Raw genomic sequence first — 288,358 nt, 5'->3', positions numbered from 1 at the left:
TCATCATGGTCCTACCATTTCCAAGACCAAATAAATACTTGAAAACAGAATAGAAAGAACTGTATTTTAACAGCTCTAGAAGGCTTTTCTTTTTTTCTCTGAAACATGTTTGAAAACACTCAGTAGATAATTGGAGTTACTCTGCAAGACAGAGGAAGTTGTGATGAGGTTAAACAAAAGTAAATTACTTTATTGTACTGTATACTTTGTTAGTTATCTAAAAAATTTTATGATATTCATGAGACTAGAAGGATATTAATGATTCCACTTATTTAAAAAAAAATTCTTAGTGTACTAACATGTCTGAAGAAACTAATGGCACACTTAAAATTCTGAGAAATTTTATAAATGATATTTTACTGTGCTAGAAGAGAAAAAAAAAATTAGTATGTTTGATTCTTGCTTTTGTGCTATTAGTTTTCTACTTGGGAAGAAATATGGGCAATGAAAACGGTCGAATAAATTTTACCTTCTTCTATTGTTTATAATATAATTTGCCTATTAAATAATAAAAATGGGCAGGAACATGTACAGTGTCTTGGAATGTTAGTCAAACACTCTCTGACACCTCTTTGCCATAATTGGCCTGCATCACAGTTTAAAGTAGTTATCATGAACTGAGTCTTTAGTATCACCTCCTGTGATTATAGATTTCAGAGTTCTGTCAGGGTATACTAATGCAATATGAATTGAAATGTGCCCCATAATTTTGTTGGAAGATCAGGCAAGAGAAAGCTCTTCTGTTCAGGAATTGTATAGGACACATTTCTAGAACAAGCCTGGATCTCTCCTTCTACTTGTACTATAGTGCGCCTCTGGACATCAGAGCCATAAAAGCTTTAGAAATCTATAAAATAACTGTTTGTTTTGTATATGATGTGTATCAAAATATAACATGGACAATTCTGACTACAGAGAGCATAGTTCCTCCAAGAGTTTCTGCTAAGATAGTGCACTAACTCATGAGCGGCTTGCACAGTTTAAAGAATGTTAAGCTAGCATTCAAGATCCTTAACTAAAGGTACCAAGGTTTTACTTCTATAGTGAATGGATTAGACCTACCTTGTGTATACATGTGTGCCTCTGCACAGGTCCTACCTATCTCTCAGTGCAATTCCTGGGTTTGTGAAACTATATGCAAGATTTGGTGATCCTTTCTTTAGGGCTTCAAAGACTTCTTTGAAGTGGCCTTTTTTCCCCTCACTGAAGTTACTCATTTCCCACCTTTCCAGATTCTTTAGCATTCACAGAAACAGGTGTTGGGAAATTTCCATTAGCCTGCACTATTTGTTCTGTGGTAACAGAGTATGGCTACTATGTTATCATGTATCAAGCCAGCCAGGTTTTCTTTGCATAGCAAGGTGAGCAAATGCAGCTCAATGAAACTCCAGGAAAAAATCAGTTGCAAAAGAAGGTTAGGGACAGGATGAGGGGCAACAGTTTTAGACTGAAAGAGGGGAGATTTAAATTAGATGTTAGGAAGAAATTCTTCTCTGTGAGGGTGTTGAGGCACCAGGACAGGCTGCCCAGAGAAGCAGTGGATGGCCCATCCCTGGCAGTGTTTAATCCAAGGCTGGATGGAGCTCTGAGAAACTCATCTACTTGGCCATGCCCCTGCCCATGGCAGGGAGGGTTGGAACTAGATGATCTTTAAGGTCTCTTCCAACTCAAACCATTCTGTGATTTTATGAATCTAGGATTAATATATATATATAAAATGTTTATGTAATTATATAAATTATATAATTTTGTATTGATATGTTCTACAGCTTTTTACTAATATATGGAGATGAATTACAGCTTACACCTCAAATATTTTGTCTCATCTAGCTACTCTCCTTCTATTCTAAATAGTAATGGAGGTATATATAAAGCACATAGTATTCAGAGTTTATGCCTATACATCTTGGATCTTCTCAGGGAAAAAAAGGAGGGAAGAATTTTCTAATAAGTGTGTATCAGATAAGTAATAATAAATGAATTCTCACTTGTATGACACTTGCTAAGAAGTTGAGATTGGATTAGTCACATAATCTGCCTATGTGACTCTCATACATTTAGAAAAAATTCCTAAATTTTAGAAAAGCTTATTTCAGTGGAAAGGAGACAAGAAATAAGTGTGTCACACAAAACAAGTAACTCATTTTGCCTCACGGGGTGTTGTGGTATATAGATTTGTTAACTCACAGGCTTTCATGGACATGCACTCACTTAAAATCAGCATGATTGATCAGAACTGTAATTGGATGGATTTTTTCTTGATTTCTAAGCTAAGAATACAAAGTCATTTTTTCTACTCTTCCGTTAGTGTTGTTCATATACTTAGGAACCTATTATACTGTAAAGAATCCTAAGAAGGTTGGAAAACATTTCCAGGGAAAGAGAAAATTAATATATAAGAACAGAGGTGGGAGAGAGGTTAATCTTATGTGTGTGTGCGTATGTCTGTTAAACGTGGTGTCTTTAATTTAAAACTGAAAACTAAAGAAGTGGTTTCTTTTTTTTTTTTTTTTTTTTTTTTTTTGTCATGTAGTAAATAGAAGTTTGTCTGGCTTTGAAGATCTGGTTACTGAAAGATTTTGACTTACTTGGAGCAAGGAGTGTCCAAAGTCGTCTTTTGTCTGTGGAAGGAAAACTAATTTGTAATACATTTTCCTCTCAGAGGGAGCAGATTTATATTTCCTAGTAATAGTGGAATGTCTGGACCACAGAATGAGTCTAGAAACCCTGTTTTGAAGAAATCTGTGCCAATACTGGATTGTCATAGTAATGTTTCTTTTTCCTTCTGTTTTTCATGCACTATTTGGGAGGACCACACAGCATAGGGAGCAGTGGTGTACCATAACTGCCACTGAAATAACTGCAGTCTGAGAAACTGTGAGCACAAGGAAATGGAAGATATTTGGGTTGGAATTACTGAGGATTTATGCCCCAAAGGCTGCAGAAATATTTATGTTTGTTTACATTTTAGTAATAGTGAGTTTCCGTTTTCTGCTGTGATCTAGTATTTTAACTGGATGGATACTCAGGATGCTACCAGTCACTGGCTATGCTTAAATGTTATCCAAACACAGCCAATTAGGTACCTGTTGCTACTTGTGACTTTTATTTACAAAAAACATAGCTTGATCTGCTACATGTCCATAAATATAAATACCAGATTTTAAGGCTTTTACTATGAGTTTGGAGTTTTTAGAGAGCAAAACAAATTTTACTTTAAAACTTGGTAATACGGTTTCAAGTCTAAGTGTGGGATGCTTTTCTGGAGAACAGCTAAGTTTCATTATTAAAAACAATAAAGACCCCATCAATCAAATTCAGCATACTAGAAATCAATGAAGAACAAAACTATACCAGCATCAGACCATGCCAACAGTGTTAAGCATTAATTGGCCTAATTTCTATGTTATGATATTAATTTAAACTTGGCTGTGTCTGTCAGGTTGGGCTGAACAAATACTAAACATGGCCTGAATATGAAATATATGCTATGAACTTATTTTGCTTTTTTATTATTTTTAACTGTTAAGTTTACAGGAATATAAAAGTCAAGAGCAGCAGCTCACATTTCATAATTCCATTCTCTGTTTCAAGTAAGATCGACATTGAATGTTTCAAAGTTTAACATCTGTCAATAATTTGTACTCTAAATTGTGACCATAGTGTAATAAAATAAATCAGTGAACAAAGTAAATAATATAGATGTCTCCATGTGGTGACTATGTTTAGAAGGATATTTACATATGAATAGGTCAATCTTTATGCAAAAACATACCTTGAACTGCACAAATTATTCACAAGTGCATTTTATAAATTGAACCTCATTACTCTAAATGATACTGATCCAAAGACACTTCATATTGCATTTTGCTCTCATACCCTTATATATACATATACGTAACAATGGTAATATTTAGCAATTTCATATGGCAACTAAGACTTTAAGCATTGGCAGCACTTCAGGTCAATACATATTTCAGAGCTATGTGTGTTGTGCTACTCTTACTTGATGAGGAAGCAATTTCAGTCTTGGTTGTTTGTCTCTTCATGAATTTGAGCTGAGGCATTCTCTTTATGCAAACACACACTCTCTTATTCTCCTTTTGTAGCTTAATTACATACTGCAGTCTTCTCCCCAAATATCTAATTTCACTGAAATTGTTAGTAATTCTATCATGACATATGCAGGTATATTGGGGAAAATACACTGAATGTTTGGAATGTCCTAGTTATTGAACTGGAAAACTGATGTCAACTTTATCTTTTGAAAAGTGTGAATTGTGTGTTTAAAGTGTAAAAAGGATGGTTTCAATTGTCTAGTTAATTCAAGTCCCTTGAACCAGTTCCAGTCATCTTGTCATTTTTTAAATCTCTGCTAAGATTAAAAGGTTTTCATTAAGAAATGCACTGGGCAAATTTTGTGCAAACTGTCAATAGCAGCAGCTGCTTTTCCTTTATGAATTATCTGTAAAGACAGACACATTTGGGAGCTTTCAACAGAGGAGAAAACATATTACTTGCTTTAGTGGCAAGTTTTCCATTTCACTATGTAGCACCACTTAAGGGTCATCCTGTCCCCTTCCAGAGACGTGTTTGCACAAGAATTGTGTAATGCAAAATAATAGGACAGGGAACTCTGTTATCCTGCTTTGTCTGAGTGCAGTGTAGCAGATGAAGTAAGAGTGTACTGGGTGACCAGATGACTCTCCCTGGAGACAGAAAGTAATATCCAGACCAGTTATGGATTATAGGCCACAAACTACTGAACAAAGGATGTATTTGAGCTGTTCATTTCAGCCAAGATTTAAGATTTCTTTCTGTTTCACCTAACTCTTTCCTGCTTAATATTTGTGGTCAGTGACCAGATGACTGAAGAAGGAAAATCAGAGGTTTGAGAAAGCCCTAATGAACATTCCTAGGCGTGAGCCTTTGTACAAGTACTCGTGCGACTTCTTGTTTTCCTCAAGAATTTTGGCTAAAAAAAATACTCACATGTTTTCTGAAAATAAATAAAAAAGGTCATAAATATCACTGAGGTGAATTCATGGTTTTACTGTAATACATATCTCTGAGTACTTACTTTGCAGTATTCACCCATGTCTGAATAGTAACAAGGGAACTCTTGGAATGCAAATGTTCTTTATCAGCTGGGAAACAGCAACAAGATATATATTATACACCGAATCATGCTTCTAGGTCTGAATCTGCCACACATGCAAAAACACAAAATAAAAGTAAAATTATGGAAGTAAAATTTCTTTGTGCCTGGGAAAGGTTGAAGTAAAACAACATAAAAAGTAAATCACATTTAAACTGTGCAAAAAACTGCTGTATAGACTCCTAAATGCTACTGAGGGACTCAATGTATTACAGCTGCAGATGTTGATTTGTAATAATAGGCCATGCAAATGTTCTAGGGACAAATACACTATAGAACTAAAATATGACTTTTTTTTTTTTTTAAGTATTCTATAGTACAGTTATTTGTTTATGGTAGAAGCCTCAAATCTGCAAGGGAAATCATTAGAGAGGTAATCTTAACCTAACATTGCTGATGTATGCAATTTTAGAAAATGATCTTCAGAACTGTTAATTTAATAGAACTACTGCTATTCACTAGTTCCTATGTGTATTTTAAATGATTCATCACAGTCCTGCAAGCAGAGCAAGCAAATAGGAGCTCTGGGGACTTACTGGACCTCATTGACTGAACAGTGAACACCCAGTTTTTCTTCATTCTGTCAGATGTTTTGTACAGAATGCTAAGCTGCTTCTAAAAATTAAATTGAGAATTTCAGAAAGCCTGGATTTTCAAAACCAACTTACATTTCACAAGAGGCTGTTAATAAATGAATGTATTATCCTTTAGATACGTTTATCTAGATATGAGTATTCTTTTCTTCTCATTTTAAAAGAGAAATGAAAATGTCGCATTTGCTCAAAAGAGCTGACTTGGTTTACAGAGGTTCAGAATGACTGTTGTTCTTGTATCCTTTATAAATGAGAAGTTCACAAGATTCTTTTAAAGTAATTTTTATGAAAACAGAGCAAATTAAAACCTGTAGAAAATATTTGACATGATGTACGAAATGGGCAATTCCATAGCATGACGTGAGAGTAAGGGTGCTGTGCACAGAAATTATTATTCTCAGAAATAAATCTGTTGTTGAATTTTTCAAAAACTGACACGTTATGGCATTTTTTCATCTGTAGTAATATACTGGTCATGGATGCATTTTCTGAATCTTTCCTTTAAAATTCTATTGAGTTGGAAAACCTAAAAGTTAAAATCTTAGTCTTGGATTTAACTAAATCTTTATTTAATTTATTCTAAATCTTAGATTTAACTGAAAGTTAAATCAGGGTGACAGGGAGAAAAATATTTACACCTTGTATTCAGATAAGAGCAAAATAACCATTTCCCTTTGACATTCTTGCTATTTTTTTGTTACTTTACTTATAGCATGGGACATTCTTATTTGAACACCCTTTTAACAATACTTAGTATGTCCTTCAATGCATGCACTACTGATATCAAAGGTTCATTGTTTTAGAAACTTTTTATTAGGATTCATAGCCTTTGAACTTTGTATTATGTGCCAAAACAAAATGACAATCAAATAATTCTGCCACCCCTTTTTTCTGTCCTTCCACTTTTTTTCAACTTCCTTGCTTTTCATTATTACTGTTACTCTGAAATGACATTATCACAGTGGAACATGAACAAAAGATTAGATATCTCATCTGGATTAGTTTCATGGCCTCTCTCCTTTTCACCCCCAAAAGCTCGATGACCTGCTGAAATATGATATCAGCTGCATTTTCTTTGGCCAGCTTGGTTCACTTGACTTGACACTAGCAAGATCAAACTACTGCAGACTGTCAGCATAAGGGATATCCTTTGAAAAACAGAAGTTTTTCTCCTTTAGGGTTAGACTTTTTTCCTAACTCCTTTCTCCTTTGTATTTTGGATTCCCCTTCCCATCCTCACAGAATGAAAATTGCTCTATAAAACAGCAATTATATATTGAACATTCCAGCAGAAATCAAAAATCTATTTCAAAGATAAAAAACAAGTAATTTTTCCCTCTATTTTAAAATTCAGATCTCAAAATTAAGAAAATTTTGCTTTTCATTTTGCAGATGTTTAAGCAACTGAAAGTTAACTCCTGAAAATTATGCTGGTTTCAGATTCTGATATTAACATTACTTTCTTCTAAACTTCATTGTAGAAAGGAAGGAAGTAAATAATTTTGAAACATTACCCTACTAATAAAGCTGAAAATATGAGCATGGAAAAGCTCTTCTCAGTGGAAGACAAGACTGTTCTTTATTGGATGAAAATGTGTAATTGCATGATACTGTCTGTCTTTACATGCACATTCAGAAAAAATTGTTTGCATGGTTAATGATTACACTTGTGATAATGGCAAGTACAGTAAAGTTCTGTCCTTTCATCAAGGATACCATCTCCCCCCCTTACAGACGTGTCTGAATATTCCATTTGGTCCTGAGGACATCATGAATTCTGAACAGGGTATGGTTTTCCATTTGATTCATTCATTCTGCTGGTGCAATTGCTCTGATATCAAAGGATTTTAGGGAACAGCTTAGCTTATGAAAGCTGACTATGATGAAGGTTTTCAAACCTCTTCCACAAGTCTTGTGGAAAGAAAGGAATTATGACCTAGTAATTTCTTTTTCTTAATTAATCTGGAAATGAAACTGTGTCTGTAGAACTTGGAACTCTATAATGGTAAAATATGAGTCTTGATGAAATGAAGATAGCACTGCACTTCACAAATTCAGGGTTGAAAGAATCCAAATTATAAATGGAGGTCGAATGGCTTTTGCTGCCTGTCCTGGTTTGAGGGGAAATGAGTTTTTCAGGAAGCTGAGGTCAAACCAATCAGTGGTCAGGTTTGAATGTTGGCACCTTCGGTGGCCACTGAGAGGTTGGACACGCCTCTGAGGACACAAGGGGTTAAAAGCAAGGACTCCCAGACAGACTTCCTCTTTTCTGGGTCTGCTTTCAGCAGAGGAGCATCCTCCCCCTTTCCCTGCCCAACTGACCAGGCTGGGTGGGGGAGGGGAGCCAGGTGGGCCTGGCTGAGGTAGGCCCCGGGCCCCAGGGAGGGGAAAGAGAGAGAACGAGACTGGAGCTGAGCCAGCCCCATCCAGGATGGAGGGGTGGAGAACTTCGGAGGTGCCTTCCGTCCCCCTGTCCCCATCTGTGTCGTGTCATCCCCCCCCCCGGGAGAAGGTGCGTGTGGGAGTTGCCGGAGCCTGCGAGTGCCTGAGCCTGTGGCCTTGCCGGGAGACAGAAGCTTTTAACTCTTTCTAAGGCAGAAGTGAACTGTTCCCAGACATTGATTCTCATGGCTGGTGGTTTCAGAAGAGAGAGGGACAGCCTGGGACCGAGATAATAAAGGACGATAAAAAGGACCCCCCTTGATGGCAGAGAGGAAGAGGGGTGGCTTTTGAGCTGGACTTTTCTTGCGTAATGCTAGCCATAGACGGACCCTGAACTCTCCTGAACATAAATAAGACTGTATTTGGGTGGATGCTTTTTGGCTCAAAACCAAAGACTTTGTGGCCTATTCTTGGAACCCTCAGCCCCAGGGGTAAATGTGGGGGGGACTGCTGTCCCAGTATGAGAAGATGGCTGGTTTTTGGTACTTTTCCAAACATCCTTAAAAGAGCCCTTTATGCGGTTTTGGTCCATGGACGGTGGTGAGAGCACTGGACATGGAAAAGAGGGTGTCACCATGGCAGATTTCTCTGGGTGGTGCCATGGGTGACATGGGAACACGGGAGGATGGACCTGTGTTTCCTGTGGGGGGTCTGTGGTGCAAGAAAGACTCCTCTCTCCCTGGATGAATGGAAGATTGTGTTTTTTTAAGGGATGATGACTTTGATGGGGAACCCAGGGTTGTGGAAGGTTTAAGCAAGTAGGATGAGGGTAATGTGCAAGTGTTAACTGTTGAGCATGTAAGGGATGGAAATTGGGGGGAGGAGAAGAAATGTTCTGGGAGGTTTTCATTTCTGTTTCTGGGTGTTTGGGTTTTCTTTTCTATTCTCTGTTGTTATGTAGTTTAATAAAGTTGTCTTCCTATTTCAAGTTTTAGGCCTGCTTTGCTCTGTTCTTGACCACATCTCACAGTGGTTTATTAGGAAAAACAAACACTCATGGGTGCACTGGCATTTGGCCAGCGCCAACCCGTGACATTGCTTCAGGCAATTCACATAGCTTTCATGCAGCTGCATAGATTGAGTAGGAACCCAATGGCATTACTGAAAATTGAATATTTTTGGTTGAGCTTTCCTGGGTGAATGCAAAAACCCATTTCTCTATAGTGCTATTTTCATTGTTGTTCTGAAAGATACTCCAGTTTTTTCTGTATGCTTTGCTACTGTATGGGAGACTGAGCTGGATACAAAAGGAAGACTTTATATATAAACATTTAGCCTGAGAAGCTCAGCAGGGTATCAAAGAATAAGTTGACCCACCAATAAGTAAGGGGTATGAATTTTATAGCTGTGATGCCTATGAAATCTCTTCAGTGAACTGTGTATGATACTACTGAGTAATGGTTATGAAAAATTCAAGTTCTAGCCTTTGGAAATGTTACAGTTTACCAAAAAATAACTTCAAAATAGCAGTTATTTTAGGTTAGTAGACAGCAAGATAGATGGAAAAAATATTGTTATAAAAGAATTTTTAGTCATAGAAATAGAATACAAAGAACTGCAATATATACATATAAGAAAACATGTACATACTATCTGGGCTTCTACATCCTGTGTTGTGCAACTCCAGAGGCAATGTTATATGATCCCAGATTTTGCTTGTAGGACACTTTTTAAATTTATAATGACATTTCCCAAAGTTTTTATCTGTACTTAGGTATGAGGCTTGGTGATTGTAGGTGCAAGTTTTATATTTTATAGGATATAAAATTACAGTGAATTGCAGTCAGTGAGAAGCTCCAACTTCTGACTGCTTTTCTGTAACACTGTTCTAACAGTGTCACTTTATGACAAAAGCTAATAGTTTACTGGGGCTGCCAAACCCCCCAGTTAACAAAGTGGGGTTTGTTAATCCTGCCTCAAAGTCACAGCATTAACAGGCAGATGCCAGTGGTCATCTGGAAGATGTTTTGGGCTGTGCCCCTTGTTCTGTCTCCTCATCCTTCACCTGTAGCCCCATTCATAGGGTCCATTTCTATCCAACTCCTGCTGTGGACCACTAACATTGCTTCATGCTCATGTACACTTTCTTAGCAGTTCCCAGTGTTTTCCCCCTTGCCTGCCTTTGGGTTGTGCTCTTGGCTCACTCTTCTGGGGTGCATGGACTGGCTCCTTTAACCTCTGGCAGTGCCCTTGTTTTGCCTTCTCCCTCAGTCTTTCACCTCAGCTGTCTGTGCAGAAGGTGTCAGACCCTTTGGATATCTGTGAGCAGCCACCAGGCCTACCTGGTTATTTACTGCTGGAAAGAGCTCTGTCCTCTCCGTGAGTGCCAAAACTAATCTTGAACTCATGCCTCAGTGCCTCACTCTCACAATAAAAGATTTTACACAGGTAACTAACACGTGATGGAAGCCCCACAAAACAACTTTGCATTTATTTTTCTCAAATAAAACAAAAAAAACCCCACCAAAACAAAACTACTTTGCTGTGTTTCACCAAAGTTGGTGCACAGCCTGACTACAGAAAGGAGCTGGAGTCAGACATTCCACTCTGCTCAGCACTGAATCCTCTCATTGCCCAGGCAGATGGAATATGTGCTTCTCTGCACAATGTATCTTTGTGAGCAGGAATTTCCATCATTATAAATGCTATTTAAAATGCATTTTCATATTAAATTTGTTGCCAAAAGTTGTATTAGAGGTGTTTGTTTCTGTTGGGGGTTAGATTTGTTTTTTTTTTCTTCTCACAGAATTTTTTCCCATAAGTTTCCAAGAAGCCTTGATGACTACTTAGTCAGAACAAAAGGAGTACTTGAGGGATATGGCAGCACAAAGCTACACCTATTGTTTATGAGTCCCTGGGAGTGTCCCTCAGAGGGGAGAGATGATGAGCTTTGGGAAAGGCAAAAAGACAGATCTGAGGGAGGGGAAGGCACTCTTGCTCTCAGCGCCGAGGAAGACGGTCAGGCTGCCCTCTGCCTCTGTCTTGTCCTGGGAAATCTACCGTCATCTGCTGTGTACCCGGGAATCCTGAGCTCGCTTTCTCCAGCCTCCCCCCACCGCCGCTGCTTCTTCGGAGCTTTGAGGTTCCCCTGCTACTCTGTAGCCCTGCACTGCCCAGCCCTGCCGGGACACCCCTGCCGCTCCAGCTGCCAGCACAGAGCTCCTCATCTCATCCACCGGTCCGGGACTTTCCTTCCTTCCAGTTCGGCCTCTCGGAGTCCTGCAGGGGCGCCGAGATCAAACTGCCCCGGGCTTTTGTAAAAGAAAGCCCTCAAGGTTCTTGGTTCTGTTTATTATTAATGCTATAGTTGTTGTTTGTTTGTCGTTTTGTCATATATACTAGTAAAGAACTGTTATTCCTACCCCCATACCTCTGTCTGAAAGCTCCTTTAATTTTCTTTTTAATTGGAATAATTTGGAGGGAGGGGATTTGAATTCTCCATCTCTAGGGAGGTCCTGCCCCTTCCTAGCAGATATCTGTCTTTCAAACCAAGACAGTTTCCCTTCATGCAGGCTTTCCAGACACATCTTTCTTGTTTTGAGATAACCAATACTGGCTGTGAACTGCTAGTGTATAATGGACTGGCATTTTGCTAGCTATATCATTGTAGCTAATACAATAAACATTGAAGTGGCTCTGTTTGATTACAGTATGCTGCATGCACAAAACCCAACACTTTCAGGGAACAATATGCTTTTAAGAGATTCTGTCTATTCAGTGTATCCTCTGAAGAGGCAGACTGCTGAGCAAATGACTGCTAACATAATGTACTTCTCAGTTTTTATTTTTATGATGTATTTTATTTTATTTTATTTTATTTTATTTTATTTTATTTTATTTTATTTTATTTTATTGCCTAGTGAGCAGCAACCCTCTCCACAGGTGTGGAGGGTTGGAACTAGATGATCTCTAAGGTCTCATCCAACTCAGGCCATTCTGTGATTCTACATTTTTTTTAAATTATTATTATTTTTAGTCTCCATAAAGTTACAGCAAAGTGCAAAGAAGCAGAGTGACTGCTAATAGGGATAGCAAATCTCCCTGTTGTAGGCTACTGCTTCTTAATCTGGTCCTGGAAATGAACTTGAAGGGGAGAAAATCGCTGCTGTGAGTCAGCAGCTGTGGTGTGATAGTCACATATAGCTTTCCAGGACAGTTGGACTTGTACCACAGTTATACAAAACCTAAAGAAGGCAATATTTTAATTATTAACATGCTCATTTTGGAAACTTTGGAAGTAAACCAAAAAGAGAGTCACACATTCATTTCTGTTGCCTATATGAAATGAAGGCCTGGCATGATTTGGTCAGCAGTTGCATTGTAGAGAAACTCAGTCAAAATATTATTTTGGAGTCTTTACGGATAATATTATGAAGTAGTTCAGATTTGAGGAAAAATTTTCACTTGATTGTTTTTGGGTAGTAAAAGCTAAAGCTCACACAATAAACAATCACAAACACAGAGGTAAATTTCACTTAGTTTTTTGATAAACTGTTAGAGTTGAGATCTTAACTTCAATAAATTTTTGGTTACAGATAATGCAGACAGGTGATCAGATACTCAACATGTTTTTCCATGTGAAAATGCAGTCCATAATCTACATAACTTTTGAGATAGCAGCATCTGTGGAAGAGTGAACCTCTACAGACTAAACATAATAAAACCTTACTCACTTATGGGGAGAATTGTAAACAGTGAGAAAAACTGACAGAGACATAAACATGGTTGGGGGTTTGATCTGTGGGGAATTCTCTAACATATGGAGCAAGGGGTATTCATAAATATAATTGGGAAAAATTATGATATCTGTTGTGGACACACAATATTCTGTTCTCTCTCAAAACTTGATTGGAGCTGAGTTTTCACATTCAATTGATTGGAAAAGATACAGTGATAAGAAAAAAAATTACTATTTCTTATATCCCCTGCATTCTCAGATACTTGGAGAATAAGCACAGTGGTTCACATGGAAAAAAAAAGTAAGACAGAAAAAGGAAATCAAGCTTTTGCTTTGTCTTTGATTTCTGTGGGACTGGGTCCTTAAGATAAGCCTCCTCACAGCCATTCTTAAAAGAGGAGGAAGACAAAAAGTAGTAACCATGTCACATAGTTATTGGTGTCCTCCTAATCAAAAAATACAGCAAGGGCCCCAAGTGGTTTGTTGACTGGCCTGGCTGCTGATCACCCTAGAGGTGATCAACCAATATTCTTCTCCCCTTTTCAGCCAAGTCTGTTATGGTCACAGAAAACAATGTTGAAGACACAACTTCTAAAATATGATTCTGTCACAAAGGCAGATATTTCATTTGTTCCATTTAGCCACTGTTAGCTTGATACATTTCATTTATTCTCTACTAAATTAATGGAAAATACAAAAGGAGTAGCTTCCTGGACAATAGTTATGCCAGACTCAGATGAAGCCTCTTATTTTCCAAGAATATGTTACAGATGAGCAGATTCTGAGGCTTTTAGATTAATAGGACATATATATATATATATATAAGGTCAATTTTATTGAATTCATGGTATTTTGATAATTTAAGTAGATAAATGGAAGGAATAGAACCCCATTTGAAGTAAAAGTACTTTTAATAAACATGATAGGGTCAGAAATATTGTACTTACTAAGCATGAAATAATCAAAATGACAGATATTTGACGTTACTAATTTAATGCACTTCCTCTAAGTTCTCACATTTCAGATGCAAAACTGATATACCTGTAAAATCTGTGGATTAGGAAGAGTAATGTTTCTGATGCAAAGCACTTTCAAGAATGACCATAAAAATTTTACTCATACAGTCATAAGAATAGTATTACAATTTATGCAGTAATTAGCACAAGTTTTAATTATATTCCAGATGCTTTTATGCAGAGTGTTAGTATCCTCCAGTTACATGGACTTGTGAAATGACTTTTTAAACTATAAAATGAAATAAGCCTTCTTATTTCTTGCTGTCCTTTATTATGCCCATAGGTGAAAGGGAATATGTATTTGTCGTTATATTATTTTTTATTTCTTAGCCACATGGATGCTCGAAAGCCTTTATTGCTGGAGAGCCTCCTGTATAAACCATTTTCCCCTTAAGCATATCATTGTGTCAGCTGTGCAACTGTTCAAAACTGGTGCTTGGCCTCAATGTGCTTCCTTTTTCTTCCTTGTCATCCTTGAACATGTCTCTGAGGAAAACTCAGTTACCAGCAATACAATTTTACTTGCACCATGCTACCAGATCTAATCCTGAAGTAGCTCATTCACTTGTTTTGCCTGGAAGAAGCTGGTGGGGGGATGACAATGGGTTGTAAAAAGCCAATTTCCTGCTCCTGGTGCTCTTGACTGTCTGACTCTGGTCTCTCATGTCAGGCTGTACCCCTGCAGGCCCTAGTGCACCCCTCGCCAGGCAGGGCACTGAATATGTTCATGTTGCAGAGCTGCAAGAATATTTATAGCTGTATTTACTGGACAGGTTTTCTGGTAAAAGTTTCACTGCATTTAGAAAAGATGAAAAGAGTAGGGAAGTTTAATTTAGCTACAAGGAACATATATTACCTGTGGATGATTTCCTGTGCTGGTTTCTGATCATAAGGGAAAAGACAATGAGGATGAATACATAGTTTTGAAAGAAATGAAGTCATTCTTGCCTTTAATTCAGCACCATTTTCCAGTGGGACTTTTTCATATGTGTTATAGAATCTTTATTATTAGAGACAATTTCTTAATGTTTAAAAGAAGTGGGAAAAATTCAGTGGAAAGAGCAAGTATGTCTTCAGGCTCTTCTCTACTGAAGGTAGGAAGAGACAGGATCAGGATTTGGAAATGTCAAACAAAATCTGTGCATGCAGAAAATTAAGGACTATTATAAAATATTGGTCAAGGATTTTAAAGAATTGACACGCATGCATGCTTTGAAAGTAGGGATTCATTACTTGTGAAATATTTTCATTTTTTTTCACAATATCACTCCCTCTAATAGGTCTACAAGAGATAACTTCAAGAACTTCCATTTTGAAATTACACAAGGAGAAATAATCTTGCCAAGGAGTTTTCCATTTCTAAGTGCTAGTATCTCAGCTGAAAGCATGGCCAGTCTCATTGTGGTCAGCCTTGTAGCAAGCCTTCTTTTTCTTTCTTCCCCCATTTCCTTTCTATTGTGGAAGAACACAATAGAAACTTCACAAAGAGGAAAATACTTGTAGTATTTAGGGTGGACCAAACAGTAATACAAAGACCAACGAGGACATTCATCCAAATAGCAAGATATAAAAATTATGTCTTAACTAAAAATAACTATACTTGTCCTAGATGTACCATGTAGGTAGTCTGTGTTAATTCTTTTTCCCAAATTATTCTTTATAAATCATTGCAGATATTCTAAAAAATATTTGAAAAACTAACAATGTGGCAGGCTGCTGTTTAATGATACTATTTTAACCTCTACCTTTCTTTCCCCTTTTTTTCCACTTTTCCTTTCCCTTTTTTATTACTTCCATTACAGATTGCACCCAGGCACCAAACACTGGAAAAATATTCTCCCAGAAGCAATAATGTAAGATGTGGGCTGAAAGTCTCCTTTGCTCAGCAGCTTAGCTAACTGTTTTCCAGATGCCTTTGCTCAGTCTAATTAAAGTGTTTGGGTAATGTGGAAACACTAAGTTTCCTAGAGGTAGATGACTGCAACAACTGGCTAAAGATGTTTTGCTAAACTGCTTAGTATTTTCAAGGTATTTAGTTCGTAAAACTAAAACCCATATTAATCAGGACAAAACCATATTAATCAACTCTGGAATTAATTTGCTGATTCTAAAGAATGCATGAGCATTTAACACTTTGATAAAGGGCACTTCCAGAAACCTTTTTTGGGGCATGTTTTAGATTTTGGTACTACAATGCCTTGCTCAGTCTTTACTCCTTATGTAAGTGTGTGTGTTAGCCTCTAATGGAGTGTGAAATCTCACTAACTGTATAAGTAAGTCGTGAGAATTCCATCACATGCAACAAAGGCAGGGCTCCTTGCTGCAAGGATATGTCAGTACAACAGCAGTGTGGGAAGGAGACTTGGATATTATTTTGTACAGAGTCAGCGTAGCTGCCGGGAGCTCTGAGCTATTTAGGTCATAAGAAGAATAATAGTATTTCTATAGGTAAACAAGACCTTCATCTCTTTCTAGCTAATGACACAATTATGTTGATGCACAGGAAATGTTTATATGGGGAGATTATAACCACAATCATTCTATTCATGTACATTCCTATAACTTTTGTTCATTTATTGGTAAACAGCTGAATGGTCCCATTGTAGTTACCATTCTGTGAAAGATGATGTGTGAGTTAATTAGAACAAGCTTTGTAAGCCTCAGCTCCTATTGCTGTAATCCAAACAGCAAAAATATTTGGTTTAGAAGTAATAGTGAGTCAACATTTCAATAATTTATCTTTCTTTTTCCCTGTAAAGAAGGTATGTGTCTTTCTGGTTTCTTGTGTGTTCTAACAAGGGGCCTAGGAAGAAAGAAAACTGTGTAAATAAATACCTTTTTAAAAGAAACCATAGGGAGCCCATCAACATATCTTTCAGCACCCCAATGGCCATTAGATCTGCTACCATCAGGTGCTGATTTTCACTCCCTGCTTCAAAACTTTTTCATCATTTTTTTCCCTTTTGTTTGCAGATCACCCTAAACTTAATTTTGTTGCCTTTGCAAACCACTAGAAATTAGAAATCATTTTTAATATAGCCTTGACTAATACAATAATATGCAAAAGAGTGTTAGATTTTAAACTTGCATTCAAATAAAAGCTGAAACATTCAGGAACTGAGTATTAACTAGGTATGGATTGCTTAGTGAAAGGAAAAAGGACTTCAGGAGAGCAACTGTTTTTGGTCTGATGTCTACATATTTTTCATAGTTTGCAGAAAATATTTTATTGGTCTTTTTTTGCTGTAAGAATTTTGTAGGTGGGCAGCTGACAAATGGATAGAGCAAAAGGAGCTGTTGGGCTCATTCAGTGTCAGAACTGAGCTTACTCATCTGCTAAACCACTATGAGCTCATTATATGGCACAGGCCAAAGCAGTGTCAAAGCTATGGTATCATTTAAGAACAAATGTGGAAGGAAGATGTGAAATACATAGAAATTGAACACTGAGGTTATTAAAATAAATGCTGAAAATTAACTGTCTTTTAATTAAAAGACACAGAATAAAATATGCCAGAGATTTGACAAAATGTACAGCTGGAACTCTAGCACTAAAATGAAAACAGTTTCTTTAGTATCTCAGGTTTACTACTTGGCATAGGTTTTGTAAATGAACTTGCAAAAGTCAAAACGTGTAGATTAAATTTAAAAAGCATTTGTTTGGTGGATGTAAATATAGTAAGAGGGGTCAATAAACCTTTTTCTTATTGTGAGTGCATTATCAGGCAAATCTATATTGCCTCATGCTGTGGTAGGAGAGCAGATAAGGCCTTTGCCATCTGTTCTGAAGGTCCTGAGTTTAATTCTCCATGGGAGATAGTACATGATGCTGGCAGGAGGGGAGGTATTCATTTGGGAAAATGTTTATATTTCCTTTGGAGAAAAAACATTTTTAAAATAATATTGTTTTAATTAGAAGAGATTTCAACTAATTTCTCTGGTTTTTGAGGTTTACAGTGAACTTTAGGTAAACTATTTAGGAAATAAATGACTATAGGAGACAGAGATATTTATCAAAAGTGGACTTTTATTTAATGTTTTAAAAGCAATGTATAAATATCCTGTTTCTATTATATCCTTGTTCACAAATTTTGCATGTCTATTACTTTCTAGACCTAAAGGTTGTCATGATGATTCAACTCCATCCACACAAAATTAATAATATTCTGATATCTGAAAGAGAAAGAGCAAATTGGTGATTTACAGCAACTGGTCTCTTTTATTTTCTTGTTTTACATTTTCCCCAAGTAGCAAACAAATTTTTAGCCTGTTGGTCAGAAGATGAGCTCTTTACTTCTGGTACTTTTCTTCCAAATGAGTAACAAATGCAGGGGTCTTTTGTTTCTTATCCTTCCCTACCAAAGACGTTTTAAACAGATGATCATAGATGTCAGTCATATAGAGCTACCACCTGCTGACTTCTTCAAGTCATATGAGGGTTCACTCAAAGCTATGCCAAGACCCTGTTTTCTCGTTGTATTTCCACCTTTATCATTGTGTGCACAGACATATCTTTATGAAATATATGCTTGTGATAAAGATTTTGCACACAGGTGCAAAAGCTCTGGCTCTGGCTGGATGTTTCAGAGGCTTTTCTACAACAATGTGCTTTTACAGCCAGAGTTAACAAAGCCAGAAAACCTCATTAATATAAAGTAAATTTATAACTGACTTTGTAACAACTGGTTCTCTCTACTGTGCTGTCTCAGAGTTTCCTTACTTTTGCTTCTGGGATTGATTAGGGGGGGAAGTGGTAATGCTATATGAGCTTATAAGTGATTCTGTCTCGCATATTGATATTCTCTGACTAGACACATTCAGAAGAGAAGAAGGAAAATGATGTGGATGAGTTCTTGGTGGAAGAGGAGATGCAGTTGCAAAGTCACACAGCTGTTTTGTTCAAGCTGGGAACACAGATCAAAGGAGCTCTGCACTATTAAATGGGGTCTCTGGAGAGAGGGAAGGAGACAGTGGGGATAGAGGGATGCAAACAGGAATTATGAGTCTGCTGGTCTTGCTGACGAGGCAGATGTGAGATATGGATGTAGAACCCAGGGGGTGCAGCATAAATCATTTGCAGTGTTTCCCCAGCTTCTGGGGAATAGTAAAACATAGGGAATTATAGGAATAGGTGCTGGGCTGTTTTAAAATTCTTTTTCTTGGAGAGACTTCTAATTATGCTTTGATCCAAAGAGGCTGCCAGGTACCAATGGTATAGCTCCTACAGGGACCAGAATCCATAAGCCACTACCTCTGTTCCAGCTGTCAGTGGTGGGAGCTGTCTGCAAGTATAGCTTTGCTTTAGGGTGGACTGACTTCACAATTACACCCCGAGGGAAGTGACAGAGGCAGGGAAAGCAAAGATATTTGGCATTGTTCTCTAGTGGCACTAGGGAGCTTTTCTTTCAGGAGGCAGTGAGACAACATTGCTGAAGAGAGAATTAAAATGGGAGATTAAAAATCTCACATTGTACATACATAGGTAGCAATCAGCTTTCCTTATACCACATTTTTCATTAAGAATTTCTGTCTATTTTCTAGGTTTCATGTGTACAGAGTGGTTGAAAGTCATTACTTTAACAAGACAATAAAAAAGCTCTTGGAATTACTTTTCCAGGTGTGTTTTAAATAAAGCAAAATTTTATTATTATTTCTACTGGTTCTGATCATAAATAAGGTATAATAGTTTGGTGATTGTAATAATATTCAGATTCACAAATTTACACAAAGGTTTTGTTTCCACTAGAAGAAAAGGTCCAGATCCTTACAGTTAAAAGGCATAAATTGAAATAAAGGACCAATATCACAATCCTGGACTCCTAAACCCCGGCAAGCTCGGTGGAGTGGATTGTGATAAGGTCCAAAAGAAGTGGGGTGGCAACAGAGGGCTGATAAAGGACCACGCGGGGTCTTAAGGGTTGGCAATTCCGGAGCACCTTTAATGTCCGAAGGGAGCCAGCGACACAAGACAGAGAACAAAGAAGTGCGAGCCTTTTTAAAGAGGGGTGGTACCAAAATCAGGAACCAATCAATAACTTTCAGGGGTGGGGTATGGGATCACACCATAGGGGGAGAACCAATCAGGGAAAACACGAAGGTGTCGTTTGAACATATTGCCAAATGGGGAACAGAGTTGGGGAGAACATTCCAGAACTGGGAGGTGGGTCTGGGATGATGGACATGGGGTGGGCGTGGGATGAGATAACAGTTGGGTTTTGACAGACATGGGGGCTGAACCATGGATGGGGTTTGGGGGAATAAACCATTTTTCAGGGGATACCACATACCAATGACCTTATAGTCCAACAGCAGGATCTGTTCTTGTAATCAGAAATTACTTTGAGCAGAAAGACCTTCCAGAAGCCAAAAAACCATAAAATCTTTTGGTTCCCATCTGGTTTTAAAGTCATGGGATTTATAATTCTAACTTTAGTGCTTATAAAAATGCTGCCCTTGTGTATTAAAAAATGCAACAAAGGCCCAAATACACTCAAAGTTTAGATATGCCCCTAAGTTGCTTTGATTTCAAGGCAAATTGAGAGCCTAGAGGCTTATAAAAATTCATTTAAACACCTAGTTCAGCTCAAAACCTGAAGCCCAAGTTATGGACTTCTGACATAACTCTATATAGAATTAATGCAAACATTGTGGATCTGGACCTCTGGACAGTTTCACCTCTATAACATTTATCACTGGTTTATTTAAATGTGATTTATTTTGAGATGACACAAATGTTAGTGCTACTGGGACTTTTTTTTCCAAGAAAATTTGCCTTTTACTTTTTTTCAGGGTAATTAAGTGATTCTTTTAAGTTAACAGGATAAACAACATGATAGAATTACTTAAAATTATTTAAAAATATTTAAGTAATTTTCAATTTTCAAAACATTTTCCATAATTGGGTTTTGAGCCTGGATCACTTCTGTTATGTGCTCTGCCAGAATGAAACTTCATTAATGAAATAAATAGCAATAATTTAATTTGCAATATATTTCAATATAGTATTAACTGTAACATGAGATTGAAAAGCCATAATGTAATTTGCATAATTCAAGAAAAAACCAATTACTTAAATTTGATTGCCAAGCACTTGTACTTACATTGCTTGTCTTTGTACAGCTAAGGGAGGCAAAGAATAAGGCAGCAGAGGGAAGCTGTGTTGGTGTGTGTAGTGTACCTGTGTGTGCACACATTTGCAGACACACTCATAAATGGGTTTATTTATACTTTCTTCAATGGCTGGTGAGTGTGGAAGCAGGATGTGCTGTAACTAAACAATACTACAACTGCCTGAAGGTGAGATGTGCAGACCAGCTGTGCAGTTTGGGTGTAGAAAGACTTGGAAATTTTCATATTAAAATTTTCTTAGAAATTACTTTGAACAAGAAAACACAGTGATTGCAAGAACCTTTACTAATCAATTTTAGGGCAGGTTTTTCTGAAATAGGTATCATCAGTTATTATTCTTATATCCAAACTCATAAATTGGATACTGTTAATATATCATAAATATGGCAAATATTTTCAGTTATAATGAAATTTTCTGAAACATCCAAATTGTTTTGACTGCACACATAAGAAAGCTGGCTTGAGATGCTCAAGAAAGAGGTGGTTCTCCTGTATGTCTGAGTGCTAGCCTGCCAACTTGGGCTGCATGAAAAGAGGCCAGATTCCTCTCTCAGCCTGGTAAGAAGAAAGTTTTCCCACCTTCCAAGCAACTGCCTTAAGCTGGGGGCTGCCAGGCATTTTGAAATTGAGATCTCCTGGGAAGACATCAGGCTGATGGAAGGAATGATCCTATAGCTGTGTTATAGTATAAATAATACCTTATAAAAATGAAGCATCTTATCTGTTTCAGTTCTGTGTGTTTGGATTGACATCAGACCAATTGTCCTTCTGTTTCCTAGCTCATCTTGCATGACCTTTTGAATAACAGCAAAAGAATATTGATACTGCTCCTGTTTTCTAATGTTGACTCAAGTAATTAAAAAGTCTCAGAAAATAAAAACAATCAGTTGAAATCCTCTCAGATTCTCATCTAGGAGCCTTATGTGGAATTTCAAAAAATTTAACTCTAGATAGCATAAGGTTTTTCTCCATATTCTGTAGTCACTAGTCCACTCTGAAAAAGTTCATTCTTCCTTAAATATGGAGTATCTCATCCTTCTTTCCAGATAGAAAACAGCAGTGCACAAAATAAGCCTTTCAATTACTTGCACTAGTAAACATTTTATTTTTGCTTTAGGCATTGCCAAATACATATACTTTCTTACTCTTCTCAGTTTCCTTTATCAATTTTGCCCAGGTCATTCATTTTATGTAGTATATTCCTCTTGTTTTAAATGTGGTACTTTCTAAATCACAGTGGAGTAGCTGTGTGCAGAGGAATGGAAACTTCCTGATAACCTGATGGTTGCAATATCCTGCTGGGAGACAGGGGCCTTTTACAAGTCAGTGTGACCGAGCACATGAGATGCAAGTAACCTTTGGCTCTCAGATACAGTCAGAGCCATTTCCGGACGCGCTGGTGAGCCTTCTCCCTGGCTAACCTCTGCCCAAGTCCCAGCATGTAGAGCAGAAGGCCCAACAGAGGGGTTTTGGCTGGCAATCACTGTGATATTTGGACTGGAAACATACCTGGAAACTGAACCCTCCTTCCTTCTGATGGTCATTTGCAGGATGTGGCCTGACACGAATACTGGTGGAGTTGGGCTTTGGCCTTCCCAGATTCTCTCCTGCAGCCTGCCCTCCCCCTCAATCCATGTGCCCTTCTCATGCAACGGCACCAAGGTGTTTATAGTTAACTTCCTCTGTGCTATTCTGTTTTATACAATGGGTCAGTGAGGAGCTTTGAATTTACTGGAAACAGTGCACACATTTCAGCATGGTGTTAGCTGGAGAGGATGGTCAGCACATTCAGGTCTTCACCCATGCTCAAACCAAAGAGAGGAAAAAAAATCTTGATCTATGTTTTCCTTGTGAACTCTGGCTGTTATTGATTACTGTGCAGATGAAATGCATCCTCGTTTCAGCCTCTTTATCCAAATCACTTTATTTTTCTCCCTCTTATGGCAACAGAATAAAACCAAGGCAGGAACTACCCAAAATAAGAGCGGAATGAATACATATCATACAAGACCCAAAAAATGTGTTGTAGTGTTTACAGAGCTAACAGCAATTGTGATGGTCTTCTAGAAAGAGGCATCAATAGTATATGATAAAGCTAGAGATAGGGTTTCATTTTATTAGATCAGTAAGTGCTTTGAAAGCATGGAAGAGACATTAAATGAATGCACTTCTGTTTTACAGCTGGCTTTATAAAATGGCTTTGTAGTTTATTGGTTTGTGACCTGTGGCCCACTTCTGGCACTTTCTTCAGATGGGTCAGGGATTTGTACTCCCTGATAGTTATCAAGTATCCTCATGTATTAATGACAGTTTGTGTTGTTTTTTGGTGGAGCAGATTGAGGAGAAGGCCACAACCAGGGCTTTTGACAGCTTGTGTTAAATAGGAGGAACAAGTCCAGAAAAAGATAGTTGTTGGATATGAAATAAAAGTCATCAAAAGAAACCTTATACAGTAAGGTTTTAGAGATTCACAGTTAGAGACCTAAATGGACAAGAATGCAAAACTCTTTGGCCTTATCAATGACAGAACTGCATTATGGAAGTTGTCTCAGCATATAGTTCTGCGAGAAAAAAAAATGAGCTCAAAGCTACTATATATTGTTGAGCTGTTTTATTTTCAGGTCTGATGCTAGGATTTATTGCAAGTTTGGAATTTTATTATTATCTCTTTATTGCTTGACACAGTGAAGAGTCAAGGTGTTTGCACTGAAAAGTTCTGATGTCTAGTTGCTAGGATACTGCCTTTTTTCAAGTCTTTTATCAAGTAAAATGGAATAAAATGCTGTTTATTTTTTATTCTAACATGGATTTTGCATCAAAACACAGCCATGAAAACTGGTGAGGATTTGTTTAAATCCTATTTTTCTATTGTCTTGCTAAAGCTCTCTTAGCCATTCAAACTCAGTACCTGAACACAAAGCAATTGCTACATTTTAGTCAAAAGTCAGTGGTTTGTTTTTATTTACATTTGGCAGACTACATTTCAATATCTGAGACACAATTTGATCTATTCTGTTTTACATACTAGAATTTTCTATAACTCAAATGTTCACTGTATATGTCCCAGAGTGACATTTCAAAATTTGGTAAGTATTGACTGATCTCAGAAGGAGGAGCTTATAATTACAGTACATTAAAAATATATTTATAATATTAAAGAAAATTGTTCAGTTAATTTAAATGCATAAGATGAGTTGAAGTGGTGAATTAATTTTTTTGTCATTATCAAAGTATATATAAACAAACATGACCATAATATAAAATCTCATATGCTTAAAGATAAGTCAAGAGAGTAGAATCTGAAAATCACAATGGTTGGGGTAGGAAGGGCCCTCAAAGATCATCTCATTTCAACGCCCCATGCCATGGACAGGGACACCTTCCACTATCCCAGCTTGCTCAAAACCCCATCCAACCTGGCCTTGGACACTGCCAGGAGTGGGGCATCCAGAGTTTCTTTGGGCAACCTGTCCCAGTGCCACACTGTTGGGGGTTAGATTTGCCTCTTTTTCACTTAAAGAATTTTTTCCCATAAGTTTCTAAGAAACCTTAACGACAGTACTTAGCCAGAACAAAGGGAGTAGTTGAAGGACATGGCAGCACAAGGCTACACGTATTGTTTTTGAGTCTCTGAGAGTGTCCCTCAGAGGGGAAAGAGAACGTGAGCTTTGGGAAAGATAAAAGAGCTGGGGAAGGGGCAGTGGCTCACTCTTGCTCTCGGCATTGAGGAGGACAGTCAAGCTGCCCCTCGATGCAGGAAGAGTTCACAGCCATCACTCCGTCTCGTCCTGGGAAAGCTACCGTCATCTGCTCGTGTACCCAGGAATCCTGAGCTGGTTTTGTCCAGCCCTCCCCCCACCGCCGCTGCTTCTTCAGAGCTTTGAGGCTTTCCTGCTACTCTGTAGCCCTGCATTGCCCAGCCCTGCCGGGACACCCCCTGCTGCTCCAGCTACCAGCGCAGAGCTCCTCATCTCATCCACCAGCCTGGGACTTTTCACCGTTCCAGCTCAGCCTCTCGGAGTCCTGCAGGGGCACCGAGATCAAACTGCCCCGTGCTTTTTGTGAAAGCAAGCCCTCAAGGTTCTTGGTTCTGTTTATTATTAATGCTGTAGTTGTTGTCTGTTTGTTGTTTTGTCATATATACTAGTAAAGAACTGTTTTTCCTATCCCCATACCTCTGCCTGAAAGCCCCTTTAATTTTCTAAATTAGAACAATTTGGAGGGAGGGGATTTGAATTCTCCATCTCTAGGGAGGCCCTGCCCCCTTCCTAGCAGATACCTGTCCTTCAAACCAAGACACTGACCATCTCCATCGTAAAAAATGTCACGCTTATAACTGATCTAAATATACCTTCATTCATTTTAAAACTCTTGCTCCTTGTGTTGTCCCTGCAGGCCCTGGTAAAAGTCACCATTTGTCACAAAATCTCCATGAGCCTTCTCCAGGCTAAGCAACTCCATCTATCTCAGCTTTTTTTCACAGGAGAGGTGTGTGCTCTAGTCCTCTGACCATATTCGTGGCCCTCCTCTGGAACTGCTACTAACAAGGGAATTTTACTTTCTTCCAAGCCCTGCACCCCATTTCATTCTGATTTGTTCATCACTAAAGTAGATTCTCTGCTTTATGCATAATTTAATGTTTGAACAGTTTCAATATTGTATTTAATTTGAGTTTGTGTAAGTGCTCTCTAACTAGAATTATAGTTCAGTTACTTCAAAATTCTCTCAAGAACAGCCTCTGCACCAGAAAGAGGACCATGAAAACAGTAGTTCTTTAGATGTTTTAGTCCTTTGTATCATCAGAAGAATCTTTTAGTAAAACCAGCAGTGACGAAGCTGATCATTCTTGCTCTAGGCCAAATCTTGGCTGCTCCAAATCTGCTACACCACATTAATGAACTCACCTCAGATGCTGAATGTTTTTGAAAAGTCTACATAAAGGGTTCCATTTAGCACTGGCCGAATGAATTACTAAATGCGTATTTATGAATTTTGATCATCTTCTCACTTAGAAAGCCCAAAGTGCTTTGCTCTGTATATTGAGCTTTAGGGAAAATATATGTAAATATGTTACTAGATTGGAAACAGTCCACTGGAATAATGAAGATATGTAAAAATGCTATGATAAGCATACTTATCTAACCAGCATAATTTATTTTATGTAAGAAGTCCAATCCTGCATCTCTAACAGCTTGTTTTAACAACTTAATTAAGGTTCGATTTTCTAGCACTTGCATTGCTGTCCAAGTACAAGCACATAAGTCATGACACCACTTTGTTCACTCTGTGGTCTGTAAAGCATTTAGACCATGTTAGCAGGGAACCGTGTCTAAGCTTGTAAATCCTGCTTGGATGTGCTTCATAGAGAGATTGAGAGGGTCAGCTTCTGCATCTCTGAAGAATTTTGGGAGAAAAAAATCTTGTGCAGTGTCTGGTCAGAGAGTGAGTGAACTAATTCATGACTGTCTGCATCCAACTGTACTGGGAGAGATCAGCAAGTAACAGCAGGGGTGAAGTCAGCAGAGCACCCTGGTGCTATACCAAATAATCTAAGATGATGTGTATCAACTGTATTGCTGGGTGCAATTTCTTGTTATAAAAGGTAAACAAGGATTTTTTGGTGTAACTGTTTGGTTCTCACAATGTATCTGTACTGCTCTGAATGCTCAGTGCATCTGAAGTCCAGTGTTGCATGGCATCAATAAGCCCAGTGAAGTTCTTCCACACTGAGAGTTTCCTGTCTGCTCTGCCAGCAGTTTTTGGTTCCTAAACAAGGAAAAGGAAACAGATCACAACCAAGATTATGACCTGCTACCTTTGTGTCAGACATTATCCAATATAGGATGGTGCTTTCTGGTGTGAAATCTTAAAAAAAAGTGCTCTGGCAAAACTCATGAAACAGCACCCTAATATGCCCTAAGGCTCAACTGATTCTGGAACATTTTTTCCCCCTCATTGCCACACTGCTTTATTGTGTTGCTGTGCTACTCACCACTTGTTCTTCACCCTAGAAAAACTTAAAAAATATTCTTGGAAGTGGAGTTCCAAGCACATGTGATGGAAGAACCTGCAGGAGTGAGGAACAAGTTTTTACATCCTTTATGCTCCATTGGCTCTTGTTCCCAACATTGAGTTCAACTAGAGTTGAGGAACTTGTTCAGTGCTGTAGTCCCCAGAAGTTTACATTTCAACAAACATAAAATATGAACATAGAGACAAAAAGAACAGAGAAAGGAAGGATATGGCTTCAAACAAATGAAGCCAATAGAAGTCAAAATATAACTAAAGAAAGAGGAAGAGTAAGTCCTTTAAATAAGCGATATTAGCCAAAAAGCCCCAAATGAATATGGGAGAAAAAGAACAAATGGGAATTATTCATAGAAGCTCATGCTTTCCTCTGGAGGCTGCAAACTACTGACTGTGCTGAGGCTCTGAAGACCCTTCTATTCCTAGTTTTAACCCAGCACTGAACATAACGTTCCTCATGCCCTGAGTGCACTAATAGGCATTAAGGTCCCTGAGCAGCCTCACCTGGGGCCCCCACCCACACCCCCTCTGCCTATAGGCCCTGGGGCTCCATTAAAGCTCAGATCTGAGACTACAGTCCCTTCTAGAGCTGTGCCAGGTCTGTCTGTCTGTTCATCCATCCCTGCTTCCCTTGCTGGACCTTGGACTTGCATTGCAGTTAGTCTGTTGCTTAGCTCTATCCCTTCTGTTTCCTGCTGCAGGAACTCAAGCCTTGTCTCCAGCTGCTCCCTACTGGAGTGCCTGGATGGGCCCTGTTTCCAGTGCCCTCTTCCCATGGTGTTGGTGTGCTGTGGGACTGTGCTAGGCCTGGCTGAGACTGCCCTGGGCTCCTGCTCCTGCAGGGCAGCGCTGCCTGTGCTGCTGCCTGGCAGCACCAAGCGCTGGAGGACTGGTGTGCTGAGACAGAAAACATGAGGCGTGAGCATCTGAAATCTGTTTCTCTGCAGCTTCAAAACAAAGTGCTTTCCAGATCTAGTGTTTCAGGGGGGAAGAATGTTTTTTCAAAATAATCTCTTGCTGTGGGATAGCTATCAGGGTTTGCTGAAGATCCAGCTCTCGGGAACGGTCAAAGAATAATGAACGCCTGAGTTTCAGGCCTTCAGCTTCCAAATGAGCTATACATGTACCAGAGACTTGTGCTGAGGGAGGGGAGAATGACATCCACTTTAGGAGAGATTCAGAAACTTTATGCCTTTAAATTAGAATTCCTACAAAAAGTTAAATTTCCTTCAGAATGGAATGGCCGTTCTGTGTGCAACTTGACAGAGCACTCAGAAGAGAAATGATAGAGAACAAGGTCTTTAGGGTCTCTGTGTTTGTCAGGCAGGCCTGGGGAATATGAAGAGGCTCATCAGCATCCTTCTGGAGTAAGCAAGCCTGTGACCTGATGGGAATCAGAAGGCAGGATTTGAAAATAATTTAATCTCCCAGAATTACCTTAAAATAGAAACATTTCTGGAAGACATGTAAACATTAATGGATAGGCAAATTGAGAATAGAATGTTCAACAAAAGGAGCAGTGTTGTTGTTTTCCACTCCAGTTGGATCCTCTGGTAATTCTCCTTGCATCCATAAAGCAGTAGTTGGTATGGTTCCATGTGGCTAATTTTTTTTTTATTTTAAATGTCTTTGCTCATAACTATTGATTTAGGAAAGAAAAACCTCTTAATCACTCCAGTTAAGAAATAGAATTATGACTGTTGAGGCCATTATAGTTCAATCCCTGTGTACATTATGAGATAGTCTTTAATTACATGATCTCATCCTTTGTTTTCCCACAGGAATGCCTCATTCAGTGTGCAGGATGAACAGTGCTTGGAATGAATCAGCACAACACAGTGAAAGAGTCTGTTGTTTGCAAGACTCATCTCAGTTTTGTTGAGGAAGTTGGGATATGTGTTTCAAATGAGTTGGGATGTCAAGAAAAGAAAGGATGGTCTTGTAGCTGAGGAAACTGTGTTGCCCTGGAGAATGAGTTTCTGTCACTATTTTTGCCAAAAAGATCCTGTGAGGTACTGTTTGGGGAGAGAAAAAGCAAAACACCTAATTTCCTGAGAAATCTGAGGGCATGGGTCCTCATTCTGTACTACCAACACAAAACAAAGTGTTGAATCAAGTGATTACTGCTCATTCTTGCACTTTAGGGAAATGTAGTGTGCAATCACATTAAAAGTTGTTTTGCAAGGGAGCTGTATAAAGGTATCTTGTGCTTTCAGTGCACCATATTCTAGACTCATTATAGCTATTTGAAGTATTAATAACAGTTATCTGTATACACATATCTAACATTTAGTCAATTGTTAAATAGAAAACTAGAAAAAGTCACTAGGAGTAGGTTAGTCTTTGGTATATATATGGATCTGAAATAGTAGTGCAAACTACTTAACATATTAATTACAGGTTTCCTAATTATGACAATGTACATTTATCTTTGACTCTCAGATCTGTATCCTACTACAGTAGCTGCAAACTCTCTGTGAAGGACTTGTTTTCTTTTACAACATTTTGAAATAATCTAGTTTCTTTTCATTGTAAGGGATTCTTTTAAAATCAGTCAAAATGAAAGTGGTGTACGGTCGCCCTGGTTTTGAAGACTTTTCTAAGCCTTCTGAATAGTTCTTCATACTGGAGTGTTGGATTGCATTTTATTGAAATGGTTTGCTCTGGTTCACCCATGGGAAGCAGTTTTTGAATTGTCTTCTTGTAAGGCGCGATTCAGTAGTAGACTATTGAATCAGTAACACTTTTGGGTTTATGCTGTCCTCAGTAGGTTCTGAGGGTGACTGACAACCTAAAATAGTGTCTGAGAAAGTATTTGACGGTTTTTGTAGTTTTTTTCTTTTTATTTTTCTTTTAATGACCTAAAACTGGGGGTCTTTCGTTAAGACTCTGACACTTCTGGTGCAAGTATGGACGAAAAAAATCCCCAATGGGTACATATGGACGAATGTAAACAATTGCATGCAGAGTGTGGGTCCTTTGGTTGAACCAGTTGGAAAGTGAAAGGAATGATTTAGCTCAGATCCATGGGTGAGAATCTGAAGCCGTGTGTGGAGCCCGGGGAACTCCACATGTTTTCCTGTCCCTGGAGTGGGAGCAGAGGTCAGCGCCACAGCCTAGAACTGGGGACTGTGGTGATCTGAAAAGCCAGTTGGAAAAAGCTAGACACTATTAGGCCAGTCAGGCTGAAAAGGCTCTAACAAATTTGTTAATTTGTTTCAAATCTTGCAATATAAACTCACATAACCCGTTTACTGCAATTACCAAGTCAGATAAACTGTTCACAGTATAACATAATCCTTACTGCAATTGTATTTGTTTTTATGCTGCAAAACTGTGTAATTACTGTTTCATTTTAAATTGTTGTCATATGTCATATTTCTCTTCTCACATTTTAACGAAAAAAGGGTGAATTTGTGGAATTGCATTTTATTGAAATGGTATGCTCTGGCTCACCTCTTGAAGTGTATGGTTTATCCCAAGTCTGTACCCTCCCTGCAGTATCGTGTATCTGTAACTCTATTGGCTGTAGAATCTTACCGCGCCCACCTTGAACCTCTGTGTTAAGAGTGCAAACGCAGAGAGCCTGCCCTCTTTGCCCCTCTTTTCCCTGGAGGTCTCCGGAGGCCCCCTTCTCCCTCTCCCCTTCCCCCTCTTCCTCAGTGAATAAACCCTCATCAGCACCCCACCAACTGTCTGGAGTCTCTTTGCCTGCCAGCATGTGAACACCCACAACCCTAGGACCCGGGGGGCTCCCAGGGAACCCTCCCCGGGGACCCCCCCCCAAAATTTAAACTACAACATTGGAGTCAGAATTTTTACTTTATCACACTTTCTACTATAAACAATAGCCTTGTTTTGCTAACTGTCCTTCATTGTTTACATATTTTTAGGTAAGAGGAGAAAGTTAATTGACAGTTGGCTTGACCAATGTGGTTTGAGAGGTGGAATTCCATCCTCCAATCCACGGGCACCATAAGAAATATATAAAATTTTGTTTTGTAAATAAACTCGTCCTTTTTCCTGCTTTGCTCACCAGCATGTCCTCGTGCAGTTCTTTTTGTGTCGTCTGTGACAGTGTACCAGCTTTCAAGAATTCAGTTTGCATCTGGTCTGTTCTCCATGTATCTCGCTGTGATTACCCTTTCCATTTCAACACCTTTAAGACACAAAATTTAGCCAATGCTACAATTATATGGTCAGAACTAATTTTTCCTCATTCTAGAACAAAGTAGTCCAGTTGGCTTCTGTTCCCATGTAACTAGGTTTTACTTAGGAAGGGCCTAATCAATGAAGAGTAGGATCCACATTGCACTTAAAAGTTGCACTGCAAGCTCCAGTCTGCTCAGACGAATTATTGCTGAAATGTGAATATGATTTTTCTTCAAATCATAGTATAATAAGATCAAAAAAATATCTTTCCTTTTTGTCTCTGACATATTAAAGCTCTGCCCCTTTCAGCAATACAAACAGGATCTCTATGTCATAGCTCATAAAGGGATTCCCACCTTTCTAAGATATTACTGGTTTCTAGTCCTCATGCTTTGAAGTAACTGAACTGAAAATCACTTTGTTGTTTTGAAGTGGAAAATCAACCTGAGATTTCCAAAATTTTATTCTTATTTTCTAAGTGATTGATTACTTAGCAAATACTCCCATTATCTTTTCACCTATTACATGACAAAATGTAATGTACATGGCAATACATTAGTAATCTAAAAATATTTCCTTGCATGTGAGCATTTATCCAATTTGTCATTACTCTGCATTTTTAGCAGTTTGCTTTAAGGATTTGAATGTTTAAATACATTTTAAAAAAAATTAGTAAGAATTTGGGTTTTGGATATACAGCAAACAATAAAGGAAAAGGTAACAAAAAGTGAGATCAATTTGATGGTTCTACTGGACTCTAATATATTTTAAAGTCATAAAAGGTTATCTTGCTTTTAAAGTAGTCATTCATGATAGAAGCTAGGTAAAATCATAAACTTGTATCGGATGTTTTTACTTAAGTTTTTATCAACAGCAATCAACCTTAGTTTGGGATAATAAAGACTGAGCTTTATGAGAATATTCCAGGGTTGAGGAGGATCCGGATGTGGCTGTGATTGTGAGCATGGATGTGTGTACTCAGCACAGAGGGAGAGAGGAATATTTGTGACACTACAGCACAAGTAGCCTGAGCCACAGAGGAGTCAATCCAGCTGAGTAAGTGAGGCTTCCAGCCAGAGGTATTCTCAACAAAGCAAAGCTCTGCTGGGTGCCACATTGTAAGATGTACCTTAAATCAAACTTCTCCAAAACAAGGATATTTGATTTAGAGGGTAGAGAATGACTTTGAGAAGGCCAGTTAAGTCACAGAGCTTATTCTGATGATTTCCTGCTTACGTACAAAAAGCTGTGAATCTTCCACTAGTCTTCTGAATCTTATGTTAGAATCAAATTACAGCATGAAAAGAAAAAAAAAAGGGGGGGGGGGAGGTGCATTTCTACCTCATCTGCAGCTTCTCTTATTAAGAGTAATAGCTATGGGCCATTTCCAAATGCTCAGAGCCATCTGTTTCCTTAAAACTTTCTTTGGATGAACACTGAGAAGTGTTACTTTGATTTTTCCTATATCCTGTATCAACTATAGCAATCTGATGTAATTCAGGTGGAGGCCAGTATTTCTAAATCTGTCGTGACAATGGGATTGTATTGAAATAAATTAATTCAAAAATAATAGTTAATCTTTTTGGCCCATTGTTACCCAGAGAGATGTACAAATGCAGAATACTGTGACAGATCAGGTGACATCAGCTTTTCCTTAACACTAATATTAGTACTTAGCCTGGGGATATAGAAAGTTCTGTGCAATTCATTGCCTTCTTTCTGAATGATCAAATCTCTGTACGAGAAGGGCTATAAATACTCTCTCTGTTTATTCTGCAGCCCAAGGGCAAATCTGCGATAGAGACAAGATTCTGCAGCCACAGAGTTATAGAAAACTCAGCATTCTACTGTGCCATTAATAGGAGCTTCTAAGTACTTTTGAGATGACCTAAAAATAAGCCAGGGTAGCTCTACAGTTTTATGGACACATTTATTAGAGACATGGTGGGAGGAGGCCAGAGAAAACAAAAAGGTATATATAAACAAATCTTTAGAAGCAACATTTTCTAAAGGTTGTGTGTTATGGATATACATAGGTGAAACTTGCAGTTAAGTAAATGCCCAATGTGAAATCCTCATCCAAATTAAATTCCCTAACTCAGAAATGTTGGTTGTCAGACAGCCAGTGCTGAGAAGTCTCTGTAATCAAGTGACTTTTCACTTGTAGTGAAGAAGGATAATTCCAGTCTAAATAGATTCTGGAACTACCAATAGATTCTGGGACTACCACTGCAAAAAACCCCACAAACTCTCATCTGTTTCATTTCATTTAGACCAACTGAGACTGCCCACAGTCAATGGCTCTAAGTAGCACTTGACTTTATCAATAGACAAATGTATAGCACCAGGTTCAAACCTGTAATGCAAATGAAATACTGGGGTACTCAGGCCTCCCTGGGACACAGATTCCACCACACTCTTAGACCAAGCAGACGGGTCATATGTTCTCTTTTGAACTCGGTTTGAAAAGTAGATGGGATTTCTTCTTTTATTATTCTTTTTGGGCAGTGGTGTCAGACTCTCTGTACCAGATTTAATGTCATTCTTGAGCAGTTGTAGGCTTTTTTTGGTATGTGTTGATTTTTTTCTTCTGTAGTTAATTTGTTTTCCACTGCTCTTATAGGAAGCTAACATATCCCTTCAAATGATTTTGAAGTGCTCTTAATAACCTCCTAGAAAAGAAGCTCTTCATTCCTTTGATAAAAAGAATGGAATATATGCACCATTTCAAGTAGTGTTCATATATACTTGAGCTTGTAATAATGTCATCAATGTTTCTTTTTTTTTTAATTGAAAATATCTTGCCTCATAAATTCTTAGATTGTGTTTCTCTTTCATGGGTATAGAAGGTTGATAATAATTTTGCTTGACTATTGTCTTGGGTTGGAAAATGTAACCAAAGATGTGTATTCTATTTTCATCTGTTGAAGTCGGCTGGGAGATATTGTTCCTTATCTCTTGTAACTCTAGGGGTGGAAAGAGGGCGGATGCCTTCTGTTAGTAGGACACCTGATAACACCAGATATGGCAGTGCCTTCTTATCTCTTCCTCCACCCATCCTCCTCCGAGGGACATCACCTGTGATGGGCCATTTAAGGCCTCTCACATGACTGATAACATTACTTTATTCCATTGTGAGATGCTCCACCCAGTGGGAAGAGCCAAAGCCTTTCCACCGGGATAAAACCAGCAATCCCAAACACCAAGGGAGCCTGTTTCCACTGGATTCCCAGAGGATGACTGGACCCTTTTCTTGAGGTTCATCTCTACTTCAACGGAGCCACAACTGTCACTCTGGAAGGACTTACTTCGGGCTGCTTCCAACACCCTGACCAACAGGGTGTCAGGTTTGCATTCTGACTCTGTCAGTGGTCCTTTGTACTATTGCATTTATCTTATTTAATTTAATTTTATTTTATTTACCTTTCTTGTTGTTTGTTCTCTCTCTATTAAATTGTATTTCTGACTTGGAGTCTCACCGGTTTTGCTTTCAAACCAGTACAACTATTTAATTAATATAATTCTTCAATCACTCTTTATGCCTGAGATCCCAGAAACAATTCTTCTTATGCTTTATTTATGACCTTGTACTTTGCACAATTCATTTTCATCCAATTACTATTACTTTGGCTTCCAAGGTAATTCACTTCTAGTATGGTAGTACAATTCTCTTCTGCGTGGATAATTCATCTCAATACCGTATTATCAGCAGATCTCAGGGGTAGATTTTCTTTTGTATGATAAGTTTATGAATGAAAACATTAAATAATACTTGCCCTATAGTGGCTTTCTGAGAATTCCACTAGAAAATCAAACAAACTTTTTTGTGTCCAGTGTATCGTCTGTGTAAAGAAGGTAGACTCACAACTTATTTAGCATTTATTTAACTGAATTGTTGCTCCTTGCAACATTTGAGAAACATTTGCAAAGCTTACATGAACCTTGTGTTTACATCTACATGGTTGATATTTATTTGAAAAACAACTATAATAGGACGGTTTTAAAACTTTAAATGGGTGCATAGGAAAACAATGTAGGTTTTTGCTGTACATTTACTTTGGTTGCATGTATGCAATATAGTAGTGGATCTTTTAGTCTGACACAGGTGGTAGAAGACAAACGGGCAACGTAAAAGTTGTCTTTCATGTGGAAAATGACAAGTCTGCATGTCTTCTTTCTTTGAGAAGAAAAAAATATGGTTCTCTACAACAATGTAAAGCAATGCTGATACCTACAGAGAATGTATGTAAATATCAACTTACAATTTGCATTTTTTGTGAGAATTTCTAAAATTACTTGGCTAAAGAACAAATGACTTATAGCAAGCTTTTAAAACGATTCCGAAAAAATAGATCTTTATTTTCTGCTTAGATCAATCTTCAGTAAATAAGACACACAAATCTGAACATAAACTATATGCTTTAAAAATTATATAATTTACTTTTAGCAATGCACACTTCCAATTGCATAAAAATAATTTTAAACAAATTGATTTGTGTGGCAGTGAAGGACCCAATAGGCTGGAACTAAGCCATCAGCCTGATGAACATTGCTGCACAGAATCGGGTTTACTGCCTCTGTTTGCCCTCCCCTCTCTCAGTGTGACACAGCAGGATTATGTTGGTATTTAGAGGGTTTGCAGCCTCTCTGCTCAGCCAAACAGTTCTGCAAAAACTTCTGTGTAGTAGGTTGCCCATATGTGGGGTACAATTAAAGAAAAATTAGCCCAGCAGATTGAGGAGAGATTTTGTGGAGACACAGCTTTTACTATTTGTTCACTAATGTAATATAATGGATTATGGAAGCTGTGATATTCACCATACTGCTGCAGAAAGGTGAACTCCTTTCTTTCCTTTGAAGTATATAATAGATAGGTGTTTTAAATACATAAAAGAAGTATAACTAACAATGAATTCTCCACACTAGCCATTTTCTCAGAGGCAATTTATAGGCTTGACATTATGTTGCTTAAAGCGGTGATTTAGCAAAGTGAGCAATAGATAGGAGGCACTAAACCATGTAAAGGAAACTTTGGAAAAATAGGAGATGGCAGTTGCAGCCTTGTCTAACATTCATATTATCCATGCTCCCATTATGCAAACCTCTGGGAAAATTTCAAACATCTGTGAGAATTTCAGCTCTCAAAGAAAATCGTTTGAGTGAGTTCAAAGTAAGCTTTTAAATCTGAACTGCTGAAGAACTTTAACTTTTCATTTTGGTTGTAAGCAGATGGAAAGTTCTAGGAAGACTGACTAGAAGGCTTGAATTTGAGTTTAGTGGGTTTTAGAAAGATACAAATCAGTAGACAATTCTATGCATCAAAGGCAAGCTGTAATTATTTTGATGTAAAAGACTTAATAACCCCCCCTCATTCTAGGCCTCCACTGCCTCTTTGGAAATGAATATATCACAAGAGATTAATATGTGTCTTTGAAAATCAGGTGCATTTCATATCCTGGAATCTTTTAATCTGACGGATAACAGTGCTTCCCCAGTAAGATTCTCAACATCTTCCCACTGAAAAAGTGATGTTATGTGTATTATAATTTCTATTGGATAATCACAATGTTAAAGTTCCAGCATATTTCTTTTTAGCATTAAGTAGAATTGTTTGCATGTTTTATTTGTTAATTGTAAGAATTAAAACAGCAGACTCCCTCTTTTCCTACTGTAGCTGTGGCCCTACAAGTGTGTGTACAGTATGTCTCTGTACAGAAAACAGTTTGATATTTACCATTGGCTGTATATTCAAACACACATTCTGATGCACATATACCAACTTGATCTTAGCTGGGGGAACTGAACCAAGTCAAGAAATACCCTTTCCTCTTCAATAATTGCATGTTTACATTTTCAGCTTTTAATTCGTGTATGTGTTTAGAACAGAACCAATCATTGTTTTAAACTCCATTGTTCGGGTGGATCTGAGCATGACAGCAGCAAAAAGCTTAGCTTGCAAATTTGCATGCTGTGAGACCAACTTCTCACCAATGTTTTCCTAGCACCAGCGGGCAAACAAATACGTTTCCCTACTACTGATCGTCGCTATTTGCAAAGGCTTAGGCCTTACATGCGGATAATTACGTAGAAGTGGAGCTGGCAATTTTCTTTCTTTCTTTCCTGGGGTGGTATTGTTATGAACGAATTCCCAGTGGGTATGAGGGCTCAAAAAAAAGCTGCCCGTGTTTGCTGCTGTGGCCCTGGAAGGGGGGCAGAGCTGTGTCTCTGGAGCACCAGCTGCTGGGCAGCCATGGCTGCGCCGTGCGGCCCTGACGGGTGCAGCCACTGCTGGCAGGAGCCACGGCTGGGCTCTGGGCAGAGTGGATGGGGGGGGGAGCACTGGAACCCCCAATGTTTCCTGGTCGGGAGGGGTTGTGCCATCCCTGTCCTAGCCCCATAGCGAGACAGCCGCACCATCCCCCCAGAGGAAAATGCGGAGCACCCATTAGCATATTAAAAGAGCTCTGAGCACTCAGAATGCAACCCCCCCCCTCCTCCCAATTTGTGCCATCACCCTGCCTTTTAGAAAAATGGGGGGTTTTCTCTTTTGCAGAGAAACCCCATAGCTGGGGTGATGCTGCTGTCCCTCGAAAGCCACTGACCCCCTCCTGGCTAGGCTAGAGGTACCCCCCACACCCCAGCAAGTTTGAGGATGAAGGGAAGCTGCCCTGTGACATTCTCCTACCTCATTAAAATGTGAAAAGGAGCGGCTCCTGTCTAGATAGCCTGGTCATTGTTTGCTGTAGCTACCTTTTTCAGCAGGGATATGCTGTGACCGGGACAAATGCATATGCATTTGTATATGCAAATAAAACTGACCCGGTGAATCCTGGGAGAGTTTTTTAGAGGAACTGCACCCCAAGATGAAAAACTAGATGCATCAGAGGAGAATTAGATAGTGCCCTGGCCAAGGAAGGAGTGGACGCACCCCCTGGCCTGGTTTGAAGATTCACCATGACCTATGAGGAGTCTGAATGGAATGGGAACCGGCCAGCTTAAGCGACGGAGACAGACAACGGGAAACTCGAGGTTTTTCCCTGAGGGTAAAGACCAGACTCTGCATTGCAGTGACAGACCCCTCACCGCTCTGCCTTCTGATGGTTGACCAGAGAGAGCTTCTAGCTGTTCCCGTGGAGACAAGGACTCGCCACCTACTGGGGGCAGCTGAGTGAAGATCCGCAACAGTACCTGCTCCGTTGGATCACCACAGCAGTGTGAAAAACTCCGGTTGGACTCTGCAATCCTGCTGATGACTTTAATAAATAGCTGGTCACTTTAATAAAGAGCTGAATATTAATAAAGGCACATGCCCTGTTCTTTTCAGTATGTAGAAGATGAGCGCTGTCTCTTGCCTCTCCCTCCACTGCCCTGAGAGTTTACAGCAGCTTTTTGTGAAGTTGCAACACAATCAGTGCATTGTTTCGAAGCAACCCAAGGCAAGGCGTTATGATGTTTTCATAGTAGCTTTCAGTCAGTTAACGGGGGAAACGGAAATCCCATAGGAGATGTTTTGCCCGCGACCTGGAAACAGCCGGTGCCTGGCGGGAGCCCGTTGGCACTGGCGGCCCAGGGCGAGGACAGGGCTGGCCCCGGCTCTCACTAGGGGTCGCAGGATGCCAAAGAATCACTGCTTGCTCGGAGGGCAGGGATGCCACCACACGTCTGCATCTTGCCTCTGATGCCATTGCCTGCAAGCTGGGGGTGATTCCTGGGAAAACACGCGCCAGTGCCGGGGCCGTGCACTGCCCTTTCTCCCGGTGGTGGCTTGCTAAAACTGAGCTTTGCTCAGGACAAGAGAGTTTAGTGTGGCAAGACGACCCCATCTACTTATTAATAACTACATGTGGTGGGCAAGCTGTAAAAAAAGGCCTATCGCTGGTAAAGGTGATATTATTTTTCTTGCAGACCTTAAGCTGGGCGTTTACAGGAGACTTGGTCAAGCAGTTTTTTCTATATTGTGCTCACTATTGAAAATTAATAATAAATTTTATTTATAAGTACCAGTCTCTTCTTTCACAGAAAATCCTTGCTTGTGGTGTTTTATCATTTCTCTGGCTACTACCTGATTAACTCAATTATGTGTACACTGTCTGAAGAACTAATGTAGGCTACTTCAACATGATTCCTTATTGGTGTTCTGCTACTAAAATGTAATCACAGATTAGATTTCAGAAGAGAGCTTCCTCGTCTAGTTTGCCACTGCTTTATAAACCAAACGTCAGACACTTATCTTCATTTCCCAAACGAACAGATATTTTCTTCCTGTGGTGACACTGATGATGGAAGTTAGAGAAAGAAATGTAACAAGTGATTACAACCATAGATCCAAATTTACTGATGGAGACAAGTGGCAAACTGATCTGTTCATTAAAGTAAATGGAACTTGGACATGGCTAGAGAACTTGTTACAAATACATCAAGCAACTGTATTAAAAATCAAATGAATTATGCAAATATAAAACCCTGTATTCAATAGTTTGACATTTGACACCAAAGAAATAATTACTTATAAAAATGAACTGACTATCAATTTCTATAGAGAGTTGAGTGACAAAGTAATGGGTTTCAGCATATTTGTGACAGGTTACAGGAACAGAACACAGAGAGAAGAAAATAGGTTTAAAAAGAAGGAAAAGAAGTAGTAGGGGAGTTTTTCCCAAAATGAAGGCTGCTTGAACCATTTAGAAGTCATGATCTATTGCTTTAATGTAGATTAATCTTAAATGTTTTCGCTGCTAGCATTTTGTACAAAGCGTATCTGCAATGTCTGTCCTGCAAACTGCCACTCATGTCACTCCCTGAAAAAGAGGATCCATGCAGATACAAATTTGGCTAGAGTATATGAAGGTAGGGGGTTTTTCAGACACTTGAAATTAAGTGCAGTTTTGATATGGTAAGTGCAATTCTTTAAAAAATAAAAGGCCCGTGCACACACATAAAAAATAAATCTTACCTGTTGTGCAGTTCTACATAATAATAAACAGGAATACAAATTTACACCTTGATTCTTATGCTTCATACTTGAAGATTCTGAGTTGTTCATATATTCAATGTTTTAAGCCTGTACTCATAAAATAATGGCTTCAGTGACTAATCTGACAAAGGCATTCCTGCCAGCACATGGAAAACACAAACCTAGATGTCTGGAGAATATATAATAAATCCGACTCTTCAGAAAATCCTTGTAACCGAATTTCTTAGAGATCGTGGGCATGATGTGCTGTGGAAAGAGATTTGAGCTATCCCAAACTGGGCCTCAGATTTGGGCCCGCTAGGCCTCAGATTTGGGCCCGTGTAGAAGTAGATAAGCTTGTGGTGCAGTTAGAAATTAGGTTAAGGTGTGTGTATAGACTGGATAGGACAATTAGAGTGAAATCACAGTAGCTGCCTTAAACTGAGATAGTTTACATATTTGTTGTGAAAAATGCATATTATATGGGTCTACGCAGATATTTATTATATGTATTATGCTAGGTTGGAAAGTTATGCTGTATTACCATTTCAATAATATAGTAAATGTAGTAGTGTAATTAAAATCAAGTTTCAGTGGTTAAAATAGAAACTACGTGTGTGAGATATTTTCTTTTAGCTCAAGAAAAGGAGAAGATAATCAAGAAATTCTTCGCACAGAGATAACAATTACAGAGACCCCTAAATTTTCCAGCGGAGAAGAATTTATGGCTCTCCTTATCAACAGAAACGAACTTTTTCAAGCCTGACTTAGACTCAAAGGTGCCTGGGGACTAACAGAAAGTTTTTGACAAGCACCAGGCGAATTTCTTGTTTTAAATAAAATATGCATAATCATGAGGTTACTCCTCTTAAGGAGTAAATTCTTTTTCAACGGGGTCCTTTTCTGGCTCACTTTGGTTCAGGAAGAGGTAACCAGCCCGGGCTGTAATTCTTTGCTGATAATGTCTCATTAATTGTCCTAACTCTAATTGTTTAACCTTTATTACTATATTTGTATTATTATTTTTATAACCATTTTATTTTTATTAAACTTTTATAAATTCTAAAAACGATTGGCGTTTATTACATTGTTCACGCTGGATCCCAATAAAAATGCACCTGCAACTGTAAATTATTTTGCACTGTATAAAACCAGCCATTTCGAGAATAAAGAGGAGAATGTATGTTTTAACCATATTGGTTGTATCGTGCGTTGCTCTGTTCCAGCTTCCATATAGAGACCCTGGATTCAAATCCTCACTGCTTTTGCAGTGAGAATGGATTCTATTAAATGCAACACAGAACTGTGCCTGCACAAGTGGTGCCTGGGACCTCTTTCACCCTTTTCTTGGAAACATAAAAATTTTATGTAAATGCTGGTTTCAGATTCTGGAATTTATTTTGGAAGTGCTTTGGTCTCAGAGTTTAGCTTGAGTCCTTTATATTGAGTATTCATATATATGTGCCCTCAATTGACAATAGCTATCTTTAGTCAGTCATGTGTGACATCTCTAGTGTTGCAAATTATATAGCTTTGAGGTGAGGGGACAAAAAATAAATTGCAAGAGCTTAGTACGCTGATCATGCTGAGGGAAAATTGAACTAAAATGGCTGCAAGTTAAGCTCAAATGGTAAAATATATGTGTATTCCATACATATGTGTGTAATTACTGTGAAATATGTATTATTTACAGCAAATATTGATTGTGTCTGCACAAAACTATCACCTTGGTGAGTGAAAGAGCATTCAGCTTTACAATACAATATAATCCCTGAATTCTCCACAGAGGTTATTAATTTTTGCTGCATGGTGCATCAGTGCCTTCTTTCAAAAGAAGCTCTTGCTGGAAAATCTTCTATTGTACTAAAGAAGAATTGACAATAAGCAGAGTGCAAATAATTTTGGATAGGGCTGGATAATGAGGATGCAATTAAATTAGTTTTGCCATAGACATTTATGATCTTTTGGCACTGAAGGTAAGAAAAAGGTGCCAAGTAAGACACCTTAGGTATATGAGGATTTATTTTTTTTTTATAGCTGCACCAGAAAATTCAGTGGGTATGTTACTGCCTGTATTAATGAGAAATAGATGTTAGACAGTGTTGAAGAAGGTAAAAGTACTCTGCTGTTTGGAGAACTTTTATAAGTATTACCACAGCTAAAACAATGCTGATAACTACAGGACAATATTTCTGTCATTGATAGTGCTTGTATCACAGTTTCATGCTTCTTCCTGTAAGACAATTGCCATTCTTCTTCCCAGGTGCTGGTGATAAACCTTATTTATTTTTAGTGAGCCAGAGCTAGAATACATTGTATCTATGTAGAAACCCAATTAGGGCAAGGTTCCTCTATTTGCTTTGATTCCTTACCTCCAGTGTCTGTTACATGGTTTCTGCCATAAGTGTCAGAGAGGTAATAAATGATAAATCACAATGTAAACTAAACCAGAGGTTTTTCATCTGAGTGATGCATGGCTCAAACAGTGACTCCTGTTAGTCAAGGTGCTGAGCTGCTTCATCCTCTAGAAATGAATGGAAGATCAAAATGCTCAGCAGTCACTCAAGATCAGGCTCATTAGAGGCTTTCTTCTATCAAAAATCATCCACCGACTCTCAGCTATGTGACAGTATGCTGAATACTGGAGGCTAAGATTAACCCTGTACACCCAGTCAGTCTAATAACAAATGTCACTTCTGAGTCTAACAGCAACATTTGTTCATAGAAGAATAGGCCTGAGAGTAGTAATTTCATTTTTATATTTCATTATACTTACATTATCATAGAATTGCCAAAGCAACTATGTTCACCAGTTACCAGTATCTAGAACAGTGACTGATAAGTGACCCTGATCAGCTCTGATACAAGTCAAATGCAAATTTGCTGTCAACTTTGACAAGGAGCAGTGTCTTACAAAGTTGAGAATTGGATCCTGAATGATTTATCAACTTGTAAACATAAACTGCAAACCAAACAGCTTCCAGCTATTGTTTTGGGGTTGGGGGGTGCTGTTTTTTGGGGGATTTGGTGTAGTGTTAGTTTTGTTTGCTTGGGGGGTTGTTTGTTTGTTTGTTTTATGTTAGACAATAAAGTAAACCAAACAAAATCAAGTTGGCAAATATTTAGATGCCAGTTTTTCATCTGACAACCTCTATCTTCTGAAGAACTGCAAGCTAAGCTCTGCTAAGCTCAAAGCTCATAGACTGTTTTCTTAATTAAGAGAAGGTCAGGATGCCTCCTAATACTTGGAATACAGCTGTTTTCAGGCAAGTGAATATTTAATATGACCTCATACTAACCTCCTATTCCTTCTAGCTTTGAACATTGCTTTAACAATTAAGCTCTTCTGGCCCTGTGTTTAAATAGCTGTCCACAGCTACTGCAAATTTATTTATTGCTTGATGAGGATCAGGGATGCTGAGCAAACACAGAACAGTTTCTAATTTAAATAGTGCACCGGTGGTTTTGTTGTTGCTTGATTACTTGTTTTAACATCAGTATATGTTATCAATGTGGTTTTGCCCTCTGCTGATTTTAGAGGATTAAAAATGGAGAGAACACAAGCCATGTTATAAACACAGTCTGGTTTGGTATCTAATATTAAATTTTCCTGACACTCTCTGCTGGTGGATATTGTTTAAGTTGCTTATACACCTTTGCTTAATTGTGAAGATTTGGTATAGTATTTTCCATGCTAGTGTCAGCCATGAGCTGATTTTCAATTTTAATTTCTTCATCAGTCTTTCAGAATGTTAGCCTAAATTATCGAGGCACTTGAAAATGAAACAGGGAAATATCTGAGTTTGATACTAATAAAAAATCACAGCAGTATTTTTGGAAGGGCTTCAGTATGCTCAGCCTGTCGGAAACGTAAACCTTTAGCAGACTAGAAAGAAGGAGAATATCCATCCTTATGGATGAATATCCATCTGTAAAGAAATGTATCTTTTTTTTTTTTTCCTGTTAACATTGGTATGGACTTACACATCACCACAGTCATCCTTGAATAGATGCAGTTTTAGCAGCTCTCCAACCTGAGTGTGCCACCTGCACATGATCATTTGGAGCAGTGCCTTGCTTGGATCTGTAACTTAATTGAGAAGAAGCTGTAATTTCAGATGCTTAATCCACCTCAGCCATACCTGTGAGGTGGGGAGGGGAATGTTGTCTCACTTGAATAGATGAGGAGGAAGAACTGATTTTGCAGCATGGTAGAGCCAGCACAAAGCTCCTGAGAAAGAATGTGGGGTGCGATCACAAGAAATCAGCAATGGGAATAATAGATGTATTCTGGGACAACAAAATTTTTCGTGTGAGGAAACTATGCCTGAGAAGTACGAGTGAAGAGGTAGATGGAAGCTAGCAAACAAGCAAAACCTGCCTGAACAGCACTGTAAGGACTGCTGCAAGGACTTTCCCTCTGAAACTGGGAAATATGGTGTTGGGGGTTAGATTTGCTTCTTTTTCACTTACAGAATTTTTTCCCATAACTTGCTAGGAAAACTTAACGACAGTGCTTAACCAAAACAAAGGAAGTGGCCAAAGGAGATGGCAGCACAAGGCTACACCTATTGTTTTGGGTCTCTGGGAGCTTCCCTCAGAGGGGAGGAGATAATGCGAGCTTTGGGAAAGGTAAAAGACAGAGTTAAGGGGGCAGTTTCTCTCTTGCTCTCGGCATTGAGGAGGACAGTCAAGCTGCCGCTCGCTGCAGGAAGAGTTCACAGCCATCACTTTGCCTCATCCTGGGAAAGCTACCGTCATCTGCTCGTGTACCCGGGAATCCTGAGCTCGTTTTCTCCAGCCTCCCCCCACCGCCGCTGCTTCTTCAGAGCTTTGAGATTCCCCTGCTACTCTGTAGCCCTGCACTGCCCAGCCCTGCCGGGACATCCCTGCCGCTCCAGCTACCAGCGCAGAGCTCCTCATCTCATCCACCAGCCTGGGACTTTCTGCCCTTCCAGCTTGGCCTCTCGGAGTCCTGCAGGGGCACCGAGATCAAACTGCCCCGTGCTTTTTGTGAAAGCAAGCCCTCAAGGTTCTTGGTTCTGTTTATTATTAATGCTGTAGTTGTCGTTTGTTTGTTTGTTTTGTCGTATATACTAGTAAAGAACTGTTATTCCTACCCCCATACCTCTGCCTGAAAGCCCCTTTAATTTTTTAAATTAGAATAATTTGGAGGGAGGGGATTTGAATTCTCCATCTCTAGGGAGGTCCTGCCCCCTTCCTAGCAGATACCTGTCTTTCAAACCAAGACATGGTCAAGGAGCAAGACCAGCTTTGTGGTGCACATCTGGAGTAAAGAATAGACAAGGAGGGTAGATGTCAACATAACTAAAAGTTAAATCAGGTGAGAAGACAGAAGAGAAAGATCAACTAGGTAAAGGGAGTGAAAACAAAACAACAGGAAAAAAAAAAACAAACAAACAACAAAAACCCCCTGTATAGCTAAAGATGAATCTGAGAGTGAGAAGTCCCAGAACAAGATTAAAGAAAAGTGCAACTAGGGCAGCTGGAACTGGGATGTGAATCAAACACTACATTAACTAGATAAGAAAAACAAAAGTGGGATCAGCCAAGACTGAAGAGAGAATGAAGACAGATTTGAAATAACAAGCCAAGATCAGGCAAAGCATGGACATGGGAAGCAAGCAGATGGGAGTGTGCTATTTAAAAACACCCACTCCCAGAGTTTGGAAGGGATCCCAAGATTCTCTCCTCTGCCATGAAATCCAGTGGTGAAGAGAGACACATCTTTTCAAATGTTGGGACAAACACACCATGACATATTCATGCTAACAGGTACTGTGTTGAGGAGCAGTGGATGAATTATGGAGTGGATTCAAAGCAGTGGATGAATGACTCAAAAGTCTTGAGAGAGCTGAATAGTTTGAAATCCGTGTCTTAGCTCTTGTCTCTGCCACAGAGTTCCTTGATAGAGCTGGTTCAAAGCTTTTAAATTACACTTCTTGATAATTTGCTTCTCATTTTCAGATGCTTGAAAACTCCAGAGTTGGATTAGAGATAGTAAGTCACTGACTAAAATTACTACAACTGAAAGCAGTGGGAACCAGGCCTTGAAGAAATAAGCTTTCTGTCATGCCAAGTCCTGACAGGTCTACAAGATATCAAACCAGGTAATCGATAACTGTTTCCTAAATGTAATATTCATATCCTGTCACAATATCCCCTCATCTGAGAGGTGTATTATGAAACAAAAATAGTTAATATTGTTGAAGGCCATAAATACTGTAGCAACAAGCTCCATAAAATGCCCATAAGGAAATTAATAACTCTGTATGCAGAATAGGATCTGAATAAATGCATAATGAATAAACCATGGGGCATGCTTTCAAAAATAAAACAGAAAACATAACACTGAAGGGCTTTTTGTTAATTAAGCGCAGAGGTTTGTAGGAAAAAATTGTATGCAAACATGCAAGGAGCAACTTTCAGAATATATGAGTACATGTAGGAGAGAAGGGAGAAATCTGGTTTCTCTGGTGAGCTCACTGCTGTTAAGATCATGAGTGCTTGATTTTTAACTTCAGAAGTTTAATTTTACTTTATATGGTTCACTCAATATAGTGTTATGATTGTGTATATGCATGTTTATTAATATAGACACTTGGTCACAATGTGCTTTCAGCTTCAGTATTTCCCTACAGAATGACCACTTTAGGGAATAGGAAAATACTTAAACATAACTACAGCTGTTTCAGAAGTGCTCTAGGTACCTCAGAGAGAATATATTTATCAGGAGATAAAGCAGGAAGGTAACCAGCTTCTGTAGAACTTCTCTATTCTAGCCTCCTGAAAAGTCCCACGAGTCCTGGTCCCAAGGAGCTGACCCACCATGGTCTTCAGCCTTCAAAGCCTTAGGCATGTGCTGAGCTTGATGTTTGTGAATAAGCCCATTGTGTCCACCCACCTAAAACTCCACACTAGATGGAGGCCTAAGTAGCAGACAGATAGCCAAAGAATGAGGAGAAGGTGTGAGCAACGATGATTCATATGTATTTTTTTTAGTTCTGTGATTGTTTGTCTTCTGTACATACTTGACCTTTTTTTAAAGGTTTTTGTTTGTTTGGGGTTTTTCTGATTTTTTTTTGTTTGTTTGTTTTGGTTTTTTTTGTTCTGGTTGTTTCTTTTTTGTGTAGGAAGAGCTGAAAAGCCTCCAGCTTTCTGGATTAAATAATGATAATAATAATAACAATTAAAAAAAAATACTACCACCATAACTACATAACTGACATAACTACATTTACCATTATCTCTGTCCCTGTAATATACCCACAAATCAGGAAATTTAAAAGAAAAGGGAAAATGGCTTTGTTGTTGCTGTTGTTGTGTTCCTTTGGTTGGTTCCCTTCCAGCTTAAGCATTCTGTCTTCCTGACTATGTATTCGTTTCTTTGGAAACAGCTGTAGGATGGATTTTTGATTGAGTCTATTGTCAGATGGATTATCAGTTGTGAACTTTTTGGAATGGTAGACATGAATGTGTGATAAGGAAAAAAATTTTTTACTAAAAATGTTTCAAAAATTTGCATCTCGAAAGGAGCTAGGTTGAATAATTAACAGGTTACTTAGGGGAAAAGTGTTTTTTTTTAATGTGGAACAGTTTGGTTACTAGGAAAAAAAATCTTTAAATATAAAGAAAGCTTTTTACTAATGTGACTGATGGAAATATTAATACCTAAGCAATGTAGAATAATTTCTGCAGAGCTGCAATGCATATTTTAAAGAGTAATTCTAATGTGTAGCTGCTCTGGGTTACAAGCAGAAAACAGCTTTTACCCTGACATATACACACATTTGTTACAGCACTCATGTGCCCAGATTTCTGCATGACTCCCATCTAGCGTTTCTGAGTTTGTTTCCTGTCTTAGTCAGGGCTCTGCAAGGCCAGCTGTCCTCAGGACTGTGAGTGCTTGGTGCTGCTCCACCTGTGCTGGGGATGCTGAGGTCGGGGCAGATTGAGGCTGAAGGTGACGTCAGTGCCTACCTTGCTGGGAGAGTTAATCTCCCGCTGCAGAGGCTCTAATAATCTCCTCACTTGGGAGACTGGCATGTTGAGGATTGCATCTTGTACATTCCTCTTCTTGGGCTGTAAAGCAATCAGCAAAATCAGTGTTTCTAAAGCTCTGTTGACAAACATGTTCCCGCTAGACAGAGATTGTTTCTTTTTGGGGTGGAGGTGCAAAGGCACGGGAATGAAAATTGACTTTTTAAAGGTGTGTATACAGGAAGCAAGAGCAAGCAAAGTAACAAAACTAGCTTAGAGGGGTCCACTTTTTCAAATGAGCATGTAATTAATAACACTGAAAAAATATCTCCTTTACAGACATAAAAAATAACAGAAATTATATTTCAGACTGAATCAGGTTGGTTTCTTTAGCAAAACACAGCCCACCAAACCATGACACTGCAAGCAGAGGAATCATCGGCCCAAACACTGCTCTGAGGGACTGGCAGAAAGGGTCTCTCTCTGATAACTCCCTTGGAGTCAGTTCCAAGTGTCTGATGTGGCCAGTCATAGAAAGTATATTGAGGAAGAGGGAAAAAGACCAGGCCATAAGTTTCTCAGGCTTTTCTTTCATCTGGCCTGTAGTGCTTTTTGAGGGCTTTATGACACAGAGCAAACTGAACTGCTGGGACAAAGATTGCCTAGTGAAGGCTGCACCTTTTCAGTGGCAGCTACCCATTCCTCGGCTTTCAAGTTTGGAGCAACAAGAGTGAGTTAGGAGTAACGTGGACACAGCATAGATGCCAAAAATATAAAGAAGCACACAGATGCTTCAAAGACACTGATGCTACTCGGTGCCAGACTTCTTAACATTGTTAAACTCCTGTTAGCTCTGTCTTAACCGACCCTTCCAGTTTTAATGTTAGGACCTGCTGAGAGCACCTATCTATAGCAGCACTGACCCTTCGCTCGCAGGACGGCAGGGGCAGACGCTGGGTGCCCGGGTAGGCGTTACTGCTTTCATCATTCGAAAGGAGGCTTTGCACCTTGCCCCTACCCGAATTTTGGGGGCAGCTAAGTCTTGACAGCGGCGATAGGAAGTTGTGCCCCCTCTCTCCCTCCCTGGACAGTAAAGTGTGCCCAGCCGGAGTTCTAAGTGCTTTCGGCGTGCTCCCCGCCCCGCGGCACCCGGAGCGGCCCGCGGCGCTGCCTGCGCTCCTGGCACGACCAGGGGAACGGGCTGTCTCCGGATTTCCTCCTCTGCCACAGAGGGAAGGCTACCGGGAAGTGCTGTGGGGAGAGCGAGCCTGTGTGGGCTCGGGCATGAGAGAAAGACACAGCCACCTCTCCGCGGCAGCTCTTTCAAAAGTCCGTGTTAAATGTGACACCCCGGCGAAATGGGAGCAGAAGAAATACCCCTCTACCCGCCCGTCGTAGTCCTCCCCGCCCTTTTCCATGGAAACTCGTAAAAGGAGGAGGAGTAGAGTTTGCTACGAAAAAGTCTCACCTTGGTCTGAAACAGTTTCAGGCGTTTCTGCTGGATCGGAGCTGCCCGTCTCGGGGGAGGGGAGGAGGCAGGCAGGGAGATCCTTGGCTACCTACACATGTATATATATTTTTTTCCCGCTTAAACTTATTTTATTCCAGCAGCACGTATCTCCACCCCCCCTCCCCCTCCCTCTCCAGGTTGATCGGCTGAAATGAGGCTTTTCCAGCTGATCCCTTCTCGGGCTTTAAAACAAAACCCGGCCCCGCGCAGGCGGCGGCAGCTCGGGGCGCCTCGGCGCTGAAGCGCGGCGGGGCCGGGCGAGGCCGGGCAGGACACCGCGGAGCGGGGCGGCGGCTCCCGCCGAAGCTTCGCTTGGAAAATAAACCTCCACCACTTTCCTGGAGATCCACGTGAGAGCAGGAAAGCCCGACTGCAAGATCTCTGCGCTGCTGCATGCTGCAATTTTACTTTTTGTTTGCCTTATATTTTTTTTCTATTTGTTTGTTCTTACTTTCATTTTGAAACCGGTTCCCAGCTGCTTGGCTGAACTTCTGGAGACCAGTGGACCTTTTATAATACCTTCTTCTGTTTTAAACAAACTGTGGGTTCTTAAACTTTTCTCTTTCCCCCTACCCCTCACTCCTTAACCCCTACCCTTCAACTTATGGGGCTAACACTGCAAAGCAGCGGCAGCAGTGGGGGAAATAGACAGACACTGATTTATTTTCCTGTCTTCTAAATTCTAGTTAATTCTTCTCATTGTCCTCATCACCCATTTTCTCGAGCTTTTTTTGGCTGCCGGGTGTCGATCTGTGCATTGTTTTATCTGATCTCGATCCTTTTGTTGTTGTTGTTTAAATGCCATGCACTGCTTATCTAGAGAGAAAGCTATATGGAGACAGAGGCATATAGTGAATGCGTGTGTGTTTCCATAAGACACACTGTCAAGGGAGCAGATCAGAAGCAGCCCGGATCCTGACTCTGACTGTATGAATAAGTAAGCAGGATGCTGAAGACTGTATGTTAGTTGCCTGTAAGGTTTTCGTAAGTTAAAGGGGGACGGAGGAGGGAACACAGGCCAGAGACAGCTTAGAGTGTTTGTGCAGACGGGGGCGAAGCTCTGACACTTTGCTCCTTCCAGCATAGCTGCTGCCTCCCATCAGTAGAGCTCCGCGGTTTGCTGTAGTGCACCCCACCTCCCCTCTCTCCTTCCCCCTCCTTTCTCCCCGCTCCCTTTTCTTTCTTTTCTTTCTTTCTTTCTTTCTTTCTTTCTTTCTTTCTTTCTTTCTTTCTTTCTTTCTTTCTTTCTTTCTTTCTTTCTTTCTTTCTTTCTTTCTTTCTTTCTTTCTTTCTTTCTTTCTTTCTTTCTTTCTTTCTTTCTTTCTTTCTTTCTTTCTTTCTTTCTTTCTTTCTTTCTTTCTTTCTTTCTTTCTTTCTTTCTTTCTTTCTTTCTCTTTTTTTTTTTTCTTTTTTTTCTTTTTTTCCCCTCTCCCCGAGGTAGTTTGCTAATGTGCAGCCCGGATCCATCTTCTGGCAGCATCAGCGGGACCGGGGTCTGCGGCGCGGTGGGCGCGCAGCGGGGCGCGGGCCCGGCGCGGAGCGGGACACGGGCAGCAGCCGCCGCCGCCTCCTCCGCGGGAAGTTTGGCTGGGGTTTGACAGAGGCGAGGGGAAGCCCTGACAGACAGGATCTCCCGGCCTGAGTCCACACCCTGTGCCCACCCACACACCCAGCAACTTTTACCCGGCGAGGGGGCAGGGGGGGCAGCGACGCTCATGCTCCTCACTCTGTGTCGCACCGGTCTGACTGGGGCTACCTAGGCAGCACCGTCTCTTGGAAGAGCCTCCAGGTGGAGAAGGAAAAAATTACCAACCTCCCCCAAAACCTATGGTTTCTCCATCCCTTACCCTTCTTTCCCAAACCGGCGTGTACAGCAGAGCCGGCCGCCTAGTTCACCCTCGCCCTGCTCGCCACCTCTCCGCCCGAGGGAGGATGAAGATGCTTTGCTGGAGGATGGCACTGTGGCTGGCCGGGTGGACTGTCTGCGGGAAGCCTTCTTCCTGCTCTGGCCTTGATTATGACTACACTTACGATTTCACTGAAGAGGATAAAGCCGAGGCGATAGATTATAAGGATCCTTGCAAAGCCGGTAAGTGACTTCCACGTCTAATGCAGCTCCCCGTCCCCTCCCCAGATGGTGACTTTGTCTCGGCTTTATTTACGCGGGGTGCGTGACGGGGGAGTCCCGGGCTCACCTGCTCCCTCCCGGGGCAGCGGCGGCCAGCGCAGCCGGAGCTCCACGTCCAGCCCCCTTGGCTGGGGAAGGTACCCGGGACCTGCTGTTCTGGGACTTCCCACTTACTTCCCTGCGGTCTCCGGCGGGGCTGGGAGAGGGGCGCGGAGACGGGCAGAGCTGGCCCGGCCGCCACCGCTCCGCGCCCCGGGGGTGCCGTGCCGGCCGAGGAGCCGCGGAAGTTGCGGGGAGCATTTCGGCGGCGCTCGAAGGTGTCGAGGCGGAACTGTGACCCGCAGCACCAGCCGGGAACACGGAGCGGCCGCGCCGGGCTCCGTCGGAGGGTGGCGGCTTCCCCCCGGGCGCTGCCCGCCCCCGCGGCGGGAGCGGGTGCCGCCTCCGCCTCCCCCTCGCCTTCTTCCATCGCAACCTGTCGCTCCCCGGCCGGGCACCCCTTCCCGTGGGCCGGGGCGGGCATTGATGCCGATGCGAGGAGCGCGGCTCCCGAGCGGGAGGGCGGCTGGTGACTGTCTGCCGGGGGCTCCAGCAGCGGGTCCCGCTCCCGGAGCCCGCCGGGTGCGTGCTGCGGGCTGGTGTTCCAGCCTGTGCGGTGGTGCCTCCTGCGTGCTCGGTGCCTGACAGATCCCTTTCTGCACTGTGCGGGAAGAGCTGAGTTACAGCGGCTTCTCACTTTGTACAGTGGTTTTCTAGAACGTTTATCCTACTGATATAGGACTGCAGCCTCTAATGCCAGTTACAACTCTTCACCCGTTAAAGTTGTCAGTAACAAGAACTGACCTCAGGAACGGGGTTCACTGGTATTTCAGTAGACAAACGTATCTCGGTGATGCTTTTTTATCCTACCTAAGGTGTTATCAACAACAGTGGTCGTCCATTCCCAACCGCTCTATTATTAAACAAGTGCTCAAGTTTTCTAGCAGCCTCCTTTGCATTAATTAATTTTATATTCTGAAAACTAGTTCAGCCAAAGGTTGTGTTCACTATATCTGTGTGGTTTTCTTTAATTTATTGAAGAGAATGTGGTGTACATATATGCCAAATATGCAGACACTCTGTTTTTCTAATCACAGAAATATTTGGTTCCTAAGTATGAATTGTTAGGTCTGACTTGCTTACAGCTGAAGTTGTAAGTTCAAAAAGAACAAAGCAACTGCAAAGAAAACATTATTTTTTTCCTCAATTAGCACTCACAAATAAGTATAAGTAACTGGTCATTGTTAACCTGAACTCTTTTCTTCTGGTCTGTAATTCTTTAAGAAGATTCATATGGATCATTTCATATAATGAGAAATCCATATTTACTCTCAGTTTGCTGTGGGATTCTTGTTTCATAGTGGGAATAATTAGCAATAATAATTCATGATACTAAGTGTTTTGAGGTTATGCATGATAGAAAGGCATCAGTAGGAGACTGCAATTTGATCTGCATTGCCAATTCTCTGCCATCCCTTTGTTTTGCCTGGAGAAAGAAGCATTTGTTTGGAAAATTTGGTCCATGGAAACATTTTATTGAAGTTCTTACTTGTGCTGCTTCACAAGTATAGGGAGCTCAGGTACTACAGGGACAAGAGACAGGTTGAAGAGTTACCTGATGTAGTTCCTCTTAGTCTTAAAAGCTGTCACTTTGAGGTTCTCTATCCAGTAAAAAAACCCCATTTTTTTTGTTTGTTTCTTTGCGTGTGGTAGTTCTTCAGAAATAAAAAGGCGCTTCACTGCTGCAAACCGAGTGTGTACCATGTACCCATCATTTTCAATAAACAATTGAAAGCTCTCTCTATATATATCAATGAAACTGATCCTCCAAGAGTATTTCCCAATTCACTTTTCCTGCCAGACCTTCCGTAAAGGCTCCATTAATCTCAGCCTGTAAAGTGCTGGTGCCTGATCAAAGATGCTGGGAGTAGTGGGTGCTCAGCCTCTTTTAGCAGCACAGCCCAAGTGTGTGTTCTCCCTGGGTCAGCTCTTATCATCTGGGGTGGGTTTGGGACTCCCAGGAGTAAATTTACTGATCTCTGCCATCAGGATGGGTTCCACAGTGAGGCCCTATAGAAGGACAAAGCCAGGCTTCACACTCAGGGGTGTGAGGCGTTCACACTCAAATTTGTGTCACTCTATGCGCAAGGTAACAGGATAGAAAAAGAGAACTCTTGCTGAGATAATGCTCAAGGTATGCAAGTTTTGTAGATATAATTAACACCTGCTTTTACTGCATCTTGAGGGCCTGCAGCTGAAGCTGTAAAAGTGCTGCTTTTTTTTTTTTTTAAGCTGTTCAGGCTGATCAGTTGGGTCAGTGTTCTCTTAGGAACCAGATATAAGTGAATTTCTGCAACTTAGAAAATACCCAAAGTCATTTACCTAGTGACATGCTTCAAAAACTCCAGTGATACCCATGCAAATTTTAGACATGCTAGAATAATTTGACCTACCCCCAAATATGCTGATGCAAGATTGTTTCACCTGTATTTTAGAAGTTATTTGCGTTCAAACTTTCTCTGGTGAGTAGTGTTCGCTGCTTAGTTTTTACTGCATAGACTGCATTTGTAATCTTGTGACAGAAAGCACTGTACAAGGGGCATCATATCTGTAGTTAGATGAAGTTATAATTCTGTATCTTCTTATAGATACCTACTTCTGTTGAATAAATGTTCTTTTGGTAGGTCCTTTTCTCCCTGTTTTATTGTGAAAAAAACTGAAGAAATTTACCAGAAACACGTGACAGCCTCTGAGAGGTTATTTATGGGTATTCTGTGGGATTTTTTATGGGTACTATATGTGTATTTTAACATTTTCACAATCATTTTAGTGAATGTGCCCAGAATCATACTGTTGCTTTGACTTAAAATTTCCAGGAGCAGCACAGTGTGGGATGCTATGGAGGCTGAAAAGTACATTTTCTTACAATAAGAATATTTTCTTAATCCAGCGTTGTGAAAAATCTACAGATTACAGGTGTCTGTCCGATGATCTGTGGAACTGGGAGGTGTTTCTGGAACTGATGTTGCCATTTGCGTTGAAACCAGCAGCTACTGGATGCAACAACCCCAAAGTACAGTCTCAGTAGTGAAGACTCTACATTGGGAACCCTGGAGTTACAGGGAAGAGAAGGGCCTGGAGAAATGTTGTGATGCTGTTGGGGAGACAACCATTGGAAGGAAGCTGTTGACATTGTGCAGAAGAACTTGATGAGCTGTGTGGTTTCCGTGGGTTTATCTGCAGACCTTTAACCCGTGTGTGAATTTTGGGTCATGCTACTCCTTATAAGAATCCTGGCACACTGTAACAGCGGGATGTGACGTAACTCAGTTTATGTGCTTCTAATGTCTTGGATGTTTCCTTGAGTCTCTCTGCAGGATATTGCCCTCAGTGTTTACTGTTGTGAGTTCAAATGTAAGGCATTCTTAGTTCATCTTCAAGATCCAATATGCCAAAAGATGTGAAACTGAGAACACCATACTCTAAATCTAAGGACATAGATCAGCATTTGTATAATCAGATACCACTCAAAAAAAGAAAATGCTGAGTTAGATTTCAAGGGGCATCATCAGAATTTCAAATTGCAGCATGCACCTGTGGATTCCTGAAGTTTTTCCTTTTTTTTCATTCTTACCACAGTTTATGACTTATTCAGGATATCTGCTGAGAAACATAGAGAGATGGCTAGAAAAATCATTTCCCATCCTGTAATACTTGTTCATAGCCTGTACTTAGTTGATACTCAAGGTGTCTTGAAGGCTTTTGTTTTGTTTTCTCAACACCTTTGTTTTCCTAAAACAAAGCAAATTAAAAAAGAGGCTTTACTCTGGCATGGTCTTCCAATTAAAATACCATGAACTGTGGGATATTAGGCAAGTCTTAGTTTTGTTATACAGCCACCGCTCTGAGATCTGTTTCAGCCTCTGGACAGCAGGCTGTCCTCAGATAAGTCTCTATTAGCATTTCTCCTGTGAGGTATTTCACTTCCTAAAACAAGTGTTAAAGGTTTGGGAAATAAGCTTGAAACTAAGTTCTTTGGGCTATTATTTTTCCCTTTTGTGGGCCTGGTTTATTTTTTTTTCCTAGAATTTTTGTCTTGCATTAGGGGAAATTCTCCCAAGTAAAATGTCACTGAAACTTTTACAGTTTTCACTGCAGTTAGTTTGGATTACTCCCCCTGCCAAAACCCAGTTAATTGGGATTTTTTTCCCTTTCAAATGATGCATGAATTGCTTTTCTTTTTTCCTTCAGTGAAGCTAGATAAAAATGTCAAAAAAAAAATTGAAGACAAGCAATTAAATTTACAGCTTTATACCTTGAAAGTTCTTTAGCATGCAGTTATTTGACTAAGAACAAATTCTGTATGTATGCATGCCTGCCTGCTTGAGAATTAGAGAAAATTAAGACAGACTGTCCTCACATGTCCATTTCTCCCTCCTGTGAGAACCTAAGGAACTTGTTTATTTTGCACCTTTATAAATAATATTTTAAAAGTTTGGATTGTCTGGAGCAGGGAAATTAGTATTTCCCACATCACTGAAGCATCAAACCTAATAATGTATTTTATTTGTGAAATAGCTGAAGAGGAAAGATTGATGGTAAATGTTGAGTACAATTGTTATAGTGTCATCTGTAACCGCAGTCTAACTATTGTTTCCTGATGTTGTAGCAGCAACTTTCTATTCTGCTACAATTTTATTTTAGTTTCCCTCTTGTGCTCTGGGACGTGTGTTCCGTTGTAAGCATTCTAATTGTGCATTCTGCTAATAGGAAAATTCTTAAAACCTTTGATTATATATTTTGAATCTGTTGTATGATTTAGGTAATCAAGATCTTTCACATTTATAGTTCAGTCATGTAGTAGACTCTTAAAGCTATATTGTGCAGTTTTTACTAATATAGAGGTTGTGCTGCTAATATCACTAGCCAGATTGACAGAACTGTGACTGTTCATGTAGTAAATGCGTAGTGTAGGCAGCTGAAACAGAAACAAGCTTTTCTGAATAGTCTTCCCAACTGGTTTCCATCCTGTTGTGGATAAACATATAGGGTTAATAAAACTACTGACAAATTTAGCTTTTAAATATTTTCTTCCTCCCAAGAATTCTCCACCATTACTTTATCTTTTATGCCCTTAAATGTGGTATCTCAACACCTTTGAAAGAGATTTGTGAGAACATGAAGTTCTTTTCCTCCTCAGCTTCATTGAAAAAATTAATTCAGTATGAAACTCTGGGGAAACTACATTAAATTAATATGGTTTATGTTCTAACTTTGTGAATATCCTTCCACACCAAAGGCTCAATTTCATGTCCAGACCATTTTCCATAGGCGTCTATTTCTAAATATATATCTGAAATAAAACCCCCTGTAGCCCCTCCAATGTTCCTAGGCTAGCCCAAGCCTTAGGGGGCTTTGGAGGAATATTTCATGGACAGGACAAAGGATTCCAAAAGAGGCTCTGACCCCCAGCTGCAGTTCAAGACGTTTATTCCAGGTGGTGTCTAGAGGGGAAAGAGGGCATGTGCAGAGGAAGAGGGTCTTTTCTAGCTTCTGCCAGGGAGGGGTGGCTTGGGACACAGCCAATAGGGTCAGAAAGGGGGGGAAGGGTTAAATTACATGGTTACAGGCTCTAGGGCTCCCTGAGGGGGGAGAAACCCTTCGCCAAGGGAATGTAACATCTCACCCTTTTTTTGTTTACCAAGGTAACAAGAAAAAAACCATCAAGTTCATTTTGACACGGAGTGTGTTTTCCCACCACTTATGATTGGTAGGGAAATCAGACCGCTTTAGGTTTGCCAACTCTATGTGGTTGACTTCTGAGGTAGAAGGTATGAGGTTGTTAATAGCCTTGAAAATCAAACAGCGTAGGATCCCAAATGCTATTATTACAAGGAAAAGAATAACAAGAAGTAACAAAATTGTTTTAACTATAGAAGTCCACCACCCTGTGAATCCCCAGCACTGAAAAAGCTTGCACCAGGTGCTGCTTGGCATGCACAGACTTTTCTCCTGCATGGGCAGAGGCATACACTGCACCCGAATATGTGTCAATGCTCACATGAACATATTTGAGGTGACCAAGACTAGGAATGTGTGTGATGTCTGTCTGCCACACTTCACAGCTGCCCAGGCCCCTGGGGTTAACCCCCATGGGCATCGATGGCATGGCCTGGAGCTGGCAGTTGGGACAGGTACCCACGATGGCTCGAGCCTGGCTCCGTGTTAGCTGGAATTGTCGGATCAGAGCCGGCACATTTTGATGGTAGTGTTGGTGACTCAGCTTTGCCTGTTGGAAGACATCAGGGAGATGTGCCTTTTCAACTGGTGCAGCAAGGGAGTCTGCCTGACGATTCCCCTCTGCGATCTGACCTGGCAAATCCATGTGTGACCTCACATGCATCACGTAAAACGGATGCTCTCAATGAGAAACCAAATAAATTAGCTTTGAAAGCAACCTGAAGAGATGTTCATTCTCTATTTCTTCGAGCACAGCCTGCTCTGCTCTGGACACTACTCCCGCCACATAGGCAGAGTCGGTTACCAAATTAATTGGTTCTGAGAACTTCTCAGAAGCTCTTACCACTACGGCCAGTTCAGCCACTTGGGGGATCCCTCCAAAAACTCAACATCAGCTTCCCAATGCTGAGTCTGTGGGTTCCTCCAAGTCATCACCAACTTGTTGGAAGCCCCAGATGCATCTGTGAAGACTGTGAGAACTTTGAGTGGTCTCCGACTCCACTTCTCGCGAGGAATGAGGTGGAATTCCTCATTGAACAACTTGTGGGATGGGGCATGGACTGATATTTGTCCCCTGTAGCTGTCCAGAGATAATTGGAGACTGGCATTGCTCTGCAGCAAATGCTCAAACGTCTCTTTGGTCAATCTCTCAGGAGAGTTCTTTCCCTCCTCGGAAAATCTGACCGGGAGGTGAATACATGCAAAGTCACAACCGGCCAATTCCCACAATCGTACCCTGGCCTTCCGAATCAGCTGAGCTATCAGCTCCTGTGGCTCTGTGATGGTCTTAGATCTTTGGTGAGAGAGGAAGACCCACTCTGTGATCAAGAGTGAATCTCTCTGCTCCTCGATCCATTGAAAAATCAAACCATGCAGATGTGGCAGCTTTCCTAGAACAATGAAATGGAAGGGCACCTTTGGCTCACATCGATGAGCCTGCCTCTCCGACAAGGCTTTTTGTACCTTTTCGATTGCTGTCTTCGCCTCTGGGGTCAGCTCCCTGGGAGATATCAGCTCCTTCTCCCCCTTCAATAAATTGAAGAGGGGCTCTAGATCTTGATTTGTGAGGCCTAGCCAGGGTCTTACCCAATTCAAAGACCCACACAGGGAGTGGAGATGCGCTAGAGGTTTTGGATTGCAACCAATTTCTAGGCTCTGCGGAACAACAGTCCTTGCAGTGATTTGCAAACCCAGGTACTTCCAAGGTGGCATCCTTTGAACCTTGTCCTCCTGTAATTGAAATCCAGCAGAGGTTAAAACTTTAACCACTAGGTCAAGCGTGTGTTGGAGTATAGAGTTATTGGGGGCACACACTAGCACATCATCCATGTAGTGAAGGATGATGGCTTCTTTTCTCGTGGTGCGTACCGCAGGCAGCAATGAGGCTACATATTGTTGTCATATAAAAGGAGACGATTTGAGACCCTGGGGAAGAACTCTCCAGTGATAACGCTTCATTGGGGCTTGTCTATTACCAGTGGGAACCGAGAATGCAAACCGTGGGGCATCTTCGGGGTGCAATGGAATTTGGAAGAAACAGTCTTAGATGTCTAAGACAGCCAATTGCCAATCTTGAGGGAGCATTGTTGGAGTGGGAATCCCTGGTTGGTGGGGTCCCATGTCTTCTACAATTTTGTTTATTTCTTGTAGATCATGGAGCAAACTCCACTTGTCCTTCCCCGGTTTCTTTATTACAAAGACCAGGAAATTCCAGGGGCTTGTGATCTGTACAATGTGTCCTTGAGCCAATTGCTCTTCCATGAGCTCCTCAAACGCCTTGAGCTTCTGTTTACTCAAAGGCCATTGTGCTACCTGTAAGAGCTTCTCGCTGAGGGCTGAGTCGGCGACAAAGTATTTCTATAAGCAAAGCAACTCTAGTAGCACGTAGTTTATTGTGAGGGCCCTGCTTGTAGCTGCTAGGCACAGCTAAAGCAGGCCAGGAGAGCAGGAAAAGAGAGCAGGGAAAAGAGGGGGAAAAGAGCGAGGGAAAAGAGAAGAGGAAAAGAGAGGAAAAGAGAGAAGGAGGTTCTAAATACCGTACAATAAATGTCTTTCCGAGTTGAATAGTCTGTGTTGGACCAACCAATCTAATACAAGATACCAATCTCACAACATTTACATACAGCCAATAGAATGGTCCCATTACCTTTGGCAAGCAGAAGGGTATTGTTTAATCAAGGGAGATGGCCCTCAGCCAGGCACACCATTGTTCATTTGCTGATGGCTCGGTACCCCACACCCTAAATCTCAAAGCTTGCTTTCATTTCTATCTCACCTGTTGATCTCATACTCCCAGAATCAAAACCATCATATTTACAATGTCTTTCTACTTCATCCTTCCTAACAGCTACCCATCTTGGGGTGTTTTCCAACCACTTTTACTTTTGGGTAGGGCGCTCCACAGTGGCTATTTGCAAAAATCCTGGGGTGTCTTAGGAATGACCAATTGGACTCCCCACTGAGTCATGGTGTCTCTCCCCCAAAGTGGGGCCGTATAATCTGCTATGAAAGGACAGACAATCGCCACGTTTCCGTCAGGTCCCTCAATTTGCACGACGTTTTTTGAAATCCTTGCCAATGTTATTCCTCCTATGCCCTGAAGTTTGCCAGCCACAGGTTGTAATTCCCAGTTTGATGGCCACATGCTTTGCGGGACTATAGCAATGTCTGCGCCTGTGTCTAAAACACCAGCCACTAGGAGGCGCTCTGACCCACAAGCAATGTTGCATGCCATAGAGGGTTTAGGTTCTCCCACCACTTCTGCCCAGTAGACCTCTGGTGATTTTCCATCTGCTGTGATCTCTTCTGGAACCATAATGGCTTGGGAAAGAATTTGCCCCTCTACCAGGTAAAAGGGTGGGTGCATGCTGCATGCCAACAACATGAGACCTATTATTTTTCCCTTCAGGGTCATGGGAGCTATCTCAATTTCCAAGGGTGTGTGTGCTGTGGCCCCATTACCAAAATACTCACTGTCCAATCCCATGTGATAAACCGTCAGGTCCTGTGAGATGTTTGACAGGTCCACTGTTATGACCATCCACTCAGTAGATCTGAAATGAAAACCTTTGGTAGTTACAAGCCTGAAACAGCCTAGTGGCTGCCAAACCTTATTAGTTGAACATTTAACATATACATTTTTCTGCAAACCCACACCGTGTGACCCACCCTCCCCTTTTTTTTTTTTGAGAGAGGCTTTTGCCAATGTGAGTCCCGCTATATTTATATCTTTGCGCGTTGTAGTATCAACAGTGGGCACGCGCTGTAAATTCAGTTTTTTTGTTTGTTGGATTTCTTCTGCTTCTGGGTCTGAGGACAGGTTCTGGCAAAGTGTCCTGGTTTCTTGCTTTGGAGGCAGATGATGCGCTGCAGCTGGTCTGTTGACATTGGTTGCCTCTTTGGGTTTGGCACCACCGGTGCTGTAGGCTGTGGGTGGGCAGGTCCTGGATTCCTTTTAGGTGTGCAGAACATTTCCACTCTCTTTGAACAAGCCTCTGTCATCTGGGACAGATTAGGCAGAGGTTCTAGAGGAAGGCTAAGAATAATTCTACGACAGGTCTCGTTAGCATTCCTTTGAGCCATCTCCTTAATCAGTTCTGCCTGCCCCACGGGGTCTTGTACTTGTTGTTCCACCTGTGTCCTCAGATGATCAACAAACTGCAAGAAATTCTCTGTAGCAAATTGTTTAATATTGCCATAGCTGCCCTTCTCTTCTATTGTTGGTAGCTGATAAAACATTTTCTCTGCAACAGCACTAATCCTATGTAAAATTGTCTTGGATAACATTCGAGTTTGTTTTTCTGGACAATACCAGACACCTTCCCCACAAAGGTGTTCAGGTGTAATATCATGTCCTTCAGTGTCTTTAGCTGCAATAGGGGTTTGATGCATCTCATGTAATAATGTTTTTAAAGCTCTTTTCCTCATACTATCCCACAGATCATACTCTGAGGGAGATAACAGACATCTAAATAAGTCTTTGATGTCACTGGGCACCATTTCATTAGAATGAAATGTGGCTCGAAACATGCCCTTAAATATTGCGCTAGATCTGCCAAACTCACATTGAGTTTCGCAAAGTTCTTTCTTATCCTGGTCAGAAAGTGGCTGGTATTGCCTGGTTCCATGCTTTCTACCAGCATATGTGACAGGAGCAACAGAGAAAATGTTTTCATCTATATTTGCCAAAGGTCTTAAAATTTCTGCTGATCTCCCAGTGTCTGGGGACATAGGAGGTACAGTGTTTGCAATCCCCTGGGGGTTGGGAAAAGGAGGCTCTCTCCCTCTGTCCTGGCTCCTTGGCAGAGGCTGTTCCCCTTCCCTCTCTGTGAAGGAATGCCCCCCCTCCCGCTGTGCACTCACACACCCCGCTGTGTGTGTAAGGTGCGAGGGGCCCACCCCCTTCACTGCTGCCGTGGTGGCCCAGAGGGAGGCACGGGGAAGAGGCGTGGAGCGGGGCTGCCGAAGGGACAAAGGGATTGGGAAAGGGTTATTGAGTAGGGGCGGGGATCGGGGGGTGGGGGGGGAAAGGGATTATGGTAAGAAGGTCTGGGCACATGGCAGTTGCCATTATTGTTCGGCACGTGAAGTGTTGCTTCCAGGGGATCTGCAGCATGGCCAGCGCCCTGGAGAGGCATCCCACCCCTGGAGGAGTCTGCCCGAGAAAAACCTAGTGTGTTAAAGGGGTGCTGCGAGGATGGTAAACCAGGGTATAAGGGAGGGTCGGAAAGGGGATTACGGGGGGGGGGGTTTATAGGGCTGGCTGGTTTTTTGTAACTCCAGGAGCTGTTTACAAGCTTGCAAAAATATGGGAATAAATGAAGAAGCTAATTCATGATTTTCTTCAGCTTGTTTTGTGAGTGCACCCCCAGCCTTGTCCCAGAACGATACACTATCTATTTGCAAGAAGTCAGCTTCTGGCAACTGATTTTCCAGCCAGTGAACGGATTTTTTCTGCAGCCTTTTGGAAATTCTAACATTAATTAAAAGATCTTGAAGCTGTTTTAATACACTCTTTTGGTGAACAGATAACCGAACGCCCATTTTTGTATATTTCTGAAAGCTATTTGTTCAAAATCCACCCACCGGATGCAATAATCTGGCTCTACAGTCCTGTGTCTCCTAGATACAGAGAATACAGGCAGGGAAACTCCGGGGCCGAGATCGCTTTTTAGCACCGTTTTTGTCAGCTCTGGTGGCACCGGGGGGATCCTGCAGCCTTGCCTGGCTTGTGGGAGACCTGCCCGAGCCGGGGTTTCCCCGAATAACACGGCTCCCTGGGGCAGAGCGGCTCCAAAACAGAAAAAAAAAAAACAACCGCGATTCTGGCCGCAGGGTCCTAATGCCTGCCCGCCTACCACAGTCCCAATGGTAAGAAGTTACTCCCTCCCAGTTTGAAGGTTATTCCCAGGGTAACAGCCAAACGGGGGTACTTACCTAATTTGTGGGAGTGTGATGCTGAGCCAGGAGCAACCGAAGGTCCTGTCTTAAGCTCACTCGTGATTGGGCGAAACCACAAGCTACGAGCTCTATCCCTACACACTTACAGCTACAGAATGTGGCCAAAAATGCCGTAGGGGAATTGATCTTCCCAAAAGTTTCTGAGACCCTTTTTGGGGGTCTCCAGCTCACACGTGGGCTTCTAGAAATTCATAAAAACCCAATTGGGCGCCAATTGAAAATAAATCCTCCTTTTTAACCCCTCCAAAGTTCCAAGCTAGCTCAGGCCTTCTCAGGCTCTGGAGGAATATTTCATAGACAGGAAAAAGGACCCAAAAGAGGCTCTGACCCTAAGCTGCAGATCAAGATGTTTATTCCAGGTGGTCTCCAGAGGGAAAGAGGGCGTGCACAGAGGAACAGGGTCTTTTCTCAGCTCTTGCCAGGGAGGGGCAATTTGGGACACAGCCAATGGGGTCAGAAAGGGAAGGAAGGGTCAAACTACATGGTACAAGCTCTAGGGGTCCCTGAAGGGGGAGAAACCATTCCCACAGGGGAATGTAACAGACATTAACTTTTCTATGCGACTTGCTTTTCTATATAGCTGTTGTGTACTTCCTGGAAGTTAGCTTTTGATCCAAACTTAATACTGTTTTTGTGTAATAGGTAGTAACTACTGTTTCCCTTGTTTTAAAATTTATTTTGGATTCAAGAAAGGTGATAATCTGAATAACTAATGAACTATGTATTTTAATATTTTTAAATAATTCAAGAAACTGAATATTCACTTCTAAAGTTTCAGAATAAAGAGTTGATGGAATCACCAAACTGAGGCACAAACTTGAAATTGTGTAGGAAAAATGTTTGCACAAAATAAATGTTAGGACATAATGAAAGTTTAGCATAGACTACATGTCAGTGTGATGTTACTGCTTTCAGTCCTCTGGGCATTCATAGCCACATGCCTCCCTGTCTGTTCTTCCATTCACTAATTACTTGGAACACAACTATCACTTTGGGCAACAAAGACAAATCTGTAAAATCTGTGTGTCTCTACAAACACTGTGTAAATCACCAACTGTATTTCATAGAGGTAGCATTTAGAAGAGAGCAAGCCAAGGACTGGAATTATGCTTACATTTGTGGCTTAAATAAATGGCAGGGGTTTTTTTCTTTGCTTATAAAAATTTTCAAGCTATCAAGTAGATATAATCAAATAAGTATGAATGAACCCACTCCATTTCCTCAGATTTTTGTACAAAAATTCTCATTGATAAAATATTAATTACACTATGGTTCTAGGCTAGGTAGACAAAATGTATGGACAAATAAATTTTTCACTGTAGCTATGTGTTTTTTTATTTTCATATGTGTTAGGATGTGATGCAGAGCATAAAGTGCCCCATGTGGCAATTCTAAGCTGTTGTAATAAAGATTCTGATGAACCTGCCAATATAATTCTCAGTTGTTTATAGTTTTAGCACATGTGACCTGGATAGTGTGGGCTGAGATTGTCAAACCCACTTCATGTAAGCTTCCTGGCAGTTAAGTGGTAATTTCTGCTGACCACAATAGGTCCTAGACTGGATTTTAGCTACGGATTTCAGAACAAGGTTGGGCTTTGCTGCTGAAGAGGTCTCTCTTGAACTGTCATCTGCCTTAGCCTGTGTTTTGGCATTTGTCCGTTTTGCCCTCTCTGCCTTATTGCAGATTTAAAGAATGAGGGCCACAATCCTCAAACGCAAATTCCTACAACTGCCATAATTTTATAATTAGAGAGGATTACTGCACTCATCTGTAGATTTGATATTATCTTTGGTATTTTAAGATTATTTTGACTGTTGTGGGAGGATGGGATAGAGAAAAGTTATTACATTGCAAATCTTTGAAATTTGGAGGGGAAAAGACCCTGGAGGTAGAAAACCACTTTTTAGTAATTCCCATCCAATTTTATTCAGATTTAATTGAGCTTAAACAGTTCAATTTAGACACACAATTTCCCTTCACCTGATCTTTTTTCTCAGGAATCTGGTTTCAGCCTGCCAAATCCATGTCTGAACCTGGCTGTTACAGGGTGAGGGTCCCAGGCTGCCACCAAAGCACTAGAATACATTATGTTGGGAGCTGACAGAGCAATTTGATTTGGAGGAAAGCAGGTTAGTGAAGTCCCACCTCCTATCCTTAGCTCCATCAGGCTCTCAGAATACCTCCTGGGAGAAAATGTCCGCACAGTTGTTGGGAAATTTGGAGAAGCCTGACCAGGCTTTCTCCGTTAAGCCATAGTCTCTTTTCCCTCCTTTGGGGGCACAAATATGTGGCACAGATCATATGTGGCACAGATCCCACCTCCAGAGTTGGAGGAAAGAGCGGGATAAATTGAGCCATGGCTCCCCTGACTGATGTTGGAGGCAGCACTCAGCTCCATGGGCCATCTCCCTCTCTGGGATAAGGCCTTCCTCTATTGCCAGTTAACTTCCTGCATCCCAGTTGACAGAAGTCTCTGCTGTAAATTCAGGCTGAAACCTGTGATGAGAGGTGCATGGTCCTTGTTGGTGGCCCTGCTAGAAAGTGACTTTTCACTTTTTAAAGCACAGTCTAGGAAGTTACTTTAAAATAATTTTTACCTGTTTTGTAACAATACGTAATAGAAGCATATCATGACATAATCCTTGATGTTGCAAATTATTTTGTTTTCATAAATAAACCTACAATAGAAAAGATGTAAAGTGTTTGTATATCTGTTATGTTAAAATTTAGATTCTTTTGCTGCAGTTTTTTTCCCTAATCATAGTGTTCATAATACAAGGCCCCAAAACAGGAAGCATAGTGCAGTACTTTATATTACCTTTCTTTTAAGGGATTAATTTATGTGACATATCATGGGAGAGATGGAAGAGTTTCAGCTCCTCCAAAAGGTTTGTTTCAAATGTGCAGTCTGAAAAAAGTTTAGGTACAAGGAAAACTAGACCATGCTGTGAAGACTGCTGTATTTGCAAAACAGCCTTAGTGTTATGTCTGTTTCTTGAATTCATTAGCTAAGGTCTTTTGGCAGAAAACTCCATGAGTTTTACTGGTGAGATAGTCTTACATTTTATAGTGGTGAAATGTATAACAATGGCTAGATACTTATCTTTACAGAAAATTGTCTTAATGAGTTACACTATTGCTTTCCTTTCAGAAAGAGCAGTTTTTAAATTCAGTTTTATCAAAATGCAAAGTCATCTGAGCATACAGTTCAGATTAATTTTTCTTCCAAAGAAAATACCATTAAATTTTAGTATTGCCAGCTATTCCTGTCCATTTTATTGTGAGGAAAGACACGATGTGAATATTTGGCTGTCAGCTTATCTGATACTATCTTTTCTATTAAAGAGCAGAATGCACATTGCCAACCTTTTGTTATCTAGTTTCCCGACTGCAGCACAGTGTCAGGCTCTGCCAAACTGGCTTACGTTTGTTAAGTGCTCACCATGGACTTTAGTTATCTTTTCCTGGTAGTCTGCATCTTGCCACTTAGCTGTAAATGTCACACACTCCTCTTCATTCATGCTTCCTACTAAGAGTTAGTTTTATTGAAATTGTGTGCTGAAATATGCAAGTGAGCAGGGGAGAAGAAATAAATTTATTCTGGCCATAGATGCTGCTGCTAAGACTTCTGTAGGGAAAAAGTAAAAATACTGTTCTTGATGGTTACAACCCCCTGTCTGGTGAGTGGAAAAATGGGAGAAGACCCATAAAAATGTCCAAATGCAGAAGATTAAAAATTTTATTCTGATACCTTAAAGCGTAATTAGTGTGGGGTAGTCTTTTTTCTGTATTTGCATAACACGTACCTAAATTTAACTTTCATATTTTAGCTGCAGGCTAAAATATTGACTTTTCAGATGTAATCTTTCCCTGTAATTAAAGAGAGGACAGGAATAATAGAAGCAGAACAGAAGTCAGTATACAAAATGCTAAAAATTGTTACTATTTAACTGGTTTCAGGATATGCTCCTTTTAAGTATCTGATCTGCTGACAGATTGAAACTATAGTGTAAAATACACTATCAAACAAACTCCTTGGTACTTCTAAACAATATTTCACTATAGGTCTCCAAGAGTGTTTTGCTTTTTAAGACATTTTACTGCAAGTAAAATCTTGTTATATATCCACACAGAAGATATTATGTAAGATTAGAACAAAATGTTATTTTGTCCCAAACCAAGTGAAAGACAATTTTCAAAATGTTTCCATAGCAGGGAAGAAATTCCATGCACTCAGAGGAGGGAAAAATAACCAAACCAAAAAAACCCAAAACATTTTATTGTGAAAGCAAACTGCCTTTACATTATTCTGAAGAACATCAAAGTTGTAATATTCAATAGCACAGCATACCCACATGTGATAACAGTGTGCTTTTGACTGTTAAAGAAGCAAACAGTGTAGGATGCAAGTACTGGAAAAGATGTGTACATAGCTGCACACTAGTGTACTCTAGCTGATATTGATTGGTAGGAGACCAAGCATTTATCTCCAGTAGCTACCTATCACTAAATATTTATGTTTTAAAACTTGATCAACATTTTTTCTTGTGTCTTTTTTTATGGTGACACAAATTTCTGTTAAGGATTTTCTTTTCTTTTTTCTCTCCAATCCTAAGCTACCTTCTCTTTCAGACTAATCAGAACAAAGGCTCAGTCTTTCTCTTTTTCCTGCCAAGTGCAGACATGAGATTTTTGCTTTGTTTTAGTATTTCTCTGCTGAAGATGAGGATGCTTCTGGGAGTTGAAAGTGTGGTAGCCTTCTTCAGTGGTGCATTGTTAATATCGTTTGTACAGTGCTCCAGGTTAAATTTCACCTCATTGATTATCGTAATACAGAATTGCCTCAGAAGTTTAGTTCTGCCCCAGTGGAAAATACCAAAGATTCCATTCCTGAAAGCTGCTTTTGCTTCACTGACAGATGACTGCCAGATCAAATAGGATGATGGGAAAAAGCACAAGATCCAAACTGTTCATTTACCTGTCCATCATATATAGCCAAGAGATTTTTGCTTTTCAGATAACTTTGCCATAAGTCAAATCTTATGTGTGTCTTTTTTATGATTACCTTAAACTCAAAGATCATGAGATTACTGTGAATCTTTACTGTCATTTCCTGTACCATTCAAAAAAATAATGTATCTTTCTGTTAAAGCCTCTGAACCAACTGAAACCAGATGTTAAGAATTTGTCCTGTCTTTTCAATTCAGAATTTATATAGGTTTTCTAGGGTATTTTGTAGATCTAAACTAGAAAGTGGTGGGAAGCATGCTGATCATAACATACAAAATTACTCCAGCTGCTACCAAACCTGGCCTGAAGTGGCACAGCCACATCTTGGTGGCAACAGCTTTTGTTGTCAGCTGTAGAATGCTCACTGAATATCTGCTTGCCACAAATACCCTAAAAAGTTTTTGGGTGAAATAAAGTTCTTCTGCAAAACATCAGGCATCAAGGACAGCCAAAAGAAGCCAGATCCATGAAACATAGGCTGTCCTGTTAATGTGTTTGTACTGGCCTCTCACAAAGCAGTGAGAAGGAAAATGTTCTGTCAGTTTGTGTGTGTCAGTTAAAGAATCATATGAATGCCTTGTGTGACTGCTGGGATGCATTTTCTATGTTTGGTAAACATCAAAATGTTTTACTCTAACAGGGATTGGAGTTCAGTAACCATAAAATGAGTAGTTTGAGTTGGTAATTCACTTATTGTATCCATCACATCAAGCACCTAAACTTTTGACTGCTTCTACAATTCTGTTCATTTCCTTGCTTTCTATTATCTCAAGATGGCAAAGGGTGTATTGGAAACTCACTTTTTTCTGGAGTGTGGAATACAGTCTCATTCTTGATGAGCTACAGACAAAAATTAGAGGAGTGATGATTAATGATTAATAAAGTTAATGATCATTTCTACACTGTTAATGCCTTCCCAGCTCCAGTATGCCTTATTCCATAACAATGTGTTATGTCCGGTTTGATCTGTCCTGTTATCAATTTCTGTTTTCTTTATCCTTTGTCAGCAGGACTAAGAGAAGTCACACAGTGAATAAACTTCTTCTCTTTACTATTTTAATGGTGATCAAATCATTTAACATTGTTTCTGTTACATTTTATATTTGGTGATTTCCTCAGGTCTCTCCTTGTACCTTGAAAAATGATTTGCCCGAATCCTTTATGAACCTATTCCAGCCTGTCAGCATTCTATTGGGAGAACATACATGAAAGCTGAACTGTTTTTCCTATGGCCTACTAAGTTTGTTTGCCAGGTGAAATATCTACTGTTCTTTTATACCATTTGTCTGTTAAAATAGCTTACACTTCTGGGGCCACAATGTTGCCCTGAAAATCATGTTTGCCTGGTTATTCACCATTCTGCTAATTCCATGTTGTACTGGTAAGTGGGTCATTAGCAATTTCTCTTGTTTCTGTCCAGCTGCATCCTCAGTGAACCCTGGCCTTTTTCTCAGCTCTCTCCCTTGTTGTTTTCCATTGCTTGCCAATTTGATAAGATACCAAGCAGGTTCTGTCGGATCCACATGCCTAATATTTCTCTGATGAGGTGGACAGAGGTATGAACAGTGAAAGGGTGACCTCTCAGTTGTCAGTCAAGGCATGCTCTGCTTCTTGGCTGCTGTAGAACCAAACTGTTGATTTTGAGGTTGTACGTCATGCAAACTCACAATCCTTTTGGGGAGTTTCTGTTTTCTAGGATACATTTGCTTCCTATAATGAGATCTACATTTTTCACAGGTACATGCACCTGTGTGCCCCTGTTTTGAATGTATGAGTTTTTAAAAATGCACGTGGAATTCGCTGCAAGCAAACTCTTGGTTTGGACAGTTGTGGTTTCAGTTAAGCAAGAAGTACAGGTCACTCTGCATTTAGGACTTGTCTCTCTCATTGTATACAGTTACTGTACCCCCATGCTAAATGCTGATTTTTTCATAAATGTTTCTCTACATTTTTCTAGTTGAAAAATAGTTGTATAGCTTTAAGTTAAGAGAGAACTTGCAAGAAAATAGACACAGATGCATGATAGTTCTTTGTACTTAACTGGGCCTTCCTTTGTCAAAAGGCCATTTTAATCAATTAGTTATGAATGATTTTAACTAATGGTAGTAATATGAAGATAACAGCTTCAATCGTGTATGGAGGAAATATTTTGTTTCTGACATAAGTGTGCTATAGCTACCAAATTAAAGACCAGGTTAGTTCATCCCTTTTATTAAGCTATGGATTTAGAAGTTTTAATTATTTTTATCTTTGAGTGTAAAGTTTTTCTGATAAGTTGACTCCAACTGGCATCCTGCCTTTCTCTGAAAGTCCACTTATCTTCATTACTTTGCTAATAATTTTAAGCTAGCTGCATCTTGCTGTGCAGTAAGACTTCAATCCTAATGAATTATTTATTATTGTTATTTATTAGTAGTAGTATTAGTATTGAAGGATGTTATCAGTTAAATACTCTTAAAGAATTTTAATGCATGGTAGGAATTCCAGTGATAACTGTCACAAAATTTTACTCTCTGACTTGATGTATTTTAAACTCTTATAGTAGGAATGGTCTCTACATTTGTATTTGTGGTATTGTGTTGTAATTTAGATTTAGGAGGGTCCCCGGTGAGGGTTCCCTGGAAGCCTTCCGGGTCCTAGGGTCGTGGGTGTTCGCGTGCTGGTAGGCAAAGACTCTAGACGGCTGGTGAGGTGCTGATGAGGTGAGGGTTTATTTGGAGTCTTACCCCGGGAAGGCAGCATGGTCACTGAGGGAGAGGGGGAAGGGAAGGGGAGAGGGGGAAGGGCAGAGAGGGAAGGGAAGGTGCGGGAAGGTGCGGGAAGGGAAGGGAAGGTGCGGGAAAGGAAGGTGCGGGAAGGTGCGGGAAGGTGCGGGAAGGTGCGGGAAGGTGCGGGAAGGTGCGGGAAGGTGCGGGAAGGTGCGGGAAGGGAAGGGAAGGTGCGGGAAGGGAAGGTGCGGGAAGGGAAGGTGCGGGAAGGTGCGGGAAGGGAAGGTGCGGGAAGGTGCGGGAAGGGAAGGTGCGGGAAGGTGCGGGAAGGTGCGGGAAGGTGCGGGAAGGTGCGGGAAGGGAAGGTGCGGGAAGGGAAGGTGCGGGAAGGGAAGGTGCGGGAAGGGAAGGTGCGGGAAGGTGCGGGAAGGTGCGGGAAGGTGCGGGAAGGTGCGGGAAGGGAAGGTGCGGGAAGGGAAGGTGCGGGAAGGGAAGGTGCGGGAAGGGAAGGTGCGGGAAGGGAAGGTGCGGGAAGGGAAGGTGCGGGAAGGGAAGGGAAGGGAAGGGAAGGGAAGGGAAGGGAAGGTGCGGGAAGGGAAGGTGCGGGAAGGGAAGGTGCGGGAAGGGAAGGTGCGGGAAGGGAAGGTGCGGGAAGGGAAGGTGCGGGAAGGTGCGGGAAGGGAAGGTGCGGGAAGGGAAGGTGCGGGAAGGGAAGGTGCGGGAAGGGAAGGTGCGGGAAGGGAAGGTGCGGGAAGGGAAGGGAAGGGAAGGGAAGGGAAGGGAAGGGAAGGGAAGGGAAGGGAAGGGAAGGGAAGGGAAGGGAAGGGAAGGGAAGGGAAGGGAAGGGAAGGGAAGGGAAGGGAAGGGAAGGGAAGGGAAGGGAAGGGCAGCGGAGTCTCCAGAGGCTTCAAGGGCAAAAAGCGGGAGCCCTCCCTGTTTGCACCCTTAACAGAGAGGTTCAAAGTGGGCGCGGATAGATTCTCCGGCCAATGGGTTTGGATATACATGACACTGCAGGGAGGTTACAGACTTGGGATAAACCATACACTTTCCAGGGGTGAGCCAGAGCATACCATTTCAATAAAATGCAATTCCACAGTATTGGTGTATGAAAATTGAGTGGTAGTGCAAACCTATTTTTCAAAAAATAGGTCTAAAATCAAGTAAGAAAGGCCAGCTTCAAATTAAAAGACTCACAGAAGAAGTTTTCGGTAGGAACAGTGAAACAAATGTACTGTTTTCAAAATGGTTCTTGATAAGTTATGGGAAGGTTCATGCAATAAAGTTGGTGTGCCAGCAGGGATCTGAATTTAGTAGCTCAACCAGCTGGATATTTCTGTTAACAGAACTTCAAAGTGAAATCTTTTTATTGTATTGTTAAGTTCTGTGTCATTAAAACAATGAACTTGTTGGTATTCCATGAAAATTTTGATTGAATATATGGTTGAACTTTTATTTTGGATGCTATTATACAGAGAAACTGAAAGTAACATGAAAGTAACAAAATAAATGGTGTATGTTCATAAGCTAGGTTACCATGTTTTATAATTTCTACTTTTACTCTTTATGCTTTGCAATTTAAATAGAAGAAAATTCCAATAATACAGACTAACCAAAAAATAGTGACTTTGGTGTTAGTTCTATTTTTGAAACATGGAGAACGGGAAAAATCCATTTACCAAATGAAAAACAATGTAATCATTAGAAAGAAAGGTTATTTTCATACTCCCATGCTGGAACTAGTAATATTATTTGATTCCAAACTTGAAAAAAACGTATTTGTTGATCTAGTGTCAGGCAAACGATGCTTCTGTGGTGGCATATGAAGCTTTGCTGTGACTGGGGGCTGTGCTCTTTACAAAGCAACAGTGCTTCAGTTTTGTTTTTCCCGGTAGCTTCAGTCCAATCCCAGCTGCCTTAGGTGTTCCTGGATAGGGCGTACTGTTAAGTACCTCCTGCCCAAGTACTTCAGGCGAAGCTCCCAGGCACAGGCAATACTTAGCAAGATTAGCTATCAGTGATTTCAGCTTTGCAGTGACAGCTCTTATAGTGATTTCAGCTTTAGTGATATTCAGCTCATAAGCTTGCTAAGTGCCTTGGCAGACGCAGGGAGAGAGAGGAGAAGCACTGTATGAAGTTCCACAGATGAATCTTTATTGGCATCCTCCATGAAGGGTTTCAGGGACAGCTCTTCTACTGAGCTGGGCAAAAGTGAGGTTTATATAGGGTACTGAGGTTTTGAGAAATGGTCCAATGGTATGAGTCGGGGTAGAAAGTGACCTATTGTCTTACAGGGAGATAAGAGAGGGTCCAAGCGTGGGAGAGGGGTTATTTGGCCTAGTCACTATGACTAGGCATTTCTTTGTCTTTAGGCAACTGACCGCCAGAGAGGCCTGTCAGGCCTCATGGCTGCAACACTTCAGAAATGCCATGGGGCAGCTCTCTGGGGTGGAGAGTGAGATGCTATGCAGCACTGGGCCCTGTGAGGTGAGGGGCAGGCTGGTTGTCACCATCAGCTCACCAGCAGTTAGCACTGCACTTTGTTCAGCACAGGCGGGGGAACCAGCAAAGACTTTTGCATTTTGCCTTTCAGGTTTTTTGTTAGTACTGAAAAATCCCTGTGGGGTTAGCAGAGTGCCTTATTTCCTTGAGATGTTTGTCTCATTTTATCAAGATAACTTAGTGCAAATCCAATAAATAATTCTTGAGATATCGCAAAGTGACAAAAATAGATGGGATCAATCAAGTCACTCAGGCATAGGACTGGGAATAGAAGTACTGGTTTTAGTAACTCAGAAGCTTTTTGGTGTTTTCTTCCAAATGGACTGAAATGATGCAGGTGGAGTAGCACTGATATGCATTTTGTACGTTTTTCTTTTAATCTCTTAAAATCCATTCTCCATAGATCTTTACATCTTGAGAAAATATTGTAAATTATCGGAACCTTGCAATCCTTTCTAAGCAGTCTGAGCTCTGAAGTTCTAGCTCACTTTCTTTAAGTCAGAGAAATGTGAAGTACCCTTTGTTGAAGCCAAACAAGCATTCAGAAAAAAAATCCAACCCCCAAATCCCTCCTGCCAGTTTCAGCTCTGATGCTTTAAGTTGCTCCAGAAAGCTTTCCTGTCCTGACAGATGTTCCTCCCATGTTTCATGAAAACAAATGAAGTCATTTTAGCACATGAAGATATCCTCTGTTCTCAACCTTTGTGTTAGGTCATTTACTGCTCTCTGAAGGGTCCCTTGTCCATTCATGATTTTCTAACACATTCATCAAAGTTAAAAGCTTTTGGGATGCCACAAAGACAGTCTTCTGGTATATGCACAACCCAAAGTTTCACTTCTTACTTTTGTCTGCTATGAAAACAAGTACTGAGTCCTGTAGTCACCATTTTTCTTTTTTCTTTTTTCCCCCACATTATGACAATTATCTGTCTATCCTTATTGTCTTATATCTTTTTTAGGTATTTGTTAGTTCTAAGATTAATATGTCAGTCCTTCAGTTGAAAATTAGTATGATGTTACTAAAAGATTCTGGTGATATATTTCTACTGATTGTGTTAAAAAGCTGACTATCTTTAAATATTGTTCTTTTTTTTTCCTGTTCAGGGATAGAAAGAAATATACTTTTAGAACTAATGCAAGAATCATTTATAAGTCATGTCACTGATTTTCACAGTAGTGAAGGTGCTTCTAGTTGACACTTATACAGATAAATTTTTATAAGCCATTTGGATGAATTGTCCACTTGAATGCATTTATACCAGTATTAGTCATGTTATGATAAAATATTTTTTCTTTTTGGGATCTGAGTATTTGGGGAATATCTAATAACTGAGTAACTCATGATTTTCACCAGAGGGCTGTGATATTATAGCTCTCTAATAACTGAAGCAGTATTCATGCTACCAATCCACATTCTGAACTCTTGTCTTCCTATAAGAGCTTCAAACAGATCAGCTTTTATAAAATGACAGTTTGTGGATATTTTAGTTGTGGAGAGAAAATTTAAATAATTCCTTTCCAAACATAGGGAGTGACCCAGGATCACTCATCTGAAATCTTATTTGTCCCAAAACACATTGTATTATTTGAGCACTCTCATATTCAAAGACCAATGCCTTGAAGAGCTCTGCTTTAGAGCACTGGCTCAGCAAATCCTTCTGTTTTGTTCTTTATTAAGAATTCTGTTTTCAGTTACTCTCGTAATAACTTGGGAAACACTTAAAACAAGTGTGTGTACTGAGACAATTTGTACGTGAGAAATGTGGACATTGTGGATTATGATTCACAGACCAGAATTTGTATAAGAAGAGATAGTGGGTAGAAGAAAGCATGTTTTGTTTGCCTGGCTTTTTTTTTTCCTCTCACATGTAGAACATAAGTCTCTCAAATATTTACAGGAGTATGCCTTTTGATAATAGAGGATTTGTCTCTAGCACCATGTCCAAAAGTTAAATGAAAATGTTTTTTAAACACAGTAATAATAAAAATGGTCTACTTAAGGGGTAATTGATACAGCAACATGTTTTCTGACTGCTCTTTACTTGGTCAAGTGCTTTTCCTTGGTCTTCTACATATTCATGTCTATTTCTGAATTGTTTACTTTGAAAGCATAAAAGAATAAAGAAGATCATCTAGGAGTTGAAGAACCTACTACAGTTCTCCATTTCTAAAATGTTAATAGTCAAGAAAATTTGAAACATTAGACCCTTAATGCCATAGGCTAAACAGCAGTCCTCTGAAAAGGTTAGTATTTAATTTGGCATATTTGCTCTGAATGTTAGCTATATTTAATATTTGTATTTTCTCTGAGCTTGAAAGAAGCTTAGTATTTTCATCATATTGTGTAATTCCTATTTCCAGAGATATATTAAGAGGTTATTTAAGGTCACCAGTGTGTTGCTGTCAACAGACACGGCTCTCATAGCCAGCAGACCATGCTAGCCCAGGGTGAGCTGGCTAGGACCATCATGTTTGGCTCACATACTTTGTTTCAGTTGCTGAATTCTATTGAAAGACATCTGAAAATACTCTGAGACTAATTTAGGCAGTAACATCTTTATTAATTAAGAAACAAATCCATTGAAAAATTAAATACTTAGTATCTGTCTTCTCTGTATTCATGCAAACAGCAGCTCCAATTAAGGCTGTTGTAGTTGAAAAGGAAGAAGCAGTGTCTGGGAGTGGGATGGCAAATGGACCCTGGTACACTGTTCCTGCTAACATATGGGCTGCTATTAGAAAGGAGCACAAGAAATCTGGTGGTGAGCAGTACATAAGGAGCTGCAGTGGCTTAATGAAGGCAAGAGGAGAATAATTGACATGGAGAACAAGTCAGGATCTGTTATTTGAATTGGCCCTTTGGTGTTTCAGTTTGAAATGCAAGCTAAAATGCCCTATAAAGTGAGGATCAGCATGAGACTGACTTTACAGAAATAGCCTAACCAAAGTATAGCTGTTTGCTTTAAGATTTGTGAAATTCTTGAATTTTCACATAGCTACCATTTTACACCACAGAATGGTCCGTATTTAAATTCATGGGACTGAGGTGTTTCTCACATAGAATTGATTTTATCTTATTTTGCTTGTGATGCATCAGCCTGATAATCAGCTGCAAACAAGTAGCAAACTGTAAGTCTTTATGTAAATCTCACTGTAAAGATGCACAATTTAACTTAATCAATTTGTGGCAGCCCAGGGATGGCAATAGTGGTTGCAGCCTCACAAGTTTGGGGATAAATACAGTCTTGCAAAGAAATCAGAGGGACAAGAGAAAGCGGAACTTGTGTATTTTTTTTATTGTCCTCTCCACTACCTCCCCTGCTTAAGTTCTGTGGATGACACTTGAATTACCACTGTGCCAAAAACTAGGAAATGAGTAAATGTGGACTCAGTGCCATAATTCTCTTCAGAACGGGGTGGAGATTCTGCTGGCTTGCAGCAGACTACTTGCAAAAAGCTAATACTCTTTACTGGTTAGAAACAAGGATTTAAAAAGCTATTTGCAGTTATGCTGAATAGTGCTTTTCAAGAGCAAACAAATAAATGCAAAGATGAAATGAGGTTTCATTGTATCCATCAAGAGGCAAAATATTACAGTGATGGACTAATTTCTCTCTCAAGTATTCTCATGGTTAAAATTTATCAGAATATCGAGCTATGTAAGAATCAGATGCATCAAATATTAAATTCTACTTCATAACTTGATATTAGGCATTGGACAATGTCAAGACTTTTTCACTGTACTTTTACTGTCACCTCACTAACTCTGAGGATAATTTTTCACTTTCTCTTTTAATTGCTGTATCCAAAAAAATAATCAGCAGCTGTGCAGAGTCTTCATGGGAAAAGAAAACCCAATCACTTAAATTTCAAATGCAGGGGGAGGGAGGAACCAGTATTCAGGGACAAGCAAGGAAAATAGTTGTGATACATGAGACTCATCATTTCTATTTTAAGCAATTACATGAATTGTCTGATAGAGAGTTAAGTAATCAGGCTTCAACTTTTCAGCTTTATTGACTAAAATTTGTACTCTGGTAAGAAAAAAATGTGTTACAAGACAACTACTGACTATGAAGACAGAAATATAGAATTGCCTTGGTCCAAAACCCGGAACTCAGAGTGTTAAGCACTGGATCACTGCCAAAGAAAGCAGCATTGAGCTATTTAGTCTCTTTCCTTGTCTTTTCCACAGAGCCAAGTTGCAGAATGATGTGCTAAAATATGAGATGGAATGACTTCAATGAGGTTTATGACAAAAATGATGGAAACAGGAAGTTGCAGCTGATAATGAAAATCGCTTCTGAAACCTATAATAGGGGTTTATTTATATACAGTTTAATAATTCTCCATGTTTAAATATAAGATGATGTAAATGGAGCAATATTTATTTCATGTGGTATGATGACAACCCTGATCCTGAATGCCAGGTAATCCCTTAGATATGCACTTTACTTTCTGTACCATCTGTCTTTCTGTATAAATCTTTGGTTGCATTTAGTGATTATTCTGGATTTTTAAGTTTTGAGGGTACTACTTGGGATTTTATGTCTGTGAGAAAATGAACTACATTTTTTTTCCTTTCCCATATATGAGGAAAAAGGTACAGAAGGGGAGGGTTTCCACACATATCAGTGGTGCTTTATTGTAGCACTGTTGTGACATGCTTATTATGTTCTAATGCCAAGTTATAAAGAAAGTGTTGCTGTGGCGTCTTATTGCTGTAGCACAGCAAAATTACCAGAGGAGTTCTCTCCCTAATTAGAGTTACTTATCCACTTCTACTCCATAGTAACAACCTGTAACACTAGAGGAAAGATGTTATGGTTGTGGAATTTCTTGAAGACTGGTATTGCCAAAGCCAGATAGCTTATCTAAGTAGTTATTCCTTTTTAAAATATTGTTTTATTATGTTTCCTCTCCCCAGACAACTGCTGCTGCTGCTTCCCCCTCAGGGCTGTTGTGCAGTGCTTCTGCTCTGCTGGCTTTGGCCATGCTTGTGCTGTCCTTGGACCAGGAATCTTTCAGGGGGAACCATTCATATATGACTTGCCTGTGTGTTTGTGGAAGAAGAAAGCACCCAGGGAAATATGCTTACAAAGGTGTAAGACCAGAGAACTACTACTCTCCTGTAGTGTATATAAATTTAATACTTCATCTTATCAGAAACAATAAAGCTAGCTATAGCACAAGTCTGCATTTGCAGGTGTCTGGGAACAGCAAAACAACCCTCATGAACATCAGCCTTCTTTTCCTGAGCTGGAAGTCACACTCAGTTATCACGAAACTGAGGTTCAGCTCATATTGCTGCAATGGTTTCTGCTAGGGGTGACGAACACCTTTCCCAGGAAGGTGGAGAATTGTTTTCTCCACTCCCCCTGCTATTCAGTGGCAGGAGTAACGGGCCCAGGAAATGATGGTTTTCTTGCATGTGGTTTCATATAAAGCAGGTCAGCATTTGCTGTGGTAACAAACATTAGCTGTGATTGCCCTACATTTTTGGCACTCATGGATCTTCCCAAGAGTCACTGGTTTCTTGCCATGACTTTCCTTTCAAAGTGGTTAATAACTGCTCTGAAGAAAGCCTCATGTTTCAATTTATTTTTTATTAAGCTTCTAACTACTTCTGCATACTAAAAACTTGAAATAGTAGAGTTATAATAAGAATTATTAATGGATATGTATGTATAAGTGCTTGAGATGATTTCTTTGTTTTGCCAATATCTGGCCTGAGGCAGTTATGAGTGGTGAAGAAAGTTCTCTGTGTAGCTGCCTGTTTTGCCTACAGTATGCAGACACCTTTACTGTTTGCTGAGCAGTGTCCTCTGCATTCAGTTCAGTGATTAACCCATTATATGAGGAATGGATTTTACCAGCTACAAAGCATGCGTGGTGTTGATGGTGATCTTGCATAAAAAAAGAAAATAGTTACTGAGAGTCAGGAAGCTTGCCAGGTTGAGCAGCAGCAAGAACAAAACCTTTCACAGGGTAGCTGTTGCAATACTGAAGAGCCTGTCCTCAAAACACCTTGCAGCAAGTTTAGAAGTGAAGCTTGTCCTTTTATCTGAAATTGTAACTTCTGTCAGAATTCTTTGCTTTTTTGAAGTTTTTTTTGCTGTTGTTAAATATGAGACTTGTCACTAAAAAACAAAGCACAAGGAAAATGGAAATGAAAAAATCACTGGTTTGAAATTAAGGACAAACTAAAAATGGAATTAGCTCAGAACAAGTGGATATCTGTAAATTGAGATTTATCTGTGCCATGAAGAAGCATATTTAGTGTCCCCCTTCAAAAAGATCAAGCTCTACAAGTATCTCTTTTGGTAAGTGAAGGTTCTACTCAGATAAAGGGTGTCACAATTATTCCATTTTCCTTATGAGTATTGCTTTATATCAGAGGAGTTTCCTACTTTGAAAAAATCAGGGCATGCCCCAGTGCTGCATGCCACTCACGCCGTAGCCCACCTGCACTGTGGTGTGATTGCTGTGCTCCTGGAAGGGCTATGTGGAATGAGTTCGTTCTATAGGATGGTGGATGGCTTTCCAGCAATTATTTCTCTTCTGCCTTGGCTCTACAGCTGTTTTTGTGTCCACAGTCAGGTCCTGCCTGGTTGTTTTTCTGTCCTAGTCGGGTCAGTTTGGTAGGAACTTCCTGGAAAATAGTGTGGAGTGACTGTAGTGAAATGCTACGTACCTCAAATGGGGCTTTGTAAGTGTAACTTGGGAGCAGCAATAGGGAGTTAGTTTCCTGGTGCGTGCTGTTTATTTGCCCTGTCTTGTTATCATTTTAATGATTTCTAAGAAAAGTATATTGCACTGGAATATCCCGAAAGGGATGTTGCCCTTGTCCTACCTGTAAATATGAACACAGGGTCTGTCGCTGGTGCCTTTCAGAGCACAGTCCTGCCCTGCCCAGGCTAGCTCAGGCACCGCGGCAAGCAGCAGGTACGGCTGGTGGGCAGCGCAAGCCAAGCCGATCTAGTGGGTCTTGGTTCCGACAAAACGTCGAGGGCACAGGTGGCAAGGGGCAGACGACGGCAGAGAATAAAGGGAGGAGCCGACCGAGTAAGTTCAAGCGGGTTTATTTGAGGGGTCAGGCGGAGCCTCCCCACCTGCCAAGAACTTGCCCTGACCGAGCCACTTTTGGCTTTTTGGGACCCCCTTTTATTGGGGGGCGGTACAGAGGGCGGTGAGGAGGGTACAACCAATTGGGTTCAATACAGAAGGGGCTAGGAAAGTGACTGACACAAACGAGGACCACACAGAAGGGAGAGGAGGGGTTTTTCCCCGTACCTAGCCTATCACTCAAAGCCCCTCACAGAACTTTCTAGCTCTGAGGCAGGGCTCTGAGGTGACAGGCAGGCTCCAGGGAGGAGGGGGGAAAGGATTGACACCTAACAGTTACTGGGGGATTTCCAGGGACAACTATCAGGAAGGCAAAACGGGGGATACAAGGAACAAACCATCTTACAAAGAACTTAGAAAAACTTATAAAATATAAAGAACTCATTAACACACCACTACAGTAGTCAAAGGAAGGAAGCCAAAAGTTTTGTGCATGGGGAACACTGGGAAGATTCTGAGGATGGATGAGGTGAGACATGGGTGAGTTGCACGTAATGCTGTCAACATGTAAATAGTGTCACAAAAAAGTTGAGTCAATTGCAATTTATTCTTCCAAGGCTACATCACTACCACATACAAGTGTCACAAGCCAAAGGATGGTCGTGATGGTTCATTTTGATTTCAGAGTGCAAAAAGAGGCAATGAGAACTTAGTTCAAGTGAAATCAATTGTATCTTTATTGAGACACACAATTATGCGATAGTAGAGAGGGGAAAGAAAGAGAGAGAGAAAAGAAGAAAAGGGGGGTCATAGCTACCGACTGCAGACGTGAGTCCTTGTGACGCTGGAAGCCAAGACCACCTTTGCAGTCCTCATAGCGCGCGTCAATAGACCGTCGTCGTGTCTGCCGGGGAGGCCTCAAAGAGCCTGCTCTCTGGGGGTGATTATTATAGTTCTTTTTGGAGGCGAAGGGCAACATGCCAGCAAGGAGGAGGGTCTCGTGGGCATTGCAGGTGTTGGCTTCACAATAGAAGGGGCGGTGTGTTCAATCCTTCATAGCAAGTATGGTCAGTACAGAAAATGCAAATACCTCTCTGCAAACACAGCCCAGGAACCATAACAGCCCCCATTGTTTCATGCACGGGTCTCTGAGGAGGGTGTTTTGGTCCAACAGGTGCACCTGCAGGAAGAAACTTGGGTCCCACCTCGGTCAGGCCAGAATTCCTGTGCTGTGGCCCAGGGTCCGTGGAGGTCTCGGCTTCTGACAGTCATGAGGCAGATGAGGGGCCGTTTTGACCGACGCTTACAACAAGCTAGCTGATTTCTGGATAACTTTGTGTGTCTTTGTGAGCTATTGTCAAGGGATGCCACATTTAGAAGAATGGGGGAATGAATTTCTAACTGGTGTACACTCTGGAGATGTTTAAAGTACTCTGCCATCATAATTTTCTTTTCTGACAGAAGTGGAAATGATACATTCCTTAGGGAAAATTGTTTTCCCATCGTGAGTTTTAAAAATAGAATTGGTGTGAGTGTTGATGAACTTGCTATTTTATATAATTTATGTGGAAATAAGGAAGCAGCCTGTCAGACATGTTACATCACTTTTTAGGTGTGCTTATGTGTTTTTCAAGTGCATCAGTTACTTCAGTATATATCTCTTATTTCTGTGACAATTGCTTTGAGTTGTGCAGATTTGGAAATGCTGCATGCTCAGAATCATGAAATAGCTAACTTTTTTGGATGTGTCTTTGAAAATAGGCTACCTTGGTCTTCTATTTCATGCTGTTAAATTTTCACTTTTTCTGTCATATTTTTGTCCAATAAAAAGGCAAATTGATTTGGATAATTATTCAACACTTGATTAACTTTCTCTTGAAAGTTTTGTGAGCTCTGTATGGCAACAGGGAAATTTATTGCACAGTTACAACTGAAGGTAGCACTTGTGATGAACAATGATGGAAAGAGTTCAGGGTATGGTGTGCAGTGTTATGCCCATGGTTGTACACAAGATCTTTTGCTGTTTATTTGCCCTGTCTTCTTCTCAGTTTGATAATTTCTAAAAAAATGTGTATTGCACCTGAAAATCCTGGAAGGACTGGACTAGATTGAAGACTGATAATACAGAATAAGGTTAGTTATAGTTGTTTAGTATAGTATATTGCTTTCCTTGTAATGAGGTAAAAATATCTTACTTTGCTTTAATCTTTCCATTTTCTTTTCAAATTTAGAGGCAGCTATGTAAATTGTCAATGGATTGTATGGAACAGAGTGACTCACCAAGATAGAGTATAGTGCTGGGTTGTTACAGGGAAGTGCTCAGTGACTCAGCTATAGAAGAGTCTGCTCATTAGAATTGCTGTGCATGTGGATTTAGATGAATATCTGCCCTGAAGCTGTCTAGCAAACTTTCTGGCACCTCCTTACTGCATGAATTACTGGTCAGGCTTCTCTTTGTGTTGGGCATCCCACCTTTAAGGATGTTGAAGGAGTTCTTCAGATTACCTTGTTGTGCCTTGCAGTTTCTTATTTAATATTTGTTTTGTCCATTCTTGGCAGCTTCTGCAATGGGGATAAAGCACAAACTGTCTGTGCTTTGCCCTCCCAGTAGCATACCAAAATTTGAGGCTTTGCTTTTGAAATGCCCTCTAGTATTGCCTTAATCCTTTCATTGGTATCTTCTCTGACATAAGAGTAATTCCCCTGTCAAAATTCTGCATCTGCTCACAGGACAAGATCACAGTTTACATCCCAGTGTGAGAAGGTCTCAGTTGAGCATGTTTCTAGTTTGTGGAGTCTTCAGAGCAAGTCAGGTCCTGGGAATGGTTTCTGGGTGGTGTTGGTCTATGCCAGGTAGCTGAGTGCTCCCGACCTACACCAAGGTCAAGTAGGTTTTCTTTGGCTGTGCTGTAGGACAAACACTAGCAATCTCGACTTAGTTGTGTTTTATGCCATTACTAATATTGGTAGGAATGCTAGCAGGTATCAGTTTTATTAACAAGTGGCTGCTTATGATTTGTGTTTCAAAAAGCAATAATTGTAGGAGAAATTATGATGAAGCTTGAAGCAGATAATTTTGTTATTTCAATTATAAGAACCTCTTCCTTTCTATATTTTGCAGACTTACATGTTAATTGCTATTTCAAATCCCAGAATGAGCCATCCTACCACATATTGCAGCCCTATGGTATTTAGCAAAGAATTTTTCTTCCAGACATCTTGAAAGTTGTGAAAGATGTTTTTATTCTCACTATATATGCTCATTGACTCATACCATGTGTGTACATCTATAAACATAAAATAGTTTAAATCTCTTTTTTGAAAATTATTTTATACATTTATTTATGTTTCTTTGCTGTCCTTAATAGCATATTTTATTCTTTTAGAATACTGGGTATTTTTTGTGATGAGAGGCTTTTTGGGAGAGAGTAGATTAGCACGGAGAAGTTTGCAGATGAATACTAATTATTTATCATGAAATAATAAATCCTTTTACAAGTAGTATAGCATAGCTGTAGTTCCTGTGCTTGACCTGTAGTTTATAGATAATTTTCCTTTCCATTAATATGGTTTGTGTGTCAATATTAAGGTGTGATTCTCTGAATGGAAAATATATTTTACAACCTACTTATTTTGCTGTTTGTTTTTGTGTTTGTGAGATGACTGGTTACAGTTGCACACTTAGCTTTTCTACATGGCAGTGTTTTGTCTTTTTAAATAAAATAAGACCTTTTTGAAGGTGGTGTTTAACTGAGAGCTTTTGAGTTGTGTGAAAGCAGAACTGCATCTGCTGGTTAAGCATCTTTTCCATTTTAACAGCGCCACAAAAATCCTTCTCTGTTACAGAAAAACATGCCTTTACTGCATAACCAGGTTTTGTCCACCTTTCTGAAACAGATGCATATATTTTCTCTGTTGAATTTTGTGTAAGTGCATCATTTTGTGGTCATAAAAAACATACTAAATTAGAAAGCAAATAAAAACTACTGGGCATGAAATATGGTATGACAGGGTATGGTCTTTATGAAGTATTGGACAAAAAGGTCCATTTTCTTTTTTCTTAAGAACCTTTATATAATAAAAGCTATTTGAAATACTTTTTCTCTGCAATTAATACTGTCTCAGATTTTCAACAGATATTTCTTAAGTTTATTGTCAATCTTGTATTTTCAAAATAAACAAAAAAGCTGTCTGTAATACCAAGTTTTTGTGACCCCTGAATAAATAGGTAGGACATAACCTTAAAGATGTAGAAGTACATTAAAGTTCTGTTGGCATCAGTTCAATTTTTTCTGTCCATTTGTTTCAGTTTTGTTTTTTGCCTAGTCTATTGATTATCAGATTCTTGTTAATTTTCCAGATGAAACATATGAATTAAATATATGTGAAAAATGAACAGCTGAACTGATCAAGTCTGTCAGAAGTTCCTTAGAGGGAGCAACTAAAGCTCTTAATCCTAACATGCTCTTAGCAAAGCCTTTAACATCATGCCTTGCATACCCAAACAATCCTCTTCTTGCTTTCTGTGACATTAACATTGGTTTGTGACATGATGAAATATACGGAGTGACTTCTTCAGATGGTTTCAGGCCATAAAAATTTTAAGGCAGGAGATAAAACTACAGTCTTCTCTTGTTACAAAGTATTTTGACACTTAAACTGGCATTCCAAAAAATTAAAGGATACTTTTAATAGTTATAGGGGATAATTTTAAAACTTTTTTTTTGATAATTCTGTCGAGGTTGTGCTTTAGGCTTTGAAGGGCAGAATCAATATTCAGTGCAGACCTTGCATTGGAAAAAAGGTGTAATTTTAAAGAAGTTATCATCTTCCTTTTTGTCTCAGTTGCTGATTGCATGGACTACATTGAAATTAAAGAACATCCAGTTAACCATTGTTTCTTTTGCTAGGTAAAGTTAAATTGATTCGGAAGATCAGAGGTTGAGTTCAGTAAAAATAAAGTGACAATTATTAGATTGTTGCTAAAGTCAAATGAGAATTTTATCAAGGTTTCCATGTTTTGGCATGTTTATTGCCTTCTGCAAAACAGAATTGCCTTGAGTAAAATGAACCAGTGTCCTGGAGAAAGTTCCAAACTTTCCACTATATTTTAATCAAATAAATTTGTCCATTTCTGATGTTAATGTTTGCTCATATTTCTTTAGTATGTCAGAGAATGTGGTTGCTATTGGTCACATAGTTTACTTGTAAACTAGTAATGTGTTACGTGACACTTGTATCAGCACTTATTATATTACTATGGTTATATCATTGGTAAACTCAACCTTGTCCTTGGTTGCTAATCAAAAACTAGTTAATGCTCCAGATGTTTAACAAAAATAGCTTTCTTTTCCTTTCTAAGGCACCAAAGTTACTACACATTGCCTGAACACTAAGGTATATTTTACATATGTACACACAAATCTGATATTTTATGTCAGACAAATTCATACAAATTAGTATTTGTATTTTCATCTTTAGGTGAATGTTACCACAGTGAAGTGGTAAAGTGACAAAGATGCATCATCAGGACTAGGGCAGATATTTTCCAGGTTTTTTTCTACTTTACTGTTAGTAGGAAGTTTGATTTGCCTTGGGTTTTCCTATTTATACATCAGTATTACAGACAGAAACCAAAGTGATCTCTGCTAATACATTTCTGTCACTGAGCTATCTTTTGCATCATCCATTGTTAATTTGGAATCTTCCTTTTGATAACCCTCAATATCACCAGGAAAGATAAATGGCCTTGCTCCGAAGCTTTAGAACTTCATTGAGTTTGGTGTGGGCAATCTGTGTGACCTCCACTGGGGCACACTGTGTCTATAGACAGAAAAGTTAGTAGTTTCTTCCTTTTGCAACTTTGTTCTGTTTGTTCAAGTTTGCAATCTTTCCATCTGCTTATACAGAGGTCCTCTTTATGAATGGCATTCAGGAGAAACCTCTAGAAGGAGTTTATAAAAGTAAATAATATTTAACTCAACCAGATGGAGACTACTGAATTTCTTCCTTCACTATTCAAAACCCTAATAATTTGAGATTTTTTTTCCCTAGAAGCTTAAGGGAAAAGAGACCCAAACATCTTGAGCTGTCACTGGCTTTGTGTCTTGATGTGATGGCAAAGCCACCACTGGTCAGAACAGGTTAGCTAGAGGAATGATGTCCCCAGTGTGTCCAGTGTGAGCATGAGAAAAGTGACCCTTGGAAGGATCGTGTTCCACAATGTGCTAGAGCTCACTGAACAGTTTCAGTAATGGTCTCAAGTACTTGTGGTTTCTAAGAACCATTATCACGTGTAAAAAAAATTATATATATGAAAATATTAATATTTGGAGAAGACATAAAATGTTGGTTGGGTTTAATAATTTCATTATTAACACTGTGTAGATGATCTGGGGGTATTTTAAAGGTATTTTGCAAGACAGGCTAAAGGCATATTCAATGTAATTTCTCCTAGTTGCCTTGAAGAAAAATCATGTAAGTTGGAGGAGGCAATGCAATATCTTGGAGTTATTTAAAAATACCTACCTTTTTGCTTAAGTAAAAACTCAATTTTAAGTGGATTTGATTTAACACTAATGAATGTAAGCATCACATTGTGAGAAATGGGTGCCTTTTGCAGCAACATGAAACTACTGTGATGAGAATATTGTCTGATGAGTGGTCTTTAAGATGTGATATGAAAACCAGAGAAAAAGATGAATACAGTTAGCAATAATGTTTAGGATCAATTTGGATGGAGGAAGACTAGAGAAGATTGATTTGGTAAAAGATGGACTTTAGACTTGGGTTTATTTGGGTGGAAGTGAAGAAAGCAGTTTGCTGTAGAGCTTTGTGTAACAAACGACCAAGCAGTTTGTGATGTCTCCCTGGATGGGAGAAAGAAGGAAAGGAGTTGAAGATGACACCAAGATTGAATCCAGGGGTTTTGTGACTGAGGGAACAAAAAATAGAGCTATTGATAGAGGAAGCAGGAAAAGGTGGAATTTGGATAAAAATTATAAACAACCACTTTCAGCTCCTGTTAATTGGTACATACACTGTTGACTTCATTCACAGCAATTGAGAATATGGCTGTTGAGTTCAGCTTGAATGCTAAGTTTGAATTGGCAGGGAGATGTCAGGATAAATTCTCAGGAAAAAATAGGCAGAGATGAAAGTCTGAGGTTATGGATCCTGAATTCTTGGAAGTGGGATTATATCATGGTCCACTGAGTTGTAGAGGCAGCTTAGGGAAGATGAGTTACCTATGCAAAAGTGAAAAAGAAAAAACCTGAAAGAAAACAGCAAAAAAAAAAAAAAGAGAGAAGGAGAAATCCACCAAAAAGGATTTAATCAAAGGAAGGTTAAAAAGAGATTGGAGCTTTGAAAAGTAAAGAATTTGAAAGCATCCTAATGGTGAGATTAACTATAAAAGGAAGGCATACAAATAAACTGAGTGGAAAATAAAAAATATATGTTTTTTCTTTTCTCAGTTTAATAGAAAACAGATACAATTAATTATCTGAGTTAAACAATGTAATATATAAAGCAACTGAAACATAATAAAAATGCCTTCAAATTACTATTTTCAGAAATATGTTAGGAAATGTAAAGGTTGTGTTTTCTCAGAAATGTATATATTTTACTTCATAGTTCAAATGTTCACCTCAGTGTCTTTTTTGCTTTGTTGTATTTACGTAGAGAAAACTACATACTAAAAAATTATTAATGGAACGACACTACATTTAAGTTATTGCATTAAGGTAATGTACAAAGAAACCAAATGGACTAAGATTTTGGAATAAGTGATTTGTCTTTTACTAGGTAGTTTTCTTTTTTCTTCATATAGATCAAATATATATCATTACGGGAATAGATGTGATGTAAATATATGTTTGCCATATACTTTCTGAAAGGTTGTAAACATGGCATTGTATTCTTCAGATTAGCTTTATTGTCCGAATAATTCTTTAATTAAATTGAGCTCTTTTCTATTTAAAGCTGTCTTTTGGGGAGATATTGCCTTAGATGATGAAGACTTAAAAATCTTTCAAATTGACAGGACGATTGACCTTACGCAGCACTCCAATGAAAGACTTGGCCATAATACAGGTATGCTGTTTCAACCTTGTCTTAATTTATCTTTCCCATTAGCTAATTCTGCGTAGAAGGTAATCTGTGTTTTAAATGTGGAAAGGTAGTATAATGTCTTGGATAATATTAGTTTACACTTAGAAAAGTTATTAAACAAAGACTATAGATTCACTTTAGGGAAAAGAGAAGCAAAACATTTAATTTTATTCCAGCATTTCTGTTTAAAAATATCTTGTTGAACTGAGGAGCAGAAACTGGTAAGAAGAGTAGAGTCTACTCTGCAGGTGGTCTCGTGGGAAAGGAAATTGTACAAAGCTTTGATTTCATCACTGAAAGTTCCTGATAGCAGAGCCCAAACACACTATGGAGAACGTATGTGTTATCCTGGAGGCAAAATTGGAAGCCTGGCATTGCAACCCTTCCTTTTGCTTTCTTTAGTGTTTCATCCAGTTCTGTACCCAGACCTAGAAGAAACACCAGAATGTGTCATCCGTGCTAGATTTGCCTCATCTACAAAACCAACTATTTGACATTTTAATACACATTTCTATGCTATTGTTAACATTCAGTATTGTTAACATATCAACATACAATTGTTAGTATAATGCATTAGCACCAGAAGCTGCAATCTGATTAACAGAGGCAGCTGGATATTCAGACAGATAAATAAAGAGATTTTATATATGTGTAAATGTCTCTGTTTGCAAGAGAGAAAACATAATCCACGCCTAAATGAATGTCTGTCTAATGTCTAAAAATATTTATGCTTTCAAGCTGTGATTTGTAAATTGATAACTGAGAATTTGTAAACTTTCAGGTTATGATACAGAAAAAGTCAACTTACTGAGGAAAAGTCTGGGAAAATGCTATTAAAAATGTAAAAATTTACTATTTAAATTTGTTTTCTGTTAAGCATGTTGTATGTGTGCCTGAAATGAACTACCATAGCTTATTCCTGATATGTGGAAAAAAAAATCCAGACCAAAGAAGCAATTTTGAATTAAAACTTTCATTATTGATATATTTAAAAATATTTTTACTCATTCTTGGTAGATGCTGTGATTAGAGTGTTTTTATGACAACTTGAAAATTTATTTTATCTCCTTTCACATCCACTTGTTTTTCCAAAGCAGGAAAACTTTTTATTGCTTCTAGGTCTGGACTGGATTTTAAAATGTTAATAGAGTTAGTGGTCTCCCTGCTTCTCCTCTCCTCCAAACAAATGGTTTTAATTGCCTTTGAAGATATCTCAGGCACTAATTTTGTTGAAAAAATGTAGAACAACACTGGTCATTTCCCCTTAAAGTGGATGCAGTCAAGTGATTGCTTTGGCTTGCTGACTTCTCTTTCTTCTTGCTTTTCTACTTTTTCTTTTTAACTGCGAAGTTATTGTTTTTTTTAATTGCCACACAAAACCACACATTTCTAAGCAGTTTTAAAATTATATTTAATATTCTATTACTTAGTTTTTCCTTTCTTACATGTTTTGTGATTTGGGAATATTATACCATCCACATTACCTTTTCTTGTAGATGGTATAATATTCAGGGTATTGAATCTCCCTGTTAAGTATTGCTAATGCATTTGGATCAGTTTTTTCTATCTTTATTGCAGTACAAGAGTCAATGCAATTGTGATGATCAGTGGGACTAAACTTTGAATAACAAACTTTCTTAAATTAATGACTTCATAACTGCTCTCAGTGAACCCTTAACATTCTTGATCTTTCCAAAAAGAGCTTTGGAGAAACCAATTTTACATTTTACATATGAAATTTATTTTTCTAAATTTACAACTCTCTTGATATGTAAACTAGGAATTGTGTGCTTGTCTCCCCCTAACTGCAAAAGAGCAAATTGCCAACTAGCTCATTAATATTATGTAGCAACTGGAAAAGGAATAAAAGGAATGCTAGATATCTGTAATATAGAAAGCAAAATTTTATCTTAGTTACAGATACAATGGCAATGAATTGTAAGCTTGATTTCTGAGCACTTTCTGTTGTTGACTTTCACAGACTGAAGGTGACATCAGGTGGAAGGATTAGATACTTGGTTGTAAACTATCAAGATGAAGTGGTTGAGTCACAGTTGTTATTGCAACTGTAATTAAAATCCTGAGGCTCACAGGCTCTGATTCACATTATGTGACTGCTCCTTTTTGTGAGGATTATCTGCCTGAATTTGGAGGGTCCGATAATCTGTGAGCTTCTTGGACTATGGCTCTGTCACTTTATTTTTCATTTTGTCCAGCAAAATGCATAATCACTGTAAACAGGAACAATAAAGCAGATAACATTTATGTGTATATTTTTATAAGTCCTAACTGCCAAAAGTATCCTCCTTATCCTGCAGGAATTATGAGAAGATGCAGCAAACAGGAATTAAAACGTTTTTAGTCTATATGGTTTGACAAGGCTGCATGGTAATCATACAAGACAGTTTAGTTAAGTGAGACTTTTTCTTTGTTTTTTCACTAAATGGAATACACAGGATGCAGTAAGACAGAAATGAGTGTTTTGGGGGTTTTTTTCCTCCCTAAAAATATGGTCTAATACTTTCTTTAAGTAACTAATGGATTCTTTAGGGTTTTTTTGTTATCTTTGACAGTTGATGCTCATAACGATTTTTTAATATTTATTTGGAATGCTTAGCTATAAACCTTATTTTATAAGATGAATGCTAACATGAGAGACAATTACATTAATGATGATCAATGTTATATCCTCTGCACTCTGTTATAGTTACCATGTAACTTGTTGGAAAGGAATGTGTTGATCTATTACCTCATGTGTTTAAAATGTTTTTAAAAATCTGGAAAATTTTTCTCAAGGGAGCCAGCATATGTGACAGCATAATCCAAATAATTAGGCACATTGTTGTTCACTGAGCAGTCACACACTCACTTGTCTTATATGGAATTTTCTCATCTGTAATATGAATTTAAGTTGCTGTTTAATAAATATATTCTCTACATAGATATTAAAAGTTTTTTGGAAAGTTGGGAAAGGCCTTTTTAGTGGTGGTTGGAGGTATCAATGGTCTGTTTCTTTCTATCTTTTTACTTTTTCAGTTGCAAAAGTAGTTTAGAAACTCTCTTGTCCTGTTACAAATAATGACTTATAAAATACAACCTACTGCACACCTGTAAAATCACAAAACTATCTGAACAACTCTGAATTATTTAATTAACTCATGTAGTCAGTGTTCTTGCTTCTGGTTTACTGGTGTTTGAAAAGCCACTTGTAGCCACAAAAGGTTTATGTGTGAAGGGAGTATGCAGCAGACTGTGTGCAGTAATGTGCACCCAGAAATGTGTTTTATTTCTGTAAATGGCATAGTAAATGTTAAAATAAACTACTTCCTAGCTTAGATTTTCATTGACTGCTGTAATCACACAGACATATATGTGTATATACCTGCCAGCTCTTACTGCAATATACACCAGCATGGGATGTTTCAAAGCCTTAAAAGGGCATTGACATCTACTTGCATACTAGCAAAGAAAAACAAATATTTCATGGCAAAATCAACCATATTAAGTTTGCATCAGTTTTGCTGGGTTTGTTTGTCTGTTTTCTGATGAAACTTTGGCTGTTTGCTTTTTCTCCTTCCCCTCCCTTGAAATGAGAAAATTGTGGCATGCATTCAGGAAATTTCTTTGAGAGTAACCCTTTTAGCTGTCAATCAATATGGCTCTGAGGATGTCAAGGTCACCAGGAAGAAAAAAGCTCCAAATAATAATTAGATGATGTAATTGTCATGACTTGTCTGAATAACAAAGACATGTTGGCTTACATTCATGGAATGCATATTAGAAAAATTTTCAGCTAATCATGTGTTTCTATTGCATTGTCAAGAATACTTGAAATGTTTTTATGGAAATTATAGAAGAATATGGAGCCTCCTTTAGGATACCTCTTTAGGTTAATATCGATGCTGTACGTGTAAAATTCCATGGTTCAACTTTTGAAAATTGCTTTCTCTTTCTTTTATTTCTAAAGGTGGCTTTGGAGAGCATGGAATGTCAAAAAAATGCAGTGCCCTCTATCAGCTTATAGAGAGGATAAGAAGATTTGGCTCTGGTATTTTCACTGTTTAAATTAGCAAGTTGCCTGATGTGATAGTGTATCATGAACATTAATGATGATAGTACTTTAACACTTTAAAGCCTTTCTGTATTACTATCAGCATAAACAAATTATAAAATTATTAGTGCAAGAATAGTAATGAAGAGATTAGCTCTTTGTTCCGTTTTCTTAGAGTTCTTCTTCCAGCATGAATGCTGAGAGCTAAACCACATAGTTTTAAATGTTATATTAAAAACTGCTTAACTTTGTTTTATGGCCGTGTTTGCAGTTATCAGATTAACTAACATCAGTACAGTGACATTTCACTGCAGGTAGACTATGCTCCAAAGCTGCTAATTTCGTTTGTTTCTTACTTTTTTCTGGATCCAGGTGGGGCATTCTGATGATTCCTACTGTGTTTGAACCATTTGCGGTTTGTTATGCTGAACAAGCATATTTTTATGTTAATCATACTCTTGTCAGTATGAATGTAGTTGAATTGAGCAGCATATAGAGGTGGAATTCCTCCTAAGTCTAGCTGAGTTTACATGCTATATTTGGTGCAAGAAGACATCACTTTAATGTCGTGTGAAACCTCACTTCAAAAAGAAAAATATGTGACACTATTGTAATTGCATCACATTGTGTTAATCAGAGCACGGTAACTGCTTTTGCAGAGGTGCTTTGATAGATAAACTTCATCCTTTAAAGGAGAATTAAAATTTTAGTATTGCATAAATTCTTGTCATCTTATGGGTGCAATTCGGAATAAATTTCTAGCTTACACCTCTAAAGAGCACCAATAAAAAGAATTTGGAATGGTAAAACATCTAAATAAACACGTGATGTGGTTCGGTAATGACTGCATATTAAGTGTAAAAATAGTTTTTCTGTAAAAAAAGTCTAGTATACTTTCTGTATAGTCTGCCTGTATTGTAGACACTTTGTATGAAATTTGTTGTGTAATTCTCATTTACACACTCATTTAATTACAAGGATAAGTTATTTTCTTTATCTGTTTTTGGTTTGTTTTTTTTTTTTTTAAACCCTATAATTTTCTGTATAGTTCCTGGTATAATTCAAGTTACATGTTGGCTGTCACAAAGGCAGGCTTTTCTTCCCATGTATCAGAGCTTCCTCCCTGCCTCATGCTGTAGCTTCTTCCTTTTCTTCCCATTGCTGCTCTCAGCCTTGGGGCTATGCCAACATTCCTTACCATGACTCTGCCCTGGAATCCTCCCTGATTCTGACACAGTCATTAACACTTAAGTGCAGCTGGTACCACAGGGGATTCTCACAGAGGGAAAATGCAGTCTTCCAAAAGGAATAAGACATAAGGCTTCAACTGCACTGAGTAGGATTTGTTGACCACCTTTCCATTTTGATCACCTGCCCAGATATGCAAACTAACTTATAAATTGTTCAGAAGAAACGCCTCTTCTGGTGTCCAAGTCCTTGTCTAACTATCATTATACTTTTCTGTTCTCACAGTAGGTTTCAGCTGATTTAGAAAGATTTGCCTGTAACGGGATGAATGGTAGTAGTATCCCTGAAAATGGTAGACTCTTTTTTTCTCTTGTAAAGAAATTCAAGCCATGAGTAAAACCTACCTGCGGGGTTCCAAATGTTAGTTTACAAAAAAATGTGTGATTTCTTACTGTCCAGTGCTTTAAATATGGTCATGTACTTGCTTTTTCCAGATCACACAATAAAAATGAAAGGGACAGTGAATGTCTTGATTAGTTTGAGTCTGTCCAAAGTCTGTCATTCTTTGCTGGAAAAAGCCTAATTTTAAAAAAACTAGACCAAAACAAAAGCCAGAAAAAAAGAAATGCAAAAAACACCACCAAAACCACAGGGAGTGTGATTTCTTAAATTTTTTTATTAAATGAGAAAACTTAGATGCACTTACGTAATGTGCATTCCAGTTGATAAACATATGTGCAAGATTTTTACTCTACATATATTCAAAAATGAAGATTCAGACTTCATGTCTTTCTCAGAAAACTAATGATAGACTGTCACGTAACAGCAATGTCCTACTTTGAAAAAGTAGGCATAAAGAAATCTGAGTGTGACCTGCTAGAAAATAATTGCTCTCTTTTTTCATGTGTGTGTGATCTCATTCAGTGTTTTAATTATCATTGCAGGTTTTGAGCAAAATAATATATCTAAAGGAAGGACTACTGTAAAATTCTCAGGGAAAAATGAGAAAAACCGATTTCCCAGAGCTGCTACATCACGAACAGAAAGAATATGGCCAGGTGGTGTCATTCCATATGTAATAGGTGGAAATTTCACTGGTAAGCTTTGTGCTTTGAGTGAAAAGAGGAAAGATAATTTTTTTTTAATTTCCCTATTTACATCGTACTGTACCAAATGTGACCTTTACTTTAGGATTACTGTCTCCTGAAATAATCATAGTGAACTAAATGAAAGCACCATATTAAAGATTTTACATTTTCATAATGAAAGATAAATTCTAAAGCTTAGAAAAAACTGCGTAAAGATGAAAAGGGTAAGATGGGATGGAATAGCCTTTATTTTTTAGAATCTGATGTGATTTGAACTTGTTATTTTTACAAACATTCAGGTTTTGTTGTCTTTAAGTTTTAAAAAGTTTAGTTTGTTTGTTTAGTTATCCTATGTTGTAACCTGCAAGATTAGTATTTCTGCTAGCACATTTTTGCCAAATAACACTCTTCCTTGTGGATTTTCAGCTCAGAAGCAATACAGATAAATTCTCACATGCTGCCTCTATGTCAATAAGCCTTGTCTTTTGTCACGCAATGAAATTACATTGCTCTGCTCTCTGAAGTTTTGTTCTGTGATGAGAGTTGGCCTGGATGCTTCCTCATCTAGGGGATAGTTCTGACCTTTTCTGGATGTATTTCTCATTTTTAAATCAAATATCTAGGTGTGCTTTTACCAAATTCTGAATTTCCTGCTTTTGGTGGATCATTTGTTTTCTGAGAGATTTTGATGCAAAGAAGGTGAGACTGGACTTATTTTCATCAAATATTTTTACCAGTATGCCTATTTGCATGACTTAGATGAAACTGATGTCCAGATTTGAAGGTTATAGGATTTTAGGATTTTTAAATTTTTTTTCTTTCTACTAGATTGATACCTATGATGTAAAGTTATGCAATTTTGCTTGTTCTTTTCCTTTCTGTTTTTTTTTTTTTTTTTTCCCTCCCCCAATGTGGTTCACTTGATAGTTTCATCTGGGAAATTGCTTAGTGAATGTTGTGCTGATGCAGGCACATAAGCAACGCTGTATTTCTTCTGCTGTGTTCCTCTGGTGTAACATAGTGGTGATCTTTATTGCAGGTTTCATATTTACTGGGGTGTGTCAGGCAGTGTTAGCCCCCTTGCAGGCACATATGTTATGACAAACTGGTGGCCTGAGTATCCCTTTAGCTGGAACCTTGCCATACATGGGACTACTGGGACACGCAGGGCTTCATGATTCACTGGACTGCTTCCAGGCCTATATTCCTAGCATTAGTTGTAAGAAGGAAGCAGCAGTTAGGAAAAATCTGTGGTTCCATGTGCTGCAATTGCTGTTGCAGGCATGCAGCGTGCCATGTTCAAGCAGGCCATGCGGCACTGGGAGAAGTACACCTGCATCACCTTCATCGAGCACAGTGATGAGGAGAGCTACATTGTCTTCACCTACAGACCCTGCGGGTAAGTGTGCACCCATGGCAACACCTAGTCCTGCTCTCAGCCTTTGGCCACGTCTGTCAGCTTTGCACTCATAAGGGAACATATATACTGCACAGGAAAATGAGTAGGTAATTGCTGCATTTAAATGATGCATGTGTTCTGCCTGGCTTTTAGGTTAGTTGAAACAGGTATGTGTGGTAACTGTAAAGCTGCAATTCTTTTGTCTATTTCTCGATAAAATCATCTTAATATATACACATAGAGATATAAGACTTTTATTTTTTGCTTTCTGTCATGCTTCCAATATTCATACATGTTGTTCTAAAGGTATTTCTGGTTTATCATTTGTTTATTCTTAGATTTCTCCATGTCACATTTACTGCTGAATTAAATATGGGCATCTACCCCACATTCCTTTTCCAGCTAAATTGTTGTTTGTTGTAATTTTAACTCTTGTATTGCTAGACTGTCCTAGCTAAGACTTGTGTGATCACCAAGTTTATGGCCATTTTGCAAATTCCTTCTTCTGGGTGACTGATATGTAAAAGTGAACCGAAAAGGTTTTATTACTCATGAGTGCAGCTTTCCATTAACCACCATGTTCCATCTTCAGATATCACTGCTCACAAATGCCTCAGTCAGCTATGTTTGCTATTTATTCCACTCAGAATTCTTAATTCTATATTAATTCTTAATTCTTCTTCTTAATTAAATCTTAATTCTGCTCTGTGAACTCTCTGAGTGAACCATGTTCATTTCCCAAGAAGAGTGCGCACTGCCTGTGGAAATTCTGTACTTCTGACAGTCACCTCCTCTTTGAGTTGTAGACTCTGCAATGAGCAGCTATCCATTTTACTGACTTCCTGATCACTGAGCCCTTTGTTTGTCTACTTTTGATTCATAATAGGATAGGGTAGTGAAAAACAGTTTTGGGACCTCCTTGAATTGTAGGAATGATCCTGAATGTATTTAATTTGTAGCCTCTGAAATTACATGTAAAATTATCTGTTTAAAGCACCCATTGTATTTTTCTTAAGGTATAGGACAGCATAATAAAACCTACTCCTTGGCTACTTTTGAAAGTCATTGCCTTTGCCCCTGAAAGTCTCTGAGTCACAGATCCTTGCAGCAGGGGAGCTTATTCTATGGTTTCCTGTCATGTTCTTGTGCCACTGAAGGTTTCCTGTAGACTCCCCTTAGAAACAGTGCCAAATGAAATGGACTTTTGTTCTGAGCCAGCATGGGTATTATTTTAGTTATGCAACCCATGAGATTTGACCTGATGCCGTGGTCTATGAGGATTCATTCATTAAATAAGATTCAGGGATATAGGCACACAGCTGGAAGAAAAATGGAAAGCAGAGAATAATCATGATGGTTCCCTTGCACTCACAGAGGCAGAAAGCAATCTTAACAGAAGAGTGCGAAAGATATAAGTGTTTTCAGGCACTTTAGAAACAGATTTATGGGGGTATCTGCCAAATGTAAATTCTACAACTTCATAACACCCAAAGCCAAATGACAAAAAATATCTCCAGTCAAAGAACTGTTCCTTAGGCTGCTTGATGTTTCATGAGATCAAGTCACTTCAGGGGAAGGCTGGGTTATAACCAGCTTTAACCAGAAGGTTGGAATATACTCAGTATCCACCTCCAAAGTCTATATTATTCTTTATCATTAATGTTTTATTGAAGGGTGCTTTGTGAAATACAAATAATTTACCAAGGCAATTTACCAATACTTGTAATTTACCAATGTACGAGTTTAAAATAAAACCCAAGAGGAGTGTGGCTATGAAAAGTCCATCATTGGTGAAATAAAGCCAGGCCAAACAGAAGGGGCAGTTGAATTATTTTTCTGGGGGTCCACAAGTCTGGATCTTTCAGGAAGATCCAGATAAATAGGGACATGCATTCTGTGGGTGAGCAAGAACTGTGCGCTACCCACCAGCATCCAGTGCTGATGCAGGATTTTCCACGGAAGGAGCCCAGACTAAAGTGACACCAAACCAACTGCAAACACTTTTTGCTACATGGCCAGTTGCATTGAAACTAATCTTCAGTTCTTTCCCATGGCACCCTGCTGTGTTGGTTTGTTAGCATATTGTGTCATTATTGTCTGTACTACCATGGCAGCTAACGTTCACAGATGGCGGAGATTTTCTTGTACTTAGCACTGTTGAAATTAAAAGCTAAATGATAAACCCTGCCCCAAAGAGCACACAGTCAAAACATTACACATTAAATGAAACAAAGTGGATAGTCGTATATGTGGAAATTCAGGTGGTACTCTCTACAGAAGTCTCATATGACAGCATTAGCATACTGGCAAGTGAAGTGTTACTGAGCCTTTGTAAACAATAAGGATATTTTTGAGTGTAATGCATCACATCTTGAAACAGTTCATGGGAAGATCATCCCAGAAGGGCAGTGATTAAAAAAGCATATTTGAAATATAGCAGCTGGTTATTAGAGATACATGACTTTCTTAAAGTTGAGAGGTTCCATATCAGCAATGAACGAGAGATAAGTTTGGATTATCATAGACCCGTAGGACTGCAAGGGATTTCAGAAAGATGTCTAATGTATTCTTAAGACAGAAACAGCTATTCCCATATCATTGCTGATATATGCTTCTCTAACTTGGTTTTAAAAACCTGCAGAAATGAATATTTCACAGCCTTCTAGGAATCGTATTGCTTCAGCATCCTTAATATAAGAAATGTAGGAAGTTTGGGCAACATTTTTTGTCATAGCTAAACCAGGTATTTCTTATTGCAATTGAAGAACATTAACTTTTTTTCCCCATGGCCATAGAAAAGAAATTCCTTTTACTTTTTGAAGAAATCTGTTGTATAGTTTGATACTGTTATTAAGTCCTCTCTCTGTTCTATATTCTTGTGGGCTAGAAAACACCTAATTCATTTAATCTTTCTTGGTAAATAGTTTTTCCTAGGCCTTTAATCACACTGCTCTTTGAGATTCTTTTCAGCTAGTCCACATCATTCTTGAAATTGGTAGCCCCAAAACTAGGGCATGTTTGTCCAGATGAATTATTACTTCTGCTGAGCCAGCGCAAGAGCTAAAGTCATGTAACTTGTAGCCTCTCCTTCCTCTCAGGTACCTAAGTATGGTGCCTCCCTGTTCCTCAACAGCTGCCATGTTTGGCACACGGTTGGTTGGGATGTTATTCTGAATAAGAGCCAGAGCTCTTCCCACAGCACAGACACCATTGGTTCCAGTCTTTACCATGTTTTGCACTTCTTAAGATGTCAAGTAATTCCCTATTTCCCTTTCCAGATCTCTTGTATAATCTCTTAAAGTTGCTTGTCTTCATGGCATTTAGCAGTGTTTTCTATGACTTCAAGTTTAAAAAGTGTCTTCTCTGTCTTAACTTCATGTAATATTCCAACCAGCTTCAAATCCCCCTTCATATCAGACTTCTCTAGTTTGCTTAGGGACAGTTTGGAAAACTGTCAAAAGCATTATGGCTGGATCCCTCCCATGAGAACATTTTAATCTGCTGAAGTCATAAACTATAATTATTTTTCATCATGTCTAGTTTATTTAACTGAGTTTGATAACTGTTAGTTATTAAAATACAGTTTCATAATATAGCTGAATCACTGAGTACTTTGAAATTTTCTAATTAGTGATAGTCACTTGTATCCATAAGCTGCAGATGTGAAAATTAGAATATAGTATTAAGATACTCGTGTTTGTGATTCTACTATCAAGCAGTGTACACTGACATTAATATCAATTACAGCAAGTTTTTAATGCATCTAGCTGATTATGGCAGTTACAACTCTAATTGATAACAGACTCAAAACACTTTCCTCACTACTGCTTCTCTATCCTTGTTTCTTCCTATCAAATTGGAAGGGCCTGAAGATTCAGTCAGTATACTTCTCTGTATGGAAAGCCAAAAAAGGGTCAGCATATTGGGATGGCATCTAGTCACAGTGTGTTAATAAATATTATTGAGTACAAGATCAAGCTTCCTTTTACATAGTAGGACAAAGAAGGTAGGAACAATTATTGATATTGTTCTGGTAGCTCAGCATGCCTTTGATCTCAATTTGTTCTTCATTAGAAGACTTAATTTTTATGACAAAATTCAGATGACTTATTCCAGTTGCTACTGTATCCTCTTGTCTAAGTATTTGACAGATCTGTCAGAGATACAGGAAAATCAAATCACTTTCCTATGCTCCCCCAAATATTGTAGAGTGAACAGATGAATATTTTAACCTCTTTTGAACTTGCTAGTGTATTAAAAAGGCATTGCAGGCAAGTTCTTAAAGTTGGTGAAACAGTAAATTCATTTTCTGAGGTGCATCTTTGTAGCATACTTCACCTAAAGAATATGTTATAAAAACTGCTCAGTCACTCTTATAAAGTGAGAAGAAACCAGAATTGTGCTAAATACTCTGTGCATGGAGGAGGGCTGACTCATGCTGTCAGGTGTTAAATAATAACCCTGGCAGCTGGCAGAGCTTCCCTGCTGGCTGTGGTGTGTCCTGCAGGAGGGGTGTGAGCAAGGCACAGGTTTGCCAGTCTAGAGCACTGTGCACTGACACAAATGGTGAGGCATGGTTTATATAAATCCACCAGGACTGGCAGCTGTTAGCTGAGCAATGCTGGCTGTAGTATTGGGGTGGACATCTCCACTGATCAGATAAAGAAGCAGGAGACACTTCTGCCATCACAAGTCCTCTTAGGGCAGCGAATCAGAACATTGAGTAACCACGACTGTATCTTGATCCCTGACAAAAGGCAAATTCATCAATCTAGGTCATAGACAGTATCTCTTTTGTATAGATGGAGTTATATCTGTGATTGAAACAAGTGTTCTCACCAAGAAAAACACTCTGCTTCCTGAGTGAGATTTTTGAAAATTTTATGAACCTCTCTTACATGCTTTGTGTAACATAAAGATGATCATACACAATCCTAGTATGCTTATGAAATTCATTCACACCTTTATACAGTCAGTGCCGTGGCAAGCTGTTGTCGTGGTCTATGATGATTTTTATATTGCCACATTTTCAAGGGTGCAGCTCTTTTAAAAAAGGATAACATTGACTCTACCTCATTCTTTCTTCCTTTGTATCAAGAGTATTTTTGACAGTAGTTGTGAAATAGTATTACTTAAAAGAATGAGCATATTGTTCCATTCATTTCACTTTCTCTTTGTCATTTGTTTCTCATTGCTCACCATCATTGACCAGCTAGACTGATTAAAAGGAATTAGAGATTCAGAAATAGTTACTGTCTCCAAATGCTGTCTGCTGCAATAAAGATTAAAGAGATGAGCTTTAAAACCTGCCAGTTGATTCAGTTTAAGGGGTGTGATGAGTGCTCATACAACACAGAGATCTTGATTTTTTGTCAAACACACCTGGGGTCAAACCTATAATGTTAAAAATTAATTTACTTCATAGATTTTTAATGTTTTTTCCTTATTCTTTGTCTCAGTGCAATTGTAGAAGTAAATTGTTGTAGCTTCATTGGATGTATCTGGTGTGCTTGACAAGACATTCAACCTAACATATCCTAATGACCCTCTGTAAGTGTGAACTGCTGCTGTTATTTTAAGACTTGGTGTTAATTCTATTTTCCTTGGCATGTAAAGAAACACTCAGTAAATTTCTTTATATTTTCTAGGAAGTACTTGAAATCTGTCAAGTAACCAGTGTAAGGGAACTCTCACCCTCTGGCTGCTTACTTTTTAGGAGCAGGTTAGCATTAAAAAAATAACTCCCAATATGTTGGGGTTTAGATGTACAGTGTTAGACAACCTAGAGGAATACTATGTAAAAGATTACAACTAATTTCTATCTTCTGAAAAAAAGACATCTTTAAAATCTATCAGATGAGGTGCCCTCAGTCAGTAAACACATTTGAGAATGTTCAACCTTTCTTTTTCATTACTGTAAGAGTAAAATGTAAAATTATTTTGTCAGACAGCTGAAAATCTATCTGATTTATCAGATAGATTTACCACTAAAAGCTTTCAGAGGTGATCTAAAACACAGTCTTAAAAAGTTAGACCCTCATTTGGTCCAAAAGAAGTAAGAAGGACAGGAAGAGAAACTGTAGTTAAATTCTTGTTTCATTATTTTCCCCTTTTATCAACAGTGTCAATAAAAGCAAAGCAGGAGACATCACAGAAGGTACTATTTAGAATAATTTCTTTTTCAGTTTTTCCTTTATATCTGTTCATCTCCAAAGTATCACTGTGAACAACACTATATTGAATATATAGAGAAATTTTTAGGTCACCAAATATGTCTTTTCTCACTGAAGCATGTAATGTATATGACATCAATAAAACAGGCATGTTAAAACTATTCAAAATGTGTTAAATAGTCTACAACTTTAGGTCTCAATAACCTACTGATTTTTTTTAAGCCATAAATAATCATTAATGTTCTTTAGTTCTGCGTTGCAATTTTTCTCTGTAGAGTTTCCACACAGTGGCAAACATGAAGACTGCAGAAGTGTTTAAACTGTTTTAAACAAAAGAATTCTTTCTCCCTTTTTGCAATTATATCTGCTTATCCTGCCTTTATTCTCATCAATCCCTTGCTCTGCCATCATGTGTTGTATTAAGATCATAAAGGTTTTTAACTACAAATTATATTTCCAGGACTTAAACAAATGTGTTTAAATGTGTTGAGTCTCCAAGGTGATTTTGCAGGATTATAGGTGAATGGAAAACTGAATAGGTTAAAATTGGTTGCGGGGTTGTGCTTGAAGGGTTGTGGTAAATGGATTGAAGTCAGTGTCAAGCTGTGACTGAAAGTGCAGTATCACAGGGGCTTATCCTGCAACCTGTTGTTTTTAACATTTTTATCAATGACCCACAAAGAGATGATGGTTCGTGCTGTCATCAGAGCATCATTTATTTTTATTCTTTTGCTGAAAACAAGTTCCTGTGTCATTCTATACTTCTACAGAGTGACTGAATAGATTGTCATGACAGTGAGAATTCTGTTGATCAAAGCTAACATCTTTTAAGACCTTGAATAATATCAAAAAAGCCCCATGCATGTGTATTTTTTAATAGAAAATTGTTCTTGTAGATCTAGAGTTTGAGACATACGAATTTACATTGTGCATTTTACTGCTGAATCTTTATATACTATTTTCTCAAGTTTTGACTGAATTTTCTCTGTGATTTATAGAGATATGTATGAAAACATTTATCTGTGTTTGTGTTTTAATTACAGATGTTGTTCTTATGTGGGTCGAAGGGGAAATGGTCCTCAGGCTATATCTATTGGCAAGAACTGCGATAAATTTGGCATAGTTGTCCATGAGTTGGGTCATGTGATAGGTTTTTGGCATGAACATACACGACCAGACCGTGATGACCATGTCACCATCATTAGAGAAAACATCCAACCTGGTGAGATATTCTGATAAGTATTTTGGAAAAAAAAAAATCGTGTTTGTTTTTGGCGTTTCCTTCATCTGCTCAACTCTATTGGAACTGAGTGCTGAATAGCTGAAATAGCATTTATGCCTGCTATTCTTCTTACCTTGACTGATTTCAAGCTGATTTACAAATAAAATACTGAAATTATAGTAGAATATTTTCCAAAGGTCTGGCCAAGTACCAAGCCATTAAAATAGAGGGCCAGAAGGAGTAAAATAACGATCATGCTCAAAAACTTTGAAAGAAGCCACTGCTCTTAAGGCTCTTTAAGTCATATTTCTGTGCTCAAGGAAGGGAATCTCTTGTAGGTTTAGTGAATGCTAAGTAGAAATATTTCTGCTCAAGAGGCTTCAACCTGGGAGGTAAGGTGAAGGACTTTGAATCTGTGACAGACACAGTTCCTGCAGTTTGCATACTATTCACCTCACTCCTACAGAACATGCAGCTTTAGTCAGTGACCTTGGTGTTGTTGAGGTAAAGCATCTGAGGAACTTGAAAACTTTAAACTGTGACTGTCAGCTCTTTGCCACTCTAGCTGTGGTGCCCTTGCTTGTATTGGGTAGGCAAGATGGGAGGGAAGTAGGCGTGTTTCATTAGCAATGTTCCTAAATGTGTATAGTCTTTGCGACATGATGATTTTGACTTACAGGAATTCTATGCTCAAAAAGGGTAAAATCAGAAATTGTCCGATGATAGCTTGGAGGATTTTCCTGTTTCTTTAGAAAATATTTTAAATTATATTTGAGATATGATGAATCTTTGCCACTTCATCTAGGACTCAAAGGGAGACTGGCAGCTGATGCACGCTCCGTTAAGTCTCTAAAGTCCTGAAAGGGCGTGCATGTTTGAGCTTTCTTTCTTGTCTCACTGTGTTATTGACTTGTGCAGATGCCATAAGAGCTCTTTCCCTTTTCTTTTACTGTGATGAGAAAATCAGCTGGAGTGCCCTCCTCTGCTGCCTGCTCTCCCTTTCAGTTGTCTCTCTGGTTTCTGACTGAAATTACTTGTGGTGTGGCATGAACTTGAGGATCACTAAATGGAATCAGGAAGCCATTTCCACTGACACATTTGGGGTTTGTTATACTATGCAGCTTATGCTAGTTAAAATGTTAATGTCACTGCAGGGTTTTTTTTCAATACTCCAGTGGGAATATGAACTACAGTAAGGGGTGCTTTGTATTGCTAATGCCCTGATTAGGTCAAAGAACTTAGGATATGGAATTATGAAGTAAGTATAGTTCTTTTTCTCCCGTTCTGTTCTTGTTAATTTGCAACAGCTGGATCTTGAAAATGTGACTTTGTAGTGTCTGCATTACACGAAGCTTCAGAGAGCAGCCTTTGCTGAAGCAAAGTCTCCAGTAGTTTAGTGCTGGATTTGGTATCCAGGTAGACTCTTAGTGTCCAGTCTAATGAGTGAGGAGGGTTCTTCTGGAGTCTGCTGTCAAAATGATTTCTTTTAGAAATTAAGAATCAAACCAGAAGTTTATATGGACTGTACATGAAGCATATCATGCTGTGTGGGGTTAGTTTATATGTTAGTTGCATGAGACTAGTCTTTCTAAATCCAAATATACAAATTTGATGTGTGTTTCAGAAGATGTCTGCTCTATCAGTTAAGAGGGCATAATAAAGTCCCACACTTTCTCCCAAATGGCAAAGATTTATGAATGTCAGTGAGTAATTAGGTTAGGATCTTTGTTGATTTTCTTTTCCTGTTTGGTTTTATCTTTACAGAAAAAGATATTGAAGAATCTCTAATTATAAATTATTTGTAGGTCAGGAATACAACTTTTTGAAGATGGAGCCTGGAGAGGTGAACTCCCTTGGGGAACCATATGACTTTGACAGCATTATGCACTATGCCAGGAACACTTTCTCAAGGTTGGAGTCTCAGGTTATACCTTTTGACTTTTAATTCTATTCTTGTCTGTGTATGCTAAGAACTATGCTTTTTGAAGTATTTTGAACTCTCTTAAAGTGTCCCTTACAATATAGTATTCCTACACTCAAAGCACAGCTTGTTTATTTTAAGTCAAAATAATTTAATTATATTTGAAAATGCATTTCTTTTCTGTTCCGTTTCAAAGCAGCCTTTTGATCTTGCTTCAGTTCTTTATATTTTCAGACAAGATAAACTGGAAACATCATTTTATATGATACTCACTTTCTTTTTGTGTCCACTAAAAATTGAATTTAGAAAAAGTAAATGAGTGAAATGGCTAGGAATATTATGTGTAGCATGATCCGTTCTCTAAAAGACAAATAAATCTCTTTTGATGCATAGTTTCGTAACTGTGGATTATGAAGGTAGAGCACAGGTTAATTGGAAATGTGCCACACAAGCCACAGCCTTTTCTAAGGACTGCAGTCAAACATTTATAACAGAGGCTGCAGCCTCCTCTCTGTTATTTGTACAGATTGTTACTGTCATCAAAACCTTATAATAAAGACTTCTGCTGGTTTTGCTCTGTCCTGTTGCAGGCTCATCCATTCTCAGCTCCTTAATAACACATTGGGGTTCTCTGAAAGGATGCAGGGTTGTGGGGAGCTGTGCAATGAGCTGGTCCCATAGGTCAGCCCTACTCTGGAGAAAAAGTGAAGGAGGCATTCACCCAGTCTCCTATTACATTTCATCAGCTAATTATTCTCTAAAAATACCTGAGTAATGTAAAATAGAAAGAAACCTCAAAAAACACCCAACAAAAAGTTTTAGTTTGGAAAGTTATGTGCCTGGGTGGGGGGTGTTTTTGGTTGGTTTTTTGTTTGGTTGGTTTTGGGTTTTTTTAATTTATTTTTCAATATATGCATTTTAAGGCAAAAATACTAGACAGTCTGATACTTTGAAATGAACTGAGGGCCGCTAAAACCTCACTAGCCTTTGAAAATTTGTTTGGCTTGTTCTCTCAATATGAATTACATTATTAAATAAAAATCCAGCCAAAGGCTTGTATTACTCAGCATACATATAATTCACTCCTGGAAGAGCATGGGAATGAGCCACATGAGGTAGCTATTAGTCACATTGCTTAATCCAGTTACACATACTATTATCTTAAGGAAGAGATTATAAGAACCTGTATAAAATAGAGTAATCGAACAAGACAGAAACACACACCCCCCCCCGCCCCCCCCCCCCTCCCCCCCCCAGTCCTAGGGCAATGACAACATCAAGGTAATTTGATTTGTTGGCCCTGATCTCACCACTTTCCAAGCTGGCAAAAACTGATAGTGCCATGAGCAGGCATGCCCTGCCCAAAGGTACAAGGGCTTGTTACTTCATACTGTCTAAAAACAGCCAGCAAACCCCTGAGGTCAGGTATTGATTTGCACTAATTCATTCTGCAGGCGTGAGTCATGCACACTGAGGCATATTGCCAGCTGTTTGTTAGGTTTTGCTCACCCAGATAAGTAGCAGGAATCACAGAACATCATAAAGGTCTAGTTGTACACAATGATTTTGTTCATGCTGTATTAAAACTTAAAGTATATTCATTAAAGCACTAAGGCATTCAAGAGAGGATTGTTTTCAGAGTTTTTCAAAGTATGAAAATCATCAGTTTGATGTTGTACTGAAATTGAGTGGAAAATAGAATTATAATTTATAGATGCAATCTCCTTCTAAAGAATAATGTGCCTTAGTTCTAGAAACTGATTAATGCCGTATGTAGTATATTTCACTGTTTAGGGTAACATCCTGAGATGATTCTGTCTACAAAATTTCTAGTGATGCTTCAAAAAAATCTAACTGGATAAAGAGAGCAGTATGTATCTGCAGTACTCAAAATGGTTCATTTATTATAATTTAAAAAACCATATGTGTTTATAAATGGTAGTCCTAACTACAGCGATCCTTTCTGTTCATTAATTTTTGGATCTATGTTATGTCTGAAAGTACTGGTTTTACTTTTCAATGAAAGTCCTACATGTATACAAGTGACTATAAAAAATAAAAAGAGACTATAGAAACATATTTTTCTGTTACCTTCTATTTTATGGGATTCTACAGCATAATAGTAGAATGTAGTTTTGTATCTTACTCAATTAAAATTTATTTGAAAATACCAAAATGTTTTGGATCCTATTTAAAATCTGGGAAATTTTGAATAAACTGCTCATTTGGAACAAGTCTACTTTTCTATGATGTCTTGTCATTTAAGGTTAATGTCACTAAAATCACATATGGTAAATTGATATATTTTATTGTGAGGCAAGTAAAGGCTGGCAAGTAAGCATTTCTGTTTTGAAAGTGCCAGCAGCTAGAGTGGAGTTAAATGTCTTATAACACTTGACAGAATGATGATTGTCAAATGTGTTTGACTTTACCTGCTCTCACATGTAAGTCAGACTATAGGACTTGTCATAAAAACTTTGTTAGAAATAGGAACTTTGTGATTAAGAATTTTGTTTTAGAGATTAACTTATGTATTTTAATGCAATTTGATGATTTTTTTTCAATATAGCAATAGCTTAATGGCAGTGTCTTTTCCCTGTGTAGTCTGAATAGAAGTAAGAGATCTTCCTCTTGCTGAGCAGAAATATAATAGCTGATACGTTAATTGATGTACTGAGAGAAGATTCCTTTTGTTAACTTTGCATAAAGTTTTCCAACCTGAGGAATTTTATGGCATGCTGTCTGCATTTAAAGTTCTGTATTTTACCCTCTTATTCATTCCAAATGTAAAAACCAGATTTACAAAACAGGTATACGTTCATGGAACCCAGACAGTTTTATGACAGAAACCTGATAGCGGTTTGGGGTCTATTTTTATTTTTATTTTTTTTTAGGGGCATGTTTCTGGATACCATTCTCCCTTCCCGTGATGACAATGGTATACGACCTGCCATTGGCCAGCGTACCCGTCTAAGTAAAGGAGATATTGCACAGGCAAGAAAGCTGTATAGATGTCCAGGTATTGCACCACAAACAAACAAAAACCACATACTAGCAACTGTTTGACTTGTTCAAGAGGAATGATAAACTTTTTGAGTCAGCTGCTCAGTATTCTCTTTCTGTGTTGGCAACTGACATAGACTGCTCAGGAATCGAATCAAAAAAAATCTTATGGATAAGGTAACTGGAATGCAAAGCACCTAAGGACAGATGAACTGTATGAAACAACATGACATTTCAATCTGCTTTTCTTAGCTGTTCAACAACTAGAAAAAGATGCTTAGTATCACTTCTGGTTTGCATACTGGCTAGAGTCCTTTTTTATTTTTTTTGTATTCAAGTTGAGTGCAGAAAGAGCAAAATGCATCATTGCACTCATCTGTGAACCCATTAATTTTAAAAAAAAAATTGTCAAGAAAAGAAGCGAGGACAACTAAATTATAAACTCTTGCATGGATGAGATGATTAGATCTTACTACAAAATGTCTGCAGTTTTAACAGACACATTTACAATTTTAATATCTTCTGCCTAATTCTGTTGCCCTATAACTTGAATGCATATTAATTTTTTATCTCAAAATAGTGTGGTGGAGTTATCTGTCTCAGAGACATCAGTGGCAAGCTTGGAGTAACCCAGAGTCAACCCTGTGGTTCATGTTGTTCTCTAGTGCTCTTTCTTCATTAAGTGCTTCCAGAATGGTGGAAATTTCAAAGGAAATTATTTTAATTCCCTTGCTCTAGTTCCTGCTGATACCACTGTTATCCTTTGGTGTCTACCAAAGAAGTTCAGAAGTGCCATCTCTCAGTCAGAATTTACCAGCAAGATCCTTGTGGGAGGCTAGACATCCCACCTCTGTGCCACATAGTCTTACAGCCGTACTGCTCCTCATGGGCATTAATGACATCTCATGAAGTGTTTTAACTTAGATATATTGCCACCTTCAACCAACTGACCAATACAAAAGGACAAAAAAGGGATCAGTATTAAAGTAATGGACTTGCTTCAAATTTGTACCACCAGCAATGGGATTTACTGAAGATTTGGGGATTCTGATGTGCATTTGGTGTACACTGCACAGCTGAAATACACTTTTCCTTTGTGCTGAAAGTATGCTGAATCACAGTCTTGTATATACTGGGAACATACACAGAGCTTCTGGGCCTGCCAGAGCAGAAACCACTTAAACACCTTTTCTTTAACAACTGTTCCTTCGAGAACAATTTTTGCTCTTTCCTTTTGGTATAAAAAGTACTTTAAAAAATGACATACTTGGCAGCATTAGTTCTAATGAGAGCATATAGAGAGTAAAAATTTCATAAACACAAAGAATAAGTATATATTTTGATAAAAGACAAATTTTGGAGGAAAAAATAGTCTATAAAAGTAAAACTGCTGTGCGAGTAGGTAGTATCTTATGAACATATTGACTTAAGAAAGAAAAAAGGAAAGAAATTATAAACTAGTCTGTTTAGTATGTATATAATAGTCTAATATGCACTTTCAGAACTGTAAAAGATGCAATGTACATTTTGAGCTAAGGTTCAAAGAGTTGTTCAGAGAAAATATCCTTTTCATATATGTAATCAAAAATTACTGGAGTTATAATTTCTTTCAGTGTCATGAAAGTCTTGTTGAAAATTTGTTTCACAGTATTGTAAAACCACTGTGGTTGTTCAGTAGCAGTGTGCACTTGAAAAGTAAGATATTTTTTGCAGCACCAGTGAACAGGGGTTCGTGAATAATAAAACTGAACAGTGGTTGAAAGATTGTGCTCCTTTTCTGGCACTCAGCTTTGCAAACTTTGGGATAAAACACATTGGCTTTCCACCCTTGCTTAGATGAGCCATAAAAGAAAGTTAGTTTTAAGAGAGAGAAAAAGAAGTTTTTTTCTACAAATGTTAAATAGCATACTATTTAAAATGCTATTTTTTCAGTTAATAATTTTAATAGAAGCTGCATAGCTAAATAACACAACCCAGACCGAATCCAATAAAGAAAGCAAATCTCTGAAAGTTGCACAGTACTTTTCTTCTAATAAGTTTTCCATCAAATACTGAAACTGAAAATTCAGACAAACAAAGCTTTTGGTTTTATGTAAAGAATCAAGTGATTGTTGTAGTATATAGCAATAAAATCCCTCATACTGTGTTGGTTTTAAAGGTATATTTTATTTCCTATTTCAGACAGAAGATATTAATCATGATGCCTACTTATGATAAAACAGCAGTGAATAATTCAATCCTTAATAATATCTGCATTGTTTCATGTGTTCATTTGTCCTGCTTTAAATGTAATACAATGAAAATGCAGAAAAAAATTACTTAATCAGCATTTTCCAGAGACACACACTTCTATGATAAAAGATTTTATAGTATTGTGCGTGTCTTGTTTGGAGTTCTAATTATTTCTGCAAACAGTTGCTGGTCCAGGTCTTTTTCTGGGGCCTATGAACATGAAGTTGAGCTCAGGGATGCTGGAAAATACAGGTGATCCACACAGCAGGGAAGTAGCTGAGCCTTCTGGGGAGTTTTAGCTAGTCAGGATATTCAGGGTCATTATTCAGGAAGGGGCTTACTGACCAAGAAACAGTTTTGAGACTGGTGAAGCCAAAAAGTGAGATTTGATAACCTGCCTTTCAGCAGCAGGGTAAGTGCCAGGTCTCTAAAATGTAGCAACAGCAATATTGGTTTGTTTATAACTTTTCCTTAGGATTTTTGTAAAAGGAAAATGTAATTGCTGATAGGGATCTGTTACATTTTAAAACCAAATTATATTGCTATGTGATAGAATAATAAGGGGAAAGAAAACAATTAAGTTGAAGTTCTTCCTCTGCCAATCTGATTTTGAATTTTGCATGTCTTGGTATTTGAGAATAAAACTTGAACTTCAATGTTGGATGTATTACAGTGGTTTTCAGACGGTCTAATTGAGTGATAAAATGTGTTTTCTTCTAACTTCTAAAATTTCAACACAGGTCTGCCTCTACAGTTTTATATAGAAATTATAGTTAACATTTATATGTAGTTTTCTAGGAGAAGAAGAGTAAGAAAGGAAAATTATGGGGAAAGATACTCATATGCCAAAAGAGAGAACAAAAAAAAAGTGGGTAGAATGGGACTGCATAATGGATAGGAAAGGAGTCTCAGACTGGTGGGAGAAATCGGTTTAGAGGAAGAGAAGGTGGGTGGATGATGTTCAGCAAAATTTAAAAATTGCTTGGGTCTGTGACAGTGTGTGTAGAAAAGAGCAGATGAAGGCTGAAGCCTGTCTTTTTTGTGCTCTTCTCACTGTTCCTCAGGCTTAACTTGCTGCCATCCCTATTAGATTCAAAATGTTCACCTTCAAAAGTCAGCCTTTGTTCAAATGCATAAGGAGAATTAGGTTTTTTAGATTAAGACAGTTTCCCTATAACTATAAAGAGGAATCAAGTCAACAGTAAGACCCTGAGTTGTAGTAAACTGATTTAAGATTTTGATTTAATAAGAACACGATCAGCATTAGATATTTTTAGGCAGCTTTATGTGCTGTATATGTATAGTTGTACAGACTTGTGTCCAAGTGTTAATGAACTTAAAGAAAAAGGGTAAACTCAACTTAGCCATAATGATAGTATGCATTTGCGAGTGCTATGTAAAAAGGAATGAGACTTGGTTGCCGAAGTGTCCTGGACTATCTGGGCTTCATCATTTGCAGATTTCACACTAATCCTTGATGAGACTTGACCATGTGTGTAGGCCAGGCCAGAGAGGTCTCACACAGGCAGTGTAATTAAACATTGCTGCAGAGTACACTGGTGGGAATTGCTTTGTATGAACACATAATATACCTGCTGCCTACACCCATGGCTAATCTTTACAAGGAGAAGCAAAAATAGTTTCCCTCTCCTAACCACGGAAAGTCTGATTAGATGTCTAACCTTCTCAAGCTGTTAAATAAAGAAGAGTGGCTTTTATGGCTAGAGTATATGTGTGGGGAAAGCTAAAGTGGCATTTCTGCAAGTGGTTTAGCCTAGTAAAATTGATATAAGGCATGACATTTGATAGGGGGGAAAAAGCATCAGAGAAAACCTTGGCAAATGTTAATGATTAACAAAGGAATAAAAATGTACAAATGCTTTATTAAGCAGAGTCATATAAGATTGAAGTTGTAATTGATATCTTCTGACTTGAAATATACTAAAATAGGTATGAAATTAAATTTAAATAAGTGGCCCTTACCATTCATTTTGCTTCCACATTTCTCTCCCAAAGTAGATTTCATTACTAGTGGACCATTATACAGTAAAAAAAAATTATGTTTTGTTTTATAAGCCTAGTCATGAATACTGCCGTTGTTATAGTCCAAATACAAAGAAAACTTTTACATTGTCTAGTGATAGAATTTTACCTGTTTCCCGTTGCTGAGAAATGTGCTTTTCAAGAAATTTCCAAATATCGCCCTGTCTACTACAGCTTTGGAAGCCAGCCTAGAGCTCAGATCCCATAGAAAATGAATTCAACTATTGATTGGTATAAGCTGTTCCTGTTATAGTTCCCTTTAATAATCGATAATTTAAAATTAAAAGATAAATATGGCAAAACACATAAAGCCCAAGTGCACTTCATAAGTTCTGACTGTGTTAATTCTTAGTAGAAGCTATTTACTTACAACTTTTCTTATGCTTCTGTTAAATTCAGAGATATTTCTGAAAATAATTTGATAGAGCGCTCCCAGGAATTTAATAAGGACATAAGGTAAATTTTCACATTGAATAGCTTTATTCTGTAATTCCTGGGGGAAAGAAAAAGTTCCACAACTCCTCTTGCAACTTAAAAGCCATTGTTTTAGGTCTATACACATCTTCTGTATATGGAGCATGGAATGTTCCATCTCAGTCTTAATGAAACCATGCATGAGAGGAAGAACAAAAGAGGGCTCTAGAAGAGGTGAGAGGAGTACTTGGATTCTTGTGGATGTCTCATCTTTAGGCCCGACTATCCTCTACTCCAACAATTTCACTGTTGCCTTTTTCTGAAGTGCTTTACTTATGCACTGCAAGCTACGGCACAGTTCACCAGCTCTGGGAGAACCCAGTACAGGCCTCTGCAACTTGAATGACTTTGCATTCATTGTTGTGTTAAAAATGAATTGTGGTCAATTAAAGGCGGAGCCCTGGTAGATCGGGGGCTAGAATAACGTGCGTCCACACCAATATGGTTCTAAGCACGTAATCCCATTTATTCTGTGAGATGGTGGGTTAAATACAGACAGAATAGTTTACAAGAACAGGTGCATTCTGATAGGCAGTGAGAATACAGAAATATGTAAGCTATTGCAGTTTAAGGTAGCCACCGTGTCTTCCCAGTAACTGTTCTATGTTAGTAACACTACTACCTTAATACATTCTCAGTAGTAGATAAGTTTATCTGCTACTACGTATGCTGAACGTACTGAGGCCTGCTAGACCAGGCCTGAGGCCTGGTCTGAGGCCTGGTTTGAGGCCCAGGTGTGGATAGCTCTACCTTATGATACAAGCTATCCTCCTACACATCCCCCCTTTTTTCTTTAGAGCTATCCAAACTGGGTCTGTGACACGGTTGGCTACTTCTACATATACTGTTATGAGCAAAGCACTACTTGAGTTACTTAAGAAAAACCTAAATATCTTAGCTGCTAAAAGCAAAAAGATGAGAGCACACTATATTCAGTCCTTGCTCTTCATTCATACGCAGGTTCTAGATTAAAGTTTCAAATCATCTGCTGTCTCCTCTTCTTCTGCACTGCCTGATGATGTTTCACAGCTGAAGACTTCTCTGCTGTCACTGAGCAGCCAGGGTTACTTCTGTCAACGCAGCTGCAATGCTGTGTCTGTGTTGCTGTCTCGCTGTCTGGTTCAGCTTTCGTTAGTATCTCATTGAGTCTACAGCTTGCAGAAAAGAAACTAAAACAGACCTGGTATGTGAATTAGCATTCTCAGAGACAAGGAAATAGAATAGGAATTTTGCTTACTAATGAAAGTGATAAGCGATTATCAAACTATTTCTGCTATCACCCCAGAGACTGCAAACTGCTGAAACGCTTTTCTTTAGTGAACCTTGACATCTTTCCCCGGGTAAAGATGACAATCTTCACTCCAAGCTGATTCAGCTGTCATTCTGATCGGATCAAATTGTCAAGTTAAGATAACTTGCATATTATTTTTTTTTTTTGGAGCAGAAACTTCTGGGCTTCGTTAACAAACACCATCCGTCCAAGTTAGAGTTAGAGTTTGGCCAGAACTCAAACCTTAAATTGGAGTGATGTTTTTAACATATCTTTTAAAGACAATCTCTAACAACAATAAACATAAAATGCTTAAAATACAACCAACTGTCATAATATCTTTGCACAAAAAAGACATTTAAAAGTTAAGATAAAAAATTGTTCCGATCACTCGGGAACTCGTCTTTTCTGGAACTCTTCTTGAAGACAGTTGAGTACCAATTGGAGCAATCACAGGATCAACACCTGATGGAAAAATCATCAATGATGCTTCAGGTACCTCTCTCCAAGACCTTCTGAAAAACACTTAAAGATTTAACAAACTGAAATGCAATGTCTCGAGTCACACAAGAGGTACCAAAACAAGCTCAAAATCTCATTTCAAGCGAAATTCGTAACACAGTTAAAAGAATCAAATGAAGCTTCAAAAGGACATGCTAAAACATTGCATAAAACATACAAGATTGATTACAAAAGAGACAAGCTATATACTTAACATGACACTTAAGAAAAAATTCTGACTTGCACCTAATAATACAACCATATTTGTTAACAACATTCATGAAGTATTTAGATGGCTAAAAAGATGAATAGAATCATTTAAAATGACAAGTACTTGTTAGAAAACCCTATAGACAAATAACACAACATAAAAACTTGAACATCAACTTACTAATGCTACCAATTTATATACTTAACATGTCATCGAATTATATTTTAAAACTCTTATCTTTTAAAACTCTCATACACTAGGACAACTCACAACTAACAATACAATTAAGGATCTAACAATTTGCATCATTTTAAATCTTCTTTATCAATGTTCTGTTATTATCATTTCAGTTAAACCTGTTTCTTCCCTCTTTCTTGCCTTTTTTTTTTTTTTTTTTTTTTTTTTTTCCAAGTACAGTTATACCATCAAACTTGTTTTCACTGGGCAAAACTGTTTATTTACTCATTGCCCTAAGACCTTTCTCAAAGATTTCTTGGCTCTACTGCTACTGCTGGCAGGATTATCAGTGAATTTCTGCTGCCCTGGCATCCTCCTGCCCAGGAAGATTGCTGGCTCTCTCAACTGCCTCTTGAATGTCAGGTAGTTCAAAATGCTGTGAATCATGTTTCCAAAAGCTCTTATGTGTGCTGACAAATGACAAACGTGGACTTTACAAGTACAATTTCAGCCTGTAGATTACTTAGCTGTTTCAGGAAACATTATTCTCAACTCACTGGCTGTGGTCGAAGCTGGGAAGATTTGCTATTTGGAGAACCTGGGAGAAGGTCACTCAGCTTGAGAGAACTTGTGCCACATGACTGCTCAGCAGAAGGCTGGGCCGTCATGGCTCTGAATTCAAATTACCTCTATTATAACTTATCTTGATCCTCTCAAAATTCACACTGACTGAAAAGTCTCACTGGCTAAAGCTCCTCACCCTTGTCTCATTCTGCCAGGCATGGGGACATCACGGCTCTCAACTCTCTCATTAGTGCCATCACTGAACAAAACATACCACCACATTCCCAGGCTCTGAAACTCATCCCTTGGGCACACTACTGTGCTTCCCTCATCTCTCTCCCCCAGCACAGAAGACCAAACCCAAGAGCAGCAGCAAAGCCTCTCTGCCCAAACAGATTTGCCAGGGGCTGGCTTCAGCCAGCTGCACCCACCTCTCTAGGCAGGACAACAACGCTGAGAGTTCTGAGATGAGGCTTTGTTCAGCTCTGAGAATCATTCTCAAAAGCAACTACTAGAAGACCTAGCAGTAACGCAAGGGACCACTCCAGCTGGAGATGTCAGCTAGAGCCCTCTCAGCACCACTTACTCAAATGCAGCTAGCAGGGCACTAATAACTATTTTCTATGTAATTTTAAATCTAGTTTCCTTTTTCTCTCTTTTTTTTTTTTTTTTTTTGGTTCTACATATACTTTACAAGTTAAACAACTATACCTTTTACAAATTATAAAGCACTCTTTAAATCAACTAACTCTTAAATCTAACATAAGTAAGTCTCAACAAAAATCTACAACCCTCATTAACCTTATAAACTCTATATGTGTGGTAACTCACTAAAAATTCATTATTAATTAAACTCCTTAACATTTAAATATAGACTTAAACTTAACTTAAACTTATCAGGGCCCAAATCTTAAAAACAAGCTTTAAAATTATATGTTTAACAATAATTAACTCAAACTCAAATTAATTCACACAAAAATTAATTTTAACAACATCAAAATGTAGAAACAACTCATCCTTACACAGAGTTAATAACTCTAGCTAAGAACTCATTTCTATTTCATTTTTTTTGCTTTATCTTTTTCATGATAGGATATATCTTTCTTTTTCACGTTGCATTTCTCACACAGTGATGGATTCTTTCACAATAGAGGGACAGATGACTATTTTCCCTTCTTTTTCTGGTGTTTTTCTTGCAATGTCCACTTGTTGCATGTTTTCACTATCTCTGTTTAACAATCCTGAAGGCTTCCTGGGTAATAGCACGACATAGGGTCGAGTTACGATGCTTGCTTATCTTCAAAGACGATACTGACAGCCTCTGCACTCAGCGAAGGGGGGGGGTAAGAAGATTTCAGAGCCCAGTCCGTCGGCTAGTGCAGTTGATTGGCAGACTGCAGGGGCATAGGAGCCTCTAATTGAGCTGATGGTGTGCTGACATTCTCATTAGTAGACATCTTGTTTATTATATTTTTGAGCGGGACAGAGAAAAAAAAACACGGCTTGGCCGGGAACACTGCCGGTCGCTCCGCTGCTGCTGCCGCCCTGAGATCCGCCTCCTTGCTGCATCACTTGTGCCCTCCTTGTTCCGCCTTCGGCCCCTCTTGCCTTCTCATCTTTCGCACCGCCTCCCGGGTCTGGCAGCTGAGCCACTTCTTGGTTGTTTTCATGCGGCCTGAGAGGTGCAGGGAGCATTTCCTGCCTTCTCCCTGCACAGCCGGCCAGAGACGAACAAAGGGAGGGGCAAAGCGAAGCTGCATTCTCACTCTCGGAATGCGTGGAATGCATGGAATCTCCACTGAAGCGTCTGGCTACCTTAGATTTTTCCTGTTGTTCCTTTATCTTGGGGAGGGAAGCAGAGGGACAGGGAATCTGTTTTTCTCCGGCTAAAATTACGGTTTTGCTCTTTTCTGCGAATGTTCGCAAGGTATTTATTGCTTTTTCCCAAATTACGCTTAACTCTGAACGTCTCTTTGCTCTTTTTCCCAGTAAAACTACAACGTCCCATAGCAATCTGCCTTTCTCTTTCCATCCTACTTCTCTGCAAAGAAATGCTGGCCGCTTTCGCTTTCCTTCTTCCCAAACCCATAGGGTTACCCGATTTATATCAGTCTTTGATATTTTCGCCTCTTTTCGAGACAATGGACGCTACAAGCTGCATGGCAGCCAAAAGGTACCGGTCCATAATTGAATCCCTCCGCGTCTGCCGCTCTTACCTTCTCTCTGCTGACAGTAGGTGGCACTGTCGCCTTTTCTGACCAATCCAATCGACAGACGCTCCCCGATCTGCCCCGAGTATCCAGGACTGTGTTCCGTAAGCGACACACACACGTCCTAAATCAAGCGAGGTCTTCAACATTTAAGTCTTGCCTACAGCATCTAAGCTCAGCGACGGCTAATACGTCTCACGTACAGCATTGAAGCCCGGTGGACGGTAAATAAGTTCCGCTTACAGCATCGAAGCCAGGCGAACAATATCTGAGTCTTGAACAGACAGCGTCTAAGCCGTATTGACCAGGCTCCGTCCCTGTTCGGGCGCCAGATAAAGGCGGAGCCCTGGTAGATCGGGGGCTAGAATAACGTGCGTCCACACCAATATGGTTCTAAGCACGTAATCCCATTTATTCTGTGAGATGGTGGGTTAAATACAGACAGAATAGTTTACAAGAACAGGTGCATTCTGATAGGCAGTGAGAATACAGAAATATGTAAGCTATTGCAGTTTAAGGTAGCCACCATGTCTTCCCAGTAACTGTTCTATGTTAGTAACACTACTACCTTAATACATTCTCAGTAGTAGATAAGTTTATCTGCTACTACGTATGCTGAACGTACTGAGGCCTGCTAGACCAGGCCTGAGGCCTGGTCTGAGGCCTGGTTTGAGGCCCAGGTGTGGATAGCTCTACCTTATGATACAAGCTATCCTCCTACAGTCAATGACAGATATAGCCTTTTCACTGAAAAGACTTTGTGCAGAAATGTCATTTGTCGTGGCTGCCTGCAACTTTTTAAAGATAAAACCACATTTTTTAAATGAAGGGAGGAAAATATGGGTTTTTTCCTGTTTCATTCCTAAAGGACAGAGTGATGGTGGCTTTAGCCATTACACTTCTTGAGGGCCATGCCAATCTTTCCTTTCTCTCCTCATCATGATGACCATTTGAGTGTCAAAGAGCATATTTAATGCCTTGAATGTAACCTACACCTGCTATAACAGCATAGTTGTCTGATCACATCTTAGATGCATTTTAACAAAACAGCCTTTACAGCTGTGTTGTCTCTTTGTCATAACCAATCCTTTCCTTTGTCCTCTTTTATTTAAAGATTTTCCAGAACATTTATAACTGATTGATATTTCGATGACACAGTTGTTCACCTGCTGCCAGTGGTAGCCCTGTAATCTGAAAGCACTGCAGATCTGATTACACTGTCATGAGATAATATCACATTCATATCTTGTATCACACCTGCCAAATCAGTGGATGAAAAATTTGATTAAGGTCAAAAAAGATGACTGATTAATGTGCAGCACCCTACCAAAATCAGTTTTAATGGTGGAGAGTGGCAGCAACTTCCAGTGTTGTATTTTAGCCTGAAGATGATTAGCCAGCATCTACCAGCATCTACCAGCATGATTGACAGGTGAGAGAAGGGTGCTAAAATCTTCAATAATAAAGAATAGAAAAGCTTTTGGTATTTTAAGGCTTTATATTTGCTTTGCTTTTATTAGGCTTATCTCTACAAATCACTCTTGCTAAGAGACTGTCAAATATAGGATTTAGCTTTCTATACCAACATAAACGAGTTTAGGTCAGATCAGTTTTTCATGTGAGCAAAGGACTAAATTAAATTAAATCACTGAGAAAATTTCAGTGTGATGCAAGTCATGTTGTGCTAGCATTTGTTTTAGTTCTTACAGATGTCTAACTTTTTTTTTAATTACCAAAAGAGTTCTATGTATAGTACTGCAGTTGATTGACAGCACTGACATTTTTAAGACTGCCATAATTTTGGTTATGTCAGCAGATGACACACAAGTGAAATAGTTCATGGAATAAAAATATCCTGCTTAAAATGGAATGAATGTCAAATTGGCTTAAAATCATGACTTTGAATAAATTGTAAACTAAAACTAGTTTATTTTCCATTCTGCATCTGTAGTGAGTTAAATGTATTCTGAGTAGATATTGGAAAGATGCATTTTTCTCTGTTAGGCACATTAAATTTTATATTTTTACTGTAATTTGTTTCTTTCAGCCTGTGGAGAAACACTGCAGGAATCTACAGGCAACTTTTCTTCTCCTGGATTTCCAAATGGTTATCCTTCTTACACACACTGCATATGGAGAATCTCTGTGACCCCGGGAGAGAAGGTATTTTAATGTTCCTTTAGCTAGACACAGATAATATTTTCAAAGTAAAATGCTGTGATTATTTAGCTTTTCATTTAAGTTTAAAAGATGCATATTAATTGAAAATAATGGTGTGTTATAAAAAATGGGACCATGGACTATGTACTACTGACTTTGATCTGTGGCATCAGAACCACATCATTGATTCAATGGGTGTCCTTGTGAAATAAAGGCACGATTTCAATCTGCTGTATATTTGCACTGTGAACTCCCTTTAAAACTGGCTCCCAGTTCAATTTATGGTTCAATATAAAGGTAGAAGAGGTGATTCAGGTTTCTGAATGGTCCATTTTCCAGCATGGGCTCAGGCAAGCTGACTGAGCTGTATGGGGCTGATAGCTGGGCTGTTACTAAGGAAGTTCTTAGTGTGTTCAAAAGGATGTTTCTAAAACTAAACTGTAATAACATTGGTAAAGAAAGTGTCATTGTGGGTGTTCCCTGGAATTGGTTCTAGTGCGTATAGTATCACTTTCTGGGGATCAATTTTATGGGGAAAAAATGCGCTTGGTGAGAGCAGTTTGGAGAGAGAAGTGTGCCATCCTAGTGAAAGCAAAATCTGTCCTTCCTGTGTACACTTTAAAAATGTGCTGGCTACATCTTATTTTAAATTATTGGCTCAAATATCAGGCTGCTTTAAAACAAAAAAAGGATATAGGGAGTGATAAAAAGCTTCAGCTGAGACAAAATATGGAGGAAAAATTATGTAAATTTCCTTACATGAAGCAGAGGCTGATATCAAGCAGTTAAATACTAAAGAATAAAATACTGAATCTAAAGACTGAAATATAGACTCTATCAGATTCAGTACTGGCAAGTTCAAATAGGAAGACCCAGCACTTGCCCCCAGATATTTCAGCCATTTGTTTCAGAAGTCACTATGTGGCCATTGTTTTCTCCTGATTGTATTACTTTTTTCCGTGTTTTTTTCAGGTCAGGGTCCTGGTAGACACTAAGAATATATACTCTTGATGTTCTAATAGATTCTGAGGAGCTATAAGGACATTTGCTACTGTGGGGAATTAAAGCAAAGTCATTTGGAGAGTGTTTGCCCTCCTCTGGGCAAGAGCCAGAGACAGGAGGAAAACTAAATACTCTGCTGGGAGGAAAAGGGTGGCTCCACAGGTTGTCAGGGAAAAGAAATGAGATGAATAAGAGAATGTTTGTGCAAAGGATGAAAATTACTCTAGATAGTAAATTTATGTCCCCATTATTTGTGTTGCATTTTAGACATCACTGTGATAACAACAAAAACGGCTTGGGATGTTTTTTCCACCACTCCATTAAAAAAAAAAATTAGAAAGTGTGTTCATCTACAATTATTTGCTCTTGAAAAAAATACTAATGTGTAAGTTATTGTTGATGTTTAAGTATTTATAGCATACTTCAACTTTGTGTAAGCCTATCTATAGACACCAGTGTAACATGAATATGTTTGTAATATAATTTTTAAAAAAGTCTTGAGTACTGGACAAAATCTTAATGGGGAAAGCCTCTTTGTTGAAGTCAGGAATGTGAGAGGACTGGCTCCTTTCCCAATTTACCTGCTCCCCCAAATGGGGAAAAGAATAAGCAGAATTTTCTAGCTGAAATTTTACATGACAAGTCATGTCCATAGGGCGCTATTATTACCTCCAACTCTCTAGTCCCCATATAGTTCAGCAAGAATAAAGTAAATTATATTTGTGCTGGTGTCAAAAACTCTCTTGTCCATACTATTCCCATAGGATACTGGCTGTCTTGAAAAAAAGAACCCTATTTACAGCCATGAGGCCTAAATCTTAGCTACTGCATATATCATCATACCTTGAATGACCATTATACTTGATCCAAATTTTTCTTAGTAAATGGTGATAACACATTCATATACTGAAGGGAAAATGAAAGTATATTTAAATTTTTGTTCCTTTGCTGCTTTGGCCCTGATAAGTCTCAGTAATATAGTGTGTAGATTAGAGTATGTGTAAGTGCATCATGTCATGTTCTGAAAGGTCAGTGAGCACTTCAGTCACCTAAAAATAAACTGAAAAGGCTTTGCCTTGGTTTTTTCTTTTTATTTTTTGGGATTTAGCATTCTGCTGCATGAGCATAGTTTGGACAGCTTCTATCCATGCTTTTTTCTGCAAGTAAGGACTCTTTTGATCTTTGATGCCCAGAAATTTAATGAAGGCTGGGACTGCAGTGGCATGCACTAGTTGTAGAATTCCCTTTATTCACAAGGCATCATAAATTGCCAAGCCAACCTAAAATATGTGTGTTCCTATTAGTAAAACAAGGTAGTCCATTCACCTTTTACTTTTGAGACTTAAGACTACATGGTAAACTGTAGTTGTAAAAGCTGTATTCAGTATATCTGTACACAGAAAAGTCTCAGAGGGAGGATGGTGTTGTTAACGCTGTATGCCCCCAGCCAGGGTGAATCCTGCCTTTTGGTGTGTAGAAATTTTATTGGCATAGGGAGCATTGCAACTGTGCCAGCGTTTTATTTGAATCTGCCTTTTTGAATAGGTTACACTACTTTTCAATTTTCCTTCATGCTTTATATGAAATATAAAATAGGCTAGAAAAATCCTTGATTGATATAGGTAAAAAATGCCACCTGCAGAAACCTTGGTTCATATTACTGGTGTTTGTTGTCTATTTTGGGCTTTCTTATCTCAGGCAGTAGGAGGTATGATATATTCTCTTGAAAGCTGCAGTAGCACAATTGAATCAGCTGTGTAATCAATAATTCTTTAATTGTGCTGACAAATACCTATTGATTTTTTTTCTTGGGAAGCCTCTCAGCCATCCTGTCCCCTTGAACAAGCTCTGCCTTGTCTGTAGTTCTATTTAATACTTTGCAGAATAGCATATCAGAATCTTAAATATATTTGAACTTGTTTGGTTCATGACCAGAAATCATGCTGTGACAGACTGGGGGTTCTGCCTGTGTACAGCTAATGAATTCTGGTCAGTATTAAAAAATTGCTGTATCATCAAATACCTTGGCATGTCAGAGTGAGAAAAGGCTGTGAAGGTTATTTCATGTAGTTTCAAAAGCAAAAGCCATTGAGGAGGCTAATTAAATTTTAACCCTTTCTATTTAGATAGCAGCACTTTGAGACACTGACATGATCACAGCTAAGGGAAACCATCCATTTCCCAACACTATCCTGGCAACTAAGGTTTGGAAAAAGGTGAATTTCCAAACAAAGAACAGAGAAGAAATCCGATGTTTCAGCTGTGTCATGGAAAAAGGAAAACTTGTGGCTAGACTGGTGAGAGACCTCCAGGCTCTAAGGAGCTGAAGAAATGAAGGAGGTATAGGCTGTGGCTTCTGTAGCTTGCTTCCAGCAGAGCCAGCTGGCTTAGTTTAAGCAGCTGTCTGAATCTCATCAGGGCAAATAAAAAGGGCTCTGACTGCACAGATTGGGGGGGTAAAGTTGGCATGGCTAGAAAAGGACAAGACTGATGAGGGCAGCAGACTTTTCAAGCAGTATGGCTAAATACAGAGATACCTACTTATTTTTTGAGAAAAAAAGAAGGTAGGCGTTTAGAGGGAATCTGAACTGCAAAGTGGATGATTTGAGGAGAACAAAAGTTTTGTAGTTGGTGTGGTCTCTTTAGTTGAAGGAGAAAAATTCTGCCAAGGACACAAAATCGCTGTGTGAATGAGAGAATAATCTCTCTGCCATCCTCTAAAGTAGATTCAAAGAGGATTTGGAAATGTATTAAAAAACTGAAGCAGAGTAAAGCGTATGAATGTTTTTATTTTTGGCCAGCTCTTCATATTTCTCATGGTAAATATGTGCTTTTGGGAATTCTGGTAATATCTGTGCATTTATTTATTCAGTACATCTTCCAGAAGGACTGCCCAAGTAGTTAAGGTGAAATGTCCCATGGGTTAAATATCCATGAAAGGGTGTGTGAAACCGAAAAGAAGTTTGAGATGGAACTAAACCATCTTATCTCTCTGTCTGGTTTCATTTTTCCAGTTATGGTGTTAAAATATTTTTCCTTGCATCTAGACTAAGGGTAAATTCCTCTCCTTTCAACTGACACTCACAGCTGCTCCATAGGCTGCCATGGAGATGTATTTTTGCAGTGTGAGGTATCTGTTACTGTGCAGCAATTTGTGTTTGTTTGATAATGGCAGGTTTCAATTGCGAGTTTCTAGGATGAAATCTAAGATAATACCAATTCTATGCTCAAATGTGAATAGAGAAGAATTTCAGTTAGTTTGAAACATTTGTTTATGTACTCTGAGGAGCTGATTCTGAAGAAGATGAATTGTTTTTCCAAATACACCTAAATCCAATAAAAAGGTATTAATTGGAAATTATTTCATAGTACAAAATACTAATAACTTTTAATCTGCTTATTTGGATTTATCCCTGTAATTGCAGGACATGATGCTATCCAGTCAGTCAGGGTTTAAACTATAGCTATTGTGTCAACGTGCAATCAGGACAAATCCTATTCCTGTGTTAAAAGTATAGGTTTATGGCAGTTTAGGATTAATATTTCTAAAAAAGGGATAATGTAATTTAAGGGTAGTCTTTGTAGTAAGTATTGAAAATATGCCTGTTTACAGATATTGTCAGTAACACTTGGAGTCCAAATTCAAAAGTTCCAGAAATGTCCAGAACTCAGATTTCTGTATAAAAAGCTTTATTATAGCTTCATGAAGAACCATTAAGGGACTGTATACCATTTCTTATTAGTGAACTTGCTTTCAGAATTAATACCCAACATTCTCAACATTTATGTGTTTAAAATAAAATATCTTGTCAAAACAGTAGTGGGAGAAGTGCAAACCAAAATAAAACAATGATTTTTATTTTTTTTTATTTGCAGCTGATTATAGTCAAAATGTAATGGAAGAGGAATTGGCAGTAAAATTATCAACACACTTAAAATTATATTACTGTTATATATTACCTTATTAGCATTCTCAAATTTCTATTTCACAGTGAAGAACTCCCTGTGAGCAATTAAATGTTAGTAGTTTGTCTTGGATCTGCTCAAATATATAAGTTTAAACAAAAGAAATTGTCATATTCTTTTACTTAGTCAGAGAAATAATTGAGGAGAGTATAATTAAATAGTTGGAATCCCATTACAGGTCACTTTGGCTTCAGTTCTTCAGAATGTTGTTGAGATTGTTTTTCTCTTATTTACCACACAATTTATTTAGGCCTTCTCATCTGATTGCAGATCATTTTAAACTTTACCACCATGGACCTTTACAAGAGCAGTCTCTGTTGGTACGACTATATTGAAGTAAGAGATGGCTACTGGAGAAAATCCTCTCTGCTTGGTATGCAACTGTTAAACCCTGCACCATCCACTGCACCACATTCATTGGGCTCAGTGGACCTGCTGTTAAACCCACAACAAACTTCTTGGGGTTTAGGTGTCTAGAATGTATCTAAACTTGGGAATGGGAAAAAAAAACCCCTTTAAATAGCCTTGACTTCAAGCCTTGAGCCTTCCTTTCAGGGCAGCTTGCCATTATTCAGCTGCAAGTGTGGAAAGATGTCAACTACAAAATGTGCAAGTTTTGCTTTGCTTATGGATGTTGAATTATGAAGCTGCCATAGGTTTTTTTTTCCGAGAAATAGGGAAGTAGTTTACAGACAAATCTGTAGAGCATGAGATGGGAAATTCATGGGTCATGTGATGAGAACATGCAGCTGCTGTATAATGGTTCTTACAAGTTCTGTGCCTGTGCCTTTAAGATTATGAGTAGATTGCTTCTATTTGTTCTTTGGGTGTCCTTCCCTGCTCTTGCAGAGAAGAGACATGCAAAGCAATAATGAATTAAGTTTGAGTTGCAACTGAAATGTAAGAGCTGCAGTCATCCTATTTTAATTCAGAAAGTTGGTGGGAAGACTTCACCTCCCATAATGCTAGTGCCAAGGTACAGAGGACAGCTCTCTGACAGGAATGTCTATTTTCTTGGCCTTGAACAGAAAATAAAGAAGAAACTATTAAGACCAGACAGTAATTATCCTCCTCTTCCCTATCAGCTAGAAAAACAGAAATTTTACCTACCTAGGCAGAATTTAAGAGGATAATGTAGAATAGGTCATTTAGATGTTACTTTTTAAATCTCTTTGGCCCTTAGGTACAATGAGCTGTATTTCTGTGATGTACATGGCATTCCTTTCTTAAGATTAGTACTCCCTTTCCCCTTCCAAAATGCATGTGTTTGTATGTATAGAAACAATCTCTAACATTTTTTCCATTAATTCCCCTAAGGTTTTATACTTAGACTTGTGAGCCTGACTGCAATAAAATGTTCTGAAAGCTTTATAATAAAATCTTTCTGTGTTGGGTCCTGATCTGCAGAAACCCATGTGCTTAACCAGGAGCATATGAATAGTTCCACTGATTTGGTTCTGCTACTTCTGCTTATAATGTTAAACACTTGTATAAATGTTTGCAGTATCTGGCTTCAGAGGCGGCAGAAAGTGCAGTTACTGGTTGCATGTTTTTAGGCAGGTTTTGTGGTGACAAACTGCCAGAAGTCCTTGCATCCACCGACAGCAGGATGTGGATTGAGTTCCGCAGCAGCAGCAACTGGGTTGGGAAAGGTTTTGCAGCAATTTATGAAGGTAAGCCTCTTATAGCATTAAAAATTAATTGATTATGGCAGAAAAATATTAACCAGATACCTCTGGATATTAATCATCCCCCACCAAAACGAACATATGAAATTACTGTTTTATCACTGAGAGACAGTAGGTGCTAAATTACTAGACAGGGCATTTTGAAACTCCTCCTGTGATCAGATTTCAGCTGAGCTCTTTTTCAGGGAAATCACCGATAATAATCATAAACATTTTTTACTGGTCTTTAATTAACTAAATATGCACATTCTTGTGCTTAGTGTTTGCAAAGATTTCTGTGTGTACTTTCTGTTTATCCTTCAGAAAAATCTGTCTTATATTTTCCATATACTCTGGGAATAGTTAACAAAGGCACCCATGCACATCGGGTATATTAGCAAGTCAACATTCCCCTGTTTAAAATAGAACCTGTACTTCTTCTGAAAATATTTTTTATTTATATTAGCTGTTTCTTCAAACTGAGTGTAAGCCTGAAGTGATAAAATGTAGGTTTAAATGTGTAAATCACTATAAAATATGAGACTTTGCTTTCATTTGTCTCTTTCTAAAGGTTAGTAAATATTAATGAAGAATGTTTATTAGATATATTTCAAGGGTGAACAAAAATTTAATTATTTTGACCTTTTAAATATATTCTGTAAAATGTATAGATTCAGATTATCCACAATTACAAATTCGTCTTCAACACTGTAGACATGTTTAGCGCTATTAGAAATGCTAAATGATATTTTCTAACTGAAGTACATGTAATGGTTTAAATTGTGTTTTCAGTAATTTATCCTTGGTAGATTTAAGTATTTTCCAGAACAAATTTAATATTAGTTTTGAAAATGAGACCATATAATGCCATTTTGGGCATGGGGAAATTACAGAATATGTCATTATTGACAGTAAAATGTTATGCTTTTGTCAGCTATTTGTGGAGGTGAAATTCACAAAAATGAAGGCCAGATCCAGTCTCCCAATTATCCTGATGACTACAGACCAATGAAGGAATGTGTGTGGAAAATAACAGTGTCAGAAAACTACAATGTAGGATTAACCTTTCAAGCATTTGAGGTAAAGCCTTTTAACTAATCTCGGACAAGCATCTAGTGGCTAAGTGATGGTGAAATTTAAGGGAATATTTATTAAACCTGTGAATGAATTAAAGAATTCTCTATGAAAAATTAACTCCAGAATCCATGAAAGTTTCTCTTCCCCAGAAATTTTCAAAATAAAAGGGTTTTTTGTTATATCTAATATTTGAATTAGAGTGTTTAAATTATTGAAGACAGTCACATTTTACCAAGTACGTCATCCAGCTCAGCAAAGCTACTTCAGTATTCTGTTAAATACCCAGGATGTTTTATCGTTGCTAAATCTTATTGTCAAAAAAGAATGTGTGGCTGGAGAAAAAAACACTGTGTTTTTTTGCTTCTGCCTTGAAAAGGAAAAACTCCTAAAACTAATACTCAGATCACAAACCTATATATAGGGAGGAAAGAAAAAAGGTGTGGTCATCATACTAGTATGTCTTTAGTGTACATCATGCTGTGTATAACATTGCTAAACAGTGGTAAACTATTACATAAAAAAGAAAAAGTAATACTTCATATGTCTGTTTTATTCCTACACAATACACCAGCTTAAACTTTGTAGATAAATTTAGTAGCATACTTTGAGTTAATTTGTTTTATTTGAATATGCTTCAGCAGTAAGGGCATGAAGAACACTTTTTAAAAATCTAAACTTTTTGGCTTTATGTTGTACATAGGTATAAATACAGGTATAGTAAACATAGCTATAATTTCCAACATGACACTTTAGTCTTGCAGACAGACTTCAGGGTTATGGCACATTTTTGCTATGACTGGTAGAAAGATTTGAGTGTGAGACAATAAGGGATTAGGACTTTATCAGCAATTATGAATGTACAGTATAGAAGTTCTAATAATTTCATAGATTCTACTTAATTTTCCCTTTTTTTTTTTAATCCTGAATTAATGTTTGTTCTTGTGCAGACAAGATCAGCTTCCCCTGATCCTCTGAGTCTGCATGACCTGGCTCAAGATTACTTACCGTAGTATGTTAGTCTCTTTATTTATGCCCTGTTGAAAATGAACGTTTTGAGTACCTTTTATATCCTTTACTGACTAGATATGGAGCTTTTCTAGTCTGCCATTGGTGCTCAGCATTTTTTAATGTGATGACAAGGGAAATTGTTGTTGTTTAAATTTATGGGGGGCTCCTGGGGAGGGTCCCCCGGGAAACCCCCGGGGTCCTTGAGGTCGTGGGTGTTCCCGTGCTGGCAGGCAAAGAGACTCAGATGCCGGTGGGGTGCTGATGAGGTGAGGGTTTATTCACTGAGGGAGGGGGGAAGGGAAGGGGAGAGGGGGAAAGGGGAAGAGGGAAGGGGAGCATCCGGACGCCTCCAGGGGAAGGGGGGCAAAGAGGGCAGAGCCTTCTGCCTTAGCATTCTTATCACAGAGGTTCAAAGGGGCGCGGTAACATTCTCCAGCCAATGAGGTTACAGATAACTTGATACTGCAGGGAGGATACAGACTTGGGATAAACCATACATTTTCAAGGGGTGAGCTAGAGCAAACCATTTCCATAAAATGCAATCCCACAGGAAATGGCCCTATTCCTCTGCAGAAGAGACTTGCTGCAATATTTGGTCTGGATGTGGTTGATCAGCAATGGTCTGTGCGTGTGATGCGTTATCACTTGAACTGACCTCAGTTCAATATCACTGCTGGGAGAATCAAATGTACATCTCTCCCTCTTTCAGGACTTTTTCCAACCATGACATTAGGGACTATTTCCAAGCATGAAGATAGCATGCTTATGCCTCACCATACAGGAAATAACTAGAAGTAAAGGACCAGCAAACAACAGAACATTTTAGTAGACAAGTGATTAAAGCCTTAGGAAGAAAGGACCAGTTTTTCCTCCAGACTGTTTACTATGATGGCACTCTCTAGAGGTGAAACATGTGGACTAACACCTCATAATAAGAAAGAGGAAATTGAGCAGAAATATTGTCAGGGGACAGTCTCAGTTGGGGCTTATACTTCATGTTTTGAAAAGAAAAAAAATATTCAACAGTAGGGACTTGAAATACTTTTCCAGGGAGAGTCTGAGCTGTAATTCCAGAGTGGCAAGATGCCCTTGAGTACCAAATGAGGCACCCCAGACAGGCACAAGCCTGTTATATCTGTCTTTGTGGCATCTCTTACTGGCTCATCCACTGGGCTCCCTGCTGAGGATGGGAGTTGCTTTGGGAGCTGCTCTGGAATGCCTGGACATTCACCACTGGGTCTGATTTCCATTTCTGCTCCCAGCTCTTGAAAGTAGGTGTTCTGGTTTTTGATACTGAATCCCTCTCTGGACTGAATCCTTGGTGCACTGCCCAATAAAACAAAAAGTTGTTTAAAAATCAGTTCTTGGTGCCAGCTGAGATAGAAAAAAGTAAATGTCAGGCCAGAGAGTTATTGCAGTGTGTTTGTGAGAAAATTACTTCTGTCTTCTGAAAGGTACAGTTAAGTAAGAGGAATTCTCATTATCCCTATGTAATACTAGAAAAAATAACTGTATGAATTACCTTCATTCTGAAGCGAAAGCACTAGGGAAACTGAGAATTTCAAGCTGTATCCATGAGTCATCTTGTTTTGCCTGCTATGGACAACACATTTTCCACTGAGTGCAGGATTATACTTTATTTAGCTGCTATAATTTCCAATGTCTGTGTGAGAGTAGAGATATTGGGACTGGTAACTCCATATTTTTCATTGTTACAGTCACCTTTATGATATCCTTCTTTGAAAATTAGCAGGGGTTTTTTTGTTAGTTTGTTTGGATTTTTTACTTAAGAACCTTTTTGGCACACAGTCTCACCAGCTAACACAATCCAGAGGGTTTGTAGAGCAGATTCATATTAATCTTTCTCATCTGAGTGACCTTGTTAAACTCTGTGCAGATAGCAATCATTTAAATTTTTTTTATGTAAATCAGGGAATAAAATTTATCTGACCTGATTTCACTAGGCATATGTGTCACCTTTTATGACTGAATTCTACAACCTAAGGCAGATATGTTTACCTGTATTGCAGTTTGACTTTATGAACAAAAATATAACAATGACAAAACATAATGTAGATTTTTACTGCAGTGGAATTGCTCCCAGATTTGCCCTTGGTTTTGTTGTTGTTTTTCTAAACCTGAAACTACCTATGAGGCAGTTTTTTGAGAAAGGATGTAGAGAATGTCTCTGGCATGCCATTTCTCTGGGAGATTTTATAGTGCTTTCCTGCTCTTATGTGCCCGCTTTAGTAATTTTTCTGTCATTATGTCAACTTAGTTCTCTGATGCCATTCAAATTCGAGGTTTCCTCCAAGGCCTTCAGGAGCCGAGGTTATCTTTCAGTTTCCTAAAGGAAATGCATTTTTCTGTAAAAAAATTTTAGGGTTGTTTTTTTGTTTGTTTGTTGTTGTTTTTTTTTTAATTTTCTAGCATTCCACATATTTCTTCTCATCAACACATAATATCATGTGAATATCTTGTGAAATTTTAGTGCTCCAATAAATAAGATTTATGGGATCAGTCTAGTTACAACCAAACTCGCCAGGGGTCTTTTCATTAACTGGAAGAGATTTTCCTCAAGGAACAAATAGGAAGTAGGAAGAATAAGAAAGATAGACAGAAAACATAGGAGGAAGCAGGAGGAATAAGAGACTACTGCAAGAGTAATAGACCTTTGTATTGTAGTGTTCGCAGATGATAGTACACATAATCTTAAAACTTGAGGTACAGATAAAAACCCCACATTTTATAATATTTTCTTTCATTAATTACCAAGTACTAGTTATTTCTCAAAACCACAATACTTATCTGTTAGGTTACATATAGTTGTAACACTTTAATCCCTTAGTATTTATAATACTGGCATCGCTTGCACTAGTGCTCAGCTAAATAGAAATTATTATGGTAAAACAGCCACCTTTCAAATGGGATTTTTTGAAACTCAATAGCACTTTGCAAGTTGGTTGATTTTTATAGTCTTAGGAAGTTTAGAAATTTACTCCTATACAAAATGTATTTTTAGCTGTTCTCTTCTGCCCAAAATAAAGTGATCCTCAGAAAAGAAATTACTAATTCACCTCAATGGAAATTTGGCAAGTGTAACTCAGAGCCACAACGGGCTGGTGGATAATCATAATTTCCATATTGCCCATAAAAAATGGAAACATGGGAAAAACTGATGTTAATTGAATGTCCTGAGTACTGAAATGACCACAGATGTGTGGGGAAAATGTGCAGTTCCTTCACTGATATTAGTGAGTTTTGAAACAGTTTACTTCTTGGTTTTTATTGACATAACAAGGCAGACTTTATTTCATATCGGAATATGATGTCATGAATTTATTAGTTAAATTAATGAAAATTTGGAATTGGCATTGTCAAAAACTTACCAGTGCTCATGTATTGCATTAGTTGCATACAATTGCCACTAAAATCTGCAATAGGTGGTTGCATCTCAGATCTTCCTGGCTTTCCTCACTCATTTCCAAACTCTGTCCCGAAGCAATTCCTGAGCAAACATCTAGGAAATTACAGTAAATGGCAATATGGTTTGTGACAGATGAGTGGGTGGTAGAAAATTGTGCATGTAAATGCCTAAAGAATTGGAAATTTGGAAAGAAGACAGAAAAATGTTGTATGTGCCGTATTTTGATGCCACTAAAATGACATAAAATCAAACAGTTCCCCCCAATTTTCCCTCTTATATAAGAAATCTTAATGTGCTAAGTGAAAGCTCCTTAGTCTGTGGTGGTTCCTGAGCTTCATGTTGGTCATGATCCACAAGTAAAGCAGAGAACTGGTGGATACTTCTACTTACTGTGAAGCTTAGGTGCAAGAAAAACTCTCTCTGGAGATCAAATGTAGATTTTTCTGGGCTTAGTTTAGACTTCTTTATCAATTTAACAGAATGTGGATGTGCTGAATTATATCTGAGGCTTTCTCCAACCCTTCTACCTGATGGTGATCCTGTCACCCTCCCTGCCCTCTCCATCCCTAAAGTTGCCTCTCCCAATTCAGCCAGTTCGTTGAATAAGAGTGTTCTTATAGGAATTAATTTTGAATGCTTGGATCTAGTTAACTCTTATAAATAAGATTGAGCGATGTGAAGTATTCCAGCGGTAAAATGACCCAGCTCAAGAGGGTTTTTGATTCTGTTGAGAAAGACACACTCTCAATAAAGACAAGCATCATAAATTATCTAGCTTCTGGACAAGGTCATATTTGGGCTGCTACTGCTTTCCTCTCTGGTGCAATTCCCATTCTGATTGACTCTGCAAATAGTATTATGTAAAGAGCACAGAGCTCACTACTCAAGTAGACATGCACACATGCCCACTCACATATTAGTCTGTGTTTGAATGTCATCCAGCAGAAAGTTTAAGTGGAAGGGGAAATTTTCAGTTGTTCTGATTTCAGAAGGTTTCTCCATCAGTACAGCAAAGGTTCACTCATTGACCCAGAAAATCAAAAGAGGACACCTAAAATCAGGAATTGTGCAAGAGAAACTGGCCACAGAAAAATGAGGGTTTTTTTTGTCCTCTGTTCTGTTGACTACTTAACAGCTGATCATTTTAGATGTATATTTGGATCTAATTCTTCAGGTGCATCAAATTCCTTACCCACTGCAGGTTTTTACCTTTATCCTGCAACATCAGTGAACAAGTGCAAAATTTTGCTCAGTCTGAAGGATAAAGGGAGATTCTAAAAATCTTATCATAGTGATCAAAATCGAGCTTTTTAACATTGCTAAAACAGTGAATATTTCTGACCTGTTTAGATGCTGAGCCATTAATCTTCTTTAGTTGAATGTACATGAGAAAAGAGGACTTGAGGTGAGAATAGAAGTTTGACAGAACACTAGGAAGCTTAGAGGTGAGGATGTCTTTTTTAGTTACTTTTTTTCCCCAGTTAGGCTATTGTTTCCTTAGTAACATTTCAATTTTTTGTGTATGTGTAAAAAACAAATATAGTTAAAATCAGTTCAGTGATGCTTATTCTTCTTCCTGCTGCTTGAACCCTAAGCAAAGAACTTAACTTTAACTTTGAAAAATTTAAATTCTGTTTATTGTCTGACTGATATTTGATATTTATGGTCAAGTTCATGTAGGTCACTTTGAAAATTATGTTTTACAGATTGAAAGACATGACAACTGTGCATATGACTACTTGGAAATCCGAGATGGAACAAACGAGAACAGTCCTTTAATTGGTCACTTTTGTGGCTATGACAAGCCAGAAGACATTAGATCTACCTCTAATACCCTGTGGATGAAGTTTGTTTCTGATGGAACTGTTAACAAAGCAGGGTTTGCAGCTAACTTTTTTAAAGGTAAGTGTTAAAACTTATTTTAGGAGTTAGGACCAGCTTATCACTTCTTCTTGGACTAGAAAAACTATGAAAGAATGTTAAAAATATTTCTCCATCCTTTTTTTACTAATAGACTGTATTGTCTCTAGAATATTTTTTCCAGGGCATACAATTTATTAAAAACAAAACAATAGAGGTTTTTGCATCTCCTAGTAAAATGTGTCCTAAGAATGAAGGAACATACTCAGCTCAACTTTCTACTGTCTTCAGGTTCAGTTAATCAACTTAGTTCTGAAACATATGTATTTTTGTAAAAAAGTGGCAGTTTTTTACATTGTGTTATCAAATACAAAGTTAAACAGTGTAATTGCAAATGGCTTTTTTCCCTGTTTAGTTTTTTTTTTTTTTTACTTTGTCTGAGTCTTGTCAGTTTTTTCCAATCTATTTTCTAGATTGGTCTGCTTTATCAATTTATTCTCTGTAAGCAGGGAAACCCCCCCCCCAAACAGATCAGAAATCATATTGAGCAATAACCTCATAGTCTTCCTTGAGCAATGGGTATTTTTTGGGGAAGGGAGGGTGTCATAAACTGCAGCTATGCCTGAAGCATTTGATGTATGGAAAATTTGTAATTTGCACAAGGTGCTGTCACTGACACAGGTAAAGCCATTGGCAGTGGTGCGGCCATGATGACACCTGAAATAGAGGTCATGCCATCAGGAAAACCTTTTTGCTCTTTTGAAAAGGAACCATGGCTTTTCTAGTCCTAACTGATAGTTTTCATTGTAGACAATTATAATTTTGAAGGCTATAGGCATGAGAGTAGGAGGCCTGATTTTTTCCCTGAGAAATTACTTGTCCTGGTGTGAGGAAACAATATTCCAGCATCCGAGGAATATTTCAGTAATGAATCTCATGGGTGTATTTCAGAGCTAGTAGAGAGAGCAGACAATTCCTTTCCCTCCCCCAGCCCTGATTCATCTTGCTCCTTTTAATATCAGTAGAATAAAACCTAGGATTTGAGGATTCTGTTAATCTGTTTTTGAGTATGAATTCAGGATAATGTACTGATTGATTCTGAGGGAGATAAAGTGCCCTTCAAGTGACCCTACTGTGGATTTTCAATCTTTCCTTCAATACTTTGTACAATCTTTAGATTATGACTGCCTGAATTACTGTATGCTGCACACAAAGCGCTTATAAATCAGTTCTGCAGCTGTCAGTAGATATTGTTAAAAAAAAAAAGAAACCCAAACATTCACACCCCACAAAGAACAAATTTTTGTTTTCTCCATTGCAGGTCTCCATAGCATTTGAAAATCCTCTAGTGAGCAACCACAGTGTTTTATGTAGTGCATCTTGTAATGGCATGCATACAGCTTTCTGGGTTAATACTGATCCAGCACTTACAGCTGAGGAACATAATTATTTAACACATTTTTGCATTCTTCCCTGTCTTGGCAGAGGAAGATGAATGTGCCAAACCTGACAATGGTGGCTGTGAGCAGCGCTGTGTAAATACCCTGGGCAGTTACCAGTGTGCCTGCGATCCTGGCTATGAACTTGGTCCTGACAAGAAGAGTTGTGAAGGTACAGTGTGGCTGTCTTGTTAGCGTAGGAAAACATATAACCACACGAAGGCGATCATATGCGGTTCTTTATTTGAGCGCGCAGGGGCACAGGGGCATACGGTGCCCAAATCTTGTGCCCGAGAATACAGAGTCGATTTGTGATTTTTATAGTTTCAAATTATACATATGTTAACTAACCTCCACCCCTAGATACTGATTATCCTATTTCTTAGTTACTATCTTAAATCATACCTACGCTCTACCCTGTGTTATACTTGATTTGGTTAAAACAATGCTTCTCAATTGTCTCCTGGGCTGGAGTCATACTTAAACAATAGTATGAAGCTGGTTGCAGAAGCTGATGTTTGTTCCAAAGCCATCTGTAAAGTTCAGATTGTGCGTCATCTACCTTCCCCCAACTACCAGCAGTTAGCTTAAACAGAAATTATTATTTTAACCCTCCACCATCATTCCCCCCTTTGAAAGTATTTTCACTCTAATATACTAAGTGTAAATGCTTTCACTTAATACAGTCCATTTGGCTTCAGAGTTTATACTGGATGTTCTTCTTCAAATCCTCGGTTGTCATGGGCTTTGTCCGGGATGTTGTTGCGGATTGAAGGTGCTGGATATGGATTCCATGCCAATGCCTTCATTATGGTCCTGTTCCAAGATGCCTTTTTCTGTATCTCTCTCTTCAGGATTCTGTAAACTAACCAAATTACTAAAAATATAATTAGTAAAATTATCAGATTTTCAAGGATAGATTTTATCCATGAACTCACATTCTATCTTAATCCTTCAAAGATTTTACCTAACCAGCTGGTAGCTAAATCCTTTTGTTCCTTTTGTGCCTCATGCTCTATTTGTTTTAACTGGCTGATGTCATGTTTTACATCTGCAGTTACATTTGGGATGTGGATGCAGCAATGGTCAATTTGTCCCTTTAAATATCCACACACTCTGTGTTCTTTCAAAAGTAACATATCGAAAGCCAAACGATTTTGCAGAGTCATTTTGGTAGTGGCCTGTAATTGCATGTTGAGTTCCTTAAATCTCTCTTGTGTGATTCTTGCTAATCTATCTACCTGACCTGTGAATCTATATAGCATTTCTCTATTTTGATAATGTGCAATGGGACTAAACAAGGATTCTAGGGCCCACCCAATTTTTACTCCACTAGAGGGTTCCTGCCAAGTGTCGTCTGGGTTCTTGTCCTCTGAAACATCTCGTTTTGCTTTTATTTGCAAGGGCTCACTGCTCCCGTTAAATGGGTATTTCTTCTAAATTGGACATAAAGTGGGAAGGCCCAGGGTGATTTTTCTTACCTCCCCATCCATAGGCAAGTGTGTTGTCCAGGTGCCATCACTCATTGCCCATACAAACGGTCCTGGACTTCAAATTGTACTCCTGCTACATCCTACTATAATCTTGGAATCTATTTTGCCTTGTTTGTGTTTAATTTTCCTGCAGGCACAACCGATTCGTAAGGCTTCTGCCAATGGTGACCACTGTTTTATTTCCAGATTATCAGAGGTGCAATCATAAATTTTATTACATACCCACCAACTTACCTTATTTGCCTCTTTCTGACTGCTAGTACCAGTACTTGTCACTGTGGGATCTGTCTCATTTTCAGAGCCTTTCCATTTAATGCACCAGGGTGTGCTTTCCATATATTGGAATTTCTGGAGGATACTCATAGACCATGCCCTGTCCCAGGGTTCCAGTCCTTTCCAATCCTTTTCTTCACATTTCCACACCACAACACTCTCTGTAGCATTGTCCCTGATCTTTTGATAGTGTAGAAACCAACATTGCCATTTTGCAAGGTCTTGGTCCTTAACCCACCACTCTATGATTTGTCCTAATTTGCCATTACTAAGAATGCACTCTGACTTTCTCATGGATTGCATATAGGAATCCTCTGTTATCTTCCAGTACTCTCTGACCACCACCCTTGACTCTGGTACTTGTTTACAGTTGATTTGTTCCCTCCTATTTCAGGTAATTTTGATGTTATTATTCCCCAGCTTACTGGGTCCCCTGCTGCCTTTGGTATTGACAGACAGGCTGTTATTCTGCTGGTATTGTGCATTTTGGCAAAGTCTCTGACCAATCCAATCATTACATTCTCAGCCCGAATTTCATTAGAAATTTCTATTATTTGTGTCTTTGCCTGTACCTCTCTATCGAGATTTCTCTCGATAACTCTGAGGGTCCAGCCAGCGGAGTAACGGCTTAATAAAATAGCAAGACGGCTTCCCAGGATATGCTTTGTAAAATAAAGGTTTTAATAACAGCAAAAATAATAAACATTACAAAATGAAAAGAGATAAGCCGAGCACAGTGTACCAAGCACAGTTACACAGGCTAAGGCACTCCCAAAAAGCCTCGTGTACCCTTATGCAGGCCCTTTAGTACTCGATGGTCTAGGTGGGCTTATTTGGCTCTTTGCCCAATGAGATTGACATTAGGCTTTGAGGTGCACTTCCAAAGCCCTATCACTGTGTCTGTGCTGGTACTGAGCCAATTACAGCGAGCAGGTTATAGAAAATTCTAGCTTAACTTCCTTATATGGAAACACCTGCTCGGGTACAGAAATGCACAACTACACCTCTCTCTTCATTCTAGAATGAAGAGTGGTTAGTTGACCCTTCTGTATTCCATATCCCAAAGTAACAGCAATCCCTACGGGTGACATTAGTATCCATGAAATTAACATTACCCACAAGAAGAGCATGGGCACAATTACCAATACCATTTGAACAGTTACAGACATTTTAGCTTCAGCTTTGTCGGTCCTATAGTTTCTACAGCCCACGATTGGACTCCACGAGGGACCTTCTTCACACACATGTAGTGTATCCAGGGTTCCACTCCAGCCACTTTGACTGCTGTAAAGGTGGTTAGCAGTACCTGATGGGGACCAGTCCACTTCTCTTTTAGTGGTTCTTCGTTCCAGGTTTTGATGTATACTTCATCTCCTAGTTCGATATTGTGGACTGGATTCTCCAGGGCCAGTGGTCTGTTCCACACGAGAACACTTCGAAGCCGAGCTAGAGTTTTCCCGAGGGACAGAACATAATTATACACATCTTGTTTCCTTGTGACATGAACATTTGGATTGGGGTTAGGAGATTCATATGGTTTCCCATACAATATTTCATAAGGACTAACTGACATCCCACTCCTAGGCTTTATCCGAGTTCTCAGCAATGCGATTGGTAGAGCCTGTGGCCACTGCAGTTTGGCTTCCTGGCATATTTTACTGATCTGCCCCTTCAGTGTCTGGTTCATTCTCTCTACTTGCCCACTTGACTGGGGTTTACATGGTGTGTGGAGGTCCCAAGATATTCCCAATAACTTGCTTACCCCTTGTAGCACTGTGGCTATGAAGTGTGGGCCTCTGTCTGATGATATCCCTAGGGGCACCCCAAACCTGGGAATGATCTCCTGTAATAACCACTTAACTGTTTCCTTTGCTTGGTTTGTGCGGCAGGGAAGGGCTTCTGGCCATCCAGAAAACGTGTCAACCCCTACTAACAGGTATTTGTATCCCCGAGTTTTTGGCAGTTCTGCAAAATCCACTTGCCAATAGTCTCCTGGTTCTATTCCCATCCGAATTCTGCCTAACTGTGCCTGTTGTCTAGCTACTGGGTTGTTTTTCAGGCAGATTTCACATTTAGACATTACTGACTTGGCCATTGTTTGCATCCGTACTTAGATTAGGTATTGTCTCAACCACTTTACCAACGCCTATGCACCCCAGTGACACTCATTATGTTTTACCTGTAAAATTTCTCTCATTACCAAAGGAGGTACCACTATTTGCCCTTGTGCGGTTACATACCACCCTTCTGCGTTCTTCTGTGCCTTCAGCAGTTGTGCTAGTTTTTCATCTTCTATTGTATATTTTGGCTTAGGAGGCAAATTAAATTGAGAGATATTAAGTCTTGATGGTATCAATGTCGTTGTTTTCTGCACCTCTCGCGCTACCTGACGGGCTGCCCAATCTGCTCTTCGATTTCCTTCACAAATTTTGGAGTTGCCTGACTGATGTGCTTTGCAGTGCATAATTGCTACTTGTTCAGGTTTTTGTACTGCATCTATCAGTTGTAGGACCGCATCTTCATGTGTAATATTTGTACCTTGGGAGGACAGCAGTCCTCTTTCTTTCCATAAGGCTCCGTATACATGCACTACTCCGAAGGCATATTTGGAGTCAGGCCACATATTTACTGTCTTTCCCTCACTCAGCTCTAGTGCTCTGGTTAACGTGATTAGTTCTGCCCTTTGTGCAGATGTATTAGGTGGTAATGCTTTTGCCTCTATTACTACATCAATTGTAGTTACCGCATATCCTGCATATCTGGTTCCGTTCTCCATGAAGCTGCTTCCATCTGTAAAGAGTTCCCACTCTGGTTGCTCTAGGGGGACATCTTTCAAATCTGTTCTTGCTGAATAAGTGTGCTCGATGACTTCTAGACAGTCATGCTCTAATGGACTTTCCTCAGCTGTGGCACCTAGAAATAGAGCTGGATTCAAGAGGTTAGTTGTTTTTAGTGCAACGTCATCCTGCTCAGTCAGGGTTACCTGAAATTTCATCATCCGGCTTGGAGAGAGCCAATGGCCTCCCTTTTGTTCCAGGACTGTAGTTACCATGTGTGGCACATAGACATCTATGTGTCTTCCCATCGTGAGCTTCCTGGCTTCCTGTATCAGCAGCACGGTAGCTGCCGCTGCCCGCAGACATGAAGGCCATCTGGCACTTACGTTGTCGAGTTGTTTGGAAAAGTAACCCACCGGCCTTTTCCAGCTTCCCAGTCATTGGGTCAGGACTCCCAGTGCCAGTCGCTGCCTTTCATGCACGTACAGCTGAAAGTCTTTAGACAGATCAGGTAACCCCAAAGCAGGAGCAGTTGTCAATGCTTCCTTTAACTTCTGGAAGGCGTCTTTCTGTGGTTTGCCCCAGGTGAACGGCTGTGTCTTCTGAGCCTCATACAAGGGTTTTACAATCAGTCCATAGTCCATGATCTACAGGCAACACCACCCAGTCATTCCAAGGAAGATCGTCAGCTCGTGTAGATTCTGGGGCTCTGGAATAGCACAGATAGCTTGAATACGATTAGTACCCAGTTTTCTCTGCCCTTCTGAGATTTCACATCCCAGGTAAATCACAGTCTGTTGGGCAATCTGTGCCTTTTCTCTGGACACCTTATACCCTCCCATTCCTAATGAATTTAAAATCTCAATGGTTACCTTTATGCAGGTCATTTCTTCCTCTGTTGCAATCAAAATGTCATCTACATACTGGAGTAATAGATATTAGTCTCTCGGTACTTGCCCTTCTCTGGTCCAGATTTCTAGTTCCTTTGCCAGTTGACTCCCAAATAAAGTGGGGGAGCTCTTGTACCCCATCGGAAGCCGGGTCCAGGTGAGCTGAGTTTTTCTTCCATTTTCTGGATGTTCCCACTCAAAGGCAAATAGTTTCCTACTTTCTTGGTCAAGGGGTATGCAGAAGAAGGCATCTTTTAAGTCAATTACAGTAAACCATTTATATATCTCTTTTACGGATGCTAACAATGTATAGGGATTGGCAACCACTGGATGAATGTCTTTGGTTATCTTATTTATGCCTCTTAAATCCTGTACAAGTCTATACTCACCATTTGGTTTCTTTACTGGGAATATTAGGGTGTTGTTTTCTGATTCACATTCCTCTAGAATTTGATATTTTAAGAATTTATCAATGGTCTTTGCTATTCCCTGTCATGCTTCTGGTTTTATAGGGTATTGTTTGACTCATACAGCCTTTGCTCCTTCTTTTAACTCTACATGTACCGGTTGTGCCAATTTAGATTTTCCAGGTACATCTGTTTCCCAGACAGAGGGAATTACTGCATCCTCTACTTCTTTAGGAATATTAGAAATTGGTTTTTCTTTTATCATCAAAATCCTTCCTGCCTTAGACTCGGGTATTCTCATTACGAGTTCACCATTCTCAAAAGTAATTACTGCCTCCAGTGCTGCCAGTAGATCGCACCCTAAGAGCAGAGTTGGGCAATCTGGCATGTATAAGAATTCATTGGTCAAGGTCTTATCTTCAAAGCTCAATTCTAGGGATTGCAGGAATGGCCGTACCTCCTCCTTCCCTGTGGCTCCAATGACTGCTGCTGACTTGTTCCCGATTTTCCCCTCAAGATAATTTAGTACAGAATGTGTGGCCCCCGTGTCAATGAGAAAATCTACGTCTTTTCCTTCTAAATGCAAAGTCACCATGGGCTCTCTTGATCCTGGCTCCCTCTCATGTAAGACCATGACCCTGGCTACACCATCCAGCTGTGGCTCACCACTTTGATTAAACATGCTGTGTAACTGAGCCTGACCATTCTGGCTAAACCGGTTTGGACACTCCCTTTTCCAGTGTCCCTCCATTCGACAATACGCACACTGGTTCAGACCTAGTCTACCATGACCAGAACCTCTGCCAAAGCCACCTCTATTGCCGCCACGACCTCCTCTACCACATCCTCGCCCCTGTCTCTGTAAAACTGCCAACAGGCTTTGTCCCTGTTTCTTGGCAACTTCTCTGTCCCTGTTATTGTAAACTTTCCAGACAACCTCTAGGAGTTTATCCAAGTTTCTTAACTCTTCACCTTCCAGTTTCTGTAGCTTTTTCCTAATATCTTCCTGTGCCTGACTCAGAAAAATAAAGGCAAGCTGAGTTCTTCCTTGCTCACTGTCTACTTGAAGATCAGTATATCTTCTAGCTGCTTCCTTAAGTCTTTCTAGAAAGGCAGTGGGAGATTCTTTCTTTTCCTGTCGAATTTCATACAGCTTAGACCAGTTCATACTCTTAGGTATTGCCTGTTGAACACCAACTGAAATCCACTCCTGATATCTCTTTAGCCTTAACATATCTACTCCAGAGGGGTCATTAGCATCCCACTCTGGATCTGCAGTGGGAAAATTGTAATCCAGTGTCCCTGTCACCAAACCATTTTGTATATCTTCTCTAGCTCTTTCTCTTGCTGCTCGAAGAACCATGTCCTTTTCTGTCTCATCCATCAGAGTGTCTAATATCACATGAATATCTTCCCAATCAGGGTTCTGAGTTTTCATTATCATCTTAACCACACGAGCTACCTTATCTGGGTTTTCTCTATATGTTCCAGCTGATTGTTTCCAAATAACTAAATCAGCAGGTGAAAAGGGTACCTTTACAAAGACAGGTCCACTAGTTCCCACCCCTTGCCTCAGTGGTGCAATAATCGTTCTCTTTTGTTTGCCTGATTTTAATATACCCTTTCCTGCCTTAGGCCACTCTGGGGCCAGTTTTCCTCGTGTTCGGTGAGCTACTGGGGCATCTAGCTCATCCGCTTCACTGTCACTACTTTCCATTCTATCTGTCTTCTTCGCATTCCCCCTTTGCTTCCGCCTCACAATCACATCCTGGACAGGCGAATCTGGCAGGGGAGGGTACAGGGGGGCAGATGGGACAGGATCTGGCAAAGGAGGTGTAGGTGGGAGCGGAGGGTACCCTTGAACCGGTGTTGGAGGAGGGAGAAATCTTTCAGCGGGTGTCAGCGGGGGGGCAGGATAGCTTTGAGCAGGTATATGTGGAGAAGGGGGGGTTCTCTGAGCAGGCGGAGGAGGGGCAGGCACCTGGGTAGGCAGAGGAGGGGCAGGTACCCGAGCAGGCGGAGGAGGGGCAGGCACAGGCAGAGGAGGATAATTACCTTCAGCAGACAAAGGTGGGGGTGAAACATATTGTGCTGGTGTGAGCGAGGGAGGTGTAAGAGAATCAGGTGGGGTCAGGGTGAGCGGGGAAGTACTTGGTGTTGAGGGGGCTGTGGTGGGTGCAGGGTCTATAGGGGCTACTGATAAATCCACATCCAGTTCATCTCTTCTTTCCCCTAAAATTTAACTTAAAACTACATGTTGCATACAATGCTTATTTTGGACGCAAGCCAGACACTTATTCTCAAGCTTCATTGCTTCCATTTTGCTGTCAACCCATAAAACCGGTTTCTTGAGCAAGCATAGAAATAAATCAAGGTATGGGATTTGTTCCACCATTCCGTATTGCGTACAAAGCGATCTAAGTTGCATAATAACCTTTACGTCCAAAGACCCATTCTGTGGCCACCTCTGGTTTTCAGGCAAAGCATATTTTGGCCAGCTCACATTACAATACTCAATCAATTTATCTTTTCGTAATTCCTGACCAAAATTCCCCTCTTTCCAATGTGCCAACAAACAACCCAAAGGAGAAGAACTTGGTATAGAAGCATTATTGCTGCCCAAAACCTCTTTTAACCCTTTTAGTTTTTCCATATTACAGATACATAAAAACCACAGATGCCGATCCTGCAACGCTTTCGCAATGTCTGACAGAGGGCTGCCTAGGCAGTACCACCAGGAATTCCTTTTGCCCAACCAAGCGTAGCTTTCACTGCGTCTTAATGGCAGGCCCCCAGACTAGAAAATAAAGAACCTTACCTCTCACCAGGGGTCGTTGTGAGCGACGAGGGTCGCGGCGCCGATGGGCTCCCCGAGAAATCACCCGGTGCCAGCTGGAGCGTGATCGGGTCGCGGGGTCCTGGCTGCGCCCACAAGGTCCCACCTGGATCACCAAAAATGTTAGCGTAGGAAAACATATAACCACACGAAGGCAATCATATGCGGTTCTTTATTTGAGCACGCGGGGGCACGGAGGCATACAGTGCCCAAATCTTGTGCCCAAGAATACAGAGTCGATTTGTGATTTTTATAGTTTCAAATTATACATATGTTAACTAATCTCCACCCCTAGATACTGATTATCCTATTTCTTAGTTACTATCTTAAATCATACCTACGCTCTACCCTGTGTTATACTTGATTTGGTTAAAACAATGCTTCTCAATTGTCTCCTGGGCTGGAGTCATACTTAAACAATAGTATGAAGCTGGTTGCAGAAGCTGATGTTTGTTCCAAAGCCATCTGTAAAGTTCAGATTGTGCATCTTCTACCTTCCCCCAACTACCCGCAGTTAGCTTAAACAGAAATTATTATTTTAACCCTCCACCATCAGTCTTATGAGCTCTTGTCGTGATTGCGGGGGGAGGTGAATTTTTCCAGGGGGATGTGGGCAGTCCAATCAGTAATCAGTTTTTCTGCTGGCACCTGGATTGGTCACTCAGAGGTTTGGACACGCCTCTGAGGACACAAAGAGTTAAAAGCAGGACCCCAAGGGGGTTCGGCCTCTTTTCAGATCCTGGTTTCAGCAGAGAGACGTCTCCGGCCTCCTTCCCCTGCCCAGCCACGAGGCTGGGTGGGGGAGGGGAAAACACGTGGTCGGGCTCAGGTAAGCCAGAGCCCCAAGGGGGAGAAGAGAGTGGACCGGACTGGAACTGAGCTGCCCCGTCCAGGATGGAGGGGTGGAAAACTGTGGAAGTGCCTTCTGTGTGTGCTCACCCCCCTCCCCCCCCCCCCCCCCAAACTCCGGGAGAAGGTGTCCAGCCACGTGGGAGTTGTGGAGCCTGGGAGTGCCTGAGCCTGCACCCTGCCGAGAAAAAACTGTTAACCCTTGTGTAGCAGAAAGAAACTTTTCTTAGACATTGATTCTCATGACTGGTGGTTTCGGAGAGAGGGAAGCGGCCTGGGACCGAGATGATAAAGCATGATTGGAAGGAACCCGATGGAAGAATGAGAGGAGTAGCCTTCTGAGCTGGACTTCTCTTGCATAATGTCAGCCATAGACTGAACTTAAGTCTCTTTTGAACATAAACTGCATTTTGGGTGAATGCAGCTGCCCTGCTTTTTCTACAGTGACTGGCACTTGAAGAGTGGAGCGAGCAGAGAAAAGAGGGGGAGGGTGAGGTGGCGCCCTCTGCCCTCAGGGCAGACCTGCTCCTGGAACCCCGGCCCCTGGGTAAAAAGGGGGAGAGCTTGGCATGCAGCATCCTTAAAAAGCCCTGTATGTAGTTTTGGCCTATGAGACAGCGGTGAGAGCGCTGGACATAGGAATAAGAGAGAGTCACCCTGGCAGACTTCTCCGGGCAGTGCCACGGGTGACATGGGAACACATAAAGAGTAGACCTGTGTGTTCTGGAGAACAGTCTGTGGTGCGAGAGAGACTCCTCTCTCCCTTGCTGAATTGAAGATTAGTTTGTTTTTGAGTGGTGATTGTTTGATCTAAAACCCAAAGGTTGGTCTGTGAAGAGTGATGTGTGGGGAGGTAGAAACTGGGAGAAGAAATGTTCTAAGAAGTTTTTATTTCTGTCTCTGTGTGTGTTTAAGAGTATTTCTGTCCCTGTTCTTATGTAATGTAATAAAGTTTTGGTGTTTTTTTTGTTTTCAAGATTTAAGCCTGCTCTGCTCTGTTCCTGATCACATCCCACAGTAGCTGTTAGGGAAAAAAAAACAAAAAAACAACATATTCATGGGTGCATTAACATCTGGCCAGTGCCAACCCATGACAGCTCTTAAAGCTCTCAGAGTGCCGGTGCCTGCATGAAATGCTACACTTTTCTTAGGCTCTGTCTGAGCAGCATGTGGAATCCAAGCCAGAAAACCAGTGCTGTCTTTTTAGTAGTGATGCCAGAGTCATGTTTGTCCCCATGTCTGTCAGCAATTTTGTTTTGCAGATTTTGCTGTTAGTCAATCAGGAATGGTGCAAAGTAGGACTTCATACTACTTATTACACTATTCATACTCACTAAAGCAAAGTCTCCCAAGGAGACAATTACCAGCAGAGTAATGTGTCACTTTCTCAGAATCAGTGTGTTTAATGATTCCTCTGACCACCTCTGACTGGGATGTGCCTGGGAAGCTGGCAGGTCCAGAAGAGCAACGTCCTCTATTTTAGCTCAAAGCTCAGAGGAATCCTCCCCACTCCTAGTCGCATTGTCAACTTTCCTTACTTTTCAGGGTGAGCAAAGCACATTCAAATAATCATATGGAGAAAAAAGAAAGAGATAAGTGGAAGTATGTGTAAACAGAGGATTGAACTAAGATTTTGCATTCTGTGCATATTTCATATCAAAGGAAAGAACCATAAGCTCTTGATCATTGCGCACCAATTATTGTTTTATTTTTACCCATAAACACCAATAAATCAAAGGACAGCACAAATTTATTCTTAGCTCATATGTTTGAATAGCAAATGGATTTTGAAAATTGGAGCACTTGGAGTTCTGGTTTTCTTCTGATGCAATTCACTCGTCTCTCTTTTTTCCAATTTCCTGGCTTTAATTAATTGCTTTTCACAACTTGGGGTAGATTTGCCTAGTTTCTTTGCAATTCTTTCTTGTTATTTTGCTTTTCAATCTGTGGGATTTGTTTTAATTTATTTTTTGTTTGTTGTATGTTTGTGTGAGCTGGTGGAAGTCCTAGATTAATGACATGTTAGATTGTGGCTCTCATCAAGCTGGCTGGGGTTTTTTTAGTTGTTTGTCTTCCCTCCCCCACCTTTAGCAAAGAAAACATTGGAAAAATAATTTATTTGAATGTCTGCATATTAGGCAGACAATAAGAAAATAAGTTTAATCTAAGGGGTGGCCATGAAGACAGAGGTTTGAACTCTGGACTTTTGATCATCAGCCCAAATTTATGTAAGGAATTGAGTTTAGCTTGCTTGCTGATTCAAGTCAGAATGTTAGAGAAGATTATTAGTCTTTCAGAACCCTCTTCTCTCTACCTCTGAAAAATACAAGAGATAACATTCCTGGCACCCAAACAGTAAAGCAACTCTGTCAAAAGAAGTCACTCCAAGCATTGCATTGCAGTGTAGAGCAAAAACCCTGAGCTATCCCTAAAAGTGTGTGTTTGTTCTAGTTGAGGTGGCACTCATTGTATGTAGATAGGACTGCTGAATCAAAATTACTGCGTACTCACTGTGAACATTACTTCCTCTTTATAGTTGGGACCTTTTGGGGGTGAGCTAGCTGTATTAATTCACACATGAGTAGAAGCCTCTAGATCAGAAACTTTGCCCTATACTTCACTGCAGTGTTGACATGCACGAAAATTTGCTTTATGGTCTTCTAATCCAAGGCTCCACCAATGGCAGCATATTAGAAAGCATTACGATTTTCTTTTTTCACTATTTCCACATTTCCCACCCTTGCCTCAAGGATCAATAGAACAATGTTCAAAAGCAGAAACTGAAATCTGGCAGTAGTTGCTCTGACCCAGACTGGATCATTTGAGGGCACAGCTTGTGTCATTTGAGTGCAGTCTCTAAACCTATGTCTGGTCTTTTTTGAAACACTGAGGTGTGACCCAGGGTCTTAGTCCACCCGTTCCCATCAGATTACTTTTACATGTATACCAAGAAATGTGCTGTGTGGAAAACTAGGGACCAGGAGAAACACTGGTGTGTGTCTGAGTTGACAAAGTGAGCCTTGACACAGTAACTGGTGAATTCTCCCAGTTGTTAGATGGAGTAGATGCATTATGTGAGAACATCAGCTAGACTGGAATAGCCAGTTCTTAAAGCATTCAGTGTTAGCAGAGAGCAGTTGAGTAGAGCTCCCACTTCAGCTCTTTGGAAAGAGATTTGTGGATGATTTCCAGTGCTGTCACACTGCTGTAATGATATCACTGTAGCAGAGTGTGATCAAGAGCTTCTCTAAATCCCATTACTTTTCTTAAAAAAAAAAAAATTGCACAGATGGAAAAGATTAATGAGTTTATCCTTTGCTAGTTGAACTGCATTCAAGAACACAGTACAGTATTTTTCTGTTTTATGGAGGTGATTATTTGGCATATATTTGGAAATAAGAGTCATTTTCTAACTGAACATCCATGCTTCAGCAAAAGCAATTGTGACAGAAGTGTACGTGACTGCTCTTCCAGAGAAGTGACCCTACCTAGTAGGTTATGGGAGGCATATACAGCCATGTGAGATGAGTCAGGTAGAGCTGATTCTGCATCAATAATCAAGGAGAGAAGCACATCTTAAGAATCCCTGTGTCAGAAGAGGCGTGGTCAAGGTCTTGGGGAGGGCGGTGAGGTCAGAGGACTTGCATGGGAAAGGCTGTCAGAGAATAACCAGAGTCTCTGGAGGGAAGGGAGAAGAATGAATATGATAACGCCTTGTATAGTCCTGAAACTTATCTCTGCCCACAAACCTGCAAGCTGTTCAAGATAGAGGCTGTCTCTTGCTCTTTGTTTGCACCAAGCATGATAAAGTAAGATTCTGATTAGTCTGTCTGGGCATTGCAGCATATAATGGGAGGACTGATTCTTCTCAGTGTGCTGCTGTTTATAGTAAAACCCACTGTCACTCAAGAAATTATGTTCTCTTTTAATGTTACAGATGCTTGTGGAGGACTCCTGACAAAACTAAATGGGACTATAACCACACCAGGATGGCCAAAAGAGTATCCTCCAAACAAAAACTGTGTGTGGCAGGTGGTTGCCCCAACGCAATACCGAATTTCAATGAAGTTTGAGTTTTTTGAGTTAGAAGGGAATGAAGTAAGTAACTGTGAACAAAGAGCTGCACAGTCTGTTACATGCTAAATGGTTTCACAAGCATTTGAAAATAGATACTGTCTAATAAAACCTTTGCTGACCTTTCATATGCTGACAATAAGCATGGATATTCTTGTTTTCATTTTGGGACTGTTTCTGGATTCTTTCAAAACAAACATGGAAAGAATAGCTCTCTTTTACATATCATCTAAATGTATATGTATTACAAGAAATTTAAAAAAATGCTCTCTGCTGAGTTTCAGCTGACTTTTTTATCAACAAAATAAAACAGCAAATGGGGCTGAAGCATATTGGAAAGAATTCAAGAGAAGAAAATCTGGAGAAACCAAATCATCTTTACAGACTGACAACAAAGAATACACATGAGCTGTAGTTAGTGATGGAGTGAGGGAGCATTTAAATCACTTACAAGTATCTCACTGGAGGAATATTTTGAAATGAGCAGTACCAGTAAAAAGGCACAATAGAACACCAGCAGCAGTTGGGCAGCCTCCAGAGGCATGGGGGATCTTCTGCCCAGGTAGGAGGAGGAACAGGGCAGAGCCCTCCATGTGCTAAAGGATGCTCCTTACAACTTTAAACAAAGTGGTGGGGGTTGCGGTGCTTTTTGGGTGAGAAACAGTAAAATGTGGGTTTCAACATCCTTTTCAGCTTTTCTTCTGCTTCACAGGCAATTCTTTGTCATATCACTGGGTTCCCTCACCACACTCCAGCCATAACATGCTGTAACCAGAGTTTATATGCACATTCTTTACATGGCATTAAGAACACAAATCCCAGGATGTTACTTCTGAGTAAATAAATTTGTAGCAATGTTTTTAGTATAAAGATGGCCCCACCTTTTGGGCAGAGGTATTTGAAGGGACAAAAGCTGGAGTTTAATTTATTACTAAGAACCAAACCAGCCATGGCTTCTCCAAAATACCTCAATATTATTTTCAGAGGCAGCAATGTGAGATTTTTCCCCCCATATTTTTTTTTGGAGTGGGTTCTCAACTCCATGAAATTCCAGCTTTCAATGATATATACATTACACTCATGTCCTGTAATCATTATTACTTGAACTGAAAGAGATGTAATAAAAGCTTAAAAGTCCAAAAGAATTAAAATTTATTACCACTTGAACAAGTCATAAAAACCTTTTTCTTGCACTTTCTTGATACATTTCATACTCTTGCATACTCTTGATACATGAGTAAGATTTGCAAGGAAAACACCAGGTATGTAATGAAGTTAAATCACTTTTCTAGGATCATAAAAACAGGTAACATAAGCAGATAAAAAAAGTCTAAATGTGTTTTGACAATCAGAACTGGAGTTTGCTAGAAAAATTCTAAATGTGTTTTGACAATCAGAACTAGAGTTTGATCATCTCATGTGCTACTAAATCTTGTTAATATTTAATAGAATACTAAACAGGCTTTGTACTGTTAAATAGTACTAAGGATAGATGCCTGTGAAAATCAGAAGAAGCATAATATCTGGGAAATTCTAATATATTGTCTGAGTGCAGATATAAAACGTATACATTATCAAGTAGTCTATTTTTTAATTTGTTATAGGAGCTCCATTTAGGACCAAGTTTAATATATCTTTTGCACTATTACAATTTTAATATTTTACATTCACATTGTGCAGTTTAACTTGTACATTTCATTCAGTTTAATATAGAGTAAGTTAGGCCTATCTGAAATTACATTTGATTTCTGTTCTAAAGCTATGCAACCATAAAAACTCACCACTGTTACACTGCTGAAATTGGTGGGATTTATCAGTGTAGTGAGTTATATTTGAAAACCACATGCATTGTTATAAATATGTTTTCCAATTAATATAGGTCAGCATGTGGCAGTAACTCAAGTTTTTGAATCTTTGTGTTCTTTATACTGTACAGAAAGAGTTTCAACTGAATTAGTCACTTTTCAACTGTGCCACATATGAAAATTCTTCCGGTAACAATAAAAGTTTAATCTATGTCTTCAATGTATTATATTAAAACCAACTGGAAATTATGACAATTTTTCATAGAGAGAGAGAACAACAAAGGCCAAAACATCCTTTTCTATTGTTCCCTTCCAGCTCCCCTGACACTTTTTTTGACTAGAAATTGCAATATTTCAAGTAGGACTTGGATTTAATGGACCAATATAAGCTCTATATGAATCCTTCTGGCCAATGTTCTCTCTTAAGCCATTAATTGCAGACAACTGGGACATTTTTGATTAAATGAATGATAGTTGAGCCTAAGAAGCTTAGAAGTTTTTGGGTTGATGGCTTTAAGTTGACCAAGGGATTATGCGTTGAAAGTAGTATCATGAGAAGTAGGCCTTTCATAAGGCTTTCTTATACATTATATTACTTTATTGTTAACCTTTAAATGAAAATGGCACGCATCCTGTTCCAAATTATAGCTATGCTATTGTTGATGAAAGTTGCATGGTTTTAATAGTGGAAAGTTATATATTTCAAAATAAATGAATATATCTTAAATATGTAATGATGAAAACTTACCTTGTATGTTTCTAGGTGAAAATTAATATAAAAAAAAATCATTGAGATGCAATCAGTAGAAGGTTTTTAGGTTTGAGGTATGTGGTTTATAGCACGCAGATAGGTATAATTTTTAGGATGAATATTTCTAGATTTTAGTTTACTGTCAATGGAATGTTTGCTTTTTAAATTAAGCTGAAATGCTTCTAAGCATCTTGAAATTTAGATATTAAACACAGGTAAGCATCTATACAAATATAAGTTTGAATGTAATTCCTAGTATAGCTATGTATTAGTGACCTAAAAATATTCTTCCCTAAAATCAGCAAATGTAAGAATTTACAAATGCTTTCAGAATCAGGAGAAAGTGAAGAAGGATATTGTTCATTTATTATTCAGCAACAATATATAGCAATATAAACACCAATCAGAATTCTAGCATTTGTAAACAACTTCATGCTTTTATTTTGATTAGCCAAATATTTTTTCTGTCTTTCTTTTCTCAGGTTTGCAAGTACGATTATGTGGAGGTTCGCAGTGGCCTTTCTTCTGATTCCAAACTCCATGGCAAGTTCTGCGGTACAGAAGTGCCTGAAGTTATCACCTCCCAGTACAACAACATGCGGATTGAGTTTCGATCTGACAACACTGTCTCAAAAAAAGGCTTCAAGGCACACTTCTTCTCAGGTATAGAAAAGTACCCTTGTATACCTCTAAGTGCCTCTGGGTGTCCACTGACCAAGTGGAGCAACCACAGTTTTGGTATGAAGATGAGTGGCTTCTTTGATTATGGTTTTCCTGGAAGCTTTGAATTATTTTTATTTACATAAACATCAACCACTCTCCTGTCTTGAAATAACATTCTGAATTGTAATGTCAGTAGAAGATGTATGGAACATATCTATATATAGTTGAATAACAGCAGAAGCAAGTAAACTTTGTGAGATAAGGAGGACAAAAGAAAATTTACTGTATTTCTATATTTTTATTAGTCTCCTTTTATCCTAAGTTTTTTTGCTATTCTTTTCAAATCCCAGTTGTAAAGTGATACGAATTGCCCACTGTGTATCCTTGTATTTTTTCTACTCAAGTCTCAATATATTCCATTTGTTGGGAAATTACCACTTTGTGGTACAACATTTGTTTAACATTATGGATACATCTGTGCCAAACTTTGCACTTCTTAATGTTTTGCACAAGAACAGGGTTTAAGATTTTGATCTTGCAAAAAAACAGTGTCTTTTTATTTATGAGTGTAATTTTACTTAGGGAGATCAGAGCAGTGGAAGTTTATATCATGGGAGGACTTATACTGTTGAATAAAGTTACACATGAGTGAAGCTTAACATGTGAGGAAATATTTGCTCAACAGTGGCCTCTGCAATTACCCACTGAGAGTGGAATTAGAACTCTGGCAGGAGACTATTCGGTGTTTGTAGCAAAAGTTAGCTTCGTGTTTTTCCTGTGTGTTTACACACACACACAGGGATAGGTATCTTACCTTATGTAAAACAACACAAAGCACCAGTCCCATCTGCCCACCTCCTTAAGCAAAAGAATTTGGGATTTGAATTATGCTCCAGACTTTTTCATAGCAGTGAAAATTTTCAATCTAGAGAATCTTGACTGCACTTAGCATGTAGTAAAATATACTACCATTATTAGCATTTTATTACTTAAAATATTGTATTAAAACTGAAATGAAATAGTATTTCATTGGTTACTGTGAATAACTAATAATTATGATTAATAAGAGTCTCTGTAATGGGTAAGGGAAGTGGTTTGGAAAGTGAAAAAAATATCTACCAAGGCAAACAGTTTAGACTTTCAGTATTTTCTTCTTGTGACAATTTTGATGCTTTTATTAAGCAACTATGAAAGATGAAAAAAGGTGTTTTGCCTCATACAAAGTCACAACAAATATTTGATCTCTTTAAGTATATCTCTTTCCTAGTAATCACATTTCTCTGGTCATAATCTTCCAAAGATCCATCTTTACCCATAGGAACACTTTTTACTTTTAAATTTATGATTTACACTAGCAAGAAACATTCAAAGTTTACTCATTATTTGTAGTAAATACATATGTGCACACAACAGAGCTTCCTCCTAGAAGCACACAACCAGTCATTTTATGTAGGTCTAGTTGTGCCAGCAGGAACTGGCACATACTTTGACTTCTTACAGGCATAAATATTGACATGTTCAAGTTCTAAAAACTGCAAATGAAGTTTTTAAAATCTTTTTAAGATCTTACAGATATTTCAGATAAGACTGGCAATGATAGCGTAGTAATTATATAAGCTCCGTGGTTCAGAAGTTGTGTTTTCTGAACATATTGGTCATTTATACATCTACAGTCAGTTACATTTTGGTTTTTGTTAATGTAATATTTCATCTTCAAATATATATTTATTTATTTTGCTCAAGTGACCTTTTTTAAATGTGTGGGTTCCACCAATGCTGTATCTTGGAGAAAGACTGTTGCCTTTCGATAGAAAGGCGGGTGACCTGGTTCCAGAAAGCCAGCACGGCAGCTCGACGTCCTCGAGCCACTCGGGCCACTGACACGCTGACACCAATGTGGTGGACGGCAAATGGCAGTTTATTGGATTAGCACGTGGGGTTAAATAGTCCAAGGGGTCTTTACTATGTCAGAGGGGGGACGGAGGGTTCAAGGTGAGAGGCCAATGGGGTTAGGAGGGGTCACCACAGGAGAGACGGGGGGAGGGTCCTTATCTTTCCGTGACATCGCGAGATCTTCCGTTCGCCTTTCCTTATCTAACACACACAAAAGACTAGACTAAAGGTCATGGATTACAAAGCATCGGGTTGTAATTATTCAGAACTAACATTTCCCTTGTAAATTTCAGTTTTGAATGAAATGTTCTTGTTTTTCCCTCACAAGGTAATTGAAAAAAGAAATGTTTAAGTGATGTCATTGATCACAGAATAAATTCTTTAGTCAGGGATAATTTTGAACTAATGTGTTTTTGAATTAATAGAAATGTGCGATGTGTCCTAGATACAGTATATATCTAATTCCTTTCAAAAAAAAAAAAGGCAGTTTGATATAAAAAGTCTTTGAATCTGTAAGTATATAAATTTACTGTTTCATAATGCATTCTCGCCAGCATTTCATATGAGTTCAAATATCTGAATATGAGTATTTTTTTATTCTTTCTCAACTATCTTCCATTTGTTCTAATTTCTAGCAGATTCCATTCTTCTGTGTCATCTGACAATGTTTTCTGATGAAAACAGAAATTTTGTAATGCTTGAGACAAACCAAACTTCTGAACTTAAAGTATCTAAGATGTCATCTCCAAATAATTAATCAGACTGTCAGAAAACACTGTTATTTTCTTATCCCTGAATTCCTTAATATGGGCATAATATGCTATTGATCTATCAATAACGAACAGACTTGAGAATTCTAGTATTTTGACTTTTGGGAGTTGATGACATAATTTTTCAGCAGATGAAGTGTTGGGGTTTTGCCTCTTTATATGTATATTAGTCTTCAGAATACAATAATTTTAGAATGATATCTGGGTGGAAATACTTAGACACTTGATTGCAGGCATTTACCAGTTTTATTAATTAAATCACGGTCGATGTGTAAACACTTAAAGACATACATAATGAAAAAATGTGATGGGTAAAACATTTCATCTTGCACTCTATTCATCAGAAAAGAGCATATGCAATGCACAGCAAAATAGAAAGTGGATAAGTTAAATTAGTGTGTAGATTAGGAACTGTAAAATGTTCCTCAAGCACAGCCAAAGAACTACTCTTTTCTTCAGCAACTTTTTTGGCAATGAATTCTGCACCATATCTAGAGATGAGAAAGCATGGCCCAGCTCCAGCTTAGATGACAGAAAGCAGTTTTTGGGTGGTTAAAACCTGCTGTGATAAACTGTGAAAGCAAACAGTGACATAGGGCAACAGATGACCTGCATTAGGAAGGTATTTATGTTGATATAAGACAACATGTAATTATATTTTTGGCTGTAAAATAGTGTTAACAGCCAGACAGGTTCTACTGGAAAGTGAGAAATTTTTTTTCAGCATTCTGTAAAATTTAAATTTGATGGGACAGTTCTGAAGAAAACTCAGTTAGGAGTCTCTGCAGGGCTCTAGCTGATCTATAGATATAATCAAGTTTCTTGGATAAAGAGAGGAAACTTAGGGGGCCACTATATATTATTTTTAAAAAGCTTTTATTTAAATTTCTTGGAATTGGATATTAGGTTTCTAAACAGGAAACATCCAATAATTAGGTTTTTATTCTTCTCCCTCTTTCTTCTGTCCTCTGTCTCCTGTTTTTGTTATAAGACCAAGACCTAGGAGTAAGTCCCTGCAGGACTCAGCACACTACTGGGCCTGTAAGACTAGAGAAGTATTAAATAACTTCAAAAAGATAATAATAATAATATATATATATATTTTAAATACCCTTGGGGTTTTTTCGGTGATCTTTCTGAGAAGATGACCTAAGGATTAGTCACAGTTTGACATTAAACTGCTTTTATTCATCATAAGTTTCAGACTTCAGTGTTTTCAATAAACATGATTGATTCTTTGCATAAACATATAGAAATATACATGGGCTTTGATGTAATGTAGAAATGAGGTTTGTTGAGAAACCTTTTCTTGGGCGGTGATTCATTGAGCAGTTCAAAAGAGAAAGCTAGAATGTTTCTAGCCTTGAACACAAACACATCTCTGGTGCCATCCTGGTACATTTTTTTCCACAGACAAGAAAGCTGCCTGCAAAGAGAAAATTTTTGTTTTTGAATCTTGCAAGGACTTGATACAGGTCCCTTCAGGCCGAGTACGTATTATTCACAGACTGGTGCCCTCTGAGGGTCTCAGAGATATGACCATTTGTCCTGAGAATGATTCAATCTATTATTTTCTTGAGAACAGATCTTTCCTTCTTCTGTGTACTGAAATGAGAAAAGAAAGAAAGTATCCATTCAAAACTGGGGAGACTAATTTCCATCTGTCAGCATAACAAATGGCTTTGTTTTTACATGGCAAAACATTTGGTCTTGTAACTAATACGGACTAATTTTTTTTGGTTTTTTTTCACAAACTTCTAAACTAGGAAATCAATTTGACAGAAAGTCTGTTCTCAATTATGAAGTGTGAGGAAGGCTTGTTCAGCAGTTGCATCCTTGATTAACTATGTACAAGTAATTATTATAGTTCAAATGTGTTCCAAAACTTCTCCTTTCTACCTTCTGTCCATTATTTTATTTCTGAGGACATCCAACATGGGACTATTTGCTTATGCACTTGTCTCTTAAGAGATTATTTTATAGAATATAAGCATATCTAATGTTAAAATACATTTCAGTGTTTTCACAGAGTTTGGTGGATGATGAAAATGGACAGGGCTTTTATTTAGAATTTGTGCACCTAGTCTGTACTTGAAAGCCGAACTTGAATGCATTTTGAACTTGCCTCCCTTTTATTATGTTGTTCTGGTGGAAAATGACAAACTAATGCTTAGGAGGGAAATATTGAAGACTTTTTTTCATATTAGTTCTAATTTCTTAGTTTCTTGTTACTGTTCTTCACTTGCAATGTGGAATTAATTTATGATAGTGCTTGCTTTTGCAAAATTATGACTTTGGTTTGAAATGGCATAGATTTGCTACCTGTGTTAGGGACTCACTTTGCAAGGTGCATAAATAGTGTATTGTGGAGCTTCTATGCTTCCTTTCATCATCAAAATGACAAGCAGTATCTCTTTGAATGTATGGTTCCAAGAGGTGTCTATGTTTTCAACTGATTCTTAACCTTCTGTTGGGGGTTAGATTTGCCTCTTTTTCACTTAAAGAATTTTTTTCTCATAAGTTGCTAGGAAACCTTAACGACAGTACTTAGTCAGAACAAAGGGAGTAGTAGAAGGACATGGCAGCACAAGGCTACACCTATTGTTTTTGAGTCTCTGGGAGTTTCCCTCAGAGGGGAGAGATAATGAGAGCTTTGGGAAAGGTAAAAAGACAGAGCTGAGGGGGCAGTTGCTGACTCTTGCTCTCAGCATGAGGAGGACAGTAAAGCTGCCCCTCGCTGCAGGAAGAGTTCACGGCCATCACTTTGCCTCGTCCTGGGAAATCTACCATCATCTGCTCGTGTACCCAGGAATCCTGAGCTTGCTTTCTCCGGCCCTCCGCCCACCACTGCTGCTTCTTCAGAGCTTTGAGGCTTTCCTGCTACTCTGTAGCCCTGCACTGCCCAGCCCTTCTGGGACATCCCTGCCGCTCCAGCTACCAGCGCAGAGCTCCTCATCTCATCCACCAGCCTGGGACTTTCTGCCCTTCCAGCTTGGCCTCTCGGAGTCCTGCAGGGGCACCGAGATCAAACTGCCCTGGGCTTTTGTGAAAGAAAGCCCTCGAGGTTCCTGGTTCTGTTTATTATTAATGCTGTAGTTGTTTTTTGTTTGTTGTTTTGTCATCTATACTAGTAAAGAACTGTTATTCCTATCCCCATACCTCTGTCTGAAAGCCCCTTTAATTTTCTGAATTAGAATAATTTGGAGGGAGGGGATTTGAATTCTCCATCTCTAGGGAGGTCCTGCCCCCTTCCTAGCAGATATCTGTCTTTCAAACCAAGACACCTTCAGATCTGTTCACATTTGCAGAAAGCTTCCAGAAACTTTCAATGCAAACAGATTTGAGATTTACAGTACAAAATGCTGTGGATGCTTGGGTCTGACTTGCAGAATTTGCCTATAAATAAATGCACATTATCATTTTGTATTATAAATAGAAGCTGATTTCTATGAAAAGACCTGCAAGTCAACCGGTCAAGTGCTGAATAAGTTTTGGCAGAGGAAGATAATGTGTATTGCAATTACATTGCAAATTTCCTATGAGCATCAGTAAGGGCAGGGAAAAAATGCATGAGTAAGACAATAAAAAGAGACTTAAATTATCCGTAGTGGCTTCTAATCTATAGAAATTCTTGCTGTACCTGCTGAAGTCTGAAATATCGTGTTGTTCTGTTTGGAGATAACCTTAACTGCTGCTTTCCAAGGTAAATAAGACTGAAGGGGGTAAATGCTCTGCATTCCAACCCACAACAACCAGACCTCTGCGATGACCAAAATTCCCTTGCTCTTTTTCCTCCTCTCTTTTGCATGTTGAAACGGCACATTTAGTAACATACAGGGGAGGTTTAATATGTGTGTATTTTTAATATATATAAATATATAGATATGCATATATTTTTATATCTAAGAATGTATATGTGTGTGTGTATACATTTATAGTTATATACATGTGCACACATATATGCATGTATGTGTATATACGTGTCAGGAGCAGTCTACCTCTTTTAAAGGGACCAGCCTCACTGAAAACAAGAACAGCTGAATGACATAGAAGTGTGACAGCTGAGGCTTCTTGCTCCAATGACAGCCTGTTAATCTAGTTTGGCTTTTGTCCATACAATGAATTTGTAGCTGTTTAATGAAGGTCATATTTCCTCAACTACTCTGCTTTATTTCTAACACACTAAAAGCTCTTTTGAAGGATTATATGTTAATAAACAGAACTGCATGCTATACTGTAGCTCTTGAACTAAGGCCAAATTCTTTTTTTTTCTTTCAGTGGAATGTTTTTCTTTTTGTGATGTTCTATAATGTCCAGATTCATTAAAAGTAAAGCACACTATCACTCTGCTGGGGAAAAAAAGCTCAATTTATTAGAAAAACTTATGTGAAATCTTTCTCTTCTTAAAGTTTAATATGTAGAAGTTGAAGTTTTCTTTGATCTAAATGTTTCTTTCAAGATACCACCATTAAATTGTGGGATTTGCACAAAGCTGGAATAATTTGTGTTATCCATAAACTACACTGCCATTGTTTACTAAAATAAAACTGGATACTTATGAAACTTTTACCAGCTAGACCACTTGAAAGAGTAAAAGCTGGTGAATCTCTTACCTCCTTTGTTCTAGCTTGTTTGTTTTACTAGTGTTCTGCTCCCTTAGGAACTAATGCCCATTTCCTAGAAAGATGAGACAGACTCTTTTTGCCACAGTGCAAGGCTGCAGGCTGAGCAAAGGGTGGCTAGAACTAAGGCACCATGACAGTGCCTTACTGGGAAGAGTGACTGTGCTGTAGCTTATCCTGCTCTGGCCTCTGGCTCCGTGCTCCTCTTGGTGGCAAGGTCTGCTGGGAGCTTTGTGCTCACCTGAGCTTGTTGTGTATTTTGTAGACAAGGATGAGTGTTCAAAGGACAACGGTGGCTGCCAGCACGAGTGCATCAACACAGTAGGAAGCTACGTCTGCCAGTGCCGGAATGGATTTGTGCTACACGAAAATAAACATGACTGCAAGGAAGGTGAGTAGGAAGGCACTGGAGTGGTTGGTTACACAACTGCCTTGCAGAAAGCTTTCTGCAGCTCTCCTTTCAAACAAAAGAAAGGAAAAAAGTTCTTGGTAATGGGGTTTTAGACATCTGGTCTTAAGCACTACACCATCCCTCCCCTTTCCCATCCCCTCCATCCCCAGCATTTGCGTGGGCTGAGTTTGAGGTCCACAGGAATGAAGCTTGGAAAACTTGGGATCATTGGCACGGAGTGCTACTTTCACTAGTTCTGTGAAGTGGAGAATATTTAAAGCTCTGATAAAGTATTTATCTAAGGCTGTATTGAACATGGGGGTAGAGTTTCTGGAGAGAAGCCTGGTAAAGTTCTGATTTACTGCTATCAGTAGCAGTTAGTTTCCTCACAGCCAGATTGAAGCCATATCTACCCTTTCTGGATTTGTTTTAGGCAACATATTTAGACAATCTAAATTGCAGTCAAAGCCCTATGCATCTTTCTTCCTTTTGGCTCTCTCAAGGTGTGGCTACCTTCAAGAAAACAATAGGCTTTGGGACTTAAGTAGAATTTAAATTCTCTGCAAAGGAACCTCGAGTGTGCAATATCATGTGAGCTGCTGTAATGTCTCAATGTTTTCTAGCATGGATTTAATCTGAGAATAGGGACATGCCCTTTATGAATCATTTGCATTTTCACTGGTTTTGGAATGCTACTTGCCTACTCTAAAAGTTGGGGGTTTTTTTCAAAAAATTCTCTGATATTTAGAAAGCAATTTGAGATTGTTAAAACTAAATACAAAAATACCTTCTTTTAGTTCTGGGTACTAGTGGTTTGCAAAGTCAGCAACTAAGCTGTTCTTTGTACATACTCACAGGTTAGTCTTAGCTGCTCTCAAATTGTGTATACATATACCTAGAAACTGTGGTTTACAAATCAAATTAATTTCTCTGTAGCTGCATTGAAACTACCAAGAAGAAAAAAATTAGATTGTTTGAGAAATTTCTTTTTGAGTAGTGAGGCTTTTCATATGGATTTACACACTTACTTGTATGTAGGATGGGGGAAATAGGAAAATACTTGATTGATTTTTAATATTTATTTTATGTTTATTCCTATATAAGACTTTTTCTGAAAAAAAGAAAGCTATCCATTATAAACAACACTGTATGTTTCACAACAATCCATTAAAAAACATGCTGGGTTAATGCTCTAAAGCACATGCCTGACAGGAAGAACATGACTCTGAAAAGCATGCTTGCTTATCTTCCTAAAGTTCTTTTCCACTTATTGGCTGCCCTGACAAAAAATAGTACTTTTTTGACTACCTGTGAATGCAGACCCCCAGACTAACTGAGGCAATCTCTGTTGGCACAGCTGAGTGTGAACAGAAGATCCACAGTCCCAACGGCATCATCACGAGTCCCAACTGGCCTGACAAGTATCCCAGCAGGAAAGAGTGCACATGGGAAATCAGTGCCACCCCTGGGCAGAGGGTCAAACTGGTGAGTCTCTGCCTTCCCTTCCTTTTTAGCTTTTCTTCCATCAAATCAGCTTCTCAAATGACTGCTCAATGATATGAAACTGTTACTAAACTTTATTGTCAGTTTGCGCCCCAGAGGTAAACTATTTTAAAAGCTTGCTGACTCCTGTCCATTTCTGGCCAACAGGGACTACTCAATATCATAGAGTTGTGATTTAAGTTTATGGTGATTGGAAATACTCTGTACAGCAAAGGCAGGAGGACTTTCCTCCTGTCTGACTTCACTATATCATTGTTGCAACTCATAAAACTTGTGCAAAGTTTTGGCAAATATGGCAGAGGCCACTTACACAAAATCCAATATATAGAAAAAGCAAAATTTTGAGTTATGAACAATCCTCTACACACACCTTTTCCTGTTCTGTTTTTTTGGGTTTTTGGGTGTTTTTTGAGGAGGAAAAAAGATACAAAACCCCTGAGAATCTGGATTTCTCATTTAAAAGTGGTTTCAAATTTTAACATAAGTAGAAGAGCAGCCCAGAGTAGATTTGTGAATTTTGTGTCCAGATGGCTGAGGACAGTGCTGGTGTCCAAAGACAGGCCTAGCAGAGCTTGGATAGCTTTGCAGGTTTATTGAGATTATGTAGCCTCTGTATGAGGCCAAAGGCACAGTCCTGCCCATGGGGATTTTACTTTGAGCTCAGCCCCAGTATTTCTTCAGTAGCTTACTTGCAGGACAGCCACAACAAAAGCTAGCCTTACATATATTCAAACTTCATAAACTGATTTTTCAACCGTTTTGGAGCAAATAAAATTAAGGAGAAAGACGTCTCTGTTTCAGAGGTAGAAGAAATAGCCAAGGTATATTGCAATCTCATAACTATTGATCTTGGCAAAACCCTAACCTCTTGTCCTGGTTTTGGCTGGGGTAGAGTTAATTTTATTCACAGTGGCTGGTATGGGCCTGTGTTTTGGATTTCTGCTGCATAGTGTGGATAATATAGAGATGTTTTTGTTATTGCTAAGCAGGGCTTACACAGAACCAAGGCTTTTTCTGCTGGCAAGAAAGTTTGGGGTGCATGGGAGGTTGGGGGAAGACACAGCCAGGACAGGTGGCCCAAACTGAACACAGAGATATTCCAGACTATATGACATCATGCTCAGGATATCAAACCAGGGGAAGAAGGAGGAAGGGGATGGTATTTGGAGTGATGGTGCTTGTCTTCCCAAGTAACCATTACACATGATGGGGCCCATGTGATGGCTGAACACCTGCCTGCCCATGGGAAGCAGTGAATTCATTCCTTGTTTTGCTTTACCTGTGTGTGCAGCTTTTGCTTTCCCTATTAAAATGTCTTTATCTCAGCCCACAAGTTTTCTGTCTTTCACACTTCCAATTCTCTCCCCAGTCCTACTGGTGGGGCAGTGAGCAAGGGGCTTGGCTGCTGCCTGGGGTTCAACCACTCCTCTTACTGGTGCTGATGTGGGATTGTGTGTTGATCCCTGTTCACCAAAAGTAAAACAGTTGAACTGTACTGGAGGGGATGGTGGGGGTGGAGAAAGAGTGGTGTGTATGTTCTGTCCATTCTAAGGGTGAAAAATAGATTTCTAATTGAGGCAGCCTTTCTACTGCTGCTTCTGAGAAAGTATTCTTCATGCTGGGTGAGTAAACTAAAGCCAGCCAGGTATAGGCATGTTACTGTAAAAGCTTTTCCAATACTTATACCAAGAGAAGGCAGAATTCCAACATTCGGCTATCTTAAGCAAAATATTCCATGGTCTACTTTACAAAGAAAAGGTTTTTAAATTGGCTTTTGCCAATGGAATTTGAAAAATAGGCAGAATTTTACTAAATAGAATTTTCAACAATACCTCCATGATTTAGAGTCTGAGATCTGCTCTTCTGTGCAAGCCAGTAGGGTCAATTACGAAATTCTGTGTGTACATTATCTTTAAGTTGTGTAGTATAGCAAGGTCCCATATCAATAATATTAATACCATAATTCCACAATGGATCATTTTTTTTTCTTTCACACTGTATTTAAGTTTACTTTTCATAATTTTCTTGTTCAAATTGAGCAAGAAGAGAATTGGTTACTTCATGGTAACAAAACACAAGAATTGTGAGGCTGTGCTTTCTTTTTTGAGAGGGGTGTGTGTACAGAACCTAATCTTTTGTTGTGATTGCCCTCACTCTGCTAATCAATGAAAAGTCTTCTAGAACAGCCTAAATTCAAGTATTTGGTCCAATTAAGAAGCCTATAAAAAAAAGGAGATGCACTTCAGAACTTTTAAATGAAGCATGTAGATAAAGATGGTTTGAAAATGTACGTAGTAGTGAGACTGATTTCCATGAGCTAATCAGCAGGATGTTTATGAGAGGCAGACTTTAGTGTTCCATCCAGGCGGCTGTCCATAAGTGCCACCAACATATCTACTTGATTGAGTGGTGTAGGTAGAAAGGACTGGATGGTCAGAAGCTATATGTAGCATTTCTGAACAACATTCCCATTATGGAGACAAATCACATGGGGTTAAAATAGTCATGGTGGGGTAGGAATTCAAAAGTATTTGTCCCGGGAAGAGAGGGTGTGATTTAATTATACTACCAACTTTATTAGATCATTTGTGAACTCTATTTGCAGCAACTATTCAGTTATGTTTAAATTTAAGGGAAGTTTGTGTCAGTTCTCCTCTTTCAAACCTGCAAGGAACTGGCTGATGTTTTAAAAATGGGGCCTGTCTTTGGGTGGTTTAAAATATCAGGCATTTTGAGATTTTAAAAAGACTATGCATATTAAGATCTGATTTTCCTTTCAAAAGCAAGTTCCTTGCATTCTCTTTGGAATTGCTGGAATCGATTGCTATACCCGCAACAGATTTAGTACTTTTTCTGGTTATGTTTGAGGGACACAGTATAACATGTACTGTGCTTCTGCAGGCTCAGGAATCCCAGTGAGAAGTCAAATATTAAAAATAATAGGTGTGTCTTACAGTTCATAGTGAGATATGATTCCTGGAGAGTGTTGGTTTTGTTGGGGTTTTTTTCATGCTGGTAAGAAGGGAACAAAGTAGATATAATTTTCCTGAAAAAGAAAATTAATTTCTGCATGCTGCTTTTGGATCATGCCTATTGCTCCCATTGATTCCAAGTTGGCTTGATTCAATACCATATTTAACTAAATCCCTTACTGAGAGTTAGTCTCTGGGGTTTCCTTAATCCATCAGATTTTATTTGGGTATAAATGACAACGCATAGTTGGCATCATAAAAGTAGGATAGCTGACCACAATTTAAGAGCAGCAGGAGTGACTGCTGTACAGCTGTTTTCATTGCCTCTGAAGTTTCAGTCCCTAAATGTAAACCCCAAACTTTTACATTGAAATGAACCTGCATCCACTGCATCATGCAGCTCTTCACAAAAACAAGTGTTATTCTGAATATTCAAGTTCTCTGGGAAAAAAACTTTGTGTTAGCTCTTTATATATTCTTTAGATCACCTCTTAACATAAATTACCATCACATTTCATACTCTCAGGGTTCCACAAGTGATTTGGTAGGTCAGATTTGTTTTGGTGTACCAGAGAGAATGCTTAATTGTGATATTTGCTTGGTATTTGATAGTTTGGTTTTATTCCTTTTAATTATTGTTTCTTAATCCTATTCTGTTTGGGTTATGGGGTTTTTTGGGGGGCTTTCTGTTTTATTTCTTTTATAAACAGTTAGCTACCTGACTACTCATGAAACCATGTGTATTTGGTGTTTTTATGCTATTTTGTTGAGCAACATAGATTTTGAATTTCAGCTTAAATTGTGGGTTACTCTATACAAAATTCATAAAGATATACATTGCCTTACAGTGTTTACATGAAGGGAAATTAGCAGATATTAAGCTTCAGGGTTGTAGTTGAAATTTATCCCTGGTCAAAAAAGTCTTATCTGAAAAATCTTAGATTTTCCCTTAAAATAAGTTTGTTTATATCATTCTAGTCTTGAAAGACACTCTTCCATGTCTGAAATGCAGGTATTGTATGTGTGTTAACAGTTTCTGTCAGACATGGCATACACTTTCTGGAAATGCCTGAAGTTTGTTCTAATGAACAATTAACACAATTTTGTTATTTTTCACAATGCTTTTGCTCGCTAAAATGTGACCTTAGCATAAAGGGTGAAGCCTGAAACATCATTAAGTTGTAATAATAAAAAAATAGATTTCTAGATAGCAGATTAGAAAATATAACTTTCATACATAAACCTTCATGTGGAAAAGTCATTCTCGGGGGTTATTTGCAGTGCAGTGTAGGTTTTTAAAAAGGGTGGGGGGCAGCCATTATGTTTTTCAGATGTTTCAATCAACCCTCAACTATACAAGGAAACAATAATTTCTGACTTTTTGCTGTTTTGAATGGTCTGTGAAATTTGGAATAATCCTAAAACCAGTGCAAATTCAGCAGAAAGGCAGCAGTATTCTAGATTTAATATTCTCTTATAGGTAGTAGTTGGTTATAAAGATTCTAATGCCTTTCTATATGAAGGATGATGCACTCTTGAAGTTTAGTGTCTTTTATTCCACTTTCTCAAGATCAATATACTGTTCAAATCTACAGGCTTGTAGAGGCAGTAATGTCAAATCTGTCATTTTAACTGCATCCTTGTATTCTAAAACATATTAACATGTACACATATGTACCATGTAAATGCAGTCCCACAGTGGGTAATTTTACGTTTTTTTCTCCCTAGACATTCAATGAATTTGAAATAGAACAACATCAAGAATGTGCTTATGACCACTTGGAAGTGTTTGACGGTGAAAGTGAAAAATCACCAATCCTGGGACGCTTATGTGGCAATAAAATACCAGAACCTCTCATTGCTACTGGAAACAAAATGTTTCTTCGCTTTATTTCTGATGCATCAGTTCAAAGAAAAGGCTTCCAAGCAACTCACTCTACAGGTCAGAAATCAGGACATACTTTTTACTAATAACTTTCCCATTGTTCTTTAGTGGTAGAGTTTTTTGGGTTTTTAAGGAATGGGATGAGTTCACAGATGTAACAGCTGTATCTAATGAAGCCTTAAGCCCAGTAGGAAAAGTCTGAGATTGCAGAAAGTATCCTCTAATATTTTAGATATTCCTTTCTCCCTGTCTCTCTCTCATAGGTAAGAAATTAAAAGGTGTTGAAACAAAGTCAAATAAAAAATGAGGTTCCTCAGGATTCATGACCTGAGATCATAAAAGATTGACTATCTTTTCACTGTATTTGTAATGACAACACTTAACTGGGACATGTGATGCACCATTACTTTTCTCTTCTAACTTAAACAAAAATCTGGGTTTCACGTAAACAAATAGTTCTTTCTTGTAGTGCTTAAAAGGAAAGAAACCAAAGAAGAATAAGAAAAAACCCACAACATTGAAGACTTTCTTAGGACCTTTAGAATATAATGTTTTTCATATTTACCATTCAATTTTCTTGTTTGGCAGAAGTCATTGAAGTTGGAAACAGTAGTTTGTAATTGCATAAATAGAATTTTTGGGACATTTTCAGTGTGTAGATTTTCTCCCCGACGTTACTTGGCTTACAGTGGCCTCTAGTGCTGAAGCTCTGAACAGCCAGTGCCTGCAGTAAAACAAGGGAATTTGAGGTTTTTTGACCTTTAATTTTCAATTATAATGTTTGTCTTTACTTTCCAGAGTTCATTCTTATTTATCCAGGCAATAGATAATTCAGAAAATATTTCATAAATATATCTGCTAGGAGATAAGGTTTAATGACAGGTAATAGTTATTGATAGAATACCCAAGGTGATGAGTCTCTGTTAATGTAATATGATATTACCCAAAGTATCTATCAAGTTGATTTGTAATGCTCAGCTAAAAAATCCTCATATATATCAATGCTGGCAATTTTTCTTTGTTTCTTTTTGATTTGTTCTGAATAATTCAAAATATTTAGTAATTCAATTTCCCTTTATGATCTGGGCTTTGAAAGTGAAAAGTTTATCTACCTGTAATTCAGTTTGTTTTCTTGTGGAAAATCCTCTCTTAGAAGAATGCAATGTTTTGCTTTCCCTGCTACAGTAACACTTGCCCTTAGATGCAAAATTAGATAGAAGTAATAATTACCCAGTTTTAATTACCTCAGGGTATATAGTTAAAGGTCAGAACTCTTGCTAGAACACGTTGTAAAACTGCTGTCTCATTTATTGTCCTCACTTTCAGTTTGCAGAATTGGAGCAGTCAGTATGTCAACAAAGTTGAGATGTATACTCCCTAAATTCTGAAGATTGCAAATTTTGTTATGACTTGCTAAATTTTCCTTCATATCTGCTGAGTTTTATACGCCTTAAATATAAAAATGTTCATAGCATGGACAAGCGTGTGCTTTTCTGACAAAGTGAGAAAAATAAAATCTACCCATTTTTAAAAAATGTTATAAAAAACTACAAAGTTTACCTCTTGAAGAGAGGACATTAATTTCTGTCAGCTGCTGTTGCACAGACTGCTCCCTGAGATGAGCCCTCATCACTGGCATGTACCTGGAGGGATTTGAATGAGGGACAACTCATGTCTTGCAGTCTATTCCTCCACTCTTGAGCCAAACACAGATGCTCTGTGAGAATTCTGTGAGAATTTTTCCTCTGTGCTGTGGGCACAGATGTGAATGAACAGCTACCTAACAAGTGTATGAGCAGAGGATTCTGTATTCCCTTAGTTCATCTTTTCTAGAAAAAAATAATTGATGGTGTGCAATGGAGGTAGACAAGGTTGTGTTTGATCCTGCATGGCTGTGCAGACAGGGAGTGCTGAGGAAGCCGCTCCCATCACTTCTAACACATTGGCAGAACTCAGTGAAAGGACTGGAGTAACACAACACCAATGAACGAGTAGCTGGATTCTGTGACAGCTTTCTCTGCTGCTGCATTCCTGGCATCTTCATGATTTAATGGCCCCTTATTATTCTAGTAGATGCTGTCGATGATGTTGATTTCCCTTCCATGACACTTTTTGGCTTGAAGTGCTATCCAGTTTTCAAATTTCCATTTAATATTTCAGAAAACAGGATAAAAATGTAGCAGCAAATACAGTAAAGTTTTAAAAAATAAACTGGATTGAAAGGCTTCCTTGGGTGGAGCAAAACTTATAAAATGCTGTTTTGGAAGTGCAACACAGTTTTAGAAGGAGATTCTGTCATAGTTTCCCCTCTCAGAAAATACATAACCCATCCAAGAGGAATTAATAAAAATACTCCTGACAGAACATTAAACAGCATTGCTCAGGGAGTGATCTCTGCCCTAACTCAGGCATCTAGTTCTCTTCTGGACAGCTTCATTTATGGTGCCTGGCCTCCAGCCACTGCTCTAGGAGGTTGCAGATCTACTGTAGGTCCTATTCATATCTGTTCATGCTGGGAGGATGTCTCAAACAAATTCGGATATCTCAGATGTCACTCAGTTTAGAGGCCTGTGTTACTCCCAAAATAGCTGTAATAATTCAGTATGGTAGTGCTGAATCAAATTTATAATCTTGTTTCATTAGTTCAGATGGTGTGGGTTTAAGCATTTCCTAACTGTTAAACAGTCAGGAAAATACTGCTCGATCTGTTCTTGTATTTGTAAGAAGCCTAAAAGTCCCCAGAAAGGTCATGAAACGTGAGAGGGTTTTTGTGCTATAGAGGATGTAAAAAGAATCTTTCACTGAAGCTACAAGATCACCATCATTTTTCAAGTTGGACATATTTCCTTACAGTCAGAAACACACATCCTACCTACAGCAGAGCACAATGGGAACCACAGTGGGTTAGCTCTGGTACCAAGGCTAAGCAAGCAGTGCTGCCTGGCTCTGCTCTGTTCTGTGCCTGTCCCACATGTCCCAGTGCAGTGCCTTGTTGTGCAGGATAGATGTAGACTTCTGAAACTACAGCTTCATTCTTAAGAAACTGAAAATTTGGCTTGTAATATCTATTCTAAAATATGAGGCTATAATCTGTGAGAGAAGGGCAGGGGAACAGGAATTGCCATGTTCTGTGGTTCTACGGCAACAACTTTGCTTTAAGCTCCTATCCTCTGTAGCAAGCAGGGGGACAGAATGCAGACAGTTTGTTAAATGTTTTCTTGTTTGCAGCTGTTTGGTGTCTGAGGCAGGGAGATGTTCCTAATATTGGCAAGAGTCCAGTCAAACAAAAACTAAACCCAAAACAACCCCCTCTCCCCTCAACAAAAACCTCAAATAAACCAATCAAAAAAAACCCAAAAACCAACAAACAAAAACACACACACAAAAAAAGGAAGCAAATGAAATTCAGAATAAGGAGAAAACCCAGTAAATTACAATATCAATAACTGTTTGAACTATCTTTCTTGTTGATGTTTTATCATGTGCTCTCATTTGTCCTTTAAGAGCAAAAAACTTCATATTGAACTGATCAGGCATAACATATTACTTACATAATTATATTTCCTGGTGTCCTGGGTTGAAAAATGTAACCAAAAAATGTGTATTCTATTTTCATCTGTCGAAGTCGGTTGGGAGATATTGTTCTTTATCCCTTGTAACTCTAGGGGTAGAAAGAGGGCAAATGCCTTCTGTTAATGGGACACCTGATAACACCAGATAAGGCAGTGCCTCCTTATCTCTTCCTCCACCCATCCTCCTCCGAGGGACATCACCTGTGAATGGGCCATTTAAGGCCTCTCACATGACTGATAACATTACCTCCTTCCATTGTGAGATGCTCCACCCAGCGGGAGGAGCCAAAGCCTTTTTACCGGGATAAAACCAGCAATCCCAAACACCAAGGGAGCCTGTTTCCACTGGATTCCCAGAGGACGACTGGACCCGTTTCTTGAGGATCATCTCTACTTCAACGGAGCCACAACTGTCACTCTGGGAGGACTTACTTCGGGCTGCTTCCAACACCCTGACCAACAGGGTGTCAGGTTTGCATTCTGACTCTGACAGTGGTCCTTTGTACTATTGCATTTGTCTTATTTTATTTTTATTTTATTTTTATCTTTCTTGTTGTTTGTTCTCTCTCTATTAAATTGTATTTCTGACTTGGAGTCTCACTGGTTTTGCTTTCAAACCAGTACATATTTTTGGTGCCCAACATGAGGCACAAGAGCTCCTGAGAAAAGTCAGAATTACAATTTTCTTTTTTTTTTTTGAAGGAGACACCTGTTTGCTGTGATACTCAGCATGCTTACATGGGTGTTGTACCTAGCTCTCTATATTTTTCTGCACATGGAGCACTATCTGCTGGTCTTAATGCTCCTGTTTAGACCAGGGTATGGTATCAAATTTGCTTTATTGGTGTATTATGTCTATTGCATGAAAACATCCGAGGCAATGAACATCATTCGGAATATATATTCAATTTTTTTTGCCTGTCCTAGTCTAGGATGGTACGTCTGGGGCCTCTACAATCACACCCAGCCGCTGTGGGGTGGGGAAAAGAATGATTTTTTCCAGCCTTTCAGGCCTCACACAGCAGTTCTTGAAAATATCGAGTTCTCTCTGGATGCCAAGGACAGCATAGGGTTGTTGTGGGTTCTGCTTTGTCTTCTCTGCACTGCCTGCAACATGCTTGGAAACAAAGCGCTACATGGTGTGGTGCAGCGTCTTCTTGAGGAAGATGACAAAAGAAGCAAAGCAACAGCGTCCGCAACTACGCAGGCTGTAACAGAAGAGAAAGGAGCCAAAAGCAAAGCAACAGCATCCACGTTCACACAGGCTGCCACAGAGGAGAAAGGAAACAAATGCGCCATCAGCATCTCCACACAAACCATCACTGAACCGGAACCGCTTAAACCGGTAGCAGTTGCCCCTGTTCAGAAGAAGAAATCAAAGAGCAAATCAGTCCGCATAGTGACTGACGAGGATGCAGCAGGACCTTTGCACCCAGCAGAAGAGACAGAGCCAGAGATCATCACTCGCTCTCTATCCCTGGGTGAGCTGCGTGACCTGCGGAGGGAATTCACCCGCCAGACGAACGAGTCCATCCTGACCTGGCTGCTCCGCATCTGGGACGCTGCAGCCAATGACACCATTCTGAATGAAAGCCAGGCCAGACAACTGGGATCGCTGTCCCAGGATGTGGTCATTGACCAGGGCATTGGGAGAACCCAAGGAACTCTCAGCCTCTGGCGGCGACTGCTGAAAAGTGTGAAGGACAGATAGCTTTGTAAAGAAGACCTCCAGGTGCACCAAGGAAAATGGAGCATAATGGAACAAGGTATCCGGTGCCTGAGGGAATTGGCTGTACCGGAGATCATTTTTTCAGAAGACAAGAGATTTCCTAAAAGCACAGATGGTGTCCAGTGCACATCGCAGATGTGGTTGAGATTCACACAGCTTGGACCAGAGACGTACTCCTGTTACCTGGCAACACTGCAATGGAGGGAAGGCGAGGACAGGATGGGCGTCTTGGTCAATAAACTAAGAATTTACGAGGACACTGTCACCGCCCCATTGTGTACCCATGTCTCGTCTGTGGAAACAAGGCTGGCTGAGCAAGTCAGGAGCTTGATTGAAGAGGGCCATCAGAAACTGAAAAAAGAAATTAAGGAAGAAATTTACCACATCTCACCAGAACCAACAAGAGTTTTTGCCATTAGAAGCAGGCGTCCCCTGCCAGGGAGAGAGGCTACGCTCCATGAGGTAACCTTTGGTCTTTTCTTCGGGAGCATGGAGAATACATGAGTAAATGGGATGGAAAACTGACCCATTCCTTAGCAGCCTGGGTATGTGAACTGAAAAGAGGGACACCTACCACGAGAAGCTTGTCCAGAGTCAACGCTGCTCCGGTCTCTCATGCACAGAACTCCAGACAGTATAGGAATGATGATGTGACTGATCCTCTTGAAGGGACCTCAGAAACATATTTACAGGAAGAAAGCAACATGCAGCATGACCAGGAACAGGGGGGCCCTGCTTCTAGCCAGGTAGAGGGAAGAGACAATTGGATCTGTTGGATTGTGTGGATCCGATGGCCTGGCACATCCGACCCACAAAAATATACAGCTTTGGTTGACACTGGCTCCCAATGCACCCTGATGCCATCAAGGTATGTAAGAACAGAATCCATTTCTATTTCTGGAGTGACAGGAGCATCCCAGCAGCTGACTGTATTGGAGGCCGAAGTGAGTTTAACTGGGAATGGGTGGCAAAAACACCCCATCGCGACTGGTCCAAAGGCCCCATGCATCCTCCACATAGACTATCTCAGAAATGGATATTTCAAGGATCCAAAAAGATATCGTTGGGCTTTTGGGATAGCTGCTATAGAGACAGAAGATATCAGACCACTGAATACCTTGCCTGGTCTCTCAGACAACCCCTCTGCTGTGGGACTGCTGAAAGTTGAAGAACAACAGGTACCAATTGCCACAGCAACTGTACACTGTCGGCAATACCGCACTGACAGAGACTCTGTGATTCCTATCCATGAGATGATTTGTAAACTGGAGAGCCAAGGGGTGGTCAGCAACGCTCGTTCTCCTTTCAACAGCCCTATATGGCCAGTGCGTAAGTCCAGTGGAGAATGGAGACTGACAGTGGATTACCGTGGTCTGAATGAGGTCACACCACCATTGAGCGCTGCCATGCAGGACATGTTGGAGCTTCAGTACGAGCTGGAATCCAAGGCAGCAAAGTGGTACGTGACCATCGATATTGCCAATGCCTTCTTCTCCATTCCTTTGGCAGCAGAGTGCAGGCCCCAGTTTGCCTTCACCTGGAGGAGTGTGCAGTACACCTGGAAACGACTGCCCCAGGGGTGGAAGCACAGCCCCACCATCTGCCATGGACTGATCCAGGCTGCACTGGAAAAAAGCAAAGCTCCCAAACATCTACAGTACATCGATGAAATCATTGTGTGGGGGAACACAGCAGAAGTCATCGAGAAAGGAGAGAAGATTATCCAGATTCTGCTGAAAGCTGGTTTTGCCATTAGGCGAAGTAACGTGAAGGGACCAGCTCAAGACATCCAGTTTCTGGGAGTAAAGTGGCAAGATGGACGTTGCCAGATCCCAACAGAGGTAATCAACAAGATCACTGCCATGTCCCCCCCAACCAACAAGAAGGAAACACAAGCTTTCCTGGGTGCCATAGGCTTCTGGAGAATGCACATTCCTGAGTACAGCCAGATTGTGAGCCCTCTCTACCTGGTTACCTGCAAGAAGAATGATTTCCACTGGGGCCCTGAACAGCAACAAGCCTTTGCCCAGATCAAGCAGGAGATTGCTCATGCAGTAGCCCTTGGCTCATTCAGGATGGGACCAGAGGTGAAGAACATGGTCTACTCTGCAGCCGGGAACCACAGTCTGTCCTGGAGCAGCTGGGAACCACGGTCTGTCCTGGAGCCTTTGGCAGACGGTACCAGGTGAGACTCGGGGTCAACCACTGGGATTCTGGAGCCGAAGCTACAGAGGATCTGAAGCCAACTACGCTCCAACAGAGAAGGAAATCTTGGCAGCCTATAAAAGAGTTCAAGTGGCCTCAGAAGTGATTGGGACTGAAACGCAGCTACTTCTGGCACCCCGACTATGAGTGCTGGGGTGGATTTTCAAAGGAAAGGTTCCTTCCACACATCACGCCACCGACACGGCATGGAGCAAATGGATTGCCCTCATTACACAGTGTGCCCGTATTGGAAACCCGAATCGCCCTGGGATTCTGGGAATTATAACAAACTGGCCTGAAGGTGAGAATTTTGGATTATCTTCTGAAGAAGAAGAGGAGCAAGTGACACGTGCAGAGGAAGCCCCACCATATAATGAGCTAACTGTGACTGAAAGACGACATGCCCTCTTCACTGATGGTTCCTGTCGAATTGTAGGTGCTTACTGGAAATGGAAAGCTGCAGTATAGAGTCCCACATGACGAGCTGCCCAAGCTACTGAGGGACAAGGTGGATCGAGTCAGGTAGCAGAGATTAAAGCTGTCCAGATGGCTTTGGATATTGCTGGACGAGAGAAGTGGCCGAGGCTCTATCTCTACACCAACTTCTGGATGGTAGCTAATGCCCTGTGGGGATGGCTGAATTGCTGGAAAAAGGCCAACTGACAGCGCAGAGGGAAGCCCATCTGGGCTGCTGAGATTTGGCAGGACATTGCCACCCAGGTAGAGAAACTGACCATGAAGGTTCGACACATGGATGCGCACGTGCCCAAGAGTCGGCCTAAGGAAGAGCATCGCAACAACGAGCAGGTGGACAAAGCTGCCAAGGTGAAAGTATCACTGGTGGATCTAGACTGACAGCACAAGGGAGAATTATTCCTGGCTCGTTGGGCCCATGATGCTTCTGGTCATCAGGGAAGACATGCAACATACCGATGGGCCCATTATCAAGGGGTAGACCTTACTATGGCCAATATCTCACAGGTCATCCACAACTGTGAGACCTGCATTGCAATCAAGCAGGCCAAGCGGGTGAAGCCTCAGTGGTACGGTGGACGATGGTTGAGGTACAGGTATGGGGAGGACTGTCAAATTGACTACATCACCCTTCCCCAAACCCACCAAGGCAAGTGCTATGTACTGACCATGGTGGAAGCCACCACTGGATGATTGGAAACCAACCCTGTGCCTCACGCTACTGCCTGGAACACCATCCTGGGCTTGGAAAAGCAAGTCCTGTGGAGACATGGAACCTCTAAGAGAATCGAGTCAGACAATGGGACCCATTTCAAGAACGGCCTTATAAACACCTGGGCCAGAGAACATGGCATTGAATGGATATATCACATCCCTTATCATGCACCAGCTGCCGGGAAGGTAGAACAATGCAACAGACTACTAAAGAATACCCCAAAGGCACTTGGTAGAGAGATCCTCAAGAATTGGGAAGTGAACTCAGCCAAAGCCACCTGGATGGTGAATACTCGAGGATCCATCAACCGAGGTGGACCTGCCCAGTCCAAACCCTTGCACACAGTGGATAGAGATAAAGTCCCGGTGGTTCACACGAAGGGTATGTTAGGAAAGACTGGATTAATCCCACCTCAGGCAAAGGCAGACCCATCTGTGGGATTGTTTTTGCTCAACGACCCGGTTATACTTGGTGGGTAATTCAGAAATATGGGGAAACATCTTGTGTGCCACAGGGAAACCTAATCTTAAGTGAGAATTGTGTATAAGGTTTCATTGTGTATGTACATATATATTAGAGTATATTGATTTGGATATGATACAGATGATAATAGAATAAGGGGTGGATAATATCCTGGGTTGAAAAATGTAACCAAAAAATGTGTATTCTATTTTCATCTGTCAAAGTTGGTTGGGAGATATTGTTCTTTATCCCTTGTAACTCTAGGGGTAGAAAGAGGGCAAATGCCTTCTGTTAATGGGACACCTGATAACACCAGATAAGGCAGTGCCTCCTTATCTCTTCCTCCACCCATCCTCCTCCGAGGGACATCACCTGTGAATGGGCCATTTAAGGCCTCTCACATGACTGATAACATTACCTCCTTCCATTGTGAGATGCTCCACCCAGCGGGAGGAGCCAAAGCCTTTTTACCGGGATAAAACCAGCAATCCCAAACACCAAGGGAGCCTGTTTCCACTGGATTCCCAGAGGACGACTGGACCCGTTTCTTGAGGATCATCTCTACTTCAACGGAGCCACAACTGTCACTCTGGGAGGACTTACTTCGGGCTGCTTTCAACACCCTGACTAACAGGGTGTCAGGTTTGCATTCTGACTCTGACAGTGGTCCTTTGTACTATTGCATTTGTCTTATTTTATTTTTATTTTATTTTTATCTTTCTTGTTGTTTGTTCTCTCTCTAATAAATTGTATTTCTGACTTGGAGTCTCACTGGTTTTGCTTTCAAACCAGTACACCTGGTTTTATTCCTTCATTTACCTATTAAGAGAAAAACCATTCTTTTTAAAGAGTAAGGATTTGGTCATTACCATTATGAACTCTTGGCTGAAATGTGGCTCCTCTCAATATAATAGTGCAATTGGTCATGTTTAGTGTGGGTGGAGTCCGTGAAGTTAAATTCAAAGTGTCTCTTCATGAAAGCATAGAAAAATTTCAATCTTGCTGATTCTTTCAGGTTGCTCTAAAATGATCAATCAATAATATCTACATATTTTTAAATGCAGATAAAACTATCTGCATTTTAATTTATTTATAAAAATTACATCTAAATTTGTGAGTCTCTATATTTTGTTCAAGCTCATTTGCACTTGGTGTTTTTATCAAGTACTGTAAGAGATTATTTGCTCTTGATGAGAAACCAAAACAAAATTACTCTGTTTGCATTGAAATCTTCATACATGTAAAGTAAAAAAGCCTGCGCCTACCTTTTGGAAATATGATGCATTTTGGAAACAATCCTTTTTTTCTCTTAAATAAAATTTTTATCTGTTCATTTTCATTGGGTTCTAATAACTTTTATGTATTTCTTGTACGCCTTATTCACCTATACACTAAAGCTAATTCATATTTAAATTCTGAACTTTCTGAGCAGTTACAAAGAAGCTCTAAGGCTCCACATCCATCATTCAACTGTGCACAAATAGAGATGATTTATGCTGAAACAATGGTTTTGACAAAAGGCATGTATTTCCTGCCAAAGGCTTGCCTCAAGATCAGGCTTTGAAGTACAAGACTGTCTCTGGTAGCAGCAGCTTTCTCCTAGCCCAGTCTTTTGCAGAGGAAGGCCTGCTCATGAACTACACAGCAAACAAGGTAGCAAGCTTTGCAGCGGTGTTTAGTATTGAGCTGGCTCTCCAGGTGCCACTTTATGGTCAAAGCTGACACTAGTGTGAAACAAAAGAGTTTTGCACTCAGTCACTGATTACATATGTGCTTGAGCTGATCCTCTCCTATCACTTGCAAATGGTGTCATTAAATCCTGTGGAGGTGTCACCACTGAAATGTGGGTACCCGTACAGCCACTGTCTTGCTGCCCACAGGAACCTTTCCAGTGCCTACCAAAAGGCTGTCATACTGCTTAAGCCGCATTCCTTTGTCTTTAACTTGAAAAATATGAACTATGTTCAAGTCTCTCTAGTTATAAAAGAGAATTTATATAAGAAAACTCAGAATGATGGAGTTATATTCATATGGTGTAGTACTTCTCTCTCAGCTTGATTAACCTGCTTGGGGCATTAAAAGGCACTCAGCCTGAATGAGACTGGGCATCTGTGAAAAGAAAACACAAAATTGCTCTGAACAAGCTTCTTCATCCTTTTTCTCCCTCCACTCAGAGTGTGGTGGTCGGTTGAAAGCCGAGCTGAAGCCCAAGGACCTGTACTCGCATGTTCAGTTTGGTGATAACAACTACCCGGTTCAGGCAGACTGTGACTGGCTGCTGGTGGCTGAGCACGGCTCTCGCGTCGAGCTGATGTTCCAGACTTTCGAGGTTGAGGAAGAGGCAGACTGTGGCTACGATTACGTGGAGCTTTTTGATGGTCATGATAAGACAGCAGACAGGCTTGGTCGATTTTGTGGATCTGGGGTAAGTAAACAGGTATAAACCTTTTTATTTTTCATTTCTATAAAAGATTAGGAACGGCAGGGGAGAGGAAGGTAAGGGTCATGAGATTCAGTTACTACACCTTATTTTGAAGGTACTTGTCACTGAGGACACGGAAAGAACCACACGAGAACATGCTGGTGAGCGAAGCAGGAAAAGGGACCAGTTTCTTTACAAAACTCAGTTTTATACATTTCTTATGGTGCTCGTGGATTGGAGGATGGAATTCCACCTCTCAATCCACATTGGTCAAGCCAACTGTCAATCAACTTTCTCCTCCCACCTAGAAATATGTAAACAATGAAAGATAGTTAGCAAAACATGGCCATTGTTTATAGTAGAAAGTGTGATAAAGTAAAATTTCTGACTCCAATATGAAGAACATTACAGAAGGCTTAGAAAAGTCTTCAGAACCAGGGTGACATGTCACCCTTTTTATCTTTAAAACAAGAAAAAACAGAAAAAGAAAAATGAACAATTTTTACAATGGAAAAAACTGTACAGAGTCCAGTGATTATCCGTGGAGGAATCTTCAGAGCGATCACTCGCGTCGTCTGCGTCCGAGTCATCGCCTGAGGATTCATCCATTTGATGACCTTCAGTCTGGTCACAGACTCCACCTCGCCTGTCGGCCGGATTCTGCCTCTGCTGTCGCAGGTCAGGACGGACACACTTTGAAGGTACCCAGCGTGCCCCAGTATCTGTGGACACACACGCATACCCACGTCCCATAACAATCAGATCATAGGGTCCTTCCCATTGTTTGGTGACTAAATTCCAGACCCAAACCTTCGCTCGAGGCTGATGCGTGTCGTCTGAAGCCTGCAACGAGAGGAGGTGGTTTACAATCACAGGGTTACTTGAGTTCTGCGGAACTGTAAGGTAATTGATGGTGTACAAAGCCTAGGCCAAGCGACTGTGTGGTGTTTCACCCTGCATTCCCTGTTTTTGTTTCTGGAGAACGTGCTTGAGTGTACCATGAGCACGCTCTACGATTGCCTGTCCTGTTGGAGAATGAGGGATGCCAGAGTTGTGGTTCACATCCCACGACTGTAGGAACTGCCGTACCTGTTGAGAGGCATAAACAGGACCATTGTCGGGTTTCACAACAGAAGGCATGCCTAGTACAGCAAAAGCCTGCCTCCAGTGGGCAATGGCATTGCGAGCCTTCTCCCCAGTGTGAGCCGAGGCCCACATCGCAGAGGAGAATGTGTCCACTGTGACATGCACATATTTGAGCCGGCCAAACTCGGTGACCTGGGTGACATTGGTCTGCCAAAGCTCCAAGGCCTTAAGGCCCCTGGGGTTAACCCCTGCCGGCAACGGCGCACCAAGGGCATGACAGTCATCACAAGAGTCGACAATGTCACGAGCCTCAGTGGCCGTCAGGTGAAACTGCTTCTGCAGCGTATGTGCATTTTGGTGGAAAAACCCATGCGATGCCTTGGCCTGCACGAGTGTGTCAGGCTGAGGAGCAACTCACGCTGGGTTAGCCAACTTGTCAGCCCTCGCGTTACCTTCTGCTACGAAGCCTGGCAAATTTGTGTTACTTCGTACATGCAGAACATAATAGGGATGAACCCTGGACTGAATTGCACACCACAAGGTCTTCAGCAAATGAAACAAGGCAGGGTTACTGACCTCCTTCAAAACTGAATACCCTAATTGCTGTGCAATGTCGGCAACATAAGCTGAGTCCGTGACCAGATTGAAGGGTGTCTGAGAAAATTTTTCGAATGCCATGACGGCAGCCCTTAGTTCAACCAGTTGGGCTGACCCATCCTCATGGCCTTCCAAAACCTGCCATTCGGATCCATCCTTCCAGGTAACAATGGCTTTTCCTGTTTTGCCTGAACCGTCAGTGAAGCTGGTGGGTCCTTGCACTGGCTCTTGGCTGTTTTTGGGTCGTAATGAAAATCGAGTATTTTTTGCCACTTGCAATAGCTTGTGGCTGGGCAGATGATAAGTGATCTGCCCTGAAAAACCCTCTAAAGCACTTTGCAGCGAAACATTGTTCACATAACTCAAATCAAATTCCTCCCTCTGAACTGGGAGTATGATTTCTGAGGGATCTGCACCCATCAATTGCAAACAGCGTTGCCAGCACTTGATTATCAAGTGTGCAATCAATTCAAAGAACGCAGTCGCCATCTTATGCGGCTGATGAGGCAGGAAAACCCATTCCAAGACATGTAAAGGATCCATCCAATCATCATTCCATTGGCCAATGATACCTGTAGGATGTAAATCAGGAGTGGTGATGAACACAGTGACATCAGTGGAAGGTTCAATGCGGTATATCTGGCAAGCTGAAACAGCTTGCTGCACCTCCTCCAGCACTTTTTGTGCCTCGGGGGTCAATTGACGAGGTGACTTTAAATCAGTGTCCCCTTTCAACAATTCAAACAAGGGAGACAGTTGTGCGGTGGTCAGTCCCAAGTAAGGATGTAACCAAGTGATGACACCTACCAGCTTCTGAGCATCATTCAGTGTCTTCACCGATTGCACAAATTGCACCTCCTGGTGACGGATTGTCCGTTCCAGAATTTTGACACCCAAATATTTCCAGGGAGGTTGTTGTTGTACCTTTTCTGGAGCCACCTGCAGTCCATGTGAATGCAGAGCATCCAACAGCTGAGGCTGTATCCTCAGCAGCTCATCCTGGGTGTACGCAGCCACCAAAATGTCGTCCATATAATGATAGACGTGAGCATCAGGAAACTGCTTGCGAATTCCAGACAAGGCACGGGCCACATACCATTGGCATAATACCGGGGAAATTAGCATTCCTTGAGGCAAAAATTTCCATTGATATCTCTGTGCTGGTTCAGCATTGTTTATTGTTGGTACTGTGAAGGCAAATTTTGGTCTGTCATCAGGATGCAGAGGGATCATAAAAAAACAATCCTTCAGATCCACAATGAGGACCGGCCAGTCCACGGGAAGCATGGTAGGCGATGGCATGCCCGCCTGCAATGTCCCCATGCCTTCCATCACGGCATTGATTTTTTGGAGGTCTTGTAGGAACCTCCATTTCCCAGACTTCTTTTTGATGCAAAAGACAGGAGTGTTCCAGGGACTGGTAGATGGTTCCAGATGCCCCTGGTCCAACTGTTCCTGTACAAGTTCATGAAGGGCAACTAGCTTGTCATGAGAGAGGGGCCACTGATTCTCCCAGATGGGTTTGTCCACCAGCCACCGTAAAGGAGGCGTGGGACACTGCGCCCTTCATCACAGTGGCCCCCATTAAAAATCTGTACTAATTCGTACCCCCCACGCGGCCAAAACATCCCTCCCCCAGAGGTTCTTAGCAGTCTCTGTAACATGAGGCCAAATCATGGCCGTCTGTCCCTCCGGGTTGGTGACGACCACGGGATTCTGGCTCACGTAGCATTGCTTCGTTCCTCCTAAGCCCGTGATAGGTGTCTGTACCAGGCTCAAAGGCCACTGCGGGGGCCAAGCTGCCAGGGAGAAAATGCTCACGTCGGCCCCGGTATCCAGGAGGCCGCGAAGGTGAATCTCCGACGGCGTTGCACCAGCCATGGTCACGGTACACACCATCTCAGGACGGTCTTTGGTCAGGACAGCGGTCCAGTGGACTTGAGGCGGCCCAGTAGAGCCGAAGCCGCTGTCACCTCGTGACCGGTCCTCCCTCCTGGAAACAGAAGACTTAAAAGGAACAAGTTGAGCAATACGGGTGCCTTTTGGAATAGTCAAAGGGGGGGTGGGTGTGGAGACCATCGCATGAATCTGCCCTGAGAAATCGGCATCAATGAGTCCCCTGTGCACAATGATACCCTGAATGATAGCACTAGACCTCTCCATGAGGAAAGCATTCATGCCATCACCCAAAGGACCAAAGGCATCCAAGGGGACCCTGTGTATCTTGTCCGAGTCTATGACAACAGATTCGGCTGTGCAGACGTCAACACCTGCTGAACTGCGGGTGCTGGCTGCAAGCCTGCTAAGCAGACCTCCATCGGTTCGGGTGGGGGCAGAGACTCTTGTGTCTGAGCACGTCTCTGCTTTGCGCTCCGTTTCACATTTTCCAACGCCAGAAGGGGATGGCCATTAACATGCACCATTGCCTTGCAATTATTTGCGTAGTGATTTGGTTTTCCACATCGAGCGCACAGAAACAAGGGGGTCGTGGTTTTCTGCACTTTCTTCCCCTGTTTTTTCCTGGTTTGGCTACTGCCCTACTGTTGCAGCCTGCCCTGAGGGACTATCCAAGCAGGCTGCATCACAGTAGCCATGGCTGGTTGTAGAGCCATAGCCAGAGGCGGCTGCACAGCAGCCGCCAAGGCAACAAACTTGCGGCTACGTGTGCCTATCTTTGCACAGGCTTCCGCCATCTGAGGGATGGACGGATCACCAGGAAGTGCGTTGATGATCCTCCTGCAATCAGTATTGCAGTTGCCTCGGGCCAGGTGCTTAAGTAATAGCTTCCTAGCCTCGGGATCACCGACCTGCTTTTCTACCGCAGCAGTCATCCTTCCTGCAAAATGCAGGAAAGGCTCATCAACTCCCTGGACAACTGTCACAAACAATTCCTCTGGAGCAGCCATTGCTATGGTCTGAACCAGAGCTGCCATGCCTACCTGCTGGCACTGCTCAAGCACCAAGGGCTCAAACCCAACTTGTCCATTGGCATCGGCATAATTTCCAATGCCCAGCAGCTTATCGGTATTAGCCGTGCGCCTGACATCAGTTGGGCCTAGTGTGGTATTTTGCTCCACTGTGCTGATTGCTAGCTGATTCGATTTCAACTCGAAAATGTCGTATTCGACAGGTGGAAATAGAGCACCAGCTAGACTTCGGATGTCCTAAGGCGTTAATAGATGACCATTGAAAAACTGGAGCATCTGCATTACTTCACCAAACCCCAGGCCATATTTCCCCACCCTATCACGAAGCTCCATCAGGGCTTTCCAATGCAAAGGCTGGTGGGTGTTATGGGTAACACCTGTTAGGACAGGGAAAGCCTGGAGACCTCCTGGTAGGGTGGCAGCACCTGCCACATCCCGTCCCGTGGGGTCCACAGGGACAGAGGCAGACACTTAGCTGGGGGCCAGCTGAACGCCAGACACCGGAGGTCCAGCAGAGTCAGCAACAACATCAGCAGAGCTAAAGAGCCTCTTTTCAGACTCCGGAGGACGATGTGTACACATGCATTCCTCCACTTCCTCCATCTTGACTCTAACCTCCCCCCAAAATCGCTCCTGGTTCTTCGGCTGCACTGTGACATTACAAGGGGGGAGTGTCCAGGTGGAGGATCCCAGAGCGCGGGGTCTCTTGGCCCTGGGAAGGGCCGGCCGGACCCCAGCTGCGTCCCCACCCGCGCTGAAGTTAAAAGCTGCAGCGCCTGCTCCCATCGCAGGCGCAGCGCCGGTGGGAGGCTGCAGGGGCGGGCCCGCTGGCGCTGCCGCAGCCCCAGCAGTGTCTGCGGCCGCCGGCAGGCTAGTAGCAGCGGCCGCCGCAACACGGGTACAAGGCTCGTCGACAGGCGTAGGTTCCGACGGAGCCCCCGAGCCCTGTGCAGGGGGATTGCAATGTGCTGGGACGGGTGCGGCTGGCGGAGCTATCGCTCTGCTGTGCACCGTGGTCAAGGGCGCCTGCGCACTCAGCGCAGGGGGGGAGCGGGGGGCGGCCGGTGCCCGCGGGGCTGCGTCCCCGTCGTGCGCCGCTATCAACAGCACAGGCGCCGTCCGCGCTGGGGGACAGCAGGGAGCCGGCAGTGGCACGGTTCGCGGGACTGCACCCTCGCCGCGCACCGTGGTCAGCACCACAGGCGCGGCCGGTGCAGGGGGAGGGGAACCCAGGAAGGGAGCGGGGATCGGCGCCGCTCCGCCCTTGCCCGAGCCAGCCGCCGCCCTGTCCGGGATCCCACTGAGTAAAGTTTCACCGAGGCCCCGCCGGCCAATAGCAGGCGGCAGCCCCCCCGAAAGGGAATGCACGGACTGCCCACCCAAAAGGGCGGGGGCCGGCGAAAAGCCGACACAGACCCCGCCTCCAGCGGCGTCCGCCCCCTGCAAGCTCTGCAGAAGCGGCGCAGGGGCGCCCAAGGCGCCACCCTCGGCGCCCAAGTGGGGCGGCACGGAGGGCAGCTCCACCTCTGACGTATCCAGAGGATACGTCGTGGAAGTTCCGCAGTTCGGGCAGAGCATGGTAATGGAATCATGCTCGACAAGGGGTGGGGGCCGCGGCGTGGGTTCCTCCCCACCCGTCAATGCTGGGGAAGCTTGAATGAAAGGCTCCCCCACCCCCGCTCGCCGGCGCCGTGGCGCAGGAATGGGCGGTGCCGGCCGTGACGACTGCGGGGCCCCGCCCCCTCGCTGTTCGAGCGGCCGGGGCGGGCTCAGGCCTCCCTTGTCCCCCAAAAATTGGAAATCTGAATCGGAGAGGGACAAATCTTCCAGCGCAGCAGCCGGAGGGGGAGGAAAAGAATCCTCCGACCTCGGAGACGGGGGATCGAGCTCGGACGGGAATCCCACATCCGACACCGCGGCCGCGCCCCTTTGCGGCCTCCCACCTACCACCGGGGAGGGGGCGTCGCTCCGAGAATCTGCCGCGATCTCCGAGCTAGCGGGATTCATTTCCCGGAAAAAGAGATCAATCTTTCGCCACACAACTAACAACCTGGCTGCCTCCAGCGTGAGGGCAGAGGAGAGAAAGTCCATGAGGCACTCCCCCAAACTGCGCCACACCTCCCCAGAAAATGCCTCTGCCGGATCGCAAAAGAAGCCACGCCCCCGGGCCCATTCAAACAAACCCTGAAGTTCTGCCCAGGAGACAGGAACGTGCTTTCATTCCATAATAGATTTCCAGACATCCAAAGCTATGGAGTCCTCTTTCAAGACCACACCGAAAGGCATTGTGCAGTAGAAAAAGGGGGTAAACCCGCCAAACGACAGAGCCACAGAGCCTAGGCAAGGAATGAAAGGCACAACAGAGCTCACCCAGACAGTCCTACCACACACACCGGGGTCACCAGATGTCACTGAGGACACGGAAAGAACCACACGAGGACACGCTGGTGAGCGAAGCAGGAAAAGGGACCAGTTTATTTACAAAACTCAGTTTTATACATTTCCTATGGGGCCTGTGGATTGGAGGATGGAATTCCACCTCTCAGTCCACATTGGTCAAGCCAACTGTCAATCAACTTTCTCCTCCCACCTAGAAATATGTAAACAATGTAAGAGCAAAACATGGCCAGTGTTTATAGTAGAAAGTGTGATAAAGTAAAATTTCTGACTCCAATATGAAGAACATTATAGAAGGCTTAGAAAAGTCTTCAAAACCAGGGTGACAGGTACTGGATTATCTAGTTCAGATTTTAATGTACAAATTTGCAGGCTTGTGGTACAATCACTCTCTTGAAATATTCTCATCAATAAATATTCTTACCTATTTTTTTGACCAAAGTACTGTAATGTTATGTTAAGCTTTAAGTAGCTGGCAGTGGCGTGTTTATCAGCCCACAAAGAAATGTTAGCAGCTTTTTTTCCTTACATAGAGGGAGATGCACCAGTGTTGAAAGTTATCACATTAAAGTTCTTTGAATTGTAAAGAAGACACATTTTACAGTAGGAGGGGCAGCTGGGAAGTATTTATAGTATGCTCATCAACTTTTAAATATTATTTTAGGAAAAAAACATGCTCCTAACTTGAGTGATTAATATGGGCCTTCTAGAAAACTCTGAAATCCTATATGTATTCTGACACATTTTAACTGTGGGACATGGAGGAAATTAGCCAGATGACACCTTAAAAATGCTGTATCCTGTTTCTCATTTTAGATTTGCATTGGTCTGCTGGCTGCCTGCCTTGTCAAAACTGGTGCAATGATCCCACAAGTCCTCACCTATTCCTTATATGTGTGCCAGTGCAAGCACACTTTCGTACATATACTCTTTGTCCAGATAAAAGGCTTCAAAGACTCTACATGAGATGACAGGAGATCTTAAGTAATTATGTGTCACTTTTTTCAGCCTCTGAGCTGGAGCAAACATCTTAGTCATTCAGACAAGTTAGCTGTAAACTGGCTTAAATCCTTTTAGTGCATTTTTGAACACTAATTAATGATGCACAAAAGATGCTTCCACTTGAGCTATAGGGGATTTATTCTAAGGGAGATGCTACAACTCAGTCTAAAATTTACTCATTTACACAAAACAGTATTTTTCTTTGCAAGTTACTGTATTTTACAAGTAGAAGGGCAGCAAACAAGAAAATGGGCTGAATTATTTTCTTGTTTTGGGGGCTTGGGGTGGAATAGTTGAGTATTGGTGATGGTGGTTTGGTTCTGATAAGATATAAAGGAATGGCTTCAGATACCACATAGGATAGATATAATTAAATAAAAAAACCTATTGAAATTAAAAAGTAAAATGATCCAAACTGGAGTGGGAAAAATATGTATGTTAGTACATATTACCGCCTTCTCAAATTTAGAAAGAGGATTTGGTAGTTCAGCTGATATTTCTGATCAGTGTGCTTCAATAATAAAATAGGACATCATGAGTGCTGTGAAGAATAAGATAGAAAGCAGGTATTGGCCTCTATTGTTTATCTAAATTTAGAATATTGTATATGGTCCTGCCCAGTCACTTTATTGCTCCAGCAAAACTAGAGAAAAACTAGGAGTTTAGGTTATTTCCTCAGTCTGCCTCTAAAATTCCTAGCCTTTAACTGAGAGCACTGAAAAAAGGGACTCTGGGGTTAGAGACGGAGTGGAAACGCAGGTCCAATCAATATGATTAATAACATACGTTCTCCTCTTTATTCTCGAAATGGCTGGTTTTATACAGTGCAGAATAGTTTACAGTTGCAGGTGCATTTCTATTGGCATTCGGCGTGAACAAGTATGTACACTATTTCAGTTTAAGGCAGCTACCGTATCTTCACTCTATTTGCCCCATGAAGTCTGTGCCCACACCTTAACCCAATTTCTAACTGTGCCACAAAGCTTATCTACTTCTACGCAGGCCAAAATCTGAGGCCTAGCAGGCCCAAAACTGAGGCCCAGTTTGGGATAGCTCAAATCTCATTCCACAGCACATTGTGCCCACGATCTCTAAGAAATTTGGTTACAGAGCACAGTGAATAGAACTATTCTGTCTGATGATGTCGAGATGGCATCATATGACACACAGTGGAATTACACGATGGAGTGTAGCAGGAAGAGAGAAATATTCATAAGGAAAAAAAATAGTGAATGAATATGTGGAGTGGACAGATAATTTTTTTCTTTTCGTTCATTTATTTTAGCCACCAGAAGAAATTTATTCATCAGGGGAATCTCTTTTACTTCACTTTCACACTGATGATACAATCAACAAAAAAGGATTTCATATACGACACAGAAGTATAAAATATCCAGATAGCATACACACCAAAAAATAACACAAGAACCTCTATGCCAGAAAAGAAGAGTGAGAAAGAACGCACAGTGAAAAGGAAGGAAGGCGTCATTTTTTTTTTTAAAAACTGAAGTTATTAGCACAAATGTTTAATATAAGTTCAGTTGAAATGCTGACTTGTAAGACCAGAGACTGAAATAAATAAACGAAGAAAATCACCTTCCCCAGTGGAATAGTCAAGATGATGATGTGCAGGCTCCGTACTTGACTGTCTCTACAGAGCTTGTGGAAGGACTTTGCATGCAGGGAGAATATAAAAGCTTTTGTTCATGGTCCAGTATTTGCTAGAACCACGTGTGGATTCAATCAGTTTCATTCAGGGGAAGTGACCCTGCAGACCATTCTTCCTTCTGACAATTATATAGTGTCTAGGAGGAAAAGAAACTCTTTTAGGTCACACACTCAAAATGCTGTCTTTCTACCTAGTTGCTTTGACTTTGAATCCTGCGTATGGCGTGTACAAGGATTTGAAAGAAGATATAAAATGGGAAGGCCTTCCTGCATTGTTCTATATTTTTTACAAATTTACCTGTCATGTCAGGTTATCAGTGTTTTGAAACTGGAAAATCCTACTTCTGAAACATAACTGATCTATAGAGTATTTTGTTTTACTAATGACTGAGAAGTCTGAACTGTTACATCAGTCATCACTAGTGACCAATCACCAGCAGACTGAATTGTAATGGTATAAGCATCTGAAAATGTTTGTCTTACTGGTTAAGTAAGCTATCTCTGATGATGTGCTCTTATTTTGCACTGAATCTAGAAAGAGACTGAAATGAAAACCTGTTCTGAATCAAAATCTGTATCCATAAGAAAGAGAAATGGTCAAGGATCATCTGAAACTCTTCCTACTGAATTTGTTTTCAGCAGTACATTTGAAACCACTGCTAAGCTTTATTTCTTTGGACCTTTTTGTGAATGAGCTATTTGCCTGATTCAGTTACTGAGAAATGAAGCTGCAGTAGTGTCAAAAAGACAAGTTTCCCAAAGAGGTTTCTGTTAGGTTTTGTTTTTTTTTTTTTCCTTAAGAGTAAGACTATCCATGATGGCGAAAAAAGCAAAACAAAACAACAGACCCAGGATTTTTTTGATATCAAGTGTGAATTCCTATGGTGCTATTCCATGAACATTAAAAAACAAACCAAGAAGTTTTAGACTTTTGAGCCAACCGTTTGCAGATCATGAATGTTTCACTGTACCTGGCTGCATGTGGAGAAGGAAGGTTTTATTGCTCCGATGGAAAGCGGATTGCAATGGCAGTGCTATTCCTGTGGAACAACTACTATTATTGCCTTAGAATCCTCGCACACAATCAGACAGATCTTCCTGTAGATACACTTCTAAATTGATAAATAATTTGACAACTCGAGCATCTTAGCATACACTAACAAAAGGATCTTCAAGCAAAAGCCCCATCTGCAGAGAGAGATCATCTGCTGTAAATACAGTGACCTGCTTTTGATGTAGAATATGTTACATTTAGAACTGAGATATTCTATGTGCATTAGGCCATATATGGCTCTAGTCATAATGTATATACATTATGTAAGTATTGTATGAATGAGTGCTCCAGGAGAGTGAGAGGTATAGGTGAATATGGAATTGTTAATTTATGTGCCAAGTTCTATCAGGACCCTGTTTGACTGTAGCAACTTTTCTTTAAAGGCTTCATAGACAGATAACAAGGACTTCTAGTTTGCAAGAATCAAATTTAAATAAATATTATGTTTCACTTACAAGAAATATTATTTTGATATCCTTTGATATAAGTTGCTACTCAAATTAGCTTAGTTTTTGTTTCCTTCTATGAACATACATTGGCACTAATAAATCTGACCTTTTTTTATAAAAATAAAAACTGAATGTCTGTATAGGTATCTTGGTTTGTTTTAACAGTCCTGTTATTGCTCATATATATTTTTTCTTTTTAGATAGCTGATTTGTGTGAAGTTCCAAAACTCAATAATTTCTGTTTTTATAATGCTGCTCTACTGTCTTTCTGGCTCACTTTTCAGCTTGTTTGATCAAGAAAGTAACTACAAACATTTTCTCAAAGTTCTTTTACTACACAATTCAGTCATATTATTAAAGTTAAAAAATAAAATGTGGATTCTTTATGCTGTTACATAATTTATCAGCTGGGTAGAATTCCTGTGCTTGAATTTGTGAAAGGAAAACCAAGCAGCAGCAGAAGCAGTGTCTCCCTGGCATGGTTAATCAAAAGGAGATGGGAAAGTCTGAGGCTGAGAGCAAATGCAAGTTTTCATGCTATCCTCTTTTCCACTTTTCTGGTCTCCCCTTAATATTATCTCTGTGTTTGCTAAAGTCTTCCTTTTCTCTAAATTGGCTTTCTTATTCCCCTCAGGATTACTCTAATAACGACAGGGTTGAGCCAAGATCATTGTTTTTGGAAAGGTTTCTTTTGTTGTGGTTGATTCATACAAGCCTGTTGCTGTGAGCCTCGCCAGAAAAAGACACACGGAGCCCGGAGTTTGGGGAGATCAGAGAGCAGCAGGGAGAATCCTCCTGCTTTGTTTATTACTTCCTATTATATACTTCTAGCAAGGTGACCATAGATTGGAGAGTGGCATTCCCACCTCTCACCCACATTGGTCAAGGAGGCTGTCGTTCAACCTCCCCTTCTCTTGGAGAAGGAATTCAAAACAATGACAATATTTACAAAACACGATCTCCTGTTTACATGAACGAGTGTGAGAAGGTGCACACTTCTACTTTAGTATGAACGCTCAGCAAACTAGGAAAATCTCGTGGTGACATCTCACCCTTTTAACTGTTACAAAAAAGAAAGCAAAAAAAGAAAAATAAACAATTGTACAACGGATAAAAAAAAACCAGTACAAAGTTCACCAACCTTCATTTTGGTCATGGTGTGAAGGTTGCTTGTTGGCCTGATTCTGCCTTTGCCATGCAGGGCTTCACCCTGAATCCCCTTGCAGTAACCTGCTCAAAGTACCCCGAGCATGTTCTACAATGGTTTGACCAGACAACCCTCATTTTCCAAATTTCTGTATGATACAAAGGCAGGAGCATTCCAGGAAAAAAAAAAAAAATCACTCAAAGTTCTGTCCCAAACCGCACCCCCAAACCACGTGCACATTCCCCACAAAGGTCACAATGGCTACAGTAACATAAAAATGAACCATCGAAAACAGTTCCTCTGAGTCCACGATTAACACAGCCTGCTGGCTCACAGCATCATGCTGTTCCACCCCATCCTGCAACAGGCAGCTCCACAGGATCCAAAGCCACTATGGAGGCCACGCAGAAAAGGAGAGGATGACCAAATCCGTGTCCATGTCAATCAGATCTCGAAGAGGCATCTCTGATGGGTGGCACCAGGGTGGCACAGAGTACACAAGGTTTCAGGATCAGACAGGATCACAGTCAAGTGCACTTGAGGCAGCTCAGCAGATTTGAAGCGGCTGCCTTCACGACAGCGCTCCTTGAACCTGAGGACAGAAAACTTAAAAAACACAAATTGAGCAATTTGAATTTTTCTCAAAGAATGCGACATGGGAGGTGGGTGTGGGAACCACTTTGCACAAGTGTGCACTTTGCAAGAGTCCAAAATGACCATTGCTACTGTGGTGACATCAACACCTCCTGAAGTGCAGATTCTGGCTGCAAGCCAGCCACACAAACTTGCTCTTGCTCCAGGGCTTGGGAAACTGTTTCATTCCCCAGACGTCTTCGGCGCTTTCTCCGCTTCCGATTTTTCAGGCTTGGCAAGGGCTGGCCATCAGCATGAACCACTGCTTCACATATGTCTGCAGTATGGTCTGGCCTGCCACACCGTGCGCAGAAAAACAAGGGAGTCACTTTCTGTGCCTCCTTTCCCTGTTGTCCAGGTGTCTGCTGCCCACTTTTCAGCCCTTTTTCAGATGGCTGTGGTGCAGCAGCCGGGGCAGACACCTTAAGGTCAGAGGTGTCCAGAACCGCACAGGCCTGGATCATTTCCAGGATATTAGAAGTCTCAGGAAGGCTTCCAAGGAGCCTCTGGCAAGCAGCGTTAGCATTGCTCCTTGCAAATTGTTCTAGCAAAATTACTTTCAAAGTGCCATCCTCAACTTGCTTCTCCAAAGAATGCATCAGATGCCTTACAAATTGAACAAAGGTCTCGTCTGGCTTCTGGACTATATCCAAGAAGTCTTGCTTTAGAGAAGAGGATAACATAGTTTTTACCAGTGCAGATACACCTATGTGTCTGCACAGATTCAGGACAGTCTGAGAAAGGCCAAATTGCACATCAGGGTAAACATACTCGCTTCTCCCAGTCAGCACGGCAGCTCCGACCCCAAACAAGGGATCTTCTTGAGACAACTGACTATTTTGGACAGCCACTTCTGCTGCCAGTCATTCCCAATTGCCTTCAAAGCTAGAAACCTTAACAGGTCCAAATAACTCCAAAGCCAGGCGTCTAATTTCATATGGAAGGATTAAATCCTCAAATTCAACACTGAACAGCTGTATGACATCAGAAAAACCGACATCACTTTTGGCCACGTTCCTTTGGAAGGGAGGCATATCTGCCCAGGACAGGGCAGAGTGGCCTTGAGGCTGTGAAACCACACTCACAGCTCTCGGGACTGGCTGGGGCACAGCTGCACATTCAGTCAGCGGCTCCACTAGCTCAGCAGCGAGGCTTGGCTGCAATGCAGGACCACAAGTTGCATCCCAATTCAGGGCAGGGCGAACGTGCACATCTGACAATGCTTCAGCCTCACTCACCCCTCTCACGGCCGGCTTGGGCCGGCTGGGGGATCGGGGAGGTGGCGGGGTGGCAGTGGCACCCAGCCTACTGTCTGTGCGAGGGGGCAGGTGCCGCGTGGGGCAGGGGGGCCTGGCAGATCGGCCACAGCTCTCAGCCCCTGCTTGGTTCGGGGGGGCCCAGGACCGGGCAGACAAGTCCCGGCCAAAGGGAAATGGCGGCAGCACGGCCACCGCAGCACCCAGCCCCCGCCCTGTGCGGGGGGGAAGGCACCACGGGGGGACGGGCCGAGCGGGAGGGAGGGGGGGCAGTGGCGGCGGCAGCAGCTCCCCGGCAGCCAGCCCGCTTTCGGCTGGCTTCGAGGGGAGGGAGTGGGCTGCGGCGCCAGGCTGGCACCGCACACGCAGGGCAGGGCCAACGGCGCAGGCGCAGGGGGCTCCTTCGTCCCCACTCCAGGGCCGAGGGGGAGGGGTGCCTCTGCAACCAGCGCCTGCGCAAAAGTCGCTGCCGATCCAGGAGCCGGGATGCCTTGCTGCCACGGCTCACCAGCCACCGCAGGGTGCTCTGACCTAGCAAAGGGACTTAAAAAAACTCTGCAGCCCTCCCAAAATTTGCGCTGGCCACACTCAACCCCCGACATGGGGGTGGGGACCTCCCGCGGTGGCTCAAACCCTGCTTCAGAGCATTCATCGTCAAAAAAGACGGAGCTGCCGGCAGGGGAACCAACTCTGCTGTCTGTCTCAAAACCCGAATCTGAATCCCAATCATGAACAGTCTGTCTTAGAAGCAGAAAGACTGTCACCCAAGTCCCTAAGAGAATGCCTGCATTGGAATCTCGGTCAAGGACGGATGAAAAAGGCTTTTCCCTAGGGTTTTCCATGGGGTGATTGAAAGTGCTTTCTTGGCACTATAAAAAATTCCACGTGTCTTTCCCCAAGTGTACAGTTCTCTTATGTGTCCACTGGGTAGCTTGGCTTCACGGGACATCAGGAATGATCAGAGAAGTTCCATTAGGAGTCGATCTTCTGAGAACATCGTGGGTTTCTGAATGCAGCTGTGGAAGACAGGGGTTTTTTCTTCTTTTTTCTTGCCTCACAGCTTGCAATTTGACCATGCGGGTGCCAGATGTTGCTGTGAGCCTCTCCAGAAAGACACACGGAGCCTGGAGTTTGGGGAGATCAGAGAGCAGCAGGGAGAATCCTCCTGCTTTGTTTATTACTTCCTATTATATACTTCTAGCAAGGTGACCATAGATTGGAGAGTGGCATTCCCACCTCTCACCCACATTGGTCAAGGAGGCTGTCGTTCAACCTCCCCTTCTCTTGGAGAAGGAATTCAAAACAATGACAATATTTACAAAACACGATCTCCTGTTTACATGAACGAGTGTGAGAAGGTGCACACTTCTACTTTAGTATGAACGCTCAGCAAACTAGGAAAATCTCATGATGACACAAGCCCCTGTATAAATCCTGCTGTCCTATGTTAAATAGTGCAACAGGAATGGATGGAGAAGAGGTTAGACTGGGGGCAGCCTGTTATGGTGTATTTCCAAAACCCTGTGGAAGGTGATTCTTTATTGTCATATCAAAGTATTGCTCTTGAGCACAGCATTTCTGGCATTTTTTCAAATGGAATATGTAGAGTCAGAAAGTTAGTTTCTATAACTTTAAATACAAAGTTTGATTTTATTTCTGATAGGTTATTCCTTTGTAGATCTCATATGCTTCAGAGTGGTGAAAATGCAGAAGGTGTTCTTAACGATTATCTTGATAATAAATGGGCCATATGGGTTCTATCTTCTCATTGGCCATGATCCTAGACAGTGCCTCGTGGTACTATCAGAGGCTATTTAACACACAGCTATTTACAAGTCCTGGGAGATTTTTCCTGATGTAATGAAAAATGACATACGCAGTGAACTCCTCCCTTATAGGGAAAGTATGCCTTATAAATAGCCTAACAATAAGAAAATAATGAAAAAATAATTTATTTTTATTTTTGAAATTGTGAAAAGCAGTGTGAGTTATCCACATGTGCTGTTCCAGCTTTGAGATCTAGTTACAGTGCATTTACTGGCAACATTCCTATCAGGGTAAAGATTATATTTGTTCTGCTTCCTATTTGACACAAACTCTTTTGACTGTGGCATAGTCACTGGATTTAAATTACTTTTCCTGGAGCATATCATAAAGTTTTCTTCTCAACTGCATAAAGAGCTTCTGATGTGCTGAGCATTATTCTTTAATGTTAAATTCAGCATAAAATGTTATTTTGATGGAAAGTACTGGTTCTGCATGGCTGACAGGCTCTTGGAGAATTTAAATCTGTGGCAGACCAAATCCTGTGATCAATATCACACTCAGATAAGAGCCTTCCCTCTTAAAGGTACATTTGTGAGAGGCTTTCCTTGTGTCCTTAAAAAAAACCCCAAACAAACAAACGAGAAAAAAAGTTTAGAAAGAATAAAAGTCATCTGTGAAAGTAGTTAAAATGGTTGCCTTACATACAAGCTGTGGAGGTCAAGCTGAAGTGAATAAAGCAAGGTAAGTGCACACACAGCAGATTTTGTTCTTTGCTGACCTTTTGTTATAGTCTACAACATATTTGAGTAATATTGCCTTGCTGTGAGACCCATGAAACAGCAAGTTGACCTAAGCATGGGTGAGAGCCAAATCAGATCCTAATACAATATTGCAGCATTACTTTTTCATTTAAAGCAGATTGCTTCTGAACCACTGTAAATATTAAATTAATTGGAGGGAAGCTTTATACACCTGGGGAATCAGTTTTGCACTTTTGCTAAGCTGTCAGGGTGCAAGTGGCTCACCTAATTTGTTCTAACAGAGGAAATTGTTGTTGACCTCACAGGCTATGTGTGTGCTGCCCTGTGTGCTGCACCACCACAGAGAGTGGTCACCGTCAAGGCTCACTGGAACTTTTATAATTAAATGTTTCTGTTCTGCCAAAATTTACAGATCTCATAGTTTAGGGACCTGATATGTGTATGCAATTTCAGGAAAGTATTCAGTCCTAAAACAGACCTGGCCGGTAACCAGAAGAGAATTTTGCTTTGACTTCAGGTGTGAAATTGGGTCCGAATGAATGATAGGAGGGAATGGGTTGTATCACGGTAACATACCTGATCATACAGATTGGCAGAACCTTACCAAAGGACTTGCTTTGATTTTGATTTTACCATTGCTGATTATGATTGGATTATTAATTGGTCAGTCAAAACAAAGAAAGAGGAGCCAGAACAAAGTGCCTGAAAAAGCAAAATATAAAGCTACCACAGATACAACTACATTACATTAAAAAAAAAGGAGTTTCCAAAGTCAGCACTTTTACTGATATATTATTTTTTCAATGCATTCTTCATATTCTTTAAAAATTCTTTGATTGCTTTCACCTATGCAGGGAATAGTTAGATGAATAATTGCATTGGTTAGTGAATTTTTCAGAGAACTGAAGACAACCTAGGAAATGGCTTGCTTTGGTTCCTAATCACATATATCTAGAATAACTACGCATTTGTGAGAGGGTGTAACACTGGGCTATAGCTCTTACACGTTGAGTTTTTTCCCCACTAGCACTACCAAGTTTTTCTGCTCTAAACTGTATACTTAGGACAACATTTTAATGTTCTTCTGCTTGATCTAATTCAATTAATCAAAATAATAAGCAGCTGCTTAATATTGTTTCATGGAATCAGGATGAATTAAGTCTAATTAAAACAAAAAGAACAAAGGAAAGAATTTTGCAAGTTATTCCTTGTTAGAAAATGTTCTTATTTCCCCTGATTTTTCTTTCTGAGTTTGCAAAGAAAATAAGCTTTTGCAGTGGCAAAAAATATTTACAGTACAGTGATATTGGGTGAACAGCAAAAGGAAACATTAGCAAGGCTTGAGCCTCTATTTGGATCCCATTTCTGCAATTGTTTTTCCTGTTTTTTTATTTGTAACCTATCAAATCTCATAATAATAAAAGATTAGATGGTATGACAGAGAAAAAGACAGATGAAAGGAGGTTTTTTTGTGTGAATGTCTTCAGTGACCTTTAGATGTAGTAATCCTTCTCGTGTTGTTGTGACTACTGGAAAGGATCCCTGCATTTATGCATGTATGTTAGAGGGTGTTTGCCGTGTGATAGTAACATCTGAAATATAAGGAATGCTAATAATCATTAGGAATATAAAATCTTTTGGAGCATGCTCAGTGACCTTTCTGTCCTTCCACAGTAGTGTTTTCTAGGGACGTGTCAGGTAAGTGTCCACACAATGAAATGCAATGAAGGGAAGTATAGTGAAAAAGGAAAGATGAAAAAGACATTTTGGCTCACATTTGGCACGTCATTCTCACAGAGTAGAGTGAGATTGTTTAGAACATGTTGCAAGAATATATGTGGGAGTAAAACAATGAATCTGAACAATACAATATTTAGGCTGTCAGGAGACCTCTTTCGTGTTAGAGACAGAAGTTTCCCAGGGATGATAGTCCCATCTCTCAAATATCAGGAGCCATATCGTACAGAACGTTGTCTAATGGAGAGAGGGCAATACCCAAAGGTGCCTTTCAGTTGTGAAACTCTCTGCTCAAATTTGTGCAAAACATTTGCTATATCTTCAGTTAATTTAATAGTAACAGTAATACACTTTTGTAAATGAAAGAACTGTAGCTAGTGAAGACAAAAACACTTCTATTACAACATATACAATACAATAATAACTCATCTGCAACCTGGACATCTTGAGTAATAATTCTCAAGTAGAATATTAATATATAGCAGGTGTTGACAGTTGTTGAGATGCCTTTAGGGAGTTAATGTTCTGAAGAGCTGCATGGACAAAAGCTGACTTTTTTGAAACATCTTTACTAATATGCTTGCCTTTCTTACATTGTTGCTATTTCTTCTGATGGTCATGAGACAAACAATTTTAATTACTAAAATCCATAGCCTTGACTATGTTATATAGGAAGACCATACAGAGCTGAAAATATTACCTATTGACATTTAATTAATTACTTAAAAATTCTTATTGTTATTATGTCAGCAAAGGCAATGTTTAATGAAGACATTGAATAAAACGTCTTTGGAATATTTCTAGATAATCAGAGTAGTAACTCAATTTTTATCCTTTTAATGTGAAACTTCCTTGAGGTTGCTGCATCACTGACATGATACTTTTTAAAATGTGCATTTTAGAGTAGACAAATCCTGAATTTTCTTAGTCAGTTTGCCCTGTAGGATGTAAAATTACATTAGTGTTAATTTTAATTTACAGCTGTTTAAAGTATGAGCTGATTCATTATATCATTAAAAGGAGTTGTTTTGGGGTGGTTTTTTCCATTTGTTTGTTTGGTTTTTGGTGGGTTTTTTTTAAATACTATAAAGGAGGATAACCTTTGGGAAGTTTAGGGAGTGCTAAATGAATTTAGCATGTGGTAACCTACCATAATGCCTGTTAAGGTGAGGGAGAGACACAAGCAGAGAGGGGCAGCTCTCAGTGCTGTTTACACAAAATCTGGCTCTCAAATTCTGTATTGCAAAGGGCATGTTAGTGTTATGTTTATGTATAGCCACAATGAAAGTTCTGCTGAGAATGCTTCAAAATACTTTTGTTTCAGGAAGCCTTGAGAAAATATTGATGAGAATAGCTGTATTAATAAAAATTAGACTTTTTTTTTTTTTAATTTATTGTAGAAGCATCGATTCCAAGTCTTTCTTAGTGTTGGTTTGGCAGAACTGGGAATGAGAGGCTATTGGGTTTGCCTTTCCAAAAGGTCTTTGGCCTGAGGATCTCCTTTCCTGAGGAGACAAGCAGAAAAGATGATTAGTTTTCCCCTTGAAAAGAGTTGGCAATCCCTGCAGTTGTTGTTTTTTACCCAAAAATCTTGGATTGGTTGGTGGATTCAGTGTTTCACACTGAAAACAAAAGACAAAATACTTAGAAATATAAATTGGATTCAATTTGTTTACTTTATACCGAGACTACTTAAACAAAATCAACTGGTAACAAAGAGATTTGTCAGAAATAAGACTACATATGTGCAGTTGCCTCTCTTCCTTTCCTTGAGCACAGCATATATCCTGTCTCTTCTGGGAAGCCACAAATTCACTACTTTGTTTAAAATCTCAAAGCAAATGACATTGCAAGAGCAAGTTGGAGAAAGAAAGGTTTTGAATCTCTGAGCTTTGGTTGCTAAAAATAATTTGACATTGTCACAATGTGCCTTCGTAAGGAACTCCTGAATCTGAAAATAGGATTTGACTACAGTGTAGAATGACTGAGGAAGAACAAAAAACTGAAATGTTGTGATAAAATATGGTAGTGTTATTGCTTCTGCACACAAGGGAAGACCTTTAGCTTTTTATTTTTTGCTTTTGGTCATGATCTTCATAGCAGTTTGCATACAAATACAGAAAATACCCCAAACGTGTCCTTTAAAATCCCTTATTCTGGGTGAAGTTGTTGAATGAAGAACAGCTGTTTGCATCCTAAGTGAGACTGATTGTTTCAAGTGAAAAAAAAGTCTCTGGAAATAGTGTTCAAATGAAAAATGTGTGCTATTGCTGACATCCCCAGGGCTTGATGTCTTTCCAAAAAGGAGGACTACATAACAGTTGCCTGTTATGGCACTTCATTAAATACTGTGTCCTGATACAAGTCACCCGAGGAATACTTCGGAATTTGTTGTTCTGTTTCCCACTTGTTTTATTCAAAGTGTAAGAAATACAGTGGAAATTAGACATGTGTTTGTAGCAAAATTTATGGCAGAATAACATCAGGATTGCATTTTGAAATGGATCCCTGGCATGATCAGTAGAGTTCTGAAAGAAACCTACAGTTACCCTAGCCTACATTCACATCTTGCCTGCTTTGTATTTTGTCATATTTCTTCACTGAACTAAACTGCCACCTAGAAAATCATTTATCAAAATGTTTTTTTTAAAGTTGGTTTCATCTTTCCCACTGGAAATTTCTTTTGAGGGAAATTGCCTCTTCTAGACAATCATAATTAACTGCTCTTTAATTAGGCATGAGGAAGAGAGAGACTTTGTTTATACTTATTTCAGCTAAATCTTAGTGGCTGACATGGCATAGTTTGTAACATTGTTTCTTCTGATTATTCCCTTATGGACTCTGAAATAAATTGTGGGTGCTTTGAAGAGGATATGTTGGATTGATTGAATATGAGTTTATGTTGTTTAGCTGGCTTCTCTTATTTCATAAAATGCAGAAATTTCCATTTTGTTCCTGCATGTCTCAAGTATATTTCAGTGCAAGAGTAGTCCACCAGTTACTATTTCATTCTCTAGCATGCCCCTGCCCTTGCACATAGCAGTACAAGCTGCAAATGGCCAGTCTTACTATGTTGTATGTAGGATAAAGGCTCTGATATGCAGAGTTTTCCGTCACCACTCACTAAGGAGAAGCAAAAATTAAATAAGAAAATCTTTCAGCAGCTTTTTGCAAGCAAAATAAAAAGCCACATAAAGAAATAGAAAATGAATCCAGGGGTGAGAGAAATCTAATGAATGCAAGAGGAAATAGAAAGTACAAGTCCTAACTTTCTTAAATTTTTTGGTTTGTCTTAGGTTACAATGTAAGATGTGCCCAAAGCATGTATTCTATCACCATCTTCAGGAGCTGTTGAAACTAGGTGGGGCAGTGTTTCCCTTGCCCCTTCCTGCCACACTATCTTCTGTTAATGGGCCATCAAGGCCTCACCCCATGACTCATTGGTAACTCCCTCCGGGAGCTATCTCTGTTTAATGGGCAATCAAGGACCCACTGCATGACTCATAGAATCATATCATTCCATTGTGAGATGCTCTGCCCAGGGGGAGGAGCCAAGCATTCCCACCTGGATATAATCTGGGATTTGGGACAGCACAGCAGGCCTTACCCACTGGATTCCCAGAGGACAAGAGCTACCAGACCTTTCTAAAGGATCACTGCTTCAACATGACCGCTTCATCTGGACTGCTACCACCACCCTAACTAATAGGGTGTCAGGTTATATTCTGACTCTGTCAGTGAGGTTTTTTTGTGCTGTTGCTTTTATTTTTTTTTTTATTTCACTTTTTTTTTCTCTCTCTCCAATTAAATTGTATTTCTGACTTGAAGTCTCTCACTGGTTTTGCTTTCAAACCAGCACATCTTTTGGTGCTCAGCGTGAGGCACGAAGTACTGAGAAAAGTCCGAATTACAATTTCGTATTGGAGAAGACACCTGTTACCTATCTTGCCCAACATAATTACATGTGTCTCATACCTATCTCTCTATATTTTTCTGCACACGGGGCACTATCTGCCAACCTTAATACTCCTGTGTAGACCAGGATATGGTATTAGGATTGCTTTATTGGTCTATTATATGCTAACCTCTGAGGCAATGAACATTATTCAGAATATATACTCCATTTTGTTTTCTTGTCCTAGCCTAGGATGCTGTGTCTGGAGCTTCAGCAAGCCCCTGTGGGAAGGGGTGAAGAATGATTTTTTCCAGCCTTTCAGGCCTCACACAGCAGTTTTCAAAAATATTGATTTTTCTCTGGATGCTAAGGTCAACATAATGTTGTTGTTAGTTCTGTTCTGTCTTCTCTGCACGGCCTGCACCATACTTAGAAACAAAACACTACATGGTGTGATGCTGTGTCTTCTTCAGGAAGAGGGAAAAAGAAGCAAAGCAACAGCGTCCATGTCCACACAGACTGTCACAGAGGAGAAAGAAACCAAAAGCAAAGCAACAGCGTCCGCAACTACGCAGGCTGTAACAGAAGAGAAAGGAGCCAAAAGCAAAGCAACAGCATCCACGTTCACACAGGCTGCCACAGAGGAGAAAGGAAACAAATGCGCCATCAGCATCTCCACACAAACCATCACTGAACCGGAACCGCTTAAACCGGTAGCAGTTGCCCCTGTTCAGAAGAAGAAATCAAAGAGCAAATCAGTCCGCATAGTGACTGACGAGGATGCAGCAGGACCTTTGCACCCAGCAGAAGAGACAGAGCCAGAGATCATCACTCGCTCTCTATCCCTGGGTGAGCTGCGTGACCTGCGGAGGGAATTCACCCGCCAGACGAACGAGTCCATCCTGACCTGGCTGCTCCGCATCTGGGACGCTGCAGCCAATGACACCATTCTGAATGAAAGCCAGGCCAGACAACTGGGATCGCTGTCCCAGGATGTGGTCATTGACCAGGGCATTGGGAGAACCCAAGGAACTCTCAGCCTCTGGCGGCAACTGCTGAAAAGTGTGAAGGACAGATAGCTTTGTAAAGAAGACCTCCAGGTGCACCAAGGAAAATGGAGCATAATGGAACAAGGTATCCGGTGCCTGAGGGAATTGGCTGTACCGGAGATCATTTTTTCAGAAGACAAGAGATTTCCTAAAAGCACAGATGGTGTCCAGTGCACATCGCAGATGTGGTTGAGATTCACACAGCTTGGACCAGAGACGTACTCCTGTTACCTGGCAACACTGCAATGGAGGGAAGGCGAGGACAGGATGGGCGTCTTGGTCAATAAACTAAGAATTTACGAGGACACTGTCACCGCCCCATTGTGTACCCATGTCTCGTCTGTGGAAACAAGGCTGGCTGAGCAAGTCAGGAGCTTGATTGAAGAGGGCCATCAGAAACTGAAAAAAGAAATTAAGGAAGAAATTTACCACATCTCACCAGAACCAACAAGAGTTTTTGCCATTAGAAGCAGGCGTCCCCTGCCAGGGAGAGAGGCTACGCTCCATGAGGTAACCTTTGGTCTTTTCTTCGGGAGCATGGAGAATACATGAGTAAATGGGATGGAAAACTGACCCATTCCTTAGCAGCCTGGGTATGTGAACTGAAAAGAGGGACACCTACCACGAGAAGCTTGTCCAGAGTCAACGCTGCTCCGGTCTCTCATGCACAGAACTCCAGACAGTATAGGAATGATGATGTGACTGATCCTCTTGAAGGGACCTCAGAAACATATTTACAGGAAGAAAGCAACATGCAGCATGACCAGGAACAGGGGGGCCCTGCTTCTAGCCAGGTAGAGGGAAGAGACAATTGGATCTGTTGGATTGTGTGGATCCGATGGCCTGGCACATCCGACCCACAAAAATATACAGCTTTGGTTGACACTGGCTCCCAATGCACCCTGATGCCATCAAGGTATGTAAGAACAGAATCCATTTCTATTTCTGGAGTGACAGGAGCATCCCAGCAGCTGACTGTATTGGAGGCCGAAGTGAGTTTAACTGGGAATGGGTGGCAAAAACACCCCATCGCGACTGGTCCAAAGGCCCCATGCATCCTCCACATAGACTATCTCAGAAATGGATATTTCAAGGATCCAAAAAGATATCGTTGGGCTTTTGGGATAGCTGCTATAGAGACAGAAGATATCAGACCACTGAATACCTTGCCTGGTCTCTCAGACAACCCCTCTGCTGTGGGACTGCTGAAAGTTGAAGAACAACAGGTACCAATTGCCACAGCAACTGTACACTGTCGGCAATACCGCACTGACAGAGACTCTGTGATTCCTATCCATGAGATGATTTGTAAACTGGAGAGCCAAGGGGTGGTCAGCAACGCTCGTTCTCCTTTCAACAGCCCTATATGGCCAGTGCGTAAGTCCAGTGGAGAATGGAGACTGACAGTGGATTACCGTGGTCTGAATGAGGTCACACCACCATTGAGCGCTGCCATGCAGGACATGTTGGAGCTTCAGTACGAGCTGGAATCCAAGGCAGCAAAGTGGTACGTGACCATCGATATTGCCAATGCCTTCTTCTCCATTCCTTTGGCAGCAGAGTGCAGGCCCCAGTTTGCCTTCACCTGGAGGAGTGTGCAGTACACCTGGAAACGACTGCCCCAGGGGTGGAAGCACAGCCCCACCATCTGCCATGGACTGATCCAGGCTGCACTGGAAAAAAGCAAAGCTCCCAAACATCTACAGTACATCGATGAAATCATTGTGTGGGGGAACACAGCAGAAGTCATCGAGAAAGGAGAGAAGATTATCCAGATTCTGCTGAAAGCTGGTTTTGCCATTAGGCGAAGTAACGTGAAGGGACCAGCTCAAGACATCCAGTTTCTGGGAGTAAAGTGGCAAGATGGACGTTGCCAGATCCCAACAGAGGTAATCAACAAGATCACTGCCATGTCCCCCCCAACCAACAAGAAGGAAACACAAGCTTTCCTGGGTGCCATAGGCTTCTGGAGAATGCACATTCCTGAGTACAGCCAGATTGTGAGCCCTCTCTACCTGGTTACCTGCAAGAAGAATGATTTCCACTGGGGCCCTGAACAGCAACAAGCCTTTGCCCAGATCAAGCAGGAGATTGCTCATGCAGTAGCCCTTGGCTCATTCAGGATGGGACCAGAGGTGAAGAACATGGTCTACTCTGCAGCCGGGAACCACAGTCTGTCCTGGAGCAGCTGGGAACCACGGTCTGTCCTGGAGCCTTTGGCAGACGGTACCAGGTGAGACTCGGGGTCAACCACTGGGATTCTGGAGCCGAAGCTACAGAGGATCTGAAGCCAACTACGCTCCAACAGAGAAGGAAATCTTGGCAGCCTATAAAAGAGTTCAAGTGGCCTCAGAAGTGATTGGGACTGAAACGCAGCTACTTCTGGCGCCCCGACTATGAGTGCTGGGGTGGATTTTCAAAGGAAAGGTTCCTTCCACACATCACGCCACCGACACGGCATGGAGCAAATGGATTGCCCTCATTACACAGTGTGCCCGTATTGGAAACCCGAATCGCCCTGGGATTCTGGGAATTATAACAAACTGGCCTGAAGGTGAGAATTTTGGATTATCTTCTGAAGAAGAAGAGGAGCAAGTGACACGTGCAGAGGAAGCCCCACCATATAATGAGCTAACTGTGACTGAAAGACGACATGCCCTCTTCACTGATGGTTCCTGTCGAATTGTAGGTGCTTACTGGAAATGGAAAGCTGCAGTATAGAGTCCCACATGACGAGCTGCCCAAGCTACTGAGGGACAAGGTGGATCGAGTCAGGTAGCAGAGATTAAAGCTGTCCAGATGGCTTTGGATATTGCTGGACGAGAGAAGTGGCTGAGGCTCTATCTCTACACCAACTTCTGGATGGTAGCTAATGCCCTGTGGGGATGGCTAATCCACTTGAAAAAGGCCAACTGGCAGTGCAGAGTACAACCCATCTGGGCTGCTGAGATTTGGCAGGGCATTGCCACCCGAGTAGAGAAGCTGACCGTGAAGGTTCAACATGTGGATGCGCACGTACCCAAGAGTCAGGCTAATGAAGAGCATCACAACAACAAGCAGGTGGACAAAGCTGCCAAGCTGAAAGTATCACTGGTGGATCTAGACTGACAGCACAAGGGAGAATTATTCCTGGCTCGTTGGGCCCATGATATTTCTGGTCATCAGGGAAGAGATGCAGCATACTGATGGGCCCGTTTTCAAGGGGTAGACCTTACTATGGCCAATATCTCACAGGTCATCCACAACTGTGAGACCTGCATTGCAATCAAGCAGGCCAAGCGGGTGAAGCCTCAGTGGTACGGTGGACGATGGTTGAGGTACAGGTATGGGGAGGACTGTCAAATTGACTACATCACCCTTCCCCATACCTGCCAAGGCAAGCGCTACGTGCTGGCCATGGTAGAAGCAGCTACTGGATGGTTGGAGGCCTACCCTGTGCCTCACACTACTGCCCGGAAAAGCATCCTGGGCTTGGAAAAGCAAGTCCTGTCGAGACATAGAACCCCTGAAAGAATCGAGTCAGACAATGGGACCCATTTCAAGAACGGCCTTATAAACACCTGGGCCAGAGAACATGGCATTGAATGGATATATCACATCCCTTATCATGCACCAGCTGCAGGGAAAGTTGAAGAGTGCAATGGACTACCAAGACCTTCCTGAAGGAACTTGGTAGGGAGACCTTCAAGAATTAGGAAATTAACTTAGCAAAGGCCACCTGGATGGTCAACACCCGAGGCTCCATCAACCGAGGTGGTCCAGCTCAGTCTGAACCCTTGCACACAGTGGATGGAGATAAAGTCCCTGTGGTACACATGAAAGGTATTTTAGAAAAGACTGTTTGGATTAATCCCACCTCAGCAAAAGGCAGACCCACCCGTGGGATTGTTTTTGCTCAAGAACCTGTTTACACTTGGTGGGTAATGCAGAACGATGGGGAAATCCATTGTGTACCACAAAGAAACATAATTTTTAGTGAGAACTGGGTGTAAGGTTTCATTCTGGCTATATTTATATATATATTTATCTCTAAGAATGTATTGATTCAGGTATGATATAGATGGTAATAGAATAAGTGGTGGATTATGTCCTAGGTTACAGTGTAAGATGTACCCAAAGCATGTATTCTATCACCATCTTCAGGAGCTGTTTCTCTTGCCCCCTCCTGCCACACTATCTTCTGTTAATGGGCCATCAAGGCCTCACCCCATGACTCATTGGTAACTCCCTTCGGGAGCTATCTCTGTTTAATGGGCAATCAAGGACCCACTGCATGACTCATAGAATCATATCATTCCATTGTGAGATGCTCTGCCCAGGGGGAGGAGCCAAGCATTCCCACCTGGATATAATCTGGGATTTGGGACAGCACAGCAGGCCTTACCCACTGGATTCCCAGAGGACAAGAGCTACCAGACCTTTCTAAAGGATCACTGCTTCAACATGACCGCTTCATCTGGACTGCTACCACCACCCTAACTAATAGGGTGTCAGGTTATATTCTGACTCTGTCAGTGGGTTTTTTTTGTGCTATTGCTTTTATTTTTATTTCACTTTTTTTTTTCTCTCTCCAATTAAATTGTATTTCTGACCTGAAGTCTCTCACTGGTTTTGGTTTCAAACAAGCACATGGTTGTAAAGAATATGTGAATGGCAGGACAAAACTGAGGGTGAGAAAAATGTTAAGAGATTTGTGGTGGGTTTAGCTATAATAGAGTTAATTTTCTTCACAGTAGTTTGTGTGGGGCTGTTTAGGATTTGTGCTGGAAACAGTGTTGATGACAGTGAGATGTTTTTGTTATTACTAACCAGGATTTGCATAGTCAAGGGCTTTTCTGCTCCTCACCCCACCCAGCCAGTGAGGAGACTGGAGGTGCACCAGGAGTTGAGAGGGGACATAGATGGAACAGCTGATCCCAACTGACCAAAGGGATATTGCATAATGTAAGACATCATGCTCAGCAGTAAAAGCTGGGAGAAGAACGAAGGGGAGGACATTTGCAGTGATGACTTTTAAGACAGACATTGGCAGACCACCCTACCAGCAGTTTTTGACCCACATTCGGCTGAAGAGTAAGTAGATTACAGCCTTTTTTTTGCGCGCTACTTTACTTGGGTCTTTTTTCTTTTTATTTTTTTTTCTCTTTTTTCTGCTGGGAGGGGAATGGGAACCACATTACAATGGGATCAAAAAATAGTAAATTTAAACGATCCCAGAATGAGAGAGACTTATATTTAGAAATCTTAGAAATTCTATCCCTTAACAACCCTTCTTTCTCTAAAAGTAAATTCTTAAAAACTAACTTGAAAAAGTTTATAAAATGGATTATTTCCCAGGTTCCAGATACTAATACACACTCTATCACTTTAGATTCTTTTTGGGACTCAGTGGGGATAAAAATAGACACTTCCCAAATTAATGGAGACTTCTCTGTTACACGATTTCTACCCATTTTTCATAATATTACCAAAGTAGTAGAACAAACAAATATTAAGAAATCTCAAAGTCCCCCTTCGGAGAGCATTCCAACTTTAACTCTCCCACCAGACACCGTCCTTTCAAATGCTAATCTTCCCCTTCTCTCTCCAAATGCCGGCCACAGGGGGGTAGGGCCCGAATGCGCCGTGCCTGCCTCTCCTCCTCCGCTCCCGCCCTGCGCTCCCGGGACCACCGCAGGCCCCGGCACCCCCACTGCCTCTTCTCAAGCACCCCGCCTCCACCCCTCCACCTTCAGCCGCCCTCCTGGGGACAGAGAACACGAACTCCATGCTGTCCCCACCTCCCCACTCCGCGCTGCCCGCTTTCCCCTCTCTCGCGCTTCTCCCAAACCCTCCCTGCGTGCCTGCAAAGCCTGCAGAACCTGCTTATCTCATGTGTGGCCATCACCCTCCCCCCGCGGTACCTCCGAATGTAACCGTGCCTGCTTCTATCCAATCTGCCCCACCCCACCCCCCTGCTCCCTCTGTAGCGAATGTGGCCCCATGCAATCCCACCCCCCCGCCACTCCTTTATCCCCAGACCCTGCAGCCACGAAACCCTCACGGCACTTCTGAGACACCCCATGGTAGCATACCGCTTTTACATGCCCCTCAACCCCGTCCTAGCTGCGTTTCCCGTAGCCAGGTCTTGCAACCCTCTCTCCAGCACCCCACACCCCTGCAAAATGCCACTCCAAAACGCCAGAAAAAACACTCCTCATCTGAGGACACTAGTGATAGTGAGTTGAATACTGATGCAGATGACATTGATCCATGGGCTTTAATTAAAATGGAAGCCACCCAAGCAGGGGACTGGGAGCTGGCTCAGAAAATTTCTGCCTTCCCTGTAACTTATATAAAGGGAAAAAGAGGTGGTGCCTCCACTAAAATTATGTGGGAACCTAATACAAAGAGCTCATAGAACTTCGAAAAGTGGCCAAAGAACACGGCAGAAGTTCACATATTTTTAAAAATTTCCTAGAAGCTATCTTCTCGGCACATGTTTTAATACCCCATGATGTTAAGAATATTGTTCACTGCCTCCTATCCCCGGCAGAATATATGCTATGGGAAAGGCATTGGAAAAAACAATTAAAAGCATTATCAGACACATACGCTAAAGATCCTAATAGGCAACATTTTTCAGTTGAACAGCTGGCTGCAGAAGGCAACTTGCAGAAACCCTCAGATCAAGCTAAAACTTTGTCTGAGGCAGCAATACAAGACCTGGCTATTGCAGCTAAGACTTCCTTACTTCTTATCCCAGATGACTCTATCCCTACCCTACACTTCTCTAATATTAAACAAGGAGTAGATGAAAGCTTTATCAAATTTGTGGACAGAATTAAAGATGCTCTGGATAAACAGATAGAGAGCATAGAGGCAAGAAAAGAACTGTTATGCAAACTTGCCATGAGCAATGCTAACGAAAAATGTAAAACTATTCTGAGAGCCTTACCCTTGGATACAGAACCTACCATAGAACAAATGGTGGAAAGCTGTACATGTCACCTCTCCACTGAAAACACAGTGGCCCAAGCAGTTGCTAAGGGTATTGCAGAAGGAGTTTCTGGTGCATTTGCAGTAGTGACTTCCCAAGACCAGACCCGCTGCTTTCACTGTGGAGACTTTGGACATTTTATAAAGGACTGTCCACATAGGTCACCTATCCAAATTCCCCGTAACACCTACCAAAAACCCCAGAATCGGCAGCGCTTCCAGCAGCGTTCGGGAAACTACCAGTGGAGCATGGTCAGGCTCCACGCCAAGACAACAAATCAAAAGCCATCCAGACCCAACCATGCATCACTCCAGGAGACGCCACGTCACATGAAGGGGATCCAACATAGAGAGCAATACAGACGGGAACCAGGCGCCAACTGGTAACTGCTTTATCCATTGACTTAAAAAAGAGAGATGTTTATCGTGTCCCTACTGGCAAGTATGGGCCAAAAGGAGGTCCTTTTGACATCCTAATTATAGGTGATACCTTTAATGGCCTAGTTGAAATTTTTGTGTTTCCAGCAGTACAAACAGTACACCCGGGTCAAGAAATCTTGGTCCAGCTGTGCTGCACAGACTTACCATTTTTTCTTTTAAAGGGAACTCCAATTGCACAAGCCTTTCTACTCCTAAAAAATCACAAGGAACAGCTTCCTCTCAACCCTATAGCAATGTGGGCACAAGTTTTGGGACCTAATAGGCCTACCATCGAGTGTGGCCTATCCTGCAAAGGGGAGAAGATCCACCGACTGGGACTCCTGGACTTGGACGCAGACGTAAGCCTCGTTGCCCGCTCAGAATGGCCAGCAAACTGGGAACTACAACCGGTACCAGGTATGATTTCAGGGATCGGTGGAGCCACAACGTCCATGCGAAGCAAGCACAACGTGCTTGTCGAAGGGCCTGAAGGCAAGTTGGCAACTATCCACCCATTTGTGGTAAGGGCCCCCATCACCCTTTGGGGAAGGGATTTTCTATCCCAATGGGAGCTTTGCTACAAATTCCCAGTCGGGATTTCTAATTGGGGCCACTGAGGAGCGTGCACTACCAGATACTCCTCAGCTCACCTGGAAATGCCAAACCCCGATCTGGATCGAACAGTGGCCCCTCCCTAAAGTAAAACTGCACGCACTACAAGCCCTTGTAGAAGAACAGCTTGCCAAAGGTCACATCGTCAAGACCACCAGCCCTTGGAACTCCCCAGTCTTTGTACTGCAAAAGCCTGAAACGGACAGGTGTAGGCTCCTCCATGACCTGCATAAAATCAGTGAGGTAATTGAGGACATGGGACCCCTTCAGCCTGGACCGCCTTCACCATCAGTGCTGCCTCGAGACTGGATAAAGTTGAGCTCTGGTAAGACCGGGGACTAGAGTAACGTGAGACCAACCAGTATGGTTTCCAGCACGTACTCCGCTTTATTCCACGAGATGGCGGATTAAATACAGAGCGAGTCGTTTACATTTAGCAGGTGCACTGTGATAGGCAGTGGACATACAGAAGTATGTAAACAATCCAGGGTTAAGGTAGCTACGGAGACTTAGTGCCATTACCTCTATGCTGTGAGTGTCCATACCTTAACACATTCCTAGTAGCAGATAGGTTTATCTGCTACTACGTATGCTGAACATTCTGCGGCCTACTAGACCCAGTCCTGAGGCCTAGTTCAGCCTAGTTTGGAATAGCTCAAATGGTATCTGTGAGCATATCATGCCCACGATACCTGAGAAACTCGGCCACAGTTCCCCCTTTTTCTTTTTGGGCTATCCAAACCGACGTTAAGGCACGATTGGCTAATTTGCGCATACATTGTATTAAGCAAGGCACTATTATTAAAACCACTATGACAGCAATAAAAATCATTATACCAAAACGAATTAAATCCACAATCCACCCGGTGAGGTTCCAAGATTTCAGCCAATTATCAAACGGAGTGCTTTCAACTACAAGGTGTTTCATGTTGTCCCTCAACTGCGCTAACTGCTGATGTATCGACCGTGAGTGGTCTGATAAATTCATGCAGCACATGCCTTCAAACTCTTCGCATCCATGCCCTTGAGCTAAAAGAAGGAAGTCAATCGCAGCTCGGTTTTGGAGCACTGAATGGCGAATGCCACTAACATCTTCAGCAAGCTCGCTCAACAACTTCGTCGTTATATTAATCTGTTTCCCTGTCCAGCAGGCTAAATGTTTCAGTTGTGTGAGGGCTTGTGCTGAAGCAACTCCTGGGGCAAAAACGGATGCTGAGATCACGGCTGCAGGCTGCCATAACTTAACTTGATCTCTGCAGTTGGGGCTTAGTTGAGACATACTGCGTTTGACTCGTTGAGCCTTTTTTGGCAAGCCTAGAACCTGATGAATGCTAGGTGCGAACAGAGTTAGTTTACCAAAATAACACGGTCCTCCTACACTGTTTGGAGGTACTGTGGACCATGCTCTGTCTCCACAAACTAGAAAGATTCCTGGTGGCAATCTCTTAGCAGCTGTTGTCAATTGTGTGACAGATCTGACCCAATTATTACAATACTCAGTGTAATTGTAATACAATGGTGAATGAGGGGATAGCCACGTAGCGTGGCCTTTCAATTGCTGCTCGTCTATGATTAATAGACTTGAGTTTACTGTAAAACGCCCAAAGACAAAACAATAGTCCCCTGGCACAGAACCTAAAAGATCAAACTCCTGAGGCTCTGGACCAGCAGTTCTAAGGTTTCGCGTTATGGCAGCAGCTTGTGGCCCCAAAGCACCTTTTGGGTCAATGCTGACAGGGGTCAAAAACTTGAACTCTGCCATGGAGGTCAGTGGAACTCCAATCAAGCAAGTTCTAAAAGGATTGGATGGCGTCGCTAGAGATAAACAAAAGGAATCCTGTTTAGTTTGCTTGGCCCAAGTAACCCACATGTTCTCCCTCGTGTCAATGTTAAACATCCCTGTTCTTGTTCCTACTACCACGCTGATTAAAACAAACACCCTCATGCTTAACATTTCACCCATTGTGAAAAGCAAACAGTTTAGCACACAGGCTGTTAACTTAAAACCTTAACCAATAACTTATCGTGTCTCTAATTATCAAGCTATTGCAGTGCAATGATATAGTATTGTTAAAACAGTCAATTTTCAGCACTCTCCGCGTCTTCTTGAGGTGCTTCAGGTAAGTCCTCGCTGTCTCTGTGAGTGTCTCTAGGAATGTCACCGCCGGTTGGTATCTTTTCTTGTGGACACGCACGAGTAAAGCGACTCGGCACCCAGACAGGTCCTGCTTCTCCTGCGGAAACACACATATAACCGCGACCATTAAACAAGACTGGACTGGGTCCCTGCCATTCACCCGTTCGCATGTCCTTATGATATACGTAAAGTCCTGGGATTGCTTGTGGTCTCCCTTCTTTCACAGCCTGGTGGTGGATGACAACTGCAGGCTCTTCTCGTCCTTCTGCTAGACATAAATAATTTAAAGTGAACAGTACTTTAGATAAGCGATTGGTCACGTCTAGGTCACTGTTTTGTTTCTGCTTTGCGAGATACTCTTTCAGTGTCTGATGACCCCGTTCCACAATGGCTTGGCCAGTAGGAGAGTGAGGAATCCCGGTAGTATGTTTGACTCCCCACTTCTGCAGAAACCTAGCAACTCGTTGTCCCGCATAAGCTGGACCATTGTCAGTCTTGATTTCTGCAGGCACTCCCATCACTGAAAAGCAAACAGTCAAATGCCTCTCAACATGCAGAGCTCTTTCCCCAGTTTGTGCCGTGGCCCAGATGAATTTGGAGTAGGTGTCAATAGTAACATGAACATATTTCAACCTTCCAAACTCTGGGATGTGTGTTACATCCATCTGCCACAGTTCTAGGGCTTTCATGCCTCGAGGGTTCGTGCCTAGGCCTAGACCTGGCCCATGATGACTGCAATGAGGGCAGGCACGCACAATCCCTTGTGCATCGTTCATGGATATTTGAAATTGACGACGCAAGGCTCTAGCATTCTGATGGAAATTCTCGTGGCTGTTGCGAGCTCTTACAAATTTGCTTTCAGGAGGGACATGGGCAACGCAACTGACTGCAGCATCTGCCCGTGCATTGCCTTCTCCCAAACCATTGCTGCACTGATGACTACGAATGTGCATCACGCAAAAGGCATGCTGACGCTGTCTGAGTATACTCCTCAGTCGTAGAAATAGTTCTCCGAGACATTGATTCTGAGTGGTCTTAATGAGTGCATCTTCGATCCTCTGTACCACTCCAACCACATATAAAGAGTCTGACACCACATTGAGAGGTTCCTTATTCCAGGTTTGCAAAGCCCAACACACTGCTCCCAGTTCCAGGGTCTGCAAGCTGTCTCTGGCTTCACTGTGGATTAAATGCTGCTTCCATTCTCCTTGCTGTTTCCACACACACACAGCTCTTTGTGTCTTTCGGCCAGCATCTGTATAAACTGTTCTGCCTTCCACAGGTGTCATGGAACACAGAGGCTTCTCCAGCCACTGATGGCATACAATCAGAGTCCACATCGGACCCTTTGGCTGTCGATTGTGAACCACACCTGTAAAACCTAACAATGCTTCTTGCAGCTCCACAGAATGTCTCAGCTTCCAGTCCAAATCTTCATTTTTGATAGGAACACTGATATCTGCCGGTTCTTCCCCATCGATCTCTAAAATCCTATCTCTCCCCTTCCTGATGAGCACGGCAAGGGCTTCTGTTCTTGTCATAACACGACTCTTTGGCTGCACCGGTAAGAACACCCATTCAATCACCCCAGCTGTCGACTTTAACCTAGACTGGTGTTCCCCCTTTTTCTTTTGCCATTGAAAAATGATGGCAAACGGACAGGCATCTGCGTTGGAGAGGAACAGTGATAGTGGGAGGTGTTCTATACGGCGAATGCTCCAACCACGTTGTAGCTTTTCTGATACCTTGATTAAGGCTCGTTGCTGTTCAGGGGTACATTGTCAAGGGCTACTGGCATCATTACCATGTAGCCATGGCAGAAGCGGTTGCAAGTCATCATTGTTAATTCCTACAATGGTGCGAACCCATTGCAGGTCTCCAAAAAGTCTCTGAGCATCATATAATGTAGAAATGTTGGTGTGTAAAGTAATTTTCTGCGGCCGGATCTGTGCGCTTGTGATCAACCATCCTAAGTATTTCCACGGAGCTGATCGCTGTTTTTTTTCCAGGGCCACAGTCAGACTGCGATGTTTTAACTGTGTGACTAGCCAATTTAATTCCTCTGTGAGCAGAGGCTCTTTAGTAGCAATGAGGATATCATCAACATAATGATAAATTATTGCATTGGAAAAACGCTGATGAATTGGCTGCAAAGCCCAATTGACGAAAATCTGGCACATGGTAGGTGAGGTACGACTTCCTTGAGGAAGAGTTACCCATTCATACCGTTGTGCTGGAGCTGCTCTGTTAATAGATGGCACAGTGAAGGCAAAGCACTGAGTATCTTCAGGATGGAGTGGGATAGTGAAAAAACAGTCCTTCAAATCGATGATCACAATGTCCCACCCTTGAGGAATCATAGTCGGTGCTGGCAAGCCTGGTTGCAAAGCACCCATCGCTTGCATCTGCTCGTTGACCTTGTGAAGGTCATGTAATAGTCTCCATTTCCCTGATTTTTTAGGGATGACAAAAATCGGTGTATTCCATGGACTCACTGAGGGTCGAATGTGACCCGCTTTTAATTGTTCCTGCACCAATTGCTTGGTAATTCGCAGCCTCTTCTCTGTCATTGGCCACTGCTCAACCCACACAGGGGTACCAGTTAACCAGGTGATTTTTAAAATGGGTGGCTGCTCTGCAGTGGCCACTAAGGAAAATGCCGGTCAGTAGTTAAAACCATCCCTATTTGGGAAAGCACATCTCTGCCTAGCAGTCCCAGAATCTCTTCATGCATTGGCACAACATATAGATGAGCCACAACCACTTGTCCATCTTCAAAGATGATCCGAATAGGATCTGCACTTATTGAGGGAACAGTCAGGCCTCCTACGCCCACAACACGGGTATAGGGGGATTTCAGAGGCCAATGAGAAGGCCAATGTAATTTATTAATTAAAGATATGTCTGCGCCGGTGTCTGGAAGTGGTTCCATGCCAATAATTTCATCGCCTCGTTGCAGTTTCACTGCAATCCGTGGCCGCTCGTGTAAATCCACTGTAAGGAAAACATTGTGTCCCACGGATCCAAAGCTCCTAGCTCCGCCTTCGGTTTCCGCAGGCTGCTTTTGGGCCCGGTGACGTGGCAGGATGTTCTCAAAAGGGATGATCTGAGCAATCCTGCTCCCCTTTGGGATTGTCACAGGAGGCTGCAGGGCATAAACCATTATTTTTAATTGTCCAGTGTAATCTGCATTGATGACTCCTGGCACCACCATACCATAATACCCTGTTTGCTCGTGGAGGCTCCTCCTAATATCAAACCTCCAGCTGAAGAAATTGTATTATAAATGGGTTCAGAGACATCAGTGGGGATTAAGGTTACTTCCTTATCTTGCAAAGTGACTTCTTCTGCTGCTGTTATGTCTACACCAACGCTTCTCCACACAGCAGGTCTGTTTTGGTTCAAGGAGTCATTTTTGGAGTCTGGTGGGCGGAGGCATCGATTTGTGTCTTGGCGCGCTGCCTCGGCGCGCTGGCTGTGAAGTTTCCCGATTTTCTGCAAACCTCTGTAGCATGAGTGTCCACATTGCATCTGTGACACCAAACAGGCTTCCGGCAGGTCCGCTTAAAATGACCTGGTTCACCGCAGTGGTTACAAGGGAAGTTTGTTGATGATTTTTTGCTGTTAGGAAAACGGCTAAAGGGCTTTCCTGTCAATGCAGCTGCGATAACATGTCCCTGTTGCTGCATTGCACTCTGCATTGCCGCTGTGAAAGCTGCTGTCTGGTTAGTCTGCTCTGCTCTCGCTGCTCTCACTAGCATTTCGTCAACGCCACAGCCTTGAGGGAGGGAGGCTAATATGGTTTTCATGCGTGCATTAGCATTCTCAAATGCAAGAGAACGAAACAAATGGTCTCGCACCTCATCAGGCAAATCTGGAGCATCTCTCAAAGCTGTAGAAAGGCGATCAATAAATTGTGCAAAAGATTCTGTGTCTCCTTGCTTGACGTTAGCATAGGATGGAGGCTTCTTCTTGTCTGGCACCAACATCAAAGCTCTGTAGGCCAGTGACTGGGACAGCTGATGAATTTCAATGGGAAAAGTCAGCTGTACATTCGTCGTAGCATAAGCTCCTTGGCCCGTCAGCATGTCAGGCTGAATCCCATAAAATGGGTCTCCCACTGTTTGATGCCTATTAGCTTCCTCGGTTGCCAGCCGTCTCCACTCTCTTCCAAAGATGAGAAATTGGGATGGCGTGAGCAGAAGTGCTGCAATATTGGAACTGTCAGCAGGGCACAAGAGGTCAGCTGTAAAAATGTATTGAATAATACTTTTAGAAGCTTCTGAACGAATTCCATGCTGGCTGACCGTCTGTTTTGCAGATTGCAATACTTTCCATTCATGTGGTTGCCATCCAGCAACGTTTTGCTCGATCACCACAGGGCAAGCTATAACATTGGCCGCTTCCAAGTCCTTATCTAGGATGGCGTTCTTTTTTACCTCTGACCAGTGGTTTAGAAGTGGATCAGGCTGGTTGGCAGGCAGCGCCATCTGCTGGGCATTGGATGGCAGTGTCTGCTGGTTATGTATAGATGACAAAGGTTGCATGTTGTATGTTTTCTGTGGGAATGTTTTGGATAGCTCGATTGTCCTTTGCTCTAGTTGATTTTGCCGGTTTGAGAGCTTAGCAAGCTTGGCTATAATTTGCTGTAGCTCCGTTGATCTCTGTGGCTTTTCCGGCGTTTGAGCCGCACAACGGCCGTCAGGTTCCAAAACATCTTCATCGGAATCAGATTCCGGCAGAGGACAGTGGGACGCTAGTGGATGGGTATCGGGTCCCGCTGATGCAGGCTGCGGGGACGCAGGGGTCTCGGATTGAATCGAACCCGCGGTGTCCAATCGGGACATGGGCGCCGCCATGTCTTCTGTTTTTGTTTTGGTCAGGTGGGCAGCTGACCTCAGCTCCCGTTCCGGCAGGGAGGGGTTTGGCTCCGCTCCGCCGGTGGCACCGCCTCTAAGTCCGCCTCCTTGCTGCGTCACCTGTGCCCGCCCTGCGCCACTGCCGGCTCCGCCTATCTCCTCCTCTTTCGCCACGCCCCTGGGGTCTGGCGGCTGGCTCGTCTCCTTCCCCTCGCCATTCTCGCTGAGCCGCGGCAAGGACATTTCCGGCTTCTCGCCCGGTTTCTCGACCGCATGGCTGGCCACATCTACCACGTCACGGAGGGACGAACAGAGAGGGGCCGCGTTCCCTTTCACCGGATGCGTGGAATTAATCCCGAAAAATCTCGCTACTCTGGATACTTTTTTCTGCGCTTTCGCTTGGGGGGGGACAGCCCCCGGATCAGGAGAGCAAGGAGTCGTTCTCTCCAAAGCAGAAATCGTGGCTTGGGCAGCTCTGCGCTCCGCGGCAAAGGTTTGCAACGTGTTTATAACTTTTTTCCAAGTTACGCCTAACTCCGAGCAGAGTTTCGTGTCTTTCCCTTGTGAAACTACCAAATCCCACAGTAAGTCTCCGATTTCCTTCCATTCCGTCTCGCTAAACAAAAGCGAGGGCTGATGTAACCTCCCTTTCTTTTTAGCCCAATGGGCCAGCTGAGTTATATCAGAGTCTCTGATTTTTTTGCCCCGTTTCGAGACAATGGACGCTAAAAGCTGCGTAGCAGCTATGAAATCGCTTTCCATTAATGTTTCCATCCGCGTCGCTGCTCTTACCTTCTCTCCGCTGACAGCAGGTGGCACTGTAGCCTTTCTGAACAATCCAATCAGCCGACGCTCCCCAGCCTGCCCTGCAAATTCAGTATAGTAGTCCGCAAGCGAGACACACACCCCTAAATCAAGCAGGGTCTTTTCCGCATTTAAGCCTTATATCTCAAAGCATCTAAGCCATGTATTCCAGCATCTAAGCCTTATATTCCAGCATCTAAGCCTTATATTTCAGTATTCATCCAGGGCTCAGTCTCTGAATTCGGGCGCCAATTGAAGTTGAGCTCTGGTAAGACCGGGGACTAGAGTAACGTGAGACCAACCAGTATGGTTTCCAGCACGTACTCCGCTTTATTCCACGAGATGGCGGATTAAATACAGAGCGAGTCGTTTACATTTAGCAGGTGCACTGTGATAGGCAGTGGACATACAGAAGTATGTAAACAATCCAGGGTTAAGGTAGCTACGGAGACTTAGTGCCATTACCTCTATGCTGTGAGTGTCCATACCTTAACACATTCCTAGTAGCAGATAGGTTTATCTGCTACTACGTATGCTGAACGTTCTGCGGCCTACTAGACCCAGTCCTGAGGCCTAGTTCGGCCTAGTTTGGAATAGCTCAAATCGTATCTGTGAGCATATCATGCCCACGATACCTGAGAAACTTGGCCACAACTGGACACTTGCCATCATAGATATTAAAGACTGCTTCTTCAGCATTCCGCTGCACCCCCAGGACGCTCCACGGTTTGCTTTTTCTGTCCCCTCTCTTAACAGAGAGGCTCCACTCAAAAGATATCATTGGCTTTTTCTTCCCCAAGGTCTCAAGGTCTCACCTACTATATGCCAATGGTATGTTGCTCATGTTTTGTCTCCCGTTCGGAGCCTATTTCCAGATGCAATCCTCTACCACTATATGGATGACATCCTGATCTGTGCATCAGACAAAGCCTACGTAGACAAAGCGGTTACAAAGACTATTGAAACCATAGAAAAAGCAGGGTTCGAGATCTGTGAAGACAAAATACAGTACACCAACCCATGGACTTATCTTGGATTCCAGATCCATGAAAGGACCATCGTACCCCAGCAGCTTGTCATCCGAGACGACCCAAAAACCCTGAGAGACTTACATAGTCTGTGTGGATCCATCAGTTGGGTACGTCCTCTGCTAGGAATTACAACAGAGGACCTCACTCCCCGTTTCAACCTTCTCCGTGGCAGTGGAGACCTGGACTCTCCACGCACTCTCACAACAGAAGCCCGAGATGCCATCACCAAAGTCCAAGAAGCTCTATCTTCACACTGAGCCCATCGCTTCGAGCCTAGCCTGCCTTTCCAGTTTGTCATTCTAGGAAAAAGCACCCTGGTTCCATGGACTGATTTTCCAATGGGATACTCAACTTCAAGACCCTTTATTGATACTTGAATGGATCTTTACAAACAACCAACCTACAATTACCACCTTCCAAGAAATCATGGCACATCTAATAAAAAAGGCCAGAACTCGCCTCCGTTCTCTCGCAGGGTGTGAGTTCACATGCATATACTTGCCATTAACCAGCGGAGACCTGGAGCATTTGCTTCAGACCAATGAAAATCTCCAGTATGCCCTAGATAGCTATAAAGGCCAAATCTCCATCCATGTCCCAAAACATAAACTTTTTAATATAACCTTTAATCTGACCCCAAAATTAATACAGAGTAGAACACCTCTCAAAGCTCTAACAGTCTTTACAGACGGCTCGGGGTCATCCCACAAGTCTGTAATGACATGGAAAGACCCTAAGACCCAAAAATGGGAATCTGATGTCCAAATAGTGGAGGGATCTCCACAGATTGCAGAGTTAGCAGCTGTTGTCAGAGCCTTTGAGAAATTCAAAGACAAAGCCTTTAATCTCATTACAGACTCTTCATATGTTGCAGGTATAGCTATGAGGGCAGAACAAGCCCTTCTCAAAGACGTTTCCAATCCAAAGTTACACTAATCGATTTCTGCATTAATATGCTTAATCTCCCACAGAAAACAACCTTACTATGTAATGCATGTGAGGTCACACACTGACCTCCCAGGTATCATCGCAGAAGGGAACAGGAAAGCAGATGCATTGGCCATGGCACTAGAGACTGCTAACATCCCTGACATCTTTGCCCAGGCAAAGTTGTCACATGCATTTTATCATCAAAATGCAGCTGCCCTTATCAGAATGTTCAAGCTCTCAAAAGATCAAGCAAAAGCTATTGTTGCCACGTGCCTGAACTGTCAAAGCTACCAGATACCATCTGTGGGGACAGGAGTCAATCCCTGAGGACTTAACAGCTGCCAGCAGTGGCAGACAGATGTCACTCACTTCCCACCTTTTGGAAGGTCAAAGTATGTGCACGTATAGGTTGACACATTTTCTGGAGCAGTGTTTGCATCATCTCATCCAGGAGAAACTACACAGCATGCCATAAAGCACTTTCTCCTTGCCTTTGCTACCCTGGGAGTACCAAAACAGATCAAAACAGATCAAAACAGATCAAAACAGATAATGGACCTGCCTATGTATCTCGTAAGTTAAGAGTTCTTCAGTGAGTGGGGAATAGAACACAAGAAAGGCATACCTGCAAATCCCACAGGACAATCCATCATAGAAAGAACACATCTAACCCTCAAGAGTCTTCAATCAGCAGTGAAGTGAAACAAAAATAATATCTCCAGTTGAAAGACTCTGCAAGGTTCTCTATGTCATCAACTTCTTAAATGGCACAACATCAGAGCCTGACCCCCCAGTACTTTGCCACTGCAAATACCACCCAAGCAAAGCTTGCTGAGAAACCATCTGTGCTAGTGAAGGACCCAGAGACTCATTAAATTTCTGGGCCTTTCCGGTTAATTACTTGGGGTAGAGGATATGTGTGTGTTTCACTATCATCTGGCCCAAGATGGTACCCAGGAAAAAACATAAAACCATACCTAGGCACTACAAACACTACTCAGTCAGACACTGACAAGAGTTCCTCTGAGCTGAATACAAGACCACCTCAAAACCAGACAAGTTCTGCCTGGAGACGAAGGAGTTGCCGAATATCCACGTACCAAAGAAAAAACCGACCCATCACATGACAGCAGAAGAAACAGAAAAGATGAACAACATTCTGCTGTATCAGTCAAGCCTTAAGCCAGACATAGCCTGAACACAAAATTGTTCTCTGAATTACGTTATTACTTTTTTTAAAATTTTACCCTAAAACCCCCTATTATTCCCTTTCTCAACTCTTCCCAAAACCCCCTAACCTCCCACCCACTTACCCATCCCTTGTTTATATATATCAAAAAAAAAAAAAAGGGGGGGGGGGGGAGGGGGGAAGGAACAGAGGAAAGGAATGAGGGAAAAAACCCTAACCCTCTCCTCCCATCATAAAAGATAAAAAATTTTGCTTATATTCCCTATCAGAAGTCTTATCCCTGTCCAGAGATGAAAACTGGTGCTCTCCTCACTTCTGCTTGGATGCTCTTCACCGTACTGTATGCCTTTGGCTGGATTAGCCCACAGCCTAGCCATAATGTTTGGGTAACCTTAGCAAAAACATTGAAACAGGATAACATTTGCTTATCCATGGGGAGCTTTGATAACCCACTTTCCACATGTCTAGTAGGGATTCCTTTCGTAGCAGATGACTGGCCCGTCTATTATTCAGAGCTCCTCCACACCACAGGTAAGAGACCCAATGCAGTAGATACTTGGGATGAGTGGACAAAAATGTTACCTAATGCCCTAGAGGAACCCCAAGAATTGGACCTGCTGGGGTCCACCAAAGCAACATACTGTGTCAAATTTTACTTTAGACATCCAAAGAATAATGGGCCAGAAATTGACCAGGTAAAAAACACATACAGAAAAGACATATCACCCATTAACAAAGCTTATAACTATCCGGATTGGTGCAATTACACCACTCGCGTGATATCTGTATCCTCTCTCCATCCCAAAGTACCACCCAAAGGAATGTTTCTCATCTGTGGTGACCGAGTATGGGCTGGGATCCCCTCACGCCTTCAGGGAGGTCCCTGTAGCCTTGGGAGACTTTCCACCCTCACGCCAAATATTACCTTGTTACATAATTGGAAAAAAGAAAGTGAAGCAAATTGCCACAAAAGATCCTATACTGAATTTGATGAAAATTGCGATCCTAAATTATACAATTGGAATAAACCAAAAAGAATTGCGGTCTCCTTATTCTTACCATGGGTAGCTGCAGCTAAGGCCCTTGGTGAAATAAATCACCTAGGCTGCTGGCTTAGTAAGCAAGCCAACGCTACATCTGCTGCCCTGAGTGATCTTTTAAAAGATGAGGAAAACACAAGACCTGCATCTCTCCAGAACCAGGCAGCGATTGACTTCTTGCTGCTTGCCCACGGACACCGATGCCAAGACTTCGAAGGGATGTGCTGCTTCAGTCTCTCGTCACGCTCAGAATCCATCCACGCAAACATCCAAAAACTGAGAGTACTTGTGAAGGACTTAAAAATAGAAAAGAACCCCGACTGGGTCAATGACCTTTTTGGTCAATGGGGATTAACAGGATGGGTTGCATCTTTTGTTAAAGGAATTCTGTGGATTTTCATTGTAATTGTCATTGTATTAGCTATGTTCTCATGCCTTGTCTATTGCTTTAAAAGAACTTTTGGGAATGCCGTTTTATTAAATAAAGTGGAGTTGTTGCAGCCATGAGGCCTAGTAGGCCTCTCTGGCGGTCAGTCGCCTAAAGGCACAGAAATGCCTAGTCATGGTTACTAGGCCAAATAACCCCTCTTCTACGCTTGGACCCTCTCTTATCTCCCTGTAAGACAATAGGTCACTTTCTACCCCGACTCATACTATTGGACCACTTCTCAAAACCTCGGTACCCTATAAAAACCCCACTTTTTGCCCAGCTCAGGGGAAGAGCTGTCCCTGAAGCCCTTCATGGAGGATGCCAATAAAGGTTCATCTGTGGAACTTCATACAGCGCTTCTCCTCTCTCTCCCTGCGTCTGCCAAGGCACCTTAGTAAGCTTATGAGCTGAGAATCACTGCAAAAGAGCTGATCCCTGCTAAGAGCTGTATATCACTATAACTAAGCTTGCTAAGTGTTGCCTGTGCCTGGGAGCTTTGCCGGAGTTGCTTGGGCAGGAGGTGCATAAGTGCACCCCCCATCCAGGAACAACCAAGGCAGCCGAGACTGACTGAAGCTACCGGGGAAAAAACAAAAGACCCCATATTGATAACTTATTAATTTTATTGGCATTTAGCAGTATGGTTGACTAAACACCTCAGACACAATCAGAACCTGATTTTTGAGATAGAAATGTAATTAGAAAATTTATCAGAGTTTTGGAAAACATCCAGATAATTGTAATTATTTTTAGATACCCTCTGCATATAACATACATATTTTTAAGTACATACGTAAGATTTTAGTGGAAAAAGTGTAATGGAAACCATCAGACTTTACATTTGATTAAATAACATTGAATTGCCACCTTCCCCCTCTCTATTTGCATGTGCTTTTGGTTAAACCTGTAATTATCATGATTACAGGTCCCTTCCTACTCACTGCAAAGAACAGAAGGTGCTCATATCACACGTGTGACTTTTTTGTTCCCCTGTGCAACCCAACACTTATTTCCCATTCAGTTGTTGTCTGAAAAAATTTAACAGATTTCTTCATGATTTACTTTTTCCATTTGATCATTTTTTGTATTTGGAAGGACTTTTGAAAGGATGGCTTCCTTTTGAGCACATCTTTCTTTGTGCATTCTCCTTAAATAGAAAACAAAACATAGCTGTGAAAGGGAAGTAAGAAACTGTGGTGTATGTCACACACTCCTGTCTCAAAGAATCATGCTTCTGTTAGTGATTAAAGGAAACCAGCAGTCAGCCCTTCAGCAGTCCCAAGCAGGCAGGGGTAGCAATTACACCCTCTTTACGGTCTTCCTGGCCAGATGAGCAGAGGTAGGTTATTGGTGATTGATGAGAGACGGGAAGACTGATTCGGTGATCAGAATTCGATTTTACTCAGGTTTCCCAAAAGCTTATATACTATTTCAAACAGGTTAATGATTTCTACTACAATAATCAGGTTAAAAATCACACAGAAAACTCATGCATTTTACAACAATTCTTTGCTTGCAGGAATTGATTCAATCTTCTCTCTTCCCGTAAGCAGGTGTAATCCTATCTCCTGTAATTTTCACAGTTCTGTTTGTTCCTGCCATGGCATCTTGGTTGTTGCCATGAGTTTTTCCCGGTTTTGCTGAGCGTTCATATTAAAGGAGAAGTTCGTACCTTCTCACGCTCTTTTAATGTAAACATCAGCTATGTTCTATAAACATAGCCATTGTTTTTACATTCTCTGCTGGGACAAACAAGACTGTGTGACAGTCCCCTTCACCAATGTGATGTGGAGGTGGGAATTCCTTCCTCCAATCCACAGGCCTCATAGTAAAAGTATAAAAGTAGGTTTTTGTAAATAAACCGGGTCTTCTGCCCTGCTGCTGTTGTTGCACCCAGATCTGTGTCTCCAGCCTGTTTTCCTGGTTAGGCCTCCAGGGTGATATCTTGGTTATCAAACTAGCTATGCTAATCAAGTCTGTTTGACTCTCTGTCTTGTGTATTCCCAGATCTCCCCCTTCTGTATTAACCAAGAATATCCCCTTGATGGCTTTATTAATTAATCTCTGCACACATAGAAGCAAGCAAGGTATCATAACTAATGCAATTATTATTAAAACCATTGCATGCATTCCTATCCTAAGAAAATCTTTTAGCCAAGGTGTCAAACCCCAGCCACTAAACAGGTTATCTAGCCAAGATCCAGATTCTACTTTTAGTTTGAACACACTGTCTTTTAGCTGCTGAATGCTTTTATGGATAGATTCTGAGTGATCGGAAAGATTGATACAACACATTCCATCGAAATCTTCACATCCATGGCCCTGAGCAAGGAGGATGAAGTCAATGGCAGCATGGTTTTGAAGGGTAGCATGCCTTATACTGTCAACATCTGTTAATAAATTTGATAAAGCTGAACTGGTGGCATTTGTCTGCTTTGCCAGCCAGCAGGCTATCTTATTTAATTGACTTAAGGCCTTTTTTGCAGCCTGTCCTGGCAAAAGTGAAGAAGCCCAATTCATCTGGGTCACAGACCACAAAGACAAGTCATCATTGCAGTATTCATCAAATGCCTGCAGACTGCGCCTTATTCTGCAGGGATATTTGTGCTGTAAAATCATGGACATATTAGGTGTTAGCACAGTCAGTCATCCCAAACTACAGGGACCTCCCTTTATGTGCGAAGGGATAGCAGCCCAGGCCCGATCCCCACAAACCAGAAACATTCCTGATGGCAGCCACAGTGGGGCGTTACTGGATTTAGAAGGGCTGCCAGAAGTGTAATTGCACCAAGAGGTCTGATTCTTATATGCAGGATGATAGGGAGAAACATCCCAGGCTTTTGACTGATTTTTTCCCGTGTAATCAAAATTAACACAAAAATGCATTTTTACAGAACCCAGGAGTTCTAAATCTTGTGGCTCCAAGGGTGTTATAGGAAGGTAAGGAGTCCACTGATCCCATGTATCAACAGGATTTGAGCTCTGTACTATGCTTTTGGTAGTTTCTGGTATTGGCCAGAAACCGACTAAACAGGTTGAAAATGGATTTTCTGGGGATGCTGTGGCCAGGCATAAGGTATCTTGTTTGGTTGCATTAGCCAGAGTTATCCAAACATTTGTTTTGGGTTGATCAACAGGCCAGGCTGTGCTACAGAAGGCAAGCAATGCTAATAAGTATAGCATCTGATTTAACTCCATGGTGCCTTTGTTTGTTTAGAACTATGTTGTGGCAAAAAGAAAAAACCTTTTTTAGCTTATTCCCTTTTGGTCCTCGTTCAAGGACTATCCTTTCTGGTGGTCAGTTATAACTAAAAATTCAATGGCTTTATACCTGTTTTACATTACGCTTTTGCCAAAAAGGGCTCTGTGATATCACCAATTCCCACACCCTTTACACAGACATCAAACCCAAAAGTTCAGTTTCCTTTCTAGGTAGAACAAAGGATGTCATCAACTGCAGTCGGAGTGGGGTTCCTCCTCCTCCTCCTCTCCCGGGGGCTCAGTCCTGGACTCCGTCAGCTGTCGGTAGAGGTTCTCGGAACAGCTTCACGTTTTTTGCCGGAATCCAGCGAGGTCCTTTTTCTGAGGAGATACAAGCATAGCCCCTCCCCCAGGTGATCAAAGGGTAAGGGCCAAGGATTTTACTCGTTTCTGGGTCACGGATTAGTACTGGTGGTTTCTCCTTGCAGGAAAGCGATGTGGATGATGTAAAATGCCCAGTCATAGGGAGATTTCAGTCTGTCATTGAACAATTCAAGAAATTAAAAACATACAGGGCTTTGCATAATCTTTCAGCAGGAGTGTCCCCGGTTCCCCCCTTTTGTTGTAACAGAAGACGTTTGAGAGAGCCATGGGTGCTTTCTATAATTGGTTGTCCTGCCCTGCGGGTGAGTGAGGTATCCCTCTTTTGTGGGTGATACCCCATAAGAAGAAGAAGTTTGCAACTCTATGGGAAATGTATGCAGGTCCGTTATCTGTCTTAATCTGTTGCGGAATTCCTAAGGTGGCAAAGGCAGCAGCAAAATGACAGCAGGCGTCTTTCCCTGTCTCTCCCGTGTGAACTGAGGCAAACAGAGCACCTGAAAAGGTATCAATAGAAGCATGCACAAATTTCAAGCGGCCGAATTCAGGAATGTGTGTCACATCTGTTTGCCAAATTTGTAGGCTCTGTAGACCTCTCGGGTTGACCCCTGTGTTCACATTAGGAAGGGAGCAACGTTGACAGTCAGGGCATATAGAAATTATATTAGAGGCTTATGCTGGAGTTAATTTAAAAAGTCTTACCAAAGCCCCAGCATTTTGATGGAAAAAGGAGTGACTCAGTTTAGCTTGTTCTATTTTGTTAGGCAAAACATGCTGCACTGATAAGGTTAACAAGTCTGCCTGGGCATTACCTTCAGTGAGAAAGCCGGGTAGATTGGAACGTGACCTGATATGCATCACAAAGTAAGGAGCCGTCCTTTGGTCTAACAGGGAGACCAGCAGTTTTAACCAAGAAAAAAGAATGTCATTTTTAACATTTTTCAAAACAGAATTCTCTGCTCTCTGTACAATACCTGAAACATATGCGGAGTCAGTAATCAAATTAAAAGGTGTGCTGAATTTCTGAAACACTCTGACCATGGCAGCTAGTTCCACTATTTGTGGAGACCCTTCAACAACCGCAATATCAGATTGCCAAGTTCCAGTTTCAGGGTCCCTCCATACAATCACTGATTTATGGGTTTTCCCAGACCCATCTGTGAATATTGTCATAGCTTGCAAAGGAGTCTCACTTCTCTTTGGCTTGGGGATTAAATTAAAAGACGAACTCAATAATTTGTGTTTAGGCGGATGGATTGATATCTGCCCTGGGTAATTCTTTAAAGGAATTTGCAAGTTTTCAGACAACTGTAGCAACCAATTAAAATAAAACACTGTGAGAGGTAGATACGATCAAAATCTTTCCCAGCCAAAGAGGTCAGTCTTTGACGAGCCTTGACAATCAACATGGCCATAAGTTCATCTTGCATGGAAATAGTCTTGGGAATATTGTTAGGCAAAAAGACCCATTCGATAATTAGCAGAGGGTCTGGTTTTTCTGAGTCCCACTGAAATATTAAGGCATAAGGCTGTTTGTTAGGGTTCAGAATGATTAGCCTCAGCAGCAGTTCAGGAGCCCACCTAGCTGATTGCCTCTGAGCGATAGCATCAGCTACCTTTTGAAGCGCAATTTGTGCTTCTCTGTTTAAGCGTCTGGGTGATAAGAGGTTGAGCTCTCCTCCCAGGAGGGCAAACAATGGCTCTGAATCTGCATTTGAAATCCCAAGCAATGGATGGACCCAATTTATTGTTCCCAGCAGTTTTTGTGCATCATGTAATGTGTTGATTTCAGCTGAAATTTGCAAGGGTTGTGCAGAAATAGAATGCATGCCTATTTGCCAGCCCAAATATTTCCAGGGAGATGTCTTTCGAACTAAAAATCAAACTGGTTATCACAATCTTTGTCAAAAACATCTAAGTTTAACAGGCTATGTCTGAGCACTAGAAACAATTCTCAGTAAATATCATGATATTCAGGAAATCATCATATATCCTTATTCTCAGTGGCAGTAATCCACTGTGCTCTAATTGTTCAGGTGGATCAAACTTATATACACACATTAATCATTGAATTTGTGCATTATTTCTGATGTGTCTTGATGGATCACATTGACAGCAAATACCTCGTCTTTTATGAGATGCATAGTACTACAGTATCTCACATTCAACACATTTGCATTCAACCTCGGTTTGATGACAAACTAAACAAGAGAAGGAGAGAAGCAGTTCTGCATTAAGTTCTCACTCAAAGGCTGTAACCATTTGTTTAGAGTTCATCAAGAACAAAAAAATTGAAAACATAAAAGAGCTTTTTGCAGTCTTCTCAGCAGGGGTGTCATCCTCGGCTCCCCCTTTCCTGTTAAGAACTTAGGAGACATTATTTACCAAACTTTTTTTTTTTTCTAAGTTAGTTTTAAAGTCGTGCACTTTAATGACCTTTATACAAGATTTGACTGCATAAAAATTCCCTGTTGTGACAGAACATCTCTCCCCCACAAAACCAGTGGCGCAGACAGCACAAAAGGACTGACAGTAGCTACTTTCCTCTCAGGCCCTGTGATCTGTACCAGGTGTTGGCTTTGATAGCTTTGACTGTTTCCACCCACTCCTGAGAGGACCAGGGAAGAGTCCATAGATTTTCTGTAGGGAGACAAAAACTGAGCAATTAGACAACATTACTGCACTTCTTGGGGTGGCTTCTCATAGGTTGGAGACGGTTCAGTGGATGGGGGCTGGGCCGGCTGGAAGCTGAAGGTTGCTCCTGGTTACTGTGTCAGCTGCTGGGTTGGCTGTGGGACTTGTGTCTGCACTCGTTCTGTCCCGTGCTGTGAGATGATTTGCTGTAAAAGCTGGCCATTTGGTGAAACTTGAATAGCATTGATTAGTGAAATAAAGGCAAAGTCTCTGTCCTTAAAGGCTTTCTTTTTTATCTGTAACCAATTGTTATACATATTTGAAGGGAGCAAGTCCGGATCATTTTTGGGGCCGGGGTCGAAAGGCTCTCCATCACTGCTAAAGTCAGAGTCCCTATAAGCGGTTAGCGGTTAGCTCTGGGGTGGCTGGTGGGATCCCGGTGGGGCTGCAGCTGGCTGCTGGGCTCTATCCCTGGCATTCGTCGGGGAGGGGGTGCAGATGGGGGAAGGGGAGCGGGACCTGCGCAGGTTTCGGTCTAGCACGGCCTCCGGGGCCATCTCCGCGGTGGTATCGCAGGCTGCCTCGCTCCCCCCCTCTTTTTTAATCGTGTCCATGACCGCCCTCCAGGCAGGAAGCAGGCGTAGCTCTGGCTCGTGGCCAGGCAGCGTAGCCAGGTCGTAGAGCTTTATGCCGACCTTGTCCCAGTAGTGGAGAGTAAAAACAGAGGAAGGGGTGGTATTGGGGAACATGCGTGACACCCATTGTAGGAGCAACTTAAGGTCCTGCTTAAGGATTGGGGATCCATGCTTGCTCAGCAAGCGTTGCATGGTTTTGTTAACGTCTCTCTCGTTGGACACGTCCTGTCCCATACCTTGAGTTCCCCTGGCTCACCTGTCACGTCTGGCGTACAGATGATTGCGGGCCCAAACACAGTTCTTTCACCGCCACGATCAGTTCCAGGGGCGTCGCCAATTGCCAGCAGATAGCCGGTTCTTCTCGAGTCATACGGAGCACCAATTATTGGCGATTGATGAGAGACGGGAAGACTGATTCGGTGATCAGAATTCAATTTTACTCAGGTTTCCCAAAAGCTTATATACTATTTCAAACAGGTTAATGATTTCTACTACAATAATCAGGTTAAAAATCACACAGAAAACTCACGCATTTTACAACAATTCTTTGCTTGCAGAAGTTGATTGAATCTTCTCTCTTCCCGTAAGCAGGTGTAATCCCATCTCCTGTAATTTTCACAGTTCTGTTTGTTCCTGCCATGGCATCTTGGTTATCAAACTAGCTATGCTAATCAAGTCTTATGCTCTGTCTTGTGTATTCCCATAGACAGGTTTTTTTTTTATTATTCTGTCTTTCCCAGGGTATGTTTGATCAACCAAAATGAATTTGAAAGGAAATGGCAAACTTCCTTAAAGTGGCCTTCAAAGTTGAAAAAAGGTAAAATGTTAACCTGCTGGGAGTATGTAAATCCTGTAAATGACTTAGTGGAAAAGCAGCATGCAAGAATTCCCAGTTATTGCACAGTGGTTATACTTGCTATAATACTGACTTCCAGAATTTGGTTACACCAGAGGAAAAAATAATCTGGGTATTTCTGCAAGACTTGGGGAAAAAAATGGCCTTCCAGATGGTACATGGCATTACTACTGGTGTTAAGAGTACCAGGTAAACTTGGTATCTCTCTAATGCGCAGACAAGAAGAACATGAACATTAAAATAAACAGGGAAAGGACAATTAAAAGCACACATGATAAGACTGGCAGATCCACTACCATTCAGTGAATAAAATTCACAGAGTTGATTAAATTACTTTTTTCCATGATTAAACATATTGTAAACATATCTACTTATGACAGAAACAAAGGAGAGTAACAAGATGAGTGATTGTTCTTGGTATTTTTAATACGTATAATACTGCAGCAATAACTTCAATGATAAGTTGACTCTGCTTAAAATAATTGCAGTGTGGTGAAAAAAGCATCAAGCATTTTTAGTGTCAGGTGCCTGTGCTTAAGAGCCCAGTGGCCATCTTGTGTAAGTTTTTATGTCTTCACTCATGCTTGCCGAGAATCTGGCCTTTAAGTGTAATGTTTTGATTTCAAATTTGATCAAATACCTTTTAAATTTGGGATTAGTTACTTTTTCAAAGCAATTCATTCTTATCTGAAACTAGATTATTAACTGTAGACACTTCAGTGGTCTGATAGGAGAGTGTGACATCATGTAATGGTCGCACAATTTTAAATGCAGAAGCATACTTTTTTTCCTAAAAGGAATAGCTCTGCGTATCAAGGATACAAGGAAATTAATTAGCCCATTTTCTGGTGAATAAGCCTGAATTAGAGCTTTCTATGTCATAAATCAGAAAGGGTTATGGAACTTCTTTGTGGTTTAGCACAGAAGTGGCAGAAGTTAACAAGGGGAAGATCAATGTGCCATACACATCCTTCCTCTCTGTTATTAGAGGATGTGAATTAATGGCATTTACTGTGATCAGCAGCTGTGGGTTAACACTAAGCTTTACATAATCAGCTTCGTGGATTTTTTACCAAGACTTGCAAACTGAGAAGCTTGTTTGTATGGGCACAATTTTGCTCTGTGAACAGGTTATCACAATGGTTTAGACCAACTCAAAGACCTCCTTTTCTCTGTAGGCTGTCTCTGTGGTGAACTTGCATAAGCTGACACATTAGGTGGGATAATTTTCTTCTCTATCACAGACATTTTCAAATGCATTTTTAAGGTTTCTTTTTTAATGCATTGGTTTAAAAAATCCAAAAGAACACTTTTTTATTAATATTCTCTGTCCTTAAGGAATCTCCTACCCCTTATAAATCAGCTCCACCTAGAAAAAGGAGAATGACCTGTAGCTAAATGTTGTTCCAGTATGAATCAGACTGCTCAGTCCTTTATACCTTATAGCAACCTTTATTAGTGAAAACCATATTGTTTTAATATTTCTTTATTCATCATCACTTCTAAGCTCTAACAGAAAATGTCACTGGAACCAGATCTTATTTATTTTGGTTCAGTCGACCTGTTTCAACCCCAATCCTGCATTTCAGTTTTCTGCCTTATTACTTTAGCAGTGAGAGATTTACACATATCATATCTGAAAACTAATTTTACAATGCAAAAATACAACCATGAGAGTTCTCAAAACCTGGGTTTTGGTGTTCATAAGTGTCATGGGTTTCCACTGGGCAGATGTTAATGCACCCATGAGTGTATGTTTTTCTTAATGAGCTACTGTGAGATGTGGTCCAGAACAGAGCAGAGCAGACTTAAAACTTGAAAACAGAGAACAAAACTTTATTACATTACATAGGAACAGGAATAGAAAGGAAAACTCTAAACACACACACAAAACAGAAATGAAACCTTCCCAGAGCATTTCTTCTTCTCCTCTCAATTTCTACCCCTCACACGTTACCCTCCATGGCACTAAAACCTTGGGTTTTAAATCAATCACTACTCAAAAACTAATCTTCAATTCGGCAAGGGAGAGAGGAGTCTTTCTCACACCACAGACTGCTTCTCAGAAAAACACAGGTCCACCCTTTATGTGTGTTTGTGTCACTCGTGGCACTACTTGGCTGCTGTGGTGACACCCTCTTCTCCATGTCCAATGTTCTCACTACTGTCCATGGGCCAAAGCTGCATATAGGGCTCTTATTAAGGATGCTTGCATGCTAGGCTCTCCCCATTTTTCCCCTGGGACCGAGGGTTTCTTCTCTGAGGGCAGAGGGCACCACCACACCCTCTTCCTCTCTTCTCTGTTCGCTCCACTGCAGCAAGTCGAGCTGGCCACATCCACCCCAAAATGCAGTTTATGTTCAAAAGAGACTCAAGTTCAGTCTATGGCTAACATTATGCAAGAAAAGTCTAGCTCAGAAAGCTACTCCTCTCATTCTTTGCCCATCCAGGATTCTTTTCATCTTCTGATTTTATCATCTCGGTCCCAGGCTGTTTCTCTTTCTCTGCTGAAACCACTAGCCATGAGAATCAATGTCTGGGAAAAGTTTCTTTCTGCCTCAGAAAGGGTTAACAGTTCTTGGCTCCCGGCAGGGGGCTGCAGGCTCAGGCACTCCTTGCCTCGGCAGCTCCCACTCGCAGCTGGGCATCTTCTCCCGGGGTGGGGCAGGGAGGGAGGGGAGGAGGGAGGAAGGAAGGCACCTCTACAGTTTTCCACCCCTCCATCCTGGATGGGGCCAGCTCAGCTCAAAGCTTGTTCACTCTCTTCCCCCTGGGGCTCCAGCTCACTTCGGCTCAGAAGCATGGTTCTCCTCTAGCTCAACCACGTGTTTCCCCTCCCCCACCTAGCCTTGAAAGCTGGGCAGGGGAGGTGTTGCCCTGCTGAAGCTGGAATCCAGAAGAGGCAGACTTTCTGAGAGTCCTTGCTTTTAACCCCTTGTGTCCTCGGAGGCGTGTCCAAGCTCTCAGTGGCTACTAAAAAATGCCAACATTCAAACCTGACCACTGATTGGTTTGACCAAAGCCTCTTGAAAAAACTCACTTCCCCTCAAACTAGGACAATAAGAAACCAACATACAGAATATTAACAGGTTGGACTAAACATTGCCATCAGAAGTGAATATCACCTCCCTGAAGATTTGCAGGTGCAAATTCAGATTTTAATTTGGTGGCTCTAAAATGTTTCCTGCTACTGTTCCTTAAGACCTGTGAGCATTTAGGATGCTAAAGAAAAAGGTTTAAAACAGCTTTCAAGTCTGGTGACTGGATATATTTGAAGACACATATCTTAGTTAAGGAAGACATTTTGAATTACAGTATCTTCCTTCTTTTTTTATTCTAAATCTGATTGTATCTGAGGGACACTGTGATTTGTGCAGCTTGATGTATCTGCCTCGAGCTCAATGAAAACACATCTGATGATATAATGAGGAAACAATATGCCATAAAAAGAGACCTAAAGGATTTCCACAAGAATACAGGTAGAAGGATTAAGAAGTCCTTCACAGTTAGCTCACCAACTGAAGGCAATTTTAAAATTTTACTTTGTTGCTTAAAATTTAGCTCACAGTAGTTTTCTCTGAAGTGGGGAAAAAGTCTGTTACAACTATGAGTAATTGGAGTGCCATCTGCTTGTGGGACAAACTTACAATATAGCACAGATAGTTAATATGGATTAAAACACTGTCAACATTTTATGCCAAAAAACATGGTTGAGACTGGGTTTTTTTTCTGGCAGAACACTGGCTCTTGGTAATTTATCCTAATTTTCTATTTGTACAAGAGCTGTAAGCTTAAGCATACAAGATTAATGAAGGTTGATTTGACTGCCCTCTTTGCTTCCTGTGCTTTCTACAGCATTATAAAGGTGGTAGATTGCTAATCAAGTCCTTGACACTTTGTCCAAACTCAGGAGTGAATTTCTCAGAAATTATAATTACCTGTAATTCCAGTAATGATCTCTTTGACTATGAGTCACTGCTAAACTATTTGTCTTTTCTACACATCTTCCTTACAAAATGAGACCATGCTTATAAATAGAATTTCATTATTCAGAGTACTCTTTCCTTCTTTCATAGTTTAATCTCTGACACTACGTCAGTAGATGTCATGAAACTATAGATGACAATAGTTCACAATTACACTTGTCTTATGTAACAAATAGGACCCTAGCCTGTTTTCTTCATCTTTTAAGGGCATTTTCATGTGCTACACCAAAGGATTATATTGCAGAACACTGTGTACTATATACAGTGCACTGTGTAGTGCACTTGCAGCTCAAGCTTATAGATCTAGATGATATCCACTGAAAATATGTTCACCTGAGCTTTACAAGGGTCTTATAATACTAGAAGATCATGTCTTCTAAATGTCAGCTATTCTGAACCAGCACAATGCTGCTGTTTTATAAACTCCAGTATTTCAGCAATCCACTGATGGATAAGCAATTACAACCTTGGATCTATGACATCCAAGACACCTGCCAAAGGTTCAATAAAAGATCAGGACTGGAAGGAGACATTCAGAAACTAAGGACAAATAGGCAGAGGTTACAGGATACAGATAATGGCAAAAGGAGGTTAATACACAGTGAGAAGATTTGTCTCCATAAATATAGACATTCAAATTGCCATAGATGGGGTGGGATACAAAAAAGAAAATTACCTTGCAGTTTCTTTATTTCTAAGGTCAATATGCCTATAATGGCTGCAGTGGTCTTTCATGTTTTTGTTCACAGAAGACATTTGCTATTACTTATATTTTTCCTGGCTTTCCTGTCCTTTCCTTCCTAGCTTGCCAGCTGTCCTACTACCTATAACACTGATTACACAGGTACTATGAAAAGAGCTACTATTTCTATTTAGACTTTAGAAACCATTTAAACAGAAGGAATTAAAAGAATAAAATGGGTGAGTCAATAACAATTACATACTGTTTATTGCATTAAAAACTCTTAACGCCAGGATGAAATAGTTTGACACTGTATGTACCTGATCTCCTTTGCTAATCTGTAATGACTTCAGGTTGGTTACTTTGAGGCTGTGCATTTGCTTCTCCCTGGTGATCTGTTTGCACAGATTATTGTGACTCTCACTTCACAACAGAAGAAACTTTCTTCTCCTCATTTATGCAGCATATCCTACTAAATAGACTTGATTCATGTTTGTTGCTATTACAAAACATACAATAATGATAGTAAAGGGGGCCAGACAACTGCTCCAAAGAATTTTTTAAGATGCAAAGGTCAGATCAGGGATGATTGTAAGGACACTGAATTAGCCAGTTCATTGATTTCCCTTTCTTCTCCAGGTTTCTTTGTCCCTGACTGTTTTTCACCTCTTTCCAAGACATTTTCATTTCACTCCAGCAAACTTAGGTCTTATACCCTTTATTCTGTGCTCTGGGTTAGAAGGCATACAGCAGCAGCCTGACTTTCTTCTCCTTGCACAACACAAGTAGCAGTAGTTTATTTTTTTATCTAACAACTGAGGGCGATTGGTAACTTCAAGGTTAATCCTCAGGATTAGGATACATACAGCCGAATGAATTAATATAATTTTTTTTAAAAAGCCAAATAAATATATGTCCTTGCATTCCTTTATGTGAGTTCACCAAAAAAAATTGCTGTAGACAGCTGTACACATACAGGCACTCTATGTATTTAATTAAAATTATGAATATAAAATTAAATAAAACCTGCTCAGCCTATATAATCAACGTTCTGCTCTAGTATAAGAATTAGGAAAAAATATCCAAATTTTGTTGATTGATTTAATATTACTTTTTTTTTGCAAATACCTTGTTTCATAGATGCCTTTTGTGCCTGGTCTCTCCTAAACTTGACTTCATGCCTCCCTGCTATAGATCCTGCATCAGTTCACTGGATAACCCATGGGTACCAATGTTTGTCAGGACTGTTTTTTCTGTGTTTCAAAGGCACAAAACCAGCAATCTTTTTCTATTAATCTCATATTTATCATGTAGAAATTAGCTTCATTTTCTGAATCAATGCCCTTGGTATAAACATCTCACTTTTACAGTTTCTTCCACATTGCAAAACATGTCATCAAAATCTAAGTCTGTATTAGGCTTGGTGAAAAAGTTAAGAACAGCTTCAATATATTTTGTTTCCTTTTTTAATTGACTGGTTAATGTTCCTGTTGAATTTGATAAGCTTCAACATTTAAGAACCTCAGTGCTGAAGTACCACAAAAGCACAAGTAACATTTTTGGACCACCTCAGAGCACCATCTTCTGTTTTGGTTGTTGGGCGTGGGAAGAAAGGGGAGTTGTTCATTTATTTATTATGTCTTTAGTTTAAATAATTTTTTACATAAAAAAATGAAGATTTTAGCATTATGTTTTAACTGAAGATATAGTCAAATCTTCTCTTAATATGATGCATAAGTTACCATTTTCCTTGTAAGCAAGTAATATTTCCAAAGTTAAACACTTGATCTCTTTCCATATTATATCCTTCTATTGCTTTTCTCTATTACTCTATGCAGCAGATCCCATTACACCTTTCATCCTATTACTGCTTCATACTCTTCATGCTGTTTAATCTTTATCTTTTTACTCTGCTTTTCATAATTCTTCCTGCTCTTATAATTTAATTCACGGTTCCATTCTTCATTTGCTTTCATATATTTCTATTTTGTTTTCTATTTTTTGACTTATTTAACACCTCTTTTGTTGTCTTCATCTCATTTTCTATCTTGTCACTCAAGCACATCTTAATTTTCTATCAGTCATGCATTATGTACTAGGAATTGATTTCTTATTTCTTCAGCTATTTTGTGAAATTCTATGACATTTTTGGGATGGGGGAGCTGTTCTCCAACAAGAATTGATATTTCAGGAACAAATGCTGATATTTCAATGTTAGTTTAACTTATGAGAATCAGTGGATCGATTTTATCCAGTCCTTTCTGTGTGTGCGTCCAAGTTAATGTTACTGCTACCAATTTATTTTCAGATTCAGGAACATAGTGAAAATAGTCAGGAAAAGACATTCTTCCACAGTCACAAACAGTAGATGCTTGATAAAGAATATTGATGTCATCACTGTGTATTCCAGTACAACAATCTACAGAAAAGACTGAAGGCTACAAGGAAAGAGCAGGAAAGGCGGGGATTTTTCTTTTCCAGAAGCCCTTCAAAAGTAGACATTGTTACATAAACATTACAGGGCTTTTCGGTTGCTGGTCCATACCTTAACTACAAAAGAAAACAAAATACCAGACATGCTTCCCCTAAAAATCTCCAAAAATACCATTCAATTTCTGCCTGAGTTTAGAAATTTCCTATCTGCAGATTTGCTGATCATTTTATCACTGAATATTAGTGATTGCAGAACTCTTTTGTGGTAATTCACCTTTCAAAATTTATGAAGATAGAACCAAGGGTAAATAGGGGTATAAGCCAATTTCTCATTTATTCAGTTAAGTAAAAATATGCTTTGAAAAATGTACTGTATAATGCTCACCTTTGTTTATCTTACTCAATTACTTCTCAGTCACCACTGAAAAACACCACCATCATTTGAATTTTCTGTATCAGAACCTGGTGTTAAAATTTTTCAAGGACACAAAGGCAATTTTTTAACTTATTCTTGAATTTTGAATTTGAATTGCAATGAGATAACTTACTTTTGTCCTTGCACTGTAAAAGGACTTCTTTTAATTAAGAAAAACAATAACTTGTTTATAACTTTTTCAGTGTAAGACAGCTCTAAATATGTGGCAAGTGACACCAAAAGTCCTTGAGGAATATATATTAAATTGGACTTGTACTAGAATGGCTTTGTTCTTGTTTAGCTTTGTACAATCTGCAGCCACTGTTTTTTCTTTACAATGAACTTTGGGTTTCTCCAAAGGTCAAGAATAATCTCGCTTTTTAATGGAAGAAAAGAGAATGACATTTTGTTGTCCATAACTTAAAAATTCAGTTTCTTACTTTTACTTTTTATAAAGTGTTGGCATACTATTTGAGCACTTAGAATCTGTAATCACCTGTAAGGTTTATTGCCCTTGACTTGTTTTCAGCAGAGGTGTATGGTATTCTTTTTATTTTCTTTTTTCCAGATACAATGACAGTTAAGCTGTACCAGGATGAAGGTACAGCAGGAAAACGTTAATTTTTTAGGCAGGTTTTTCATTCAGTAACAAGTACAATTTCTGATGAATAGGGGAATGCTCTGACACTGACCTGGTGTCTAAATCTTCTAGTCATAAAATATTACAAGCAATGTATTACAAAAATAACAAAGTCCATCACATATATGCAGTAGTTAATTTGTATTGAAATTAATAACTTGCCATTTTAAATTATTTTTTTAAAAAAGTTAGTCAGGGAGGAATAAACATTTTGAGATTGGCTTTAGTTTAATGGTTAGGCTGATCATGAATGTGGGGAGCTCAGATTCATAGTTACCTGAACAGAAAGGATGGGGTTTTTAACATAACTTGGAGGTAAACACTGAAAGAATAAAGACACAATAGTTTCAATTTTTGCATGTTTTAACAAAGAAAATTGAGATTAGACATGAGAAAAAATACTTCACAATGAGAGTGGTTAAACACTGGGATAACTTGATAATAAATCCTCCTTTTTAACCCCTCCGAGGGTCTAAGCTAGCTCAGGCCTTCTCAGGCTCTGGAGGAATATATCATAGACAGGAAAAAGGACCCAAAAGAGGCTCTAACCCTTAGCTGCAGTAAGATGTTTATTCCAGGTGGTCTCCAGAGGGAAAGAGGGCATGCACAGAGGAACAGGGTCTTTTCTCAGCTCCTGTCAGGGAGGAGCAAATTGGAACACAGCCAATGGGGTCAAAAAGGGAGGGAAGGGTCAAACTACATGGTACAAGCTCTAGGAGTCCCTGAGGGGGGAGAAATCATTCCCACAGGGGAATGTAACAATAACTTACTCAAAGAGGCTGCACAATATGCACACTACAGCTTTTTCACTGCCTCAAGTCCTGAACAACCTTTGAAGTTAGTTCTACTAAGCATAAACTTGGACTAGATGACCTTGAGGGTTCCCCCACCAGCCTAAACTATTATATGAATCTTGCATTAAAATTCAGAGCCCATAAACAGGATATGTGAAATTCAAATTCAAATTAATGTTCCTTCCAAGTTAAAGGAGAGATCCCATATCCCACTGAATGCCAAGTCCACAATGTGCTTGAAGTCAATTTCTTAATTTCTTGACCCTACATTACTGAAGTTATTATTAATTGAATAAGTAGAGCAGAAATTTTGTGGGGAACATCTGTTAATTGGGTCCTTTCTGCACTTAATTCCTTTTCAGTCAGTTGTTTTCTTCAGATTCCTTAAGATACTTCATTTTCTTGCACTATATCAAGTCAGAGCACCTAAGCTGATGCAAGAAACACCACCCTGAGTCCAACCCCTGTTGGCAACTGGTAGCCCCAAAAAATTCCTTGGGAGCATCTAGTGGTACATGTTTGGTACACCAGGTACTCATTTCTCAGAAATTCTCTTGTTTTATTGAAGCCGAGCTCTGGTAAGACCGGGGGGCTAGAGCGACGTGAGACCAACTAGTATGGTTTTAAGCACGTACTCCGGTTTATTCCATGAGATGGTGGGTTATATACAGAGTGAGTTGTTTACATTTAGCAGGTGCACTGTGGTAGGCAGTGGACATGCAGAAGTATGTAAACAATCCAGGGTTAAGGTAGCTACAGAGATTTAGTGCCATTATTTTTATGCTGTAAGTGTCCATACCTTAACACATTCCTAGTAGCAGATAAGTTTATCTGCTACTATGTATGCTGAACGTTCTGCGGCCTACTAGACCCAGGCCTGAGGCCTAGTTCGGCCTAGTTTAGAATAGCTCAAATCGTATCTGTGAGCATATCATGCCCACGATACCTGAGAAACTCAGCCACATTTTATCTGTTTATTTTCACTTGAAGCTCTGTGTCAGGATATACAAAAAAACCGTGAGGCACTCTTAATTTTCCATCTATGTCCTGGTGAATTTGTTCCACCATTCCTTGGAAAGAATGAGAACTGGTGTGCATGTGTATCATTAGAAACAATTATTTCATTCTGTGTGATGTACCTGGCTGTGATTTTAGGGAGGCGTCATGCTTTTTATTTTCTAGCATTGAAGTTGCTTGAAGAATCAGAGGTGGAATTCCAGTATGCTTTTTGTTAATATGCAGGACTACTCTGTTTACTTTCACTCTGCAGTAATTGAGTGCAAAGTAGGTAGAGATGAATGCATCTTTCCAGATGGTGTAAAGAGGCAGACTCCTGGGTGTCCAGAGCCAGCTCTGCTCTACTCTGGAAGTAAGTGCCCCACTTCATATACCCCATGTTTTGTCAGGTCTCATTAACACAAGCACAGGTCAACCAAATTCTCTCTCCATTTCATGGCCAGAGCTGACTTGCAGCTACCCACGTCCACTGGTGTGCACAGCACAGCTGTCTGTCTGTCTGCTAGCAGCCACAGCACCACTGTCCCCCAGCAGGGCAGGTGTGTGGGGTACCAAAGCAGAGGCAGGAGACTGCTCTCCCTAGGTAGGGTGTCTCTCTTCCCAGAGCTGAGAGTAACCAAGAGTTGGTCTTTCCTGTGGAAGTAAACCACTCATTCCCAGTAGAACCTGCTGGGTGCAGTCTCTGGGGCACAGTGATCAGGCACATCTACCCATGCATTGCATCTCTGCCACCCTTATTCGTACAGGTACTAGTGCTTGGAGAACTGCAAGGATGTGTGAGAAAAGCCAGTCTGGTCCAAAGGTGCAAAAGGAGAAATTCAGATAACTTATCATTCTTCTGTCTTGTGAAACTGCCCTCTCCTCCAGCTGTTGGTGGTAGAGTCAGCAGGTGGGGGGAGGAAATAGACTGCCTGCTTTTCCCTAGGTTGATTTATGTCTGTTCACTGTAAACAAGACAGTATATATAATCGATGTGGGCTTTAATTAGACTGTGGTAAAATATGCAATCACAGCTACTAAGATTCCTTTTATGTCTGAACACATAAATGATTTCAGGATTGTTGATGAAACTTTGTAAGGGAGTTAGCTGATTTCCAAAATCTGCATTTATCTGTTTGTTTCTTTCATAATCAGGAATGCCTTGAAGTACATTCTGTAAAGGTTTTCCTATTACAAAGACCTGGACAATACAGGTGGTGATTTTGTTTCTCTTTTAGGCTTTTAAAAATAATAAGTAATTTCTGAGAAGCAATAAAAACTCAAAATTTTCTCTGTCATATGCATGATGTAGATTTTTTTGGGGTTTTTTTTTCAGTGTGTGAGCACAGTGAGTGATATGGTAGAGAGATGATTGAAATTATAAGAACAATTTACTCATGCTCCATGCAACCGTGTAGTTGACTTGCTTTTGATAAGCAAAACAAAAATATTTCCTGTGTCTGTGATCTGTTAGCAAACTGTTTTGTTGTGTGGCATTCAAATGGCTTTATATTACTTTTAGTCTTTGAACTCATGCTTCACCTTCAGCTGTTTCTTAGATTTTGTAGCCAAAAGAAATGTTTTGCACATAAGGAAGGTGATGAAAAAATATTTGCTTTAAGCCAAGAAGAAAATTGACTTGTTCTACATGAAACAACTAGGTAAATGAGCTTCTCCTCTTAACTCATTTCTTACCTGTTTTTTTGCTTTTTTTCTTCCCTTCCAAATCATCACACAATAGCCAGTGCAGAAAATGAGAGCAGAGTTAAAGATCATGACTGATTTTGTAGACAGGCCTTGTACAGATGTGAGGAAAGGAATATAGCTCAGGAAGACTTCTGTCTTTCTCTTCAACACATGGAGCTCAGGCTTGCTGTTTACAGCCCTAACACTGTGCTGTCTCAGACCCAGCCTGGAAAACCCCCAGTGCTCTGCTCCTGTAGCATCAGGCTTATACCTGAGTGTAGTACTTCATGAATTTGACTATGCCACTTAATTAGAGAGGGCAGTACCAAAACAAACACTGAATTTCTAAGTTGTGTGATCCATGATAAATGTAGCCAGTGTTCCCTTTATCAGCAGCCAAGGTTTGTTTCTGTCCTTTATGCACAGCTGCTCTGAGCTGCAGAAGCATCTGAAGGGGGACTTGTAAATCCTACAGTACTCAAGCTGACCTCATGCTACCACCCATGTCTCTGCATCATATTTTTCAATACTTTAATGGGCTCAGTATAACTAATTTGCAGTGAATATGACTAGCTTGGGCCTTCGGGTGTGGCTTGATAAATTCTGCACAATGGAGAAGAGATTAACCTTTTTCTGTATGTGATGTGGCCTGGAAACAGAGTAGTACCTTTGTTACATCACACCAGCTCTGAGTCTTCCTATCCAGTGCATGATTAATCCACCTGGATTTGATTATAAATGGTTAATCCCTTTGGATAAACCACAGATGATGTGGACTGACTAAACCCCTGCTGCATAAGAAATAGCATTACTCATTGACTCTAATAGCAGCTCATGTGATCTAAAATAGAATAGTCTGTTTTGCCAGGAAAACAAACAGCTAAAAAATAAAATGGAATTGAGTTTTTATCTCAACCACAGAATACATCTAGAAGGATTTTTAAAAGTGGATTTTAGAAGATTAATTTAAAATAATCCCTGCAGTTTGATGAGATGTAAAATTGTATTAATTTATTTCAAAAATGTATTTCAAGTCCTTTTAAAAAGTAATTTTCTTTCTTTTTCTGTTGCATAAAAACTTACCTTCCAATTTCTATTATACCTTTGGCCAAATGTTAGTTGATAGTTGTTTAATTTTCACTTTAGTTAATACTGATTCATAATGCTGTGCCATTAACTTCATTCCTATATCTAAACCTACATAAATAATGAGAAAAACCTGAAAATATCAGATTTTGACCTGACCCTTAGTGTTTTCTGTCTGATGGAATTAGAAAAACCTCGAAATACTGCTTTTATATCACTTTTTACACAGACAGAATTCAACAAGAAATACTTTTAAATAGGTAAATCTCTGGGGAAAAAACACATTTCTATTGTTTTACTATTTCTTTCGTTACTCAAGGAAAGGTAGTGAAAATGTTTTTATGGTGTTATTTGATGATTACCCTCCTTGTGAGGTTAGAAATTTTCATAAAATACATTTAAAAGATGCTGGAAGGTGGAATAAAATGTAGGAAAGAATGTGCTGTGGGTCCTCTAAAGTCAGATTTCTCTAAGTATTTCTTCCAAATGTGTTAAATGAGCATTCCTTGCCCTCATGAATGTTTTTTTTCTGATTCCTACTAGGACTCAAATTTCATTTTTTCCCTCTGATTTCATAATGAAATGAGAGCTATGTATCATTGACTAGACCTAAACCTTGCAAGTAGGTGGAATTTAGGTCTGGGATAGCGAACAGTGTGGGGAAGAGGTGACTGATGTGTGTATGGCACAAAGGTATTTACTTTACAGTAATTCATGTTCCCTGTATGGTGAAGAGGTCACCTCAGTTCCAAGACATTTTCTTTCCTTCCATCCTTCCTTCTGTCTTTTTCTTTTCAGAAAAATGAAAATCCTTTTCTGTGAAGAGTCAGAAATATAATTGGGAAGCAAGCCATTAGACAGGAAATTACATCTAATTTTTCTGGATGAACTCATCCATGGTGAGAATAAGAAAACAACCCTTTGTACAGATTTTTGTTCAGAAAATAAAGAAGCATGTGGATAATTATTTATAAAAACACGCTTGGATGATCCAGAGTATCAAACTTGGCAGAATAATGAGATATCATATTTTATTCCCTTTACATTTTTTCCAGCTGGGAAGAGCAACAATACCATACAGAGGTAAGTTCTTAATCAGTTCAGGAGAGGTGATGGAGTCCTAGCCTGCCAGGCTATTTTTTTTTTTTTTTACTGAAGAGCCAGAGAATTGCTTTTTCTTTATGTTTACAATAACTTAAAGGCCAACTAGATTTTTCAGTAATTTAGATTCCACTCACACAGGCAGAAAATAGTCTATCTAATTTGAAGGTGTTCCAAATATGCTCTCTAATCTCATGTATTGTTATAGGAATATATAATTTTCTAATGTCACCTCTATAAGCAGATGCCTCCATGCCATTAATATGTTTTTCTGCTCACAGTAGTTATACTCCTGTACAGACCCATTGTTTTTTAGCAAGATATTTCAATATTTATGTAAACATCCTAATAAAATGGGAATAGTTCCTAAGAACTTTCCCTGTTATAAAATTACACCAGAAACACAATGAAAACCCCAAAATTATTTACTGCAGAGCAACCCCTCATTCCCTATCCATCATGCAAACAACTCCTTAGTTTCCAGTCATGGAAAGAGGATCAAGGAGGGAGAAAACTACACCTAGCTATGCTCACAGCCCATCAATGCCCTGTTGGTTCTGTGTGATGGCGAGAGCCCACTGCCTGGGCACTGGATTGCACCTCCTGTGCTGCAGGGAAGAGTGAGGAGGTGCAGCACTCCTGGCTCTGGAATACGGGTGAGTATTTTGCAGTACAAGATTTGTATGGTTGGCAAATTTAATAGGGTTTTCAGCTATTATACTCGAACTTTAAATATTTGGTACTGTTTATCATGAACTCTGTCATTATTAGCATCTTGCTGCCACCTGCTAAAGATTCTAGGTCACTGCTGCTGTTTCTTTGGTTTTCTGTGCTTTCATAAGGCTACCTTTCATCTTTTTCCACCTTTCTCAATTTGCTGTAGAATATTTAAATGCTCTTAATTTTAATATTTTTCTTCTTTTCAATTCATGATGAATGCTTGTTGTATTTCTGACAGCTGTTCATTACTTTGTACTGAACCAGAAGAGCTTGGGCTACACTTATCCCTTCATGGTGGGGGAACTGTGATTGATTAGATCAGGCCTCCAAATATCCCAAAGTCAGTAGTTTGTATTGAGAATCACATACATTTGTCTATTTATATTTTCCCACTGATGTTGCTCCCAACCTTTCCTAGTCTTGAGGAAGCAAATGTTTTTACATAGCTAGATGTAAGTGTTGACTGTTTCTCTGGATTACAATCAATTCCAGATTGCTGGTATCCTGGCAAACATTTACTCTTGAATTAGAAGGAGAGTGGTATAGAAATATCCCATGCTGTTGTACATTATCTATATCTCATAGGAGCTCTAACAGTGTGTTGGGGGTTAGATTTGCCTCTTTTTCACTTAGAGATTTTTTTTCCCATAAGTTTCTAAGAAACTTTAATGACAGTACTTAGTCAGAACAAAGGGAGTAGTAGAAGGACATGGCAGCACAAGGCTACACCTATTGTTTTTGAGTCTCTGGAAGTGTCCCTCAGAGGAGAGAGATAAGCGAGTTTTGGGAAAGGTAAAAAGACAAAGCTGGGGGGGGGGGGGAGGGAGGGGCAGTGGCTCACTCTTGCTCTCAGCATAGAGGAAGACAGTCAAGCTGCCCCTCGCTGCAGGAAGAGTTCACGGCCATCACTCTCCCTCTTCCTGGGAAATCTACCGTCATCTGCCCTTGTACCCAGGAATCCTGAGCTCGTTTTCTCCAGCCCTCCCCCACCACCGCTGTTTCTTCGGAGCTTTGAGGCTTTCCTGCTACTCTGTAGCCCTGCCGGGATACCCCCTGCCATTCCAGCTACCAGTGCAGAGCTCCTCATCTCATCCACCAACCTGGGACTTTCCACCCTTCCAGCTCAGCCTCTCGGAGTCCTGCAGGGGCACCGAGATCAAACTGCCCCAGGCTTTTTTGTGAAAGAAAGCCCTCAAGGTTCTTGGTTCTGTTTATTATTAATACTGTAGTTGTTGTTTGTTTGTTGTTTTGTCATATATACTAGTAAAGGACCGTTATTCCTATCCCCATACCTCTGCCTGAAAGCCCCTTTAATTTTTTAAATTAGAATAATTTGGAGGAAGGGGATTCAAATTCTCCATCTCTAGGGAGGTCCTGCCCCCTTCCTAGCAGATACCTGTCTCTCAAACCAAGACACAGTGTTTTACTTTGGCTTCTGTGAAATGCCTACTAATGTCTCATAAGTCTCTCCACATTTGAAACTTTCCACAGGTTTAGTGTGCCTTTGAGTTAAGTGTTACTCTCCAGTGTGACTCTGTTAATTCAAAGAGACCCGTCCATGCCAGTTTTCCTCCTGCTGATTACTGGTGAGCACTCTGATCAGGTATCTTAGAGATGGCAATTAAGCAGTTCAGATTTCTTAGAACCTGCAGATAACTGATGTCCTTCTCTCTCCTCCCTTTCCCCTGAACCACGTAGGTGTCCACCCCTTTTGCCCACCCTCCATCCAGTGATTTTAGCTATCACAGGGATTTTAGCCAGGCCTATGGACTTTATGGGGCATTGTTGTACCAAGGTGAATTTTTAGCGCTGCTCAAGTCGTATACATATGTATACTATGTTGTATAACCAGCTTGCTTTCTGAAATTACTTCATTCTTAGAAAGGGGTGGAGTTAATGCTTCTCTGTTGTGCTAGACTACAGGGCACTCTTCTACGCTCTGTGTACAACAAATATCTGCTAGAGGCATTTTGATCTTAGTCAGTTAACCTAATTGCACTTACAGAATAAATCTTCTGTTTGTCACTCTCATTCTTTCAGAGGACAGCTCATCAGAGTGGGGAGGAGTGTTTAGTAGGTAAGCACACTTTGGGCTTACACCCTCCCTTCAGAAATAACATTTAATTCAGGTACTTGCATCATATAATGTAATGTAGTCTTTGTGTAAGCAGCTCTGCGTCAGACCTTGTGGCCTCTGGTGCACCATATTTAGAGATTTTCAGAACAAGTGCTCATATTTGAACTTCAGAAGTCCTCAGGGAACACAGTAATTTGAAGCCTAGAGCTAGTAGTTTATTAGCAATGTTATTTCCATTTCAATTAAAACAATTAGAGCAAAATAAAATTAAAGTAACAAAATAAAGAAGTAGGTACCCAAAGGACATGCATGCAGTAAAAATTTGATTGCTTATAAGAAACTGAATCCTTTCTATCTAATCCTCCTAAAAATTTGGGTGATTTGGAACAGTTTTTCTGAAAGATTAGTATTTTTCATGTGTGCTCCTGAAGCCTACATTACTGCAAATTTCAGTGTGGGTCAGCAGAGGTTGTAGGGATACCCATAGCATAAAATGTTCATATTAGTACAATATATTCCAAACCAACATACAAGAATGTGTTTTCCAATTGTTTTGTGGTTTTAGGAGATTTTTTTACAACTTATTCTCAACTTTCTCTCAATTCCTGTATTATAGGCAATTTAGTTATCTATTTTCTTATGAAAACACTAACTGAATTTTCAAACCTTTTTATTTGAATTTAAATATTACTATGAGTGTTAATGACAGATGAGTTTCATTAATCAGTGTTAAAAATTTATGACACTGCACACTGAATAGTTTCAGATTAAAATAAATCTTTACAGAAGAAAGCTACTTCACATGAAAACTAAATGTCCTTACAGCAGTGTTTAATTCTTTCCTGACATATGACATGAGAAATGGTAAGTATGATAGATACATTATATCATGATGAAGGTAGTTTCTTGAGAAATTTTGCACAGGCAGTTAATTTTATGTTTACTTGATGGATGTATATACAAATCATATTGCAATATAAATAAGAGTTAATGTCAAAACAATTTACCTTGAAACTGCTTTTTGCTTACAGATTGCAATTCTGAATGCACAGAAACTGTGAGAAATAATACAAAAAAGGGTCTGTTCATGGGGGAGTGTTTTGATACACACCATTCAATGAGGAGCCATTCTTTATCATCAGTAATTAAAGAATTTCTTTCATTAGTGGGTGTAGATATATATATAAAATAGTGTTGTATGAATAACATCGAAGAGCAATTCTTCCCCAATACTAAAAATCAAAGGTCCAGAGCCCTCTTTACAGTTAGTTTTAATAATATCCTGATTGCAAAACAGACAATTGAAGTCAGTAACTCTCTTATTAAACTTACTTTGCGAGTTTAAAACTGCAGCAAATCATAAACCAACTTTCGTTTGGTCTGAATTATTCAAAAGGAAATGAGACCTAGTAGAGTGCTTCTGTCTTTTGAATCTGGCACAGAGGCAATGAAAAAGCACTGTTTAGTTCAAACTGGCATTGAAACTGATTTACACTATCAAATAAAGTATGCTTCACATTTCTTGTTGCATAGATATTAATGTATATCATGAACTCAGCTCAGTTTATATCTGCATGGATTAAGTCCAACAAAAGAGGCATTTCTATAAAGTTGTCAGGAAAACAAACCTGTTACCACATAAAAATACATGCAGCACTCTGAACACTAGTTTAATGAATTTATTTTGCTGTGCTTATCCCAGGCTGTGAGGCAGAGGACAGGGATTTATAACTTGCAGAGCCATTGGCCTGATAGGATGATGAAGGACCATTTCTTCTCATTGTTATAAATGCCAATACAGTAGACCAATTTAAATTATAATTTTTGGTTTATTAAAAAGGATCGAATTACAGAATTTCGGCAAAACCACCCACAGCGGAGATACGTTGACGATTGACCCGGGAATCATCAATGGTGAACTGGGACACGGTATCTGGCCAACTGCCGTCCCCCCTGAGTTCACAAATTTGCCTTGTTCGGGGCTTAGTTTTTATACACTTTATTCCGCCTCTGGCAAAAATTTCCTCATGGTCCTTTTGTTTCCAAGCTAGTTATTCGAATTCATAGTCTTCTCTGGCTGAACTGAAAGGAGTCTCCTCTGCTGCAAGGTGTCAATTTCTAGTTTCCCGTGAGTGAATAAACACCAAAGTTTATGAATAGAAAGAGTTCTCCGGAGATTTAGATGATGATGGTGCTCTGAGAAGGTGCTTCAACGCTTTTTATGAGGTGCTGGGATAGCTGATCATAGTGCTCTGATGGCTCTGTCATCCAGGGAGGGGAAGACTGATAGCTTATCTTAATGTGTCCTTTTCTGATGCCAAAGAGAAGGCCAGGGTTTCCCCTAAGTCCTTTGTCTTCTTTCAAAATGTAAATTCCAGGGTGGTGCCTGCTTCTGTCTCAGCGAATTTTCAAGGCAGACTGAAACTTGAAACTATATTCCCATATAACATATATATAGTGTTTTTTATAATTTCTAACATGCCATAACCCATAAGAACACGAATTAACATCCCAGATTTTTCACATCATTATGCCAGAAGAGCTTCTTTTCATCTTTTCTCTTATTCTCGGTTCATTGTTTGCCCTTGGCTGCATCAGTCACCAGGCAGTGCAGTTTACACACTATTTTTTGGCTGGCAGAAAATAAATTGGTCAGCCAATGATGTGAAATCTATCAAATTCCTACAAAGCTGCATCTTGAAACCCCTATTCGAGCTGATCCAGAGTTTAGGTAATCTTTTACTTTTAAGAAATAGATTCTTCCCTCCTCACTCATTACTGAGAGCAAGATGCATTTCCTTTAGTCTTTCAGCAGTCAAAGGCTGACCAACTTCCAAGAGCCGTGGAGACTAAATCATTTATCTCTGAACCTTTTTTGCTTTTGTTACAAAACCCTCATGGACAACTTTATGGATGCATAGTTGAGCAGTATTTGTCATTGTGGGTAACCAAATATGAATAACAGCCAACACGGTGAAAGTAGCTGAACTTCATTGTTGATAGGAAAACATATAAACTAGAAAGGTGCCAGGAACAGGTCTAAAACAAGAAACAATGTCTTGTATTTATCCACTTGGCAATATCCATATGAAGTCATTTAAACTATAAAGCCCTGTTTGTTTGAGTGGTTTGTTATAATCCACAAGCAAATCACTTGTCTGCAAATGACTGAAGCTGCTGAATGGGAAATTAGGTGCTTGTATATTTATCTAAAAAAATAAATCTGGATTACAAATCTGAACAAAACTAGACACATTGGTATGGCTTTCCTTAAGTAATTGAGCTATCTGGCAAAGCTGTTGTGACCATAATGTGACTAGATTAGAGATGTGAAGATTTGCAGAATATGAAGGCTGAAAGGGATATGGTGTTTTTTAGTGCCATACATATTTGAATTTTAGACTCTTGGGACAAAGTCTTGAAAAACACCCCGTAACTATCATTATTGCCAACTAGGGGATCACAGACTGAGACTAACAAAAAAGTAATTTACTCTGCTAGTCCATTACATCTGTATTTTGATGTGTGTTTGAATGATTTGAAGTATAATGGGTTTTTTTTTTAATGGTAGTCATTGTAAGTTGATGAACCTGAAGTTACTGCTATGTCTGAGTTTTAAGATAAGTATGAAAGAAAAACATTTTTTCAGTGTTCTGACCTTTTCTATGCCCTTGTTAACTGGATTTGCTGTTTATAGTCCACATGGTGGTGATAGTGATGATTAAAGTCTTCCACAATGAACCTAAGGACCTGAATGAGTATTTTTCAAGAGCTTTGCTCTGCACAAATTTCTCATAAGTGTCAGTAATTATTTGCCATCAATAACTGGAAATTGAAGCATGCATAAAAGAGCCAGAAGTAATAATTGAAATATTCTGAGTAATATTTCTTAAGTTTGTAGTAGCTTATATGTGTGTGTCCTGTGCTCCTTTTCTTTACCGGCCCACCCTGGCAATGCCAGGATCGCTAGGTATCCCAAAGCCCAGGGCTGTAGGCATCCCAGGCCATGTTCATATGTATCACTCTGGTCAGTCTCCACCTGTGGGACATGCCTTGCACTGCTGTACAGAGCTGAAGGTTTTAAGCTGATCTAAACCATTTTGATCTGCAGAAGGCTGAGCTGTGGCATGCTGCAGGCTCAGACAGAAGACTGCAGTGCTATCAGTGCCAGAGCCCTGGAAAGACAGGTCAGGAGGGAGATCTCTTTCATCCTTATGTGAGTCCCATGCTTTCTACCTGTCTGAAGTGGGTCAAAACCATAATGAACTCCCTGATCCCAAATCTGTCATATATTTTGATCCCCAATATTGTGATAAAGTCACAATAGCCGAGTGTCTAAGAACATGCCAGTCTCTCAAGGACCAGTAAAGAGTTTAGCTGTTCCACCAGTCTGGGCTGTTGAGAATTTTCAGACCTGCTGTTATTCATTCAGAATGGGAAACAGCCACCCCCACCCCAACTGCATGAGTTTGATATTCTGAAACGCATCAGCAATCAATAATTTTAGTTTGACCTTTTTGGTGCAACAAATATTTGTAGAAGGAAAGACTTGACTGAATATCTGTCCCTCAGAATGACAAAATTCAGGATGAAAAATACATTTGCTCTAAAAAAACATGAGGGCTCTTTAGTCCTTTTAAAGTAACAAAGTAGAGGAGTGTGTTTTAGTCTTGGTAAGTTTGATTAAGTGCCATATCTCTCTTGTTCTTTTTTTTTTTTTTAAGTCATCAGACTGTCACAGCTGTCACAGATCTGGCTATCCAACTGTCTAAAGTATTTGTTTTGACAATGACACTGTGCTTTGGCAGCCTCCTCAGGCAGTGAAGTTGTTAGATTTTCAAATTACTCTTTGGATACTTATGAGACTGGCTGCTGATGTCCATTCAATTTGCTTTTCATCTTTCTGTGAGCACAGTAATTTTTAATAGATTATTTTTATATTTTTTGAGGAATTTAGACAGTTACTTTTCTGGTCCTCTCCAAGATCAGCAACTCTGCAGATGACTGTCTTTCTGGAAATGTTTGAAATCAGCGAATACTTACAGAAACTTCCAAAGTGTTTCAAATAATTCCATGTACAATCGAGTTTGTATGATTCCTTCTTTATTTTAAAATGTGTATTTCTTTTAAAACAATGTTTTAAAAGGCTGTTTTTTCCCCTTGAGTACACGTCTCTCTTAACTTGTTGTTTTTATCTTATAGGTTTGCATATGATACAGGCAACTACCTCTATGAACTTCTAATATGTATAGCAGACAGATACAGATGCTGCTGTTGAAATGGTGGAGAAATTACTTTATTTTTTCTTAGATTAGGGAGCAATATTTTTCACAAACTGCTCTAACTCTAAGGAAATAACTGATTCTTACAGGGCTTCCCCTGTTTCCTTTTTTGACAGTAGGCAGAGGTGGTAGTCCTGCAGAAGACAACAGATGAGATCAGCTGTCAGATAGATGTCCCTGAACAGTTTTTTGACTTTTTCACAGGAAATCTTTCTCTGGTCAGCATTCATTGACTCTTGGTGGAGCAGCTGTGTGTTGATGGATTTCATCTGAATTGAAGGTACAGTCAGAGCCTCTTCCTTCCTTTTGAAGGAGGATTTTTTGTAGGATTTCTTTATCAAATTGAGGAGCTTCTGTGCTAAGGGACCTCTTAAAAGTAATTTATCTTTCATTGGTACACATGTTGAAATCTTGACACAGCTATGACTTCATCCATATTTAGTTCTTGTAGAGGTATGAAGAAAGATCATTTTTCTCTCTATATGAGTAAAGAAAGATTAGCTTCAGAATCAGTTACTAGATGCTAATTCTCAGAAGCGTACTAAGTCCTTTCCAAAAAAATAGCTGGAGGCTCACTTCTCCAAGGATTTTATTCTGCTTAATATATAAGAGATATTTAGATCTAAAGAGATTGTAGCTTCCATTATGTTGAATTTTCATGTTTCAGTCATATCCTTCCCAATGAATATAAAATGCCACCCTTTATTTAAACATGAAAGTGTAATTTGGCAGCAGTGTACACACTGCTATGGGTTGTAGAGGTTGCAAAGTCATGGAGTAATCATATCTATAATTTTTCAGAGGACAACTCTTTAGTCTGCTATGGGCATTGAAACAGCTGAAACTTCTTTGGATTTTCTATATGGCTGTATTTATTGCCTTACTCTTCAGCATCTGTTTTTCATGCAACATATCCCTGTGTCTGCAGGGAAAAATCTACATTAAAACTTAAGATATGACTTTCTGGCTGAAGTTACATAAAGTCTTGGATTTAGAGTTTCCAGAGTACATCTATATATAAACAGCATCAGCCTATGAAACCTTTTATATCTATTGTATATTTTTATTTTACTAATCAGGATTAACATTTACATGATTAAAATCTTTAATCAATTTCTGAACACCACTAGAATCACTGTTAGAAATAAGGACTCTGCATGTGTTGAACCTTTCAACATGACACTAGAAACAGTAGTTTCAAATCCTTACAGGCTTTTAAAAGTTTCTCCCTTTTTTATTCCATTCTCATATGAAAGGGCTACCTTTTGAAGATTCATGCTTTCCAGGAAATCAGTATTCTTCACATCTTCCTATCACTGTCTAGAAACCATGCAGCCCTTCCCCTTAGAAAGCCACTGTAGACTATTTAATTTAGCTGATTATTAAAAAACACAACATGGAAGGGCCATCATTGTGCTTTTACAATAACTTCTCCTTATGAACTGTTATATTTCTGCCTATTTAAAGCTGTGCAGAAGTGCCTTCTGTATTTTTCATTTGCCCCCTTTCACCTATGTGCCCTTATTCTACTTCCAGTCTTCTATCACAAGTCTGGTCCCTTGCCATGTTCATAGGTCATGAAGAAGGACAGCAATATATCTGAGTTCATAACCATAATAAGTTTATCAAGTAGCAGGTGAAAAAAAAAAAAAAAAGGATTTGAAATCATCTTGTGAAGAGGAGGTGAAAGTTCTTTAGTGTTAGCCCGGTCTGCCCATCAGCAAACACTTGATCTACTCTTGCCTCACTTGTCCCTATCCTGTTTGAGAGACATAATTGTAAAACTAGTTGAGTTTCCGTTTTTAAAACCAACATAGCTCAAAAAATTGGGAGACTGCAAATGAAAACCACCTGTAAGGTTCCTTCACAAAAACCATAGTCCTTCAGAATATGTATTTAAAAAATTGGTCTTTTATCCATTTCCCGTAATTAGCTGTTCTATTTGCATTTCAGTCATTTTGTCTGTGCTTTTTTGCAATGCTGTATTTTTATGGGCCTATGTATTTTTATGTGAGAAGATAAATATTTCAATATAAAAATATCAATGGAGTCTTCTTTGAATCTGCTTTAATCTCTTTTCTTAAAGGTTTGAACATTCAGCATGGATTTTTTTGTTTTGTTATACTTTGTTTCCAAAGTCAGTTGGAAATATCTCATAAAAATGCACTTTATTTTGTAAGTTTAATGCTAGATGTTATTATTTACATACTGTATTATGTTGGGAAAAGAGATCGCTTAAATTATTGACACTAATAATTCCTCTCATAAATCATGTTGTAATGAAAGTAAAATAAAAATTGCAATAAAATCAGTTTCCAATATAACTGATACACCTCAGGGTGTATATTTTAATTATCTTTCCTAAGCAAGGGATTGAACATGGTAATGTCATAATTCCAGTAATATTTGCCTGAGTGCTTGACCACTTCTTTGCTAAAGAAATTGTTGTATCTCTGTGGCAGCCAGGGTCACGGAGATGGAGAACATCCCTGTCAGACCTGTACAGACTGTTAACACAAAGCAAGCTTTTCCTGGGGAAAACCTGACAATTGCTCTGGAGTGAATTTTCTATACCCTTCACTTTTAAATTGAACTGTCAGAAGGCACTATACTTAACAAGCCTACTTTATATGCTATTCATTAGATGTCTGCTAATAAAATGACTGACAAGGCAAATCTGAAAGATTTTATCAGTGATCTGTCAAAATGCAGCATGATTAACTCTCAGAACTTGGAAGTTTACTGTCATGAGGGCTGTCAGTTTGAGTTCATTTGTTTGCTTCACTTGGTTTGACTGGCAAAACCTATCTTTGTTTAAAATCATGTCTCTGGGACTATCTGCCTGGTTCATTTTGTCTCCAGAATGGCTTTCTACTCAGTGCTGGAATCATGTACTTCTCACTAAAATGGTATTGGAGCAGATAGACATGACTGCTGGGAAAGCCACAAGTTTCCCACTTTATTATGGTACCTCCCCTAGTCTGCACACGTGTATGATTTATCCTTTAGTGTGTACCACTCACACAGATCCATTTCAGAAGCCAAAGAAGGTTTAGGTATGACACCAGACTGGCTTTTGTTTTCCAAGCTTATTGGAATCCTAAGATTTTACGCTGATTCAAGTAACTTTGAATCAAACCTTTGCCCATGTTGTTTTGTAAGGTGATGTTTAGACTCTAAGATGTTCTGCTATATGAGGTAGAAACTGTGATAATTGTTGTGCACTACAGAGGGATCTAAAACTCATGCTGTGACATTCCTATAACCTTGTGCAACGTCTTTAAATGAACTGCTCTGGAGAGAGCCAGGTGCAGAGTCCAAGCAGAAGCCAGAGAGCAAACCAACAGCTGGGCAATAGGCAGATTTTGGTTCTTGCAGGCGAGATCATTCCCTGATCTTCCTTTCCTATGGGTGTATGTCTCACAGACACATACAGCTATATCCACTATAGCATCACCAAAGTATCTTGTACAAGAAATGCTGCACGTAACCCACTCTGAGATGGAACAAGGAGGCCAAAATAGAATTAAACATTGATGCATTTCCCATTCTATCTTTGGCTGACAAAATACCTCAGTAGGAGACTAAGTCCAAAGTATTAAGTGCTCAGCAGGAGCCTTTAAAATCCCTTTAAACCAGATAAGACATAATCTTGTTTCTTTGTTGGACTTATTAGATTCTGTTCCATAGTGTGTACTGATTCTTCTAGTAGAGATTCAGCATGGGGAGCAAAAAAGAGAAGGTCCTATACCAATTGTAGAAAGGATGTGTTTCACTTTCATTTAATCCAGAAATTATTTGGCTTAGGTGAAGGTTATTTTAGACAAATTGTTCACATGGAAATTTATTAAGAAATTCAAAATTATTCCTTCTTTTTCTAGACAGGCTGTAGCATTAGGAAGTAGGCAACTTACAGGTCAAAAAATGTAGCCTTGTCTTTCTCAGGATTTTGATGTAAGTCAAGTGACATACTTAAGAAGTTAAATTGTTGTGTTATGCCAGAAATATGCAAAAGTTTATTTTTTATTTTCAAGTAATATAGACCTATTTTTGCTTTTTATTTTTAGTTTTCCAAGTAAAGTAGTTAGGAACTGAGATTTTCAGTTTTTGCATCTTTCCCCAAATGTCCTGGACTGCCTTTTCATCTGTGTTTTTTTTAATTTATAATTCAGTATTCACACTTGCAATAAGATACTGCTTCAATCTTGTAAATAGGGGATAAAATACTAAAATTTTGAGTGGTTCATTGTCACCATGAGATTTTCCTAGTTTGCTGAGCGTTCATATTAAAGTAGAAGTGTGCACCTTCTCACGCTCGTTTCATGTAAACAAGGAGATTGTATTTGTAAATATTATTTGTTTTCACATTCTTCTTCAAGGAGAAGAATGATTGTGTGACAGTCCCTTTGACCAATGTGGTTGAGAGGTGGGAATACCACTCTCCAATCCATGGTCACCTTGCTAAAAGTATATAATAGGAAGTAATAAACAAATCAGGGATTCTCCTCTGCTGCTTCTGCTCTCCCAAAAAATTCCTGACTCTGCGTGTTACTTGAGCAAGATTAACAGCGACAGTTCATCATCCAACCTTCAACCTTCGAAGATGTGAAAATATTTCATCATCTTTTCCAACACCTGATTATTCAGCAGATTACTTGTGCTGAAATTAAGTATGTGTCGTGGTGCCTTTAAGAGAACTCAGTCTCTCTGCCTGCCCAGGCTAGCTCAGACACCGCAGCAGGCTAAAGGGTACAGCTAGGCAAGTCACGCAAGCCTGCTGATCCCTGTGAGTTCTTGTCCTGAGAGGCTGTGTGAGGCGGTGGAGAATGCTGACAATGATGGAGAAGAAGGGAGGAGCCAATCCAGTAAAATGACAGATTTATTTGGGGGTCCCACGGGACCTCCTTACCACCTGCCTGATGCTCAGACTGCCCCCGAGGCTCTTCTGACCTGCCGTTTTATACAGCAGTGAAATGGGGTGTGGTAAGGAGGTTACAACCAATGGGTTTCAACTAAAGAGGTGGTACAAACATGGGGTGACATTACAGAAACCAATCAGGGACAACAGGAAGGGGTTTACACAGACTATGAGAAAAGATTGACAAATAACTGAATAGCTACATGACTTTGGGGAATTACAGGATAATACCAGCAGGGAAAAATGGGGTACAAGGAACATATCATTGTACAATCAACCTGCACAAACCCAATAAACCATGAACTTAATTCCACACCACAGCAAGTATGCACATAGCTCTTTTCAGGGATTAGATTGACAACTCACACCTTTAAAATCCAAGTCTTTTTAAAGATGGGGTACAACACTTCCCTTTTTTCAGTCCCTTGGGACTGCACCTGACTGGCATGACTTTTCAAATATCACGGACAGTGGCTTGGCAACATCAGCCATTTCCCTCAGGATTCTGGGCTAGATCTCATAGCTCTGTGTACATAGATTTGTGTACATTCAGGTTCCTCAGGCTGTCATGAACCTGATCTTCACTTACAGTGAGAGGCACTTCGCTCCCCAGTCTCCATCCTGCTGTTCATCCCTTCAAGGGGTTTGGGAAGAGAAGTTGCCATTGAAGACTGAGGCAAAAAAGTAGTTTATTACCTCAGCCTTCTCCTAATCCACTGTCCCTGGTTTGTTACTGTTTTTCAGAGGGGTGCACCTTCTTTCACCTTTCTTTTATGGTTAACATAGCTATAGAAGCCCTTCTTGTTATTCTTTGAATCCCTTGTCAGGTTCAGTTCCAGCTTCTCCTTGGTCTTCCTCACCCCTATACAACCAAACTTCATCTCTGTACTCTTCCAGGGTACTTTCCTTGCATCCACTGCCTGTGCATTTGCTTCTTTCCTTTTACTTTGACCAGCAGTTCCCCACTCAGCCATGCTGGTCTCTCACCTGATTTTTTGCTCATGGGAATTGCCAGTTCATACACCCTTGCCAGATCAGTCATGGTCTCACAAACAGGATGGGACTCTGTCTAGTTGAAGACTTAGGATTTATTATTTGTCCGTATCATGCAAACAATAAGCAAGAGACACAGGAAAACAACAAAATCCATGTAAAGCTAGATCAGAGACAAAAGCACAGCTGATGTGAAGCCTTTTTCTAGATATTTTCTCAACCAATAGTTTACAAGAAGTTTAGAGTCATATTATTCTAGCAAATAAGAGAAAGACCCACGTGGGTTTAATATTAACAGAAAAACTTTTGTAAACCTAAGAAACAATACACAATAATTCATTATTTAAGACTGAAACTTTTTCTATCTTTGCAAAGCACATATCTAAGACCTTTTACATTCTGAACCAGCAATCAGTCCTTGATCTTGTTCCTTATGATAGATATATATGTATTCACATAGTTCCTAATTTCTTTGCTTTCCATGGGAAAGTATTGAGGTTCCCAGCCTTCCTTCAGCTTTTTGTATACTTTCTGGGGCCTTTTTGCACCTTTTGGGGTCTCCTGCTTTTTAGATTCCCCCACACCCTTTGGAAGACTTCCTTAAAGATCTGCTGTTTCCACTCCCTTGTCCCTGAAGGAAGTCTCCCAGTAGATCCTATTGACTATATCCTTGAAAAGCTGGAAGTTTGCTTTCCTAAAGTACAGGGGCCTAACTTCACACCTTTGTGAGCCATATCCCTCAGGACTGCACACTCCACTCATGCACCATCACCACAGCCCAGGCTGCCTCCAGTCTTGATGTCCCCGATTACCTGCCTGACGCTGGTCAGATCCAGTACTGAATTACCTCTAGCAGAGCTCTCTGTTGGCTGGCTCAAGGAGTTATCCTCCATGCATTCCAGGAGAGTCCTGAATTGCCTACTGCTCTCTCTGCTACTTTCCCAGCAGATGTCAGAGTGGTTGAAGTTCCTCAGCAGGACATGAGCAACTTTGATTACCTTGTTTGAGACTTGGCCTTAGTTTGTGTTTCTTTTCTCAGCAATGCTGCCTGATAAGTCTTTCTAAATATAGTTGAAGTAGCTAAAAGACCACATGTCATCAGTGAACAGAGAAACGTAAAATCATCTTTGCTTCCTCTAAGCAAATCTGGACTTTAAATCAGGCAGACCTCCAGCTGCTTTACATTTCTATCTTAAGAAATAGAAATGTGTGATAAATAACCCTCCTTATTCCCCTCAAGGGTCTAAGCTAGCTCAGTCCTTCTCAGGCCTAGGAGGATTATATCAAGAGAGACAGGAAAAGGATTCAAAAGAGGCTCTCACCCTTTTTTTGCTGCAGAGATCTTTATTCCAGGTTGGTGTCCCAGGAGAGAGAGAGGGTGATCTCAGGGAGACAGGGCCTTTTCTCAGGATTTCTGAGGGAGGGGCAAGCTGGCACACAGCCAATGGGGTCAGAAGGGGAAGGAAGGGTCAGACTACATGACAGGGGTTCCAGGGGTCCCTGAGGGAGAAGAAACCATTTCCCCAGGGAGATGTAACATCTCCTCCTTTTTTTGTTTAAAAAGATACAGAGAGAAATTCTCAAATTCTGTTTGACACAGAGTGTGGGTTTTCCCACCACTTATGGTTGGTAGGGAAATCAGATCGCTTTAGATTTGCCAACTCTATATGGTTGACTTCTGAGGCAGAAGATATGAGGCCATTAATAGCCTTGAAAATCAAACAGCGTAGGATCCCGAATGCTATGGTTACAAGGAAAAGGATAACAAAAAGTAACAAAATTGTTTTGACTACAGAAGTCCACCACCCAGTGAATCCCTAGCCCTTGAACAGTTCCTTGATCCAATCTTCTGATTCTTGCTTCACTTGTCCGATCATGTTGTTCATGCTTCGGAGGGCAGCATGGATGTTTGGAGCCTTTGAGGACAGATTCATGCAACAGAGTCCTTCAAATTCCTGGCATTCATGTCCATGCAATAGCAAAAGATAATCGATAGCAGCGCAGTTCTGGATCGTGGCCTGTCTGGTAATCTCCTCGTCTTCTAGGAGGGAGCTGATGGCGATGGATGTTAAATTAGCTTGCTTGACCACCCAGCACTCTAGGTGGCCCAATTCACCTAGAGCTTTGGCTGCTGCTACCCACGGAAGAAACAGGGATACAGCAACTCTTTTTGACTTTGCCCAATGAAAAATGTCTGAATTACAATTTGGGTCCCAATTGTCAGCACTCCTTTTTTGAATTTTGTCAGCCGATTTGTTTTTGTGTGTCCATTCACGAATTAAAGTTTGGTTGGGTGTCAACACGGACAATCGCCCTATGGTACATGGCCCTCCGAAAAGCCGGGATGGAATTCCTGCCCATGCCCGATCCCCACAAACCAAGAACAATCCTCTAGGGAGGCTTCTGGGTTTGGAGTGAGATGGGTTGTCTGGTGCAATGTGGCTTATATTATGACACCACCTCTTTGCAGTAAATTCTCCCCGGAACTGCCTTATAAGGTGGTACTCGTCAGTGTTAGGGGGTTTTGGGATGATAGAGAACTGGATGCAGTATGTGGCAGGGGAGGAACCCAATAGTTCTAACTCCTGGGGTTCATGAGCTACCCTGGGCAAACCCTGCACCCATTCCGCTAAGGGGTTCATGGCGAACACACCTTGCTTTTGATGATCTTTGTGTGGTTGTGGGGTGTGTGCCTCTGGAATTTCGTTGGACTTGTATTTGTCCAAGCCTGCTGGAAATTCTCCAGCCTGCAAAGGAATTCCTACCAGACAGGTAGACATAGGGTTCTTAGCTGCTGCAGTGGACAAACATATGTTTTCCTGCTGAAATGTCTGTGCCAGGGTTACCCAGACGTTCTGACGTGGTTGAGGGATGATCCATGCAGCTGCCAGACTGTTCAGCATTAGCAGGATGACAACTTGGATGGGGTTCATCATAGGGTTGAGTGGGAGGTAGGTTTTCTCTAGAAGGGAAAAATAAACATTTTTAAAATATGTTAAAAAGGTTCCTGTTTCTGCCAGAAGGAATCCACCTCTAGGGAGGTTCTTTCTCTTCCATCCAGCGGTGTCTTCTCTTTGAAGCATCAGTCACTTGCTTCTCATCCCCTTCTGCTGGAGCTGGATTTTTGGGGACAAAAGATTTCACCCATTTCTGGGGAATCCACCGAGGGCCTGAGGGAGTAGCCACACATGCATAGCCACGACCCCAGGTCACCAGCTCATAGGGACCTCTGGTTTCCCAAGTTTCAGGATCCCTAATCAAAACCGGTGGACGCTGAGACAATTTAAACTGATTACCACTATTAAAATGACGTACCACAGGTGGACTCATGTTTTCAAATGAACAGTTCAGAAAATTGATGGTGAACATGGCTTTGCAGAGCTTCTGCTGTGGTATCATCCATGAAGCCGAGGAGTTCTGCCTAGCCAGAACCTGTTTGAGCGTCTGGTGTGCACGCTCGATCACAGCTTGACCTGTGGGGGAGTGAGGGATGCCAGTTTTATGCTCCACTCCCCACTGCTGGACAAATTCTAGGAACTCCTTGGACACATATGCTGGGCCGTTATCAGTTTTGATTGTTTTTGGAATTCCCAACACTGCAAAGGCTTGCACTAGGTGCTGCTTGGCATGTATGGATTTTTCTCCTGCGTGGGCAGAGGCATACACTGCACCTGAATATGTGTCAATGCTCACATGAACATATTTGAGGCGACCAAAACTAGGAATGTGTGTGATGTCTGTTTGCCATACCTCACAGCTGCCCAGGCCCCTGGGGTTAACCCCCATGCCCATCGATGGCATGACCTGGAGCTGGCAGTTCGGACAGGTACCTACAATGGCTCGAGCCTGGCTCCGTGTTAGCTGGAATTGTCGGATCAGGGCTGGCACATTTTGATGGTAATGTTGGTGACTCAGTTTTGCCTGCTGGAAGACATCAGGGAGATGTGCCTTTTCGACTGGTGCAGCAAGGGAGTCTGCCTGGCGATTCCCCTCTGCGATCTCACCTGGCAAATCAGTGTGTGACCTCACATGCATCACATAAAACGGGTGCTGTCGATGAGAAACCAAATAGATTAGCTTTGAAAGCAACCTGAAGAGATGTTCATTCTCTATTTCTTTGAGCACAGCCTACTCCGCTCTGGACACTACTCCCGCCACATAGGCAGAGTCAGTTACCAAATTGATTGGTTCTGAGAACTTCTCAAAAGCTCTTACCACTGCGGCCAGTTCAGCCACTTGGGGGGATCCCTCCAAAAACTCAACATCAGCTTCCCAATGCTGAGTCTGTGGGTTCCTCCAAGTCATCACCGACTTGTTGGAAGCCCCCGATGCGTCTGTGAAGACTGTGAGAGCTTTGAGTGGTCTCCGACTCCTTTTCTCATGAGGAATGAGGTGGAATTCCTCATTGAACAACTTGTGGGACGGGGCATGGACTGATATTTGTCCCCTGTAGCTGTCCAGAGATAATTGGAGACTGGCATTGCTGTGCAGCAAATGCTCAAACATCTCTTTGGTCAATCTCTCAGGAGAGTTTTTTCCCTCCTCCGAAAGTCTGACCGGGAGGTGAATGCATGCAAAGTCACAACCTGCCAATTCACACAATCTTACCCTGGCCTTCCGAATCAGCTGCGCTATCAGCTCCTGTGGCTCTGTGATGGTCTTGGATCTTTGGTGGGAGAGGAAAACCCACTCTATTATCAAGAGTGAATCTCTCTCTTCCTTGATCCATTGAAAGATCAAACCATGCAGGTGTGGCAGTTTTCCTAGAACAATGAACTGGAAAGGCACCTTTGGCTCACACTGGTGAGCCTGTCTCTCTGACAAGGCTTTTTGTACCTTTTTGATTGCTGTCTTCGCCTCTGGGGTCAGCTCCCTAGGAGACATCAGCTCCTTCTCCCCCTTCAATAAATTGAAGAGGGGTTCTAGATCTTGATTTGTGAGGCCTAGCCAGGGTCTTACCCAATTCAAAGACCCACACAGGGAGTGGAGATCTGCTAGAGTTTTTGGATTGCAACCAATTTCTAAGCTCTGTGGAACAACAGTCCTTGCACTGATTTGCACGCCCAGGTATTTCCAAGGTGGCATCCTTTGAACCTTGTCCTCCTGTAATTGAAATCCAGCAGAGGTTAAAACTTTAACCACTAGGTCAAGCGTGTGTTGGAGTATAGAGTCATTGGGGCCACACACTAGCACATCATCCATGTAGTGAAGGATGATGGCTTCTTTTCTCTGTGCGCGTATTGGAGACAGTAATGAGGCTACATATTGTTGGCATATGAAAGGACTCGATTTGAGACCCTGGGGAAGGACCCTCCAGTGATAACGCTTCATTGGGGCCTGTCTATTGACAGTGGGAACTGAGAAGGCAAACCTTGGGGCATCTTCAGGGTGCAATGGAATTTGGAAAAAACAGTCCTTGATGTCTAAGACAGACAATTTCCAATCTCGGGGGAGCATTGTTGGAGTGGGCATTCCTGGTTGGAGGGGTCCCATGTCTTCTACTATTTTATTAATTTCTCGTAGATCATGAAGCAACCTCCACTTGTCCTTCCCCGGTTTCTTTATTACAAAGATCGGGAAATTCCAGGGGCTTGTTGTCTCCACAATAAGTCCCTGAGCCAGTTGCTCTTCCACGAGTTTTTCCAGCGCCTTGAGCTTTTCTTTGCTCAAAGGCCACTGTGCTACCCATCTGGGGGTGTTTTCCAACCACTTTAACTTCTGGGTAGGGCGCTCCACAGTGGCTACTTGCAAAAATCCTGGGGTGTTTTAGGAATGACCAATTGGACTCCCCACTGAGACATGGTGTCCCTCCCCCACAGTGGGGCCTTATAATCTGCTACGAAAGGACGGACATTCGCCACCTTTCCATCAGGTCCCTCAATTTGCACCACGTTTTTCGAAATCCTTGCCAATGTTATTCCTCCTATGCCCTGAAGTTTGCCTGCCACCGGCTGTAATTCCCAGTTCGAAGGCCACATGCTTTGTGGCAGAATAGTGATGTCCGCGCCCGTGTCAAGGACTCCTACCACTAGGAGGCGCTCCGACCCATACGTAATGTTGCACGCCGTAGAGGGTTTAGGTTCCCCCACCACCTCTGTCCAGTAGACCTCTGGTGATTTACCGTCTGCTGTGATCTCTGCTGGGACCGGAATGGCTTGGGCAAGAATTTGCCCCGCTACCAGATAAAAGGGTGGGTGCATACAACGAGCCAACAACATGAGGCCTATTATTTTTCCCTTTATGGTCATGGGAGCTATCTCAATTTCCAAGGGTGTGTGTGCCATGTCCCCAATAACAAAATACTCACTGTCCAATCCCATGTGGTAAACCGTCAGGTCCTGTGAGATGTTAGACAGGTCAACTGTTATAACCATCCACTCAGTAGATCTGAAATGGAAACTTTTGGTAGTTACAAGTCTAAAACGGCCAAGTGGTTGCCAAACTTTGTTAGTTGAGCATTTAGCATTTACATTTTTCTGCACCCCCACACCCCGTGACCTGCCCTCCCCCCCCTTTTTCTTTAAGAGAGAAGCTTTTGCCAATGTGAGTCCCGCTATATTTATATCTTTGCGCTTTGTAGTGTCAACAGCGGGCACGCGCTGTAAATTCAGTTTTTTTGTTTGTGGGATTTCTTCTGCTTCTGGGTCTGAGGGCAGGATCTGGCGAAGTGTCCTGGTTTCCTGCAGCGGAGGCAGATGATGCGCTGCAGCTGGTCTGGTGGCATCGGTTGCCTGCTTGGGTGTGGTCCTGCAGGGGCTGTATGCTGTGGGTGTGTTGGTCCAGGATGTCTTTCAGATGTGCAGAACATTTCTGCCCGTCTGGAACAAGCTTCTATCATCTGGGACAGAGTAGGTGGAGGGTCTAAGGGGAGACTGAGAATAATTCTACGACAGGTCTCATTAGCATTTCTTTGAGCCATCTCTTTGATCAGCTCTGCCTGCACCACGGGATCTGGTACTTGGTGTTCCACCTGTGTCCTCAGACGATCAACAAACTGTAAGAAATTCTCCGTAGCAAATTGTTTAACATTAACATAACTTCCTTTCCCTTCCCTTGATGGTAGCTGATAAAACATTTTCTCTGCTACAGTGCTAATCTTAAGTAATATTGGTTTGGATAACACTCGGGTTTGTTTTTCGGGGCAAGCCCAGGCATCTTCACCACACAGATGTTCAAATGTAATATCATTATTCTCAGTGTCCTTAGCCATGTTAGGGTTTTGCTGAATCTCCTGTAAAATTGTTCTTAAAGCTCTTTTCCACATATTGTCCCACAGATCATACTCTGAGGGAGATAACAGACATCTGAATAAGTCTTTAATATCACTAGGAACCATTTCATTAGAATCAAATGTGGCTCTAAACATCCCTTTCAAGATGGGAGTGTCCCTCCCAAACTCACGCTGTACCTTGCACAGCTCTTTCTTGTCTTGGTAGGAGAGTGGCTGGTATTGCCTAGAACCTTGCCTTCTACCTACATATGTAACAGGAGCAACAGAGAAAATGTGTTCATCTGCATTTGCCAAGGGACTGGGAACTGCTGCCGGTATCCCTGTGCCTGGGGACACTGAAGTTACAGCGTTTGCAGTCCCTTGGGGGTTGGGGAGGGGGGGCATGCTCTCTCCGTGCTGGCTGGGCCACCCAGGCTGTCCCCCTCCCCCTGCCGTGTGGCAATCATAACCCCCGCCGTGGCTGTGCGGGGAGGGGGGGCCGGCCCCCTCCGTGCTGCCGCAGCAGCCGGGAGGGAGGCAGGGGGAGGAGGGGTGGGGTGGGGCTGCCGGAGGCCAGCAGGGGTTGGCACAGGGATAGAGGGCAGGGGCGGGGGCGGGGGCAGAGGGAGGGGGTAGGGGGGAGAAGGGGTTGTGGGAGGAAGCTCGGAGCACATGGCAGCCGCCATTGTTATCTGCCACGTGGAGAGGGACCCTCAGGGGCTCTGCAGCCTGGCAGGAGCCCCGGGCCGCCGCTTCCCTCCCACCAAGATCAGTCGGAGAGAAACTGTCTCTGTTGGAAGGATCCCGGGACAAAGGTAAACCCGGATATAAAGGTGGATCAGAGAGAGGAGGACTTGGGGGAAGTTTTTTCTCCTGGGTAGGTTTGCTTAATTCTAGAAGATGTTTACGAGCTTGTAAAAATATGGGAATAAATACAGAAGCGGCGTGATCATTATTTTGGACTTTATCTGTGATCTCAGTACCCACGTGGTCCCAAAAAGAAACAGTATCCATCTGTAACAATTCAGCTTCAGTAAATTCATGTTCTAACCAGCGAACAAATTTTTTTTGCAGCCTTTTGGAAATTTTAACGTTAATTAAAAGGTCCTGGAGTTGTTTTAATACACTCTTTTGAGGAGCAGATAGCTGTATGCCCATGATTCAATATTACTGAAAGCTATTTGCTCAAATCCAGCCTCCAGTTGCTTCAGTCAGCTGTATGTGACTCCTGTGTCTCCTATAACCAGAGAGAACAGGCGGGGAAAACTCGGGGGCTGCGGTCGCATATTCGCGCCGTTTCTCCAGCCCCGGTGGCACCGGGGGGGTCCCCGCAGCCTTTCTTGGCCGATGGGATACGTGCCCGGGCCGGGGTTTCCCCGAAAAGCAGGGCTTCCTATGCGGAGCCGCTCCACGGGCCGGCGGGCCGCGGCAATCGGAAACGAAAGAAAAAAAAAAATTCCTAGCCGCTGGGTCCTAAAGTCACCCGCTGCTACTTGCAAAGGTAAAATTACGCCCTCCCAGTTTGCGGTACCATTCAAACGGAGGTCTTTACCTGGTCCGTGGTAGCATATGCTGAGTCAGGAGCAACTGAAGGTCCTGTCTTTAGCTCACTCGTGACTGGGCAAAATCACAAGCTACGAGCTTATCCCTACCCACCTATAGCAACAAAATGTGGCCAAAGTGGCTAGGGTAATTGAACTTCCCAAAAAGCTTCTAAGACCCTGAAAGGTCTCCAGCTCCGCATGGGTTTCTATATTTAAACCCAGGTTGGGGGCCAATTGATAAATAACCCTCCTTATTCCCCTCAAGGGTCTAAGCTAGCTCAGTCCTTCTCAGGCCTAGGAGGATTATATCAAGAGAGACAGGAAAAGGATTCAAAAGAGGCTCTCACCCTTTTTTTGCTGCAGAGATCTTTATTCCAGGTTGGTGTCCCAGGAGAGAGAGAGGGTGATCTCAGGGAGACAGGGCCTTTTCTCAGGATTTCTGAGGGAGGGGCAAGCTGGCACACAGCCAATGGGGTCAGAAGGGGAAGGAAGGGTCAGACTACATGACAGGGGTTCCAGGGGTCCCTGAGGGAGAAGAAACCATTTCCCCAGGGAGATGTAACAAATGTGATACATGCTGAGAAACTTTGACTGCAGGAAGCTGTTAAAATAATGAGTAATTTAGTTGAAGGGATAATAAGGGTTTAGATCTGACTGTCTGGAGAGAGGAAAAACAAAAATAATACAATTAAAGTATATGAAATCACATTTGTGTGAAATCAGTGTGAATGAGGTCAGAAATAGAGGGTTCTAAATATATTTCCTGGTTCAACTGCATTGATAAAATCAAAATTTTCAGATAATATAAACATGTTTTATATTAGGAAAACAAAATTATTCTACAGTATTTGTTCTGTTTGTGTCCACTTTATTGCATATATCTGATACCTGTTCCTTTCACCTCTGTTCACCTTGAAATAGTCATCATATTTAAATGATCCCATTAAAGCCTGTGAGTTGTACTGAGGTGGATAATGTCTGAAGGGCTCAACCTTCAACTAATATGAGTTGGTTTTGAAAAAGGTTCACATTAGATTAAAATGTAGCTTTTTTGATTTAAAACAAAGTTGCTTTTTTCCTAGGTACAATCAATTTATGCAAAAATTGAAATATAAATGCTTCTATTTTACAATGCATTTGAATCCTTTTATAGATGTCTTGTATATCAAAATCCCCACAGAGTATATTTTTATATCTTTGTCTGTTGGGCTTATGCAAAAATTCTAGGGGGTAATTTTGTCATCCTATTATTCTCTGGATAACAGCAAATGAAAATGCTGGATCAAAGTATTCTACTTTTATCTAGCTAAAAGTCAGAATAATCTATGATATAAAAGCTAAAGCATTCTTTTTAGGTTTCATCAGGTCACAATAGTGGTATTTTCTACTTCACTGTGTAATGTACTGTCATGTCACCTCAGATACTTTGGGAAAGGATTTGGCACGGTGTCACCTGAGATCATGATGCTCAGGACTTTCTGTAGCTTAGGGGAGAAAAATAAAAGACAGTTCTAGGAAGACACTGGGGAGAAAAACCTCAGGTTTTGGTATTTCTCATTTGGAAACACAAGAGCATTTCAAATTATGTTATGGTTAAAATAAGATAGTATGTACCACAGTGGTGTAAGGTCCACCCTTCATTAAGAACTGTTACACATTTTAGAGAAAAAACCTTGATTAAACCAGAAAAGATTTTGTTCTAATCACTACAATATGTTGCCCAGAGGGAAGACACCATGTGTCTCTTTCTCAACTTTCTTATAAGGAATTAAAATTGGAATTTTATTCTTGTATCTCATGAGACATTATTTGTTCTTTCAGATAGTTCTAAATTGAGTATTACAGTATAAGACTGTTATGACAGTTTTGTTCTCATTTTCCCACCCTTCCCAAATCATCTTTAACCTCACAACTTTTGGATGGGATTGGTGTCAAAATTACTTAAAAAAAATCCCCATTAGATAATTCTTCCTGTATTCTAACCTGACACAGAAAGCAACAAAAATCTCACAAATCTGCATTTACATGATTATCATCCATATTTATAATAATTTTGCTTGAATACTTTTGAACATATTAAGAACATGTAGACCATAGAATTAATCTTGTGAGTTAACATAATTAATGTAATGTAAAGTATAAATATAGTATAAAGTTATTGTAAATCTTAATATACACAGAATGACCAAATTCAGCCCTAAATCTCCAGTTTGGAAAGGCCTTTATGTTATTTCCTTACAAAGAACCATTTATTTGGTATGATCATCATGAAGATATCAGCTCTTGCTCCTCACTCCTTTGTGTTATGCTGCTGATGTAAACAATCCTAAAATTCACATATGAGCCATATTCCTGAAGTTATCGTGTTATGTACACATCTCAGTTAAATTTATATATCTCAGTGATAATTTAAAATTTTGGCATTGGTTGCAGCTAATAAAAATCTGTACCTTTTTTATTCTACTTGGTGCTCTGTGCAAGCCACCTTAAGTCAAGTCCTACATCTTGGGTAATAAAAATTCAAACACAAAGCTTGGTTTTGTCTAGGCAGCTCATGTCAAGCTAATTGTAAATGACATAACTTGACACAAGCCAGAGTTTCTGTTGTTGTGGGCCATTCTTACCAAATCAAACTAAACTTGAAAATAATCTGTTCACAGGATGACAAAGAGCTGGACATTTCTCAGGTTAGTTTGACATTGTTCTGGCTTCTGTTCAGCCTTCTGGTTTCTGATGGAGAAAAGGTAAATGTCCGTTGGGAGAAGAAACAAAGTTTGGGGTTTTTTGATTTATTTTTTTCTTTTTTTAACTTACCTATTTATGCAACTACCAAAGAAATAACTTTTAGAATACCAGCTAATCTCAAAGTCTTGAGGATAAAGTGAAAAAAAGTAATTTTTTTGCTGCACAGGTGGTTTGTGGTAAACACAGCAGGAACAAGAGCAAAGTAATAATTGATTCAGTTCAAGAAATCTGCTAATCTGCTGATAGTGTCACCAGAAATATTTACAGCTGAACAGGTAGAAGCAGAGATCTTCACATTCATTTTTTCCAGCTTAGCAAAACTTATTCTCTAAGATCTCTATCACTGCAACCCTAATTCATAAATATGTTTAATTTTTAAACATGTTTCTGAATCAATTTTTAATAAGATTGTACTATTTCATGAATGAAAAATGTTCTGTGCAGAAAAATCAAAGGCAGTCTGAGTGCCACACAGATCCATGGATAGACTAATAGATGAATGCAAGGTGATTATTGTGCATGGATTTGTTCTTAACATAACTCAGTTATCAATAGAATTTAAATTACATAGATTCTTTTTATCTCATCTAATATTTGACATTCATCCACTATGTCTGCAATGCTGTGTAGCACAACCATTTCCAAAATATCAACTTATTTAAAAATTAATGAAATGTGCATTTTTAATCTTCAGATTTGGGGGACTGCATTTAATCATTACTGAGTCATGAAATACATTTATCCTTGGTGTGACAGTTATATGTGTGGAATAAATAACATGGACACAATCCATGTTCCACAAAGGGATGATTGAGATCTGTGGCAACAAAAAAGTACACTGTTAATGGCTGCTGTATGTAACTCTGGGCTTCCACACTATTAAAAGCCTGATTTTTCCAGCTTGCATATTCAGAAACATGAAAAAACTGCCCAAGATAAATAGAAATATTAGAATCCTTCAGCATATAATCTGAAAGAAAGACATGGTTGAAAGCCTAATCATTGCCAAGGCTAGTATTATGGTGCACTGTTCTGATTATTTTATTATTTTCCAGGAAACATCAGCTCTATTTAAGAACTTGTATTTAACATATAGCTGTAGTTTTGTATTTATTCATTGATATATGTGCAGTAAATGGTACCATGCTGCTATTTGAGTATATGGACAGGGCATGATATTCATATAATCAAACTAGATATGTAGAACTAAGTGTTTTTCCCTCCAGACACTTGAAAACCTGCTTCTAGACAGAGTTAATGGATCCTTAGCCATGTAGATACTGAAAAAAAAAAAAAAGGCAGGGATTTTTATGAGTCTTCCCCTATGCTCATTTTGCTACTAGCCAGCTCCAGATCATTGCTCTTAATCCACTCTCTGCATCTGGATCTGGATCTATCAGACACCTCTATGAGTTCTGTGAAGGCAAAGGAAGGTGAAGTTCAGCACATAAACCATTATAACATTTTTAAAACTCTGATTTCATTGCTGAATTCGTTCTTGAACCATTTCTGGCCAGAGAGATGCAAATTAAAACTGGGGAGAATTTAGCTGTTTGTCTTTTTTTGTTATTTATTTTTTTATTTTATTAGTTACTAAAATGGTACTTGTCCAAAACATAAATTTAACATTCTTGTGTTAAAAGGAGGCAGGAAGCTGTCTTTTGCCAGTAATTACTGGCAGTATTATTACCGCCCAGAGTTGCTTTCCTTTAATCTGTAGAATTTAATCTGTGGAAAGTTTTTCCAACCACAGAGAAGACTTTTCTTACTACCCCTTGACCTTCACGAAGTACCTGCAAAGAGCCTGTCTGCCCTAACAGAAAAAGTGCAAGGGCTACCAATGCCTTGCCTACCCAATCATCCTGTAATTCAACTGCTGGATTGATGAGTGCAGTCTGTATCCTTGACCAAAGGAGGATCAAGGCATAGATCTGTGGTGGTTTTGCTGGTCTCCAAGGTAGTGTGAATGTCAGCTTAATGTATGAAATTGCAGGGGAATACATGCTTATGCCAACAATGAACTGGTGTGTTTTAGAGAGGCAGAGCAATGTCAACATAAAAGTTTTGTAAATATAGAAGGCAAATCAGAAAAGGATGATTCAGTAATGAAGGGAAAGACAAAAAAAATCTAGTCTTGCTTCTAGCACCTGTTTGTAACTTGAAACAGTGATATATCTGACCAAACACATGTATATTTAGATACATCTAAGGGTGCTAGGTCTTAGAGAAATCAAGGACACCAAGACTGGCAGCAGCGGTTACTGCCAAATGCTTTTGGGTGAGAAGAAACAATAATTTTAGATTCAAGCAGAAAAGATGGATTGGCTAAAAAGCTGTAGTTTCTGAAAAAAATAAGGGATAAATATGTATGAACACTGTGAAGTCAGAGAATAAACATCTCATTTTTTACCTTATTTTGATCTCATTCTAATTAATCTAATATTCCCAGAGAATGTTTATTTCCAGGTTTTATAGAAACAGGGGAGAGATTACTGAACGAATGGAACTTCTTTTTGGAAATTCACAGAACACTCTCATTACATGCGCACATACACAAAAGCAAGAAAGTTATTTCTCCTTATACAGACAAGAAAGAATGCTCATAGATATATTTTATAGGTCTTCATTCTTCTCAGTTTCAAAGAATAGAAAATTATTAAAAATAAAACTTGACCTCTGAGTTAGCAGTTAGCATTTGGTTTTAAAAAGATGCTTTCTAGGCAATCTGATTTTGTTTGTTTTTCTTTTCTATTATGACTTTAATAACGTAGGATTACTGACCGGAGTATAACTGGAGTGAAAAGAACAGGGCATATGCCTTTATTAAAGTGATCAGTTCATTATTAGAGTCATCAGCAGGATTGCAGAGTCAGATTGGAGTTTTCCACACTGCTGCAGCCATCCAAAAGAGCAGGTGCTGTCCCAGTTCGTCATTCCACTGCAAACAGTAGATGCCACAGTCCTTGTTCCCATAGGAACAGCTAGGAGTTCTCTCTGGTCAACCATCAGAAGGCAGAGCAGTGGCGGGGGGGGGGGGGGGTGTCTGCCACTGGAGTGCAGAGTCAGCTCTTTACCCTCACGGAAAACCTTCGAGAGTTTCCCTTTCTCTGGCTCAGTCACCTCAGCTAGCTGGTTCCCATTCCATCCAAACTCCTCATAGGTCATGGTGAATCTTCAAACCAGGCCAGGGGGTGCGTCCACTTCTTGCTCTGCCAGGGCACCCTCTAATTCTCCTCTGACACATCTAGCTTCTTGTCTTGGGGTGCAGTTTCTCTAAAAACCCTCCCAGGATTCACAGGGGCGGTTTTATTTGCATATACAAATGCATATGCATTTGTCCTGGCCGAAGCCGAGGTATTCCTGCTTAAAAAAGGTAGTTACAGCGAACAATGACAGGGCAATCCAGACAGGATCCTCTCCTTTTCACATTTTAATGAGGTAGGAGAATGCCGCCTTTCCCTTCGGGGCAGCTTCCCTCCGTCTTCAAACTTGCTGGGGTGTGGGGGTTACCTCTAGCTGGGAGGGGACCAGCTGCTTTTGAGGGACAGCAGCCTCACCCCAGCTATGGGGTTCTCTGCAAAAAGGAAAAAACCCCATTTTTCTAAAAGGCAGGGAGATGGCACAAATTGGGAGGAGGGTGGGGTTACATTCTGAGCTCAGAGCTCTTTTAATATGCTAATGGGTGCTCTGTGTTTTCCTCTGGGGGGATGGAGCAACTGTCTCGCCTATGGGGCTAGGACAGGGATAGCCCAGCCCCTCCCAACGGGGAAATTTGTTCATAACATGGAGTATTTGTAGAACACTGAGACTTTAGTAAATTACTTCATATTGTTATAGATGACCAGGGATAATTCATGTTTTTAGATTATATTTTGGTAAGAAAATAAGTATAAAATACAGTTAACTTATAAGCAGGGGTTTTGCCCTAGAAATGGACAGGCCCAGGCTTGTAAAGGTTGCTTTTCAGAAATTGACAAATGTGTAGCTGGGTGGAGGGAATGATTTTAAGTTAAGTACCGCCATTAAGGAAGGAGCCATCTCTTTTCTGGCGACAAGGACTACTGAAGGTTCAGTCATTGAATGTTTACACGAATCTCAGCCAACACATCCAAGGAAGACACACCTGTATTCATCCACCCTAAACCCTGAAATTAGTATTCATCTCTCCTCCAAAGAACCTATTCAGCGGGGAGGGAGACTGAGTAAAAAAACTGAAATTGCTTTATGAAACGGCTGTTCAGCCTTAGGCAAAATAAAGAATATATAAGGGGACTTGAAGCGGGCGGAATTCATGAACAGAGTGAGGCTGTGACAGGCGTTCACCCGATGCCGATCCTGGGTCTATCGACATTGTCCTTTTGATTGCTGGTATGTTTAAATTTTTGTTCTATATTTTCTTAAATTAATAAAAATTATTTTATTAATGTGAAAATAGGCTGAGCATTTATAACAATATTGTCTCACAACAACTGATTTGAAAAAAAAATAAATGATTAAAATTGGTTTGGCCTGTAACCTGGTTTAGCCCATGAGCTCCAAACTGGCTACCAGACAAAGCCTACTGATGAATGGATGCATACTGAGTTGCAAAAGGAAGTAGTTATTTTGGGGCAGTCTGTTCTTATGCCAGGCCTGGATGTGATTCATTGTTTCTTCAGTTTTTTGTGGTAGCAATAACCAAACGAGCATAATAAATCTGGTTCCTTTTTGATGAAAATTGTCTGAGTCATAAAGGCATCTTTGCAGCTGGGCTGGGTTTGGCAGTCTCAGTGGAACAGAGGAAGGAAAACAAAACTGCTTCCTCAGAGTCAGTCCCTTTGAGGTTAGGCTATGAATGAGGCCTGCTGACTGGGCAGCAATGGGGGCTGCAGTTTTATTGCTGTTGACACAGCTTGTCTCAGACACATCCAACTGGCTTGTGGTAGTTTTGTACCATGGATGTTTCTTTATAGCTGTTTCCCCTCTGTTTCATGAGCTTACTCTGGGAGGGAGAGGATTAAAACATCTGAGTTTAGCTATCTGTTTCCAAGTGTCTACCCTCCCATGGTGTGAGAAAGAGACCTAGGCAAGAGAGCCAAGAGAACAGCTCAATTAACCCTGAAGTAAATACTGAGGGTTTATTCACTAGTGATGTGCTGAGCAGGTATTTATTGTAACTGGAGTTTAGACATTGCACACATGGGTCATCTGTGTTTATTCATCATCCTCTGTGAAATGCAACCCTAACTCCTTTTTCTTAGATGCTGTTGTGAAGCAAACAAACAAAAAAAGCTTGGCAGAAATATTTCAGTCCGACAAGTATGCACCATTCCTTGACTGTACTTCCCTGAAGTAGAGCTTGGAGAGCCATATTCACAGCTTATGTGATTAAAGGGTAGGCCTTGATATTGAGAGTGTTGCAGACAATATTTCAGAGCTTTGTGACTCCCTGCTCTGAAGTTGAGCCTCTCATCTCTATCCTTAGCCTGGCTGTCATAGATGCATGTTTCCAAATGCATCACTGAAATAACCTGTGATTTAGAAATTATAGAGTCATCTGTAGTTCACTGTTGGTAGTGGCTAGAGACATCCTATTCCCAAAAAAAAGGCCAAAAGAGAACTAAAGTTTGGACAAAAATTGCAAGTCTGACCTATGGTCAGAATAATCCTACCTCTAAAAATGACAAATGTGATTTACAAGATTAGACTGCTTTCTAAACTTTGCCAGCAAGAATGGCAACATCACATGCAGTAGAGCTCTTTTGCATAAATACCACTGATCAGCCACCAAAACTAAGCACTGGCTGCTCATAAGTATGAGGGAAATATGAAACAATCTCACCACATATTGAACCAGGTACAAAAACCCCATCTATTTTATCTCTCTCTTTGTCTCCTCTTCAATTTACTACAAGTTAAGAAACCTTGAGCAATATCTGTCAAAATTTTGAAGCTAATCAGTGTTATTCCTGGCAAGAAATTACAAATGTTGACATTTCAAATTAGAAGCAATCTGATCAGAAAGTAGATTTTTCCACTGAATTCTGAAGAAACTAGTAGAAGATGCCAAAAGTCTTTCAGCTCTGGTCCCATCTTGTGCTTCCAGTTCCCAAATAGTAAGCATCAAGTTTGAACAAGACATTAAATCAACAGAGTCCAGCCTCAGGCACAGAACAGAGATTACTTTCGTTGTATCAAACTGTGACCTACTTGCAAGATCCTGGACACAGTAAGAACTTGCTCAAAGTATTGCTGTCTGTGCTGCTTTTAATATAGTGAATTATGAGCTATTTCTGACTTGCCCTTGTTATGGACTTCTGTTATTTTTGTTCTGTAGTTATATGGAATCTGAAGACAGACATTACAATCATTAACCCATCAACTACAAGCTGCGTGCAGCTGTTTTCATTGGAGGAATGGAACAGCTATAAAGGAAACATTTATGAAATGCTCAGTAAACATTATGCTTTTCAGGTAAACATCACTCCCATTTTTTAAAGGGGGAGACAGGAAAATCAGTGAGCCTCACCTATGTCCAGGCAGAGGCCAGTGATGAGAGGCGTCCTTCAGGGATCTGTCTTTGGCCTAGTGCTCTTCAACATCTCTGTCAATGACACAGACAGTGGGATCGAGAGCACCCTCAGCAAGTTTGCAGATAACATGAAACTGAGTGAAGCAGCTGACACAATAGAAGGATGGGATGCCATTCAGGGGGACTTGGACAAATTTGAAAAGTGGGCCCACGAGAGACTCATGAAGTTCAACAAGTCCAAGTGCAAGAGGCGGCTGTTGCCTTCTGCTAAAAGGCAGGCGACCTGGTATCAAGAGACAGCACGGCGGCCTGGCCTTGCCCAAGCCACTCGGTCCATTGACACTGACACCAATGTGGTGGATGGTCAAAATGGCGTTTATTACCTTACATCGTGGAGTTAAATAGTCAAGGGGGTTTCACTATGTCACAAGGGGATGGTGGGTCTGACTAGGGTTAGTAAAGGAGTGGAAAACTACTGGAGTTAGGGAGGGTCACATACCACAGGGGTGATTGCATATCACAGGGGATGAGGGGGGAAGGGTCCTGCTGCTTTCCGTTACATCCCAAAATCTTCCGCAGCGCCTGTCCCTATCTACCACAGGCGGCACCTGGGTTGAGGGAATCTGAGATGTGACTGGGAGTAGATGTCATCAACAACAGCTCTGCAGAAAAGGAGTTGGGGGTTCTGGATGAAAAGCTGAACATGAGCCAACAGTGTGCACTCACAGCCCAGAAGGCCGTTGCATCCTGGGCTGCATCAAAAGAGGGGTGGCCACCAGGTCAAGGGAGGTGATTCTTTGCTCTGCTCTGTCCTCTTGTGACCCCACCTGGAGCACTGCATCCAGATTTGGGGTCCTCAACACCAGGAAGACATTGACCTGTTCAGAGAAGGGCTGGAAAGGTGATCAGAGTTGGGAGTCTCCTATGAAGACAGGCTGAATGAAAGAGATTTTGCCCATGGTCAGTGGTATGGATGAGTCACATCAATTTCTACTTCAATTATTGTTTCTTTTTACTAGCTTTAATGTCATTGCTTTAATATAATTGCTTTGATATAGTGCAGTGTACTATACTATACTAATACTATACTATACTATACTATACTATACTATACTATACTATACTATACTATACTATACTATACTAGTATTTTTAGGTTTTATAAAGTTTAGTAAATAATTCTTATTAAGATATTTGTGTCTAGTCATTTATCTTAACAAATGATTAGTTTTTATATAAATATGCCTGGTTTGCCATCATTATCATTAATCCTGCAGGACGAGGTTGTGCAAAGGTCAATAAAACATCTATAGTTTCTTAGACTTCAACCATTGACAGTCTGAGGTTAAGACTGGGTCATTTGCCTCATTTCTGAGAAGTTTACAAGGGAGTCCTTTCTGCACCTCCGGATTCAATAATAAATTGAATCTCTATAATAAATTTTATCTGAAGCTCCCACTCTCTCCTGCAACAGAGGGTTGGGGTTGTTCAGCCATGAGAAGAGAAGGCTCCGAGGAGACCTCATTGTAACCTCCCAGTATCTAAAGGAGGTTTATCAAAGAAGATGAGGGAGTTTTTACACAAGCAGATAATGACAGTACAAGGGACAATAGTTTTAAACTTCAAGAGGGCAGGTTTAGATTAGATTTGCTGTTAACAAGAAATTCTTTACTCAGTGTTGTGAGGCACTAGAACAAGTTGCCCTGGGAAGTTATGGATGCCCCATCCCTGAAAGTGTTCAAGGCCAGGTTGGATGAGGCTCTGAGCAACCTGATCTAGTGGAAGGTGTCCCTGCCTATGGTAGGGGAGCTGGAACTAGATGATGTTGCCCTTCCAAAGTTCCTTCCAGCCCTAACCATTCTTTGATTCTAAGATCCTATGAATTCTTTTCTCTGATTTCTTCCCTGTATATTTGGGGTTTTTTTCCTCTCTGGATGGTGTAAATAATAATACTGCCTTAATTTCTGCTTCTAAGCCTCATTTGGGATAGCTTTATTTAATTTTATTCATCATGAAAAAACTGTACTTAAAATATTTATTAACTGCATTTTTAGAATATCTGAGGAAAATCACAAGTGCATATGATCCTTAGATTAATGAAAGATGGTAAATCATACTTTTGAAATCCCTATTGCATCCTGGATGAAAAACCTACAGTTTTAGTGATAAAAATAAAAACTATATAATATACATCTGTCGTTTCCTACGAAACACACAAAGACATATCAATAACTGGTTAGCCTTTCCTTATTTAAGAGAGATAACAGACACAAAAATAAAAAATGGGAGGGTATAGGTTTATTGGAAAAGAATATATCATTATGAAGAATGTATTCTGGCAATGGCATACATTCAGATACTTCAGATAAAATTGCAGTATAATCATAAGGAAAAAAACCCTATGTAGTAATTATATTAATTATTGAAATCAAACATCCATAATCTGAAGGTCATGGGTATAATGAACAGCAAAATATGACCAGAATTAGATTTGTCCTTTATGAGGGAGAAAAGTAGAGCAAACTTTCTCTGAAAACAAATTAGATATACCTGAGACTTTGCTACCATGGAATTAAGGAGTATTACTTGGCAACCTTTTTCCAATGTAGGTGAGAAAAGCTTTTGAAAATGAAAACAAAAACAAAAACAAAAACCAAAAACCAACTGAAACCAAACTAAAAACCCCCAAATGGCATGAGAAGTCCTACTTGCTTAATTCCAGTTAGGACAGCAAGTGAAACAGAATTGCACAGGTATCAAAAACAAAACCAATTATCTACTACTAACATGTAACTTAAAGTAAACCTCTAAAATAGTCAAGCTACAATTGAGATAGGCTTGTATCAGAAAAATCTCTCAGGAATTTATTATGCCAAATCATTAAAGTTTAAATTAAATTTTTCTTTTACATGTGATGTTCAGAAACTCTAGCATGAGCATTAAACAATTTTTAATCAGTTTTGCATAGGTGGGTGGCAGCAAATACCACCCACCTGTGAGTTTTGTGAGTGTCCTTTTATAGCTGCTGTGATGTGTCTTAGCTGTGCTGACTTCTAGAGCTTGTGCAGGTGAAGTAAAAAAATAGATATCAGAGTGGTTAGAAAAGGTCCTTTCTGAAAAAGGGTAGATCTTTCATATCTTCGAAACTTTGAAGTTAAAATGTGGCTTGGAGAGCACTAGGATGAGATTTTCTTAAAACCTAGCAAGATTAGGGGTTTGTATCATAATTTAGATTTCACATTTAAATTATAGTTTAGACCTTCTTCAGGTGCAGGTTTCAGTTTCGAAATATTCACAAAAAGTACAAGGAGTGAATTTGTTTTGAATTTGAATAACCTGCATATTGCTACGAGAAAAATAATCCTTGTTCTGTGACAGTTCCCTCACTGACAGATGCTTTTGAGGGCTGTCAGTTGGCCATTGCTTAATCCACTCAGTGTGGGTTGTACTTACATTTCATTGTGCTCATTATGAAATCAGCTCAACTTTCTTATGGTAAGTTGCAGATTAGTCTCTGAACCATCTGTGACTGTGTATCTGAATGTATAATCTGGTGGATGCCTGTTTAGAAACAAAGCAGTGAACTGATGTTCAGAAAGGAAGAGGAGCTTGAAAAAGAGCCTGGCTTCTAGACATCTGAAAAGAAATGGTTGATTTTGTGGTACAGCTTGGCCAGGCTGCAGCCCATGCTGTGCCAACACTGAAAAGGAGCAGCAGTGCTGCAACAACTACAGCAAGCTTCCAGCATTTCAAATTTTATATATTTTTCTAGTTCTAGTGAAATATACCTCAAATACTTTTATTTTGAAGTGATAAATATACACATTTTTCCTCAGTAAGGCATGTAAAAAAACTCTTCAAAGTAATATAGGCGTCAAATTCGGAGTTACTCATTATGAGATTTAATGTGGAATAACTATTGGGATAATTGTCCTGGTTTAGGACAAATTAGGGGAAAATCCCCACAACTCCCTCCCCCACCACCGGGTTCGGGAGGAATTTCCTCAGAGGAAAAGTGGAAAAAACTTGTTTATTAAGAAACAACAAAAAAACCACTCCCCAACACAAGAAAAACAGTCCGAGATGACAACAAGTGTTTTCACCAGTCCAAGAGAGGGTGAGCAGTCTCTGCTGGGGAGGGTGCCAAAGCTTCTCTCAGGTGCAGACTCCGGGGGGGGGTCCCTTGACGTTCCCGAATCAGGGCCCGAAGCAGGTCCGATGTCTTCAGGGAAGGGGAGGAAGGAAAGAAGGGGAAAAACAAAAGCAGAAAAATGGCAAAAAGCAAGCAAAAAAGCAGAAAGCAACAGAGCAAAGCCAGCAAAGCGAGCCTAAGCTAGCAGCAGCAAGCCAAAAAAAAGCAGCCAGGGGAGGGGCTCAGCTATAGACAAAACAAAGTGAGAACATGGGAACAGAAACCCACGATTTGGGATACAAAGCATGAAAATGTCCTGTCACCCCAGGACAATAATGAGCTAATATTTCCTGCTTTCTGGAGAAAATTATATACGAGCAGTTTAACAGTGACTTACATTGAAGCATTCCCCCAGGGTATCTCCCTACTCCAGGGGTGCTTTAGGTGAAGTGGCACTGAACGGGGTGCGACATACCCCCATGGGCTCTGCAGTCCTGGTTATTGATGCTTTCAGCGCAGGGAGAGATGGAACAGCAGCATGGGTCTTGGGGGTTGAACAGAGGTGGTTTATTCAATGCATGGTGGATCCAAGATGCTCTTGCCCACGTGGAGAGGGCTTTTATGCACACAAAAAGTGGAAGGGGTTGGGGTCAGGGTGACTGCCCAATGGTGGCAGAGCATGAGAGGGGAATTAGGGGAAACAGCGTGGGTATATGCTAACGAATTGGGCAAGGGAAGGATTGCAACACCTGGGTTGGACCAAAAACTGGGGAAAAACAAGGGAATGCTGGAATGAACCATAAAATTAAAATATGGATAAATATGACCTAAAAAGCAGGACGCAACATCTGTCCCTTTCCTGTATAAAAAAGGGAAATATAGTGCAGTACTCAATATAAGGAACTGAGGAAACAATGTTTAAAGAGGGTGAGGTTTCTAGCATTCAAGAACATTATTAAAATCACAAAGATTTAATTTTACAAGCTAATTACTTAGGATCAGGGCTCAAACTTAAGACCTTGAATTTAAGAATCTCTTTTTTACTTTCAAATTTCTTGGATTAATTTGACCATATTTCAATTTGTTCTCGAGTACTGCAACCTCTTTTTTGCAAAGCACAATTTACTTATTAAAGCTGACAATAGAATAACACTTTAATCAATAAAACACTGGTTTATTTTCTGACGAGAAGTCTTCTGATGACTCGAGGCAATCAGCAGTCTTTCTGGAAAAGTTCTGTTCAGCAACTCATGACATCAGGATAGTAGATCACAAAGGCTTCAATCTTCTTTCTGTACTTCGAAAAGAGCTTGTTCCGTGCATCTAGTTCTTTTCTACTTCTACAGAAAAGACTACTTAAAGGGTTAAACATATTAATTTTATCATACTTAATTTTAAAACATTTTTAAATTTTTATAATAAATTGAACAAGCTAATTATAAAAGCTTTATCAAATTATTAAAACAGATTTAGAAGCTGAATTCTGAACATAAAAGGAAGAAAGTATTATTACTAAAGCAAAAATCAAAATTACTCTAAGTATTGCCAGATGGAGAGTCACTTAAAATATTAGAATGAACACTGAAAATGCCAAACTAAATTAGTATTTTAAATCATAGGTAAGCAGATTATAACATGGAATAACTTGAGGGGCAATCTTGACAGAACAGAGGAAATCAAGATGCTCTAGTGCTACACCAGTATGGCAGATTTGATGCATATAATAACATGACTAAACAAGGATGCTTCTTACTTCTTTGACTGTTCTTTAGACCAGGAACTAAAATTCATTTATACTTACAAGACATTTGAGATCTTTTTCTTGCTACTCAAGACATATGTATGTAGCAGGCATATACTTATTAAGGAGAATCAAAAGGACTTCACTTTAGCAGCAGATGTTATCAAGGCAAAATAATGAATACTTTTTTGCAACACTAAATCATATGAGTTATTTTAAGATCTTTTAAGGCATAAAAGCAGTCACAGTTTACATAATATAGCATGACAAATTTAGAATGTAAGAGATTTATTAACATAACTGTGAGACTTTAAAATACTTTATCAATAATATAACAGGATCAAAGTTACTGAATTATTCTATGCATAATAAAGACAAGGTACTTCATATTAAATGAGACTTCTAGATCTACTTGAGACTTGAAACAATTTTTCTAATGCAAAAAACACTTCAGATCTTACAGATATATTATTTGGAACATTTAATTGAATTCCTGTTAATAAATCTCTTAAATATACACTTATACTAAATTGAAGTGTGACAAAGCATGTTTAAGAAAAATCAACTCTTTATGATGGAACCATGTGTGTCCTTCTGCTGGGCCCTTTGCAGGAGAATGACAATCAGGGCATAAAGAGTTAGCTGCTTCTAAAATCAGAATAAAATGAATACAAAGGAATATTATTAAGTTGTTTTTGCAAATAATATATAAACTCCAGTATAAACTTAAAAGGTTCACAGAGTAGGGAACAGATAGAAAATGGATAGGGACTTGTTTAGATATGGCTTAGTTCAATAAAACAATATCAACTACAATTTACTTATATTTTCAATTATGTAATTTGGAAAAGGGACTATATATTTATTGTTATTATTATTATTTCTTTTTTCTTTGTGCTTTTTCTGTTTGCAGGCATAGCAAACTATGGTTTTTAGAGGTAGGCAAGTGTTTGCCCAGTGTTTTCTTTCTTTTACATTTGAGACGTTCTGAATTGTTCTCTGCCTGCTCATTTCTCGTGAGGGACACTGGGGCTTGTAATATCAAAGGTTTGAAAAGATATTCTGCAAAAGCTTTGAAGTATCAAAGCTTTCTGGAATGTCTTTTCAAAAATTAAAAGCAAATCAAATCTAAATTAAATTTGATACACAGAAGGAATTACAAACACTAGCACTATAACTTTGGTATCTGTACAAGTCCCAGAAAAAGGCTGACTCGGGTACCGTTGTCTTGGGGGGTAGCAAGACGTGACCTCCGGGTTTGAGTCTGCAGTTTCATTCACCTTCTTCCGAAAGAAACTTCTCTGTTTAGGGGAGGGGCTTCTTAGAGAGGGACGCCCCTTGACGGGAGGTGCTCACTGGCGATTCTCCCCTCAGAGAAGAGACTGGAGGAAGGAATGTGGGAAATCTCAGTTCCATCTTCATTCCAAGGGGACTGCCTCCCCCCCCTCCCCTGCAGAGGGTGGCCTTTAAGGAAGGGGTGGGACTGGCAGGGAAGTGGGGGACTGGAAAAGAAGGACTGGCATGGGGAGGAGGGCTCCAAATGGCATGGCCACTGCCATATTGGAAGGTGGGTCAACTCACAGCAGTTCCCCCATAGGGTCCGAGCAATTGGCCGCAGATTGCCGTAGGGCCTGGACTGTGAGTGACCGGGCACTCAGGGGTAGCATGGCCAGAGTCATCCTCAAGGGAGGACAGGGAAGGATTTGGGGAAGTCCGAGGGTTTGAATAACTGGGAAGCTTCACAGAAGCCGCGGGGAAAACCCATGGGTTGGGGTCACCTCGTATTGCTCTGCCATGTGTGCCAAACAAAGCCTGCACCGTCCACGCTCCGCCATGCCTCCGCCATGCCTCCACTGCTGTGGCTACAAGCTGCTGCCGAACCGCTGCAGCGGAGGGGGGAGAGGAGAGCTCGCTGCTTGCTCCACGCATGGTTGTCACCCCTCACCTGTCGCCGCAGTGCGGGGCCGCTGCTGCCGGCTGCCCTGAGCTACTGCGTGCTCCGAGCCACTGCTGCCCTGGGCTGCATATTTATATGTTATTTTTATAATAAATAAAAGGTGATATGGCACATGGAATTACAGAAGTAGTCAAAGGTGCTTTATTTCCTCAATTTGACTATTTATTGTGTTTGTTTGTGGGTTTTATACCAGCTGGATATATTTATTTCCTTTTTAAATTTATTTATTCTATTGACTGTATTAGTTCCATGCAATTTGTTTGTTGCCTGTATTTTTAAACTACAAGGACAAAGATTTTTCAAGCTTAAAAGGCATCAGGTTTGTGAAGATAGTGAGATTATGGGTTTAAATTATTTTTTCAGTAGTCAGAATCCTTATTCTAGAATGTAATAAATATGGTATATTAATTCTTGTTTTTGGTGTATATAGAATGTAAATATGTTCTGTAAAATAAAATGCAAGCAGGTCAAGCAGGAAACCAACTAAATCTCAGGACGAGCAACGCCCAGGGGCCACTATTCAGAAAAGGACAATGCCTTGCCGGGAATCGGGACTCCAAATGAAAGGCAAATCAAGATCGAAATCAGTCCTCCAGGGGCAGCAGAACTGTGAAATGCTCAGCCATCACCAGAGATACTATGAGGGAGACCCTCTCCATTCAGAAATTCGTCTCCCATTCATACAACACAACGAGGGAAGAAATTAACACTCATCCTTTCGCGGGGAAGCCCCATTCAGCAGGCTGGATGACCAAGATGCATTTGAAAAACCACCCCGAAAACAAAGAACTGTGGGGAAATCCTCTGCCACCGGCCAAATAAACTGTATAAAATAGGGACCCCGAAAAGGGCCAATTTGTGAACGAGGGGGTTACAGTGCAATAGAGGCTGTAACTGGTTCACCCAGTGTCGATCCCGGGCATCGGCACTGTACTTCCGATTGTTGGTTTTGCCTAAATTTCTGTCTTGTAATTTTTTAATTAATAAATTATATTTTATTAATTGGAATTAAATTGGCATTTATAACATAGAACTAAAGGCTCTTATTCTGAATCACACTCCACCCTGCTGTATGCCAGCTGTATTTAATACAAAGTGAAATAGCATAGCCATCTGAGTTAAGGGGCCTTCCCTTCCCTCAGAATTGGACCAAATGCTGCCACACAAGTGCCTCTGGGTGCCTTTGTTTAGTAAATCTAAATTCTTATTCAGTGTATCTCTCAGCAATTTCTTTTTTTCTGAAAAAAAATTGTAAATCTTCCTTAGCTCAGAAGAATTTTTCCCACAATTGCTAAAAGTTCCTTGTTTCACAGATTTTCTGCATCTTTATGCATTCTTGCATGAGCTCATGCACGGTCTGCTTGTGGCTTCATCCCATGAGTCAGACTGGCTACTTCCTGAACAACAAATTGATTGTGATTTCCATTATCCATTCTTAGGCTCCCGAGCCAAAATACTTGCTAAAATTCCAACATAATTTTTACTCTCAGCAGGTCTTATGTTTGTAACCCTGCAGTGCTGCTCATGGGAGGACAATGTGATTTCTTCCCACTCCACCTCTGCCACAGAGCACACAGCATCTGCCTGATCTTCACATAAAGTGAAAAAACCTCCATGTTCTTAAAAATTTGCCCCCAGTTTTGTTTTTTGACAGAATGCAAGCAGCTTGCTTCCACATTTTCAATATATACTGATATCAAAGGGGCTATCTTTGAGTACAAGTCTCTGGTAAGTGAAAGAAGGACACTCATTTCCATCTTCTCCAGCACTGATACTCTAAGTAGGAAAAAAACTGTATTTACTTAATCGTTAAAAAACTCAAGGGTTAGAAGGAGATGGGGTTTTTAATCATTATTTGGATTTTTTTCTCCTGTAAAAGTTCGTGATGCTTTTGAAGAATCATGGTTCTTTAATTTTTTTAGGAGAACATCTACCTCTTTTACTCACTAATTATCATTAATTAGAAATTTAAATGGGATGAGATGGGACGTAAATTCAGTTAACCCTTCCACATTGAAATGGACCTCAGAAAAAAAGATTTATTCCATGTTTTAACATGAAAAACTAGAGGAGAGAGTTAGAAATGTAAGGGAGGTTGCCGAGGCCGTGTTACGGGTTAAAGTCTTTATAGGTCTTACAGCATTTTAGGATCTAAGCAGAGTGGTTTATTTACAAAGCATGTATCTGAGGGTGCGAGAGTTCTAAGAGCGGTCTTACAATACAATCAGTTATAAACATAAACAAGCAAAGTCCAAATAAAACAATAACCAAAGCATAGAAATCCTAACAAACAAAACTCTAATGAAACAACAAGCAGAGCACAGAATTCTTAACAAGCAAAACTCTAGTAAGACTATAAGCAAAGCACAAATCTGACATTACAACCTCCAGGTAAATCAGCCTCCTATCTCCTGACCCCAAGCAGCGTTTCCAGCCGTGGGGTCACAATAACAGAAAAGGGCCCCGAGATTCAAAACCCACACAGAGTCCCTGATCACAGGGTCGCGATGACAGTGAGGGATCCCGAACTGTACAGAGTTCCCGTCCGGGGGTTGCGATGGCAATGGAGGATCCCGAACCACACAGGATTCCCAACCATAGGGACGCGATGGCAATGGGGGCCCTGAGGTCCCAAACTCACACAGAGTTCCCAGCAGCCCTGAACAGAGTTCCGGGGCAACTGCCGCAGGGGGAAAGGGAAGGGATGGGATCGCAGGGGCAAGGAGGGGTCCCGGGGTCCCGAACCCTCGCAGACTCCCCGGCAGCCCTGAGCAGAGTTCCGGGGCAAACGCCGCAGGGGGAAAGGGAAGGGACGGGACCCCAGGGCCCTGATCTGAGCGACAATAGATGGTACCTTTAGAATCCCATTCGGCTCCCTGGCAGGGCTCCTTCCTCAGGCTGCAGAAGGTGGAGGTTGGATCGATAGATCGGATTGATCAATCGACCACTTCACTTCCAACCCAGAGGCTTTTTATCCCAAATTACAAAATGCATATTCATATTTTTATCTACACACTAGCCAATCTAGACACAATTCTAAAGTTCGTAAAACTACGAAAAACAGTATCAAAACCTACGCACATAGCATATCTATTAATGCAAAACTCTATCTTACTAGCATAAAGTTCTATCTTATTGTACATAAAATTCATACTAAAAATTATAAACAGTACTCTACTCTATTTTTGTTGTGTCTAAACTCTATCACTAGGCCTGAAGCTCTGTCCTTCTACACTAACAACTAGGACTTAGGGCATGTGAAGCTTGAAACTAAAGCTTAGATTTCTACTTTATGCACATAAAGCTTTATATATTCTAATTTTTCTAAAGGTTTTAATTCTATCTCTGTACTTCTCACTCTCTGCGGAGGATCTATGGAAACATGGACTCCAACAGGAGGTGATAATTATAAGGAACCAGCTGATGTTTTGTTCACAGGAATACAGTGAAGTTATTATGAAACTGCTACATAAGGGAACAACTATCCCACTCTATAACTTTTACTAGCCAGGCTCGTACTGTATCTCCACTTGGCCAAGCAAAATGCAACATCATAAGTTGCAACAGCAGTGTTCTGTCCAAAGAAAACAAGAAGAAATATCTCTTACATTTCTGTACAGATAGCACCACTTAGTAGCATAGATGTAACTGAATATTTGCTACCCAGAAGACATGGACATTGTCCATGGACATCCCAAAATGAAAATCTAAGGTCAGTGGTTATAGAATATGTCAATATTCTGTTAGCATTTGATTCAGTAAGGAGAATGACACTTTAAGCTGATTTCACTTTGACTGTCCTCTATTCCACACTCTATTGACAAGGCTTCTGGTCTTCTTCAGAAGCAACTGATGCAATCTGGTCCACTGTGGTAAAGCACAACAGAGTCCTTCCAACTATGCTTAATGAAAGCAAAACTAAAAAGAATGACTATTTACTTATTGGGAAAAAGTTTCTACAATTTTAAAGGTAAATATTAGTCTGTAATGTTTTGTACTCTTTCTTCCTTTCACTTAGATAATTTTTCATTACCAGAGGGTCTAGGAGATGTTATTTTAGTACCATCAGATTGTCAGTACCATAAAAATCAGTTTTTCACCAACATTGATTGCTGGGAAGAGACCTGTCTGCTCAATCATGAGGCATAGATCAGCTCAGGATTTTTACCTACCACATGATGTGAATAGGAAGGCATTTACTTGACAGCTCCTTTTCCAAGGGTAAATTGCTGATAGCTGTAGTGCTCTTTTGTTTTTTCCCCGGTAGCTTCAGTCGGTGTCTCGGCTGCCTTTGTTGGTCCTGGTTAGGGGTGCACTTACGTACCCCCCTGTCCAAGCAACTCCGGCAAAGCTCCCGGGCACAGGCAACACTTAGCAAGCTTAGTTATAGTGATATTCAGCTCTTAGCAGTGATCAGCTCTTTTGCAGTGATTCTCAGCTCATAAGCTTGCTAAGG

The 288,358-nt window shown here is 40.6% G+C and overlaps 2 protein-coding genes across 3 annotated transcripts; one reads left to right on the top strand and one right to left on the bottom strand.

Moving 5' to 3' along the window:
* The first annotated feature begins 48,245 nt into the window (after positions 1–48,245).
* On the top strand, positions 48,246–189,998 carry TLL1 (tolloid like 1). Of its 2 annotated transcripts, XM_063424242.1 has the most exons (22): positions 48,246–49,715; positions 49,796–51,747; positions 88,797–88,907; positions 92,893–92,973; positions 95,109–95,261; positions 96,534–96,651; positions 103,868–104,046; positions 105,852–105,957; positions 108,862–108,986; positions 120,700–120,815; positions 126,051–126,153; positions 127,337–127,453; positions 128,382–128,527; positions 134,666–134,861; positions 136,305–136,430; positions 149,721–149,881; positions 152,896–153,076; positions 160,627–160,752; positions 162,110–162,237; positions 166,956–167,169; positions 178,444–178,694; positions 187,986–189,998. In XM_063424242.1, exons 2-22 carry the CDS (start codon positions 51,486–51,488, stop codon positions 188,118–188,120), a joined length of 3,135 nt encoding a protein of 1,044 aa, XP_063280312.1. In that variant the 5' UTR covers positions 48,246–49,715; positions 49,796–51,485; the 3' UTR covers positions 188,121–189,998. The 2 variants fall into 2 exon arrangements, with proteins under 2 accessions (XP_063280312.1, XP_063280313.1); XM_063424243.1 differs by lacking the exons at positions 48,246–49,715; positions 49,796–51,747; positions 88,797–88,907; ... (1 more) ...; positions 95,109–95,261; positions 96,534–96,651 and having other exon boundaries at positions 103,917–104,046; positions 105,852–105,970.
* Positions 179,119–185,683, bottom strand: LOC134564935 (skin secretory protein xP2-like). The gene is made up of 2 exons (XM_063424244.1): positions 181,182–185,683; positions 179,119–179,534 (listed from the first exon to the last, which is right to left on the bottom strand). Exon 1 carries the CDS (start codon positions 185,390–185,392, stop codon positions 183,773–183,775), a length of 1,620 nt encoding a protein of 539 aa, XP_063280314.1. The 5' UTR covers positions 185,393–185,683; the 3' UTR covers positions 179,119–179,534; positions 181,182–183,772.
* Positions 189,999–288,358: the final 98,360 nt, after the last annotated feature.

The sequence above is a fragment of the Prinia subflava genome (assembly GCF_021018805.1).
Source record: "Prinia subflava isolate CZ2003 ecotype Zambia chromosome W unlocalized genomic scaffold, Cam_Psub_1.2 scaffold_2cwr_NEW, whole genome shotgun sequence".
NCBI classification, from domain to species: domain Eukaryota; kingdom Metazoa; phylum Chordata; class Aves; order Passeriformes; family Cisticolidae; genus Prinia; species Prinia subflava.
This window is presented reverse-complemented; position numbering and strand designations above follow the sequence as displayed.

Coding starts and splice junctions, on each gene's coding strand:
- TLL1 (XM_063424242.1), top strand. CDS start 51,486: ATGGTTTCTCCATCCCTTACCCTTCTTTCCCAAACCGGCGTGTACAGC. Junction 126,154..127,336: donor GAGAAAATCCTCTCTGCTTG/GTATGCAACTGT, acceptor GCATGTTTTTAG/GCAGGTTTTGTGGTGACAAA. Junction 160,753..162,109: donor TAAACATGACTGCAAGGAAG/GTGAGTAGGAAG, acceptor CTGTTGGCACAG/CTGAGTGTGAACAGAAGATC.
- LOC134564935 (XM_063424244.1), bottom strand. CDS start 185,392: ATGGACTTTCTCTCCTCTGCCCTCACGCTGGAGGCAGCCAGGTTGTTA.